Raw genomic sequence first — 287188 nt, 5'->3', positions numbered from 1 at the left:
TAGTCCATGTCATGATGGTGGGAACTATGGGACTGCCTCATCAATGTGGGCAGGTGTGGGGGAAGCCACCTTCCCCTCCAAAGCCCAGTTAAGCAAGGCCTGAGGGACTAAGGTGGAATTCCCCCCAAGCCCAGTTTCTAGTGCAAGCTGATCTAAACCCCAAACCGTCTCTATTTTCAGTTCCTGAGGATTGTTTTATCAGCTGCTTCTCCATACCTGGCACAGTGCTTGGTGCACAGCAACTTCTTAATAAATAGTTGAACAGGCAAAATGAGGCAAGGTGGAGATGTGGGAGTCTGGTGAAGAGTTGGAGGAAAGGACTGAACAGCCAGAATGGAAGGATGCTCCTCTTTCTGTGTTTCCGGGGCCAGATCTGGGGGCTGGTGTGGGCCCCTGCAGGACTGGACACTCGCCTGCTGTCACCTGTGTATTTGTTTTCTGTGGCTGCTGTAACAAATTACCACCAACTTAGTGGCTTAGAGCAGCAGATGTGTATTCTCCCCTGGTTCTGGAGGCCAGATGGCAATAATCCAGCAGGGCTGCCTCCTCCTGGGTGCTTGAAGGGTGAATTGTTCCTTGCCACTTCTGGCTCTTGGTGGCTGCCCCAGCAAATCTGGGGCTTGTGGCCACATCACTTTAATCTCCACCATCTTCACATCTCCTTCTACACTGTGTGTCTGCATCAGATCTCACCCACTTCTAATTTATGCGGACACTCATGATTGGATTTAGGATCCAACCAGGTAATCCATGATAGTCTCCCTATCTCAAAATCCTTGACTTAATCACATCTGCAGAAGCTCTTCTCCCAAGTAAAGTAACGTTTACAAGTTCTAGGAATTAAGACTTTGTCTCTTTGGTTGACCATTATTCAACCCACAACATCCTGACTCTGAAGACAGGCAAACTGACATAGTTAACTGACAAACCTTGGTTCCTCACCTTTGGGCCTACAGCAGGGATTCAGGCATTCTATGGGAAGGCAGCAAAAACCAAACTACAAGGCCAAAGTAGTGTGACACCTCCAGAGCCAATGGCCTCTCCAAGTCTACCTCCTGCTGCACATTCAATGGGTTCTGAAAATGCTGGATCAGATCCATTGAGGATTCACCTCAATTCCACTGGGTCCCTCCAAAAGTTCAAAAGACTGCATTTCACTTCAGAAGGAAAAACAGACTAGCAGCATATTTGACCTCCTTTCCCTCAAAATAAAGAGAAAGAAAAGACTGTATTTAAATAAACCCTAAGTGTAAATGTAGAAATTACCTCTATTACAGATACTTGTCATAGAGTATTAGGGCAGAAAATGGCCTCAGGTCATCCAGCTGATGTCTCTCCCCCTCTCTTTCTTTCAAAGTGGTAATATTGAAGTCCAGAGAGGCAAAGTGACTCTCCCAAAATCACACAGCAATTTGGTAGTAGAGCCAGAGCCAGAGCTTAGGTCTTCCGAGGCACAGCTGAGGGTGCTTTTCTTACTGCACTGCATTAAAAATTCTCATGCAATAACATTATAAAGAGTTGTGGATAAGACTAGAGGAAGTCTTTCTGTATTTTCTGTAGTTTTCAACTATAAATCAGTCCCTCAGTGGTTTGGAGGGTAAAAACCCATTTGCTTAACAAAAAGTGTTAGACAAAGCCAGAGTTTAAGAAAAGCTTGTGTGTTATTAATGGTAAAGCCAGTTTATCAGGAAAGTTTTTGCCGTCTATATAATTTAATTTTCCATATGGATTACAGAAAAAGAGTAACAAGAAACAGATTTTTTTTTACTACTATTTCCTTCATAAGAGTAATCATGACAATTGTCAGCATACAAAAAAGGTATCATCACAATTTTGGTTTGAAGGGTTGAATATGGAGAAATGTGGTTAATATATTTTTAGTTCCATTTTCAGGAAATTCATATTACTTTGTGTGCCAGAAGAATTGATTAGATCTCTTAGCAGTTTGTTTTGTTTTGTTTGAGACGGAGTTTTGCTCTTGTTGCCCAGGCTGGAGTAAAATGGTGCGATCTCGGCTCACTGCAACCTCTGCCTCCTGGGTTCAAGTGATTCTCCCATCTCAGCCTCCCGAGTAGCTGGGATTTATAGGCGCCCGCCACTACACCCAGCTAATTTTTGGTATTTTTAGTAGAAACGGGGTTTTGCCGTGTTGACCAGGCTGGTCTCCAACTTCTGACCTCAGGTAATCCACCCACCTCAGCCTCCCAAAGTGCTGGGATTACAGGCCTGAGCCACTGTGCCTAGCCTTTTTTTTTTTTTTTGAGACAGAGTCTTCCTCTGTCGCCCAGGCTGGACTGCAGTGACATGATCTCGACTCACTATAGCCTCCACCTCCCAGGTTCAAGCGACTCTCCTGCCTCAGCCTCCAGAGTGGCTGGGACTACAGGTGCATGCCACATGCCCAGTTAAATCTCTTAGCCTTTTGATGGTGCTTTGTTCCCAGAATGTATCTTCTACAAAAATGTTCACCACCTTTTTCCAAGGCTACAAGCACTAAAGTGCCTAGCATATTCTCAGAACTGCTTTTGCCATAGAAAGGATAAAAAAATGAAATTATATGATTTCCTCACTTAAAGAGCTTAACAATCATGGCACTTGCATCACAGGAGTCCCAGGAGGTGATGGTTCTCTGAAGAATGATGAATAATGAAAGGAAAAAGTATCACTGTGAAAACCATGTAGAAACCCAGATAAATCTTTATGATTAAGGTGGCATGTATACTGTGACTGTCTCTTTGCGAAGCATGGATGAGTGTGGGTACATCCAGAATGAAATAGGCAGAAATTAAAACAATCTTATATTAGGTTATTTCTTTTTATTCTTAAATTTCTCCTTAATAAAGACATGCTGTCATTTCAGTTACAAGTTTTTAGGAAATAGAAAATTGCTATCAAGCACAAATTCAAAGCAAAGACATTTTCATGTTGTGAATGATTTATTGATTAAATTGTAGATCAATTTAATAAGCCACATGTGTAATTCTCTCCCATTGACTTGCAAAAAGCACCTGTACTGCGAAAGTGGTACACAAAGGAAACCTTAGTTTATCATTATGAAGTTGGGGAGAAGAAAAAAAAAACCTATGAGGCCAAGTAGTGTGAAGCCTCCAGAACTAATGGCCTCTCCAAGTCTATCTTATGTTCAATACCTGGGCCACATGAAAAACTCTTAAGAGGAAACTTGGAAGAGTTTGTCCCTGCCCAGGAAAAACGCTCCCAAGTTAAGGGTAAAAGTAGAATGTCAATTCTTCACTCCTGATAATATTCACCCTGTTCCCCTGCATAGAAGAGGGGTTTGTGAAATATTGTTTTATTCCCCCATTTATTCTCCGTCTTGAAACAAGGCCAAATGCATTCATTACTGTGACACGGGAATACATGAAGGGCTTCAGGAGTAAAAGGGACTCCTGATTCTTCTTCCTGGGTCTTCAGGGTAAGAATGTGGAGGAGATCAGGGAGCAGGCCCTAAAGAATGGATGTGCCTTCCAGCCGGGAGTGAAGCATTGAGAAAAGCATTTCTCTGAGTCTCCAGAGCCTTGTCCCAACTGGGCTACCATATTGCTCTGGAAACCTGGGAAAGCCACTAAATCTTTCTGAGTTTTAGTCCAGTGCTTCTCAAACTTTATTGTGCATCCAAATCACCTGGGACTCATGTTAAGCAGCAGATTGTGACTCAGCAGGTCTGAGCCTGAGATTCTGCAAGTCTAGCAAGCTCCCAGGTGATGCCAGTGTGGCTGGTCACATTTTGACAAGGCGTTAGGATCTTCGTGTGTAAAACGGGAATAAAGCCTTCATGAGGGTTGGGCACAGTGGCTCACACCTGTAATCCCAGCACTTTGGGAGGCCAAGGTGGGAGAATTGCTTAAGCCCAAGAGCTTGAGACCAACCTGGCCAACATGGTGAAACTCTGTCTCAACAAAAAATACAAAAAATTAGCTGGGCATGGTGGCATGTACCTGTAGTCCTAGGTGTTCGGGAGGCTGAGGCGTAGAGTCACCTAAGCCCAGGGAGATCAAAGCTGCAGTGAGCCATGATCGTACCACTGCACTCCAGCCTGGGCAACAGAGTGAGACCCTGTCTCGACAACAAAAAAAAGAAGAAGCCTTCATGAAGACATTGTGATTTAATGAGATAATATGTGTAAACATGCTTAGGAAAATGTGTTGCTCCTAAAAATATAATGAATTGTTACTGTGGAGATGGTATATTTGAAGGCCTGTCCAATAAAATGAAAGTGGGAATCCCCTATATCTCCACTGCTTGATACCTGAAGACAATGGCCACACCAGAAAATTTCGCAGCTGAGCCTATGAGAAATGTCAGCTGTGCCAGCAGGACACAGCAGTCTCAAAGGCAACTTCTCTGGAGAAGAAGAGAACAAAACAAGAATGCTCTGTGATAGCTAACAGATGTGCATGAGTGTCCAGCGGCTTCCAAAGCTCATGGGGTGGAAGAAGAATCTGCAGAAACAGGAAGTCCTGCAAGAGAACAAAGACACACACACTTTCCAAATACAGAGATGGGCTCTTCTGATAATTTTCTTCACTTTTTAATTTAAAAAAATTTTTTGAGATGGAGTCGTATTCTGTTGCCCAGGCTGGAGTGCAGTAGTACAGTCTTGGCCCAAGGAGGTGGTCTCAAGGGAATGATGAAGGTCGGGACATGGCACCCCAAAATATGACTGAAGGAGACCAGAACATGCCACTCCAAATGTACCTTTTTTGGCATAAAGATTAATTTTGAGATGATTATTTTGGCAAACAGGAGAAGCTCTGAAAACAAGAGTAGAAATTGCTCTTTTTGCAAGAGAAGTTTCAATAGATAAAGGAAATCTCCATTTGCAAGGGTGTCTGCTCTGTGTACCAGGAAGAGAAGATGACTCTAAATTACTACAGTCTTATCAATGGAGAAGACTCTAGCATAAATTTCCATAGCAAACCTTACCCTTGTTTACTATATTTTTGCTGGCCAACTCCCTATTACTGACCTCCCCAACACCTTTCTTTATTTGTTTCACTTGAAGATCATAGTTAAACATGAACTCAAAGTCACTTCTTTGAGATGTACTCATTTTCCCTAGGTATCTCCAGGTATTCATGAGGTACACACATTATTAAAACTTCTATTTGCTTTCCTCTTATTAATTTATCTTTTGTACAGGAGTTTGTTTCCACTAAGAACTATGAAGAATAGAAAGAAAATTATTTTTCCTCCTTACAGGAAATTTAATACACACACACACACACAGTTGAACTGAGCTGAAGATGAAAGTGCAAACTGTCAAAATTTGTGGGATGCAACTAAAGCAGTGCCAAAAGGAAAATATTTTTTATTTCTATTATTTTTTTTGTGACAGGGTCTTACTCTGTTACCCAGACTGAAGTACAGTGGTGTGATCTCAGTTCACTGGAGCCTTGACCTCTCAGGCTCAGGTGATCCTCCCACCTTAGCCTAGTAACTGGGACTACAGCTGTGTACCACAATACCTGGCTAATTTTTTGTATTCTTTTTATGGAGACAAGGTTGTCCATGTTGCCCAGGCTGGCCTTGAAACCATCTTTGCAAAATTATGACTGACTGAAACAGTAAAATAAATCTAACCTAACAGACTCCATTTTTTTTTTTAAGACAGAATCTCACTCTGTTGCCCAGGCTGGAGTGCAGTGGCATGATCTCGGCTCACTGCAACCTCTGCTTCCCAGGTTCAAGTGATCCTCCGGCCTCAGCCTCCTAAGTAGCTGGGATTACCGGCTCCTGCCACCACGCCCAGCTAATTTTTGTATTTTTAGTAGAGATGAGGTTTTGCCATGTTGGCCAGGCTAGTATCGAACTCCTGACCTCAGGTGATCTGCCCGCCTCGGCCTCCCAAAGTGCTGGGATTACAGGCATGAGCCACCCACCAGGCCCACCGACTCCATCTTGGTTCTAACCTTTAAACTGTTCTTGCTCCTTCCTGGATGTAGGCTGAAGTAACTTTGGGAGGAACTTAGTTTATAGCTTAAAACAAAGACGATAATAGTGCTTTCCCAAAGCAAACCTCCTTCTTGCCTGGGGACTAAACTGCTTTTGTAGGACTAACAAATTAGCCACAAGATTAGAAATTATAGTTTAGGAGTCATGCAGTTGGAGGCTACAAGATTTTTATCCTCCCTAAACTGTTCCTAAGATCAGTGCTTGAGATATTTTGCATACCGGCACTTGATGATTAGCTGGCACCATCTAGGTGGATAAACTGGCTCATGTGATCTTGTGGCCCCTATCCAGGAACTGACTCAGCGCAACAGGACAGTTTCAACTTCCCATGATTTCATCTCCGACCTAGCCAATCAGCACTCCTGGCTCACTGGCCACCAAGTTGTCCTTAAAAACTCTGATCCTCCTTTGGGAGGCCAAGGCGGGCAGATCATGAGGTCAGGAGTTTGAGACCAGCCTGGCCAACATGGTGAAACCCGTGTCTACTAAAAATACAAAAATTAGCCAGGTGTGGTGGTGGGTGCCTGTAATCCCAGCTACTCAGGAAGCTGAGGCAGGAGAATCACTTGAAAACCGGAAAGCAGAAATTGCAGTGAGCTGTGATCACACTACTGCATTCCAGCCTGGGCTAAAGAGCAAAACTCTTGTCTCAAAAAAAAAAAAAAAAAAAAAAAAAAAAAAAAAAATCTCTGATTCTCGAATCCTTCAGTAGACTGAGTTGAGTAATAATAAAACTCCAGTGTTCTGCACAGCCAGCTCTGTGTGAATTACTCTTTCTCTTTTGCAATTCCTCTGTCCTGATAAATCAGCTCTGTCCAAGCAGTGGAGAAGGGGGAACCCAGTGGGCAGTTACAGTCTCAGACTCCTGGATACAAGTAATCTCTCTGCCTCAGCCTCCCAAAGTGCTAGGATTATAGGCATGAGCCATTGTGCCCAGCCGGGAAAATTTAAAGTAATAAATGTTTTTGTTAGAAAAGAGGAAAAGTCTCAGGTCAATAATCTAGGTTCTCATCTCAGGAACCTAGAAAAAATAAAGCAAAATAAACCCAAAGCAAGCAGAAGGAAAAAAATAAAGATATGAACAGAAATCAGTGATACTGAAAACAGAAAAACAGTAGATAAAATCAAGGAGAAAATCTCGTTCTTTCAAAAGATGAATGAAATTGACAACCCTCTACTTAGGCTAACCATAAAAGAGAGTACACAAATTCCCAGTATCAGAAATGAAATGGAGAATATCACTACAGACACTGAAGACATCAAAAAGATAATATAACAATACTACAAACCATTCTAAACACATAAATTTGACAGTTTAGATGATATGGACTAATTCCTAGAAAGTACAAACTATCATAACTCACCCAATATTAGTCACCCAAAATAAATAGTCATATAATATTAAGCAAATTAAATTAATAATTTAAAAACTCTCAAGAAATCTGATGGTTTCACTGGAGAATTCTACCAAATGTTTAAAGAAGAATTAACATCAATTCTAAACAATCTCCTCCAGATTATGGGAGGAAACACTCCCCAGTTCATTTTATGAAGCGTATATAACTCTGATATTCTAAACTTTATGTGGATAAACAAAGGAATAAGGATAATTAAAACAATTTTTAAAAAGAGAATAAAATGGGAAGAATAACTCTACATGATTTGAAAGCTTATAATAGAGCTGCAGTAATGAAAACTGTGTGGTACTGAGGAGGAATAGACAAATAGGTCAATGGAACAAACTAGATAACCAAGAAATAGAGCCACTTACATATACACAGCTGATTTTTTACACAGATGCAGAAATAATTCAATGAAGAAAGGGTAACCTTTTCAACAAATAGGGCTGGAGCAATTGAGCATCCATAGCAAAAAGTAAACCCCACCTAAACCTCATACTTTATGAAAAATTAACTCAAGAATCACAAATGTAAATGTAAAACTCAAAATCATAATACTTTTAGGGAAAAACAACAGAGAAAAACTTCAGTATTTAATGATTAGGCAAGAAGTTTTTAGACATGATACCAAAAGCACAATATAAAAAAGGAAAAATTGATAAACAGGACTTTATTCAAATAAGAAACTTTTGTTCTGTGAAACATACTGTTAAGAGGAAAAAAAACCGATATGCTACAGAACAAATGAAAAGATTGCAAATCCTATATCCAACAAAAGGATAGTATCGAGAAATCAAAAAGAACTCTCAAGACTCAACAGTGAAAAAACAACCAGCCAACTAGAAAGTCGACAAAAGACAGGAAGATACATGTCACCAAAGAAAATAAATAGCAAATAAGCACAAGAAAATATGGTCAACATTACTAGCCATTAAGAAATGCAAATTAAAACCACAATGAGATACTACTATAATGCCTGTTAAAATGGCTACAATTTTAAAATACTGGCAAGGATAAAGAGAAACTGGGTCATTTATATGCTGCTGATAAAAATGTAAAATGATACAGCCACTCTGAAAAATAATTTGGTAGTTTCTTTTAAAAAGTTAAATGTGCAACTACTATATAACCCAGCAATTGTTCCTCTGGGCATTTATTCCAGCGAAATAAAAACTTACATTCACACAAAAACCTGAATGGGAATGTTCACAGTGGCTGTATTTGTAATAGTCAAAAACTATAAACAACCTAATTATTCTTCAATGGGTGAATGGTTAAACAGACTATGGTACATCCATACCAACCAATATTATCCAGTAATCAAGAGATAAAAAGGAACAAACTTTTGAGACAGATCACAACAGGGATGAATCTCTTTTTGTTTTTCTTTCTTTCTCTTTTTACTTTTTTTCTTTCTTTTTCTTTTTTTTTTTTTCCAGGGGAGCTCCTCATCATTCAGCTTGAGTAAGTGAGATGAATTTCTAGAGAATTAGACTGAGTGAAAAAAATTCAGTCTCAAAAGTTCATATTTCAAAATCTCATATTTCATTTATGTAACACTCTTGGATGTGGCTATAAAAAGACAACATGAGACAATCATTGTGGTGATTGAACTGTTCTGTATCTTGACTATATCAATGTCAACATCCTGGTTGTGATATTGTACTACAGTTTTATAGAAGATTTCTATTGGTGGAAATTAGGTAAAGAATACATGGGATCTCTTTGAATTACTACTTGTAACTCCATGTGAATGTATGATTATCTCAAAATAAAATAAAAATAAGCAAATACGCCAACATTTATTTGGTTCCTATATACCAGAAACAACCAGTTACATCATTGTTTCATTTTCTATCTATTTGAATATTACATATTGGAAAACTGTGTATATAGCTATAATTCTGGTCTATTTCTTCTGACATATCTTTTGCCCACTTTTCCATTTAGTTATCTTTTTCTTATTGATATGTAAGAACTCTTTATATATATGAACATTACTGAATTGAATATGTTATTTGTATGGCTCTAAGATGACGGCTGATTTTCAAATTCTATTCATCAAAACTCTAAAAACTTAGCAACTAAGTTTTGGTTTAGTTATCCTAGACACAGCTATGTGAGCTCACTGACTGCCATGACCCCTAGTGTGATGCACTGACTACGTCACCTTTGTTTGATCATTCACTTGAATCATATAAAAGGCACGTAACTGAGCCCAGATCTGAACTTCAATCTGTCTGATACCAACATCATGATTTTTTTTTTACTGTACTACATTAGTTTCAGTACCACTTATGCTAACTGTATATATAAGTGATTTGTATAAGGTCAACATTGTTCTTAAAATAATACCGATCATAGCTAATTTATTGACCACTCCAGATGAATATGCTATATATATTATCACATATATTGTTCCATTTAGTCCTCACCAAAACTTTAAGGAGAGGTTATTATTTCTAAATGAGAATATAGAAGCTTAGATCAGTTAAGTTAGGTCAAGGAAGTTAATAAATGGCAGGATCAGCTCAAATCCAGCTGCCGAGGCAACAAAGTTTATAAAAATGTTTGGTTTTGAAATCACCTTTGCGAAATTTTGACAATAAGAGAAATCTGACATTTTGACCCCACCTTGCTTTTAACCTCCAAGCTGTCCTTGGTCATTCCTGGGCATAGACCAAGTGAATTTGGCAGAAATTTAGTTTATAGTTTAACCTTAAAGCAAAAATGATAATGGCCCTTCCTAAAAATGAACTGCCTTTGTAAAACTAATGAAAGTCAATAAGGTTAGGATTATGAAAGGAGTCTGAATTCTGCTAAGAGGTAGGCATAGTTAAACAGTAACCAGCCATTGTTCCAGAGGTCAAAAGATTTGTAACTTCTCCAATTGCTCCTATAGATAACATCACTATTGTATAACCTAAGACTGGTCTTTTGAAATCATGACTCATGACTCAACCAGTCCTGTGTCCTTCCACCTAGAGGTGGACTCAGTGCATAAGGACCATTTTCCACATCCCAATAATGGCATCCACAACCAAGCAGCATTCCCGATTCCCTAGTCCCCTATGTTGATGAAGAGTCAAACTCTCTGAAATATTTGAAGAGATTTATTCTGAGTCAAATATGAGTGGCCATGGCCTGTGACACAGCTCCAGGAGATCCTGAGAACATGTGCCCAAGGTGGTTGGGCTACAGCTTAGTTTCATACGTTATAGGGAGACATAAGACATCAATCAATACATGTAAGATGTACATTGGTTCAGTCCAGAAAGGAGGCAACTTGAAGTGGGGGCTTTCAGGTTAGGTGGAGTCAAAGATGTTCTGATTGGCAATTGGTTGAAATAGTTTACCTAAAGACCTGGAATCACTAGAACAGAGTATCTGGGTTAAGATGAGGGGTTGTGGAGACCAAAGTTCTTATTATGCAGATGAAATCTTCAGGTACCAGGCTTTCTAGGAAATAGATTGTAAATGTTTCTTATTCTAAAAAGGTGTCAAACTTTTAGTTAATTCTCTCCTGGATCAGGAAGAAGACCCTGGAAAGGGAAAGGGATTCTCTACAGAATGTAGCTTTTCCCCAGAAGAGACAGCTTTGCAGGGACGTTTCAAAATATGTCAAAGCCTGCTGTTATGTTGGTATCTTCTTGTTACAAAGAATCTGCTTTACCAGTCTTTTTTTTTTTTTTTCCATTTAATTTTTAATTTTTTATTACAAAAAAATAAGAAAAATGTGAAACATAACTGATTGGTTGTTATTGGTTTCTTGTTGTTTGTTTTTTAAATTCATACAGGTTCTCACTTGATCTTTCAGGCTGAAGCGTTGTGGCATGATCAGGGCTCTCACTGCAGCCTTGACCTCCTGGGCTCAAGTGATCCTTCTGCCTCAGCCTCCCGGGTAGCTGGGACTACAAGCGTGAGCCAACGCAGCTGGCTAATTTTTTACTTTTTGTAGACTGGGTCTCACTATGTTGCTTAGGCTGGTCTCGGACTCCTAGGCTCAAGTGATCCTCCTGCCTTGGCCTCCCAAAGTGCTGGGATTACAGGTGTGAGCTACTGTGCCTGGACCTTTGTCAGTCTTAAGGGCTCTGTTTTAATGTTAATGCTGGTCAGCTGTGCTTGAATTCCAAAGGAAGTAAGGTATAATGAGGCATGTCCGACCACCCATTCCCATCATGGCCTGCACTAGTGTTTCAGGTTTACTTTTGAATGTCCTTGGTCGAGAGGAAGAGTCCATCCAGTTGCTTGGGGGATTAGAATTCTATTTTTGGTTTACATCTACCCACCAAACTATCTTTGAAAAACTTTAACCTCTGAGCCATCAAGGAGATTGATTTGCGTAATAACTCTATCTCCTGCGTGGCCAGCCTCAAGTCAATTAAACTCTTTTTTTCCTTTTCTTTTGTTTTCTTCTTTTTTTTTTTGAGATGGAGTCTTGCTCTGTCACCCAGGCTGGAGTGCAGTGGTGTGATCTCAGCTCACTGCAACCTCTGCCTCCCAGATTCAAGGAATTCTCCTGCCTCAGCCTCCTAAGTAGCTGATACTACAGGTGTGTGCCACCACGCCTGGCTAATTTTTTTTTTTTTTTTTTTTTTTTTTTTTTTTTTTTTTTTTTTTTAGTAGAGATGGGGTTTCGCCATGTTGGCCAGACCAGTCTTGAACTCCTGACCGCAAGTGATCCACCTGCCTCGACCTCCCAAAATGCTGAGTCAGTGTGCTCAGCCTACTTTCTTTACTGTAAGACCATGGTCTCAGTGAACTGGTTGTATTTGTGCAGTAGGCAGGAAGAGCCCATTGGGCAATTACAGTTTTAGGGGAGTTTAGGGTGTAGATGAGAACCCTCAATCTAGCCAACCCTTTTATAGCTGTTATATCCTAACACTTTTACCAAAACACTACGCCCCATCTCTGGTGTGAAACAGGTGAAAGGACACAAAGATAGATGTGTACCCGCCCCCCACCCGCTACACCCTTGTTCTGCTCTCTAATCTTTGCACATACCAGAGATTTCGTAAGTTCTGTGAGTACCTGGTTTTCTGCACGTACCAGAGATTTTGTTTTGCACATACCAGAGATTTTGTAAGTTCTGAGGCAAGGTCACAAGACGTGTTTAAGTAAGATAAACTCTTGCTGCCATAAACCTGCTCTCCCGCCTCAAAGTTTGAACCAAAATATCAGAAATGGCGGGAACCAATCATAGTTAGCCAAATCGCCTTGTTCAGACACTAGCCAATCATATATCTGATTTGTATAATAACTCTATGCCCACTTTTCTTAGACTATATAACACTGCTCGGAGCTGAGTGGGGGAGCTCTCCTGCCCGTCTCGTTTCACAAGCGAGGGAGAGTTCCAGGTTCGAACCTGTAATAAAGATCCTTGCTGCTTAGCTTTGACTCTGGACTCTGGTGGTCTTCTTCAGGGAATAAACGGTCTGGGCATAACACAGGCATTCTCTCCAGCCACTGATAAATGCCAGAAAGAAAATTCAAAGAAGAGAGAGGAAAATTATAAAATCCTTTACATTATTACTTGTAATAATGGGACAGATCTAGAAATCTCTGAGGTCACAAGTGCTGATATATCTCCAGGTATGAGTCAGAGAGTTCTCTGAGAACACCAAAATGGTTTTACTTCCAGATAAACATCAGAGCAGAAATAAAAATGACTGTCTAACCTATGAAGTACATAAAGTTAGTTCATATGCTTTTTCTGGGGTAGGGGAAAAGGGGTAAGCAGGGGATTTTTAAACTGTACTAAATTTTAATTTTTTCCTAAGTAATACATGCAAAAAATTAAACAGTACTAAAACTCTATAACAAAATATAGCTGTTTCTTATCCCCAATTCCCACACTAGTTCCACACTCCAGAAAAGATCACCAATAGCACTTTTTGCTCTTTTTTTCCTTTTGGGATTTACCATCAAAATTTCTAAATAGTATGCTTATCATGTAATTTTCAGTTCAGAACTTTTATTTTCTATTGATTTCCTATTGAGATGGTTGAGGATTTAGTTCTCTTATTCTTCCCCACTTCTTCAACCTCTCAAAATGATTATAATACAAAAAGTATTGTTTCCTTTCTTAAGCTATTTTTTTGTTCTCCCTTTATTATCTCTCTTTAAATTATTTGCCTAGTCTCTTTTGTGTCTACAATTATTTTTTCCAAATGTTCCTGCAGGTCTGTCCAATCAGTGACTCATAATTTTTCTAAATGCCTAATGTTCTTTTGGTTTCTTCTCCCCTCCTTCCCTGCCCTGAATCAGCCTCTCCTTGCCCTCGTTTCTTCCACCCTAATCTGCTCTTTAAGTAAAAGTTATTATCCTTATTTTTCCTTTCTTTACTCTCCTGGGTTGGAGCTCCTGTTCCTTAAACCCCATATCTTCTCCTTGTTTGGTTTCCTCTCTGTTTCTCTGAAGCATACCCTGCAGGAACTTCCTACAAAAGGAAACCTGGGAGGTAGTGTCATTTAGTTCTTACATGTCTGAAAAATCTTTATTCTACCATTGCACTTGACTGGTAATTCTCTGGACAACTTCTAGGTTCGCTGGAATTGTAAAGACACTGCTTCACTGCTTTCAAACATTAACTGGCGTTTTGCTATTGAGAAGTCTGATGCATTAGAATTCCTCACCTTTTTCAAGTGACTCTCTCCTGGTTGGGCGTGGTGGCTCACGCCTGTAATTCCAGCACTTTGGGAGTCCGAGGTGGACGGATCACAAGGTCAGGAGATGGAGACCATCTGGCTAACATGGTGAAACCTTGTCTCCACTAAAAATACAAAAAAAAAAAAAAAAAAAAAAAATTAGCCAGGCATGGTGGCAGGTGCCTGTAGTCCCAGCTACTTGGGAGGCTGAGGCAGGAGAATGGTGTGAACCCGGGAGGTGGAACTTGCAGTGAACCGAGATCACGCCACTGCACTCCAGCCTGGGTGACAGAGTGAGACTCCATCTCAAAAAATATATAAATAAATAAAATAAAAAATATAATGTGACTCTCTCCCTATCTGTCTTTCCTTGCCTCACCCCCCTGATGCCAATGCATCCTCCAGGATCTTTCCTTTATCCCTAGTGTTCTGAAACGTCATAATATTGTAACTTGGTGTGATTCTTCTTTTATTCATTGTCTTTTATTCTGTTGGCATTTTCAAGCTGGAGGTTCATGACCTTCGGTTCTGACAAATCTTTCCTATAATAGGTTGACATACATGAAAGTGCTGATATTTAACCTTTTTTGAACCTGTAAAAATGGCAACTTGAAATTTTTCATGCCAATGTCCTTGATAATTTTCTTTCTTTTCTTTTCTTTTTTTTTAATTTAAGACGGAGTTTCACTCTTTTTGCCTAGGCTGGAGTGCAGTGGCACGATCTTGGCTCACTGCAACCTCTGCCTCTTGGGTTAAAGCAATTCTCCTGCCTCAGCCTCCTGAGTAGCTGGAACTACAGGTGCCTGCCATCACGCCTGGCTAATGTTTTGTATTTTTAGTAGAGACGGGGTTTCACCATTTTGGCCAGTTTGGTCTCGAACTCCTGACCTCAAGTGATCCACCTGCCTCGGCCTCCCAAAGTGCTGGGATTACAGGCATGAGCCACTGCACCTGTACTCTGATAATTTTCTTCTTTTGTTTTCTCTTTTTCCTTTCTGGAACTCCTATTTGTGAGCTGTTGAACCTCCTGGGTTGATGATACACAGTGCTGGCAAAGTCTTAGATCTTCCAGTGGGAGCAAAAACTATTGCAGCATTTCTGAAAGCAATTTGTGTGTGTGTGTGTGTGTGTCTGAGTGTGTGTGTGTGTTTTATTTTTTGTTTTTTGAGACAAAGTCTCACTTTGTCATCCAGGCTGGCACAATCTGGGCTCACTGCAACCTCTGCCTCCAAGGTTCAGGAGATTCTCCTGGCTCAGCCTCCTAAGTAGCTGGGATTACGGACACCCACCACCACGCCTGGCTAATTTTTGTATTTTTTTGTTGTTGTTGTTATACTTTAAGTTCTAGGGTACATGTGCACAATGTGCAGGTTTCTTACATATGTATACATGTGCCCTGTTGGTGTGCTGCACCCATTAACTCATCATTTACATTAGGTATATCTCATAATGCTATCCCTCCCTCTTACCCCTACCCCATGACAGGCCCTGGTGTGTGATGTTCCCCACCCTGTGTCCAAGTGTTCTCATCATTCAATTCCCACCTATGAGTGAGAACATGCAGTGTTTGGTTTTCTGTCCTTGTGATAGTTTGCTCAGAATGATGGTTTCCAGCTTCATCCATGTCCCTACAAAGGACATGAACTCATCCTTTTTATGGCTGCATAGTATTCCATGGTGTATATGTGCCACATTTTCTTAATCCAGTCTATCATTGATGGACATTTGGATTGGTTCCAAGTCTTTGTTATTGGGAATAGTGCCACAATAAACATACATGTGCATGTGTCTTTATAGCAGCATGATTTATAATCCTTTGGGTATATACCCAGTAATGGAATGGCTGGGTCAAATGGTATTTCTAGTTCTAAATCATTGAGGAATTGCCACACTGTCTTCCACAAAGGTTGAACTAGTTCACAGTCCCACCAACAGTGTAAAAGTGTTCCTATTTCTCCACATCCTCTCCAGTACCTGTTGTTTCCTGACTTTTTAATGATCACCATTCTATCTGGTGTGAGATGATATCTCATTGTGATTTTGATTTGCATTTCTCTGATGGCTGGTGATGATGAGCATTTTTTCATGTGTCTGTTGGCTGCATAAATGTCTTCTTTTGAGAGGTGTCTCTTCATATCCTTTGCCCACTTTTTGATGGGGTTTTTAAATTTTTTCTTGTAAATGTGTTTAAGTTCTTTGTAGATTCTGGATAATAGCCCTTTGTCAGATGGGTAGATTGTAAAAATTTTTTCCCATTCTGTAGGTTGCCTGTTCACTCTGATGGTAATTTCTTTTGCTGTGCAGAAGCTCTTTAGTTTAATTAGATCCCATTTGTCAATTTTGACTTTTGTTGCCATTGCTTTTGGTGTTTTAGTCATGAAGTCTTTGCCCATGCCTATGTCCTGAATGGTATTGCCTAGGTTTTCTTCTAGGGTTTTTATGGTTTTACGTCTAACATTTAAGTCTTTAATCCATCTTGAGTTAATTTTTGTACAAGGTGTAAGGAAGGGATCCAGTTTCAGCTTTCTACATATGGCTAGCCAGTTTTCCCAGCACCATTTATTAAATAGGGAATCCTTTCCCCATTTCTTGTTTTTGTCAGGTTTGTCAAAGATCAGATGGTTGCAGACGTGTGGTATTATTTCTGAGGGCTCTGTTCTGTTCCATTGGTCTATATCTCTGTTTTGGTACCAGTACCATGCTGTTTTGGTTACTGTAGCCTTGTAGTATAGTTTGAAGTCAGGTAGAGTGATGCCTCCAGCTTTGATCTGTTGGCTTAGGATTGTCTTGGCAGTGTGGGCTCTTTTTTGGTTCCATATGAACTTTAAAGTAGTTTTTTCCAGCTCTGTGAAGAAAGTCATTGGTAGCTTAATGGGGATGGCATTGAATCTATAAATCACCTTGGGCAGTGTGGCCATTTTCATGATGTTGATTCTTCCTATCCATGAGCATGGAATGTTCTTCCATTTGCTTATCCAGGAGCTAGTTTTTTGAAAAGATCAACAAAATTGATAGACCACTAGCAAGACTAAAAAAGAAGAAAATAGAGAAGAATCAAATAGACCCAATAAAAAATGATAAAGGGGATATCACCATCGATTCCACAGAAATACAAACTACCATCAGAGAATACTATAAACACCTCTCTGCAAATAAACTAGAAAATCTAGAAGAAATGGATAAATTCCTAGACACATACACCCTTCCCAGACTAAACCAGGAAGAATTTGAATCCCTGAATAGACCAATAACAGGCTCTGAAATTGAGGCAATAATTAATAGCCTACCAACCAAAAAAAGTCCAGGACCAGATGGATTCTCAGCCAAATTCTACCAGAGCTACAAAGACGAACTGGTACCATTCCTTCTGAAACTATTCCAATCAATAGAAAAAGAGCGAATCCTCCCTAACTCATTTTATGAGACCAGCATCATCCTAATACCAAAACCTGGCAGAGACACACACACACAAAAGAGAATTTTAGATGAATATCCTTGATGAACATTGATGCAAAAATCCTCAAGAAAATACTGGCAAATTGAATTCAGCAGCACATCAAAAAGCTTATCCACCACGATCAAGTTGGCTTCTTCCCTGGGATGCAAGGCTGGTTCAACATATGCAAATTAATAAACGTAATCCATCATATAAACAGAACCAAAGACAAAAACCACATGATTATCTCAATAGATGCAGAAAAGGCCTTTGACAAAATTCAACAGCCCTTCTTGCTAAAAACTCTCAATAAACTAGGTATTGATGGGACATATCTCAAAATAATAAGAGCTATTTATGACAAACCCACAGCCAATATCATACTGAATGGGCAAAAATTGGAAACATTCCTTTTGAGAACTGGCACAAGACATTAATGCCCTCTCTCACCACTCCTATTCAACATAGTGTTGGAAGTTCCGGCCAGGGCAATCAGGCAGGAGAAAGAAATAAAGGGTATTCAATTAAGAAAAGAGGAAGTCAAATTGTCCCTGTTTGCAGATGACATGATTGTATATTTAGAAAACCCCATCATCTCAGCCCCAAATCTCCTTAAGCTGTTAAGCAACTTCAGCAAAGTCTCAGGATACAAAATCAATGTGAAAAAATCACAAGCATTCCTATACACCAATAACAGACAAACAGAGAGCCAAATCATGAGTGAACTCCCATTCACAATTGCTTCAAAGAGAATAAAATACCTAGGGATCCAACTTACAAAGGATGTGAAGGACCTCTTCAAGGAGAACTACAAACCACTGCTCAACGAAATTTTTATATGCTTAACAGGGACGGGGTTTCACTGTGTTGGCCAGTCTGGTCTCGAACTCCTGACCTCAGGTGATCCTTCCGCTTTGGTATCCCAAAGTGCTGGGATTACAGGCGTGAACCACCGTGCCTGGCCTCTGAAAGCAATTTGATAGGGCATATCAAATATCTTAGAAACACAAACTTACTTTGATCCATTAAATTATTTTACAACCAGGAATTTCAAGAAATTGTTGAAACATATTCAAAAATACATATTCAACTGTATTTTTACAATATTATTTACAATGCAAAAAAATTAAAATCAACCCAAATTCCAAAATAAGGAAACAGTTCAATAAATTTAGAGACTTCTGTATGATAAGCTATCATGCATTAAAATGGCATGTATGAGAAAATTTCCAATGACATAAAAAAATTCATAATGCAAAGTTAAGTTTTAAAATATCCTTAGCTATTTTTTGGAAGTCTAGATACAACATGTTGTGAACTTTGATTTAAAAATATGCACAGAAATTTGTTTAAGTTCTTTGCAGATTCTGGATATTAACCCTTTGTCAGATGGATAGATTGCAAAACTTTTCTCCCATTCTGTAGGTTGGCTGCTCACTCTGATGAAAGTTTCTTTTATTGTGAAAAGCTCTTTAGTTTAATTAGATCCCATCTGTCAATTTTGGCTTTTGTTGCCATTGCTTTTGGTGTTTTAGTCATGAAGTCCTTACCCATGCCTACGTCCTGAATGGTATTGCCTGGGTTTTCTTCTAGAGTTTTTATGGTTTTAGATCTTACGTTTAAGTCTTTAATCCATCTTGAGTTAATTTTTGTATAAGGTGTAAGGAATATGTCCAGTTTCAGTTTCCTGCATATGGCTAGCCAGTTTTCCCAACATCATTTATTAAATAGGGAATCCTTTCCCCATTGCTTGTTTTTGTCAAGTTTGTCAAAGATCAGATGGTTGTAGATGTGTGGTGTTATTTCTGAGGCCTCTGTTTTGTTCCACTGGTCTATATATCTGTTTTGGTGCCAGTACTGTACTGTTTTGGTTACTGTAGCCTTGTAGTATAGTTTGAGGTCAGGTTGTATGATGCCTCCAGCTTTGTTCTTTTTGCTTAGGATTGTCTTGGCTATATGGGCTCTTTTTTGGTTCCATATGAGATTTAAAGTAGTTTTTTCTAATTCTGTGATGAAAGTCAATGGTAACTTGATGGGAATAGCATTGAATCTATAAATTACTTTGGGCAGTATGGCCATTTTCATATTGATTCTTCCTATCCATGAGCATGGAATGTTTTCCATTTGTTTGTATCCTCTCTTACTTCCTTGAGCAATGATTTTTAGTTCTCCTTGAAGAGGTCCTTCACATCCCTTGTAAGTTGTATTCTTAGGTATTTTATTCTCTTTGTAGCAATTGTGAATGGGAGTTCACTCATGATTTGACTCTCTGTTTAATATTGATGTATAGGAATGCTTGTGATTTTTGCACATTGATTTTGTATTCTGAGACTTTGCTGAAGTTGCTTATCAGCTTAAGGAGATTTAGGGCTGAGACGATGGGGTTTTCTAAATATACAATCATGTCATCTGCAGAGACAATTTGACTTCCTTTCTTCCTATTTGAATACCCTTTATTTCTTTCTCCTGCCTGATTTCCCTTACCAGAACTTCCAATACTATTTGAATAGGAGTGGTCAGAGAGAGCTTCCTTGTCTTGTGCCAGTTTTCAAAGGAAAAGCTTCCAGCTTTTGCTCATTCAGTATAATATTGGCTGTGGGTTTGTCATAAATAAATTTTATTATTTTGAGATAAGTTCCATCAAAATTTAGTTTATTGAAAGTTTTTAGCATGAACGAGTGTTGAATTTTATCGAAGGCCTTTTCTGCATCTATTGAGATAATCATGTGGTTTTTTTCATTGGTTCTGTTTATGTGATGGATTATGTTTATTGATTTGTGTGTGTTGAACAAGCCTTGCATCCCAGGGATGAAGCCAACTTGATTGTGGTGGATAAGCTTTTTGATGTGCTGCTGGATTCAGTTTGCCAGTATTTTATTGAGGATTTTTGCATCAATGTTTATCAGGAATTTTCTTTTTTTGTTTTGTCTCTGTCAGTTTGGGATCAGGATGATGTTGGCCTCATAAAATGTGTTAGGGAGGATTCCCTTTTTTTCTATTGATTGGAATAGTTTCAGAAGGAATGGTACCAGTTCGTCTTTGTAGCTCTGGTAGAATTTGGCTGAGAATCCATCTGGTCCTGGACTTTTTTTGGTTGGTAGGCTATTAATTACTGCCTCAATTTTAGAACTTGTTATTGATCTATTCAGGGATTTGACTTCTTCCTGGTTTAGTATTGGGAGGGTGTATATGTCTACGAATTTTGCCATTTCTTCTAGATTTTCTAGTTTATTTGTGTAGAGGTGTTTATAGTATTCTCTGATGGTAGTATGTATTTCTGTGGTATCAGTAGTGATCTCCCCTTAATCATTTTTTATTGTGTCTATTTGATTCTTCTTTCTTTTCTTCTTTATTAGTCTGGCTTTATTAGTCTATCTATTTTATTGGCTTTATTAGTCTATCTATTTTATTAATCTTTTCAAAAAAACAGCTCCAGGATTCATCGATTTTTTTGAAGGGGTTTTCACATCTCTATCTCCTTCAGTTCTGCTCTGATCTTAGTTACTTCTTGTCTTCTGCTAGCTTTTGAATTTGTTTGCTCTTGCTCCTCTAGTTCTTTTAATTGTGATGTTAGGGTGTCGATTTTAGATCTTTCCTGCTTTCTCCTATGGGCATTTAGTGTTCTAAATTTCTCTCTAAACACTGCTTTAGCTATGTCCCAGAGATTCTGATATATTGTGTCTTTGTTCTCACTGGTTTCAAAGAACTTATTTATTTCTGCCTTATTATTTACCCAGTAATCATTCAGGAGCAGGTTGTTCAGTTTCCATGTGTGGTTTTGAGTGAATGTCTTAATTCTGAATTCTAATTTGGTTGCATTGTAGTCTGAGAGACTGTTTGTCATGATTTCCTTTCTTTTGCATTTGCTGAGGTGTGTTTTACTTCCAATTATGTGGTCAATTTTAGAATAAGTGCAATGTGATGCTGAGAAGAATGTATATTCTATTGATTTGAGTTGGAGAGTTCTGTAGATATCTATTACATCTGCTTGGTCCAGAGCTCAGTTCAAGTCCTGAATATCCTTGTAAATTTTCTGTCTCATTGATCTGTCTAATATGGACAGTGGGGTGTTAAAGTCTCCCACTATTATTGTATGGGAGTCTAAGTCTCTTTGTAGGTCTCTAACAACTTGCTTTATTAAAATGGATGCTCCAGTATTGGGTGCATATATATTTAGAATAGTTAGCTCTTCTTGTTACATTGATCCCTTTATTATTGTGTAATGCCCTTTTTTGTCTTTTTTGATCTTTGTTCATTGAAAGTCTGTTTTATCAGAGACTAGAATTGCAACCCCTGCTTTTTTTTTTTTTTTTTCTTGGTAAATCTTCCTCCAGCCCTTTATTTTGAGCCTATGTATGTCTTTGCACATGAGAATGGGTCTCCTGAATACAGCATACCAATGGGTCTTTACTCTCTATCCAATTTGCCAGTCTGTGTCTTTTAATAGGGGTACTAACTCATTTACATTTATGATTAATATTGTTATGTGTGAATTCGATACTGTCATTATGATGCTAGCTGGTTATTTTGCCCTTTAGTTGATGCAATTTCTTCACAGTGTCAATGGTCTTTACAATTTGGTATGTTTTTGCAGTGGCTGGTACTGATTTTTCCTTTCCATATTTAGTACTTCCTTCAGGAGCTCTTATAAGGCAGGCCTGGTGGTGACAAAATCTCTCAGCATTTTCTTGTCTGTAAAGGTTTTTATTTCTCCTTCACTTATGAAGCTTAGTTTGGCTGGATATAAAATTCTTGGTTGAAAATTATTTTCTTTAAGAATGTTGAATATTGGCTCCCACTCTCTTCTGGCTTATAGGGTTTCTGCAGAGAGATTTGCTGTTAGTCTGATGGGCTTCCCTTTGTGGGTATCCTGACATTTCTCTCTGGCTGCCCTTAACATTTTTTCTTTCATTTCAACCTTGGTGAATGTGACGATTGTGTGTCTTGGGATTGCTTTTCTCAAGGAATATATTTGGATGTTCTCTGTATTTCCTGAATTTGGATGTTGGCCTGTATTGCTGGGTTGGGGAAGTTCTCCTGGATAATATCCCAAAGTGTGTTTTCCAACTTGGTTCCATTCTCCCTTTCACTTTGAGGTATACCAATCAAACTTAGGTTTGGTCTTTTCACATAGTCCCATATTTCTTGGAGGCTTTGTTTGTTCCTTTTTCATTCTTTTTTCTCTAATACTGTCTTCACGCTTTATATCCTTTCTTCCGCTTGATTGATTCAGCTATGGATACTTGTGTATGCTTCATGAAGTTCTCGTGCTGTGTTTTTCAGCTCCATCAGGTCATTTATGGTCTTCCCTAAACTGATTATTCTAGTTAGCAATTCCTCTAACCTTTTATCAAGGTTCTTAGCTTCCTTGCATTGAGTTAGAACATGCTTCTTTAGCTTGGAGGAGTTTGTTATTACCCACCTTCTGAAGCCTGCTTCTGTCAATTCAGCAGACTCATTCTCTGTTCAGTTTTTTCCCTTGCTGGTGAGGAGTTGTGATCCTTTGGAGGAGAAAAGGCATTCTGGTTTTTGGAAATTTCAGCCTTTTTTGTGCTGGTTTTTCCTCATCTTTGTGGATGTATCTACCTTTGGTCTTTGATGTTAGTGACCTTTGGATGGGGTTTCTGTGTGGATATCCTTTTTTGTTGATGTTGATGCTATTCTATTTTGTTTGTTAGTTTTCTCTCTAACAGTCAGGCCCCTCTGTTGCAGGTCTGCTGGAGTTTGCTGGAGGTTTGCTCCAGACTCTGTTTGCCGGGGTATCACCAGTGGAGATTGCAGAACAGCAAAGATTCCTGCCTGCTCCCTCCTCCAGAAGCTTCATCCCTGAGGGGCATCTGCCAGATGCCAGCCAGAGCTCTCCTGTATGAGGTGTCTGTCGACCCCAGCTGGGAGGTGTCTCCCAGTCAGGAGGCACGGGGGTCAGGGACCCACATGAGGAGCCAGTTTGTCCCTTAGCAGAGCTCATGCACTGTGTTCGGAGATCTGCTGCTCTCTTCAAAGCTGGCAGGCAGGAATGTTTATGTCTGCTGAAGCTGCACCTATAGTCACCGCTTCCCCTAGATGCTCTGTCCCACAGAGATGGGAGTTTTGTCTATAAGCCCCTGACTGGGACTGCTGCCTTTCTTTCAGAGTTACCCTGTCCAGTGAGGAGGAATCTAGAGAGGCAGTCTGGCTGCAGCAGCTTTGCAGAGCTGCAGTGGGTTCCACCCACTCCAAACTTCCTGGAGGCTTTGTTTACACTGTGAGGGGAAAACCGCCTACATAAACCTCAGTAATGACGGACACCCCTCCCCAAAAGAAGCTGGAGTGGCCCAGGTTGACTTCAGACTGCTGTGCTGGCAGTGAGAATTTCAAGCTGGTGGATCTTAGCTTGCTGGGCTCCATGGGGGTGGAATCCACTGAGCTAGACCACTTGGCTCTCTGGTTTCAGCCCCCTTTCCAGGGGAGTGAAAAGTTCCGTCTTTCTGACATTCCAGGCACCCCTGGGGTATGAAAAAAATCTCCTGCAGCTAGCTCAGTGTCTGTCCAAATGGCTGCCCAGTTTTGTGCTTGAAACCCAGGGCCCTGGAGGCATAGGCATCTGAGGGAATCTTCTGGTCTGCAGGTTGAGAAGACCATGGGAAAAGTGTAGTATCTGGGCCAGAGTGCACTGTTCCTGAGGGCACAGTCCCTCACAGCTTCCCTTGGCTAGGGGAGGGAGTTCCCTGACCCCTTGCACTTACTGGGTGAGGTGATGCCGCACCCTGCTTCAGCTTGCCCTCCATGTGCTACAGCCACTGTCTAACTAGTCCCAGTGAGATGAGCCGGGTACCTCAGTCGGAAATGCAGAAATCACCCACCTTCTGCACTGATCTCACTGGGAGCTGCAGACCAGAGCTGTTCCTATTCGGCCATCTTGCCAGCCACCTCCTTCCTACTTTTTTGATGTAAGTGTTTATTGCTGTAAACTTTCCTCTTAGCACTGCATTTGCTGTATCTCATAGGTTATGGTATGTTGTGTTTTGATTTTCATTTGTTTCTTGAATTATTTTTTATTTCCTGCTTAATTTCTTTCTTGACCTAATGGTAATTCAAGATCACATTCTTTAATTTCCATATATTTGTGCAGTTTCCAAAATTCCTATTGTTATTGATTTCCAGTTTTATTCTGTTGTGGTCTGAGAAGATACTTGATGTGATTACAAGTTTTTAACTTTTTGAGTTTTGAATGTGTGTGTGTGTGTGGGTGTGTGTGTGTGTACTAACATATCGCCGATCCTGGAGAATGTTCCATGTGCTGTTGAGGAGACATATATTCTGTAGCTGTTGGGTGAAATGTTCTATAAACATCTGTTAGGTCCCTTTAGTCTAAAGTGTAGTTTAAATACAACATTTATTTGTTAATTTTCTATGTACATAATCTGTCTAACGCTGAGAGTGGGATGTTGAATTTCCCCAACTATTATTGTACTGGGGTCTGTACCCTTTAGATATCCCTTTAGATCTAATAATATTTGCATTATATATCTGGATTCTCCAGAGTGGGTGTATATATGTTTAGAATTATTATATCCTCTTGCTGAATTATTCCCTTTGTTATTATATAGTAACCTTCTTTTGTCCCTTTTTCCTGTTTTTGACTTAAAGTGTTGGTTTTTTTGTTTTGTTTTGTTTTGTTTTTTGGGATGGAGTCTTGATCTGTCACCTAGGCTGGAGTGCAGTGGTGCCATCTCGGCTCACTGCAAGCTCCACCTCCTGGGTTAATACCATTTTCCTGCCTCAGCCTCCCCAGTAACTGGGACTACAGGCACCCGCCACCATGCCCTGCTAATTTTTTGTATTTTTAGTAGAGACGGGGTTTCACTATGTTAGCCAAGATGGTCTCGATCTCCTGACCTCGTGATCCACCCACCTCAGCCTCCCAAAGTGCTGGGATTACAGGCGTGAGCCACCATGCCCAGCCGACTTAAATTCCGTTTTATCTGTTATAAGTATAGCTACTCTTGCTTGCTCTTGGTTTCTGTTCACATGGAATATCTTTTTTCCTCTCTTTACTTTCCGTCCATACATGTCTTTACAGATGAGATTAGTTTGTTTTAGGCAGCACATAGTTTTATCTTTTTTTTTATCCATTCAGCCAATCTATTTTTTTATATATGTGTGTGTGTATATGTATGTGTATATATATGTGTATATATATATGTGTATATATATGTGTATATATATGTATATACACATATATATATGTATATATTTATCTGTAGAGACAGGGTATTGCTATGTTCTCAGGCTGGTCTTGAACTCTTGACCTGAAATGATGCTCCCACCTTAGACTCCCAAAGTGCTGAGATTACAGTTGTGATCCGCCACACCTGGCCAAGTCTCTCTCTTTTAAGTGGAAAGCTTAATCCATTTACATCCAAGGTTTATTATTATTGATATGTGAAGGCTTATTTCTGTCATTTTATTAATCTATTTCTGGTTGTTTTGTACATCCTTTGTTCATGTCTTTCTCTCTACTTATCATTGTAGTTTGCTGGTTTTCTGTAGTGGTAACATTTGCATTTTCTCTTCCTTATTTGCTTGTTTTCTCTAGCAGCATTTTATATTTTCATGGGTTTTCATCTTGGTAGATACTCTCTTTTCTCTTCCCGGTATAGGATTCTGTTAAGCATTTCTCTTATTGGACCCATCTAGTGGTGATAAATTTCCTCAGCTTTTTCTGGTCTGGGACTTTATTTCTCCTTCACTTATGAAGGATAACTTTCCTGAGTATAATATCCTTGGTTTTATTTATTTTTTCTTTTAGCTCTTTGAATATATCATCCCATTCTCTCCTGGCCTGTAAGGTTTCTGCTGAGAAATCCACAGTTAGTCTGATGGGGATTCCCTAATAAGTGACTAGACACTTTTCTCTTGCATCTGTTTTCAGAATTCTCTCTTTGTCTTTGACTTTTGACAGTTTGACTATAATGTGCTCTGGAAAAGACCTTTTTGATTTGTTTCTATTTAGGAGACTGTATCTGGATGTTTGAATGTTTCTATTTGGGAAATTATCTGGGTGTCTAAATCTCTTGCTAGGTTTGAGTAGTGTTCAGCTATTAATTGATTAAATAAGTTTTCTACCCCTTTTATTTTCTCTTTGCCTTCTGGGACACCAAACATTTAAATATTTGGTTGCTTTATGGTGTCCCATATGTCATGTAGGTTTTGTTCATTCTTTTTTATTTCGATCTGACTGGATTATTTCAAAAAACCTGTCTTTAAATTCTGAAAGTCTTTTTAAAATTTATCATTATTATTATTATTTTTGACAGGGTCTTGCTCTTTCACCCAGGCTGGAGTGCAATGGCGCAATCTCAGCTTACTGCAACCTCTGCCTCTGGGCTCAAGCGATCCTCATGCCTCAGCCTTCCAAGTAGCTGAGATTACAGGCATGCACCACCATGCTTGGCTAGTTTTTGTATTTTTTTGTAGAGACAATGTTTCTCCATGCTTCCCAGGCTGGTCTTGAACTCCTGGGCTTAGTTGATCTGCCCACCTTGGCCTCCCAAAATGCTGGGATTACAGGCATAAGCCATTGTGCCCAGCCCAAAATTTTGTTTTTTAATTTCTGTGGGCACATAGTAGGCATATCTATTTATGGGGGTACATGAGATATTTTGATGGAGGCTTGCAATGCATAATAATAACATTATGGAAAATAGGGTATCCATCTCCTCAAGCATTTATCCTTTGTGTTACAAACAATCCAATTATGCTCTTTTAGTTATTTTAAAATGTACAATTAATTTTGACTATAGCCACTCTATCAAATACCATGTATTATTCATTCTTTCTATTTTTGTGTGTGTACTCATTAACCATCCCCACCTTCCTCCACCCCCCAACACCCTTCCCACCCTCTGTTAACCATCCTCCTACTCTTTATCTCCATGAATTCAATTGTTTTGATTTTTAGATCACACAAATAAGTGAGAACAGGTGATGTTTTTCTTTCTCTGCCTGGCTTATTTCACTTAACATAATGACCTTCAGTTCCATCCATGTTTCTGCAAATGATAGGATCTCATTCTGTTTTATAGTTGAATAGTTCTCCACTGTGTAAATGTATCACATTTTCCTTATTCATTCACCCATTAATGGACACTTAGGTTGCTTCCAAGTCTTGACTATTGTGAACAGTGCCACAATATGGGAGTGCAGATATCTCTTCTATATGCTGATTTCCTTTCTTTTGGGTATATACCCAGAAGTGGGATTACTGGATCATTTGGTAGCTCTATTTTCAGCTTTCTGAGGACTCTCCCAACTGTTCCCCATAGTAGTTATACTAATTTACATTCCAACCAAGAGTGTACAAGAGTTCCCTTTTCCCTACATCCTCTTCAGCACTTATTGTTACCTGTTTTTTGAATAAAAGCCATTTCAACCGGGGTGAGATGATATCTCATTGTAGTTTTGATTTGCATTTCTCTGATAATCAGTGATGTTGAGTGCCTTTTCATATATCTGTTTACCATTTTTTGTCTTGTTTTAAGAAATATGTATTCAAATCTTTTGTCCATTTTTAATTGGATTATTAGATTTTTTCCCATAGAGTTTTTTTAGGTTCTTACACATTTGTGTTATTAATCCCTTGTCAGATGGGTAGTTTGCGAATATTTTCTCCCATTTTGTAGGTTGTGTCTTCACTTTGTGGATTGTTTCCTTTGCTGTGCAGAAGCTTCTTTTTTTTTTTTTGAGACGGAGTCTCGCTCTCTCGCCCAGGCTGGAGTGCAGTGGCGCCATCTCGGCTCACTGCAAGCTCCACCTCCCGGGTTCACGCCGTTCTCCCGCCTCAGCCTCCGAGTAGCTGGGACTACAGGCGCCCGCCACCACGCCCGGCTAGTTTTTTGTATTTTTAGTAGAGACGGGGTTTCACCATGTTAGCCAGGATGGTCTCGATCTCCTGACCTCGTGATCCACCCGCCTCGGCCTCCCAAAGTGCTGGGATTACAGGCTTGAGCCACCGCGCCCGGCCTGTGCAGAAGCTTTTTAACTTGATGTGTTTTTTTTGTTTGTTTGTTTTTGTTTTTTCTCATTTGCCCATTTTTGCTTTGGTTGCATATGCTTGTGGGGTAGTATTACTCAAGAAATATTTTGTCCAGGCCAGTGCTCTGGAGAGTTTCTCCAATGTTTTCTTATAGTAGTTTCATAGTTTGAGGTATTAGACTTAGTCTTTAATCCATTTTGATTTGATTTTTGTATATGGTGAGAGATAGGGGTCTAGTTTTATTCCTTTGTATCTGTTTATCTAGTTTTCCCGGTACCATTTATTGAAGAGACTTTTCCCCACTGTCTGTTCCTGGCATCTTTGTCAAAAACAAGTTCACTGTAGGTGTGTGGATTTGTTTCTGGGTTCTCTATTCTGTTCCATTGGTCTATGTATCTGTTTTTTTTTTTTTTTTTTTTTTTTTTTTTTTTGAGACTGAGTCTGGCTCTGTCACCCAGGCTGGAGTGCAGTGGCCGGATCTCAGCTCACTGCAAGCTCCGCCTCCCGGGTTTACGCCATTCTCCTGCCTCAGCCTCCGGAGTAGCTGGGACCACAGGCGCCCGCCACCTCGCCCGGCTAGTTTTTTGTATTTTTTAGTAGAGACGGGGTTTCACCGTGTTAGCCAGGATGGTCTCGATCTCCTGACCTTGTGATCCGCCCGTCTCGGCCTCCCAAAGTGCTGGGATTACAGGCTTGAGCCACCGCGCCCGGCCGGTCTATGTATCTGTTTTTATTCCAGTACCATGTTGTTTTGGTTTTCATTGCTCTATAGTATAATCTGAAGTCAGATAATATGATTCCTCCAGTTATGTTCTTTTTGCTCAGGATACTTTTGGCTTTTCTAGGTCTTTTGTGGTTCCATATAAATGTCAGGATTCTCTTTTCTATTTCTGTGAAGCATGTCACTGGTATTTTGATAGGGATTGCATTGAATCTATAGATTGTTTGGGGTAGCATGGACATTTTAACAATATTGATTCTTCTAGTTCATGAACATGGAATATCTTTCCATTTTTTGGTGCCCTTTTCATTTTCTTTCATCATGTTTTATAGGTTTTATTGTAGAGACTTTTCACTTCTTTGGCTGAGTTAATTCCCAGGTGTTTAATTTTATTTGTGATGTTGTAAATGGGATTTTAAAAATTTCTTTCTCAAGTTGTTTGCTGTTGGCATATAGAAATGCTGCTGATTTTTTATGTGGATTTTGTATCCTGCAACTTTACTGAATTTGTTTATTAGTTCTAATAGTTTTTTTGGTGGAGTCTTTAGGTTTTTCCAAATATAAGATCATATCATCTGCAAATAAGGATAATTTGACTTCTTCCTTTCCAATCTAAATGCACTTTATTTTTTTCTCTTGCCTAATTGCTCTAGCTAGGTGAAATTCTTTCTTCTGCTTGATCTAGTGTACTGTTGAAGCTTTTGAATGTACTTTTTATTTCATTCAGTGAATTCTTTAGTTTCAGAATTTACATTTGGTTCTTTTTTATGACATCTTTTTGTCAAATTTCTCATTCATATTCTGAATTGTTTTCCTGATTTCTTTGTATTATTTATCTGTGTTCTCTTGCATCTCCCTGAGTTTCTTTGATATTATCATTTTGAATTGTTTTCTGTGATTTCATAAATTTCTTTTTCATTGGAATGTGTTGCCAAAGTATTGTGTTCCTTTGGAGGTGTCTTCTTTCCTTGCCTTTTCATGTTCCTTGTGTCCTTACATTGTTATCGATGCATGTGATGTAGGAGTCACTTTCCCTAATTTTTTGAATTTCCTTTCATAGGGGAGAAATTTTTCCTGAAAATGTAACTATTGTGTTGGCTGGGTAAGGCACTTTGGCTTTGATTCTGAGTATGTGCAGTAGTGTAGTCACCTATGATTTCTTCAGCTGTAAACATCATCCGTGATGTCTGTGATTTCCTCAGTGGCTTAGGGTGCAGTTATTAGTGGAGGCTGTGGTGAAGTTTTGTTGGAGTTGGGGACACCAGGTGGGCCCTCAGGCCCTGGTGGGGGCAGTAGCAGGCTGAGTGTGCCTATCCTTGAGCCCCAGGGTGACATACACCAGCACTGTTTTTAGTGGGTCCAGGTGGGCTGATTCTTGGACTCCAGGTGGCTTGCTTAGGAGCCAGTAGCTGCAGTGGCAGGCTGGGCAGGTTGGCAGGTCTTCAGGCTCCTTGGCAGCAAGCATACTATAGGCCATTGCAGTAGCAGTGGTAGGACAACCCTCAGGCTCCCAAGCAATTTGCACTGGTGTTGGTGGTGGCCGAGATGGGTTGTCAGGAAAGTGCCCAGGCCAATAGGTGGTACGTGGGGTGGTATCAGCTGTGGTGATGATAGCAAGTTGGGATGGCCTGCCTTCTGCCTCCCAGGAGGCATGCTCAGGTGCCAGTGATGGTGGATGGTGCTGGATGATACCCAGACCCCCAGACAGCATGTTTGGGCACTGCAGGCATATGGAGCTGGGCCAGGCCAGTGGGTTCTCAGGCCCCTGATGGTGTTTGCAGGTGCTGGCTGTGGTAGGCAGGGATGGGGTGATTCCAGATCCCTGGAGAAATGCTCAGATTGGGGCAGCAGTGGCTGAACTGTGGCCCTGCTAATAGGATGGACAGGGTTGCTTTCAGTGGCAGCAGCCATAGTTAGGTGGCTGGAGACTGCATGTTTCACCTCCAAGTGACAGCTGCAGTCAGGGTAGCCTGTCCTCCAGGTACCTGTAAACACATAGCAGCTCCACTGCTGGGGGCAGTAGGGTCACTGCCAGTGGCTTACACTTGGGTCCTGGCAGCAGCACCCAGCAGTGCCCTTTTGTCCTTTTAAGTCTAAAGGTGGCAACAGATTGTTCTGCTACTACCAGTGTCACAGTAGTAACACAGTTACTACTGTGAGGTTTAGGTTACTGCACTAGTCCTTGTGGTTCCTCGACTTGCCCATATCTTTATAAATAGTCCTTTATAAATAAACCATTCCTGAATTTTCCTAAGTGTGTTATCTATTTTTGCTGACATCCATACTAGACATAGCTATTGTGCTTCCCCAGGACTGCTCAACCCTGCTCGCCTTCTGAACCTTGTTTGCTTATTTCCAGACAGAATTCCCAGGTGGCTTATGAAATCTCCAGGATTGTCAAGTCTAGGGCTCCACCTTCTTTGACTCATTTCCCCAGGGATGATGGCTGGGCTTTTGCACAGCCTCCATCATGCCCACAGCACTGGGAGACACAACAGCTCTGGTTTCTAGGCCTGATCTGCCTGGACCCATGGAGGCTCTGATTTCCCCAGTGGCTAACTAGAGAGCCTAGGTGACACAACCTGAAAGTTCAAGGAAGTTAATGCTCCATACAGAAAATGTTGACCTGGCCTGGAGCAGTGGCTCACAACTGTAATCCCAGCACTTTGGGAGGCTGAGGCGGGTGGATCACCTGAGGTCAGGAGTTGGAGACCAGCCTGGCCAACATGGTGAAACCCCATCTCTACCAAAAATACAAAAATTAGCCTGGTGTGGTGGCAGATGCCTGTAATCCCAGGCAGGAGAATCACTTGAACCTGGGAGGCAGAGGTTGCAGTGAGCCGAGATCGTGCCATTGCACTCTAGCCTGGGGGACAAGGGTGAGATTTTGTCTAAAAAAAAAAAAAAGAAGAAGAAGAAAATGTTGACCAAAGAGACTTAACAGAAGAGAAAGGGGTGAGGAATAAATTGTTGTCCTTTGTTTCCACAGCCAACAGTTCCAAGAAGCAGTGGTTCCATGGGCTTTTTAAGCTTATTAGAAATAGGGTCTCACTCTGTCACCCAGGCTGGAGTACAGTGGCACGATAATTGCTAACTGCAGCCTCGAACTCTTGGGCTCAAGTAATCCTCCCACCTCAGCCTTCTGAGTAGCTGGGGCTCCAGGTATGTGCCACCACACCCGGCTAATTTTTTAAATTTTTTGTAGAGATGGGGTCTCACTATGTTGTCTAGGCTGGTCTCAAACTCTTGATGTCAATTGATCCTCCCACCTGAGCCTCCCAAAGCACTGGGATTACAAGTGTGAGTTACTGCACTGGGCCATTCCATTCCTTTTGCAGAGAGCCTGCATAACCAGCTACGTTTCCTGCCGTAGCTATGGCCAGCTCAGGAATGCACCACTCTGTGTTTGCTTTCCCTCTTTCCCTGCCTCACTTCACTTCTTCCTTCACTTTGTTCCCATTGAATTGCACATTCCAATATGGCATCACCATGCAGGCTTTGCCTGAGCCTCTGTTGTCTAGGGAAGGAGCCAAGCAATCCCTGATGGAAATGGTGCTATTCCTTGAGGCCCATTTCTCCAGAGGGGACTTGACTTTATTTCACCCAGTGTTCTGGGGTACTTCCAACCTGGGACCTCTGTGTTTGATTGGCTTTTTAGCCGCGCAGGAAGTGTGAAATTCAGCCCCAATACGCATGAACACAGGTTTGTGGCTGAGAGTTCTGGAGATGACTTTTCTTTTTTTCTACTCACTGGAGCCAAAACCAATACAGGCATCGTCATATAATTTCCCCTCTGTGTGGGAGTGAGACTGGGGTGGGGCTCTTACTTCACTTACAAAGGGAGCTCCCCTTTGGGGATACGGTTTTGTGTGGGCTTCAGATAGAATCTCACCCTTCCTAGCCCAGAACTTGTCTTTGTCTTCCACGTTGCAAGCACATGGCCCATGAAGACCAGGCTCCCGGCCTTAAGAAGCCACAGAGGGCCCAGGGCGAATGTGAGCTCCAGCCTTTCCTTCTCCCACCAGATTTGCATTCTGGCATCTGAGGATTTTCTTTAGCTTTTTTCCAGATCAACCATTTATTTAAAAAGGTATTTTTGAGTAATTATCCAGCATCCTAGGTATTCTATACCAGGAGGGGGACCTCTAGACATTCTTGCACCTCTATTATCTGGAAATTGCTTATTTTCTCCTTTTTATCCCCTCTCTCCCTCTTTCTTTTCCACAGGCCTCAGTCTTCCATCCCTCCCAGGATATAACATTGGTGTGTCTCAGAGGCTTCCAGACTGACTCTCTGAATTCAAAGTTCTGCATCCCACCCTCAGCCTAGCTCTATACTTCATGCAGTATATCTATAAGAGAATGCCCTAAGTCTCCTAGAACTGGGTGATCTGGCAAACAGAGGGCATGCACACCAGAGGTGTTGAGCTGGAGAGGTTCTAAGGGAGAACATGGTCACTTCCTCTTATTGTACACAGCAGGAAACTGAGGCACGGCATGTTAGGGCTCAGCACTGCAGTCAGCCAGAACCTGCTTTTCACATACAGCTGTGAGAAGGGTTAAAACAATGACGAAAAAGCAGTTTTTAAAATAACCGTCAATTTCTACTCCCAGTCAATCCATGCACAGCTCTTATTCACCACGAAGAGAAAACATATACAATGTACTATTCACTCAAAGTGAAACTCCAAATGAAGTCATACATTGAACCCCAGTATTGCCCATTGTTAGGAATCAATGACCCTGGGCAAATGGAGTTTCATGAAGCCTCTGTGTGCCAGCTGTGCATGGGAGGGGCTTTCTGAAGGCCTTTCTGGCCGGTCCTGAAGCCTAGGTGTCACCTGAGTGGGTATGCCTTTGTGGCCTGGTCACTCACAGTGCGGGATCTCCAAAGCCTACCAGCGGGACAGGAGTTTTATGTGCAAAGCTGAATTCAAGGAACCCTCAAGATGGTTCATGCAGTTTTTCCCTCTGGGCCTCCAGGGATAACTCCAGACAGCACAGGGTCAGGCATTGTCCCCTGTGTCTGGCTGCCTTACCCCTTGCCCAGAACATGAGTAAGGCCCACAGACATGTCCCAGGACACTGGGGAGCCTGTCATGTGGACCTCCTGGCTTCATCCTTCCCCCGGCCAGGGCCTCTGACCTCTCCACTCCTGTGTCCTCCAAGAGAATCTCTGCCCCCCTCAGTATCTGGCAGATCCCTTGTTATTCTTGTGCTTTTAGAACGTGCGCTGTTTTTGGACAACTTGAATCAACATTACTGTCTCCTCGAGCGTTTCTGTGCCAGGCAGGGGACTAGGAAAGCATGACTGCAGGGCCTGCTCATTGGGTTCTAAGATGTGCATGAATTCAGAGTGGGACTGTGTAGGTCTCCCACTGAGAGGAGGGCGGGGGCCTCCTCTGAAGCCTAACCTCTGTGAAGTGGTTAGCTCTTCTTGTCAATAGGTCCTCAGAGCATCCCTTTCAGTCTCTTCTCAAAGAAGCCTTTTCAAGCCAGGCCCTTGCTCTTCTGCGATTGAGGCGCTTGACTTTTTCTACTATTGCTCACATCTGGCCTGTCAAGGTTGTTTTCTGCCAGCCTGGTCATCCAAGCCCCCCATACTCTTCTCATGGACTCATTCCCGTGAGGAATTGGAAGGTAAGGGCAAGCGCCTCGGCACACTGTGTGGGGCCCCTAGGGTTGTACCTGGGAGGAGCAAGGCCACACGGACCTGCTGTCAGCTCCTACACTCCCATCTGGCTGGAACCAACCGCAAACTTGGGGTTCAGTGCCCCGGCCCATGCACTCAGCATCTACACCCATCACCCACCTAGCCTCCTGGTCTTCTGACCCTGGGATCTCCCAAAAAACAGAGCAGAGCCAAGGCTGGCCAGGATGAGTGCAGTCTCTCTGAGATGGGATCTGAAAATGGGGGCACCCTTGGCAAGGAGGGAGGCACACAGAGTGGGAAGCAGCCAGGCCTGGCATCGAGTCCTGCCTGGGCACTCCCCAACAAGGAGACTGTGGGCAAGTGGCTTCCCTTCCCAAGCCGCTGGGCTGCTCCACAGCAGGAATGTGGCAGTGGTGTGCCCCTGAAGGTTGCTGTGGGGAGTGAGGATAAGGCATGCAGAGTGCCCGGCTCAGACTGGACGACGATGACGGCCAGTGGCAACTTCTCTCCTAATTGTGCAAGCAAGTGGTCATAGACAAATCCTTGTGAGACTGACTGTGTGAACACCAGGACACAGCTGCACAGACACCATCCCTACCCTCATGATGCTCCAGTTTAGAGGGGGAGACAGACATTAAACACATCCACACACAAGAGAGTGGTGATGAAGTGTCATCAGTTTCACAAAGAAGAAATAATAGACTGAGAGAACTGACAGAGCGGGGGACCTAATATAGCTTAGGGGGTCACAGGAGGTCTCTATAGAACAGACTTGCTGCCTAAGGAGCTACGTAAGTAGTGAGGATGGAGGGGAAGGGATCAAGGCCGGAGGAAGCTTAGGGCGTTGGAGAACTGAAATGAGTTCATAGTGGTTACACGTGCCCGGCCCATGTAGGTAATTTAAAATTTCCTAGTAGGGATTGAAAAAGCAAAGGGAAATAGGTAAAGTTAATTTTAATAAGGTATTTTATTAAATGTAAGGCATATTATATAGTTTCATCATGTCATTAACATAAAAATTATTAATGAGATATTTTACATTTATTTTTAAATACTGAGTCTTTAAGAATCTGGCAAATATTTTACATTTATATCACATTTCAACTGAGACTAGCCATATCTTAAGGACTCAATAGCCACATGTGGCCAGTGACTATCATATTGGACAGCACAGCTCCGGACATCATAATATTGCAACCACTACTCCCAGGAAAGATTGGTTCACTGGCACAGGCTTCAGACACCTACCAGAGCTGCTTTAGAACAATATTCCAAGAAGCAGCTGGCATACACAGCAGCTTCATGTGAATTACAGCCAGGTTAGGTCATAGGCTTGGCCTAGAGCTTGACCTAGACCTTAGTTCACTCTCATAGTACAGCAAGTGCACACCCCCTCTTGGGGGCCCTGAGTCTGCCCTCATTAGTCTTTCCAACATTTTTACCCCAAAGAGCTGACTATAACTGGTCTTTTGTTTTGTTTTGTTTCTAGCTATATCATTACCTCCAGATATTGAAAGAGGACACCTGAATCTGTGTGATGTGGTATAAAGAAGATTATCTAGGGTGTCAAAGCAGACAGATGCCAGTTTGTGCCCATCCTTTACCAGACTGGTGCCTAGAGTGAGTCACACTTGTAAGTACGGTGTGGTAAGTAAGAGTTCAGATTCCAGAGTCAGGCTGCAGCTCCAGTTCCTGAACTGTGTAATTTGGGAAAGACATTCAGCTTTTCTGAGCCTCCTTATCCTCATCTGTAAAATGAGGACAGTACTAGCATTGTTGGAGGATTAAACAAGATAATAAATAGAAGGCACTTAGCACCGAGCCTGGCACATGGTAAACATTTAATAAACAGTGTCTATTACTATGTTTTACCTGTTATGATCGCTGTGCCTCTGTTTTCTTGGTTTTCAAGTGGAAATAACCATACCTAAAAAACCTTGCTTTACAGGATTCTGTGTGGCTTATGAGAGATGAGGAGTGTGAAAACACCTTGTAGAACCAGGAGGCCCTTTACTAAGTCAGAAGCAGCTCCTCAGTGCTACAGTCTAGTTGAGGGTCTGACTTTAGGAAGTCACAAGGAACTTAGAAATGGGAAGGGGCTTCCGCCTGACAACAGCAGCTCTGCCACTGGACCGGGTCTACCAGCCTAGCTCCACCACTGTTTTCATGGGTAAACTCTGCCTTCATCTCTATTTTCTCATCTCTCACACAGGCTGAGAACACCCAGCTCTCAGGCTGGCAGGCTGAGGGTCAAATGAGTCCCTGACCATCACGTGCACAGGGCCTGACCCCAGGCAGGTGCTCAATCCCTGGCACTTGTTCTTGTTGCCTTAGAGGGGACCTTGCTGCCCACACCTGTCTCAGCCCAGACCTGGAGCAGCAGTTCATGTGATTACCACAAGGGAGCGCCCCCAGGCTTTCCATTCATTGGAACCATTTCATTGGACCAGTCATTCAGTCCTCCCTTCCACACCCCTGTTGCTATCCTAGGGCCAGGAGAAAGCCCTTTGGAAAGGAGCTCTGCAGACCCTGAAGGCATCTGCTCTAGGTTCAGTGACTCTTAGAGAAACATCCCTGGTTTGAACACTGCACGTAGGTAAATTTGTGACCTGCGGTGGCCCTCCCACCAAGCTATCAGCTGAGTGTCTTCAAGTTACTTCTCTAACTTTCTTGGGCCTCAGTTTCCTCACCTGAAAGGAAGAGTTGGAAATAATCACTCCTGGTGCCTGTGGGAGTGCTTTGTAAACCACGGCGTGAGCTGCACATGTGTTTCATACCTGTCCTTTTCATTGTTCCTGTAAACCAAAGAGTATCTGAGACAGGTCTCGATAAATTTAGAGATCTATTTTGCCAAGGTTAAGGACGTGCCTCCCATAAAAGGAACACAAATCCCAAGAACAACCTGTGATCTGTGCTTTTTTTCCAAAGAGGATTTTGAGGGCTTCAATATTTGAAGAGGACAAGTAGGTGGGAGGGGAAAGAGGAAGCGTATGGTCACATGTATGGTCACACGACTGAATCCATGTGTTGCACGTGAAAAAGGGGGAAATATCAAAATTGTCAATTATGGGCTGGGCACAGTGGCTTACAGCTGTAATCCCAGCACTTTGGGAGGTGGAGGCTGGTGGATCACTTGAGGTCAGGAGTTCGAGACCAGCCCAGCCAACATGATGAAACCCTATCTCTACTAAAAATACAAAAACTAGCCGGACGTGATGGTGGGCCCCTGTAATCCCAGCTACTTGGGAGGCTGAGGCAGGGGAATCGCTTGAACCCGGGAGGCGGAGGTTCCAGTGAGCTGAAATTGCCCCATTGCACTCCAGCCTGGGCAACAACAGTGAAACTCTGTCTCAAAAAAAAGAAAAGAAAAGTCAATTATTTATTTGTCTGGCACTCAGCAAATGTTTACATAAGATAAAGTAAGCATGGGGCAGCTACCTATGGAGACAGGTTCAAGCAATTCTCCTGCCTCAGCCTCCTGAGTAGCTGGGATTACAGGTGCCTGCCACCATGCCCGGCTAATTTTTTGTATTTTTACTAGAGACAAGGTTTCACTATGTTGACCAGGCTGGTCTCAAACTCCTGACCTCGTGATCTGCCCACCTCAGCCTCCCAAAGTGCTGGGATTACAGGTATGAGCCATGGCTCCCGGCCCTATCTGATCTTTTATCTGTAGCTATCTGCTTAGGAACAAAAGTAAGGCAGTTTCTTGTGTGACTCAGCTTCCAGCTTAATCTCTCCCTTTGGCATAGTGAATGAAGGTCCCGAAATTTTATTTTCCTTTTACATTCACATTTAGCAGATTGTACCACGTGGGATTCCCTAATATGAAAAAAGAAAGTGAAAACTTGCCAGACTGTGATATTCCCACACATTGTGACCATGTTTGGAAAAGGCTCAAACAAGACCACTCCACAACCACAAAACTAAACATCCCCCTCTGATCGGCATGAGGGATTGCTGCTTCTTTTTGTTTTGTTTTCTTTGAGATGGAGTCTCGCTCTGTCGCCCAGGCTGGAGCGCAGTGGCCGGATCTCAGCTCACGGCAAGCTCCGCCTCCCGGGTTTACGCCATTCTCCTGCCTCAGCCTCCCGAGTAGCTGGGACTACAGGCGCCCGCCACCTCGCCCGGCTAGTTTTTTGTATTTTTTTAGTAGAGACGGGGTTTCACCATGTTAGCCGGGATGGTCTCCATCTCCTGACCTTGTGATCCGCCTGTCTCGGCCTCCCAAAGTGCTGGGATTACAGGCTTGAGCCACCGCGCCTGGCCGGATTGCTGCTGCTTTAGCAATGGTGACTCTAGCCCACTTCAATCCCCCCAGATAAAATCCACTAAGACACCCAGTCACTGAACTGCCCCTGCTTTTTGACAGTGCCTGGTCCAGAACCGCCCCTGCTTCCTCAACCCTCCCTTAGGTGTGTCCAGCACAAGCCCCAGCTCCCCATTAAGGACATGCTCCCTGGTTCCTTTGACGTGTGTCTTCCCTTGCCGCAGTAAGCTAAACAAATCTAACTTTTAAGCTCTAGATGTTCCTCATGGTCTTCAGCCCACAAACTATGAGAAATAATTTCACCCTGATTAACTGACATTAAAGTTGGGGGTCAGCCTGGTTGGATTTTCATAACAAAATACCACAGACTGGGGGGCTTAAACAGTAGAAATCTATTTCTCAGCTGGAAGTCTAAGATCAAGGTGTCAGCAGGCTTGATTTCTCCTGAGGCCTCGCTCCTTGGCTTGCAGATGCCTCCTCTCACTGCGTCCTTTCTCTGTGCACGCACATCCCTGGTGTCTCTCTCTTCTGGTAAGGACACCAGTCCTATTGGACTGGGGTCCCACTCTTATAACCTCACTTAACCTTAATGACCTCCTTAGAGGCCTTATCCCCAAATATAGTCATATTGTGGGTTAGGGCTTCAAAATATGAATGGGACATAATTCAGTCCATATACATGGATTTTAATTTTTTTTCTAAGGATAGTAAAAAGGCATTCAGGAGAGGAGAGGGACAAGATTGCCCACCAGGTTCAAGTAGAAAAGGGAGCTGTCACTCAGAAATTCTTGCCAAGCAAGTGGAGTAAGAGGGAACCAGGACCAGAGACAGTGCAATGAGTTCTGAGGGGACAGCTGCACTTCGGCAAAGCCGCAGAGAGCCCAGAAGGAGGCTACTCTGAGTGGCTCCGCTAATGAGTGAGGGTCTTTCACCCTCTTGACCCTTTGTACAACTTGGTCCCTCTCCTGGCACGTCCTGCCCAGGTGACTGCATCCACCAAGATTCTTAGGAAGAGATTGCTCCTTCTTCTGTGTATCCCCGGAACACAGATTTCTATTACCCTCATTACCCTACTTGGAGCACCATATGAAGTGCTTTACACGTGTCATCATTAATCCTCATGCCAACTTTGCCATATAAGTTTACCTGATTTTTTTTTTTTTTTTTTAGACCAAGTCTCACTCTTGTTGCTCAGGTTGGAGTGCAGTGGTGTGATCTCGGCTCACTGCAACCTCCGCCTCTCGGATTCAAGTGATTCTCCTGCCTCAGCCTTCTGAGCAGCTGGGATTACAGGCGCACGCCACCATGCCCAGCTAATTTTTGTACTTTTAGTAGAGATGTGTTGACCAGGCTGGTCTCAAACTCCTGACCTCAGGTGATCCTCCTGCCTCGTCCTCCCAAAGTGCTGGGATTACAGGCATGAGCCACCGTGCCCGGCCTACTCTGACTTTAACAGTAAGGAAATTCAGGCTTAGAGAAATAGCTTGCCCTAAGCCACACAGCTTTAGAGTAGCAGGATCAGGATTTGAACTAGAAGAGTGGGACTCCAGGTAATTGTGGGCCGGCTGGCTCATCACAAAACTGTAACCCAAAGGCTTGCCAGATTTGCCTGCAGACACCACTTCCTCTGGGGAAATGCAGCTACCACAGATGTCTGTCAGCAAAGCCAAGTGCTTTGAGTAAAACCAATGAACCAGAGGGGAGCTCTGAAGCTAAAGGGCTGCCCACCAGGTGCGGCCATCTCTGCTGATTGGCTGCTCCGCCTGCTGCTCCTGGACCTCGGGGTTGCTGCTGAGAGCCAGAGATACCAGGAGGGGGAGACAGAGCTCAGGGGATAGAGGCAAGGCCGCTCACTCCTGTAGCTTTCTGATTGTAGATTACCTTAAGTTTCCTGAGCTACCTAGAAGAGTGGAAGACGAAGAAAGACCATTAAGGAAAGACCCTGCCCTGTTCATCTTTGTATCCTCAACAAACAGCCCTGAGAAGAAGGTAGGCAGGCAATGTGTGCTTTCTAAATACCTGGCAAGTGAGTGAGCAAGAGTCAGGCTGGTGATGCATGGCTTGTGTACAAAAGTGTGACACATAATAGTGGCAATTACCAATAACTATTAAACAGTTAATGGGGCACGTGATGGCTTGCTTGGGAATAAAGAGGCACTTTTGTTTTAGTCTGCAATGCGCCTTTTAGGACTTCTGCCTCAACATACTGAGGTTTAACAATAATTCAACCCAAGCTAGGTTCCCAGAGAATGACAGACACATTTTCACATATGAATCACAGATGGATTTCACTTACTTTAAAACACACACACACACACAAAATCATCTCTCTCACACACACACACATACGTGAGCTTTTGAATATGACAACTGTTGCTTAATTCATGTCCTAAGTTGCTTCCTTTGGTGAAATGTCACCACCCAGGAATTATAGCCATGTTGCTGAATGTGTGATTTCAGCAAACATCAGCTTCTTCCTGGAACCCAGACATACACTTAAGCTATAGAATATGTACTGGCTTCAAGGAAATATACCTCTCAGCCTCTTTTGCATGCGAAATTGCATTAACTTGAAATTGTAGATTTACAAAATCTTGATCATTGATCTAAAACACTTTTGAAAGGAGAATACGTGAACTGTCCATTTAACCCCTTCAAATTACTGAAATATACGCCTCTTTGTGCCCAATTCAGTTTCAAGGATATTCCAATTTTGTCAAAAATAAATGTGCTGAAGGCATTAAAATAATCTGAAGTCTGTTTACCAAGCAGAGTGTCAGAAACTTTGGAGTGAGCATGACATCTCCACGTGGCTCTTTCTAAACTGAAACGTTACTGCAGGTTTCATCACCAAGTGTATTGACCGAGTGAAATGACTCAGCACTGCTTGCTGGACACCAAGCACTCCCTCCTGGCCAAACAGTCACTTGAGGACCTATCACCTGCTCTACCAACTACATCTGCGTGACAGTAAACAGCCAAATAAATACCTTCTACAGCCACATACAGACTTAGGTCTGCATTACCTTAAATATGGATAAAATGTGAGTGTGATTTACATAGAAAAGAGTCTTTTGGCAGCTAGATCAAGCAGAAATAAATATTGATATTTTGTTCTAGAGTCGAGTAGATTAGAAACTGGCTCTGAATAAAATACAGATTGTTTTACTTAGCACAGCCATTTGTTGTTGTTGTTGTTGTTGTTGTTGTTGTTGTTGTTATAAAAGAATAGAGATCTATAAAAGTACCTAAGAAAGGGCTTCTTGCTATAACCACAGATTGACTGCTGTCTAACACTCTCCAGTCCGGCTTCCCTGTATTCACTTGTAGCCACAGTTACAATTTCATACTATTCAAGTTTTCATTGACAACAGCAGCCAAATATCTGCTTATTTCAAATATTCTGAATGCTAAGAAAGTAGATGGTCAAGTGTTTCTTTCACAGCCTTTGCTATGTTTGCATCTTGTAATATACTTTCGAAACAAGTTTCAGTTCAGGTAAAGGATTACTTAATTCTCTAAATGATGAAAAAGTGTAGCTGAGGTGTCTAAAATTCTTGGTTCGAGTTTGTCCAACGGGGAGAGTTTATCAGGAGCTAATTTGGCTCACACTGGACCCAGAATGCCACCCCCCAACTTCATTTGTGGTCCAATTATAGTCTTATATTAAACAGTACCCACTGTAGCTCCCAAATCCCCATAAGATCACCTGTTATTAGTCTCTTTGTGTCAGTGAACCTGCTGCATTTGTGTCAGCAAGTGCAAGGCTGCCTCTGGACGCGTTCCTCACCTCTGCACTATACTATAAGCCCCTTGGCTTTTGTTGTTGGAATGACCCTTTGAAATAAGTAAAATCCTGAAAGCAACAGTTTAGGAAATCTACCTGTCACTTCTGTAGTCACACGATGCCACATGTAAGGTTATCTTGTAGGTGCACTTATACCCTGGCCAGCTGGCTAATCTGACAGCTTATTTTTCAATATCTGGCCAATGATTCAGACTCATGAGTTCTGATACTTTATTGCGCTAGTTATTTAACATGATATTATCTGTACAGTGAGGACAGAAAAGGCTGTTTTAAAGATGTTTGTGAGAGACAACTATTATTTTCCTTATTTTTTAAAGCAGATCCTCCAGAATATCAGCAAACAATATAAAGACATTTTAGCAATTAATTTGAATTACCTGTGTATTTCAAAGGGCTAAGATGGGCATATTTTAAAATTCAAGATTATAGTTCATTTATTCATTTTTCATTATTCTTCCATTGGTAAGTTCCACTCTAATGGAAACACATGCCATATTTGGGGAGAGAGCAGATTTTTTTAATTTTTAAATTTAAAAAAATGACATATACTGTCTGCAGACAGATATTTTTAAGTATTGCAAAGCAAAAGTTGAAGGATGCCTAAAACAAATTTATCCTAATTACTCCTGGAGTTCCTTGCCAGATCCTGTTTTCTATGGTTCCAAAGGGGAAGTGCTTTTAATCACCGTTGAGCAGAATCTATGAAACAAACCTGAAAATAGCGACAGATGATGTTAAATGTAAACATTAGGACAGAGGAGGTAGTAAATAGCACTTACTTTGTCTAGATGTACTCCTCTCCAACTTTCCATTTTTCTTTTCTTTTCTTTTAAGAGTTGGAGTCATTCTTTCACCCAGGCTGGAGTACAGTGGCAGGATCACTGCTCACTGCACCCTTGAATCCTGGGCTCAAGCAATCCTCCCATCTCAGCCTCCCATAGCTGGGACTACAGGTCGGCACCACCATGCCCAGCCATTTTTTTTTTTTTAATTTTCTGTACCAGTGAGGTCTCCCTATGTTGCCCAGGCTGGTCTCGAACTCCTGGACTCATGTGATCTTCTTACTTTGGCCTCCCATGGTGCTAGAATTACAGGCATGAGCCACCTCCAATTTTCTACTGGCCTCCAATTTTCTGAGTCTCATCTTTTCTCCTCTTAGAGGGAGAAGATCTTTTGTCCTCTTAGGGGAGAAGAGGAAAGAGAGATTTTTGGGTTTTTGTTTTGTTTTGTGTTTGTTTGTTTGTTTGTTTGTTTGTTTTGAGACAGAGTCTTACTCTGTTGTCCCAGGCTGGAGTGCAGTGGCACGATCTCAGCTCACTGAAAGCTCTACCAGCCGGGTTCATGCCATTCTCCTGCCTCAGCCTCCCGAGTAGCTGGGACTACAGGTGCCCGTGACCTCGCCTGGCTAATTTTTTGTATTTTTAGTAGAGACGGGGTTTCACCATGTTCGCCAGGATAGTCTCAATCTCCTGACCTCGTGATCCGCCCACCTCGGCCTTCCAAAGTGCTGGGATTACAGGCGTGAGCCACTGTGCCTGGCCCGGAAAGGGACTTTTTTTCTGCTGCTGAAATCTCCCAGCATACGGCTTTTGACTTGTCAATAGCAACACAGCCTTTGGATTCTCACTTGACCCTCAACATGTCTGGTCCTTTACAATTCTATGCATTTTCTTTTAGTGAGATCCCTTCTCTGTCTTCCACCACCCACTGCTTTGGCTCCCCTCTTGCGGTTCCCTGCCCGAATTTGGGCAGGAAGTTCAAATCCTGACTTGACCTTTTTTCAGCTGTGTGGCCTAGGACTCATTGCTCTTTTCTCCCCATTTCATCATCTGAAAATGGAAAAAATAATACCTGACTAGAAGGTGAAAGTCAAAAAGAGATATAATAGACAATATGCCTCGCACAGGGCCTGGCACGGAGAAATCCTTGATGTACGTCTTTTCCTTCCCTTTTATCCAGCAGTTTCCCTCACACCCACCCATTGACTGATTTTTCTGAAGAGACTACTTTTGTCATGTTACCCTCTAATTCCCAGACTTTAAACTGGGAGGTAGCAGAGTGGTCTGATTAAGACCCTAGGCAAGGGTTTCTTGTCCGGGTGCCGTGGCTCACGCCTGTAATCCCAGCACTTTGGGAGGCCAAGGCAGGCGGATCACTTGAGGTCAGGAGTTGGCGACCAGCCTGGCCAACATGGTGAAACCCCATCTCCACTAAAAATACAAAAATTAGCCAGGTGTGGTGGCAGGCACCTGTAATCCCAGCTACTCGGGAGGCTGAGGTGAAAGAATCGCTTGAACCCAGGAGGCGGACCTCTGCACTTTTGCCTGGGTGATGGGAGTGAAATCCTGTCTAAAAAAAAAAAAAAAAAAAAAAAATTGTAGACAATGGTTTCTCGGCTTTTTTTCTTTATCACTCCCCAACAAGTCCTTTTAGATATTATATTCTTTTGTGTGTGGCAGGGTACATAGCATGTGTATATGTTTGTGGGTTACATGAAATGTTTTGATACAAGCATGCAACTCGTAATAATCACATCAGGGGAAATGGGGTATGCATCACCTCAAGCATTTATCCTTTGTATTACAAACAATCCAATTATACTCTTTTTGTTATTTTTAAATGTAAATTAAAAAATTTTTTTGCTATAGTGCCCCTGTTGTGCTTACAAATACTAGGTCTTATTTATTCTAAGTATTTTTTGTACCCATTAACCACATTATATTCTTTTTTTTTTTTTTTTATGGAGTTTCACTCTTTCACCCAGGCTAGAGTGCAGTGATGCTATCTCGGCTCACTGCAACCTCCGCCTTCTGGTTTCAAGAGATTCTCCTGCCTCAGCCTCCCAAGTAATTGGGATTACAGGCTCCCGCCACCACGCCTGGCTAATTTTTGTATTTTTAGTAGAGACAGGGTTTCACCATTTTTGCCAGGCTGGTCTCGAACCCCTGACCTCATGATCCACCCGCCTTGGCCTCCCAAAGTGCTGGAATTACAGGTGTGAGCCATCGTGCCTGGCCCACATTACATTCTTACTCACCTCCTCTTACCATGGAATTTTATTCCACAGATATGCTATTGGTTTAGCGACTATATGTATATCTGTATTTTATACATAAAACACAAGAACCTTCCAGAACCAATTTTCGCTGCCTTGGAAGTAATACCACCTCCACTGAGAATGTACAGCATAGACCTTACAACCTCAATGCTAAGTTCAAATCTTGGCCCTACCGCACATGAGCTGTGTGGTCTTGTGCAAGTTACATAACTTCTCCTCCTTGTCTCAGACTCCTCACACGTAAGGTGAGGATAATAATAGTACCTGCGGCCAGATACAGTGGCTCACGCCTGTAATCCCAGCACTTAGGGAGGCTGCGGCAGAAGGATTACTCAAACTCAGGAGTTCAAGAGCAGCCTGGGTCCATGGCGAAACTCTGTCTCTACAAAAAATACAAAAATTAGCTGGGTGTGGTGACGTGTGCCTGTAGTTCCAGCTACTTAGGAGGCTGAGGTGAGGAGAGGATCGTTCGAGCCCAGGAGGTCAAGGCTGCAGTGAGCTATGATCATGTGGCTGCACTCCAGCATGAAAAACAGAGCCAGACCCTGTCTGAAAGAAAAAAGAAAAAAAAAATGAGCACCTGCATCATGGGGTCACTGGGGGCACTACATGAGTTCATGTACTTGAAGGACTTAGGACATTGCCTCAGGCAGACCCAGTGCTGCACAATTGCTTATGCGATTATTCCCAAAGTTCTCCAGGGCCCGCAGAAGAACATGGCAGTATCTTGGCTTGGCAATGAAGGCGAATCACACTCTTATGCTCCGTTTCTGCGTCTGTACCCCACATTCCCACAAAGCTTTATTCACACCAAGTATCCGGTCCTTGCCTGCGTTGTGTGAGCCCATCACTGTCCAGGATGTCCCCTGCCATCCTCACAGCCTCTCTGTCTGGCCTCCTGTCTTTGAGCCAGCCCACCATACTCTCATTTCTCTGCCCAGCAGAAACCAAACTGTCCTCTGCATTTACTGTCTCAACTGGAAGAGAAATGGAGAATGACAAAGAACTCGTGAACAAGGGTCAGCTCCAGCAGAGAGTTAAGCCAAAGGGGCTGGGCAGAGAGAGGAAGGCGGGGGTCTAAGGAATAAGGCTGCACCAGGGTGGGAGCATGGGGGAGGGGGTGAACAAGAGTTCAGGAAGGAGAGAGTTCCCAGCGCAGAGCCAGAGACTGCTTTACAGAGGCCCAAGGAGGCGTGGAGGGAGGGGGAAGGCTGCCGCGGCTCTTTCCATCTCCATGAGTGTGTTAAGAATGCAAAGCGCTAATGCTCTTCACTTGGTCCATTTTGCGGGGTTGAGTTTGCAGTGAGCAACCTTGAGGGATGAGCTGACATCTCACTCAGGGCCAAATAACCGACTTGCTTACTGCTTGCTATAAAATGGCACGTTTCCCCAAGCTCAGAGTTCCCTTCCTATAACCTCCCCATCCCTCACACATGCACAGGTATCTATCTAAGCCATGGCATCGCTCTGTGGGGCTTGGGGGCAAGGCAACTGACACTGGACGCTGGTGCCCATGTCTGCCAAGCATGAAGCCCTGTGCTGCTAGCAGCTGTGGAACATATCTGTTAGCTTTAAAAGCTGGTAAAGTCGCGTCCTGGACAGGATAGCCAGGTGAGTTGGGAAGGGAAGAGAGCCCGCCACGGGCACAAGTGTGTTGGGGGAAGTGGAAGTGGTGAGAACACAGTAGGAAGTGAGAAGGGGCAGGCAGTGCTTACCAGGCTGTGGACTTAAACTAGGAATGAGAGAACCCCTGGAGGCGTTTAAGTTGGCAGACTTGGATTTCAGGAAGAGCTCTCTGGCTTCCGGGTGGAGAATGGCCATTGGGTAAATGGTGAGAGGAAAGACAGAGAACGGAGAAGGTTGGATGGGCTTGAGAAATTATCCAGGCCCTGGATGGAGGTAGAGATGTGGGCTCATGAACCCAGAGGGGATTACTGATGTGGGGTGGATGAGACTGTCCTCAAGAGTGTGAGACGGGAAGAGAGGGAGAGTCTTGGCCAGATCCAAGAAAGGAGCCCTCAGAAGAGGAGGGGAGTCAGAGGCAGGGAAGGGGCTGAGGCAGCCAGCCCTGCTGAGTGGACCCCAGGAGATGTATCATGCGGTGGGGTGGGGTGGGGAGAGGCCAGTGTCAGAAAGTGGGCGGGGAGCGGCCTGACTCTGCTTTTGTCCTTCGACCTTCTGGCCAAAGGTAGGGAAAGGTGGCCAAACACTGAGACCAGGAACAAAGAAAGAAAACTGCTGGTGGACTTCCTCCACCATGAGAGGGCCACCAAGCCCACAGCACTGCACTGCAGCCGCCAGCTCTGACCTGGGGTTGGGGGAGGTGAGGAGGGGCAAGGTGGGGGCGCACAGAGCACTCCCTGTCCTCAGAATACCACAGTGACTAGAGCTAAGGGAACACCAGGTGTGACTGGGATGTGGGCAGCATGGGGCCAGAGGGGCCTCGAAGGAGTCAAGGACCATTTAATGAAGGTGTATTGAAGGCCTACCGCGGGGCCAGACCCTGGCTAGGGATGGATTGGAATTATATAGCACGTGCCAGGAGTCAGGCAGGTAATGAAGTGATGGAAGGTGGTGAGGCAGTAGCGATTGAGATTCACGTTGCAGTCGCCCCAAGCTGGCCAGGCCAGGGAGCAGAAGCACGGCTGGATGCTGGAGCCCACCAGGTTCCCCACTGCAGGGCAGGAGTGGCAGGGGGAGAGACTGTGAAAGGAGCCTAGGCCAGGTCCTGGGTGAAGACTGTGTCCTGAGGCTTGACTGATGGGTATAGGGAGCCACTAAATGCCTTGGGGCAGAGAGGTGAGGAAAAAAATATTGATTGAGCATCTACCAGTGCAAGATACTCACTAGATGCCTTCAATATCAGAGCTTCTCAAACTCAGTGTGCGTATCAATCTTCTAAGAATTTCACTAAAATGCAAATTCTAATTCAGCAGATATAGGGCAGGGCTTTAGGTGCCATCTTTAATAAGCTCCCAGCACCTGGGACCACACTTTGAGGAGAAGAGCTATGTGTGCCCCAATGTGGTCCAGTGAGTACTCTGGGGTCCCTTTCATGGGCAGGGAAGCTGAGGGCCCCATGAGCTCTCTCAGCTTCCTGAAGGCACCCCATTGATGAGAGCTGACTGTGCTGTGCTTTGCTGACTGCAGGGCCTGCTCCCTGCCCCCTGCCTCCAGGTTGGGGTAAGTGGCACCTCTCTCCCTCCAGCTCCGCAGTCTTCCCCGAGGTTTAGGTCTTCCAGGTTTACAAAGTCAGGCCCTCCTGTTGGCAGCTGGCCTCCACCCTGGAGTATCTGAGCTTGCCTGTTGCAGCATCTAAAGATAGTCTCCCTCACAGGAAACAAGATACTATTGGCTAACTCTGCAAATAAAATGCTCTTAGAGGGAAGGAAAGGGAAATACTCGTCTCTGGTAGAGTCTGCGCAGGACAGGGTGGCTGATTGGCAGATCCAGAGGTTCCCTTGGCAGTCCTCGCCAGGTAGGTGCACAGGACTAGTTGGGTACCTGTGGGTGGGGTGGAGCAGTGGACAGCTAACAGGTTAATAATGTTTGTTTGCCTTACGTGCAGACAATGGAAACCACTTTTCTGGGGATGTTGTAGCCTAAATATGTCCAAGGGGATGGAAGAGTGGGGGAGGCAAGGAGTGATCAGTGTAATTTATAATTACACTCAACCTGGTGGAATAAGATTAGAAACATTAGTAATTACATTTTAGAGACGTGGAGAAAAGCTCATGATTTTATACTAACTGAAAAAAGCATGAAAAATTGCATCTGGATGCTGTCGAGGAATTATTGCTAATTTTTTGAGATGAGAAATTGCATTAAAGTCTTCTTTAAGAAAGAGTGCTTATCTTTTAGAGATGCACACAAGTGTTTATGGGTGAAATTAAATAATTCGGGAGAGACATTAAGTGGGGAATAGAGGAATATTGACCATGGGTTGCTAATTGTTGAAGCCAGGTGATGGGTACAAGGAGGTTCTCGCTGCTTTTTTTGAAAAGTTACTTTTTATTTGAAAATTTCATAATAAAGAGTTTTTAAAATGTTATCTGCATTTTAATATAAATATAAATGCACTTAATATAAATATAAAATATGTATAAAATGTAGATAGAGAAAAGCTAAAAGATTGCTGTGGTTTATTCTAGGAAACTGCATTGCAGATAGATTCATGGGTTTTTTTTCCTTTTTCTTCCACTTTTTGTGCCATATACAGGTTTTTGGTTTTTTGGTTTTTTGGGTTTTGTTTGTTTGTTTTTTGTTTTTTGAGACAGAGTTTCGCTCTTGTTGCCTAAGCTGGAGTGCAATGGCACAATCTTGGCTCACTGCAACCTCTGCCTCCTGGGTTCAAGCGATTCTCCTGCCTCAGCCTCCCAAGTAGCTGGCATCACAGGCATGCACCACCGCCCGGCTAACTTTGTATTTTTATTAGAGTTGGGGTTTCTCCATGTTGGTCAGGCTGGTCTGGAACTCCCGACCTCAGATGATCCACCGACCTCAGCCTCCCAAAGTGCCGGGATTACATGTGTGAGCCACCACGCCTGGCCCATCTACAGTTTTTTAGAAAAGCTATTTTAATTAATAAATTCCTGGCACAAATTTAGTGTTCAATTTTGATATATGCTGTTACAACCATTGTGAGGACACTCAGGCTCAGGTTTGTGTGGGTGGAAAACATGGTCTTCAGAAAGACATTCTGAGTGCAAAACAGGAGGAAATCCATCAGAGACCCCAGCTGAGGAATGGCCACGGCTTGTTATTTCTCTTGCCTTGCCTCTGGCAATCACAGCCTCACAGAGCCTGCAATCCTTGCTTTGTGAGTTTATTGCTCAGTCCAGAGAACGGCTAAGCAATTTTAGGATTCTTTCAACAACCCCTCCACAAAAAAAAAATAAATAAATAAAAATTAAAAAATTAATTTTTGAAATACTTGAGGTAGAAAACTTGAGGCAGAAAAAAACTGAGCCAAAAAAAAAAAGGAAAATTGAACCATGTGAAAGCAGGCAAGAAAGCTTGCATTGCTTGGGGCACAGTTCGTCCCAGGCCCCGAGGGCGCTTTGGAGGGACCTGGGTTTCCTGAGAAGAGGCAGGGTGGGCAACAGATCTGTGCTGCAGAGCCTTGGGGACCACTGTGGGTTGGGAATGGGGGCAGTGGATTGGGGTTCAAAACCCCTGGGAATGAGAAATGGGCTCAGAAAGGTTAGGGTGGATTCTTTCATCTTCCTCTTCGCTTGGCTTTATTTTCACAAAGGAAAGCAGGGCAGGAAATAGTCTCAGCCCAAATTCAGTGTGGTTCTTCTTAGTGCTCAGGCTGACCTGGCACTTGCCACACCTCTGGGAAGGGAGCACCTACTATCCATCAGCCACGTGCCAGTCTCCACAAAGTCTGCCCCTGAGCCCTGCTCCTCAGCTGACCCCGCTTCACAGATGGGGACATAGGCAGCTTGGCTTTGGAATGAAGTCCTGGCTCTGCACTTGGTGACTGTGCACAGCGCTTGCTAAGTCTGCTGCCTACTTTTAAAATGGAGATTGTTCATCAGCCTTTGAAGCCACATAATGGGTATGTGTCGACTTTCTGCAAGGATTAAAGGCATGACATAGAAAGTCCCAAACACACTGCCTGACCCGTCTTTGGTGCTCAAGAAACAATACATATTGTTGTCATGAGGAAACCGAGTCTCAGAAAGTTTGGATACCTGAAAAACACTGACTACTATTGAATGAGGTTGTGAAGAATCCAGAGCTATAGGGGGAGGAGAGCAAAGAACGTGTTAGAGCTGACCCAGTTCACCCCAGCCGAGGAGGAACCCTGCCCGGCCCTGGGCAGCTATGGCACAGTGGCAATGTCAGGTATGGTTCTCCCTAGCCAGAGACCCTAGCCTCAAAAAACCTCCTGCTTGGGATCCAGGCATCCAACTGCTCCTCCCCAGCCCCAGCCTCTGACCCAGTGTCCTGAGTTCAGAGACGTTTGGAACCAGCACCTGTAATGGAGGAGCTGAACAAGGAGGGGAACTTCTACTGCTCCGTAGCAGGTCATGGTCGTAGGAGGGAGTGGAACCTGAATGGCAGAATCCAGATCTTGGCTGCCTTTCCCGAGGACATGTTCTGATTCCTAGCAGCACAGCCCAGGCATTCCGAGAAGTCGGGCTCTCTGGCATCACTCACTCTGCCCAGAAGAGCCAGGGGAAAGTTGGGGCTTCTAGCTGAACCTTGATCCCACCTGCCCTCTTGAGGGGCTTGGAATCTGCTGGCTGCTACACAGGTGGGATTGTCACGGCACACTGGCCACAGCTGATGCTTCAGCCCCCTCATCTTGTTTGGCCAAAATGCAGCATTTTAGCTTGTGAGTAGGGAAGAAAAGCTGTATTATATGTCTTTAAACATCTTCCTAGACCACCTTTGTTTTCCCCTTAAAGTGTGCTTAAGGAGAAAACAAAGTCTCCTTTCAGTGTGTTGTATTTTGTTTATTGCAAAATACAACACACTGAAAGAACACTGTCTGGGTTAGCAAAGTATTAGATTTAATTTCCCACATTACCACCATCCGGGCTGAGAAAGAGAATCCCAGAAGCCTCTCTCATGTCCCTTCCTGACCACAGCCTCTTCCTCTCCCATAAAGAACCGTAAGTCTGACTTTTATGGTGATTACTTCCTTGCTTTTCCCTATAGTTTGACTGAATCTAACTATCATCCCTAAACAATGTAGTTTAGCTTTGCTTATTTCTGATCTTCATATATGGATTCATATTTTTTGATTTGGTTGAAGACTAAACTTTTAAAATGCATCCACGTTGTAGGAGATGTACATGCACAAAAATTTTCACAGCGACATTGTCCAAACTAGCAACAAACTGAAAGCCACCTATGTGTGCATTAGCAGCAGAAATGGCAATAAATCACGGACTATTCATACAGTGGAATCCTATGCAGCAATGAGAACTAGCAGTCTACAGCCACACCAACAGCACGGGTGAGATGCTTTCAGAAATACTGAGAAGAATTTAGAGATAAAGGCACAATTGGTCCATATCCACAGGGCACTTAATCTAGTGCATCTCCACCAGACACAATTTGTATTTCCATGAGCAAGAGTCATTTGCACTGCTATCTGCTATAACCTACGGTGCTGTAAAATTAGCTCAGGCAATAAAAGGGGGAGGTAGCCCCAAAGAGTATGCTAGAAAGGACTCCCAGTCCTTTCATCACTCAGTGTGTGTCTATTTTCAAAGTCTTTCATCATTTTTCCTTGTAGTTACTTAGTGTGGAATTTGAGACCCCTCTCTTTGTCCCTCTTCTCCCTTTTTGGCCTTGGCTTTCTCTGCATCCTTCCCCGAAGCCTTGCACTCAGCCTAAACTGACTTTCCTGAACACTCCGGGAGCATGTGGGTCCCTCCCAGCTCCACCATCTTCACTGCCTTCTGTTTCTATTTCCCTCTGCCTGGCCTTGGCCCTGAGAAACCGTCCTATGCTCAGACCCTCTGTGACTTTGTCTTCAAAGCCCACCCGCTATTCACTGCCACCTCCATCTTGGCCAACCCGGAAGACTTTCCCCATCGTTAAAACATCAGCTCAAATGGCAGCTTTTTTTTTTTTTTTTTTTTTTTTTGGTAATATCCTCTTGATCACCCTCCCCCAGTTTTTAAGGAGACAGATATAGAGGTTCAATCCTTGGGCTTCCCATAACTTTTCTTACATTCTGTTACTAAACAATAATAAACACTTCTAGGAACTGTATCTTAAACACTTTTGCCTCTACAGAATTTAGTACAGTGCTTAGTATTGGTGAAATAGAATTAACAAAGTCTTCTTTCAACACAGAGATTCTCTCCACAAAAGGAGTAGAGAAAGAACAGTTTTATTATGGAATAAGCAGTAAACCAAAACGTTCAGAGCATTATAGGCCTTCTACTAAGAGGTTGCAAGAACAGAAAGAAATCTCCCCCTTTTGTATAGCCAAGTGGATACAATCTGTTACACACGTGTTATCAAGACAAACAATAACGTTCCTCAAGTAAAAGATCTTGCCAGCACCCTTTGCCATACATGGTTCACTCTAAATTTACCTGGTAATTAGGGTAACAACCTGTGTTAGCTAACTGGCTCTACCCAGAGGAAAATCAAATTCATCTTTAAGACAAGGGATAATTTTGCAGCACAGAGCAAGGTTCTTCAGTTAGGCTCCTACCTTCCCACAGAAACTAGGAGATAGAAGCACTGTCTCCCTTAGGCTTGTTTACATTTCAAAGAGATGACGCCCAGGTCCTTGGGAAAGACTAGCCTAGCTCATAAAGCTGACAAAAAGCCTATATAGTTTCAAAAGGATTTACATACATTCAAAGAGAGGAGAAAATACATACAATTTTCTAGGCAGGCATGGCGGCTCATGCCTGTATTCCTAGCAATTTGAGAGGCTGTGGCGGGTGGATCACCTGAATTCAGGAATTCGAGATCAGCCTGGCCAACATGGCTCTACTAAAAATATAAAAATTAGCTGGGTGCTGTGGTGGGTGCCTGTAATCCCAGCTACTCGGGAGCCTGAGGCAAGAGAATCACTTGAATCCAGGAGGTGGAGGTTACAGTGAGCCGAGATCGCACCATTGCACTCCAGCCTGAGCAACAAGAGTGAAACTCCGTGTCCAAAAAAAAAAAAAAAGTTTTCTAAAGTAAATGCTCTGAGAAAAAAAGGAGGTGAGGTGATCTCTGTCCTAATTTTTAACAAGAAGAATTAAAGGTTTTTATTTTTAATTTTTACTTATCCTTAGACTAGAATATGGTACAGATGCTCAAAAATATTGACTTAATTAATAATTAAACAATTAACAAGTTCATCTTTCTCAATTATGAAGTATTTGCCTTCAAAATTTTGCAGTTTACTTTGACATAAATAAATAAATACCATAAAGTATTTTGAAGAGGAAAGGGAAGGGTGGGGCTTCAAACACAAAATAATGGCAGGTTTTGTAAAGGGGCAATTCACTAAACCCAATAGGATTCTCCTGTTGCTGTTTTTTTTTTTGGTGGTGGCTGGAGGGGGTGGTTGGGTGTGCATTTGGCCAGTGTGAAACCCCGGCGGGTAGACAATGCCATGCTGTTCTAGGTGGGCTCATTGCTATGGGAATAGATAGTCACTGAATTTACTTGCATAGGGGATGGGGTATAAAATGTTTCCTCATGGCTCCTTAACATGGAACTCAGCACTCCTCTCCCCATCAGCCTTTGCTCTCTCTGCATCCCAAGGGATGTGTATTATAAAAATAGCTGCCATCATAAATGAGAAAACCATCAGGACCTGGTAAAACTTGGCTTCCCAAACAGTCAGGGGTCTGGGCATGGCAGCCAACTGAGAACCTTTCTGTCTAGTGCAAGGTAAACAAGATTTGCCAAGACTTGATCAACTGATCCAGCTCCCTGTCTCCAAACAGAACCTCATCTGAATGCTCAGAGGCTTTGCCCCAGAGGTGTCATGTTCCCTGTGCGGGCTGCTGGGCAGCCTCTCTGTTGGCAATAGACCACACTTTTGCTGACCTAGGACTCATGTTGCTCTTTAAGACTGCTTCCTTGGCCAGGCATAATGGCTCACACCTGTAATCCTGGCACTTTGAGAGGCCCAGGCAGGAGGATCTCGAGGCCAGATGTTCAAAACCAGCCTGGTCAACATAGTGAGACCCCATATCTACCAAAAATAGCTGGGCATGGTGGTGCACACCTATACTCCCAGCTACTTGGGAGGCTGAGGTGGGAGGATTGCTAGATCCCAGGAGTTCAAGGCTGTAGTGAGCTATGATCACACCACTGCTCTCCAGCCTGGGGAACAGAAAGATATCCTATCTCAAACAAACAAACAAGCAGTTTCCTTCTGTTTGATTCTTGCTGAAAAATTGAACATGCCAGAGCTAGCAAGTCTCTCAGAGGTGGTCTGGTCCAATGCTTTAATTTCATACATCAACAAACTGAAGCAGAGCGGAGTGACCTGCCCAGGATCTCTCAGCCATTCATCTTCGGAAATGTGTGGGCTCCTGTGAAACATGTGGCTCTTAAAAGCACTATCATATATTTGAAGGCAGAAAATAGGCTAACCCTTCAGCCTTCAGACTTTTCCTCTCCAGAGAAAATGACCCCAGTTTCCTCACCATCGTTAATGGGAGCCAGATTCCTGGGGCTCTGGCAGTGTGGACAACCTAGTGGTGGCTGGAGGAGCAAATAATACCCCACCTTCCATTTTCCACTCACCAATCCCTGAGGGCCAGCCTGCTGGGTTATGAGCCTAGAGGGGAAAACCCCAACCAATTCAGAGATGCATCATGGACCAGTTTCTCTTAAGGGGCCTGGGTCTGCTATTTTCAGTTCTACTTTGAGAGAAGTGGCCTGCAATATCCTGCAGATTTCCCCTCCAGGGAGAAAAACATTGTGCAGTGCAAGGAGCACAGGCTTTGTGGAAAGAGGCATCTGGGGTTGAGATCCTGCCTCTTTTGCTTCCTTGAAAACCAGTTAACCAAATCTCTGGGCCTCAGCTGGTTAATTTATACCATGGGGATCATCATTTCTCAAGTGGGATTGTGAAGAGAATATGGTGGGATCTTGTATGTGGAGCATGACACTTAGCAGGCACCCAGGAATGGCAGCCTTCTCTCCTTCTAAACTGGGACTTTCTGAGGGTAACTTCAGATTCTGCAACGCCAACAGCACAATGATATCCTCATAAGGAAAGTCTGGGTTGGGGCTCTTCGAGCAATTCTCTACTCTCATTTGGTACAAAGAAAAAAATTAAGCCTCACAATTTTCTTGGCACCAGACTGAACCTCAAACCTAGTCTTTGCTTTTACTAAAAAGCCATAAACAGAGACCAGAAGAGTAAAAACTACCAGAAGATACACTGGATCTAGAAAACAGTAAGCTGGATGTGAAGCCAAAAGAGAAGGGGAAAGCAACATAAAAGGATGTCAGATAGAAGAAGAAATGGATTTGGGCCATCTAAAGAAGAAGGGAAGTATAGAAAAGGGAAGCTGATTGGAAACAATGGGTAATGATGAGCGTCCCTCCCCTAAAAAGTTAAAAAATAAATAAGCAGGCATGAGAAAAGGAAGTAGGCCAGAGGAAGTAGACCAGGATCAGCCGCGGATGTGAGTGGAGAATTTACAAATTTCTACTTGGGTGTGAAACATGTACACTCAAAGCTCTGTCTAGGTTCACCGAAACTCTCAGCTCAAGGCCGTTTAGTAAAACCTTGGCTTAACTGCATAGTGGGTAAGGAGGCCTGAGGATGGCCCAGAGAAGGTTTAAATTCTTACTGGCTACTGCACTAAGTTGTAAAGTGCAGCCTTAGTTGATGGTTCTTTTATTAGTGCAACATCCCAGAATGCATGTGTCTTAACAACCCTTGTGGATATGAAACCCAGCTGGGTAGACACTGCAAAGTCTTACCTCATTTGATTCTTCCATTTGGTTTCTATTGTCCCTCAGGGACAAAGGAAAGCCATGGTCCAGCCTAAGATGAAAGCTATTTAGACCTCTGGCAGGCCTTTAACCACCCTGCAGGCCACCCCCAAGGCATGGCCACACTCCCATCTGCTGCCAGGGGGCCCTATCTTTAGGCTCAGCTCACAAACCTTGAACATTTTGGAGGATACACAAATAGGAGGTGCACTCAGCTCAGGCTCAGTATTCCTTAAAAAGCACCTTGCTAAAGCTATCAAGTTCACTGGAATAATTCTGTGAAGGACACATCTTCACTGATGTCAGATTTCTGATGTAAATGGTGCCTTCACATGCTCTGGGGCATTTGGCTACCAAGGGTGGGTTTGAACTAGTTCCAGCACACAGAGTACAAGTCCCTTCAGAACCAGGCAAAACCCTATGTTGCCCCATGACTCATGCTGTTCTTGAGATTTGCACAGAAAACAGAGCTGCTGTTACCCACGCTGATATCTATTTCATGACCACATATGTTCAAAAGCCACATGTGAGAGGCATGGTTGAAATGAGAGGTTGTGTTTTCCAAGTTGTTTTCTGACTGTCTCCTTTCCCACATCCTCAGGCCTTCAGAATCCCTCTCCAGGGATAATTACTATTACCACCACCAGTGTATTCCTTAAGAGATATTTAAACCTTGTACAAAATACGCACACATCATTATTTCCCACAAACGACAGCATACTATGTACATGGTACCTCACCTAGCTTTTTTCATTTACCAGTATATCTTAGAGATTGTTCCATAACAGAACATACAGATTTGCCTGTTTTTGTTGTTTTTCCCAAGTTTCCAAGAGCTGGAAACTGTGTTTTTAAGCAGCTGCTTGGTATTCCATTAATTGGACTTATCGTAATTTGATCTGTCCCTAGTGATCCACATTGGGGTTGTTTCCCTTCATTTGTATTTCAAGCTTGCTGCAGTGACAGTGTACACACTTCTTGAGCATCTATGTGTCTATGACAAATCCCAATAAGCAATTTAAACTAATTTAATTCTTATGCTCTCAAAAAACCTAAGAGGTTATTTTTTAGAGGAGAAAGCTAAGGCTGTTGTTTTGATGCCTTTTTACCACTGGATTTGGGACTCAACTGTTTGGTAGTCATTGTGTCCTTGACTCTTCTCCCCTGCCAGGATTTGAACCCTAAGCCCAGGGCCCAAGTCGCCTCCATCTTCAAGGGAGAGTGGGAAGAGCACAGGCCTTGGCCTCAGTCCCGCTCCCTGTGCTTCCAGCTGTGGGATGGGCCAGGTGCTTCACCCAGCTGTGCCTCCTGTGAGGCATGATGTGTGCAAAATGGAAATGTGAATATAAAGGTCAACAATGTCCCTCAGTGACCAGTGCTGATCCTCAGAATCACGTGGGAACTCGTAGAAAGCGGTATCTGTACCACTCTTTCCTCTGTAGCATGGTCCAGATGACTCGTAGCAGGGACCACAGTATGCTGGGTGAGCACCCACTGCATGCACTCACTGTGCCAGCACCGAGAGACTCCTGTGGGAGCCATGGCAATTCTAGGGTCTTCACTGGGGACGCTGAGACAGCAGGGAGCTAGGATGAGGGCTGCAGAGTGTTCTTCTGCCCGCACTGAGCAGACCCCTTGGATGGCAGGGAGCAGTCCCAAGCCAGATGGGTGCCCATAACTAGCCATTTGGCTCTCAATACATAATACCACCACGTGTCAGGCAACACCATCCCGCCCAGAGCATGACCTGAATTTGCATCCCATCTTCAGAGGATACATTGACCCACTTCTTCCATTCTGCCTTAACCAAAGCTTTTATGTGAATTTTCCCCATTGAGAAGACAAGCTCCTTCCTGGCTTAGACTGTGCTTGACTGATCTTTTCATGAGCTCCCCGCCAAGCCAGGACCACCCGAGGCTTATATGGAGACTTGGTGCACATTAGAGATGTTCCTGTGCACCTGGCAGCCCTGAGCCCAGGCACCCAGTAAGGCAAAGGGCCGGATTTGGGACCCGTCTGCCACTCAACCAGAAAGTCAGTTGCTTATTTCTAACTTCCCTGCCTTCTCCACATTTGTCCCATTCCTTCCTCTCATCATGAATATCCCCAGAGCCATTCAACAGGGCAGTGAATTAAATATAGAACCTTTTTTTTTTTTCAGAATTGCAGAAAGGATTAGATTGATAATGATCCAAGTAGAGCAATAAGTCTGACAGTTTAGTAAAAGCTCAATAAAGGGCGGCTTAGTTCCCCTCCCCCAAAATAATCTGAAAAGAAAACGTGTCTTATTTCAGGGGGAAAAAAATAAAGTGACCTTTAAAGATCAAATTCCCAGGATACCCAGGGTAGAGGTGGAACATGGGAGTCCACAGGCAGCCTTGATGATTCCAAAGATCCAAAGGGCTTCTGCTTCCTCACATAATGCAGGAAACAAATTGAACATGTATTAAGTGCTTGCTGTATGCGACACACTGTGCCAGGTGCTCCCCCTAAACAGTTCTGTGTACAGGCATGAGAATGAATCCCGATCTTACAGACAAAGAATGTTAGACTCAGAAGTTTCAAGCTCACCCATCACTCAGCCAGAGAGGACAGATGCAGGATTCAATCTCGGGAGCGCCCGAGTCCACAGAAGTTCCTGGGCTAAAGGACCGACCACAGGCATGTGAAGAGATGCAGGACAATTTTTATTGGATTTGAGGTCAGCTTTGCCAGCTCTTCTCACTGGGGGAAGGGGAGGGAGAAAGTAGCTAGCTCCAGGGTCCCTAACATAGAACCACCAAGGACTTGACTATTTTTACTCATACAGCAGCGTGTCTGGGAAGATCATGCTCTGTGACAAGCTACAGGCACTAAGTAGCAATTTCTGTTTCCCCACATATAGCTTGAGTCATATGAAACTGACATGGATGTGGCTCAAAAATAGCTGCATGTCAGCCATTTTATACCATTCGACTTAAATATTATTAATTAATGTCACAACCAGAGATTATTCTCTGAGAAAAGGGCATTGCAGCCTGAAGCAGAGAAGGCATACACGTTCCCTGGGGTTGGGAACTCATCACAGCCTGAGACAGCTTGGGTCGTAAAGCCCCGGCCCACTTATCCCAGGAGATTCTGGGTGAGATGCAGTCCTCAAAGAAGAGGCTGGGAAGGGAGAAGTGACACCCTGGCTGGGTGGGCCTCATCTTGGTGAGACACCGCCTGGGTAAAACCATCATGGAAAGGGTATAGTGGGGCGTGGAAACTCCCTCGGTTAAAGCGTGAGGCTTTGCTGTAAGTTGTGGTAAAGAGGGAGGCGGTGACAACCAGGAGGCCTGTTTTGAGGGTTTCTGAGGGACCCATCTGCATCTGTGGTATCATAAGGAAGGGAGGAGGAGACACCCAGAGGAGCAGTGTGAAGGGGCTGCCTCCCAGCCAGCTCTGGAGTGAATGACCAAGTCCTGGCTGCGAAAAGAAGGGGAGTGCAGCCTGCAGAAGTGTCTTCTTTTTTCAATTCCTGCTCAGAAAGTAACAGGAGATAAGAATAGTGGGGAAGACCAGACCAAAGTGAAGTATAAGGCTGGTAATGTAAGGGGGAATTAGTCACTCGGAACCTAGGCCAGTAGACATCAGAGCCCCATCCTCCATCTTGGATCAGCCAGCCCCTCTATGACTGCAGAGCCCTGAATGATGTCAACACCTCCTCTTCACTTAGGGTTGTAGGATGACCAACAGTCCTGATTTGCCTGGGAGTGGGGGGTTCCCAATAGGTGGGACTTTCAGGGCTAAAACCAGGAAAGTCCTGGGCAACCCAAAATAAGGTAGTCACTCTAGAGTGACTGTCTGATACCTGCTAAGAAAGAGAAGGACTTGGTTATAAGGAGAAGAGAAAGTGAAATGTTTCTCAAAAAACAAAGATGAGGGCTTCCCGGTGCTGTTCTGCCCAAGGCTCTGGGTCTGAAGCTTCTCTCTCCAGGCCTAGCTTCATGGAAAAGTAAGGAGCCAGAGAGTGGAAAAAGTGGAAATAAAGGAAGAGGATGGAGAATTGCTTTGGGGAAGTTTGGACTGGAAGTGTGAATTACAGCTGCACCCCCAATTCACCCCATCTCACCCCTGCCTCCTGCTCATGGCTCTCCCTTTCTCATCCACACATTGGTCAAACTAGCTAGCTTTTGGAGAGACTTTGGACAGTCAAAGAAAAACAGATCTGTCTCAAGCTTCAAAAAGCCTAGAGCTGGCCGGGTGCTGTGGCTCACGCCTGTAATCCTAGCATTTTGGGAGGCTGAGGCAGGTGAATCATCTGAGGTCAGGAGTTTGAGACCAGCCTGGCTAACATGATGAAACCCCATCTCTACTAAAAATACAAAAATTAACCAGGCATGGTAGTGCACGCCTGTAATCCCAGCTATTTGGGAGGCTGAGGCAGAGGAATACCTTGAACCCCAGGGGGCAGAGGTTTCTGTGAGCTGAGATTGCACCACTGCACTCCAGCCTGGGTGACACAGCGAGACTCCATCTAAAAAAAAAAAAAAATTCCTAGAGCCAAATGCTCACGGAGCCATTTACTGCATGGCTTTGGGCAAGTCAAAGGACTCTGCCTATCCTGTCAAAAGAGTCTGTTGCAGTCTTCATCGCAAGACTGTTGTGGGGATTAAACAACATGGCAAATGGGAAGCTGGGAAATGTAGTGTGCACCCAACCAATATTTGTTTCTTCCTGCCTGCCTACATATGAGGCCACACAGAATTCCAACTTTGTTTCTCTGAGAACTAACGCAGTTACTTGTTTTTCTTTCTGATCCAGGCTGTCACCATGGATCCGTTCCCTGAATCAGTTACAGAAAACTTTGAGTACGATGATTCAGCTGAAGCCTGTTATATTGGGGACATCGTGGCCTTTGGGACTGTGTTCCTGTCCATATTCTACTCCGTTGTCTTTGCCATTGGCCTGGTGGGAAATTTGTTGGTAGTGTTTGCCCTCACCAATAGCAAGAAGCCCAAGAGTGTCACCGACATTTACCTCCTGAACCTGGCCTTGTCTGATCTGCTGTTTGTAGCCACCTTGCCCTTCTGGACTCACTATGTGATAAATGAAGAGGGCCTCCAGAACGCCATGTGCAAATTCACTACTGCCTTCTTCTTCATCGGCTTTTTTGGAAGCATATTCTTCATCACCATCATCAGCATTGATAGGTACCTGGCCATCGTCCTGGCCGCCAACTCCATGAACAACCGGACTGTGCAGCATGGCGTCACCATCAGCCTAGGCGTCTGGGCAGCAGCCATTTTGGTGGCAGCACCCCAGTTCATGTTCACAAAGCAGAAAGAAAACGAATGCCTTGGTGACTACCCTGAGGTCCTCCAGGAAATCTGGCCCGTGCTCCGCAATGTGGAAGCAAATTTTCTTGGCTTCCTACTTCCCCTGCTCATTATGAGTTACTGCTACTTCAGAATCATCCAGACGCTGTTTTCCTGCAAGAACCACAAAAAAGCCAAAGCCATCAAACTGATCCTTCTGGTGGTCGTCGTGTTTTTCCTCTTCTGGACACCCTACAACGTTATGATTTTCCTGGAGACGCTTAAGCTCTATGACTTCTTTCCCAGTTGTGACATGAGGAGGGATCTGAGGCTGGCCCTCAGTGTGACCGAGACAGTTGCATTTAGCCATTGTTGCCTGAATCCTCTCATCTATGCATTTGCTGGGGAGAAGTTCAGAAGATACCTTTACCACCTGTATGGGAAATGCCTGGCTGTCCTGTGTGGGCGCTCAGTCCATGTTGATTTCTCCCCATCTGAATCACAAAGGAGCAGGCAGGGAAGTGTTCTGAGTAGCAATTTTACTTACCACACGAGTGATGGAGATGCGTCCCTCCTTCTCTGAAGGGACTCCCAAAGCCTTGTGTCTACAGAGAACCTGGAGTTCCTGAACCTGATGCTGAATAGTAAGGAGAGATTTTTGTTGTTGCTTCTTACAGGCACAAAGTGGTGGACCCAATGCACACAAAACCACCCTACAGTGTTGTTGAGAATTGTGCTCAAAATTTGAACAATGAACAAATTGAACTCCCTTACTGCAAATGTCATCAGAACTTTTTGGTTTGCAGTTGACAAAAATTCAACTCAGTCTAGTTTAGTTAAAAGAATATTGTTCATATTGTGGCATAACAAAAGGGTGTCTGAGCCCTCAAAGTGAGGGGAAACCAGGGCCTGAGCCTAGCTAGAATTGCCTCTCTCTGACACTCAAATCTTTTAGTTATTATAGATCCCCTAGACTTACATGACACAGCTTTATCACCAGAGAGGGGCTGACACCCATGCTTCTCTGGTCCCAAGGGCAAAATTCCCAGGGAAGTGCTCTGATAGGCCAAGTTTGTATCAGGTGCCCATCCCTGGAAGGTGCTGTTATCCATGGGGAAGGGATATGTAAGATGGAAGCTTCCAGTCCAATCTCACTGATAGATAAGCAGAAGTACATATTTCCAAGAAGTTGAATTTGTACTGTTCTGATTACACAGAACAAATGCCACACACCACCCTTACCATGTGCCTGACCCAGCCTCTCCCCTGATTGCACCAGCCTCATTTCCATTAAGCCCTCCTCCATCACATCCCCAAACCTATAAGGGCTCCCCACTGCCTACTGCATTGAGTCAAAACTCAAATGCTTGGCTTCTCATACCTCCATCATGGGATCCTACCAACAGACTCCCCATTGCCTCCTCCTTCCCAAAGGGCTCCACCCATCCTATCAGCCTATCTCTTCCATACGACCTAATGCATCTCCACCTGCTCCCAGGTCAGTATGGGAAACAGAAAAACCCTGCCCCCAAATAAGAAGGGATGAATTCCAACCCCAATTCTAGTAGCTTGGAACTAATCGAGCTTCTGTTTCCTTGTCTATAGAAGAGGGATAAGCCTTTCACATAGAGATCATCCTTTCCAGCAGAAGGAACTAGCCACCAACTCCTGCAGGTCTCAACCCTTTTGTCTGCTTTTTAGGCTTCTGCTTCCCCCACAGCTGGCACTGCTGTGCTACACCCAAGTTGTGGTGCTGACAAAACTTAGAGAAGCCTGCAGGTGCTGCTGTGTGGCATAGCACACAGAAGAGGCTGGTTCTTACAATGGCACCCGGTGAGCACTCCCAAGTCTACAGAGTGATAGCCTTCCCTAAGCCGACTCTCCTGGACTGTCTTGAATATCCCCTCCCAATCACTTTGTGGCAAGCTCCTGCCCATCTGGAAACATACCCCGTCATTCATGCCACTGCCAACCTGGGGAGCCAGGGTCATGGGAGTAGCTTCTTTCCCCCCCTAGAAACGTTTGAAACAATCTAACGCTTTAAAGCTTGAAAACCAATTGTAAGAATGCTAAAGAAAATGTCATCCAATCTAACCACATCAATATTGTCATTCCTGTATTCACCCATCCAGACTTTGTTCACACTCTCACATGTTTAGAGTTGCAGTCGTCATGTACAGATGGTTTTATAATCTGATTTGTTTTCTTCTTCACATTAGACCACAAATAGTGCTCGCTTTCTATGTAGTTTGGTAATTCTCATTTTAGAAGACTCTACCAGACTGTGTATTCATTGAAGGCAGATGTGGTATCTGATAAATTGCTGTGTATCTGATAGCTCTTTGGCAGTCTTCATGTTTGTATAATGAATGAGAGAATAAGTCATGCTCCTTCAAGATCATGTACCCCAATTTACTTGCCATTACTCTATTGATAAACATTTAACTTGTTTCCAATGTTTAGCAAATACATGTTTTATAGAACTTCCATCTGTATAACTTTCTTTCTCCCATTCAATTATTTCCTGTGGTTAAATTCATTGCCATGGGGAAAACTGAGTCAAAGGGCATGGGAATATGTTAGCTTTGGATACACACATATGAAAGTCAATATTACACAACCTTTACTGAGTTGTATTATATACAAAATGTGAATGCACATCCAGAGCTATTCCATAAACGATGAGACCAGGCCTCTTCCCTCAATAATTTAACATTTAAATGCAGAAGAGAAGTAGAGGAATAATCACACTTTGCATTAGGTGGTAGCACAGGAGTACTGTGTGACTTCTGACCTGAGTCTTTAAGGGAAAGGTGTTCTCCAGGTAAAGAAAGGTGGCATTCAAGGCTGAGGAAACGGCATGTGTAAAGGAAGTGTGTGAGAGCATGAGGATCTCACAATGTGAAAAACCTCTGTGTGAATATTAAAAGGTGTTGGAAGTGGAGTGGGTGGTAGGAACCTTCTGAGCTGAGCTGTTAGCTGTGGGCTGAGCTAAAATAACCAATGGAGCGGGTGCTGGTTCTCCTCAGGGTGTTCACGGAGTTTCTTCATTATTACCTGATCCTCATTCCAACTGTTGAAACATAAGACTTTTAATTAAAGTTTAAACTATTTCTGGACTTCCAAGAAGGAGGAAATAATTACTTTGGCTTGAGAAATAAAAGAAGAGAAACAAACACTTTCATTTCTAGAAGAAAATTAAATTTGTATCATTAGGAACCTATATTTACTCATTCATTCATTTTTCTGAATAGAACAGAATAGGAAGAAAATAAGGAAGCTCATTGAAAAATCCAAAATAACAAGGATGTTGGTGTCTAAATAAAGGAAGGCATTTTTGGAAAGGACAGTTGGCCCTCAGAGCACACCTGAATCAGACCCACTCCTGCTTCTGAGCTCTGGGCTTCCCAAGAGCAGAAGGATCTGTCTGTGATGAATCCCAACATATTAACTCTCTGCTTTGGCAGGTTATTTAACATCTCTGAGGCTCAGTCTCCTCATCAGAAAAATAAAGGTAAAAGTAGTTCCCACCTGGTAGGGTTGGAGCAGAGGATTCAGTAAGATTACCCCTGCAAAGATCACAGTGCAGACCTGGCAAAGCAAGCTCGAATGAATGGTGGCAATTATTTTTATACTTATTATTTTTATTATTAGACTGAGCTTTTCCCAGCAACTAAACACATGCTGTCTTGTCCTTTCCTTTTGCTTTTCTTAGTAGCAGAATCGCAGACTCTTGGGTGGTTGGAGATAACTGGGTCCAAATCCACATTTCGTGGGTAAGAAAATGGAGGCTCAGAGAAGGCCAGCAGGTGGCCCAAGGTACCACAGTGAATTACTGGGAGAGGTAGATTCAGTCTACCATTTCCTTCCTCATCTTGATAAAAATACAGATCAATCTGGCCTCTAAGAGCAGAGAACACAGAAGGAAGGTCTGCAGGCAGACAATGAGACAGGGAGGAGCAGCCCGCAAGGTAGCTGCAGAGTTCAACAGCATCAATCTGCACATGGACAGGTGTGTGCTGTGTGGCACAGCCTTTGGCAATTGCCGTTTGGAGACATCTGTATCTGCAATGACAGATGGTGTCAACTGAGACTCATCAGCAAAGGCTGCAGGATTCCCAGAGGCAAATGCTATCAGTGGCTTCCAGGAGGATCTGGGTGGGTGGGCCAAGCCTTAGACAGACTGGCCATGGTGGAGGGACAGCCATACCCAGGGGCTGCCCAGTGCTTGGGCAAAATGCTGAATCCCTTCCACATAATTCCACTCACTTCATGCTTATCTATGGTCATTTAATGACATTCTAAGAGAGTGTCTCCTTCCCAGGAACCTTGCTATCAAGAAAGGTGGAGCATATATGCTTTTATTACTAAGAAGAGCTATCAACCCTTGTAATCCATTGTACCTAGAGTGTGTACAGGGTCTCATGGCTTTTCCATTCATCTCTCTCTGAGATGCTGTCCCTAAGCATCCAGGGAGAGAGTTCACCTCTGGCCTCAAAGGTCAACAACTACACCTGGGAGCATAAGAGCCTGAATGAGAGGTCCACCTTGGGTAGTACTTGGGCCCAAGATGATGCCCATTTGTGCCTTCAAAATTGGAGCAGTTCTCTTAACTCAGCAGCTAATTTTTTCTCCACTTGCACGGTACTCACTGGCCCACGGGGACCACTTCAGTTTCAACATGACTTGTAATATTGTTTGCTTAACCTGCTGAGTTGGCAACAAAATTTTGGGCTACTCAAGAGTAGTGTGATCTGAGAGCAAGTGAGAAAAACGAGTTTTAGCAAATTTAGAAATATCCGGTTTATCTTCAATATACTCTCCATCCACAGGAGGGCCAAGGGCCAAGTCGTTTTCTGAGGGATATGAGGCATCATGTTTCTATTTCTGTTACATTACAGCAGTTGTTAGGCAACAGGGAGAGTTCCTCCAGACACACCCGGGGCAGCGGCAGCGGGGCAGTGCTAGCAACCGCAAAACATGCTCAGCAGGAAGATTACTCTTTTACTCCATATTTCCTTATTTACTGAGATAGAAACAAAAATAACATTTTAATTTGCATTTCTTTGAATACTAGGTAAGATTGTTCATTTTTCAAGGCATTTGTTTTAAATTATTTGTATATTTTTCTGATTCTAAAAGAAAGATACTTATTATAGAAAACATGAAAAATACACTTTTTAAAATTAAAAATGTTTTAATTACACGATATTCAACCTCCCAGAGACAACTGTGGTTTAACACTGAAGTTATTTTCTGCCATGAGCATACTTTTTTAAAAAAAATACATAAGAGTAGACATTTCTCAAAAGAAGACATATGAATGGCCAACAGGTAAGTGGAAAAATGTTCAACATTTCTAATTATTAGGAAAATGCAAGTTAAAATCACAATGAGATACATCTCAGATTTGCCAGAATGGCTTTTATCAAAAAGACAAAGAGAATAAATGTCAGCAAGAACATGGCAAAAAGGGAATCATTGTGCACTATTGGTAGAAATATGAATTAGTACAACCATTATGGACAACATTTTAGAGGTGTCTCCAAAACTAAAAATAGAATTACTATATGATCCAGCAATACCACTTCTAAGTATTTACCCAAAAGATGTGAAATCAGTTTGTTAAAGAGATGCCTGCACCCCCATATTCATTGCAGCACTATTCATAATAGCCAAGTTATAGAATCAACCTAAGTGTCCATCAACAGAGGAGTGAATAAGGGAAATGTGGCATATATACACAACAGAATACTATTCAGCATTTAAGAAGAAGAAAACTCTGTTATCTGCGACAACATTGATGGAATTGGAGAACATGATGCTAAGTGAAATAAGACAGGCACAGAAAGACAAATACTGCATATTCTCACATGTATGTGGAATCTAAAACAATCAAACTTGTAGAAGCAGAGAGTAGAATGGTGGTTACAGATGCTAGGGGGTGGGGAGAAAGGAGAGAGCTGATGGTTAGAGGGAATAAAATTTCAGTTAGATAGGAGGAATATGTTGCTTTTTTCTTTTTCGGAGTTTTATTACACAGTATGGTGAATCTAGTTAATAATAGAGTAATTCACATTTCAAAATTGCTAAGAGAGTAAATTTCAAATGGTCTCACCACAAAATATGTTAATTATTTGAGATGATGAGTATGTTAACTAGCTTGATTTAATTATTTCACATTGTATTCATAAATCATAATAGTGCTTTCTACCCCATAGTTCTATATAATTATAAATTGTCCATTTACAATTTAAAAAACTGAACAAAACCTAAAAGCACTTGAATTTCATCAATATGAAAATGGTTCAATAAATTTCAATTCAGCCATACAATAAAATATTGTATAATTTAAAAGAATGACATAAAAAAGGATAAGTTCGTGTCCTTTGTAGGGACACAGATGCAGCTGGAAACCATCATTCTCAGCAAACTATCGCAAGAACAGAAAAGCAAACACCGCATGTTCTCACTCATAGGTGGGAACTGAACAGTGAGATCACTTGGACACAGGAAGGGGAACATCACACACTGGGTCCTATTGTTGGGAGCGGGGAGGGGGTAGGGATAGCATTAGGAGATATACCTAATGTAAATGACGAGTTAATGGGTGCAGCACACCAACATGGCACATGTATACATATGTAACAAACCTGCACGTTGTGCACATGTACCCTAGAACTTAAAGTATAATAAAAAAAAAATTTTAAAGAATGAGTCAATTCTATAAATATGATCCTAAAAGGATGTCCATAATATAGCTTTAAGTCAAAAAGACAAATTTCAGAGCTAAACAGATTTTTATTTTTAAATATAAACATATATATGTGTTTATATATAAAAAAAATTATTTTTAAAAACTTTGAGATCAGAACATATATACAGTTTTATATCTTCTTTTTTCAATTAGCATTATAGTATGATCATTTTCTCATCTATCATAATCAAACATGATTTTGAACGATTGCATAGGACTCAATAATAGACTTTGTCCATCCAAGCCCTACTGACAGGCATGGGTGCTACTCCCATGTTTTTCACTACAAGGAATGACACTATGATGAACATAAATCTTTGCACAGATCTTTGATTGTATGAAAGGAATTAGTAGACTAATAGATTTCAGCATTTATAAATCTCTTGCTAGCTACTGGAAATTTACTTTTCAGAGAGATGACAATGTGTTGCTTGCTCTCTAAGACTCCCAATCCCTGACCTTAGTACCACCTACCTTCCTAGTCTTTGAGGTCAGGATATTGTGGGCTTTTGTTATTGGGTAACAAACCAGCTACTGACTTTAACAGGCAGAAAGAAAAGACTTCTGTTCTTAAAAGATGGTAAGGCTGCCCTTTAGCAGAGAGAAAAGAAGAGGGATGAGGGGATTTTTAAAAAGCGACCAATAACATCACAAAACAGTTATTTTAAGGGAACAGAGACCACTTAGCACCTGGGCTAAGGGGACACAGGAGAGGCCATCAGAGCCATACAGCATCAGGCAAGAGCGGGAGGTGGAGAGACTTGTTCTGGGAATAGAGGGGTTTCCTAGCAGGAGAAGAAGAAATAGAGGTGAGCAGAGCAACCCTAAAGCTGTCGTGCAGTTTGAATGTTTAAACCATCCGCTTCTATACAAAACATAAACAACCTGCAAAAGGCAACAGAGAATTGATTCAAGATTTAGCACAGTTGATTCGACTTTCAATGTATCTACTGTCACTTTGGATACACTTGTACATAGCCATCTCAGCATAATGTGGAGCTCACACCTGTAAAATAAAAGAAAGAACGAAATCGAACATTAGCAACTTTATTTAAATATTTCATAAGTTATCTCTGGGTTGCATTTCACAAATTATCTACACTTTATATGGAAGTAAAATTTATTAAAAGTTCAAACCATAGTGACTTTATGGATACTGTATACCTTGGGCTTTACTGGCAGCAGTGATGCTCCAATCAGCCAGGGAAGTCCATGAGTTCCAGCTGTAAGAACTCCTTGGCATATCCAGGTACTCTTGCTTTGGGGAAGAGGATGCCCAGCTGCCAGACTGGGAAGCCTAATAGCAAAAGGCTCATTTACACTTCCAGAACTACTATATGTGTTTCCCTTTGAAAGCACATTATTTCACTGAGGAAATAGAACCAGAAAAGAACTTCCACAGCCTTCCCCAACCACATCTTCCCATCTCCCTGCAGCTGTGCCAGTGCACTCTGCTGCCCCTCCTCGTATCGTGGAAGAATCGTCCCTGTGCTTATCTAAAGCCAAACCTGCCACCTGAACGATACATCCCAGCCCCTTCTACCTTCCGCTCCTGCATTTATCCCCTCTCTCCTGCATTATCTGTCTCTCCCCTCTGCTGGATAATTCTCACTTGGTATGCAAGCAGGCCAGAATACTTCTCATTTTTAGGAGCCTCCTCTTGATGCCGCATCTCCCCCAGCTCCTGTCCAGGCAGAGGCACTCAAAAGAGTTCTCTCCAGACAGGTCCCTGTCTCCCATTCTCGAATTTTCTTCTCACCCCTCCCCCAGACACACTTTTGTCGAAGTCACCAGTGTTCTCTATGTTGCTAAATCCGCTGGTCCACAATCAGGCCTCCCCTTACTTGACCCATTAGCAGAATTAGGCAAAGGTGATTGCTTCTTCTTTCTTGAAGCACCTTTTCCTTTCAGCTTTGGAGATGCCACTCTGTGTTCTCTAACCACCTCACTGAGTGCTCCTCTGCAGTCTCCTTCCCTAGTTCCCTCTTGCCTCCCTAACCTCTATGCATCAAGGGCTTCAGGCTCAGTCTCCAGACTTATCCGCTCTTCTTCCCTTCCAGCCTCCCTCTTCTTCTCCCCTCCCTTCTCTTCTGTCCTCTCTCAGCCAGTCTCTCCACACTGACAAGGTCCAAGCCTTTTCTCCAGTCCAGACTTCTCTGAGGTCCAGATGTGTATATTCAATTCCCTAACAACTTCCCTTGGATATAGAATCAGCATCTCCTGGCACTCAAGGCAAAACCCGCTCCCCTGCAGTCTGTGCTGTCTGAGTAAATGACAACTTTATTCTTCCAGTTGCTCTGGTCAAAAACCTCGGAGTCATCCTAGATGCTCCACTCTCCATGGCACTCCATGTAGGGCAAAACCCACAGTGGTTTCTTTTTTTAAATAGCTCTACCATGTAGAATGCAGATTCCTCCCCGATTCTCACCAGGTTGTTTCAGTCTTAGTCTGCAGCATTATTGAGCATTTTCATCTTTTCCTGTGTATTAATTAGCATTTCCAGAAAATATTGGAAAGGGCTGCCCAGAAGCTGTTACCAGATGCCATTTAAACCTGAAAGTCAAGAAAATGACTTTTATTTACAACATATTTATCATGGTCGTTCATGTAAACTGATCAGAGGCAGCAGAGACGACACTGCATTAATTCATCAGTACTCCAAGTGCAGGCAGATAGATATAGGCTGGAGAAAATAATAAGCAATTAATGCCCATGCCAACTGCTTGCAGTACTGACCACACTCCATTTGGCTACTTCATAAGGGCATCCAGGTATTTTTACCTGTGGTGGCGCGAACCGCTAAGACAGTACCAAAACCTTATACCAGGTTGAAAAAAAAATGCTTTTTTTTTAACGCTCAGTCTAGGGATGGTGTAATTGCAGCAATTAAGAGTTGAGAGTATCTCTGCAATCTCCTGTACATTTACTGGCAAAAAAGAATTGAAAACACCATGTGTAAATCCTAACTACACTGTCAGAGCAACATTGAGAGAAGTAAGGAGCCCAGGTTATCAACCTTTAGCCTGGTCACTTTTGGCCGCTCCCAGGCTAAGGGAACCCCTGCCCCAGACTACTCTCTTCTTCCTACTATTACAGGTGCCATCTGTGGAGTCCAGACTCCCCGACTGCACCGCCTTCAGTGAGACCAACAGGGCCCCGAGGCCATGTTGCTACTTCCTTGCCTACCAGGATCTGCCCTGGCCCCTGCTCAGACCCTGTCTCTGAAGCTGATGAGCCTGAACTTGAAGATTAGACGTCCACGCTCCGAGAGTGTTGCTCTTTGGAAATTACTTAACTGTCTTGTTACTCAGAAAAACGGGGTGGCAAGGCCTATATTCAGGCTTGAGGAGAAAATGAGAGAGTGCAGTGAAAGCATCTAGCGCAGTGTATCGCCCACAGCAGAGGCTTTGAATAGGCCCACTTCCCTTTTCTTCTGTTTTTTGCCCCAAAGGACACAGCCAGCTTCCCCAAAGTTAAGGGGCCCTCCCCGAGGCCCTACTGCTCCCTCTACTAGAGTCAACTGGACCAGCTTGTTTACATTCTTTCCTGATACACCACAATGTCAGCTTTGCTCTTGGTGATTTTACAGGAAGCTTTTCTTGCCCCATTTTTAACCCTTCTATAGCCTGCAACCCAATATCCCTGGCCTGTCTTTTACCTTGAGGTGAGCTCATGCTCCTCCAGCCTTTGTCTCCCATCTTTTGTGCATGAAACAGCATGGTGGCCTTAACTCTAGTGTCTAGAAGCCCATGGACTCCTCACTTCTCTTCCCTCTTTAGGAGTAGAATGAGATGAAGATTTGTAGCCTGAGACCTCATGCACACGGATATCCCCAGGTATGCAGCCTAAGCTGCATATGCAGATTTAAACCTGTCTTGGGGCTGAAGTAGGACCTAAAGTTACATGTACTTTTTCGTAAACACAGTTTTGCACAGGAGCAGAATATGAAGGATGCAGAGATGAGGAGGCAAGAGGTGTCATTCTGCTCTGTGATGAACCTGAGTGGTCCCTTCGAAATACATGACTCTGGCTTTAGTGGCATGTGCTGGTGCTGCTGCTATTCAGATGGCACAAAATATTACTAAAGTACTAAAGGCTTGTTGGGGTGAAATTAATGCAGCAAGAAAAATAGTGATTAAGTTTTCACTGGTAAAATCTTGACATTTGGCTGAGTAGGAGATAACCTGAAATTGTAGGAGTAGCTATAGTTAGTAGTGCACTGATATTTGTGGACTATATTTAAACATGTATAAAAAAGGATGCACTTCTTTGGTATTTATGACTCATCTTTATAGGATGAATCATTTGCATGAATTAAATTTATCTCTTAAATCTAAAACCACAATTTGCTATTTTTTTCCTAATAAAAGAATAGTTTCTTAGACCATTTGTGCTGCTATAACAGAATACCATAGACTGAAATATTTTAAAAGAGCAAAAATTCATTTCTCACAGTTCTGGAGGCTGAGAGGTCCAAGATCAAGGCACGAACGTTTGGTCTGATGAGGGCCTTCTTACCATGTCCTCACATGGCAGACGACAGAAAGACAAGCCACCAAGCTAGCCAAACGCCGCATGAAGCCTCATAAGAGACTTAATCCCATTTACAAGGGAGAAGCCCTCATGGCGTAATTACCTCTTAAAGAACCCCACATCTTAATACCATCACATTGATAAGACCTGGATTTTAGAGTGGACACATTCAAACCATAGCAAATGGTAAAGAAAACAGGCCTAAGGTGCCTGGGTGCCAGGTGACAGTGTTATGGTGCTGCAACCACTTTGGGCTGCCCACTCAGGACTTCCCAGCACAAGAGCCACAAAGCCTCCCACTTGTTCATACCACCTTCTGTTGAGTTTTCTGCTCCTTGCAGCCCCCTGCAATAAGCTGGTAACTACCCTTCCCTGAATCCCCTGCTTGCCACTCAGGTGTTCACCAGACATCCACCTTCCCACCTATACCGCAGCCATTGAGCCACATAGGTGGTCCCCTGTTCCTGTCTGCCTTGGCCCTCAGGTCCAGCTACTGTGCCCACTTTCCCATGCCACACTGCAGGCCAGAGTCACTCTGCTGCACCCATGCCACACCACATCATGGGCCTCTCCAAAACGTTGGTTATGGCCATCTGCCTAGACCTATTCTCTCCCTAGGGTCTGCTCCTTCCCAGGACTCTGCCTAGGGAGCAGGGCACAGGTCCTGTTGCCACTGGATCTTACACATGATCATGGGTGCTGCAGCGACTGCAGGGCTTTGCCCAAGAGGCAGAGAAGGGCTTGTTCTCTGTGACTCACCTGAGTCTATACATTCGTAGCTGCCCCACCCATCCCCTGCCTCCTCCTGCCCAGGAAATCTGTTTACAGTTTAGAAAGAGAGGAAAGGGGAAAGCCTCCTCTTTACCATTGCCTAAGGAATTTAGATCTTTAAAAGGTAGAACCAGAAAAAAATAGGTTAAAATTATCCGTGAACTGTCCTGCTCTACAGGGCATGGTAAAGACTAGGTGTCAGATAAATGTGAACGAATTTGGAAAGAAGGGATAAAAGGGAGGGCCAGTGTGCCACAGGGCGTGGCAGAGCCTCTGAACATTGGAAGTCAAAGAGGAAGGTTTCAGGTGGAAGAATTAGATGATGCAGGTGCTGTGGTTGGAGCCTTAGAGACCAGGCAAGACTGGAAGAATCCCACAGATACGCTGTGCTAACTGGGGACAGGGCATGAAAGAAGAAATCACAGAAGCACAGGAAGCAGCAGGCAAAAGTAGCCCCCAAGTCCTCTTCATCCTCCACTTCACACAGTCAACCCTCACAGTCAACCCCTCCCTGTTGTCCTTCAGCCAGACCCTCTGTCAATAGCCTCTCCCTGCCCTCACTCTGTACACTACTATCACCACTAACTCCACCGCCAGCACCAAGGCCGGTCTCCCCAACACTGCCGGCACACCTGAGTCCCCTGCCCCGGCTTCTCACCATGCATCCTCCTAGCCATTCCTCCCCAGGCCTTCCATGCCCAAGGCCACAGCATGAGAGGAATGGGATCACCTTTGCTGGAGCTCCTTTCTATCTTGTCACCTCCTTAAAAGACTGTCAGCACTGGCTGCGGGTCTTCATCCCTCCATCGCCATTGTGGCTCCTCAGTCCTCCTGTGCTGGGGGCTGGCCAGCAGTCTATGGGCCTGGTTAGAAGAGTCCCTAGGTCTGTGTGCATGCACACACACACACACATGCACACGCACATGTGCACACCTTCCTAGAAGCAAGAGAAGGGCCAGGTTTCATGGAGGGTGTGGCAGTTGGGCTTAACGATGTGGAAATGTTGAGAATAAGAAGGAAGCCCTGTGAGAACCCAGGAAGCTTTTGGGAGAAGCCACAAGTCACTGGGTGGGTGAGACCAGGCTAAGAAGGTTGGTGACTGCTTGAAAGAGCAGTGATCCCGGAGACTTGGAAAGGTCCTACTGACATGTGGGCAAAGCCCCCAGCTCTCAGACAGACCCTTCCCCAAACAGCCCTCACAGCCAGACAAGTCGAATGCCCTCCTGGCCCATGGCCACCCACAGGACCATTTGTGAGGGGAGCCTGATGTCCGCAGAGATGCCCCCTCTCTCCGGTCTCCTTATCTCTCCTCATCAAAGAGCATCACTGTCCCCACCTCCATTCATCACTTTGTGTCCTAACTAACTCTGTGACTTCCCTCTCTTTCAGGTTTTTCCTCCTCTGCTATAAGGAAGAGCAGGGCTGTTACACACGGAGGCAGACCCAGGCTTCCATCTCTGTCCAACACTTCCCAGCTGTGCAGTGTTTCATCTGAGCCCTCCTGAATCCAGGCAGCTGTCCCCTGGTTAGCAGAATGTAGTCTTCTTGGGGGTAACTGGCATGTAGCTAAGGAAGCCACTTCTGTGCAAAGGTATCTGGGATCAGCGATGTGAAAAGTGTGGAGAAAAAGAAGCAGCAGGTATCTGGCCCCAAACCTGCCCCAGAACTTTTCAGACCCTCTGAGAACTCCCTGGAACTGAGTGAAAGCCAACAAGGCTATGGCAGTTTTGGAGTCTCAGGAACTCTGTAGTCACTGGAGTGTACCACAGACAGTTCTGCTGGGAGCCAGGAGGAGATGTGATAGCAGACGGGAGATGCCTGATGCCTGGTAGATGTGTAGGATGCCACTGGAGGGCCTGGACTTGTCCCTTGAACACCTGTGAGCTGCCCTCTCACTCCAGAAAGGTGTGAGGAGATGCTGTCCTTACTCGGAAGACGGGAGACTCAAGATGATGGAGGCTTGATGCTCATTGGGCCCCATCAGTATCCTGGGGCATTTGAGCCACAATAGCCTAGGGACAGAGCATTTATTTCTGAGCTTGTCTCAGCTTCTCCATGTGAAAAATGGTAGTAAGAGCAGCATGAGGCTTAAGCAGGTGGGTTCAACTCCCAGCTCCACTATATATGTACTGACTACAAAACTTGAGGCAATTCATTTAATGTCTCTGTGCCTTGATTTCCCCTTCTGTAAAATAAACATAACAATGGTGCCCAGTGTTGAGTTGTCTGCTGTTTTGGCTTCTCCAAGAAGCAAATGCTAAGATGGGAAGGAATTGGACGTATGAGAGGTGTTAGGGAGAACACCTGTAAGGAAAAAAGGGAGGCTGTGAGAGGCCGAGAAGCCTTCAGACCACGACACAGGTCTGCCCCCTGTGTTGAAGAGATGGAAGGAAAGTTTGGCAAGGCCACTGGGATGTCATGGCGCCCAGGTGATGTCTCCCGGGATTGGATCTGCCATACTGAGTTCCTCGATGGGGAGCAACTGCAGAGCACAGTGGTCAAGTTCTCTTCCGACCGTCAGAGCTCTGAGGGCACTTTCTTATGTCTGCCACTGGGCTGTCACAAAATTTAAGGATTTGCCTAATTCTGATAGAAGTGCTGAGAATAGAGCTAGTCTTATCTGTGTTGAGCCCCCATCATGTTCCTCCCAACATCCAGCCTGCTGGAACCATCTGTCTGCCCTCCACTCTCCCCTGCTCCTCCCTCCTTCAATAAGCCTCCTGGTTTTATTCTTTTACCTTCGTCTTCTTCCTGTTTTCTCTCTTTTTAGGTCTCCTCTCAGATCTGCCCTCCAGCCGCAGTCCCCTTCCAGGAAGGGGAAAGGCCACAGAGGGGTAGGTAGGGGGAGAAATGGCACTGGGCAGGGGGTGTGGGAGATGGGTGGTGTGGGGCACGGTGTGCAGCCCTAAACGTGAGTGAGGGAAGGCCCAAGACCGATGCCTTCTTATGCCTGTGCCTCCCCACACTGAACCTTCAGGAAGTGTGGGCCAAGCAGGAGTCTTCCTCAGAATCACAGCCACACCCCCTACTTAGAGGACCTGTGTCTGAGCCTCCACCCTGGCTTACTTCCCACGGGAGGCTAGGAAACCCTTGCTAATCAGCATCCAGCTTTCACCTGTCTGCTCCTAAAGAGAGAAGAGAGCTAAGAAGAGAGCTAAGAAGAGAGCTGAGAAGAGAGCAGCACTAGGAGCTTCCAACATTCATTCCTCCTGCCTGGCACAACAAAGATCTATTTTAATTCCCTCTGTCGGCTAGTCACTAGCAGAGTGGAATGATATTAATCTCCCTTGTCAGGGGGAAGCTGAGGAAGCCAATACTTCTCCTTTGAGGTTTGAGTTGCAAAACTCTTCCTCAATCTCCAGCATTATAAATCCTGTTTTTACTTTCACAGCTATGTGCAAAATCCAAATAGCACCTTTCTAAAAATGAATAAAATAAGCTATGACTTGTCCTGAAATTAAGTTTCCAAGGCTCTAAGAGGAGAGAACTAAGAGGGGTTATTCCAATAGGGACACTGCTATCCTTGATGGGACATAAGAGGAGTCATGTACCCTGAAGAATGACCTGACTCCCTCCCTTCAATTTCTAATTCAAGGAACATGGCCCAGGGTGAGACAGTCTAGGAAATTATGCATACCCAAAAGGGTGGCATCGTCTGGGGAAATGTCAGCATCTCAGCACAAACTGACTCAAAGAAAGGAACTACCATCTGCGTGTGTCTGCTGAATACAGGCATTGTGCTGAAGTAACCTTAGCAAGGTGGTCTGCAGCCCTTTATGGCTTTTGGTGATAGGTACTTAACCACAGGGCAGTCCTGAAGGTCTGAGAAATTAGTCACAGCATCATTCGAGTCACACCATTGTGGTGGCTGTTACCTGAAGGAGGGAAACAAAGGTTACTGGGTATACTTGCGGGGTGTGACTTCAGATTGACCAAGTCAAGTGCGTGATCTTTCCTGAGTTCATTCCTGGAGAGTGTCTGTGTGACTGGTTCCTGCCTCAGACCTCCTGGCAGAGAGCCTGTCTGGCTGAGCTGTCATGGTATCCACTCTGGGTGCTCTCTTCCTGCTCTCAGTGGAGGAGGGAGGCAGTTCATAACTGAGGTGTGAGTGAGCCTCAGATGTTTACTAAGAGGAGTTTCAGGCACATATACTCAAAGAAAAGGGCTGGTCTTTTGGAACTTGCTAGCTGACCCACTTGCCACCCAGAACTAAATTCGATGAAACTTTATTTCATCCCTTATAAAGGATCTCTCATTTTGTGGATTGGGATTGATTCCTTCAAAAGTTGCCCTTACAGATACCATATCTGGAATGGTCCAATCATAAGGGTGACCACTCTTGGTAAACTATGTACATGCTCTGCTTGGGGGCATTAAAGATTAACATGTCCATGGACCGGCCTCTCCTCAAAACCCAACCACCAGTCAGTTGCCTTTACCATAACTCTTATCCTTAAAAGCCACATCTGACGGCACGGCCATGATGGCTAAGTTGGGTGTGTGATGAATCCAGACAGAAATTTAATAGTAGACCGAAGTTACAAGATTCCAGTTCTGGAAGGTCAGCCTACGTCCATCTGAAAGAGGCTGTGGTGTCGTGGGGACAAGTGGGAGCTCCCAAGGATGCTGCCTGGTGCAAATCCCAGTCATTCCACCTGCCAGCTGTGAGACATTGGGCAAGCTCTTCACACTTTTTGGTCTCAGTTTCTTCCCCTGTAGAATGAGAGTGATGATAATGGCTAACTTCACAGTGTAAGAATTAAATGAATTAGTATTTGAGAAGTTCTTAGACCTGGGCCTGGCACATTGGCCAAATTCCATGAACACTGTGGTAGTTGTGACGGTGATCATTATTCCATATGACCTAGCAGTAGAAAGTGGTCCAGCTGGGATTTGAACATAGTACCACATTACTACCCAGCCACACTCTTTCCATGAAGATGTTTTCAATTTGGAAATGTCCATTCCTTAAGATTCAAAACTAAAAATTAGGAACTGAAAGGTAGAGAATTCATCTTCACTGGGTATTACTGGGTGTTTTTACATCACGGCAGGCTTTCCTTTCAGCCTGTTGGGTGTTGCCGATGGCTCACATAGGCTGAAAGCACCCAGCTCTCTTCCTCTTGAACCAGAACTATTGTTCTATCTATGGGAATAGTAGGATTGACTTTCAGATTTGGAAAAAATTAAACAAACCACTTTAAATAGCCTGAAAACTGACTGCTGGAATATTTAACTAGATGAAGAATTAAATTAAGAAAGTTTCTTTTACCGTTTTCCCCAATTTTTTATTTTAAAAATGGTAAAGCTAAGAAGTTAAATGAGCACTACAACAAACACCATATAACCTTTATCTGGATTCTGCAACTTTAACATTCTACCACCTGTGTTTGATCTCTCTGTGTGAGAAAAGGAGGAGAAAGAAAGAGTAAGAAAAAGAGACAGAAAGAGATTTTTCTTTGACTAAACTATCAAAGAGTAAGTGACAGATATGATATTACTCCTAATTACATTAGCATATGTGTCCTAAGAACAATGACTCCTGCCACATAACCACAACATTATTATCACACCCAAGAAATGTAACATTGATTCAGTAATATCACTTAATGTACAATCCAATTATACCCAAATTTTCCCCTATTGCTTTTTTAAAAAAACCTAGGATCCAATCAAGATTCAGCATTGCATTGACAATTGCTCGTCATGCCTCTTTAGTCATCTTCAAGGCAGAAGTCAGGCAAACTTTTTCTATGAAGAGTTATATAGGTCTGTCTCTACTACTCAACTCTGCCATTGCAGTGTGAAAGCAGCCATAGACAATAAGTAAATGAAAGGATCTAGCTGTGTTCCAATAAAATTTTATTTACAAAAGTAGGTAGAGGGCCAGATTTGGCCCATGGACTATAGTTTGTCAACCCATGAATATTCATGGTTGACAATAAACGTAAGTCATTCCCCCAAGTCTTTTTTTGTCTTTAAGACATTTACATTTTTGATAAATCCAGGCAACACTATCTTGTAGAATATCCCATATATGTACTAGGTTTGTCTGATTGTTTTCTCCTTATTAGATCAGGTTAAAATATTAGGCAAAAATGCAAGATGGAGCATATATCAGGAGGTATATGAAGTTCGTTTGTCACATTATTGATAAGGTTAAGTTTCATCTCTTGGTTAAGATGGTATCTGTCAGATCTCTCCACTGTAAAGGCACTTTTCCCTTTTGCAATTAAAAAGTAACTAAAGTAATTAAACAGTGAGGAGATTGTACAGCATAGTGACTATACTTAGTAATAATGTATTATATACTTGAAAATTACTAAAAGAGTAGATCTTAAATGTTCTCACAGCCAGATAATAAGTATATGAAATGATGAATGTGTTAATTCATTTGCTTTAACTATTTCACAATGTATACATACATATCAAAACATCACATTGCAAACCATAAATATACACAATTATTTGCCTACTGCACCTTATTAAAATAAATAATAAATAAAATTGAGAACTAATTTTGAGACCATATGAATACTTTGTTCCCATGAAACCTTTCACCTAATGATTTTAGCATCATTGGTGGTCCTTGCTTGAATCCATTATTAGGCTGGAATTGGAAAAATTGTGTTTTCCTAATTCTATCATTCCTTCTACATGTATTATCTGGCATTGTAGTGGATGCTGTGGTTGCTTTCCCTATTCTTCTTCAGACCAGGGCACTCACTCCCCAGCTGCTCAGAGTGTTGTCTGCTGAGGGCTCTCAGCCAAGGCTGTCCCCAGGAATTATCCTCCGTGGGAAGGAGCTGCCTTCTCCAATGATTACAGGCATCATGCTAGACAATATGGGGGAATGGGTAGGAAATAAAAAGACGTGGGTCCCTCACCCCAACTTGGAACAACTTTAATGGGCCATCCCAACTGATAATGGCTGGAGGCCATTATCCCTAGCAAACTAACGCAAGAACAGAAAAACCAAATACTGCATGTTCTCGCTTATAAGTGGGAGCTAAACATTGAGCACACATGGACACAAAAAGGGGAACAACAGACACTGGGGCTTACTTGAGGGTGGAGGGTGGGAGGAGGGTGAAGATAGAAAAGTTACCTATTAGGTACTATGCTCACTACCTGGGTGATGAAATCATTTGTACACCAAACCCCAGTGACACACAATTTACCCATGTAACAAACCAGCAGGTGTATCCTCTGAACCTAAAATAAAGTTGGAAGCAAAAAAGAACACTAACATCTGGAATAGTGTCCTGCATGTTACTGGATGTCATTATTTCTTATCTCTTTCTATGGATAGAGTTAGGATACACACACACAGTTACACACTTATCTTTTTTTTTAAATTATGAGTCCATATTGATACTGATTTTAATCCAACAATAAAATGGAAATACCCCATTCTGTGTTTGTAGCTCTCTTCTCTCATAGTAAAAACAATTTAAAATGCTGAATAAAATATCAAACTCTCGGCTAGGCATAGTGACTCACACCTGTAATCTCAGGATTTTGGGAGGCTGAGGTGGGTGGATCACTTAGGTCAGAAGTTCGAGACCAGCCCGGCCAACATGGTGAAGCCCCGTCTGTACCAAAAATACAAAAAATTAGCTGGGTGTGGGGGCATGCACCTGTAATCCCAGCTACTCAGGAGGCTAAGGCAGGAGAATTACTTGAGCCCAGGAAGCGGAGGTTGCAGTGAGCTGAGATCATGCCACTGCACTGCATCCTAGGTGACAGAGCAAGACTCTGTCTCAAATAAATAAATAAATATATAAATAAAAATACAAAACCCACCTTCTTGAAAGCACATTTAATATGGGAAAAGAGGAATGTTCCAGCAGGGACTAATTTAGTGTGTGTAAGTAGAGCTCTGAAGCCAGCTTTAACCTTAACAAACTTTGTGAAATTGAGTATGACTTTTTCTACTTCAAGGAGCCAAAGAGACAGAAAAAAACTCTTGGCTTGCTCAAGGCAGAGAGTCTAAGAGGATAATGCTCCAAAACTGGAACCCCAAAGGACTGCATCCATACTGTAACAATGAACTAGACAATGAACTCACCCTTCTGCCACCCACCACCCTCAAGTAGGCCCCAGTGTCTGTTGTTCCCTTCTTTGTGTCCATGTGTGCTCAATGTTTAGCTCCCACTTATAAGTGAGAACATGTGGTATTTGGTTTTCTGTTCCTGCGTTAGTTTGCTAAGGATAACAATGAACTGCCTACATCCTAACCCAGGGAAGTAAAGGTCTTGATCCTTTGTGCTGAACAGAAGTAGGAAATATCTCCCCTGGCAATTGTAACCATGAGCCATTCCCTCACATGTATTTGAAGCCTCAATTCACTCTTTCCCAGTGGTCAGAAAAGCTCACCTAATAAGTTAAGGTGGTCCTGGAACAGATAGCAACCCTAGTACCAGATAAAGGTAAATTCAAATCTCTGGAGGAAACTCTATCCCAATTCTGAAAGAATATCCACAAATTTCAAAGGTATTGAAAGTTAAAAATAAATAAATAAAACATACAAGGAGAAAAAGCACCATGAGTAAAGGCTAGCAGGGAAAAAAACTGACAGAATTAGTCCTAAATAAATTCAGATATTGGAAATTAAAGAAATAGAAGATAATACAATATTTAATTTGTTCCAACAAGTAACAGAGAAGCTTGAAAATATTAGTTAAAGGGAAACAGCTTCAGGAAAAACAAATAAAACTCCTAGAAATAAAAATTATGATAGAACTAAAAGCTCAAAAGACAGACTTAGTAGTAGAATAAATACAGCTAAATAGAGAATTAGAAAACAGGGAAGACAGAATTTAAGACAGGCCAAAAGGCACAAATGCCCAGGGATGGAGCCAGGATCAGTGCGGGAGGTTACTGGGAATCAATTTTCCAGTTGACATTAGGGAGAACCTGCCTTCTTCTGCACAGGGTTTGTTACATAAATAATAAAGGCTTGTTGAAGAAAGTTTGGAACATTATGGAAAGCTATTTGAAAATTAGCTTTATCTCACTTCCCAGAGATAAATATTCTACATAGATTTCTCAATTATTATGTTTCCTTTGTTATTTCACTTATTTATTCAACAAATATTTATTGGACACACTCTGTGTGTGATGGAGTAGGGGAAGACACCAGAGAAACAGCATTGAACAAAATAAACTCATTTGTGTCATCACAGAGCTGACAAGGGAGAGGGGCAGAAAGAGGACACATGAGAATACAGAGACCCTTCCCCTAGCCTTGGAGTAGACAGAGGTCAGGATAGGCTTTCCAGGGGAAGACACACTTAACTCAGGAATTAAGAGTTAAGGAGAAACTAGTTTAGGGGAAGATGTAGCAGAAGGGGGTTACTGGCCAAAGAAACAGTATGTATAAAGTTCTGGAAGAAAGAGAAAAGAAAGAAGAAAAGAAGATTAGTGTGCCTGGATGGTAGGAGGTGAGAAAGGTCAGGGCAAAAGGGATGAATCTAGATAGACTGGAAAGAAAAGTCTTGGATCTTAACAGCCAGTTCTTGGAGGACTTTGTAAGTCATAGTGAAGGATTTGGACTTCGTCGTGCGTGTAGAGTGGGACCATTAAAAGATATAAAGCATGTTATAAGAATGAGAGCTAAATGATGAGAACACATGAATACATAGAGGATGGCAATACATGCTGGGGCCTGTCAGAGGATGGAGGGTGGGAAGAGGAAGACGATCAGGAAAAATGACTAATGGGTACTAGGCTTAATACCTGGGTGATAAAATAACCTGTACAGCAAACCCCCATGACACAAGTTTACCTGTGTAACAAACTGCACGAGTACCCCTGAACTTAAAAGTTAAATTTAAAAAGATATTAAGCAAGAGTTATGCAAGATTTAGAAAACTCTCTGACTGCAATGCAGAAGGATGGGGAACATGCAAGAAGAGGCATTTTTGGAAACAACAGTGATATCATGGACTCTGTTACTATTTCCCCAGCAATGATTCTTCCCCCATCTCATCTTATAGTAGCCATGAAGTTTGGTAGGTTTGACCCCTCCCAGCTCATAGGGTAGATTCTGACAGACTCAGAGGAAACAGAATAATTTCTCTTTACAAAGAGACTAGTTAAAGAACGAAGTCTAAGCCAATCAGCTTATGGCATTTTTCTGTCTATGTGTGGCTTCAAGGATAACCCAAGCAATGTAAAGTGTATTGATTGGAATTTGGGGACACACATTCTGGACGGTGTGGTGTTGAGTCCATGAAATCTGAAGTTGCTGTAGCCTCTTCATCTCCATGAGAGCAGTCAGCCTCAGGAGGAGGTTGAATGTGGGGGGAAAGGAAGAAAGAAAATTTCAGAGAAATTGAACTAGAATTCTGATCAAACTATATCTGAGGCCAATATACCTCTGGTTTTTATGATTAGAGCTGGTATGAGTCAGATTTTCTGTTACTTACTTCTGAGGGAATTCTACCTGATATAAATAAGGGGGGTCCACCTTGCAAGCTGATTTTGAAGTACCTATGGGATATATAAGTGGTGCTGCCAAATGTTCATTTTCTTTTCTTTTTAAACTTTTACTTTAGGTTATGGGGTACATTGCAGGCTTGTCACATAGGTAAAAGTGTGTCATGGGGATTTGTTGTACAAATTTTATCAACTAGGTATTAAGCCTAGTATCCATTCATTATTTTTCCTGATCCTTTTCCTCCTCCCACCCTCCATCCTCCAATAGGCCCCAGGGTGTGCTGTTCCCCTCTATGTATCCATGTGTTCTCATCATTTAGCTCCCACTTATAAGTGAGAACACACAATATTTGGTTTTCTGTTCCTGTGTTAGTTTACTGAGGATAATGGCCTCCAGCTCCATCCATGTCCCTGCATGGGACATGATCTCACTCATTTTTATGACTGCATAGTATTTCGTGTTGTCTGGGTACCACATTTTCTTTTTCCAGTCTATCATTGGTGGGCATTTAGGTTGACTTCATGACTTTGCTATTGTGAATAGTGCTGCAATGAACATACACATGCATGAGCATTTTTCTAAGTCATAGATGGAGTCAGTATTTTTAAAATGAAGGTGTGTGCCATTTTTATATAAAGACTTATAAAACTACTGTCCAATTTTCTGTTTTCTCTTTCGTATTGTTTATGATGGATGTTGACATTTAAATGCTCTTAATTTTCAGTTAGACAAATCTACTAACTGCTTCCTTTATGAATTCTTTTATGTTAAAATCAGGGACTTTGATATGCTCTAAGCTGTCCAGAGCTTGAATGGATCCCAGTGGGGAGCCTATCATATTCCACACTTCTGACCACAGAGATTGGTCATGGGTAAGCACATGTCCTGAGATGACCCAAAGAGAATCAATTTCAACTTCAGGACATTTGTGGGAACTGTTGGGAAGCAGTCTCGCTTGCTCGCTCTCTTTCTCTCTCTCTCTCTCTCTGTCTACTGGAGTTCCTCAACTGGTGAGATAAAAATAAAATCTCATAAATATCTTGCTACCTTTAGAGACAAAAGCAGAACAAAAAGATGGTGAAAGAGAAGCAATCCCAATGACCTAGCTCAAGGACCTGGATCCCAACACACCCAGGCTGTGGCCTGTTCATTATGTAAGCCAGTAAAGTCCCTTTTTTACTTACTTCAATTTAATCTGAGTTTTTATCACTTGCAACCTAAAGTGTTGGGCAACGAAGAACATGGAAGAGAATCTCACCCTGAGATAGTTATTTTAGAGACTAGGACTTCCCTAAACATCTCTTACTGGAAGTAACTTTGTCTAAATTGCACACACCCCCACCCACTAGAGAGGCTTTGCCTTTTCCTGCCTGAGGCACTCTCATACCTACTTCAGTTTGGCTCCTTGAAGGTCTCTGGTGACTGTCACTTGAAGGGGGATCAAGAAAAATAGCCAGACAAAGGAGAATAGAAAGACCCGAAAGAGTTGAAGAAGCCCATTTTTCCTATTCACACCTTGGTCTTATTTCATCTTCTGACTCAATGTGCTGACTCTCCATCCAGATACACCTGCCTTTAGGTATCTGTTTTTCCCACCAGAGAAATCTCTGAATATCTCTCTCAGTCCGTTTAGCACTCTCAAAAGCAAATGCACAGCGGAGCCAACAATACCTACTTCTGAAAGAATGTAGTGAGCATTAAATAAGGTAAATTATGTTATGTAAAAACATACTTTAGCTTAGAACCTACATTAGTCAGAGTTCTCTAAGATCCAATAGGACATATACTCTACTGGTGGTGGTAGTGGTGGTGGTGGTGATGGTGGCGGTGGTGGTGGTGGTGGTGGTGGTGGTGGTGGTGATGGTGGTGGTCGTGGTGGTGGTGGTGATGGTGATGGTGGTGGTTGTGGTGGTGGTGGTGGTGGTGGTGGTGATGGTGATGGTGGTGGTCATGGTGGTGATGGTGATGGTGGTGGTGGTGGTGGTGGTGGTGGTGGTGTGTCTGTGTATAAGAGAGAGACAGAGAGACTTTAAGGAGTTGGCTCATGAGATTATGGGAAATGGCAAGTTCAAAATCTGCAGAGAGGCTGGCGATCCAAGGAAGAGTTGACATTGCAGTCTTGAATTATAAGACGGCAGCAGCAGCACATCTCTGGGACACTGGCTTTGGGAGGCTCAGGACCTGTGTTTTAGAATCTCTTAACTTCTGAAAATAGGAATGTTAAAAGTGAAATCTCCTGATATTAATTGGCAACCAGTTCAAGGTGTTACTTAAAATACTCTGAGGGCTAGTCTAATACCCAGCATCTATAAGTAAAAAACAAATTTAAAAGAAGAAAACAAACAACCCCATTAAAAAGTGGGCAAAGGACATGAATGGACACTTTTCAAAAGAAGATATACATGTGGCCCACAAATGTATGAAAAAAATCTCAATATCACTGATCATTAGAGAAATGCAAATCAAAACCACAATGAGATACCATCTCACACCAGTCAGAATGGCTATTATATAAAGTCAAAAAATAACAGATGCTGGCAAGGTTGTACAGAAAAAGGAAGGCTTATATACTGTTGGTGGGAATATAAGTTAGTTCAACCATTGTGGAAAGCAATGTGGTGATTCCTCAGAGCTAAAAATAGAAATGCCATTTGACCCAGCAATCCCATTACTGGGTATATACCCAAAGGAATATAAATCATTCTACCATGAAGGCACATGCATGCGTATGTTCATGGTAGCACTATTCACAATAGCAAAGACATGGAATCAACCTAAATGTCCATCGAAGGTAGACTGGATAAAGAAAATGTGGCGCATATACGCCGTGGAATACTATGCAACTATAAAGAGAGCATGTCCTTTGCAGGAACATGAATGGAGTTGGAGATCATTATCCCTAGCAAACCAATGCAGGAACAGAAAACCAAATACCACACATTCTCACTTATAAGTGGCAGCGAAATGATGAGAACACACGGATACACAGAGGGGAACCACACGCACTGGGGCCACCTGAGGGTGAAGGGTGGGAGGAAGGAGAGGATCAGGAAAAATAGCTGATGGATACTGGGCTTAATACCTGAGTGATGAAATAATCTGTACAACAAACCCCCATGACACATGTACCCCTGAACTTATATGACAAACCTGCACATATACCTCTGAACTTAAAATAAAAGTTAAATAAAAATAAATAAGTAAAGAAATAAAATATTATGAGGGCTAAAGAAAACCCACACATTTTCACACAATCCTGCCCAATGTTTGAGAGAAAATAAAACCTGCTTTCCATGATTAGCTTGACACGTAGATGATCAATCCAGCCAAAAATCAGGGAAACAAGAATTGCTACATTTGCCTATTCCTTGAGTACAAGATATGAGGATGATCGTCTCTGGAAAACTCAGAGGCAGAAAAAATAGGGACCTGCTCACCGTCCCCATTAGATCTCCTGCTCTTCTACCCCAAACCACTCTGGAAACCCCTCGCACCCCACCTGCCCTCATCCCTTGACTCATAAAAGCTCCTAGCAGCTGGGCAGTTAAGAGAGAGCTGAGAACTGGAGGACATACATGAAACTCCCCTAAAGTACCCACAGGACTCCAGCTATCTCTGCTCTCCATTTAAAACTTCAGCAGCTTATGTGAGCAGTTCCTTTGTTGAGATATCTATTCCTAGCAAACCAAGGAAAATAAATAAATAAACTCTCAAAGTAATATCAGAGTCCCACACACTGGGGCCTCTAGGAGGGAGAAAGTTAGGAAGAGGGAGAGAATCAAGAAAAATAACTAATGGGTACTAGGCTTCATACCCGGGTGATGAAATAATCTGTATAACAAACCCCCGTGACACACAACCTTTGCCAGAATAAGGCCCAGAGAGGTTAAGGGACTCACCCAAAGTCACACACAAGGTCTTCCTATAACCTTCCCCAACCCCTAAAGATAGTGATGGAATGTTCCAGAAATAGTCCCTCAACTCTCCCCTTTCTAATGGGATATATGAAGTGACACCTAATGATATGATTTAACAAGCAAAATATAGGTTAATATTTTGAGATATTAATGTATACTTCTTTCTTTCTGTATTTCCTCCTTCTTCTCTCCCCATATGAGCAGGTAGCATGGACAGGAGAGAAAAGAAATATCCTAGAAGGCTGGTTGCTATAATAATATTCATAAATACTACTATTGTACCAAAACAGAGATATAGACCAATGGAACAGAACAGAGTCCTCAGAAATAATACCACACATCTACAGCCATCTGATCTTTGACAAACCTGAGAGAAACAAGAAATGGGGAAAGGATTCCCTATTTAATAAATGGTGCTGGGAAAATTGGCTAGCCATAAGTAGAAAGCTGAAACTGGATCCTTTCCTTACTCCTTATACGAAAATTAATTCAAGATGGATTAGAGACTTAAATGTTAGACCTAATACCATAAAAACCCTAGAGGAAAACCTAGGTAGTTCCATTCAGGACATAGGCATGGGCAAAGACTTCATGTCTAAAACACCAAAAGCAACGGCAGCAAAAGCCAAAATTGACAAATGGGATCTCATTAAACTAAAGAGCTTCTGCACAGCAAAAGAAACTACCATCAGAGTGAACAGGCAACCTACAGAATGGGAGAAAATTTTTGCAATCTACTCATCTGACATAGGGCTAATACCCAGAACCTACAAAGAACTCAAACAAATTTACAAGAAAAAAACAAACAACCCCATCAAAAAGTGGGCAAAGGATATGAACAGACAGTTCTCAAAAGAAGACATTCATACAGCCAACAGACACATGAAAAAATGCTCATCATCACTGGCCATCAGAGAAATGCAAACCAAAACCACAATGAGATACCATCTCACACCAGTTAGAATGGCGATCATTCAAAAGTCAGGAAACAACAGGTGCTGGAGAGGATGTGGAGAAATAGGAACACTTTTACACTGTTGGTGGGATTGTAAACTAGTTCAACCATTATGGAAAACAGTATGGCGATTCCTCAAGGATCTAGAACTAGATGTACCATATGACCCAGCCATCCCATTACTGGGTATATACCCAAAGGATTATAAATCATGCTGCTATAAAGACACATGCACACGTATGTTTATTGCGGCACTATTCACAATAGCAAAGACTTGGAATCAACCCAAATGTCCATCAGTGGCAGACTGGATTAAGAAAATGTGGCACATTTCCATGGTGTACATCCAGTACACCATGGAATACTATGCAGCCATAAAAAAGGATGAGTTTGTGTCCTTTGTAGGGACATGGATGCAGCTGGAAACCATCATTCTCAGCAAACTATCGCAAGAACAGAAAACCAAACACTGCATGTTCTCACTCATAGGTGGGAACTGAACAATGAGATCACTTGGACTCAGGAAGGGGAACATCACACACCGGGGCCTATCATGGGGAGAGGGGAGGGGGGAGGGATTGCATTGGGAGTTATACCTGATGTAAATGACGAGTTGATGGGTGCAGCACAGCAACATGACACAAGTATACATATGTAACAAACCTGCACGTTATGCACATGTACCCTAGAACTTAAAGTATAATAATAAAAAATAAAAATAAAAATAAATACTACTATTATTAGACTCTAGTTTAAATCCTTAGGAGAAATTACTTGCAGCATCTTGACAAAGGCAAGCAAAGAAAATGCTTTCGTTGCCTCTAAGGAGACTTCCCAGGGTTGGACCTGATCTGACACATCTGCATGTGTTTCTGTCTCCCCATCTGACTCTGAGCTCCATGAGATGACAGACTTGGTCTTTCTTATCCTCTGCTCTGTCCCCAGCACCCAGAATAGTGCCTGATGCAAAGCTGATAATAAATATTTGTTGAATGAATTAATATATGAGGGGAGGCAAGAGAGAGGAATAAGGAGATTGAGAAAGGAGAGACTTCAGAGCCTCGGAGAAGGGGCCAAGAAGCTGTCATCCAGGATGAGCTGGTGGGTGAGTCTGACAAACGGCCACAGGAATGCTATTGGGGTGCTCAGTTACTTTCTGTGACTCTCAGGGTTCCATTGGGGGAAGGTCCTACTATCACCAACACTAGGGACTGCCAGCTGTTTCCTCCACCAGCCTTCACAAGGACTTCATTAGTGTCTGCCCCTTACAGATCACCCAACAGCATTGATGCCCAGCAAAGCCCCAGGGCTTCACTCAGTCCTGGTCTAAATTCACCACATGGACATTCCACACCACAGCACCTCAGGACAGCCCTAAACCCAAGAACAGAGGAGTGGGGCCCTGGAAAAGGTCTTATCAGGCTCCTTAGAAGCAGAAGCTGAGACAGGGTTCAGGTGCAGGTGATTTGGGATCAGGGATGCTCTCAGGAGAAACTCCGGAGGGAGGGAGGGAAGCAGGATGGGGCAGGGGAAGAAGTTAAGCAAGGATGTGGGGCCAGCTGATACCAAGGCTCAGCCGGATGCCTTGGAGAGCTCTGGGCTATAAAGAGCACTCAGTCTGTCTTCCTCCAGGCCAGAGGGCCAGAATGTCATTGGTTATGGGCACAGGGGGCACACCTCCCAGGCACCGGTGGGGCAGTGCTCTATCCTCCAGAAAGCAAGCCTCCAGAGAAGTCCCTGGTAGGAGCCTTTGGCAGCAGCTCTAGCTGCTAAGACGGAGATCAGGGGTCGGGGCAGGGTAGCCCCTGCTGCAGGAAGGAACCCTCCTTCAGGTACTGAGAGATGAGCACGGGAGTGGCTTTTGAGACCACCTGTATTGGTTTCCTACAGCTGCCGTGACACAGTACCACAAACTGTAGGCTTAACATAACAGAACTTTACTCTCTCACAGTCCCAGAGGCTGGAAATCTGAAATCAAGATAACTGAAGGATTGGTTCCTTCTTGGAGCTCTGAGGGAGAGAGGATCTGTTCCACAGCTCTCTCCTAGCATCTGGCGGATGCTGGCAACCCTTGGCATTTCTTTGCTGGCAGACACGTCACTCCAGTCTCTGCCTGCATTGTCACATGGTGTCCTCACTGTGTGCCTGTGTTTCTGTATCTTCACATGTGTCTTTATAAGGACATCAGTCATCAGATGTAGTGCCATGCTAATCCAGTGTGACCTCCTTTAACTTAATTGTATTTGGAAAGACTCTATTTCTAAAGTCACATTCACAGGTACCAGGAGCTAGGACTTGAATATATTTTTGAGGGGGAGTACAATTTAACCCTCAACACTCCTGAGCTGTGAGAGCCCTGAACAGAGCCAGTGGGTAGTGATGTGAAGTATGGCAGAGGCGGCCTATGGCCTCACACTTCTGGGTGTCACTCAGCAGGATCTCTCTGGGCTTCCCAACATTTCCACCAGCCTCTCCAACGCAGAAACCACCACAATGGTGCCTGCAGAAGGAAGGGGTTCTCTTTACTGCAGGACTTAATCTCAGGCTGTGCCCAGCCACCTCAGAGAGTCATGGTGGAGTCATAAAAGGTTCTTTTTCTGGATGAAGAAGACAAAAAATAAAACAGTGACAGACCTACTGAGCGCCAACTATCTGCTCAAATGTTCACACATAGAATCTATGGCCAGACAACCAAGAAACTGGTTTCAGAGGGTACCTCTGGCAAGAGCACAGGGTGGCTAGGGACAGGGAGGGGAGGAGGATTAATTTTCAGCCTGGATTCTTTTTGTAGTTTTGGAATTTTTAATTATGAATATGTATTTTCTTTTCAATAAAGAAACAAATTAAGAAAACCATCTATTTATTTGAAATGGGGTTTAAAAAATTTTCTATAACAGTAAGACTCTAAGTGTTAAAGTTTCTTCTAGATTGAATATTATTATAATTATTTATTGGTGACCGTTGAATCAAAATAACATATTTTGATAAATAGCAAACATAAAAAATAAAATTCCAATGAATGTGCATCTCATTGAGATGAAACTTGTGGTTTTTCCTAATTAGTTCGTGTTTCCATAGGTGAATGTAACTTATTGACAGCACAAGACAGAATCTGGCATCAATTCTATTTCTGTCTTTTTAACTATACAAATAAATAGATGGGAACAGAAGGATTTTTGTGTGTGTGTGTGTGTGATGGGGTCTCACTCTGTTGCCCAGGCTGGAGTGCAAATGACACCATCACAGCTCACTGCAGCCTCAACCTCCCAGGCTCAAACAATTCTCCTGCTTCAGCTTCCCCAGTAGCTGGGACTATAGGTGTGTGCCACGACACTCAGTTGATTTTTTAAAATTTCTCTTTTTTTAAGAGACATGGTCTCCCTATGTTGCCCAGGTTGGTCTCGAACTCCTAGGTGGGGGAAATTCTCCTGCCTTGGCCTACCAAAGTGCTGGGATTATGGGTGTGAGCAACGGTGTCCAGCTGGGTTCTTTTTTAATAGCAATGACACTCAATTTTTTTAACCCTTTCCAAGTGAAATGCTAAAAATCATTTGGAAAATTTGCCATAATCACAGTGTATTTTAATTAATTATGTGTCAGTTGTAACTCTATTATCTTCCTTCATGTTTGCCGAAAACACAAACACACGAAAACACACTTTTGTTGAAAACACACAAAAGTTGGTTCCCCTCTAAAGAAGGGAACAATTATATAAAATCTCTTTATACTTTTTCCTTTTTAAAAATGTGTTTTCTTTTTTAAAAAAATTATTAATAGAGATGAGGTCTCACTATGTTGCCCAGGCTGGTCTCGAACTCCTGGGCTCAAGCGATCTGTCCCCTTGGCCTCCCAAAGTGCTGGGATCACAGGCATTAGCCACCACTCCTGGCCTCATACTCTTGCTTAACCCTTGAAGATGATTATGGATTTTCTGTAAACATTTCCTTATCTTTTCTCCCAGGATCTGTGACCATTTCAGCCACTACCTCACCATTCCAAGGTCTGCCCCACTTTCCCTATTGACAGCCACATTGCTAATAGCAAGCTCATTAATTACATCACCATTTGGTGTTCACTATGACCCCGGCTCTCTCTTCTTGCCAGTTCTTAATTTCTTCCCTGGGGTAAGTGATGTTTTTAATGCTCCAAATTTAATGCCCTGAAGTCATCTATGGAGCTAATCCTTAAATGTCAACTTTCTCTAATTCATCAGTTACAATTAAAGCCTTTTTTTCTTAGGTCATTTTTCCTAGACTTCCAGCTAGGAGTCTTTGCATCCAGAAGCATGGACGCCTCACCCAGGTCGCCACACTAATGCAGGAGGGGAGGGGCAAACAGCAGCTCTCTGGGTGTGATCTTCTCACCTCTAAGCTGAAGGAGACACCCACTTGCTGCTGGGGTCTCAGCAGACCTGCTGCCGTTTTAGCAGGAAATAGAACCACTCCCTTTCTCAGCTCCTTTTCAAAGAAATGCAAACCTAGACACTTGGAGACAGAGGGCATTGCCCTGTAGTACCACTGAGTTCTCTCTCAGTACCTCCTAAAGGTTGACAGTTTTTCCATTTATTTTTACTCATTTTCTCCTGCATGAGAAGAGACTAGCAGGTATAGCAGCAAAGAGAAAATTATATTGGCTTGTGCACAAGGGAGCTGGCACTAAGAAAGGAAAAGGAATAGGCTGCTCCCCAAGGGCAACATGTGGGTTAGTGTTACAGGGTCTTTCTATAGGGAAGGTTTACGTCAGGGCACATATAGGAGGGGTTTTTCTAGTGCTTGCACAGTGGCTCAACACGCTTCTTTGTACATCGTATGTAGCATTAGCATTTTAAATCTCCATCCCTGGGCATGATTTTTAGCATTAAAATGAGGAAGGGTAACTATAGGTTGGAGTTTAAGTCTAACTGCACACATGGGGCTCTGAAGAAGCAGCCAGCCCCCTGAAATAGAAACATGACACCTAACAGCTTTTTGAGTCTTTTGTTACTAATTGGCTAAACGTTAGATAAGCTAGAGCTTAAGTGAAGGGCTTTTATTCTTCGTCCCCACTGAAACCATCTTAAAATAGGGAACCAACCAGCCTGCCTGTCTCAGTAATACATGAAGGTCTGACAAGTGGAATCAGGAGAAATTAAATGAAGAGCACAATTCCCACTTTGTATGGTTTCCATTCCATCTCTGGAAATCCAAAATAAAAAATGCACAATGCTGTGCATATTCTTTTGGCAGAAGCAGGAAAGCAGCCCATCCAAACACACCTTGCCATTCCTTGGCTCAAGCCCGCAGTCCAACATGAAGTCCATGTCTTTGCCCTCCAATCCATGCTCTTTCCACTGTACCTGTTCTAGCATCTTCTAGAGGTGAGCAACTTTTTTCTGTGGTAATCCATTGAAAGACAGTTTTAAAACACCTCCTCTCTGTCAGGCATGGTGCAAAGTGCTAAAGTTACCAAGATAAAACAGGTGTAGTCCCTGTTCTCAGAAGGCTTAATGGGAGAGACATTAGAAAGCTGGAAGAAGTTGATTGCAATACAGACAGAATCACCAATGTAAATAATAGAGGTAAGCCGAATGGTCCACATAGGAAGGTTGGCTAGGTAGGGGGAGGGGCAGAGTGGTCTAGCAGAGCTGCACAGAAGAGGAGGTCCTCTTTCTGTTTCTGGAACATGATAAACCCATTTCCAATTGACAGTCCCATCACATATTTACCTAGTTTACTCCTTGCTTCATACAGGTTTGTGATCAAAGGTTATCTGCTCAGAGAAACCATCTGTGTAAAATAACTTCTATCACATTCTTTATTCTCTTTTCTTCTTTTATTTCTCTTCACTGAACTCAATTAATTGCATTCTCTGCCTTCACACACATTACTAGATGAATTGTCCATTCTTCTACTTATAGCTAACACTGTGTGCTTGATGTCACCCCTCTTGCCTCTTCCTCAAGGACATCTGACCAGCATTGCTCTCCTCCTTCCCTACATTATTATTTTTCCTACTGTTCCCATGAGCATGCAAACTTCATCTTTGCATTATCTTTATGTAAATCCTGGACATATAAAACAAGCATAAGAAACTCTGGAAGTTGGAGACAATGAGGCAGACTGGCTAGAAATCTCAGGACCCAAGGCAGGACATGGCAGTGAGTCCTCTGGCTTTTTCATTTTGCTTCATATATCCTGGCTCAGAGTGGAAAAAGCTAAAAATCCAAAAACACCTATGGGCACAGACAAAACAAAATATTTTTAAGCCCAATAAAAGACTTTTGTCTCCAGCCAAAGGAACAGTAAAGGGGCAGCCTAGCAAGACAGAAAACTTTTAGACAACTGCTCTACTCCAGCCAAATACCACAGAAAACACAGAGGTCTCACCCCAACTCATGCCAGCAAATGCAGGGTGGGGACTCCACACTTTGACCTTCCTGCAGCTGTAACAAGCCCTCCCCTCCAACTCCCACCCTGTATGGTGTTAGTAGAGACACCATGAGGCCCTGAACTTTCACTCATGCCAGGCAATAATGAGACACCCCTCCAACTCTCCACTGCGGTAACATTAGAGGAGGCCTGCTGAAGAGTCAGGACTTTTACCACTGCTTAGTGATAATGAAGGCCACGTGGAGAGTAGTAACAAAGCACCCCTACCCCTTTCAGCCAAGGAGGTATCAGTGGAGGCCTAGTGGACCAGAACTCCCATTCCCACCCAACAGTAGTAAGGAGTTTCCCTCCTCAGATGTAAACAAAGGCCAGGTGGAGAACCTGGACTTCTACCTTCACCTGCAGTAATGAGGCAGCAGCACCCCTCCCCCTACTGGACTGGTGTCAAAAAAAGCCAGCTAAAATAGCAAGTTGAAATAAGACCAGAGTCTCATAATATAGTAGCCAAAATATACAGATTTCAATAGAAAATCATTCATTATACCAAGAACCAGGAAAATCTCAAATTGAATTTTAAAAGACCACCAACAGATGATAGCACTGAGATGTCAAAAATGTTAGAATTATCTGACAAAGATTTCAGAACAACCATCACAAAGATGCTTCAACAGCAATTACAAACATGCTCAAAACAAATGAAAAAATGGAAGGTCTTAGTAAGAAAATACAAAGTCTCATCAGATAGATAATAGATATTAAAAAGAACTAAAGGGAAATTTTAGAACTAAAAAATGTAATAACCAAAATTTTAAAACTCAGTGGATGGGCTCAACAGCAGAGTGGAGGGGACAAAGGAAAGAATCAGTGAACTTGAAGATAGAACAACAGAGAGAAAATAGACTAGAAAAAAATAATAAATAGAATCTCAAGGATATCAGGATTATAATTAGAGAACCTGCATTAATGTCATTGGCACCCTGGAAGGAAAGAAAAAAAAAAGGCAAGCCTGAAAAAGTACTCAAAGAAATAATGGTTGAAAACTTCTCAAATTTTGCAAAAGACATAACTCTACAGATTCAAGAAGCTGAGTAAAGCCGAAATCTAAAATTTCAGCAAAATTCACCCCTGAATATATAATAGTAAAACTTCTGAAAACTAAAACGAAGAGAAAATCTCAAAAGCAGCAAAGGAGAAATCACAATATACATGCAAGGGAAAAATAATCCAAATAACAGTGGATTTCTCATCATAAACCAGAAAGGCCTGAAGGAAGTTCTTTCAGCATTTTTCAAGTGCTTTTTTCAGTTCTTTCAAGTGCAGAGAAAAACAGAAACTCTCATATCTAGAATCCTATATCCATTGAAAGTATCCTTCAGAAATGAAGGAGAAATCAAGACATTCTCAAATAAGGGTAACCTAAGGGAATATACTGCCTACGGACTTGCCTTGAAGAATGACTAAAGGATGTTCTCTAAACAGAAAAGAAACAATAAAAGAAGGAATTTTGGAATGTCAGGATGGAAGAAAGAATATAGCAGGAAAAATATGGGTGAAAATAATACATTTTCCTTATCCTCTCAAGTTTTTAAAACTATGTTTGATAATTGAAGCGAAATTATGACACTGTCTCATGTGATTCCACATGTATATAAAATAAATATTTAAGAAAATTAAATTATAAGTGAGGGAAGGCAAAAAGATGTAAAGGGAGCAAGGTCTCTATATTTCATTCAAACTCGTAAAATGTCAACATCAGTAGATTGTGATGGTAGATATATTTAAGGTAACACCTAAAGCAATCACTGAAAAATACTATACAAAAAATAAGCTCAAAAACATTATGGATAAATCAAAACTGCTTTCTGAAAAATGTTCAAGTAACCCATAGGAGACAGCAAAAGAAAACAGATAAAGAAGAAAAGAAAAACAGAAGATAAAATAGCAGACTTAAGTCCTGATATATGTATAATTGCCTCAAATGTGATGGTCTAAATACATGAATTAAAATATAAAGCTTGGCAGAAGACATTTGAAAACATAACCAAATTATAAGCTCTCTACAAAAACCTCACCTTAAATATAACCTAAATCTCATGCCTTACACAAACTTAAAATGATCACAAACCTAATTGTAAAATGTAAAACTATAAAACTTCTAGGAAAAAAAAAACATAAAAATAAATAAATAAATAAATAAATAAATAAATAAAAGGAAAAAGCCTAGTAAAATATCTTCATGACTAGAACTAGGCAAAGAGACTCGACATCAAAATTACAACCCATAAAATTAAAAAATTGATAAACTTGACATTACCAAAGTTAAAACATGTTTTCCACGCAAAAGACTCTTTTAGGAGGATAAAAAGACAAGCTACAGAGCGAGAAAATATTTGCAAACCATATATCCAGCAAAAGAGTAATATCAAGAATATATTTCTTAAAACTCTCAAAACTAAACAGTTAAAAAAGCAAACAATCCAATTAGAAAATGGGTAAAAGACATGAAGAAATATTTCACCGAAGAGATGTATAGAAGGCAAATAAGCACATGAAAAAATATTCTACATCGTTAGCCATTAGGAACATGCAGATTAAAACCATAGTGAGGTACCACAATAACTAAAAAACTGTAACTAAAACTATCTAAACTATAAACTAAAAAACTATCAATAACTTAAAAAAAATAGTGACATCACCAATGCTGGCGAGGATGTAGAGAAACTAGGTCATTGATACGTTACTGATGCTGCAGACACTCTGGAAAACAGTTTGCAGGTTCTTTAAAACTGAGCCTGCAACTACCATATGGTTCAGTAATTGTACTTCAGGAAATTTGTCCCAGAGAAATGAAAGCTCGTGTTCACACAAGAAAACCTGTACACAAATACTTACAGCAGCTTTGTTTATAATAACCCAAAACTAAAAATGACTCAGATAGTCTTCAAAAAATGAATGGTCAAACTGCAGTATGTCAGCACCATGGAATACTGTTCATAAATAAAAAGAAATGAACTATTGATACATGGAGCAACCTGGATGAATCTCCAGAGAATTATGCTGAGTTTTTGTTTTTGTTTTTGTTTTGTTTTGAGACGGAGTCTCGCTCTGTCACCCAGGCTGGAGTGTAGTGGCCGGATCTCGGCTCACTGCAAGCTCCGCCTCCCGGGTTTACACCATTCTCCTGCCTCAGCCTCCTGAGTAGCTAGGACTACAGGCGCCCGCCACCTCGCCCGGCTAGTTTTTTGTATTTTTTAGTAGAGACGGGGTTTCACCGTGTTAGCCAGGATGGTCTCGATCTCCTGACCCCATGATCGGCCCGTCTCGGCCTCCCAAAGTGCTGGGATTACAGGCTTGAGCCACTGCGCCCGGCCTATGCTGAGTTTTTTTAAAGCCATCCCAAATGGTACATACTCTATGATTCTATTTATATAATATTCTTGAAATGACAAAATTATAGACATGAGTAAGAGGTTAGCAGTTGTTGGGCATTAGGGAGGGGGGTGTGTCTCTTAAAGGGCAATGTGAGAGATCCTTGCAGTGGTGAAAATGTTTTGTATTTTGACACTGTCAATGTCAATATCCTGGTTGTGGTATTGTACCATAGTTTACAAGGTGTTACCATTTGGGAAAACAGGGTAAAAGGAATATGGAATGTCTTTGTGTTATTTCTCACGGTTGAATGTGAATCCACTATTACCTCCAAGTAAAATCTTTAATCCAAATAAAAACTTTAGTTAAAAATAATAAAAAAGAAAACTTACACAAAAAATTATAAAGAATTAACTTTTAAAATGCCTCTCAACACCACTTCCCCTTTCATACCACAGCTCAATTTCTCTGTTCTCCTTCACAGAGCAAGTCTTCAAAAAATACGTTTTCTTCTCTGCTTACTGACTCCAATTCCACTCCTTCCAGTCTTTCTTAAATGTGCTCCAATCAAACTTTTGTCCACTTTGTTTCACCATAATAACTCTGGCCAAAGTCAGCTCTGGCCAAGGTCATTTATAACATTGCTAACTCGTATAGTCAATCCTATTTCTCATCTTTCTCGAGTTATAAACAGCATTTTACACATTTGGCACAATTAGTCAATTCCCTCTTCCTCCTCTTTTGGGTTTCCTCTTACTTTGCTGGATCTCTTTCTCAGTCTTCCTTTCTGGTTCATCTCCCCCACCTCTTAATGTTTTAGCATCTCAAGACTCACTTCTTTATCCTTCCATTGTTCTGTCTATATTTGCTCCCTACATGCTCAGCCAGGCTAGTGGATTTAAATATAATCCATTTCTGATGACCCTGAAATTTATATTTCCCACCTGGGCACCTTCCCGAACTATAGATTGTACATCAAGTGGTTTCCCTAACATCTTCCTCTAGTTGTGTGTTAATAAATGTCTCAAAGTTACGTGAGTAAGTCTGACCTATTGACTTCCACCCAAAACATCTCCTTCTCAGTGTTCCCTCTTGGCTTATGGCATTTTGATATATTTAGTTGCCCAGATGTGTAATCTTGGATCATCCTGGACTCCTCTCCAACTCCTTACATTTAATCCATCAGCAAATCTTGCCCACTCTACCATCAAAATATGTCAAGAATCCAATACTATACCATGACCCTTAGCCAGGAGTAATTGAAAGCCACAAAGGATTTGATATGAACCCAGTGGGTCTCCTTCCTCCTTGTGGGTAACTGGACTTCCATCCTCCTGGACATAGGTCTGTCTCAATCACAGGCAGATTCTCTTCTGGATTGCCTGTCATCCAACCTGGGCCAACTATGCAGCAAAGGGTCCTGTCTTCCCAAAGAAATGTACTCAGCTGCTAGAACTAAATCTAGAGCTGCCTGTGATTGTTTTTGCTACAACTTGGGGAGATCTGGTCTGTGAATGAAGGTGATTTAGAAGAAAGCAGGGCAAAGGAATGAAGAGATAATTTTCTGATGACAGTGTTGGAATTTCTGGATCCAGCTGCATCTGAAGCCAGATAAAACCCTGAACTTCTCAATTATGTGAGCCATTAACTCCTTCCTGTCCTTACAGTATGAATTTAGTTTCTGTATCTTGCAACCAAGAATCCTGACTAATCCACTCCCTCCCCACCTCTATGTCCAGGAACTTAGTCCCCTTCTTCTTTGTATGGCATTTTCAGTAACTGATAAAACCAGGGTGCTTGTCTTGGGCCATCAACACACAGACCTTCTCAACATGTGTGGCAGCTGGAAAATCTTAACATCAAAGGTCCAGGTTGTATAGATTTGGTGTCTCTTTCCAAAATCCACATGCTGTTATTTCTTAAACTCAACAAACGTTTTTTAAAGCCTGCTATGTGCTTCTCTTGGGGCTGGGAATAGAACTGTAAACAAAATAGACAAAGCTCCTGCCTTTGTGGCACTTATGTCCTAATAGGGGAAGCTGATAATAAGCATAAGAAGAAACTTATGTAATGTAATACAAGTAGATCAGATATTTATCAGGTGCCAGTCTACGGTCTAGTGGAAATATTTCTGTACCTCTGCCCTAAGGCCTGAGTGCCCTCTAGCTTCCTTGCCCCTTTCCAGGAACACCACCACCCTGATCTCTTTATGATCCAGTAACTACAGGCTTCATGCTCAGCCCAGCAGGGGTCTGTAGAATCCCTACCTTGTTTCGTACCCTATAGTTCTCTACCCTATTGGATGGACTGTTAAGTATTTTGACTATCACACCTGCTGAGATGATAAGTGCTATGGAAAAGAAAAATGGAACAAGGCAGTAGGGTCAGAACTACAATTTTAAATAGAATGGTCAGAGTCAATTAGTTGAGAAAGTGGCATTTGAATAAAGAGCTGGAAGAAGGAAGGGCATGAGCCATGCAGTTATAAGGGAGGAAAGCAGTCCAGTTAGTAGGATAGCAAAGAGAAAGAGTACAGGAATAGGAGATGAGACCAGGAGGTAGTGATGAGGGTTCTGGATCCTGTGGGGCCTTGTAGGACATTAGGAGGACTTGGAAATTACTCTTCTAAAGGAAAGGAGAGCTCTTGGAGGATGCTCAGGAGAGGCAAGATATGATCCAAATTGTATAGCTACAGACAACTTTAATGAGATAGAATTTATATTCCATACAATACACTCATTTACAAAGTATAATATCATGCTTAATTGTACATTCTCAGAATTGTGCCACCATCACAACAGTGATTTTTCCTTTATTATTTTACTTTAGGTTCTGGGATGTATGTGCAGAACATGTAGGTTTGTTACATAGGTATACATATGCCATGGTGGTTTGCTGCACCTCTCAACCTGTCATCTAGGTTTTAGGCCCTGCTTGCATTAGGTGTTTGTCCTAATACTCCTCCTCCCCTTGCTCCTCATCCCCCCGCAACAGGCCCCGGTGTGTGATGTTTCCCTCCCTGTTCCATGTGTTCTCATTGTTCAGCTCCCACTTATAAGTGGGAATATGGGGTGTTTCCTTTTCTGTTCCTGTGTTAGTTTGCTGATAATGATGGTTTCCAGCTTCATCCATGTCCTTGCGAAGGACATGAACTCATTCTTTTCTATGGTTGCATAGTATTCCATGGTGTATATGTGTCACATTTGCTTTATCCAGTCTATCATTGATAGGCATTTGGATTGGTTCCAAGTCTTTGCTATTGTGAACAGTGCTGTAATAAACATACGTGTGCATGTATCTTCATAGTAGAACGATTTATAATCCTTTGGGTATATACCCAGTAATGGGATTGCTGGGTCAAATGGTATTTCTGGTTCTAGATCCTTGAGGAATCACCACACTGTCTTCCACAATGGTTGAATTAATTTATACTCCCACCAATAGTGTAAAAGCATTCCTATTTCTCCACAGCCTTGGCATCATCATCACAGTGAATTTTTAAATATTTTCGTCACTTCAAAAAGAAACACCCTACCCCTTAGCCAGCACTTCACAGTATTCTCATCAACCCCTTCCCCCTGCTAGGTCTAAGTAACTAGGAGTCTACTTTCTGTTTGTTTCTATATATTTGCCTATTCTCGACATTTCCTACAAATGGAGTCATATAATATGTGATCTTCTGCGACTGTCTGCTTTCACTTGGAATAGTGTTTTCAAGGTTTATCCGTGTTGTAGTATGTATTAGTACTGCATTCCTTTTTATGGCCAAATAACATTTCATTGTATGAATATACTACATCTATCTATGTATCAGTTAATGGACTTTTGGGCTTTTATGAATGCTGTTATGATCATTTATGTAAAAATCTTTGAGTGGAAGCACATTTTCATTTCTCTTGTGTATACACGTAGGAGTGAATTGATGGATCAAACAGTAACTATGTGTAAATTTTGCTGAACTGTCACTGTTTTCCAAAGTGGCTAAACCATTTTACACTTCTACCAGCAGTACTTGAAGGTTCTTTCTCCACATCCTTGCTAACACTTATCTGATTATTTTTACTGTAGTCCTCATGGTGGGTGTGAAGTATTATTTCACAGTGGTTTTGGTTTACATTTTCCTGATGACTACTGATGTTGAGCATCTTTTTACGTGCTTAGGGATCACTTGCATGTCTTAGGAGAAATGGCTATTCAGATCCTTTGCCCAATAATTGGGTTGTGTATCCTTTTAAAATTGAGTTGTGTGTGGTCTTTATATCTTCTAGATTTACAAATCTTTTCTCCCATTCTATCAGTTGTCTTTTTGCTTTCTTGGTAGTATCCTTTGAAACACAAAAGTTTTTAATTTTTATGAACTCCAATTTTTTTTTCTTTTATTGCTTGTGCCTTTGGTGTCATATCTAAGAATCCATTGCCAAATTCAAGGTCATGAAAACTTATACCAATATTTTCTTTTAAGAGTTTATAATTCTGGCTCTTACATTTTGGTTTTTGATGCACTTTGGTTTAATCTTTATACACGATGTAAGAGTCCAATTTCATCCTTTTGTATGAGGCTATACAGTTATCCCAACACCATTTGTTGAAAAGACTCATTTTTCCCCATCAAATAGTCTTGACTTCCTTGTCAAAATTCACCTAACTATAGATAAATGGGGTTATTTCTGAACTCTGAATTCTGTTTTATTAGTCTGTGTATCTATCCTTAAGTAAGTACCACATTGTCTTGATTATTGTTTTGCAATTAGGAAGTATGAGTCCTAATTTTTTCTTCTTTTTTATGATTGTTTTTGGCTTTTCAGGGTTCCTTGAGTTTCCATATAATTTTTAGGATCAGCTTGTCAATTTCTATTAAAAAGCCAGCTGGGATACTGATAGGAACTGCATTGAATCTATAGATCAATTTGGGGAATACTGCTATTTCAATGCTTAATATTTATTAACTATTTGAGACAATATTTATTTTCTTCTGATTATGAACATGGGATGTCTTCCCATTTATTTGTTTTCTTTAATTTCTCTCAAGACTGTTTTGTAGTTTTTAGAGTATGAGTTTTGCACTTCTTTTGTTAACCTTATTCCTAAGTGTTTTATTCTAGTTGATGCTACTATAAATATTGTTTCCTTAATTTCATTTCTGGATTGTTCATTGCAAAGGTATAGAAATTGATTGTTAACATATTGACTGCATGTCCTACAACCTTGTTAAACGCATTAATGAATTCTGATAGTTTCTCAGTGGATTTAGTGGATACACATCATCATATAATCTGTAAATAGAGGTAGTTTTACTTCTTCCTTTCCAACATGAAAGCCTTTTATTTCATTTCCATTTTCTTGCCTAATCTGTACATTAGCAAACAGCTGCCTTGTTGAGCATACACCAAATCCGGGTGAGAGTGCAGCAGGAATCCAAGTGAGAACGGATTGCGCCTTGCACCAGGGCAGCAGCAGAAAAAGGGTCACAAAACGGTTCGGATGTTTCTCTTTTGTTCTTCTCTCCTTTATTATTTTTTACTATCTTGATGGTTTTTTGTTGTTGTTGTTGTTTTGTTTTGTTTTTAACCTCAACCAACAACAAAGCCAACATTTACTTTCTTAAAATCCTCCTGTGGTTAAATTCTTAGTAAGCAGTTCCACATGAAGGAAGCAGGCACCAGACTGGAGGCTAGAAAAGCACAAACCCTACATGTCCTGTCTATGTAACAACAGATCTAACAAGGCAGGTCTGGTTGGAGGGAAGGTCTATTTTTACGAGACAGGGGAAAAGAGAAGTGTCCATCACCAGGGCTGAGAAATGCTGCAACTCTCAGCAATCAGCTAAAGATATCCCAGGCCAGGAACTCTGCACCCAGACTGAAGGGGCCTCAGTGCTCTGTGCATGCAGGATAATTCAAGCTTCTCCAGTGAGCAGCCATCCCAAGCTACTGGATCCTTCACTTTAGGGACACTAGCTTAACCAGCGTTCCTCAAGAACTTCCTTCTCCCTGAAGGTGGCAACACAGGAAAACTCCCCATCAGTCCCTCTTATCCATACACTTCAAGCCAGATGTGATATCTCTCCCTCCTGGCAAGCAGGACCCTAGAGTTCTAATCTAGGCTGGGCCTAGGGTGAGTCAAGGAAACCCCTAGGGCACTTGCATGACCCTGAGGGTGAGGGCTTCCTTATATTTTGCATCTTAGATGTTTCTCTTGCCTCACTGGATGGCCAGCCCTGGTTCTAATCCCAGATCTGCTGTTGACAGGCCATGTACATGAGGACAAGTCTCTTGTTCTCTCTGGGCCTCAGTTTACTCATCTGAGAAACTGAAGTGCTGGAGTTAGATCAGTGTTTCCCAGTAACTGATCCACGAACCCAAAATTATCCTTAATGTTCAGATTCACAGAACCTTTACCAAATGTCCTCACTTCTGAAAATCCAAAAACTTCTCTATAAGAACCAAATGTACGACTATAGAATGTGGCAGATGGAGTCAGGGTCCTCCACAGGACTCATTCCTCCCTAGAGAAACTGCACCATCTTCTCTACAGCCCTGTCAGGGCTGTCCCAGCCACTATTGTAACATCACTAACTGCCCTGACCAAAAGTGATTAGACTAGAGGTAGAACCCAAACCCAAGATTAACCAATCTATAGACTGGACAGAGACAAGCAGGCTATTGCTCTCACAGTTTGGGCATTTCAGACTCTGTAGCCGATAATGGTGGGCAGTTCAGCGGTCAGGTCAGACTCAAGGCGGATGGGCACAGAGACCCATGTGCAGGCAAAGAAGCTGATTAAAAGAAGGAAGATGCAGACGGATGCAGTGATGAGTAAGTCTTGTGGCCTATGAAAGTTGAGAAATTACTTTGCTCTTGAGAGAGGGAGAACGTCCCCAGCTCCTGACTTTCCCATCCTATGCCAACACGAGGCAGGAAGGCCCAGAAGCAATAAGCAACCAAGTACCTAGATTATAGTCTCCAAATATCATTCTCAACTTTAGCACTTCTTGCAGAAATAAGTAATTCCAAGGCCAAGGCAGGGAAATTGCAAGATGAACCTGAAACATTTTCTTGTGCCAGCAAGTAAAGAATTACTCAAAGAATAATGGGACATGTCTATAGCTCATGGGTACAAATGTCAAAGGTTATCATCTAGCCAAATCTGGAATGATTTGATATTAAAATAAATACTGATGATAATGGATTAAATCTGCTGAATCAAATAGGAATCCATGAGCCTACATCCATAAAAATAAGTAGAGGATTGACTATGAGTAATTTTTTTAAAAAGGAAAAAAGTAAGTGGAGGAAAAGGGAAATGTCTTCCTTATAGTAGCACAGCAGCTAATATATATCATAGGAATGATGATAATAGATAAACCACCATTTACAACCGCCATAACAGTGGTTAATTCAGGCAAAAGTAATCAATAACTACTAAATCGAGTTAGTGGAGATTTAATGGGATACTGGATATTGGCATAGTTTGAGAATATCTTCCCACAAAATGTTCATCAATTACAAATAGAAAAATGATGAGTTAATGTGGAGAAACCTGACACAAATTGACCAGGTGCTAAAGATGGCCATCCCCAGTGTGGGGACGAGCCCACATTGTATGCCCCCTCGTGTGACGCAGTGAGAAGATGACAACCTCCCTTCCATATAGCACTCCCAGAACATACGTGTGAACCCCGGAAACACTGGTGGAACCAGGCTGAGCTTCGGCACTCCCAGAGCACAAATGTGAATCCAGTCCTGAGGAATCATTGGTGGAACCAGGCTGAGCTTCGTCCTGCAGACTGAAAAGTCTGCACTCTTTCAAACTATTGAGATCATGAAAAACAGGGAGAGACCAAGGAATTATTCCAGATTGAAGGAGACTAAAGAGACTTGAGTATGAAGTGCAAAGTGTGATCCTGGCCTGGACAGGAAAGAGACATTGTTAGGACAGCTGGCAAAATATGAATACATTCTTTGGATTAGATGTTAGTGTTAGAGCTGATTTTTTACTTCTTGATTGGAAGAGTTGTATGGTGGTTATGTAGAAGAGGGTCCTTGGTTTGGAAAGATGCACACTGAAGATTTTGGGAATTTGGTGCATCATGTTGCAAATGTATTTTTTAATGTATGTATTTATATGTCTTTATTTTATATATTTTTATCTTATGTAATATATAACTATATCATATGCACATTACTTATGAATATATCATTAGTATCGCAAGACAGAGCTTCTATAATTTTGTCTTTCAGGCTTACCATTGACTTTTTTCATTTTAACAAATATTTCTAATTTCCTAGAATTCTTTCTTGCAAGTTTTTCCATAGTAATCTATTTTTGTTTCACAAACAGAAGATATTCTTGATACTCCATTCAATTTTGGACCTTGCCAATTGAACATTCCACAGTACTGCAATATCAGCCTGATCAAAATTGAACTTCCCATCTTTTCCTACAAGCCTGTGGACCCTATAGTCTTGTGGGCCACTGAAAGCAATAGCTTTCTTTCTAAGTTGGGTAGGGAGCCATTGAAGGGTTTTGAACAGAGAAGTGACATAATAAAATTTGCGTTTTAAAAGAATCACCCTAGCTGTGTTGAAAATGGACCGTAAGAGGCAACAGAAGAAGAGAAGATTCCATTTATAAGTAGGATGGCAAATAATCCTGGTTTGTGCAGGGCTGAGGGATTTCCTGAGACTGGACTTTCAGTGCAAAAACTGTGAAAGTACCAGGCAAACTGAGACAAGCTGGCTACTCTAGTTAGGAGACTATTTCAGAAGGTTCTGGTGTGAAATGATGATAGGTTGGACCAGCTAAATGGAGATGATTATGAGATGTCAGATTCTGGATATATAATGGGTATGTTTTATATAATACATAATGCATGGGATGTGTCATGTGAGGAAAAGAGAAGATTCCTGTGTTCTCAGATTGAGCACTAGGAGACCTGAATTAGCATTTACTGAGGGATGAGGGGGACTGTGGAAGAAGCCATGTTGGAGGTGAGGGATAGGTCAAGAGCTCAATTTTGGACTTTCTAAGCATGAGATGCCTATGATCCAAAAGGAGATGTTACAAGGCAGTGAAATACATGAGCCTTGAGATCAGAGGAAAGAAGTCAGGATTGTAAATATTATATATAGATGGACTTTAAAAAGAAATTCGTGAAGTGTAGATAATGAAGAGAAGAGCTCAAGAACTGAGTCCTGGAGATCCCAATATTAGAAGGGCGGACAATAGTGGGAGAACCACCAATAGAGAGTGAGAAGGAGCTGCCAGTGAGCTCAGAGGCAAACCAGGAGAGTGCAGGGGTCCTGGAAGCCAAGTAAAGACGGTGCTTCAATGTAGGTGGCATGATTCCCTGCATCCAGTAGAATCTGGGGCCTGCAAATTGACCTTTGGGTTTAGTTATAAGGAGATCATTGTTGAACTTGACAAGATTTGTTTGGGTAGAGTGGTGAGGACAAAATCTTGATTAAGGGAGAATGGGGGTGGGCGCTGTGGCTCATGCGTGTAATCTCAGCACTCTGGGAGGCCAAGGCGGGCAGATTACTTGAGGTCAGGAGTTCAAGACCAGCCTGGCCAACATGGCGAAACGCTGTCTCTACTAAAAATACAAAAATTAACTGAGCGTGGTTGCACGTGCCTGTAGTCCCAACTACTTAGGAGGCTGAGGGAAGAGAATCTCTTGAACCCGGGGGGCAGAGATTGCAGTGAGCCAAGGTCGCGCCACTGCACTCCATCCTGGGTGACAGTGGGTGACAGAGTGAGACTCGGCCTCAAAAAAAAAAAAAAAAAGAAAAGAGAATGGGAGATGAAAGGCAGTAGCTGGAGGGAGAAGTGGAAATGCTCTTTGTGAAAAATAACAGCATATTTGCAGATGGGAATAATACAGTAGAGAGGGGAGAAATGATGATTCAGGAGAGAAGGCAGAGAATGGTAAAGCCATGTCCTTAAGAGGCAGAGAGAGGATAGGATCTAAGGCTTCAGGGAAGGAGCCAGCCTGACCTAAGAGTAGAGACAATTACTGCACACTAATAGGAAGGAAGACAAGGCATGTGAGTACTGTGTCAGGAAACTGGCTGGATCTGGCAATGGGAGCTCATGAAAATTCTCTTCTGACACTTCTAATTCTCAAGAAAGTAAGGAGCAAGGTAATCAGCTGAGGTGGGATGGGGAGGCTGCACTGGAGGTCTGAAAGAGGTAAGCTATAAAGTCATCACCTAGGGAAGTGGATGGAATGGGGAAAAGAAGGACAGTTGCTGAGCAGCACTCTGAGCTACTTGAGGTTTCAGTGGTCATGGATTCAGAGAGAGAGACTAGTCAGCACTTTACAACTTTCAGTTCCCTGAATGCTATCTGGGTTTCTTTTTTTTTCCTGTTTGTTCATCTTAGTCCTTCTCAATTTTACTGTTGGTTTTGCAGAAATGTCTGGTGGTCCATGGTGGCCCATTTATATTTGAAGTAAAGGGCTAGGTTAATTCATGTAGGTGACTGAAGACACTCAAAGTTCCCCTCCCCAGTTACTAAATAGGCTGAATGAAAAAAAGACCTACAACTAGACATGTCATGGTCAAGTTTCAGAACACCAAAAATGAAGAGGCAATCTAAAGTCTTCAGGTACACACACAAAAATGATAACAGCAGTAAAATTGTCACTTGCAAAAATAAAAATAATAAGGTATCAGAATGCCATCAGCAATCCTAGGGGCTAGAAGATAAAAAGCAAGCCTTCAAAATTCTAGAATTCTAGACCTAGCTCAATCACCAATACAGCAAAATGGTAGAATAAACATACCTTTCATCGTACTTATGATGTGTTCCAACAAAATAAGGAAATCAAAGAAAGACAAGGGCAGGAAAGAGTGAATCCATCTCAGAAGAGCAATGAAGGGAAAGCCCAGGATGAAGGTTTACCTTTCATCACTCTTAGTTGCATGCCTTTCCTCAGGTTCAAATGTCTTTACGTTGTGCATTTATCACTTTCACAACTGTTTCTTTTGAAATAGAGTCTTGCTCTGTCACCCAGGCTGGAGTGCGGTGGTGCAATCTCTGCTCACTGCAACCTCCACCTCCCGCATTCAAGTGATTCTCATCCCTCAGCCACCTGAAATAGCTGGGATTACATGCACCACCATGTCTGGCTAATTTTTGTGTTTTTAGTAGAGGCGAGGTTTCACCATGTTGGCCAGGCTGGTCTCGAACTCCTGATCTCAAGTGATCCTCCCACCTCAACCTCCCAAAGTGCTGGGATTACAGGAGTGAGCCACTGCGCCCAGCCTAACAACTATTTTTGTTTAAATAACTTCACTTTTTACCTCTCAGATCGTCAAAATTCTGGACACTGTAACTTCTCCCCACATATGACTCAAAGTGTTGGAAAAATATATAAGCGTAATTCCTTACTAATTTTTCACATCAAACCTCTTTCTTTTTCATATTATCAGAAATATTTAGATTTAACTATTTATAACTGGTTTCATTGTTATCAATAGTTACATTAAATGCCTCTTCATATAAAAATGCCTCTTCACATAAAAATGCCTCTTTATTACAGAAGCTGTCTTCATTTTAATTTATTTTTAATTTATTTTATTTGAATTTAGTTTTCTTTTGGCTGAATCCTTTCAGCCATATTACCCTTTCCAGAAAAAGTTCCTGGGCAATATACTTTCCAAAATGTCTTTCTGTGACTTGTACACATTGATAATATACGAATGGGCATAATTTCTAGGGTTACACATTTTCTCCACAAACTCTAAGACAATGCTCAATTGGCTTCTATTATTTAATTAAAAGAGGGTATGTATCCTTGGCTGTTTAGTAGAATTCTGTTTAGCAAATGCACACACCAGGAAGTAAACATGATCCCCAGTACTGAATTCCATGAGCTACACATTCTATCTGAGCACTACTCTTGTTTTCTCTTCTTTAAAAATATATGGTTGCTTTATTTATTTAGAAGTGGATAACATTAAACATGGAAGCTTTCCATTTGTGGCACTGAATGATGGCCTACACAGAGGATCCTTCAAAAGCTGCAATCAAGTACCCACCCATCTAACACAAACCCAATTGAGATCTTCTGGTTCATTTGCTTGAAATTTCTTTTTGATTCCATCCTTAGAGTTTGTGCAGATCATTTTACTTTTCAGAGGTGGTAGTTCTGGTGCCCACAAAAACAAACAAACAAACAATACTCTTCTGAATTTCTTTGTTTCAAAGCTTGCATCATATAAAGCACAGCAGCAATCTTTTTCAGGAAGCATTCCCACAAAGTGCTTGAAAGGACCGGTTATGGTTACACCAGTATCTCCAGCTGAGATCTCTTTGCCCTCTTCTACAATGACGCACTTTTTGTCTGCACTGAGACAAAAAATGACTGTCTTCTTTCTTTGCTTGATTTCTTCTGGTGTGGAGCATTTATGAACTTTCATGTCATGAAAAATATGACATACTTCATCAGCAACTTGCGTTCCTGGGTCCATCTTTGCTGCTGTGGTCACAGGGACACAGGGGAGGCCACCGGCGGGCACAAGTCTGTGGAGTGTTCTTTTCACAGCTGCAGACCAACACACCGCAATGCTCTTAACTAGAAACGTCTGAACACTGAATATTAAACAATAAAGCCTAAACCCTGGCCACATCCCGACTCTAATCCTAGACCAAACAAAACACTAAAACTCACCTTAATCTTCAGCCCCTTGCCCTAACCTCAATGTTAACCTAAACCTTAATCCTGATGCTACAATTTTAAAGCATGAGTATTTGGTCTATGCGTAAAGTGGTTTATCTAAGGCAGTGAGTAAAGAAGGCATCTCCTTCCACTCCCCTTTGCTCACTCTGCCCCAGGCCACAGCCCCTGGCCAGTCCCCTCATTTTCTTCTGGTCTTTACTCACACATCACCTTCTGCAAAGAGTTTAAGCCAATTGTGCAGTTAGAGAGAACAGTCCCCACAAGAGACCACCCTCGCTTCTGACACCAACCGCAATTTAGGGTGCACAACCACCCAAAACCACCCTCAGGTTACATAACTTGCTAGCAGGGCTCACAGAACTCACAGAAAGCTGTTGTATTCATAGTTGTGTTTTATTACAGGGAAGCCATACAGATTAAAATCTGCCAAGGGGAGGGATGAGATCAGCCAAGGCAGAGTCCAGGAGAGTCTGTCTAAATATAACGCTTCCATTTGTTCTCTGTGATGTCATGGGCACCGCTTATCACCAGCGGGCATAAAATCCACTTAACCTATTTGTGTATTGCCTCTCTCTCCCATAGGAATGTGAGCTTCATGATGGCAGGGAATTTGGTCAGCTTTACTCACTGCTGTGTTACTTCTAGAACTACACCATCCAATATTGTAGCTACTAGCCACGTGTGGGTAGTGAGCACTTGAAAAATGGCTGTCCCACCTCAAAATACACCATAAGTGTAAAATATACACGGAATTTTAAGGGTTTAGTATTAAAAGAAAAATGTAAAATAACTCACTGATAATTTATTATACTGGTTATATGTTAAAATATTTGGTAGATATTAGGTTATATAAAATATATTGCTAAAATGTATTTCTCTTTTTTAATAAATTTAAATTGTGATCTGCAATGTGTGTGTGTGTATGTGTCTGTGTGTTTCAGGCAGCACTGATCTAAAAGAAATGTCAGTAAACTTTTTCTGTAAAGGATCAAGTAGTAAATATCTTAGGCTTTGGGGCTGTATGGCCTCTACTCAACTCTGTTGTTGTAACACAAAAGCAGCCATAGAAAAGACTTAAACAAATAAGTGTTGCTGTGTTCCAATAAAACTTTATCTACAAAAGCAGTCCCACAATTTAGCTTATGGTCCACAGTTCTAGCCCCAATCTAGAACATTGATCCATAGTCAATATTCAATAAATACTTGTTGAGCAAATGGCAAGAGAGAAGGCTTATAGCTGCAGCACATAAGCCAGGAGGAGAATGGTAAGATACTTCTGAAGGTAATCAGTGGCCAGAGTGTGTAGCATCTGTTACCCACAGATTTCATTTTAAGCCACTGGAGGAATTTAAGGAGGATAGTGGTAAAATCTAATGTAACTTCTATCAAAGTTCACTGTGATAGATGCTACAGTTTGGCACTCAGACATGCTACTCTCCCACCCCTTTCAGAACTCATCCTGAAGGTTGGCAGCCAAAAGCTCTCAGGTGAGTCCCTCTCCAAGGGTTGCTCATGGTTGAAGAGCGCTGCCTTGTTCAAAGTAGCACTCCTGGTCGGGCGTGGTGGCTCATGCCTGTAATCCAAGCACTTTGGGAGGCCAAGGTGGGCGGATCACCTGAGGTCAAGAGTTGGAGACCAGCCTGGCCAATATGGAGAAACTCCGTCTCTACTAAATATACAAAAAATTAGCCGGGCATGGTGGTGTGTGCCTGTAATCCCAGCTACTTGGGAGGCTGAGGCAGGAAAATCGATTGAACCCAGGAAGCGGAGGTTGCATTGAGTGGAGATTGCGCCACTGCACTCCAGCCTAGGTGACAGAGCAAGACTCCGTCTCTAGAAAAAAACAAAAACAAACAAACACAAAAAAAGTAGCACTCCTTTCTTAAAATTAACCCACATTCAATGACTCACTAATGTATGGCATAAAAGTCTGGCCTTCTTGCACCCTGTGCAGACAGTTCCAAAGCACTGCTCCAGCTCCAGAGCTCCCTCTGGGATTGCGAGCAGTGACCTTGGTTGTGGCTGCATGGCATTTCCACAGTCCACCTCACCCCCCACGGGAGTCCATCTGCTTCCATCCCTCTCCCACAGGTGTTGATCTCATGAGCACTCCCCAAAAACCTGCCTGCATGCAAATCTGCATCTCTGAGTCAGAATCCAGAGAACCTGACCTGCAACAGCTTGTACCAGCAGTGGTCCAAGAAAGCAATGCTGATTGTAGGTAAAATACAAGTAGCCCCAGCAAACTGAGGTAGTGCAATTGTCAAAGCTGTCATGCATGGTGAACTAGGATGGCATATGGAGGGAAGGAATGCCCTGGTGGGTGGAATGTACCAGGCCTTGTGTGAACTATCAAGTAGTCATCATAAAGACAATGGAATTGGATGGCCATTGCCTGGGAGCTACTAAAGCACTGGAGAAAGTGTCAGGTGTGAAAGCCAGAGGGCCTCCTAGGCAGCATATCGAGAGACTCAAATACTGCATCCAGGGAGCAGAAAAGGCTGGGTGGTCAGGGTAAACAAGGAGACCTGTATGCAGGCCATTGCAACAGCCTAGGCAAGGAATGTAGCTGGCTCGGCCCTGAATGCTAACAGCAGCACTGGGGAAAAGTGGTCGGATCCTGGCTACATTTTGAAGATGAAGCCAACATAATTTGCTATGGCATTTGTATTGGTTTCCATTGCTATTGTAACACAGGATGCAAAGTTGCTGGTTTAAAACAACATAAATTTATTCCTTTACCATTTTGGAGGTAGGAAATCTGAAAATAGTCTTATGGGGCTAAAAGGGAGTAGCAGGACTAGTTCCTTCTCGAGGCTCTGAGGGGAGAATTCCTCCAACTGCTCTAGCTTCTAGAGGCCACCTGCATTCCTTAGCATGTGCCCACTTTCTCCATTTTCAAAGCACATCTCTCCAACCCTGCTTCGATCCTCACATCTCTTTTTTCTGACTATCATGCTTCTGCCTCCTGTGGTACAATTAGTCTGCCTGGATAATCCATCCCTATCTCAAAATCCTTAATTTAACCATATCTGCAAAGTCCCTTTTGCTGTGTAAGATAACAAACATATTCACAGGTTCCAGGGTTTGGATGTAGACAGCTTTAGGGAGACATTATTTAGCCCATACATGGTTGGAGATGGGGGTGCAAGAAAGGGAGGAGCCAAGAATGACCTGAATGCTTCAGGGCCTGAGCAATTGGGGAATGCGTGGCCACTAACCTAGATGGGGGAGACACAGGGCTCAGAGATTCACTCCTTTCTTCTTTGGAAGCCGAGTCCTGCCACTTCCCCCCAAAGGCTTCTCTGTGTTAAACAATAATTTTCAGAAAAAGGTAAAATCATGACTCTCATACAGATGTAAAAATTAGCACATGTTGAAGAATTTACTTCACTTATATGATCTAAGAAAAGCAGGCAGGTGTTATAACCAGTTTAAAGGAAAGCTCAAAACAGCACAAATTTATATGGAGTAAAGGAATGTTAAGATAAATTGCAAATGAGGTCAAAACTGAGTTTTCCACAGTGAGGAGGAAGTCATTTAAAATCACTACCAGACAGTACAGCATTTATATACCAGTTATAACTTACAAAGAGTTTCAAAATAGCTCAGACAATGTACAGACCTAGAATCTTATAATGCAGGAAGGTGTGCTACAGATGGTGCATTGTTTTCTATTGAAATACAAAGATTTTTTCCTACACTTGATTTTTCTGACAGAAGTACTCCATGTATAAGTCCTGGCAAGGGCAGATTGAGTTTCTGGCAGGCAAGGAACAAGAAGGAGGGTTTGATGTCTCCAGGCAAGATCTAACAAAAGACTGGCAGAAAAAACAACAACAACAACAACACATTTTAACATGAACATTTGGTATTATACTCATTACAATACTTTTTAACTAGTCTTTATTTATAGAGAAGGTGTTATGGACTCATAGTTTGTGACCACCCAAAGCTCATATGTTGAAACCCGAATGCCACCCTCCCCCCAGCCCCTCCAAGTGATGGTATTAGGAGGTAGAGCCCTTGGGAACCAATTAGGTTTATATGAGGTCATGAAGGGTGGGGCCCCATGATGGGATTAGTGGCCTCATAAGAAGAGGAAGAGAGACCACAGCTCACTCCCTGCATGCACACAAAGACGAGGTTCTGTGAGCACACAGTGAGATGGTGGCCACTATTACCAGGAACTAAATCTGTCAGCACCTTGATCTTGCACTTCCCAGCCTCTAGAACTGTGAGAACTAAATGTCTGCTGTTTTAGCCACCCAGTCTATGGTATTTTGTTATGACAACTCTAGCAGACTAATGCAGAAGCTATTAATCTGTTTTTGGTCCAATCAACGTATAATCAGCCACTTGGTGACATTTAGCATTCTACTTAAGTGCGATTAAACCAGACTAAATGTAAACCAGCATAACTTATCTACCCTTCTGGCCATTATCACTTTGAAAACAAGAAAGCATTCTTTTTGTTCAGCCATTCTACAGCATACACCAGCCCTTCGTTGTTTGTGGCTAAATTGGAAGTACAATGATTTATATAAATAAGGTAGGGGACAAAAAATAATTTTCCCTCTACCCTTCTTTTTCTTTTTTCTTTTTTTTCTTTTTTTTTTTTTTTGAGATGGAGTCTTGCTCTGTCGCCCAGGCTGGAGTGAGTGAAGTGGGGTGATCTTGGCTCACTGCAACCTCCACCTCCCACGTTCAAGCAATTCTCCTGCCTCAACCTCCTGAGTAGCTGGGATTACAGGCACCCGCCACCACACCTGGGTAGTTTTTGTATTTTTAGTACAGACAGGGTTTCGCCATGTTGGTCAGGCTAGTCTCGAACTCTTGACCTCAGGTGATCCACCTGCCTCAGCCTCCCAAAGTGCTGGGATTACAGGCATGAGTTACCGTCCCTGACCCCCTCTACCCTTCCTAGTTGGTGCGGGGCCCTCTGTAACAACAGACAGATTAACAAGAGAAAAACAAAGAGAAATGTATTAACATGTATATTTTATATATATATGGAAAATACTCAGGGAAAGATTAATTCTCAAACAAGTGGCTTAGAATTTCAATTATGTAGCATCTTCAACAAGGAACAATACATTCTTAGAGAAGTGTCAAGACAAAAGAAAAAGACCTTGAGTATCCCGGTGGAGAAAATTGTGGGAAAGCAAATATATGGGAAATTCGTGGTAGATAAGGGCTAGTCAGTGAAGTCTGTTATGTCCACTCCTCTGGTGCCACCTTCAGGCTGATGAGGGCCTAAAGTTGTCGTCGGTCTTTGTTCTTCCTGATAGAGGAGGAAGAACTCCTTTGTAAAGTTATATCCTGTTTTTAGGCAAATGGGGGAGGGGGAGGGGCAAAGAGCTTTTCTTGTGTCTGCCTCTTCTCAATTACCTTCAGTTCAAAATAATCCTTATGCCAGTGTAGCATATTTTAGGGTGGAGTATTCTGCTTCCCTTTAGTAGTACATTTGGCAATGCAGTCTCCTCTATGGTCTCTTTCCCTCCACCTCTTCTAATCCGATTAACATGCATGAGAGGGAGAAAGAGACAATAAGCAAACCCTCTGCTCTTCAGCAACTTTGGCAGGGCAGGAAGATAAAATCCAGTAACAGATAGAAAATCTTTTCCAGTCTCCCGTACTCTTATTGGCAAAAGGAAAGTGTGTTGGGAGAAAACACTTTTTCTTTACCTATTTATGTTCAGAGTCTACAGATTAACCAACCACAGACAGATTAACAGGGAAAAAAGATGAAGTTTATTTATTCAAAGGAGTCTTCAGATAAATATGGCTGTCTAAACAGCCCAAACTAGGGGTTTATATACCCACTTAACAAGGAGAAAGGGAGGTGGAGAGAGGACTTCCATGGAAGAACAAATGGAAGGTATGAAGTTTCAGATAACATTTGTTTAAGCAATTACTCATTATGGTGACAATGATTAGTCTCTTCTCTGGCTGTAAACTTCCTAGAGAGGGGATTTATGGCAGCAGTGTTTAGGAGGTCCTGCTTAAGTCAGCAAAGTTTAGGCACTTTTTGTTTATTTGTTTCTGCAGCTGCTGTTTGTTCAGATGTTTTTAGCTTAAAATGATCTTTATGCCACTGAAGTGCATTTCGGATCCCTGCAGGTGCAGAATCATTCTTCATGTAACGTGACTTTTCAGGGTCTCTTCCTGTCTCAGAGATTTTGGTCTAAGCTCCAGAAGTAAGAAAGATGCATTCAAGTGCCACACACTCTGAAATGAAGTGGCAACTTGCAGAAAAATGGTGACTGAATTGGTTCTCACTTTTTAGTTTACCACCTGCCACCAGGCTATATTTGGGGAAGCTGGCATGGGCCCAGAGGCAGCCTGAGGTGGCTGATGGTCCATGATACCATCTCCAGAAGCCCTACCCTAGCTCAGGTCATCACTTCTTATGTCTCACTATGACATCAATACCCCAACTCTTCCTCAAGCATCTACTCTTTGTGTCTTCCCCCCAACACCCCCACCACCAAGTCGCAAAGCAGCAAAAGAGGTCTGTCTAAAATGCAGTCTGTTTACACTGTTAACCTGTTTAAACCACTCCAAGACTTCCCACTACTCTGGGATAAGATCGAAGTATTTGCCAAGGCTCACAGAGCTCCGTGTGATGCACCTACCTCACCAGTCCACCTCCATCCCCTACTGAGACTGATAGCACTCTCTCCTTCCCTCCCTTTCCTATCCCCAGAATGCACAATGTTCTCTCTCACTTCAGGGTCTTAGCATCTGCTGTTTCCTCTGCTGGGCTGCTGGGGACATCTTAGCCTCCTCTCCTATCTCACCTATCTGTAACATTTACAGACGGAGGCAAGAGAATAAATGGATCCCTGGCCTCATCCCTCTTTTCCTCTCATCCCTGGTTCTGTTTCGCACCATGAAGTGCATATATGTGAATATCCCAGACTGCAGATCCAAGGTACGTCCATAAACTCCCCTCTCTTTGGCCACCCTCCCAGGCCTAAAGGTGTATGGTTTAGCATAATAGTCTGCCCTCAGTGGAAGAACCTAGAAAAGAGAACCACACAGGCCCTGGAAGTGAGGTGGAATGTTTGAATTGAGAATACTTGGTCCCAGGTACGTTGAGATGGAGAGAGATGCCTTAAAAGGATTTGCCCATGGGGGCTGCCTGGAGGGCCAATAGGAGCCCAACTGATTTGCGCAGATGTTCTCCTAGGACCAGGGGTTGAATGGGAGTTGTCAGGAGAAGGCTGGAAAGTACATCACCTGTGTCAATAACTGCAGGGGGTATGGGGCATGGACATCCCCAAAGAACCTTCAAAACACCCACGATAGAAAGAGCCACCTGCAGACCAGGCGCGGTGGCTCATGCCTGTAATCCCAGCACTTTGGGAGGCCGAGGCAGGTGGATCACAAGGTCAGGAGATCAAGACCATCCTGACTAACACGGTGAAACCCCGTCTCTACTAAAAATATAAAAAATTAGCTGGGCGTGGTGGCGGTCGCCCGTAGTCCCCGCTACTCAGGAGACTGAGGCAGGAGAATGCCGTGAACCCGGGAGGCAGAGCTTGCAGTGAGCCAAGATTGCACCGCTGCACTCCAGCCTGGGCAACAGAGCAAGACTCCACCTCAAAAAATAATAATAATAATAAAAAGAGCCACCTGCCAACTCCAGGAGCAATGCGTTAGGGAAGTCCCAGGCATTCAATCTCTTTCCTGCCCTTTACCTGTCTCCCTGCCCCATCCCTTGAGTTTTGACCTGGAGAGGTCAAAAAAGCTGGAGTACAAGCTGGGCAGGCTGGGGAGATGGACAAGGTGGGTACATGGAAGGCTACCCTGGCTCAGCTTGGAAACCTGGTGAGGAAAGGAAGTGTAGCTGGCTTCCTCATTATTTCTTCCCCTACTCCTCATTCCTCTTTACCCACTCATGATGCCACTCCTGACTCATCTAGAGTTGGGTAAGGAGAAAGAGGAGAGATAGAGTGGCAGAAAAGTGTTGGTGATGCCCTCTGGGTGGGTCAGATGTCCAAATGTTGGCTCTTTCTCTTGTGGGGTGCTCTGGTGGGTGCACTGGAGACACCATCCCACAGGTGCACCATTCCCTGACAAGAACGACACAACCTCCAGCCAATTGCTTATGATGGCTTCCCCACCCACACAGGTCCTTGCCCTGCCAGCATCCTCTCGAGTGGGTTCACAGGAGACCTTGGCAGTTCTCTTCACTCTTGCACCCCAGTCAGCTCGAGGGACTCAGGCCAAGCTCTGCCAATGACTCTCTTGAAGACCCCTATCAGACTTGAGGGGAGGGGAAGAACAACCCTTTCCTTTAAGAAATCCTCGTCTATCTTCACTCTTAGTCCCATGCTTCTCTTTGTGTGGTCTTAATAGCTGTTATCCCATTGGAGAGTCACAATGACTCTGAGGAAAGGGAGGGTATTTGTATATGCAGTATATTGGAGATAAGGTCAAAAAGGACAAGGGCTTGGAGCCTGGGAACCTTGTCACAGCTTCAAGTTTAGGTTAGCCAGCAAATTCGTTTACTTTGATGGCAATCCATTTTCCCACCCAGGCAGTAAATTCCATAATAGCACAGACTGTCTGTCCTGTTTACCATACATCCCCAGCTCTTAGCAAAGAGCCCAGCATAGAGTGGGCACTCATAAATATTAATTAATGAATTATCTCTATCTATTGCAGCATAACAAACCACTCTAAAACTTAAATGGCTTAAAATAATGAAAATCATTTCTTTTGCTTACAGTTGGACAAACAGGAACAGCTCATTTCTGCTCAATGTGGTATCAGCTGGGACAACTCATCTTGAGACTGGAATATCTGCTTCCAAGAATATCCACAAGTTGATGCTGGCTGTTGGCTGGGAGCTCAGCCAATGCTGTGGCCTGGGGGCCTTGGCTCCCTCCCACATAATCTCTCCACAGCACACTTAGGCTTCCTCATAGCATGGTGGCTGGGTTCCAATGTCATCAGAGATGGAGGCTGTATTGACTTCTATGACCCAGCCTCAGAAATCACAAAGTGTCCTGCCACTGAAGCGGTAAGTCAGCCTGGATTCAAGGGGATGGCACAAAGACCTCTTTCTCTCAATTAAAAGAGTATCAAAGTCACATTATGCGCATAACATATGAGGTAGGAGATATTGGAGCGACCATCTTCGGAAAATTCATCTAATCTGTCCCATGGATAGGCAAACACTATCACTTCCTGGTGGACCCAGTATTTGAACTCAAGTTCTGCTCAGTACATTTTGTTCTAGGAGGAGGGGATATATGTCACACATTCTAGAAGGACTTCTCTCTAACCTGGAGAAGATAAAGCCTTGGAGTTTAGAGAGTTAATTGACAGTTATGAAGATAATTCACTTATTTGTGCTAACTGCCTCTTCAACTAAATGTAGCCTTCCTAAGAAACTTTTGTTATGTTATATATATAATTTTATACATATTTTATATTAATATATTAGATTGTCTATTAGGTATGTACATATACAATAATCTCCAGTGCTTAGCCCAGAGTCTAACACATAGCAGCTGCACAAAGAGTACAAAGAAATCTTGTAGAATAAATTAAATACCTGCTTAGTCCCGCTAGGTGAAGTGTGGCTTGATGAGGTGCTGCCACCTTCTGGGAACTGAGGTATTGCTAGCCATTTCAAAGGCAGCAGGTCTTTGGAACTAACTATGCACTCCTTGCCCCAAGCCACTCTCAGTTTACAAGGCACTCTCCCAGTGGCTGATTTTTTATGTATGTATGTATTTATTTATTTAATTTGAAACAGGGTCTCGCTCTGTCGCCCAGGGTGCAGTGCAGTAGTGCAATCTCAGCTCACTGCAGCCTTGACCTCCTGGGCTCAAGCAATCCTCACGCTTCAGCCTCCACAGTAGCTGGGACCACAGGCATGTGACACCAGGCCCAGCTAATTTTATTTATTTTGTAGAGATGGGAGTCTCGCTTTGTTGCCCAGGCTGGTCTCGAACTCCTGGGCTCAAGTGATCTTCAGTCTCCCAAAGTTCTGGGATTACAGGGGTGAGCCACCTTGCCCGGATCCCTAATGGCGGATTGATTTTTTCTTTTTAACAGGAATTCCGACGCCTGTGTTGATTCCTATTTGACCAACGAGAGCTCTGAGGACCAGCGCTGCTGAACGGAAGCGTCCCGCCTGATATCTCCACGGCCTCACCCGGCTCTCCTCAGCCCCGCCGCCTGGCTGTGGCTCCTCACCGTCACTGCTCTGCCTAAGTGCTCAGGGGAGGCCTTGCTGAACCAGCAGCCCATCCTGCCTGCTTATCTTACCTCAGTTCTGTGTAGCCCCAGACAGTGGTGCTGTCCTCCCCGCTCAAATATGGTCTTCCCTTAACCTCCTCCATGATCAACTCTTCCCCAGGTTTTCTCCCTCCCTCTCTGGCTGCTGCTTCTCTAAAGTCCGCCTTCTCCCACATCTGACCCTAAGCCCGCTTCTCTTCACAGACCCCTGCGAATGCTGCTCCCCTCACAGCCTCAATCCCCATCTGCACACAAACAACTGCCAGCCCAGTCTTCTCTCTTGAGCTCCACATCTGATTGCCTGGTCCCCAGAAAGCTAGCACTGACTGGGACAGCCCGACGTTTAATGCGTACCTTGTCCAAAGTCAGCCTGTGGTCTCCCCACACCCCCAACCACCCCGCCCCTTCTCCCACTCCCACTGCCCCCACTTATGCATCCCCCCACTCACTTATGCAGACAACCGGGTATCAGCCCAGAGTTTTCCCTTCCTCACCTCCAGGGTCACTAGACGGTTTTCAGAAGTAACATCAAACAGTACACCAAGCAGTTTGGCATATTTTAGCTCTTTTAGGTTCTGTCGACTCTGACTCCTGGGCAGCCCTCAGATAGTCCCTCCTCTCCCTCATCTGCTACCATCAGATCCTCATCACATGGAACCTGGACTGCTGGGACAGATTCCGTGCCCTGTCTCCTCCCCTGTGGCCGGACTCTAACCGACTCTACACTCCAACTTGCCCCTGATTAAAACCCTTCAGAATGGGACCCAAACTCCATGCCTGCCATTCAGTTTTCACAACTTGGCTCCATGCTGTCCAAGACCACGCTCCACCTCTGCCCACACATCCTGCCTTCAAGGCACACTGCACACGTCACACCAGCCAAGCCTCTGTGCCTTTGCCCACTCTCTTCGCTTTGCCCAGAACCTCCTTCCCTCATCTTCTCACGTCCAAAGTGTCTCATCCCCACTGTACAGACAAAGAAACAAATTCATTGTATTATTTTTATTTTTTTGAGACAGAGTCTTGCTCTTTCACCCAGGCTGGAGTGCATTGGTATGATCTCAGCTCACTGAAACCTCCACCTCCCTGGCTCAAGCAATTCTCCTGCCTCAGCCTCCCAAGTAGCTGGGATTACAGGTGCCCGCCACCATGCCCAGCTAATTTTTGTATTTTTCGTAGAGATAGGGTTTCACCATGTTGGCCAGGCTAGTCTCAAACTCTTGACCTCAGGTGATCTGCCCGCCTCTGCCTCTCAAAGTGCTGGGATTATAGGCATGAGCCACTGCACCTGGCCAGAAATACCTGGCCAGAAACACCTGGCCAGAAACAGGCTCAGAGAGCTGACACAGTTGCCCAAGGTTGTACAGCTGGGAAGTAGTGGAGCTGGGGTCCCAAAGGAAGACTGCCTGAAACCAGCTCTTTTCAATGCTCTGCAGGGTCCAGACTTTATTCCAAGCCCTGGCTTCCCCATGTGTAAAAGGGGAAAATAAAAAAACAAAGGGGTCTTCCTGTTCCCACTTTGCCTGATCAGGATTTCTTCATTCTGAGATGCTCTGAAGTTCCCTGGTGACCTGGGGGCACAGAGCACAGCTGCCTCAGGCCCCTAGCCAGCCACTGAGTGGACAGTGCTCAGGTCAGACCCTCCTCAGGGACCTCCTGCGTGACCTGTGAGTGCTTTCCACTAAGAACACTATGACCAGTGGGCGGCGTGGCCTTCTGCCTGCCCTCAAGTTCTCCAGTTTCCAGTCTGTGTTCCTTATCTATTGCTGTGTAGCAAAATATCACAAAATGATCAGTTTAAAAGGATGTTTCCACTCGCAGTTCTGAAGCTCAGAGGTCCTATAGACATGGCTGGGTTCTCCGCTCAAGGTTTCCAAGGCTGAACCTGGGCTGAGTTCTCATCTGGAAACTGAAGAGAAGTCTTCCAGGCTCATTCACGTTGGGGAAAGGATTCAATTCCCCGAGTTTCCAGGACTGAGGTTCCTGCTTTCTTGAGGCTGTTAGCCTTTCCTGGCTCCTTGCAGCCACCCACAGTCCTTCTCATGTGATCTCTACAAGTTCAAGTCAGCAATGGTGCAACAAATTCCCCTCATGCTTCAAATCTCTCTTCACATTTCTCTTCTGCCACCCGCTTGGGAACTTTTGAGGGGCCATCTTTAGAAGTCTGATCAGACCCTCATTCATCAGGCATTTGCTATCTGCTCCACACCTAACCTGTACTCAGCAGTGCTGGGGGGCAGAAATGAACAAAATTTGACTGCATGGCCTCTGGGACTCCTGTCTCAATACCCCGCTATTCATCCTGTGCTTAACCAGATTTTCCACCTACCTGTCCATACTTGGGCCATACCTGTTACCTAAATGCTGTTCCCCACTGTATTCATTGGCCAAAGCTGCTGTAACAAAATACCACAGACTGGATGGCTTTTAAACAGACATTTCTGTTCTCACAGTTCTGGAGGCTGAAAGTCCAAGATCAAGGTGTCAGCAGGGTTGGTTTCTGGTGAGGTCTCTCTCCCCGGCCTGCAGACAGCCGCCTTCTCACTGTGTTCCCACATTGCCCTCACTTTGTGCATGTACATCCCTGGTGTTTCTTCCTCTTCTTATAAGGACACCGATAGGGCAACAGCCACACTTTTATAACTTCATTTAACCTTAATTACCTCTTTAAAGGGCCTATCTCCAAATAAAGTCACATTTCAAGGTAGTGGGGCTTCCACATATGAATTGGGGGAGGGGAAGAGAATTTAGTCCACAATATCTACCATCTCCACCCATCAAGTATCTCATCTGGGGGGCTCAGTTCACAGGCTGCCTCTTGCATAAAACCACCCTAGATAGAGTTTGTGTCTCACTGGGCTCCCCAACACCCATTTGGTACTTCTGTTCCCACCATGTCAGTTTCCCACTAGACCGGGAGGTTCTAGGGAAGGCTCCACAGCTGACAAGCTGGTGTGTACTGGGAATCCTCCAGCAGAGGCCTGCTCCCAGTAGGGCATCAATAAGTGTTGGGGAGGAACAGAGGAGCAGGGGATGCTAACAAGGTCAAGCAACAGGGCCTCCAACTCCAGGAGAACTGACGAAGGCTGCCAACCACACATCTTCCTCGCGAAACGTGTTCTGGGTCCCCAAGACTGTGTGCTGCATGGCTGATGACAGTTCTGCAAGCCCAAGGACTAGGGGGCAGCCATCTCTCAGCCTTCTGCAGCCCCACCCAGGCAGAGTTGGACCAGGTCCTTAGAGAGACTTAGGCCTGTCTCATCCCCCATTACATCCCTCCTCACAATGTATCCCTGTGTGCTATAGAAGTATATGTGCCATCCTGATCAAGGGCTCAGGAAACCTGAGTTCTAGTCCTTGATGTACCTCTCGCTTATTGTGTCACTTTAACATTTCAACGTAACTTCTCTGAGCCTTTGTTTCCTCACCTGTAAAATGGGCACACAAATAACTTTCTCATAGGGCTTCTGTGAGGATTTCATGAGGTCAAGCACGTACAAAAGGAGCTCAGAACACTGGAACTGGATATTAAAGGAGTGGGGGATTTGAACATTGGCAGTTCTGGGAAAGGTGTTCTAAGCCAAGGAAAGTGAACTAAATGTTAGTACTTTTACTTTCCCTGTGGCTGTTAACCATAAATAAATCCCTTTCCTTTGCTGGGCCTTAGGTTTTTCAATTGGAAAATAGGAATTTGGATTCAATCTTTCTCTGTCACTGAGATTTTTGACCTGGACAGGACTTTAAATACCATTGACTGTTAACTTATACATTTCACAGACGAGGAAAATGAAAAGGGGTTGTCAGGGCAGTAGTGGGGCTAGGAGTGAGGACTCCTGACTTCCAGGCCAGCGCTTGCCCCAGCACCTTTTGGCCTCTCCCAGTGTGCAGAGCCAGCCAGAGCTGATACAAGCTGACTACCTGCCTTAAACACCTCACTGGGATTAACCCTCCACATCTGTGCTGTCCAATATAGTCGCCACTCGCCACATGTGGCTACTGAGCACTTGAATTATAACAAGGGTAACAAAATGCAACATGCACAAATGGCTTCTTTAGTTTTATTTAATTCACTCAAATTTTAAAACTGATAATTAAGTTACTAGAAAATTTTAAGGGTGCTTGAACAACTTGAGAATCTACTTTTCAGCAATACAGTTTATTAAATATAGATTACGTGGTTTTTCTCATTGTTGTTATTGTTGTTTGAGACGGGGTCTCGCTGTCACCCAGACTGGAGTACAGTGGTGCCATCTCGGCTCACTACAGCCTTGACCTCCCAGGCTCAAGTGATCCTCCCACCTCAGCCTCCTAAGGACCTGTGATTACAAGTGTGTGCCACCACTCCTGGCTAATTTTTGTAGAGACAGAGTTTTGCCACATTGTCCAGGCTGGTCTCAAACTCTGTGCTCAAGAGATCCACCAACCTAGACCTCACAAAGTGCTGGGATTACAAGCGTGCACCACCATGCCTGGCCAGATAAAGTGTTTCTGATGAAAATTTAGTTCCTGAATTAAGATATACTATAAATGTAAAATATACACTGGATTTCAAAGATAATTCAAAATATCTTATTAATAATTTTACATTAATTTATGTGCAAATGATAATTTGGAAATCTAGGTCAAATAAAATATTAAAATTCATTTCATCTCTTTTTTTTTACTTTTTTAAATGTGGTTACTAGAAAATTTTAAATGACTTACATGGCTCTCTCTCACACTATTTGGCTTATATTATTTAGACAAATTGCATTATTTTTCTACCCAATAGCACTGGCCCAAATCTTCAAAGCAACCCCATGACATGGGTCTGTTATTATCACCCTCATCTCACAGACAGGGGAACCCAACGTAGGATATGCTGCCCATGCCCCATACTACCTTGCCCCACTTGGGGTCACCTTTAACTTCCATAGATAGTTCCTATAAGAGCTTCCTACTTCAAATACTTGCATCTTCTCTCTGCCTGAGGAGCAAGCAAGAAGTACAGGGAAGAGAAAATAGATAGCACTTCCTGAAACAGCACCCAGTCAATGGGAGGTGAGGGTTGGTAGAAAATACCCCACTGTCTTAGTCCATTTTCTGTTGCTTATAACAGAATAACTGAAACTGGGTCATTTATGAAGAAAAGAAATTCACTTCCGGCCGGGCACGGTGGCTCACCCCTGTAATCCCAGCACTTTGGGAGGGGGAGGCTGGTGGATCACTTGAGGCCAGGAGTTTGAGACCAGCCCGGCAAACATGGTGAAATCCCATCTCTACTGAAAAAAAATAGAAAACTTAGCCATGCATGGTGAACTGCACCTGTAATCCCAGCTACTTGGGAGGCTGAGGCAGGAGAATCGCTTGAACCTGGGAGGTGGAGGCTTAGAGGCTGCAGTAAGCCAAGATCATGCCACTGCACTCCAGCCTGGGTGACAGAGCGAGACTCAATAAAAGAAAAAAAGAAAAGAAAAGAGGAAGAAAAGAAAAGGCATTTGACAAAATTTGACTGCTTAAGCTGTCAATAAACTAGGAATAGAAGGAAGGTACATCCTAACTAGGAATAGAAGGAAGGAACATCAATATACTAATAGCTGTATATGAAAAGCCCACAGCTAACTTCATACTCATAAGTGAAAAACTGAAAACTTTTCCTCTAAATTCAGTAACAAGGCAGGTACGCTCCCTCTCACCACTTCTATATTGAGTAGACATAGTACCGAAGTCCTAGCCAGAACAATTAGGCAAGAAAAAGAATAAAAGTTAATCAAATCAGAAAAGTAAAACTGTCCCTATTTGCAGATTCTTATATATAGAAAACTCTTAAAGACTCCATTTTAAAAACTGTTAGAACTAATGATAAAAACTCAGTAAAGTCGTGGGATACAAAATCAACATATGAAAATCAGTTGTGTTTCTATACTCTAACGATGAACTACCTGAAAAGGAAATTAGGAGATTAAGCCCCACTTGTTTACAGAGGCAACCCGCTTTCATCCCTTCCCTTACTCACTTCTCTACCCTCACTACATTCCTGGGATCCTCTCCCAGTTAAATCACTTGCACTCAAATGCTTGTCTCAGATTCCGCTCTTGGAAGAACCTAAATACAGACATTAAGGTACAGAGAGCTCAAAGACTCTCAGAGGTCAAATAAATAGTAAGAGACAGACTGGCAATTTGATCTGAGGCCATCTGACACCAGCTCTCACTCTCTCAAACACCATGCTCTGTTTCCTCTCACACGGTAGCCATGATATTGCCATGGCAGGAGGATGGAGACTCTCCCCTCAACTCTGCTGACCCCAGAGCAAAAAAATCCCTTCTCTGGCTTCAGATGATTCTTCTCTGGTATCAAGACGCTGAGCAGACCCCTCCCCTGCAGGCTTGGAACAGAGCCAGCCTGGCTGCCCAAGCTGTCCCCCTGGCACCAGTGCCTGCTTCCCAGCCAGCAGGAAGCCAGGACTGCCAGCCATTGCCAGGGTAGCCAGGAGTTGCACAGCTATTAAGTGTCATGGGTAGGATTCAGCCTCAAGCAGTCTGGCTCCTATCATTCTTGAATCCCATCTCTCCTGAAACTTGAAGTGAGTCAACTGCCAGCTACTTATCAGCTCCTTCATGATTTATGTGTGAATTTCTGCCCAAACCCAACTTCGATGGACCCCACTTGGAGGGAGGGGCTGGTAGGAGACGATGCCTTGGACCCTAAGAACCAGTAGGCTCTGAAAGAGAGGATTGCGATAGCTGGAAGGGAACCACCCTTCCCTCACACACCCTCCGCAAGCACCTCTCTGCCTGTTGACAAAGATCAGCTGTTCAACCTCAGTATATTTATTCATTTCCAGCCTCATTCCCAAAATGATTTGAGAGAGCTTAAAGAAATAGAGGCACAGTATCTCCACTGTTAAAGTAAGTTAAAACGGAGCTCAGACCTGAAGTATCCCTGAGCAGGCAAAACAAGTTAGGTCTCGTAAGGGACCTTAACCTTGCTTGATTTGCAGACATAATGCAAAACTGGAGCCCGCCCTTCCTTCCTTCCTTCTTTTCTTTTTTTTTTTTTTTGAGACAGGATCTCACTTTGCCACCTAGCCTGGAACGCAGTGGCACAATCACAGCTCACTGCAGCCTCCACCTCTCTGACTTAAGCGATTCTCCCACTTCAGACTCCCTAGTAACTGGGACAACGAGTGCACGCCACCACACTCAGCTAATATTTTCTTTTATTTTTTGTAGAGATGAGGTCTTGCTATGCTGCCCAAGCTGGTCTCCAGCTCCTGGGCTCAAGTGATCCTCCCACCTCAGCCTCCCAAAGTGCTCAGATAACAGGTGTGAGTCACCATGCCAGCCCTTGAGCTATTTCTTGTAAATGCTTCTATTAAAGAAAAATAAAACTTAAATGCAACTAATGAGAAGCAGCTAGCACAAATAATTATATAACCAGGGGCTTTCCAATGGGATAGACCAAATAAGACAACTCTATAACTGTAATCAATCAAATATTATCTTTGCTTTATTTCTGTATCTGTCTTATAAAAAGCTCCCGCTTGTGTTCCCTCAGTAGAGCTCCCAAGCCACTTCTGGTTTGGGACTGCCTGGTTCAAAAATTGTTGTTTGCACACATAAACTCTTAAAAAATTTATTATGCCTCAGTTTACCTTCTTAATGCCACTAAAGATACTCCAGTAAATAATGCCTAGTTTACTACCTTGACAGCCTCATAATTAATACCATGATGATGTGATATCATTAGATCATTACACATAGAGTGACTAGCTTGTCCTGGCTTTGTTAGAACTCTTCCAGTTTTAAAACTGAAAGTCCCTTGTCTTGCAAAACTCCTCAGAGACAGACAACAAAAAGTTGATCACCCTCATTACAGAGAATTTGGACCATAAAGTCTACTTGCTAGTTTAAAAATTTAGCTCTGAGTTTCCTAGCAGCCAAGGCAAAGAGAAACACCATATGTTATAAAAATTGTTTATTTTATTGACAATTCTCCTTCCAGAAAAAAATTATTTACTTATTTATTTTAACATCTATAACAGCACTATCTGGTAGAACTTTCTGCAATAATGGAAACATTCTGCACTATTCAATATAATAGTTTCAGGTCAGGTACGGTGGCTCATGTCTGTAATCCCAGCACTTTGGGAGGCCGAGGCAGGCGGAACAGCTGAGGTCAGGAGTCTGAGATCAGCGTGGGCAACATGATGAAACCCCATCTCTACTAAAAATACAAAAATTAGCTGGGCACAGTGGCACACACCTGTAATCCCAGCTACTGGGGTGGCTAAGGCAGGAGAATCACTTGAACCCGGGAGGCAGAAGGTGCAGTGAGCCAAGATCGCGCCACTGCACTCCAGCCTGGGCAACAGAGCGAAACTCCGTCTCAAAAACAAACAAACAAACAAACAAACAAAATCAATATAATAGTTGCTAGCCACTTGTCTCTATGGAGCACTTCAAATATGGCTAGTGTAGTGAAATAACTGAGTTTTTATTTTATTTCATTTTAATGTACTTAAATTTAAATAGCCTCATTTGGCTAGTGGCGACTGTATTGGATAGCACAGCTGTACTAGATACAAAGAAACCAAGTGCTCAAGAAGAGCCTCTTTCCTAATACTGAGGCCTGAGGAATTTCTCCCATGGTTATCACAGGAGGTGAATACAAAAGTTAGTTCCACCTAGGAGCTTTTCTTTTTTGTGTTATATACAGTATAATAGCTGGCTCTTCTAAAGCATAGGCTATGTGCTAAGTGCTCTCAAGCACTTTTTTTTTTTTTTTTTTTTTTTTTTTTTTTTTTGAGACGGAGTCTCACTCTATCACCCAGGCTGGAGTATAGGGTTGCGATCCCAGCTCACTGCATCTTCTGCCTCCCAGGTTCAATTTTCCTGCCTCAGCCTCCCAAGTAGTTGGGATTACAGGCGTGTGCCACCATGCCCAGCTAATTTTGTATATTTTTAGTAGAGACAGGGTTTCACCATGTTGGTCAGGCTGGTCTCGAACTCCTGACCTCAAGTGATCCACCAGCCTCAGCCTGCCAAAGTGTGCTGAGATTACAGGTGTGAGCCACCGTGCCTGGCTGGAGGCACTCTTTTCATATAATAATTCCTTCAATTCTCAAAACTAACCTAGAAAGTAGGAACTTTCAGCATCCACAGGGAGAAAGCTCCTCCTGGGAGAAATTCGGAGAGACCTAAGGCTGCCCCTTCCCTGAAACACTGGTACATTGGTCTCCCTGCCCTTCCTGGAGAGAGCCAGGAGCCTGTGGGACAGGTAGAGGGCTAGAAAAGAGCAGGGGAAGAGACAAGAGGGAGGGAGACCAGGAAGAGGGGTTCCCAGATGTCCTCGCCCCCGTTCCAGCTGCCACTGCAGGACTGACGTTGACTACATGGAAAAAGTGAGCAATGTCTGGCATCACCCCCTGGTACCAGAGGGCATTTGGGGAGTCAGAAGGAAGACCTCATGTGCCAGGCCACAGAATGCACCTGCATACCCACAGGCATGGAGCCTGGGCCAGGCCCACCTAGGATGAAACACCTCTTTCAAGTTTTCTGTGGATGGTCCCCTGATATCCTTCACCACACTGGTCTGACTGCCAGGATCTCTTGGGCCTGCTGGGCCCCTCAGACCCTGGTAAGCAAAGGAGGAGGCAGGTGTGACCCCCCTCCCCGCTGCCACTCCATCTGTGACTGGGAAGCTGATGACTCCAGGGTCAGAAATAACCCCACGGTCAGCTCCCTGCATGCCGCCCTTCCCCTCCCCTCCGTTCCCAGAAAGCCTGGGCCCTGAGTCAGAGGGAAGAGTCGAGAAGAGAGAAAGGACTCAGTTAATCTGGGATGAAAACCACGGAGTCCTGCTGTGGAATTCATTCACTGGGAGGCCGAGGCAGGCAGATCACCTGAGGTCGGCAGTTCAAGACCAGCCTGGCCAACATGGTAAAACCCCATCTCTACTAAAAATACAAAAATTAACCGGGTATGGTGGCGCAAAGGAGGAGCTGGACCTGGCCAATCTCGGCCCAGTGAAGAGCTGTGCCTCGTCATTCAGATGTCTTCCCCCCAAATCCAGCTTTATCAGGGCCGTGTTGACCTGTGCTGTGGGGCACGGGGAGGAATGGATAAGAAAGAAGGAATTCTTTAGTGCAGAAGGGAATGGGGAAGAAAAAGAGCTGAGCTTCACACTCAGAGGTATTCAGGCTCAGAACAGAGGAGGAGAGGCCCAGCCTGCCCTCAGGAGACCTCCAGTCTCCTGGCACAGTGGGTGGAGACACGTCAGGAAGAGTCAGAGGCAGGACCAGAGTAGAGTGATGGAGGCTCACAAGACGGGGGCAAGCTGTCCAAGGTGTCAGATGCCCCTTCTTATTCACTCTCTCAAAATAGTCTGGGACACCCCCAACCCCACAACCCAGCTGAGTCACTGACCCCAATCCCCAGATCAGACTCTGGATGAATGAAGCTTCTCCCCCTCTGTTTCCCCTCCCCAGCCCGAAGGACATGTAATTGATTCCCCAGGATGGAAGAGTGACTTCCACAAGACCTAAAAATAACCAAACCACTTAATACTCTGAACATAGCCTCTCCCGCCCGCCCCCACCACGGCCCACCCACTAGCCAGCAAGATAAAGGCAGCTGCTGGGGCTGGCAGGGGACAGAGACCCGGAGCCAGGGCAGCAAGAAGGTGTCTGTTGGAGCCAGCAGAACAGAACCAATTTGAACAAGAACCTCGAGAGGAACGACGAACCCTGAGACCACAGCTGCTACAGACCCCAAACACCCCATCAGCCAAGAGAGACCCTCGGTGAGTAACCTACCTCTCTGTCCTTCCACGGCAGGGCTGGCGTTCACAGCTGGGATCCCCTGCCCTCCTGGAATGGACGTATTAGGGGTGGCTCTGAGTGGGGGAAGGAGATTGAGGGGCATGCATGGGAGGAGGTGAGTGGAAGTCTCAGATATAAAGAACCCACAAAGGAGGTAAAGACAGTGTGAGCCCCATGGGAGCTCTCAGAGTGGCTGCCACAGGCCTGAGGCTAGCAGAAAGGACAGGGTCCTGCCAGGCTGGCATGATCCAGTAAGGCCTGGAGTTGTGATTTTTAAAATACAGGTGTGGAATGCCTCAGGCTTCGGGGCTTCCTCCCAGGGAAGCCTCAGGCAGGCCCAGGGTCTGGAGGAAGGAGGAACAGAAGAGAGGCAGGAGCAGGGGCCGTAGGTAGGCCTGAGTGTGCATTGCTAGAACAAGCCCCATGCCTAGTTGCTGTGGATGACACTCTCGGCATATCTGGCCCAGGGATAGCTCCCAGGGGCTGGCCGGAGCCCAGCTCCCTACGTATCATAGCCTAAAATCTGGGGTGGAATTTGGACTCTGCCCATGGTCTTGCCCAGTGGGAAAGCCCCCAGGGCAGATCTGGGGCGCTCAGGGGAGGGAGACCGGATCTGAATTTGCCCAGATGTAAAGACATATGGAGCCAGCTGGGCCGAGGAGGAGGTAACCTGAGGACAGCAGTGGGACCATCCTGAGAGGTTGGCCCAGCTCTAGGAGACCAAGGTTTAGGACAGTTCTTGGGGTCACCCCACCTAAGTCTGGTCCCAGTTATGAATTCTGTCCTGACTCTACACTTGCCCCAGGAGTCTCAAGCCAGGCAAGGATGGTGGTGAGAAGGCCAGGAGTCAGGAGGCATGCTTCAGGCTTTGCTACTGCCTTGCTGAGCCTCCTTGGACAGCTCCTTTCCCCTCTTTGGCCCTCTGTTTCCCTATTTGAACAATAAGGGGTTTAGATTGAGTGATCTCTGAGGGTCCTTAGGCCTGACATCCCTGGACTCCATGATAATAACTGCCTGTGGCCTTAGCAGAGATTCTGGAAATTCCTGGGGGTGGGGGTGGGGTGAAGCTGATGGTCTGCCCATGCCATCTGCTCAGGTCACCCTGCTGGTGACAGGATGGAGTGGAGGTGGAGACAGGCACAGGTTTGCCTTGGGCAGGGGATCCTCGTTGGAGCTCAGAAATGAAAGAAAACCACGCAGAGCTTTGATGAGACTCAGGTTACAGGTTTCAGAGCTCACACTCCCCAAAGGTTCTGATGTCTTTGGTGGACATGCCAGGGTGGGCATGGGGTCAGGAGGTCTCGATTTCCTCTCTCCTCCTTCTGAGGTAGCCATAGGGAGGAAGTCCTGCCCCACTTGCTGCCAGTACTTCCCTCCACCGCAGACTCCTTTGGCCAGGGAAGGTGTCCAGGTTCTAGCACCTGGTTGGACTGCAGCCCAGGGGCCTGACACCAGCCCAGGAGGCAGGATAGGGGAGCCCAGGGTAACGAAGGAGACGAGGTGAGCCAAGGGCACTGAGGATCCCCACTGGCTGGGCCTCAGCCTCCCTCTGAGCCCAGGGCTGCTGTTCTGAGGCCAGAACATCAGCTATATTTAGCACCCTGTGTGGTGCAGAGCAGTGGGTCAGGGGCAGCGGGAGGGGGCACATGCTTCCCATTCTTTCCCTACTGGCCTCTGGGGACTGTTAGTACACCTGTCACAAGACAGATAAGACATACATGGACAGAGACCAGAGAAGGGCTTGAGGGGTGGGAGGCCATTGAGGGGTGGGGGTGGAGCCAGGGAGGGGTAGGGCTTAGCCTGAAGCCCCCCTGAGTCCGAGTCCCTGAAGCTGTGCTTGCTTGCTTAGAGAGCGGTCTCCAGGGGCAAGGGGCAGAGCTGTCTCTGCAGAAAGGACCCTGGTCCCATGGTCCTCTCCCTGGTAGGTGTCGCCCTCATATCCTCCGAGGGGTGCCTGCTGGGGAATAGACTGGTCCTATGGCCAATAAGAAAGCTTTACACCTCCTACCCTCTTATGTCTTGGGCCCATGCCCTAAATAGAGTCTAGGGACCCCAAGCCAGCACTGCCTTCCACTTATTCACCAAGATCTGACTCTGGGCCTAAGTTCCCTCGTCTTTATTTATAAATGGTTGTGCTAAAAGACCTTTGAGATCCCCCTAGCTCAGACATTCTCAGTCTTGGAGTATAGTGCAGAAAACCCTGACCAGAGATTCAGAATTTGGATCTGGCCTAACCACGAGATATCTGATGAGCAGCTTCCCAGCCCTGATCCTCAACTGCTTCTGCCCTAGCATGGGCTGTTGGCCTCCGCTTGCCTCCTTGGGCCTGGGAAAGGTTGGAGTGCGTTGACAGCCAAGAGATAAAAGTTAGGCAGCACTCCAGGTCAACATGGCAAGTCTGCCCTCTGGTGTTCTGCAAAGGAATCTCGTCTCCATGGGAAATCAGTCACCAGGTTAGAGACCTGTCCCTCCAAGGCTGGGACTCCAAAAGTCAGGATTCCCCCAGGCCACTCTCCTGGGAGTCTTCTAGGGCAACACTGATTTTTAACAAAGGAAGGCGAGGATGGGGCCTGTCCAGTTAGGCATCCCTTATGGAGCTAAAGGAAAGAGTGTCATGTCCAGTTGTCCCATGGTTGCTCCCTAGCAACCCAGGAGATGTAGGGAAAGCAGGAACCCACTGTGATTAATGGGTCCATATGTCCTAAGTTCAAGACCTGTTGCCCACAACAGGCAGCAAAGTGAAACCCAGGCCAGGCACATAAAGAGAGGCAAGGAGTCTCTAAGTGTAAGTCACCGAGAGCTACTCTGACCCTGAGCCCTGTTTACTGCCATTTCTCCCAGCATCCAGCCTCTACCCTGCTGAACATCTAGATCTAAGGCCCCCCATCCCATCCTCATCTCTGCCCCTTCTTCTCAGAAGGATGGCCGACGCCCAGACACAGGTGGCCCCCACACCAACCATGAGGATGGCAACTGCAGAGGACCTGCCCCTCCCTCCACCCCCAGCCCTGGATGACCTGCCACTGCCACCACCCAAGGAGTCCTTCTCCAAGTTCCACCAGCAGCGGCAAGCTAGTGAACTCCGCCGCCTCTACAGGCACATCCACCCTGAGCTCCGCAAGAATCTGGCCGAGGCTGTGGCCGAGGATCTGGCCGAGGTCCTGGGCTCTGAGGAACCCACTGAGGGTGACGTTCAGTGCATGCGATGGATCTTTGAGAACTGGCGACTGGATGCCATTGGAGATCACGAGAGGCCAGCTGCCAAGGAGCCTGTGCCGGGTGGTGACGTCCAGGCCACCTCCCGCAAGTTTGAGGAAGGCTCCTTTGCCAACAGCACAGACCAGGAGCCAACCAGGCCCCAGCCAAGTGGAGGGGACGTTCGTGCAGCCCGCTGGCTATTTGAGACAAAGCCACTGGATGAGCTGACAGGGCAGGCCAAGGAACTGGAGGCCACTGTGAGGGAACCTGCAGCCAGCGGAGATGTGCAGGGTACCAGGATGCTCTTTGAGACACGGCCGCTGGACCGCCTGGGCTCCCGCCCCTCCCTGCAGGAGCAGAGCCCCTTGGAACTGCGCTCAGAGATCCAGGAGCTGAAGGGTGATGTGAAAAAGACAGTGAAGCTCTTCCAAACGGAGCCCCTGTGTGCCATCCAGGATGCAGAGGGTGCCATCCATGAGGTCAAGGCCGCATGCCGGGAGGAGATCCAAAGCAACGCGGTGAGGTCTGCCCGCTGGCTCTTTGAGACCCGGCCTCTGGACGCCATCAACCAGGACCCCAGCCAGGTGCGGGTGATCCGGGGGATTTCCCTGGAGGAGGGGTCCCGGCCCGATGTCAGTGCAACTCGCTGGATCTTTGAGACACAGCCCCTGGATGCCATCCGGGAGATCTTAGTAGATGAAAAGGACTTCCAGCCATCCCCAGACCTTATCCCACCTGGTCCAGATGTTCAGCAGCAGCGGCATCTGTTTGAGACCCGAGCGCTGGACACTCTGAAGGGGGATGAGGAGGCTGGAGCAGAGGCCCCACCCAAAGAGGAAGTGGTCCCTGGTGATGTCCGCTCCACCCTGTGGCTGTTTGAAACAAAGCCCCTGGATGCTTTCAGAGACAAGGTCCAAGTGGGTCACCTACAGCGAGTGGATCCCCAGGACGGTGAGGGGCATCTATCCAGTGACAACTCCTCAGCACTGCCCTTCTCTCAGAGTGCCCCCCAGAGGGATGGGCTAAAGGGGGACGTGAAGACTTTTAAGAACCTTTTTGAGACCCTTCCCTTGGACAGCATTGGACAGGGTGAGGTTCTGGCCCATGGGAGTCCAAGCAGAGAAGAAGGAACTGATTCTGCTGGGCAGGCCCAGGGCATAGGGTCCCCAGTGTATGCCATGCAGGACAGCAAGGGCCGCCTCCATGCCCTGACCTCTGTTAGCAGAGAGCAGATAGTCGGAGGTGATGTCCAAGGCTACAGGTGGATGTTTGAGACACAGCCCCTAGCCCAGCTCGGCCGAAGCCCCAGTACCATCAACGTGGTGCGGGGCATCACCCGGCAGGAAGTGGTGGCTGGGGATGTTGGCACTGCTCGGTGGCTTTTTGAGACCCAGCCCCTGGAGATGATCCACCAACGGGAGCAGCAGGAACGACAGAAAGAAGAGGGGAAGAGTCAGGGAGACCCCCAGCCTGCGGCACCCTCCAAAGGCGATGTGCAGACCATCCGGTGGTTGTTCGAGACTTGCCCAATGAGTAAGTTGGCCGAAAAGCAGGGGTCAGAGGTCACAGATCCCACAGCCAAGGCTGAGGCACAGTCCTGCACCTGGATGTTCAAGCCCCAACCCGTGGACAGGCCAGTGGGCTCCAGGGAGCAGCACCTGCAGGTTAGCCAGGTCCCGGCTGGGGAAAGACAGACAGACAGACATGTCTTTGAGACCGAGCCTCTTCAGGCCTCAGGTCGTCCCTGCGGAAGAGGGCCTGTGAGATACTGCAGCCGTGTGGAGATCCCTTCAGGGCAGGTGTCTCGTCAGAAGGAGGTTTTCCAGGCCCTGGAGGCAGGCAAGAAGGAAGAACAGCAGCCCCGGGTAATCGCTGGGTCCATCCCCGCGGGTTCTGTCCACAAGTTCACTTGGCTTTTTGAGAATTGCCCCATGGGCTCCCTGGCAGCTGAAAGCATCCGAGGGGGCAACCTCCTGGAAGAGCAGCCCATGAGCCCCTCAGGCAACAGGATGCAAGAGAGCCAGGAGACTGCAGCTGAGGGGACCCTGCGGACTCTGCATGCCACACCTGGCATCCTGCACCATGGAGGCATCCTCATGGAGGCCCGAGGGCCAGGGGAGCTCTGTCTTGCCAAGTATGTGCTCTCGGGCACAGGGCAGGGACTCCCCTATATACGAAAGGAGGAGCTGGTGTCAGGTGAACTTCCCAGGATCATCCGCCAAGTCCTGCGCCGGCCAGATGTGGACCAGCAGGGGCTGCTGGTGCAGGAAGACCCAACTGGCCAGCTCCAACTCAAGCCGCTGAGGCTGCCAACTCCAGGCAGCAGTGGGAGTATTGAAGACATGGACCCCGAGCTCCAGCAGCTGCTGGCTTGTGGTCTCAGGGCCTCCGTGACAAGAACTGGGCTGGTGATGCAGGAGACAGAGCAGGGCCTGGTCGCACTGACTGCCTATTCTCTGCAGCCTCGGCTAACTAGCAAGGCCTCCGAGAGGAGCAGCGTGCAGCTGTTGGCCAGCTGCATAGACAAAGGAGACCTGAGTGGCCTGCACAGTCTGCGGTGGGAGCCCCCGGCTGACCCGAGTCCAGTGCCAGCCAGCGAGGGGGGCCAGAGCCTGCCCCCAGCTGAGAGCATCATCCATGTTCCCCCACTGGACCCCAGCATGGGGATGGGGCATCTGAGAGCCTCAGGGCAAGCTATCCCTTGCCCTCCTCAGTCCATTGGAAAGGCAGTCCCTCTGGCTGGGGAAGCTGCAGCACCAGCCCAGTTGCAAAACACAGAAAAGCAGGAAGACAGTCACTCTGGACAGAAAGGGATGGCAGTCTTGGGAAAGTCAGAAGGAGCCACTACTACCTCTCCGGGGCCTGGGGCTCCAGACCTCCTGGCCGCCATGCAGAGTCTGCGTATGGCAACAGCTGAAGCCCAGAGCCTGCACCAGCAAGTTCTGAATAAGCACAAGCAGGGCCCCACCCCCGCAGCCACTTCCAACCCCATCCAGGACGGTCTTCGGAAAGCTGGGGCTACCCAAAGCAACATCAGGCCTGGGGGTGGAATTGATCCCCGGATCCCAGCAGCCCCCAGAAAGGTCAGTGGGGAAGAGCGAGCACTACCCAGAGGGCTGCCTGGGGGGTGGGTGACAATTCAGGACGGCATCTACACCGCTCATCCCGTGAGGACCTTTGACCCACCAGGGGGTGTCCAGCCTTCTGAGAGGGAACCCCAGTCAAGGCGCAGGGAGACTGCCCTCTCAGTCCAGGCTCCCCGCCCACTCCAGGGAGGCCCAGGTCAGAGTACTGGGCCAGGGCGGGAGGAGCCTGGGGGCCGCGCACAGATGGCCTGGGGGCCTCCAGGGAAGTTGATGGCAGAAGTCTGCCCAGGGGACCTCCAAGCTGCAGAGACCACCCTGAAGACTGCCCCTCTAGGCAGCCACAATCTGGCCTCTGGGCCCCAAGCCGCAGGTGCCAGCCCGCACCCCCATAATGCCTTTGTTCCTCCTCCTCCTACTCTCCCAGCTGCTGTGACAGGACCTGACTTTCCAGCCGGAGCCCGCCGTGACGAGGACTCCATCCAGCAGGCCTCTGAGCCCCTGAAGGACCCCCTTCTTCACCCCCACAGCAGCCCTGCTGGCCAGAAAACCCCTGGAGGGTCACAGACAAAGACCTCAAAACTGGAGCCCACCATGCCCCCAAAGAAGAAGCCGCAGCTGCCCCCTAAACCTGCACACCTAACCCAGAGCCACCCTCCTCAGAGGCTGCCCAAGCCCTTGCCTGTATTTCCCAGCTTTTCCTCAGAGGTGGGGCAAAGGGAACACCAACGAGGTGAGACAGATGCAGCCATCCCTCAGCCAGTCAAGGTTCCCACCACTGTAGGCCAGGGCCACATACCTCTGGCCAGATGCCCCAGTGGACATAGCCAGCCCAGTCCCCAACATGGCTTCAGCACCACGGCACCCAGGCCCACCAACAATCAGGCTACAGGCAGCAATGCCCAGAGCTCTGAGCCCCCCGAGCTCAATGCCCTCAACTGTGATCCCACCTCACTGCAGTGGGGCCCCAGCACCTCAGGAGAGCAGCCCATGGAAGGTTCCCACCAAGGGGCCCCTGAGAGCCCTGAGAGTCTGCAAAGAAACCAGAAAGAGCTCCAGGGCCTCCTGAACCAGGTGCAAGCCCTTGAGAAGGAGGCCGCAAGCAGTGTGGATGTGCAGGCCCTGCGGAGGCTGTTTGAGGCTGTGCCCCAGCTGGGAGGGGCTGCTCCTCAGGCTCCTGCTGCCCACCAAAAACCTGAGGCCTCAGTGGAGCAGGCATTTGGGGAACTGACACGGGTCAGCACGGAGGTCGCTCGACTGAAGGAACAGACCTTGGCAAGGCTGCTGGACATTGAAGAGGCTGTGCACAAGGCACTCAGCTCCATGTCTAGCCTCCAGCCTGAGGCCAGCGCCAGTGGCCACTTCCAGGGACCTCCAAAAGACCACAGTGCCCACAAGATCAGTGTCACAGTCAGCAGTAGTGCCAGGCCCAGTGGCTCAGGCCAGGAGGTCGGGGGTCAAACTGCAGTCGAGAACCAAACCAAGGTTGGATGCCACACTGAGGCCCAGAATCAAGTCAAGATCAGAAATCACACAGAGGCCAGAAGTCACGCAGCCTCAACTGCCCCTTCCACCAGGAGGCAGGAGACATCAAGAGAAGATTTGTGCCTCCCTCGGGTCTTACCTTCCAGGCGAGATTCGCCCTCCTCCCCAACATTTATCTCCATCCAGTCAGCCACAAGGAAGCCTCTAGAGACTTCTAGCTTTAAGGGTAACCCTGATATCTCAGTGAAAAGCACACAAGCGGCTCAGGACATAGGCCAGGCCCTGCTCCAGCAGAAAGGTGTCCAAGACAAGGCTGGGAAGAAGGACATCACCCAGTGCTCTGTGCAACCTGAGCCTGCCCCTCCCTCAGCAAGTCCCCTGCCCAGAGGGCGGCAAAAGAGTGTTCTGGAGCTACAGACTGGGCCAGGGAGCTCACAGCACTATGGAGCCATGAGAACCGTGACTGAGCAGTATGAGGAGGTGGACCAGTTTGGGAACACAGTCCTCATGTCTTCCACCACAGTCACCGAGCAGGCAGAGCCACCCAGGAGCCCAGGCTCTCACCTCGGGCTCCACGCCTCCCCCTTGCTGAGGCAGTTCCTGCACAGCCCAGCTGGGTTCAGCAGTGACCTGACAGAAGCTGAGATGGTGCAGGTGTCCTGCAGCTACTCCCAGCCAGCTACCCAGTGAGGCCCACCGCCTCCCACCACACCTGCCACCTGTTCCTGGCCTCCACTGCCCCAGGACTGAGGTGGGTGCCTGCCTCCTGCACACTGGAGCAAGGACCAAGAGGAAAGGGCATCTTCAGAGGATTACTGTGGGCCATTTCCCTTTCATCACTTCTTTCAGTAGGCCCAGTTCTTCCAAATGGAAAAAGAAAGGTCTGGAAGAGGCCCACTGAGTAGCACAGGCGTGGGGGTAGGACGGGGGCTCCCAGCTACATCCTTGTGGAGGATGTAATATGTACAGACACACACATGTTTCTCACACAGGCCTGGCCCATGCATGGACATGTGTGAATCTGCACACCACTGCCTGAGTTGGAGTCCCCCAGAGTGTCCCTCTACCCAGAGTTTTAATTTTTTTTTTTATTAGTCTGAATGCTCCCAGCCATCTGCTCCTTAATCTCTGGAGAGGAACAGAGCCAACTGGACACAGCGTTGGTCTCTGTTTGGAATCACTGTGAGGTCTCCAGAAGGACCTGGCCGCCAGCCCCTTCATCACCATCTCCATCATTCAGCTGGTCATCTGGTGGCCCAAAGGTCAGACAAAGAGTCAGCAATCAGCATATCCCTAGAAGCCAAATGCACTGCCTTTCTCTGTCCCCACAACTGTCCCCCACTCTGCACCCCAAATGGGAAGCATACGGTCTGAATAAATCCAAGTTTTATTCTCTATTCTGTGCATGTCTGACTGTGTGTACATCTGTTCCAGTCTGTGTTCCCACTGCAGGGGGAGAAAACAGCCACAACCTCCAGGTGCCTCGTCTTCCTAGCAACAGTAGTGTGGGAAGGCTCTAAAAGCCACCCCTTCTCCTCCATCTTGGCTGGCAACCAGAAATGCCCTGCCCACACTTCTAGTCTCCTTGCCCCTATCCCCATTACACACACACACACACACACACACACACACACACAGTGCTGCCCTCTCTATCTCGATCTCCCCTCCTGGATGTTCTTGAACACCATCCTGGAGGGGTTCTTAGAATCCTGCCCCAGAGTTGGAGAGCAGCCCATTCAGGCCTGGGAAGCGGGAGGAACTCATGCCAGGAGAATTCCTCTGCCCAAGATGTCTGGGTCACTTCTGCCTGTTCAGCCCAGGTGTCGTGTGCCAAGCAGGGGTTCCTGGAAAATGGAGTGCACAGATCCTGGCCTAGAAAGTCAGGATGTTTTGGTGAAGGGCCCTTTTCAAGTTGTCTTTCAAAAATCACTAAGCATCTTCTGTGTTCCAGGCCTGCTCTAGGCAATGGGGATACAGAGGTGAGGTCCAATGGGGTCCCGCTTTCAGGGAACCTTTTAGAATGAGGAGACAGAGACAATATATAAGAAAAATTAGATCAGGAATAGGGTGATGCATCTGACTAGGCCACTCTCCCATTTTGGGATAAAAGTCTTAAAATATGGTCATGCGACAATGGCAGGTGATTGCCTTAGACTGTGGCATGGCCAAGGCAGGGCTCTCTAAGGAAAAAACACCTCAGCTGAGATCTAAATGACAAAGAGCAACTATGTGCAAATCGGGGGAGGAAGCATGCTAGGTGGAGGGAAGAGCACTTGCAAAGACCCCGAGGTGGAATAAATTTAGTTCCTGGATTTCCTGGATATCCAGGCGTTTGAAACTAGGTTTGCCTCACACCAAGTTTATGTGGAAAGTTACTCACACTTTGCTTCAATGGAAGAGATAGGCCCTATCCTACCCCTAACCCAGGGCCTAACCCTCCACAACCCTCACAGGCCCCTCGTTGCCTGCTCAGCCAATATGCGTAGGGTTCTCCTGGGACAACACAGCTCTGATCTGGAAGGAGCCTGTGCCCTGTGGGAGACTGTGCTGTGTCGAGAATAATCAAGGTACCAAATCCACCTGCTTGGGCCTGGTACACAAATCTTGTTGATCCCCTGCCTTCTGCGGGATCTCACTTGATTACAGGGCCCAGCAGCCTATATAGGCAATGACCTTGAGCAGTCGGACAAATAACTCCCACATGCTTAGCTTTCCAATAATGGAACGCTAGAAAGTATAAAGAGCTTGAAGCTATGCCTGGCATCTGGAACTCAAAGACATTCACTTTTAGTATTATCGTAATTAAAAAAAAATACATATCTTCTTTCTTACCTCCAGGGGTATCCCTGTCTCGTTCATCTTGGTACCTCTTTACCACAAGTGCCTAGAAGGCACTCCATAAATGTCAAATAAATGAATGCATAAATGAATGAAATGATTGAGGAAATCTGCCGATTCATCCAAGTAACTTTTATTGAGCACCTCATTCATGCCAGGCTCTGTTCAGGGTGCTGACAACAGAGATGAACAAGGCAGAATTTCTGCCTCAGCTTATGGAACTTCGGTTTCAAGAGGGAAGACAATATAGGTAGAAGCAGACAAGATAATTTTAGAGGGGAGAAATACTGTGAAGGAAATAAAACACAAAGTCCAAGAGGGAAATGTTGGCAGTTCCTTCAACTTGGGTGGTCAGGGAAGGCGTCTCAGCGGAGGTGACCCGAACGACAGAAGACTCAGTCCAGTTGGTTGAAGATGGCGGCCTGAGGGGAAGAGTGGGGAGAGGTGGCTGGGCCTGTGGTGCGCGCCGGCGGCGGCGTGCACAGAGAAGCGGCTTTTCGGCGAGGCCGCTCCGGGCGCCCTGCACACCTGCGGCCACGCGTGCCGCAGAGGAAGGGAGGGGGCGGGCGGGGCTGAAGGCGCACCCCGCGGGAGGCGGAGCGCGTGGCGCCAAGACCCCGCCCCCGGAGCCCGCAGGGCGTGTTCCCACCGGCCGTCGCCGAGGCGACGATGAGAGCTAAGGGGCCGCCGAGTTCAGAACGTTCGGGCGGCGGCGGCTGTTGCTGGGAGACGTCCGGCAGGAGCGCAGCCAGGGACTGGCTCTGCACTGCAGACGACGGACGCCAGGACGCGCCATCCTGGCCAGCCCTCTCGCTCCCTCTCGGCTCCCTTCGGACTCCAGACGGATAGCGGGTTCCCGTCCTCACCCATGTCTAGATCCTGCTCGGGACCTGCAGGACTGGGCGCCTCCTCCCTCGCTGGTACTCTCTGTCATTGCCTCTGTGTCCGGAATTTGTCCACCAGTCCCCATCTTCACCGCCATCACCATGTCTCAAGCCATCGTGCATCCTCCCTTCCCTGGGGGATGAGGCACTGCCACAGCCTCCCCAGTGATCCTCCTCCCTTTGCCCTGTGTGTCCTTACACTCTGTCCTCCAGCAGGCAGCAGGAACTTTTATTAATAAGAGTTTACCAGATCCAGGCACTCCTGCATAATACCCTCCACCGGCTCCCCAGCTCACTCAGTCTTAAATCCAAACTCCTCTCAGTGACCTGTAGGACCAGAATGACTTGCCTCTCTGCCTTCCTCTCCAACTTCGTTGGCCCCACTCTCCTCCTCACCCACATCACCCTAGTCACACTGTCTTTCTTGCCCTTCTCAGAACATACCAAGCTGATTCCTGCCTCCGGACCTTTGTACTTAATGAACCCTCTGGCTGAAAGTCTCTTCTCCCAGATGGTTAGTGGTTGAGCTCCTTCTCACTCAGGTCTCAGTTCCAATGTCTCTCCAGAAAGACCTTTCTTGATCAGTCCTCCCCGCTTCCCCCATCTAAAGAGGCCCTTGTTTTCACGCTGCTTTATGTTTTCCCATATTTTCCTCTCACAATATGAAATTATCTTGCTCACTTATTCCCTTGTTTCTTAGTGTTCTAGATATTATTTCTGCATAGCAAACCACCCCAAACAGGAATTTGGGACAGAGCACAGTTGGCATGGCTTGTTTCTGTGCCACAATGTTTGGGACGTCAGCAGGGATGTCAGCCAGAACACACACGTGTGGCCTCTCCATGTGGCCTGGGCTTCCCCACAACATGGCAATCTCTGGGTTGTCGAACTTCCTAAGTTGTAGTTCAGGGCTCCAAAGACATGTCCCATCTAACAAGGCAGAAGCTGTATCGCCTCTTATGACCTAGTCTCAGAAGTCATGAAAAATCACATCTGTACATCCCGTTGGTTACAAGTGAGTCACAAGTCTGCCCAGATTGAAAGGAAGGGGGTATTAGACATCACCTTTTGGTAGGCGAGAGGCAAAATTCTAGAACATGCATACGTCTTTGGAAAGTGACATCTCCACAGTCAGTCTTCCCCCCACTGAAGTAGCATTTCCATGAAAAACCACATCTCATTTGATTTTTATTGCATCCCCAGTGCTAGAATGGTGCCAGAACACATAGTAAGTGCTAAATTCATGTTTTAGAGTGAATACATGAAGGATTATCTTTCAAGAGGTCATTCAAGCCCAGCTCTTCTCCCTGCAAGTGTATTTCCTGTCCCAGCCCTTGATTTTGGCCTGATCTGCTCTGGAGAAAGCCCAGTGTTCATTTTTGAGGGTGGGAGTCAAGACTATTATGGGGGTGGAGATGTGCACATAAAAACAGTTATGGGGATTAAGAAGTAGGTAGTCAATGAGTTTCTGGGACAGTTTTCTACTGAAAGGGTATTGAAAACTTAGTCTGCTTTTCCCCATTCTTTATCCTGGAAATGTCCAAGTGAGGTGATTTTGTCCTCCAGGCCATAGGGAGCAGGAAAGTGGCCCAACAAGAATGGAGCTTTGGGGAGGCAGTTCAGGCAGCAGGGGTGGGGTTAGAATGCCTGTTAAGAACAATCGCAGGATCTGGGCAAGAGGTGGCCCTGAAGCTGCCCACAAGCCTGTGAAGTTACTAGAAGTCTCCTTGCTTTGTTATTTGTGAAAGACCTTCCATTTGATCTTCCCAAAGTCCTGGAACACATACAGGTTCTCCTCCTGTCTTCCTGTTTTCCAAGAGGGCTGGCAGCATCTGCCATTCACTGAAGCCAGAGAAGATAGCCCAGGCTTCTCCCTGCATTACCGCCTCATATCAGTGGGCTTTGGCTTCCCAAGTACCTCTTCCCCTTGCCCCCTGCTTCATTTCTACGTTGATCTGTGAGCTCCAACATCCAACTGTACCGCAGCAACAGCCTCCTCATTTCTCTCCCCACCACCAGTGCCACCCCCAAACCATCAGTCCTCCAATCCAGCCTTGCAGCAGCTTCTCACCACCTCTGTCACCTTAAAATCCACGCTTCTTAGGTCATTCAAGGCCCTTCCTGTGCAGCTGTTACTGTGTTTATGGCCTCCTCCGGGAGGGGAGAATTCTATCTTCTAGATCCTTTCATGTTCTTTCCAGGCTGTGTCACATCGCCCTGATTTTACCCAGGGCCAACTCACCCATCCGGCACAGGGGGCAACAGTGCCTAGGGTCCACAATACTTTTAGAAACTCATGACAATGTTTTAACTTATTTTACTATCAGAAGGGAAAAACAAACTTTCAGGCCAAAGCCATTGTTTGCATATATAACATTAACCTATTCGGCTTTATACCACCACAGTCGTAAAATATACTTAAAAAATTTTTTTTATGGAAAAGGAGCCCGTTAAGGCAAAAGTACTTAGGGTCCACAAAAATCATAATGGGGCTCTGGTTTTGGTTATGCTGTTCCTCCCCGCAACCTGTGGCAGAGCTGCCTAGTTAGATGCCCAGCTAACTTCTGAAGAAAACTCTAGCAGAGGCTCTGCTTGGGAACCCTCAGGAACCACTCCCTGGTCCCAAATCAGGCTCTATGAGGACTGAGGTCCGCGCCCCAACCCCCACCTGCGTCCCGGAAGGCAGGCGCGCGGGTGCCCTGCTGTGGGCCAAGGGGGCGGTACTCGGATTTCGCTGGCTGCAGCTGGCCCGCCCGCCTGCCAGCTCCACCCGACCTAATCGGAAGGAGGAAGCGGGCCCTGAGCTGTTCTCTCCCTTCTTCCTCAAAAGCTCCGCCCACCACCCCCTCCCCACCCACTTCCCCCCCACCCCCCACCCCCCCGACGCGTTACGTTTCTTACGAAAAAGTGCTGCTGAGAATTCCCAGAAAGTCCCGGATATGAAGTCACTCGCGTGAGGTCACCAAGCCTGGTTCCAAGAATCAGAAGCTTGTGGGGGAGAAAGGAAAGTGCAGAAAAAGAAGGAGCAGCGCTCGGAGTCGTGGCTGCGGCCAGGGTTGAGGGCCCGGCTAGCTCGGCAGGGTCCCAGGCGTCTCCAATCAGGCCTTGGCCGGTGTGATCCCTGGAAAAGTTCCAAAGGAAACTAGGCTTCACTACCATATTAGAGAAATGACGACTGAACACAGAAATACCGATCCCTACTGACCAAGATCAAAAAGTCTGATACTGCATGGTGTTGGAGCAGATGGGGAAACAGCAGTGTTTATCCACTGTTGTCAGGGAGAGAGAACTGGCTGGGTCTGCCAGTTTGGAGAACAACTTGGAAATATGATCAGAATTTTAAATGAGCATACCTTTTGACCTAACAATCACACATCTAGGGACTTATCCTACTGAGAAATACAAGGATAAATGCTTGTGCTATGTTAGCAGCACATCGTTTCAGCTGCATAGTTTGAAGTACTGAAGGTCAGAACCCACCTAGATGTCCATCATAGGAAATTAATCTAAAAAATGCCGTGGAATACTATGTGCTGTGAACAAGAATGAGGCAGCTGTTTATGAGCCAGCTCTGTGTTCCCCATTATGGTCTCTCTGTGTGTGTGTGTGTGTGTGTGTGTGTGTGTGTGTGTGTGTGTCAGAGTGTTGTTCTGCCGCCTGGGCAGGAGTGCAGTGGTGCAATCACAGCTCACTGCACCCTTGACCTCCTGGGCTTAAGTGATCCTCCCACCTCAACCTTCAAAGTAGCTGGGACCACAGGTGCATGCCACCATGCCTAGATAATATTTTTCAATTTTTTGTAGAGATGGGGGTCTCACTATGTTGCCCAAGCAGGTCTTGAACTCCTGGGTTCAAGAGATCCACCCCCCTCAGCCTCCCAAAGCTGGGATTACAGGTGTGAGTCACCACACCTGGCCTGGTCATTTCTTAAAGGTATATATTCATTCAACAGACATGTATTGAGCACCTACAAAGTGCATGGCACATTGCAGATAGTGGAAATAAAACAGAGAACAAAACAGCTTATGGGGATGGGGGAAAACAAGTAAAATGCATCAAGTCGTGATAAGTGCTATGGAGGAGACTCAGTCAGAGCAAGGGGTACAGAAAATGTCAGGGTTGTGCCATGTTAGAGTGGGTGGTCAGGGAAGGCCTCTGGGACAAGTTGATTTCAGAGCAGAGACCAGAATGATGGGAGAGAACGTCACCTCTCCGCCCGGTGTAGGGCCTAGCCTGTGCACAAGACTTTACTTGGACACGAAGACCAGCCAGGAGGCCAGCGAAGCTGAAGAGGAGCGAGCAGGGTCACAGTGGTGGGAGGAACGGTCTTGAAGGAGGGGAGGAGGAAGATCAGATAGGACTTCCTAGGCTTTTGTGAGGATTTTGGCTTTCATAGCCATTGGAGGTTCTTGCACAAAGAGGTGACGTGACTCGACTTAGGTTTTAAAGGATCTCTCTGGCTGCTGAGGGGAGAGTACTACAGAGGGGCAAGGGTAGAATCCGGGAGTCTAGGAAGGAGGCTGCTGCAACCATGGGAGATACAGCGGGGCTGGAGCAGGGTGGTAGGAGATGTCACCCAATGATCTGCTTCTGGGTGAATTCTGATAGTAGAGCTGATAGGATTTGCTGATAGCCCCAGATCTAAGTATGAGAGAAAGAGGTGTATGTAACTATAAGTGTGGAGTTATCTTTCATCAGGAGAGGGAAGCTGGTGGGAGGAGCAAGATTTTGGGGAACCGAGGTGAAGAATCAGTCTGAACTGCTCACATGGATTGGGAATTCCGGTGTGATGGAAACATGAGAGCTGTTTGGAATTTGTACCAGAGAGGGTCCCAGGGAGAGACAGCTGGCACCCTGGAATTGAGAAATTTGAGGAGGGTTTAATAAAAGGAGCCTTTAGAAAAGAGTAGCAGGATGTAGAGAAACCAGGAGGGTGGTGTAGGCCCCCAGGGCTAGTAAGAGTGGGTCCTTAACCATCCATAGTTCTGAAGGAGTGAGAAGAGGGAGTTGCTGGAACCTGGGGACAAAGATAACTGAAAGATAGCTGAGTGGAGAAGACAACATCCAAATTCATGTGATTTCATCCAAGGAAGGGAATTTATCTTTTTTTTTTTTTTTTTGAGATGGAGTCTTGCTCTGTCGCCCAGGCTGGGGTGTGGTGGCACAATCTCAGCTCACTGCAACCTCTGCCTCCCAGGTTCAAGTGATTCTCCTGCCTCAGCCTCCCGAGTAGCTGGGATTACAGGTGTGCACCACCACACCTGGCTAATTTTTGTATTTTTAGTAGAGACAGCAAGCCAGTCTTGAACTCTTGACCTCAGGTGATCCACCCGCCTTGGCCTCCCAAAGTGCTGGGATTACAGGTGTGAGCCACCACACCAGCCTGGGATTTATCTTTTAGTAGACAAGTTTGTATGTTGCCAACTGACAGGAGCTGAGGCCTTTGGTGGAAAAATGCAGCCACTCCATGGCAACCCTACAGGGAGAACAAATACCCTGACCTCACTCTCCACCCCACCTCCAAAGGCCGTGGGAAGCCAGAGGGCAAGGGAGCCCATGGATGCAGCACATACGGGTCAGTCCCCAGCCCAGAGCAGGGAGTAAAAGGATTGCAAGTGGGTCTGGAGTGGCGCATGGAGGCCAGGGACGCAGTAGCCAGCAGTGAAGGTGATCCGTAAAGCCATAAGGCTGGAGAAGGGATCTCTTAGGAAGTGAAGCAGATAGAAAAGTGGACCCAGGTCACTGTGCTGGGACCCTCCAATATTTAGAGATTGAGAGATAAAATAGAGCCAGGAAAGGACCCTCCAAAGGAGCAGTCAGTAAGACAGGAGAACAGAGAGCCATGCCTGAGGCCAAGGGAAACAAGTGTGTCTAGGAGGGGGAAGGGAGGGAGGGCTGAGATAAAGACTCCAGAGAGGTCTAGTAGGATGAGGGTGTGTGTGTGTGTGTAAATAATCTACATAGCATATTTCTGGAAAGTAACAAAAACTATTAATGGCGGCTCTAGCGGAGACACCTAAGGGTAAACAGAAGAAAGGAGACCTAACTTTTCATTTTCTTCCATTTTTGATGTTCTCAATCATGTATATGTATGAGTTTTATCAAAGGAAAGAAAATAGGACTTTTTAAAAAGGCTCTCCCACCGCAAGAAAGATATAATTTTATAGAAAAAGCAGATCCAGGCTGGGCACAGTAGCTCATGCCTATAATCCCAGCACTTTGGGAGGCCAAGGCGGGTGGATCACCTGAGGTCAGGAGTTCGAGACCAGCCTGACCAATATGGTGAAACTCCGTCTGTACTAAAAAATACAAAAATTAGCCCGTCATTGTGGCAGGCACCTGTAATCCCAGCTACTTAGGAGGCTGAGGCAGGAGAATCCCTTGAACCCGGGAGGCGGAAGTTGCAGTGAGCTGAGATCGCACCATTGCACTCCAGCCTGGGCGACAGAGCAAGACTCCATCTCAAAAAATAAAAAAATAAAATTAAAATAAAAATAAGAAAACAGATCCACAGTTTTTTAAAATCAATTGAAAGACAGGCTTGGAAGAAAACAAACAACCCCATCAAAAAGTGGGCAAAGGACATGAATAGGCACTTTTCAAAAGAAGACAAACATGTGGCCAATAAGTATATTAAAAAAAAAAAAACTTCAATAGCACTGATCATTAAAGAAATACAAATCAAAACCACAATGAGATACCATTTCACACCAGTCAGAATGGTGATTATTAAAAGATAAAAAAATAACAGATGCTGGTGAGGTTGCGGAGAAAAGGGAATGCTTAACACTGTTGGTGACAGTGTAAATTACTTCAGCCATTGTGGAAAGCAGAGTGCCAATTCCTCAAAGACATAAAAACAGAGGTACCATTCAACCCAGCAATCCCATTACTGAGTATATACCCAAAAGAATATGAATCATTCTATCATAAAGACATATGCATGCCTCTGTTCATTGCAGCACTGTTCACAATAGCAAAAACATGGAATCAACCTAAATGCCCATCAGTGACAGATAGCATAAAGAAAATGTGGTACATATGCACGATGGAATACTATGCAGCCGTAAAAAAGAATGAGATCATGCCTTTTGCAGGAACATGGATGAAGTTGGAGGCTATTATCCTCAGCAAACTAATGCAAGAACAGAAAACCAAATACCACATGATCTCAGGAGTTCGAGACCAGCTAAATGATGGACATGGACACACAGAGGAGAACAGTGAAGGGTGGGAGGAAGGAGAGAATCAGGAAAAATAACTAGTGGCTACTAAGCTTAGTACATGGATGATGAAATAATCTGTTCAACAAACTCTTGTGACACAAATTTATCTATATAACAAACCTGCAAATGTACCCCTGACCCTAAAATAAAAGTTAAAAAAAAAAAAAAGAAAGAAAGGCAGGCTTGGGGATAACCCTGGAATTTGAGAAAGAGAGTTGATAGAGTCTGGGACAGGCAGGGCTGAGAAGAGAATGGCTGGAAGCATCTTCTCCACGTGTCAGTCCAGCCAATGGCTTTAGGAGCAGTGACCTCTGACATCTGGTTTAAATTATGTCCTGCTATGTGCTTCATGACCTGCCCCTCACTCCACTTCTTCCAACTCAAGACTTCAAGAAAGCTTAATTTGTCACGTCTTAGTATCTTTTAAATAATTTTACATGTCATGCTTTAAGTATTTTCAGTCTTGTATATCAAAAATAAATCCCCCTCCTTAGATGAAACCACACAAGCTTGGCTGATGTCATCTTGGAAGGCAGATTCCTCCTAGTTCTCTTTCTGAAGAAGCTAACCCTTAGACAAGGTATTTCTTCCTTGCAGAGCACAGAATCCTTTGGATAGAAAGCTTTCTTGCTTTTTTTTTTTTTGTTTTAGTTAAGAATCAGTTCCAAATTTGTGGGAATTATTTGAGGATTGTGCTCTGATTCTTATCACTATTGCAGGTCCCAAGGAGGATGGGGTCCTCGTTAAAGACTCCGGTGGAACCAGTCCCTCAGGAGCCTCAGGCCAACTTTAGGAGGCTTCTCACCAATAGATGGAGGGATGAGATTGGGGGAGGGAAGCGGTAAGAGGTAGCTTTGGGAAATTGCATCCTCTCCTTTCCTAGGGCTGCTTCCTTGGGCTGGGAGTCAGGGACTCCCAATCTAACAGACTTGAGACTTTTCTGACATAAGAGCTCTCCCAAAAGGGAAGGGCCAACAGAGGAAAGGGAGCCATCAGCCCAGGTCATCTCCCCTCTTGGAGCCTGACTGTGGCTGGCTAAGTTCAGTCAGAGCTCCACTTTCTTCTCCATTGCTCAAACTTCTCAGTATAGCCTGTGCCTTTGAGTCTCCCTACCTCTGTCCTGATAAAAAGAAAACTCCATGAGAGCAAGGAGTTTGTGTGTTTCATTTTCTGCTAATGATCAATGACTAGAATACTGTCTGGCACTCAGGTGAGTACACAGGATGAATGAATGCCCAAAATGCCTTTTCTGCAGCTCAGACTACATTTCAAGAGAAACTCCCTAGACCAGCTTCTCCATCACCCCCTCAGAAATCTTCCAACCATCCATTTTTATAACCCCATATACATAGGTCCTGGGGTTGGCAGTCTCTACTCAGTGGTGTACCATAGCCTCAGAGAGGTGATTGTGCACGTTTCTACCCAATTTCACTTTCTGTGCCAGTAGCTTGAAATCGGCCATCATGGAATAATTTATACCACAGAAATTAGAAAAACTATAGATCATGACTTCCTTCCTCCCCCAACCCCTGCCCCAACCCAGAGAATTGGTTGCTAATCATTTACCAGCACACTACTGCCTCCAGTCCTGTTTTGCCACTTACAAGCTCTGTGATTCTGTCAAGTCACTTAATTGCTCTGAGCTTCAGTTCTCCATAAGGTAGACACCCCATAATATCTACCTATAGAATTGTTGGGAGGATTAAATGTGATTATAACCCTGTAATGTGTTTAGCACACTGGCTTGTAGTAGAGACTCAACACACTTTAGTATGGTTCCAGTTATCTATTGCTGCATAACCAATTCACAAATGTAGTGACTGAATACATTTATTTTGCTAATAAATCTGTAATTTGGGCAGAACTTGATGAGAATAACTCATAACTGGAAAGACATGAAGGCTAGAGATGAGAATCATCTGAAACTATGTTCACTTACAAATCTGGCAGTTGATGCTGGCTGTCAGCTGGGGCCATTGGCCAGGACACCTACATGTGAGGTGTGTGCCGGGTAGCCCAGGCTTCCTCACAATATGGTGGCTGAGTTTCAAAGGCGAGTATTCAAGAAAAAGCTAGGTAGAAGCTATATCACCATTTCTAACTTAGCCTTAGAAATCACACATTATCACTTCTTTCACGTTCTATTTATTAGAAGCAAGTCACTAAGTCTGGACCATTTTCTTTCTTTTTATTGAGATGGAATCTTGCTGTGTCGCCCAGGCTGGAGTGTGATGGTACGATCTTGGTTCACTGCAACCTCTGCCTCCTGGGTTCAAGTTATTCTCCTGCCTCAGCCTCCCAAGTAGCTGGGATTATAGGCGCCTGCCACCATGCCTGGCTAATTTTTGTATTTTTAGTAGAGACAGGGTTTCACCCTGTTGGTCAAACTGGTCTTGAACTCCTGACCTTGTGGTCCACCTGCCTCAGCCTCCCAGTGGTGGGATTACAGGTGTGAGCCACTGTGCCCAGCTGCCTGGCCCATTTTCAAGGAGAGGTATGTTAGATTTCCATTTTGATAAGAAGAACATGTGGCCAGGCGCAGTGGCTCATGCCTATAATCTCAGCACTTTGGAAGGCCGAGGCGGTTGGATCACTTGAGGTCAGGAGTTCAAAACCAGCCTGGGCAACATGGTGACCATCTCCACTAAAAACACAAAATTTGTTGGGCATGGTGATGCACACCTGTAATCTCAGCTACTTGGGAGACTAAGGCAGGAGAATCACTTCAACCCGGGAGGTGGAGGTTGCAGTGAGGCGAGATTGTGCAACCGCACTCCAGCCTGGCAAAAAAAGACTCCATTGCAAAAAAAAAAAAAAAAAAAAAAAAAAGAGCATGAAAGAATGTGTAGGCATGTTTTTAAACCATCACAGCCATTATTATTGTTGTTGGCTTTAGTATACTCTAGCCTGTAGTATGGGAACTATCCCACTTCTTAGCCTATGCACTCTCCGCGGGAGGGCAGGAATGCATTAGATTCTTTAAGGTTCATCTCCTGAACCCTCCATCATTCTGCATGTGAGCCTAGGGCCCTGCAGGATTCAGTAACTGTTATATAAATGAATTTCCTCTTTCAAGAGCTGGCCCTGGACATTTATGCTCCAGTTCCTTAGGATGACATCCCAGTTGGCCCCATAAGAACTAAGGTGAGGGCCAGGTGTGGTGGTTCATGCCTGTAATCCCAGCACTTTGAGAGGCCAAGACAGGTGGATCATCTGAGGTCAGGAGTTCGAGACCAGCCTAGCCAACATGATGAAACCCTGTCTCTACTAAAAATACAAAAATTAGCCAGGCATGATGGCAGGCACCTGTAGTCCCAGCTACTCGGGAGGTTGAGGCAGGAGAATCGCTTGAACCCGGGAAGCAGAGGTTGCAGTGAGCTGAGATTGTGCCATTGCACTCCAGCCTGGGTGACAGGGTGAGACTCTGTCTCAAAAAACAAATAAACAAACAAAAACAAAACCTGAGGTGAGGGATCTGGATAGGACACAGCTAGGAAAACAGTTGATTTTACCAGCAGGGCCATGATTCTAACAAACCCTACTTACCTTGGGGTAGTGGATGATTGAGAGGGTAAGCTTATGGTTTAAACTCCCTCCAAAGCTTCTTCTGAAGTTGGAATGGCAAGATTGTTGTCTGGGAGTCAGGTAATGGGTTCATGATATAACCTCTTTCTTGGCCTTAGTCTGTCAACTGGAAATAAGAAAAGGTCCATAGGTTAGACATTTCTAATAGATTATTTAGAAAACTAGGTTAGAAGCCAATTTCTTCTTCTGGAAATGGTTGACAGGGTCACAAGCTTCTCTCATAGGAAATAGGAAAAGATGAAGCACAGAGAAAAATGACTTGTTCTGTGGGACATGAATCCATCTCAGTTTCTTTTTCTTCCTTTTTTTTTTTTTTTTCAGACAGAGTTTCGCTCTTGTTGTCCAGGCTGGAGTGCAGTGGTGCAATCTCGGCTCACTACAACCTCTGCCTCCTGGGTCCTAGCAATTCTCCTGCCTCAGCCTCCCGAGTAGCTGGGATTACAGGCATGCCCCACCACGCCCGGCTAATTTTTGTATTTTTAATAGAGATGGGGTTTCACCATGTTGGCCAGGCTGGTCTCGAACTCCTGACCTCAGTTGATTCACCTTCCTTGGCCTCCCAAAGTTCTGGGATTATAGGTGTGAGCCACCATACCCAACCCCCTCTCAGTTCCTTTGAGATCCACAGAGCCAGGATCTAATCCCAGAGAGAAGCATTAGTGTGTACACAGATGATCTCCTATTTACTATGGTTCCACTTACAATTTTTCTACTTCACTGTGGTGTGAAAGCTATACACATTTAGTAGAAACCATACTTCAAGTACCCATATAACTATTCTATTTTTCACTTTCAGTATTCAATAAATTACATGACATATGCAACACTTTATCATAAAATAGTCTTAAAAGTGTTAGATGATTTTGCCCAGCTGTAGGCTAGTATAAATGTTCTGAACACATTTAAAATAGGAGAGGCTAAGCTATGTTGTTTAGTAGGTTAGGTGTATTAAATGCATTTTTGACTTAGGATATTTTCAACTTATGATGGGTTTATCAGGACTTAACTCCATCATAAGTCGAAGAGATCTCTATGTGGGATGTTTGTGTGGGGACTTCTTTAGGAAAGATCCAGGAAGGAACGGCCCAGAAAACCCTTCATTTCAATGGTGAGGGCAGGAGCAGAAGCAGAAAAACACAAGAGCTGGGAAAGCGAGGTGAAAGGGGCTCAGGGGAGACAGGAGGTACAGAGTGGTCAGGCCCAGCCCTCCACTGGCTGGAGACCCCTTCCAGCCTTGGTTTCCTTTTGTCTTATTCCCCTCCTGCCCCAGCTTATGCCAGGAGCTCCCTGTCCTCAGTGGGTCTTCCAGGTAAGTCTAAGAAGGGCTGAGGCCCCTGTGTGTCATGCCTGGTTGGGGGAGTTCAGGTCATACCTCCAAAGCAGCCCCCAAGGGCATCAGGATGTCAGTCTATGCTGGTTCCATCACAGGGAACACCAGGGCCACTGGGTCTGTCCCTCACCATAGAGTAACCCTAGGCACTTCAGGGCCCTGACTCTGGGCCACAATCTGCTCACTGATGAAATAAGCAGAGTTGTCTAGAATAGTTTTTCCTAAGGTGTGTTTCATGAATCTCAGAGCTGGCAGGGATATTTCAAAGAAAAAACTGCCTCGAGCTCATTTCCCTCAGAAGCAAACCCAGAGACAAAGATTTGAGTGTTTCACTTGGATCCCAGGAAGCACTCACGGAAAGAAAGGAAGGTGGGCAGGGAAGGGAAGGAAACCAACACAGGGTGTGTTGATGAGTAAATTACCGGGGTGGGCAACTGCAGCTCAATCTCCCTGGGACCTCTGGGATGCTGTCTGGAACACCCCTCAGTGTCTACCCTAACCCATTGTCAGCTAAGGGCTGTATTCAGGGTGCACTTCCAGCCTGCCCTGTGTGCCTATGGAGCATGGTCCTGTGACCAGAAACATCACTCAGGCAGAGAGTCACCTGTGTTTGCAGTGAGAAACCATCAGGAGGTGTGAGAACTATGAGGGCCAAGGGGATAAAAGCAGGGCATGGCAGAGGTTGCTACACACACAAGAAATTTTGTTCACATACATTTCATAAATGTGAGATCAATGATAATTTCCATAGAAATCTCATTACCTTTGTAATAATTATCACGGTCTTGTAGCATGCACCCGTGCCATCAGAGCTGAATTAAGCAGTTTAGCTCAGCTCGTATTTAGTAAAGAGAATACCATTAGCTGTAGTCGAACTTGCTAAAACATTTTCATACTGTTTTCATGGTATTGTTTATGTTTGTTATATTTCCATTTTATTGTTACTATTATTGTTATTATATTATGTCATATAATAATGGCAGTATGGCCCCAAATCATAAAGATAGATCCATCATTCAAAAAAGGTTCATTAAATAATAAAAGAAGTATTATTGAAAATAGTAACAAAAATACTGCAATATAAAGAGTGATTATGTATGTTTGGGCAGATGAGTGGCTGAATCAGATTATTTTATACGAGTAGGAAAAATAAAGTATGAATCAGAAATAAGGGTATGGGAATGAATATCCAAAAATAGGATTTTGTTAGCTGGTAATGCATTTCCTCTTGAGGCATCGTCTGTTGTGAAACTTGTCAGATAGTGGCATGATGCCCAGTGAGGCCTCTGCATCATATTTGTTTGCATCAGACCCTGTAAACTAGTTAGAAGACCAATCAAGCTTTTCCTGAATATGAGTAAAATAAAGTCTAGCGTGATAGGGATGCATTTTCTCACTAAAGACAGAGAAAAGATTGAAACCACAGAGGCATCATAAAACTTGTCCAATTTATAGTGAAAATCAACACAATTCACACCATGGCTTTTAAATTGAGTCATAGGCTACCAGGGAATATGATGATTAGAGAAAAAGCAGAGCAGGCTCTTGATGAAATTACTGGATTAAACAACACTTTTGGATGTCACAGAAAATCAATGGCACACAGTGTGAAAGAGCAATTGCTGTCCTGAGTGAGTACTAGCAGACAATTGGCTTCATTGTTGAATAAAACCACTTGTGGTAAGCCTCATTCATTGTTAAGAATTCATCCCATCCCTTCCTTCTTGATGACAAATCCCTGATTTTGATCCATGCACCAAAGTCTCCAGTCTCAAGCAATTAATTACAAGTGGTTTAAATCAGACATGATCAACCCATTTCCCACTTTTCCAGTCTTCCTTGCTACTATAGGAGACCATGAAACCCCGTTCTGATCAATGAAATATGATGGGAAGTCTGCTGAGGGTACTTCTTGAAAATTTTTCTCTCCCTCCTTCTTCCTAAGTTGACCATGCCTGGGGTTGGGCAACCATCTTGCAAGTATGAAGCAACCAGTACAAGGTAAAGGCTGAAATAATTCTAGGCACATTAGCACTGCCATTACTGAGCCACTGAATGTCAGTGGTTGCCTACTTCAAGACTTCCTGCTATAGTATAGAAGTCAACCCCTCTATGTTTAAAGCCACTGTAACTTGTTTTCCATCACTGATAGTTGCAAACTTTGCTAATGGGTACACCACGGTGTGTGGAGTATGAGTCAGCTCTTCACATATTTTCAAGACACATGAGGGAAATGTACTTGTTAACTTTTTATGCTGTTTATCACCGAATTCCTTTGCAAGATTAGATGAATGAGCTTCTGGCTCCCAGTTGGGTTCGGCAATGGCAATCCCCAGCAGGAAATGGAGAAGGAAGAGAGTGAGATCAGGGCACTTAATCCCCTGGTTTCCTGCCTGTGAGTCAACATGGGTTGGATGCATCCTTCAACAGGAGGCCACTGGTCCTCCCAAGACAGCCCACTCCATCGGTTCTCTCCCTTCTAATGACACCTTCCACCCATTTTTTCTTCAAGCCTGTTGGTGGTAACAGTTTTGCTACTGCTTATCCAGTTTATTGTACCATCTCTTGGCATATGTCTACACCTGCAGGACTGTAAATAGTCCCCTTGTAAACAAGCCTTCCTAAAATCAGGCTTCCTAAAACAAGTCTTTTTTTTTTTTTTTTTTTAAGTGAAAACAAGTTTATTAAGAAAGTAAAGGAATAAAAGAATGGCTACTCCATAGGCACAGCAGCCTCATCCTGGCTTTAAGTGTGCTATTATCTTTCGGTATACTGACTGACCAACCAGCATCAATTCACAGATTAAAAAAAAACAAAAACAAAAACAAAAAAACTTGCAGCTGAATATCAACCATACACCACTGTATTCACAAAGACCAGCTGTCAGGCAACAATCTGGCTCCTAATCTCGATATATATAGAAACAAATAGCAAGAAGAGTCAATGCTTTCAATTCATGGCCTCTCCTATTATGTCTTCTCAGAATACTGTGTAGAGAAATGGACAGTAAGTCAAAGACACTGTTGAACAAAGTATGCTGGCTGCTGAAGGAAAGATATTCACATGAGGTTTTGAAAGAAGAGAGGAGATACAGCATCCCTTTGTGGTACTGATAGCTCTTTGATGTAGGTGGCTAGTTCAAGCAGCATCTCAGTGGCACATTCAGTATCTTGATTACCCTGAACTTCTGGCTTCTGGGAAGGCTGTCAACCTCTTTCATACTGAGAAATAGACATAAAGATGTTGAAGACAGAACTATGGTGCCAAAGCTTAGCCTTTGAGAATATAACTCTTTTCCTACATCCAAATGTTTTCTTCTCTTGGCAGAGAAATAAATCAAGATAAAAGCAACCACTAGAAATATTAAAAACAGACTTATAAACCTTCAAATAATCAGAGAAAATACAAACATATGTGCACACACACGTGCATACCAAAAAAGACAAAAATACACATAGTAAAACATAGAAAACATAAGCAGTATTAAATAGAAAACAAGATAAGAAGACACAATTAAGGCGAATATGTCAGTTACATCAGCACATGTAAATGGGATAAAACTACTCATGATAGAAAAATGATTCTCACAATGAATGATAAAAGTATCTTAAAAAGTGTATGATGTGTGCAAGAGGTGCATCTTTGCCAAAATAGCTCAGAAAGGTTAAAAATAAAATACAAACCGAGGTATACCAGAAAATACTAAGCTGAGGCTGCAATGTTACCATTAGCCAAAGTTAAATTAAATATAAAAATGTGAAACGTGACCAAAAAAAAAAAAAGTTAAACAGGAGCAACAGTGGTATCCACCTGAAGAATCTCGTTTAGGCAGGGTGCGGTGGCTCATGCCTGTAATCCCAGCAGTTTGGGATCGCTTGCATCTAGGAGTTCAAGACCAGCCTGGACAACATAGGGAGACCCCCTGTCTCTACAAAAATTCAAAAATTTGTGGGGCATGGTGGCATGTGCCTGTAGTTCCAGCTAGTCAGGAAGCTGAGGTGGGAGGATCACTTGAGCCACGGAGGTCAAGGCTGCAGTAAGCTGTGATTATGCCACCATATTCCTGCCTGGGTGACAGAGTGAGACCCTGTCTCAAAAAATAATAATAACAATGAAATAAATAAAACCACAGTAAAACACCACCTTACCCTAGCCAGAATGGCCATTATTAAAAAGCTAAAAAATGACAGATGATGGTGTGGATGTGGTGAGATGGGAATGCTTATACACTGTTGGTGGGAATGTAAATTAGTACAACGTCTATGGAAAACAGTATGGAGATTTCTTAAAGAACTAAATCTACCATTTGATCTGATAGTCCCATTACTGGGTATCCACACAAAGGCAGAGAAGTCATTATATGAAAAAGACACCTGCACATGCATGTTTATAGCAGCACAATTCACAATTGCAAAGATATGATAGAGAAAATGTGGCATATATACCATAGAATACTACCCAGCTATAAAAAAGAATGAAATAATGTCTTTTGCAGCAACTTGGATGAAGCTGGAGGCCATTATTCTAAGTGAAGTAACTCAGGAATGGAAAACCAAATACTGTATATTCTTACTTATAAGTGAGAGCTAAGCCGTGGGTACATGAAGGCATACAGCGTGGTGTAATAAACTTTGGAGACTCAGAAGTGGGGGGTGGAAAAGGGGTGAGAGATATTGGGTACAATGTACACTACTTGGGTGAGAGATGCACTAAAATCTCAGACTTCCCCACTATACAATTCATCCATGAAACCAAAACCCCCTGGTACCCCACAAGCTATTGAAATAAAAAATTGTATATATAAAGAGAACAAAAAGGCCTGACATTGTGGGCACATCCTATACCCAGGTAAGAGAAGGATCAGACAAAGAGCTGTAAGGTGACAGATTAGGTGAAAGGCTCCAGAGGAGAGCTGACTGCACTAACAAACGTTGTGTTTTCAAACATGTTTCAAGTGCACGTCAGGTCATTCGGATGGGACAACAGTTTATACCATAGTAGCCAAATGTAAAAAGAAAAAAGTCATTTCAGGAAAAAGCACCAGGTTGAAGGTGGCGCCTCCAAAGATAATGTCCTCCTGGAAGCTGTGAATGTATGAAAGGAGTTTTGTGGGTGTAATTCTGTTAACAATCTTGATGGCATCATCATGGATTGAGGTGGGCCCTAAATCCAATGATAGGTGTCTTCAGAAGAGAAGAGGATAAAATGTCCACAGAGGAGAAGGCAACATGAAGACAGAGCAGAGCCCAGAGGGATGCAGCCACAAGCCAAGGAATGTTGAGGATGGCCGGCAGCCACCAGAAACTGCAAAAGAGGCAGGGAACGGTTCTCCTTCGGAGTGTCCAGAAGGAAAGAGCAGTGCCAACCTTGACTTCGGATTTCTGGCCTCCAGAACTGTGAGAGAATAAATTTCTATTGTTTTAAGCCAAAAAATAAAAAGCAAGATGAAAGCAGCCATCATGATCATTATCGTTTAACATGGCTGTAGCAGTTCAAGCCAGTGTAATTAGATAAAAAAGAGAAATGTGATGTAAATACTGGAAAGAGGAAGCAAATTTATATGTAGATGATGTGATTGGAAAATGCACAACTATTAGAGAGACAGTAATTCCGGATGCCTCGGGCGCGGTGGCTCATGCCTGTAATCCTAGCACTTTGGGAAGTTGAGGCAGGTGGATTTCTTGAGCCCAAAAGTTCAAAACCAGCCTGGAAACATGGCAAAACTCTGTCTCTTCAAAAAACACAAAAATTAGCTAGGCATGATGGTGAGCACCTGTGATGCCAGGTACTAGGGATGCTGAGGTGGGAGGATCACTTGAGCCCAGGAGGCAGAGGTTACAGTGAGCCGAGACTGTGCCACTGGGCAACAGAGCGAGGCCCCATCTCAAAAAAAAAAAAAAAATCAAGATGATGGCAGTTTCCAAGGTTCATATACAAAACCCAGTAGTTCTCCTTTACTTTACTTTATATATATATATAATACAGATGTATATATATAAAATCTATCAGAAACATATAATAGAAAGAAATTACAGTTACAATGGCAATCAAAAAGATAAAATATTTAGAAATATATTTAAAAGACATATAAGGGCCTTTACAAAGGTAATATTAAAATTATACAGCAGGCTGGACAAAGTGCTCCCAGAACTTTGGGAGGCCAAAGCGGGAGGATGGCTTGAGCTCAGGAATTCAAGAACAGCCTGGGCAACATAGTGAGGCCTCACCACTACTAAAAATAAACAAAATTAGCCAAATGTGATGGTGCACGCCAGTAGTCCCAGCTACTTGGGAATCTAAAGTAAGAGGATTGCTTGAGCCCAGGAGTTTGAGTCTGCAGTGAGCTATGACCTGCCACTGTACTGCAGCCTGGACAACAAAGTGAGATCCCGTCTCTAAAAATAAAAATAAATAAAATAATACAGAGAACATTCTATTCTGGGCTTTTGTTTTTGTTTCATTTTATTTTGTTTTGTTTCATTTTGTTTTGTTTTGAGACAGAGTCTCACTCTGTCTCCCAGGCCGGAGTGCAGTGGCATGATAACGGCTCACTGCAGCCTCAACCTTCTGGACTCAAGCAATCCTCCCACCTCAGCCTCCTGAGTAGCTGCCTGAGTAGCTGGAACTACAGGCACATGCCACCACACCCCACAAAGTTTTGAATTTTGGTAGAGACAGGTTCTCCCTATGTTGTCTAGGCTGGTCTCAAACTCCTGGATGAATGTGATCCTCCCACCTTGGCCTCCCAAAGTGCTGGGATTACAGGTGTGAGCCACTGTACCCAGACTATTCTGTGCTTCTTTTTTTTTTTTTTTTTTTTGAGACAGAGTCTTCCTCTTGTCACCCAGGCTGGAGTGCAGTGGTGTGATTTCAGTTCACTGCAACCTCTGCCTCCGAGGTTCAAGTGGTTCTCCTGCCTCAGCCTCCCAAGTAGCTGGGATTACAGGCACCCACCACCATGCCTGGCTAATTTTTTTTTTTTTTTTTAGACGGAATCTCACTCTCGTCCCCCAGGCTGGAGTGCAATGGCGCAATCTTGGCTCACTGCAACCTCTGCCCCCTGGGTTCAAGCGATTCTCCTGCCTCAGCCTCCTGAGTAGCTGGGATTACAGAGGCCTGCCACCATACCCAGCTAATTTTTGTATTTTTAGTAGAGACTGGGTTTCACCATGTTGGCCAGGCTGGTCTCGAACTCCTGACCTCAGGCGATCTGCCTGCCTCAGCCTCCCAAAGTGCTGGGATTACAGGTATGAGCCACTGTGCCCGGCCTATTCTGTGCTTTTGAATAGAAAGACTCAATATTATAAAAATGTCAGTGCTGGCTGGGCACAGTGGGTTATTCCTGTAATCCCAGAACTTAGGGAGGATCACTTGAGGACAGGAATTTGAGACCAGCCTGAGCAACACAGTGAGACCTCAACTCCATATTTAAAAAATTTAAAAATAAAAAATGTCGGTGCTTTCTCAATTAATCCATTTATTTACTGTGACTCTAATCAAAATACCCATCAGATTTGTTCATTAGGTGAGGAACTTGTCAAAAATTATACGACAACCAAATGAGGAAATAAATAAGAGCCAGGAAAGCCCTGAAAAAGAAAAGCAACGAGATGAGGCTAGACCTATCAGATGATAAAAAATATTATGAAATTATAATTTGTAAAGAAATTTGGTACCCAAAGGTGAAATAGACAACTCAGTAAACCAGAATAGAAAATCAGAAATAGATCCCAACACATATCAGAATTCAGTTTATGTTCAAGGTGACATTAATTAGTAGAGAAAGGTGGTAGTAAAATTAACTACCCATTTGGGGGAAAATATAATGGGAACGCTATTCCCTAAATCAAAATAAATTACAGATGGATAAAGGATATATATTAAAAATAAAACCATAAGACCATAGATAAAAAATAAGTAAATGTATTTATAATATTATGATAGAGAATTCAGCAAATAAAATCCAGGATCCCTAAAGTAAACATTTGTGAAATGTGGCTATATAAAAATTTAGGCTCATGCATGTAATACTGACACTTGGAGAGGCTGAGATGGGAAGATTGCTTGAGCCAAGGAGTTTAAGACCTGCCTAGGCAACATAGCAAGACCTGGTCTCTACAAGCAATTAAAAAAAAAAAAATGAGTTGGGTGTGGTGGTATGCATCTGTGGTCCCAGCTACCTGGGAGGCTGAGGTGGGAGGATTGCTTGAACCCTAGAGGTTGAGAATGCAGTGAGCTGAGATTGTGCCACTGTATTCCAGTCAGCCTGGGTGACAGAGCGAGACTCCGTCTCAAAAAACAAACAAACAAACAAACAAACAAAACAAAAAAAGACTTCTGTACGGTAAAGCATTCTATAAAGCAAGATGAGAGACAAACCAATAGTAAGTACTACTGTGTGACAGACAGACAAGCTCACCTCCTTCATCCTCAAAGACATAAAGCAACTCAATACAAAATGAGTAAGGAATATAAACCAGCAGTTTACAGAGAAATAGCAATGGCTTTTAAAAGCCTCAACTTCACTCGTAAAAAGAAAAATGCCGATTGAAATAGTAAGATTTATTTCTCCTATCAGATTGGCAGAGATTCACAGTTTGATAGCACCCAGTGCCAGGGAGGGTGTTGGGAAACACTCACCCTCAGACATTATTGGTTGAGAGTGAAATTGATGCAATTTTTGGGATGGTGATTTGGCAATGTCTTTCAAATTCCTTTGACCCAGAACTCAACTGCTTGGATTTTTAACCTACAGATCTATGCACAGAAGTCTTCCAATTTAGATAAATAAGAAATGTTCAAGAAATGTGCTTTAAGACAGTCTCCTTTCCTCATTTTTGCTTTCCAATGCAATGCTCAGTGGGCCTCAAAATTTGATGTGCATAAGAATCAATTGGAGGGCTTGTTAAAACCCAGGTTGCTGGGCCCCACTTGCAGAATTTCTGATTCAGTAGGTCTAGGAAAGACCCAAGAATCTGCGTTTCTAACAGCTTCTCCAGTGATGCTGATGCTGATGGTCAGGGGTTAGAACTTGAGAACAATTGCCTTAGCCTGTTGAGAGGGCCAGGGTGGGTCTCCAACCAAGAAGAAAGCCTAGAGAGGGGAGTTCCTTTGAGGAGGAGGAAGAGTAAAAGGCAAGGTGGAGAGGAGCAGAATTCCCCTCAGGAGAATTCCCCTATGGAGAGGAGGAGGTCGTTGGGGTGGGGTTGTCCAGAGAGGAATGTTTGAGCCCCCTAAGGAGCCAGGACCTTAGCCCCTATTTGCAGCCTCATCAAAGAGTCTTCCCTTCCCTCTGCACAACCAAGGATGGCTCAGAAACAGCAGGGCCCATCGTCTATGCTCAGTGGATCCACGGGCTTGGAGAAGGAGAATATTAGCCACAAGCAGACAGTATGGACTGAAAATCAGACAGCTAGGTCATCCTAGACAGGTGAAGGCATCCCCAGTCTTCACATAGACCTCAGAGGGGTGGGGTTGGGATGGCACACAGGAGAGTGTCTCTGCTGACTGAAGGGGAAGCTCCCCTTGAGACTCAGCTGCTCAGATTTGATTGCGGGGGGCAGATTTCTTTTTAACAAATCATGTTGGAAAAAGTAGATATTCATATGCAAAATAATGAAGTTGGACCCTTTCCTTATTATCATACAAAATGTATAAATGGATTAAAGACCTAAACATAAGAGCTAAAACTATGAAACTCTTAGATGAAAAATAACTTGAAGCTCCTTGCACTTGAGAGTCATGAATGGAATAAAATTCTTACCCATCTGCGACAAAATAAGAAATATATTTGGTCTTCGTCCCTACTTTCTTGCTCAGAGTTCCTTTGGAATTTCCTGAGTGATAGGATTTATCCTTCAGGAGCCCCTTACAGTTACACCTGAGTCTATGCTATTATAATAAAGTTATTAAGGGTGGGGCCCTTAGCCTCAGAATGAGGTTGGTCACCAGAAAGACCAAGGGATTAGAAGGCTAGAACTTTCGACTCTACCCATCAACCTCCGGGAGGGGGAAGGGGTCTAGAGATTAATCTCTACAGAAACTCCTGAATGATAAGATGGAATGAGCTTCCAGGCTGGTGAATGCGTCCACATACCAAGAGGGAAGCACACCCCAGGGCTCTAGACACTTCTGAACCTTACCATCTGTTTCTTGTCGTCTGGCTCTTCGTTTGTATTCTTTATAATAAACTGGTAAGTAAAGCACCTCCCTGAGTTCTGTAAGCCATTTCAGCAAATTGTTGAACCTTAGGAGGGGGCTGTGGGAACTCCAGCTATAGCTGGTTGGTCAGAAGTACAATAGGCTTGGAACTTGTGACTAGGGTCTGAGATGAATGGTCAGTCTTGTGGGACTGAGCCCTCAAGCTGTGGGGTCTGCACTAATGCTGGGAAGTTAGTGTTCAAGTTGAATTGTTGAACACCCAGCTGGTGTCTGGAGAATCAGATAATTGGCTGTAGGTGTTGGAAAACTCTCCAGACCATCATGCCAATTTAGATGAAGAGAAACCAAACAGCTGAACCTGACCTGTGGACCCCAGATATACCTCACTGGTCTAGAGATAGATTATTGGTGAAAGGCTGAAAACACTGGCTCCTTTTTCACAGTAATGGCACTATGATTGTCATTAACTTCTCCCCTATTTAAAAAAAAAAAATCAGGGTAAAACTTAAAGTGAACAAATCTTTAGTAAGGAACTTGAATCTTTACATATGTATATACCTGTCCAACTGCTACACAGATCAAGATATAGAACATCTCCAGCACCCCAGAAGGCTCTTGTGCCCCTTCCCAGTCAATATCCCCAAGGCAACATTATCTATCACTGTGCTTTAATTCACCTGTTTTAACATTTAATATAAATAAGTGGAATTATAGTTACTCCTCTTTTAAAGGTCGCACCTCCCAGTACTGACACAATGGCAATTAAATTTCAATCTGAGTTTTTGCGGGGACATTCAGACCATAGTATTGTATGAAGCAATAACTTGTTATTTTTCATTGTTGTGTAATATCCCATTATATGATAACAATTAATTTTCACTTACCTATTAGTGGAATTTGCATTGTTTTCAGTTATGGGCTGAAAACATACATAAAACCGCTATAACATTCTTTTAAATGTCTCTTGGTGTGTATAAGCGCCTTGTTTCTCCTGGGTATATACTGAATAGTGGAATTATTTCCAATTGTTTCCAATTATAACCCTCATTAACTCAAGTGCCCAAACCTGCCCAGTTCCCTGATTGTGTCAATTCACCCCCTCATCAACAATGTACGACGGACCAGGTGTGGTGGCTCATGCCTGAAATCCCACCACTTTGGGAGGGCAAGGCGGGCAGATCACTTGAAGTTAGGAATTTGAAACCAGCCTGGCCAACATGGTGAAACCCTGTCTCTACTAAAACTACAAAAATTAGCTGGGCATGGTGGCATGTGCCCGTAGTCCCAGCTACTCGGGAGGCTGAGGCAGGAAAATTGCTTGAACCCGGAAGGCGGAGGATGCAGTGAGCTGAGATCATGCCACTACACTCCAGCCTGAACAATTTACAACGGATCTGGTCAATTCTCAATTTTGTCATATTTAATATTGTTAGTTCCTTTGATATTAGCTTTACTAATGGGAATAAAGCATTAATTTTTAATTTTAAAAAATTTTGTTTAAAACTTGTGATAATTTTTATTTACCTAAAATTGGTGGTTCATGGATGCTGAATGTTGGAGAAACTGTTAGGACTCTTCCAAGTATTCAGAAATTCCTTGAGGATGTGTGAGTGTGTTTCTGCCTATATATATGCCATAACCACAGATGGATACTGCTCCAGACCCCACCCTTATTGCTTTGGAACAGACCTTTCTTTTCCCCATGAATAAGAAGAGTTTACTTGGGATCCCAGAGGGAGATGTTTCCCATCATCAGCAACATCTGGGGAACATCTGGCGAGTCCATCCCAGGACAGGGAGATGCTTTTCTGGAGAACACACATCACTTATTTGATTCTTTTTATTCTCCTGTATTTTCCCTTGTTCTCTTTTTCTCTTCCATTAGACTCCCCACTCTAAGCACCACTCCAGCCCTCACCAGCCAACTTCCTAGCCTGATTTCTATCTCGTCTGGTTTCCCCAGTATACAACCCAACAGGATGCAAACATAGGCAGCATGAGAGACCCTCATTAATTCTAGTGCCCAACCCTGCCCAGTTCCCTGATAAGCAGGCAGCATCTTCTAGAAACTGAGTCAAGGAATGTTGAAGCTGGTGAGGGTTCTCTTGTCCAATGCCTCCCTTCTACAGATTGAAAAGCTAAAGGCCAGAGAGAGAGGGGAAGGGAGAGTCAGGGACAGAAACCAAACGAGAACATCACTTCTGGGTATCATGGAAACCCCTCTTCTGCTGGAAACTTGGCCTGGAGATTAGAAGCAGGCAGGAAGGCAGGCAGTGGAAAGGATTCCTTGGGACCAGCAACGTCTGCAGCCAGCAGCCACAGTGAAAGCACAGCTGAGGTCTGAGGTGGGTGGTGGAGGATGGGTGGCCTGGGGGGTTACCCCTTAAAGCCCTGAGAGTGGAGTCACCTCTAGCAACAGACGCCCAGCTTTGTAGCCTTTAAGCTCCTTCCTGCGCATTCTCAGCTACACCATAGCTTCAGTGTGCTAGCTGTGTATCCATCCACTGCCACCTCCAGCCCTGCCCTCTCCTTGAGCCCTAGCAACTTTACCCATTTACTAGGCACATGTTTAGTTTACTCAACAAGTTCTTATCAAGCGTTGCAGATAGAGCAGTGATCAAGTCCAACATTGCTCCTGCCCTCCCACTGCTCACAGACAACACACAAGGAAATGCACAAGGAAACCACACAACTAAGTGGGTGCAAGGCAGGTGCGAGGTGGGATCAGCATCCTTGAAAGTTTAAAAGAGGACATACTCTGAGAACTGACCACTGGCCAACAGGGCTGGAGAGCAGTCATCAGGGGTGTGAGGTGGAAATGTACAGGGAAGGCTGGGACAGAATCATACCTCATGTGTAAAATAAAACCGAATGCAGAAGAACTAATGTTACAAGCACATGAACTGGCCAGGCGCGGTGGCTCACACCTGTAATTCCAGCACTTTGGGAGGCCGAGGAGGGCGGATCACCTGAGGTCAAGAGTTCGAGACCAGCCTTGCCAACATGGTGAAACCCCATCTCTACTAAAAATACAAAAAAACTACCCAGAGGTGGTGGCACATGCCTGTAATCCCAGCTACTTGGGAGGCTGAGGCAGGAGAATCGCTTGAACCCAGGAAGCGGAGGTTGCAGTGAACCAAGATGGAGCCACTGCGCTCCTGCCTGGGCAACAGAGCCAGACTCCATCTCGAGGGGGGGGAAAAAAAAAAAAAGCACATGAACCAACAAAAACGACACGTTCACACATTAATGGCATTGAAATGGTCGCGGGGGAGGGAGTGGGAAATGAGGGTATGAAGAGAGAGGTTGGACTGCAAAAGTGAGAAAGGGCCAGATTATTCCGGTTTTGTAGGCCCCAAGGAGTTGAGACTTCATCAGGAGGGTACTGAGAAGCCACTGGAAGCTTGGCTCCAGCTGCCCATACACCTCCCCCTGCAGGCCCCCAGGTACACACTCAACGCATCCGGAAGGACAGGGGCCTTTATCTTCCCCCAACCTGCTTTCCTCCTATTGTTCTTCCAGGAAAGGTAAAGTGGAGCAGACCCCTGCCATTCTACATACACATCTGAGGCTGAAGAGGGGCTCTCACCATCGTCTCCACCCCAGATACCATTCAAACAGGCCAGGAGGTCACCCCCACCCCCAACCTGGAGGAAGGTAGAATGGAATCCTGAGGGCTGGGCTAGTGGCTGACAGCATTCATCTAGGACAGTCAGAAGAACCCAGAATGCAGCGGGAGCAGGACTGGGAGGGGGAGGGTCAGGCTCCCACGAAGGCTCCCTGGAGGAGGCAGTGCAAGCTGAGCCCTTAAAAGCGTTGGGATTCTGGTAAGCAGAGAGAGGGCAGGAGAGCATTCCAGTCGAGAAGACCGGCTGCAGCAAAAGCGTGAGGGTGGAAACGCTCGAGGTGATGGGTAGACCCGTACCTGCGGTTGGGAAGTGGGGCTGAGGGTGGGCTCCCAGGCCAGGACTTGGTTGCCGGGGCAAGTCGTACCGGGAGGGTTGGCCCTGAGTCAGGAAAGGCCTTGGCGGGAGCAGAGAAGGCAGTGGGCCATTTTAAGTGGCCAAGATCTGGCCCGGAAGAAACCAGACTTTTTATTTTTTTAAGGGAAGGTTGAGGTGGGAGTGGGGAAGCTAGTTCCAAGAACCCCTAGTTTGGAACTTCTGCAGGGAAGGGTCTCTTGGCCCGTGGGCAGGGGTGAAGTTCAGGCCCACTGATTACATCCATCCTTCCCGCTCCCCGCCTCCCTGCTCCCCACACACCCCAGATTCCTCTCCAGCCACAGTTTACTTTTCCGACGGATCTGGGGGTGGGTGGTAGGTTGGGGGCGGAGGAGGGAACGTTTAGTTTGGAATATAATAAACTCCCTCTAGAGGGGTGGGGTTGGAGAGCGTACGGGAGACGTCGGCTGTGCCACTGTCTAGCCCCTGGCCTTGCTCCCGGCCTCAGTCTACCCATCTGTAAGCTGGGGCGGTGGGGCGAGGGGGGATCTCTACTCCCGGCTCTGCCAGCTTGAGTCGTCCGCTCCTTTAGGGACGTTGCTGGAAGCGGGGCGGGGAGGGCTCTGGCGGGAGAGGGCTGGGGGCGGAGAGCGGCGGAGGCGCAGTCGCCGGGTCAGAGTCCGCAGGGAGGCCCCCAGGCCGCTGCGCCAGGCTCCAGGCGGGGGAGGAGGCGGCGCCTCCGGGGCGGGGCTGCCGGGCGGCCTGGCTGGAGGCCCGGCGTGCGTCAGCGCAGTGAGCCCCGGAGTTTTCCACTGACGAGGAGGGCGGAGCGGCGGGCGGGGCTGGGCGCAGCCAGTCTCCCGCCGCCGCCGCCGCTGCCGGACGCGCAGAGCTAGGGGCTGGTGGACCGACGGCTGCCGGGCCAAGCGCACAGAGTCGCGGCGCTGGGGGCGTCCCCCGCCGGGACGCGGGTCGCGTCGTTTTCCTCCGCGAGCGTCCGGATTGCAGGTGAGCGCCGAAGGGCCTTGGGCCCGGCAGGACGGGACTTTGGGGAGGGGGCGTTCAGCGCGAGTGGCACTGCCGCTCCTGCCTCCTGCGGTTCTCTCCTCGGCACCCTGAGCGGGCGCGGGGGCGGGAGCTGCCCGGCTTTGACGGCGTGCCGCGGCCGGAGTCCGGGGCCGGGGGTCCGGCCAGCGGGAGTCGCAGGTTTTCTGCTCCCCTCCCCCGCCCGCCGCGGTAACCCCGAGAGAAGTCACGGCTCCCCGAGCTCTGCGCGAGTGGGGACAGAGCAGGGCTTGCGCGCGAGCGGCAAGGCGACGGGGGCGTGCGTCCGCGGGCGAGTTTCCTTTTGACCCAGTTGCCTGAGAACTTTTCAGAAGTTCCTCGCGTGGCCGGAGCAGGTGACATTTGTCGCCTTCCTCCTCGGGCTCCCCCCTCGGGGAGGCTGCGGGAGCTGCGGCGTGTGCCGGGCGCCCCCGGCCGGCGGGGGTCAGGGAGGGAGTGGAGGGATGAGCGAACAGGGAGGCGCGGTGAGTCACGGACCCCGGGAGGGAGGGAGGGAGGGATTGTGTCGTAGGCTCACCTGTTTGTCAGTCGCCGTCACTCTCAGAGGCCACTGCTGTGAGTCACGGGCGCAGCTACACCGGCCACCCGCAGGCACACGTAGACTCTCTCCCACGCACTTCTCCTCCTTCCGCAGCACGTACTTCCTCCCCTTCCTCAGTTTCTCCTCCCCGGGGCCCATTCACAGGCACGCACTGTGGAGATGCCCACACCACAGCCATAGTCACACACTTAGTCACTCCCGCTCCTGGCACAATCACACACAGCCGTAGCCCACACTCCTGACACCAGAGAGTCCCTCCCCGTGTCCTGCTGCCCACCCAGCACCTCCACCCAGAAGTCTCAATCCTTTTGGAGAGTAACTCATCACCTCCCCCGACCCAAATCCTTGACAGCCCTGCCCTCTTCTTTCACCACATCCCAGTATCTGCCTTTCTCCTATGCCCTTGGCCTGTCCTCTCACCTGGCCCTGGCAGCACCTCCAACCGGTCACACCCCCTCCACTCCCGGTGCTGAGCCACGTTTTTAAAATGCAAATCTGGCATTGTCACTCCCTAGTTAAGCCCTCTGTGGCTTGCCGTGCCCTCAAGCTAAAGCCTGCCCTGGAGCCCAGGATCAGCCTCGCGGGCTGCCCCTCCTCCGATCACACTCTCCTGGTCCCTCCTCCTGTTCCTTACCCATGCGGAGTCCCTATCTGGAACTCTGCCTACTTTCCTTCCTCAAAGAGACCTACCTTCACCCCAGCCGTACCCTGTCCCACCCTTCAGACCCTCCATCCCAGCAACCCACTCTATTTGTCCTCCCTGCTCAACTCAGAGCTTCAAGAGGGCCGCAGTTGTGTAAGTCTTGCTCCCTGCATGCGCGAGTGCCTGCCACAGTGCTTGGCACGTATTTGTTGAGCTTGGTGCCTATTTGTTGAATGAATGAATGAATGAGAGAGGGAAGAAGGCCCGTCTTAGGTGGAGGAAGCAGTCATTGTCAGGTGCAATGTCCCTTCTGCAAGAACAAGTGCCTCATGTAGCCAGCATACATTTGGCACCTATCCAGTGCCAGGTCCTGAAGACCAAAGCTGAGGAGCCATCCCCTCCCCCAGCTCTCCTTCAGAGGGATGCTTGGGGAGGAAGTGCCAAGGCTTTCGGTCTGTCCTCTCTGGGCCACCCAGGCTGGTTTTTCAGTGGGGACTAGAGGTGCTGGGAGGTGCCCTCCCCTTCTCCCAGGAAGTTGTTCCTGAGGGACAGGGGTCATGTGACCCCAAGTGTTTTGGGGGGACTGGCCAAGGCCTGGGGCTCAGAGGTTAAAGGACACATTCTTCAGATTCCTGAAGGGGGATGGAGGCAGCTAAAGGTGCCCCCTCCCTAAGACTGGCTTGGGCTGAGGCCTGGGGCACTGGTGGGACTGCCGAGGTGGACAGAGGAGTTGCTGTGACTTTTTCAAGCCCCGCCCCCACTTCTCGAAAACAGCCCTTGGTTGCTTGGTGCCCAGGGGTGAGGTGGCCTTTCCTGGATTCGCATAGTGTGACCTGAGTGTGTGGATAACCGTGGCCAGTTGAGTGGGGGGTTGTCAGTGCCTGTGTGTGGTGGCAGGAGGGCTGCCCAATTGTCAGGGCTCAGATCCCAGAAGAAGCCTGGCTCTCTGATTCAGGGCCTGTCTCTGGGGTTCCTCGGCGGTGAGGTATTTCTGTCCAAGCCAGCTCCTGGGAACTGCTTTTCCTTCCTCCAGGACCCTAGGGAGGGGGCTGTGCTCACCCTGGGAACACTGCCATGGTCAGAATCCTGATTCCTGGGTAGCTGCTGAGGGCCCCTCCCCCCACCTCTGACTCACTGTCTGACACTTAGATTCTCACTATCTTTCATTCCCTCTTGGCCTCTCCTTGTCTCTGGCTCAGTCTTTTTGTCTCATCTCCTGCCTCTGCCTCTTAGCCTCTGGATTCCCACGTGGAACAGAGGAACACGAGAACCAGTCTTTTTGTCTCATCTCCTGCCTCTGCCTCTTAGCCTCTGGATTCCCACGTGGAACAGAGGAACACGAGAACCAGGGGCACTTCCCCCGCCTCTCCAGAAGGAGTATCAGGGAGGAGGTAATTTCTTATTTCATTCCTGCGCTGCAGATTTGGAAGGGATTGTTCATCACTAGAACCTGCAGCAGGACTGTAGCTTCCCTGTGTCTCTGTTTCCCTGTCTGTAGGCTTGGAGGTCATAACCTCCTCACCTTAAGTTCTCTTTCTGTGACATCCCTTAGGCAGAGCCGCAGTGTGTGGCTGAGCCTGCTTTCCTGACATCTCTCTCCATCTGTTACCTCTTGGGGAACCTGGGAGCCTCCTGGGATTGCGTACATTGGCACCTGCCTGCAGCCTGAGCTTCCCTCTGTTGCTCTCAGAGCCACCCCTTTTGAGCACCATTCTTGCTTGTACCCTCTGGCACAGCTGGGGGATAGACATGTGATTCTCCTCCTGCCCCTCTTAAATTAACTGTGACAGGAGCAGGAGAAGGTCACAGTGACCAGTCGCCCTCAGCAACCTCATATGCATAAGATTGCCTGTGCAATTGGGTCTATACCCGATATGCAGGGCTAGTCTGCTTACCTCTGGTATTATCAGGTGCCCTCTCTATGCCAGACTCTGTCCTAGACATGGGCACAGGGGCAGCCAGACAGAGATGCCCTCAGCGTGAGGCAGATGAGCAATGAGGCCCCTGCAGTCTGATCAGATAAAGTCTGTGATGGGGAAATACCAGGGTTTTTGGGAGCTGTCTTACTTTGGGCTGCTGTAATAGAAAGTCCACAGACTGGGTGGCTTAAACAAAAGATTTATTTTTCACACCTTGGGAGGCTGCAAAATCCAAGATCAAGGCTCCAGTCAGCCTGATGAAGTCCCTCTTCTTGGCTTGCAGATGCACACCTTCATGCTGGGTCTGAGCTCACATGTTGGAGAGGGAGACCATCTCTTTTGTGTCACTTCTTATAAAGGTGCTAATAAGGTATCATTCGTGGCCTGATTACCCCCCAAAGGCCCACCTCCAAATACCGTCACACTGGGGATTCAGTCTCAACATAAGAATTTTGATAGGATACAAATATTCAGTCCCTAGCAGGAGCGCAGAAGAGGCAGGAGGAAGGAGTAGGAGAGTCAGGAGGCCCCTCAAAAGATGCCTTTCTGAAAGGGAATGAGGCTGGGTTGTTCCAGCTTTGCAGAGGCCAGGAGGTGAGCGCCATGGTGGGAACTGCAAGTTCAGCTGGAGTATAGAGAGCAAGGTGGGGAGAGGGAAGCAGTGGCCAGGTCAGCTTCGGCTTTTTGAATTCTGGACTTGATCTTAATGTCAAGCTTCCCCAAGGGGAGCTATAGAGGCTATCGAGTGGTTCTAGGTGTGGCAGTGGCAGGTAAATGTGTGCTTTAAGAAGGTCATTCTGGCTGTAGGATCCAGAATGGCTGGGGAAAGAGGGCAGGAGCAGAGGGACATGGGGTAGCTGCTGTGGGGACAGAGACATGTTAAGGTTAGTAACGTTTTAAATTGATAGTAACCTAAATGCGTAAGTATATAAATCGTATGTGTCCATAAGATGAATGTTTACAATTTTAGAGTTCCATGTAACCACCCTGCAGATGAACATAGAACTTTTACAGGTCCCCCAGCCCTTCCTATCCCCGACCCCAGAAAATTTCCCTCATGACTGTCTCCAGGGTGTCCTTCTCCCTCCCCTGGGGAACCACTGCTCTGACTTATATCATCACGGAGTAGTTCTGCCTTTTTTTTGAACATTTGCATATATCTTGTGTCTGGCTTCTTTCACTCCGCATGATGTCTGTGAGATGCATCTGTGTCGTGTGCATCCAGGAGCTGGAGCTCTTTTTTTTTTTTTTTTTTCCAGTGTGGAATAACACATTCACTGAGCACTTATCACTAATCTAAGAACATGTGACATGTATTGATGCTTCTCAACCTCCCAACCCTATGAGGTCTTAAGACAAAGAATTGGAGGCACAGAGAGGTTAAGGAACTTGCCCAGGATTACCCAGCCAATTAATAGTGGAGCCAGAGTTCAAAAGCAGGTAGTCTGGTTCTGGAGCCGAAGTTCTTAACACTATGCCACGTGGCCTCCATTATACCTACTGGGTCTGTCCCTGGCTTTGTGTGGATTAAATGGATTTACGTGAACTCCCAGGCATGGGGTGCCTGGATGTAGATGGAGGGGGAGAGAGGAAGGAGTTGAGGATGACTGCAGGTTTCTGGCTTGAGTGACTGGGTGGGTGGTGGGGCTGTTACTAAGATAGGGAACACAGGAAGAGGAACAGATGGCATGGGGGGTGGGGAACAGAGACAAGGGGTTCGATTTGGGGCCTGCAGAATTTTATGTTTCTAGGGGATGGCTGGGCGGAGACACCAAGTGGGCAGCGGGTCCTGGGGGATCTCAGGCTGGGTGTGTGGTGAAGGAGGCGTTCACGGCCCTGTAGATGGCATCTGGAACCTGGGAAAGGATGGGGTCTCTTGGCAGGATGCAATGGGGACAGGATGGGTGGGTGGTGTTTGTCCATATGTGTGTTTCCGTGTGGTCTGTGCATGTGTGTACACGTGTGTATGCCTGCCTCTGGGTCATGAATCCCCCACCTCCTGGGAGAGCCTGCAGGTCAGCTGGGAGCTGGGTTGTTTTTGTTTGTGGTTTGACCCTGCGGAGGGGGAGGGGTGCCAAGCCTGAGAAACTACCCACGGAGAAGCCCCCGGAAACATCTGTGAGTCTTCTTCCCCCAGGCGCAGGGTGGGGGATTGGCCAGGGAGGGAGATTTTCTTGCTTCTCTCACGCTTGCCTAGGGGAGGCTGTCCCTGGGGTAAACATTATCCAGTTAGTAAGGTTGACAGCAAACCCTACAGGATTCGGGGACTTCGTAGGTGGCTGGGCAGAGGGGGAAGGAGTGCTTGGAAAGGACACCTGAGTAGAGGAGACCAAGACAGCCTTCTGGTTGGTTTTTCCCGTTCTCTCTCATTTCCTGTGATGGCAGTGGGGGAAGGGTTCCCCAGCACTGGGGCCTCGGCCTCAGCTTCAACTTCCTTTCCCTTTCCCTCTGGTGACCTCCCCGAAGGCCCAGCTGGAGCAACAGACACAAGGTAGCTGTACTCAGCGTTTGGGATGGAGTCTTCTGGGGCTTGCCAGACCTTGGGAAGGGCCATTATTCGCTGAAGCATTCCAGGGCGGGAGCCCCAAGTCTCTTCTGCTTGGATAAGGCCAGCCAGCTGTGGGAGTGAGTCTCTGGCTAGACTTCTGCTGAAGGCCGAGACTCTCACACGGGAGACAGTGTTGTGTTGTGGGGTGCTCCATGTCACGAAGCCACAGACAGGAGAGACTTTGGACATTAGGGTCAAATGAGATGTGAAAGAGACAGCCTGAGTGGCTGTGGTCACACAGGCCTGGAGGCAGGAGACTTCTTGACAGTGGAGCGGGGGTTTCTGAGGGAAAGTCTGAGAAGCTCCCACACCGGGAGGGGAAGGGCTCAGAAACTACTCCGTCTAGGAGTGGAGGCCAACGTCAAAGCCAGCCTGTTCCCCAGAATGCCTGGCTAGCCTGGAGCAAGGGCCCGCAGCCCTGCCTATGTGCAGGGTGGCGTGCCTGTGTGGGTGTGCTGGAGGAGGAGGAGGAAGCAGAGCCACCATACCATGGCCGTGCGGGCTGTGCGGGCTGGAGGGCATACACACACACACACACACACACACACACACACACACACACACACAGAGCCACCATACCATGGCTGTGCGGGCTGTGCGGGCTGGAGGGCGTACACACACACACACACACACACACACACACACACACACACACAGCCACCATACCATGGCCGTGTGGGCTGTGCGGGCTGGAGGGCGTACACACACACACACACACACACACACACACACACACACACAGGCACACAGATGCGAGCGGGCTGGAGGGCGTACACACACAAACACACACACACACACACACACACGCACACAGATGCGAGCTGTGTGAATCACCCAGCCTGTGAGTCAGCCCCCAGGATTCCTGTTGGGGAATGAGTGAGACCAGGCTGAGGTCTGTCAGTCCATCTGTTGGTCTGTCTGCCTCCTTCCCCTGTTGGTGTGGATGCGTGTGTGTGTGTGTGTGTGTGTGTGTGCTGTAGGAGGTGGTGGGGAAGGTACCTAGTGCTTGGGAAGGCTTTGGGCAGAGGTGGGAGTTTGACGCATCAGGCCATGGATTTGAACATTAGTTTGGAGGGAGGGAGGTGCTGTGTCTTGTGCAGAGATCCTCCTGGAGACCGTCCTCTGCCACACGGCGCTCCACAGGCAGGGCTGGAGGGCAGAGGCCAGTTTCTGGGATGCCTTGGAGGGTCAGTGGGAGGGATGATGACCCTGGCTGGAAGCCCACCTGCCTGCCACTTAGAGCTTTCTCATTCCCACTCCAGGCTGTCTGTCCCCAGACCCCAGAGCACCTCCGGCACCACCATGACTGGGCTGTTGAAGAGGAAATTTGACCAGCTGGATGAGGACAACTCCTTGGTCTCCTCCTCCTCCTCTTCCTCTTCCTCTGGGTGCCAATCTCGCTCCTGCTCCCCAAGCTCAAGCTCTTCTGTCTCCCGTGCCTGGGACTCAGAGGAGGAAGGCCCCTGGGATCAGATGCCCCTGCCTGACCGTGACTTCTGTGGCCCCAGAAGTTTCACCCGTGAGTCCTCCCTCCCCAGGGAATTCCATCACCTGCCTTCCTTCCTGAAAGATGAAATGTAGAGGTCCTTGACAAAATGCCTTTGGCCTCTGGAGGTCACGTCCCCATGGAGGTAGCTCTCACGAGCTGTGATACAGTGGTCACTCAGTGCCCACTGTCCAGGGGCACCTGAGCCCAGCTAATTCACCTTTGACCTTGGGAGTAATGACATCCAGGATGCAGCTCTGCAGAGTGCCCTCAGGGCCTTCCCGGTCTGGCCCCTCCCTTCTGTTCCAGTTTCGTTTCTCCAATGAGCACCCTACCCTCCTACAAATGGAACTGGAGTTCCCCGCCCGCCCCATGCTTCTCTGCCATGGGGCCTGTCAAGCCGGTCCCTCTCCTGTCAAAATGCTGTCCATTTTGCCTGAACATAGTGAAAAGGGGTTTTTCCTGGTTATTTTCAAGCTTGCATAATTGTGATTCCAGACTGACAAACGTGGCCCTAGAGCAGTGTTTCTGGACCTTATTTTTCATTATTGTTCCCCAGGAAGCCTATTAAGACATTTTCTCCTTAATTTCCACCCCCACCATGAAATTTTAATACAATAGATGTGCTGTTTACCTTTTTATGTACTGTATGTATATATGTGCATTACACATAAAAAGAATATCATTTTTAGCACATGTGATCTAACAGTATAAACAGAAAACCTTTTAGAAGGGAATTCCCCCTGGTAGCTGGGTATAAAATTAATACAGTAAGTTGAAATATATGGAATTTCCAATATTTCACCATTACATGGTAATTTATTATGGTTCAACCTAATGAAAATACCAGTACGTAGCTTACTAATCAATAAACATTAACTTGTAAAGGGAAAGCCTTTTTAAGCCTGTTGCAGAACACAGAAATCCTACAAATCAATAAAAAACAATAGAAAACTGTACAAAGGACCTGTACATGGCTAATAAACATAGCAGAGATGTTTAATCTTACAAATACTGTCATTTAAACTGGAAAATAACAATAAGCCAGTGCTGACATGGGTGTGATGTTCAGTTTCAGCTGCTCCAGTCCCAGCCACACAGGCTCCTAAATTCACATTTCTTTTTTCAAAGTGGGCGGAGAGGGAGGAGGGGGAAGGCGGGAGGCGGGAGGGCAGTCTGGCATGATCTTCCTGGAGGTATGTTGTGCCTCACTGAAAACTAATTCCCAGCATCTTTGCCTGCTTTCCAGCCCTGTCTATCCTGAAGCGGGCTCGCCGGGAGCGCCCAGGCCGTGTAGCCTTTGATGGGATCACCGTCTTCTACTTTCCCCGTTGCCAGGGCTTCACCAGTGTGCCCAGCCGTGGTGGCTGTACTCTGGGTATGGCCCCTCGCCACAGTGCCTGCCGCCACTTCTCTTTGGCTGAGTTTGCACAGGAGCAAGCCCGTGCACGGCACGAGAAGCTCCGCCAGCGCTTGAAAGAGGAGAAGTTGGAGATGCTGCAGTGGAAGGTAGAGAGAGCCCTCTCCGTGGCCCACCTCCTAAGGCAGTTCCTGGAGTTCTAACCTCGAGGGGTGGGTGTACCAGGGGTGGGTGCTGACTTGCTCATTATGTATATGGGGAAACAGGCCTGTGGGCCTAGTGATTGGCTTGATTGGAGTCTGTTGCCTGGGTTGTCTGCAAACAGGAGGCACAGAGGAGGGCTTGTGTCTATTTGCTGCAGGGGCTGGGGGCATGATACCTGAATCTGAACTTGAACTTTTTGGAGAGGGGGATGTGAAGCTGATATGAATTAGGGGGGTGCGTATCTGTCTGGTTAGGAAAGGGAGTCTGTCCATGATCTAGGGAATGCCATGAGTAGGATATCTCTTTTTTTTTTTTCCCAAATGCCCTGAGGACTGTATTCTTGGCTGTCCTGTTCACTGTCGTACACACAGTGCCCATCACAGATTAAGCACGAGTAGTGGGAGGGTAAGCACATGGGGAGGTTTTGTCTAGTGACAGTAGGGCTAAGCCCATGTCCACGTCTGTACCTCTCACATACCTCTTTCCTGTGGATGCAGCTTTCGGCAGCCGGGGTACCCAAGGCAGAGGCAGGGCTACCACCTGCGGTGGATGCCATTGATGACGCCTCTGTGGAGGAGGACTTGGCAGTCGCTGTGGCAGGTGGCCGGTTGGAAGAAGTGAGCTTCCTACAGCCCTACCCAGCCCGGCGACGTCGAGCTCTGCTGAGGGCTTCGGGCGTGCGAAGGATCGATCGGGAGGAGAAGCGGGAGCTGCAGGCACTGCGCCAATCCCGGGAGGATTGTGGCTGTCACTGCGATAGGATCTGCGACCCTGAGACCTGCAGCTGCAGCCTAGCAGGCATCAAGTGTCAGGTGTGGTGGCTGGACTGGGCTGGGATGGGGAACCTGAACATGGGGACTTCTTTGCACTCCACGGTAATCCTCACTTGTACCTCTACTTTCTGTGCAGATGGACCACACAGCATTCCCCTGTGGCTGCTGCAGGGAGGGCTGTGAGAACCCCATGGGCCGTGTGGAATTTAATCAGGCGAGAGTTCAGACCCATTTCATCCACACACTCACCCGCCTGCAGTTGGAACAGGAGGCTGAGAGCTTTAGGGAGCTAGAGGCCCCTGCCCAGGGCAGCCCACCCAGCCCTGGTGAGCAGGCCCTGGTCCCTGCTTTCCCACTGGCCAAGCCCCCCATGAACAATGAGCTGGGAGACAACAGCTGCAGCAGCGACATGACTGATTCTTCCACGGCATCTTCCTCAGCATCAGGCACTAGTGAGGCTCCTGACGGCCCTACCCACCCAGGCCTGCCTGGCCCTGGCTTCCAGCCTGGTGTTGATGACGACAGCCTGGCACGGATCCTGAGTTTCAGTGACTCTGACCTCGGCGGGGAGGAGGAGGAAGAGGAGGAAGGGAGTGTGGGGAACCTGGACAACCTCAGCTGCTTCCATCCAGCTGACATCTTTGGTACTAGTGACCCTGGTGGCCTGGCCAGCTGGACCCATAGCTATTCTGGCTGTAGCTTCACATCGGGCATCCTGGATGAAAATGCCAACCTCGATGCCAGCTGCTTCCTAAATGGTGGCCTTGAAGGGTCAAGAGAAGGCAGCCTTCCTGGCAACTTAGTGCCACCCAGCATGGACGCTGGCCAGAGTAGCTCAGTGGATCTCAGCTTGTCTTCTTGTGACTCCTTTGAGTTACTCCAGGCTCTGCCAGATTATAGTCTGGGGCCTCACTACACATCACAGAAGGTGTCTGACAGCCTGGACCACATCGAGGCACCTCACTTCCCCCTGCCTGGCCTCTCTCCACCTGGGGATGCCAGCAATTGCTTCCTGGAGTCCCTCATGGGCTTCTCCGAGCCAGTCGCCGAAGCCCTAGATCCCTTTATCGACAGCCAGTTTGAGGACACTGTCCCAGCATCTCTAATGGAGCCTGTGCTGGTGTGAGGACCAGGATGCCTTTTCCCAGCCCCAAGGGACCTGTTGCTGCTTTCTTGTAATTGTGGGGCTCCCCAGAGTCTCTGTAACAGTCTCCCACTGGCTGGCTCACTCACAGGTGCCATGTGCACACTCCTGGTTTTCATACAGTTCTCTGGGTTTATTTATTTGTTTTAACTTTTCTGTGCTGAAGAGAGGATTGGGGGGAGGGGCTTCCTGTTTCAGCTGCCCGGACCCCCACACCCACAGTTTGCTCTTCCATCTCCACAATGTGAGCCTGGAAGAGGAGAAAATGTGGCTCCTCTGGAGCTTGGCAGACCACTTTTCGGTCTTTGCATGATGTTCCTTAGCCCAAAGACGGTGAGACAGGGCTGAAATCAGGTGGCTTCTGCCATGCTGAGCCCTAGACCCATGGGTGGCTAAATCCTCTGGACTGTGAAGACTATAATTTATTTCCATAATTTATTTGGAGATTGAGGAGGCTTTGGTTGCACCTCTCTGGCTGGTGGGTAGTGCCGGGGTGGGGTGGGCACAGGCCCTCAAGGAGCCCCTTTTGCCTTGTAGTCTTACACCTTGCCCTGCCTGGGCTTTGGTGCAGACTGGGTGTGGATTTGAGCTCTATGATCTATGTTTGCTGCCTGGCTCCTGGATGGCTCTGCAGGCAGGTGCTGGCCAAGGACATCATCTAGGCAGGGGGAGAGGCTGGGCTAACCAGCTGTGACCAAAACTCCCTTCTGCCCCACCCTGCCCTCTCCACTTCCTGCCCTCTGTTCCATCTTCCCCTTCCCCAAAGGCCGTAGCCTTTATTCCAGGCCCAGGGATGTAGGAGGGGGAAGGAGGAAACAGGAGGCCCAGAGAGGGCAAAGGGCCTACCTCGGGCGCGAACCATGCCCCAGACTATTATCTCAGGGCTTTCTGGGCACTGCACTTTGGCCTGGCCCACCTGCCCATGCCCTGAGGCCAGTTGGTGAGGGGTGGCTCCTGAGGGCTTTTATACCCTTTGTTTGCTAATGTTTAATTTTGCATCATAATTTCTACATTGTCCCTGAGTGTCAAAACTATAATTTATTCCATTTCTGTGTCAGTGCCAAGAAACGCAGGCTCTGGGCCTGCCCCCTTGCCCAGGAGGCCTTGCCAGCCTGTGTGCTTATGGGAACACCTTGTACCTGAGCTTACAGGTACCAATAAAGAGGCTTTATTTTTAACAATGTGGTCTGTATTTCTGGGGTGGGAAGCAGGGGTACACCCTCAGGGGAATTGGGGATGGGGGGACAAGCCCTGTAGAGGGCAGTATGGACACAGGCTGTGTCGGGGGGTAGAAGTAGGCATACCCAGCATATTGGGCCTCTTTCCAGGCAAGCCAGTCAAGTTGGAGGCAGGAAGCCAGCTGAGAGGCTGACCAGGCAGATAGAGCACTTTTTCCTTTGGATTAACCTGTTCCTCTACAGTGGTGACCTGGGGTGGTGGGGAGGAGCAGCAACAGGGTCTTCTGACAGGGGGCCATCTGCTGGGGATGGTTGAGGGCACCCTTCTTCCTACACACCCACACTGAGCTGAGGCCTTGTCCTGAGGGTGAATTCACCAGCCTGGATGGAGGCAGGGCAAGGGGATATGCCTGGTCAAGGCCTGGTGATGGCCTTACTTAGCAGCTGTGGTCCATGAGGACTTGAGCCAGGGGGTCAGTGGGAAGGGCAGGGGGGAAGCTGCAGAACCTCATCCATCTGCACTAGCCAGACCTGTCTGACCTGTCCCTGGCAGCCCAGCTGGGCTGCAGGCCAGAGGAGTAGGCCACACCCTGCTCTGGGGAGCCCCAGTCTGGAGGCCTGAGAAACATTGACTTCCCCCTTAGGAATGATAGTGATTTGTACAAGAGCTGGAAGGAGGAACTGCCAGAGGAGAACTGATTTGGGTTTCCTCGCTCTAATTCCCTGCCTTGGTCTGTACTGGGCTCACTCATCTCTTTGGCTTGACTGTTAAGAGCACAGAGCCAGAATGCTGGGCTTGAATCTTGGATTTTCTACTACCTAGTAAGGTGATTTCTGCGAATTACTCCCTCTGTGCCTGGGTGTCCTCGATACTGCATGCAAATAGTGACACTACGCACCTCATAAGCTTGTTTAGTTCATATTTACAAAGCCCTTAAAGAGTGCCTGGAACATGCAAGTCCTGTGTACGTTTGCAACTTGCATCAATTTTCATGTTTCTGCCATTCTTTCTCTGTATCTTTAATCCTTTCTTTTTTGCCTGTCCTGTCACCCTTTAGGTATCTATTTCTTGCCTCTGGACATGCATGGACATGACCACATGGCTGTATCAGTGCCATTAGAGGACTCATGCTTTGGAATCTGGCCTGTGGTGGGGCAGTATGTCCCTGTAACCAGCTTAGCTAGGAATAGCTAGGCCTTTGTCTTCTCAGGGCAAAGTGCCCCGGTACACTAAGTTGTCCTGTTTCTTCTTCACTGGTGCCTGGAGACCCTTTTGTAGAGATTACTTCAGCATGCACAGTCCAAAACCTGGGTTCTTCCAAGGGCTCTCAGGGTCACTCTGACTGGCCTGGTGGTCTGGGTGGCAGCCCTCAGCTCCAGTACTCTGGCAGGAATCCCCAACAGGCTTCCACCCCATGGACTCAGCCCAAGGCTGGACAGAGGCCTGCCTAGTCCCATCTAGGGCCACAGGGTTCTTAGTTTTTGTTTCTTTGTTTTTAGATAAATGAAGACAATCTAGGTTTTACAGCAAAAACATGATTAATACACAATCCCTTTACAGGATCATTCTCCATATAGATAGACCTGTCAACAAACCTGTCCCAACAAAACTGGGTTGTAAAGCAGATCACAGAAAGGGGACTGGGTTTTCCCATAGGAAAGATAGTAGTAACCTGGGGAAAGCATTCCAGATCCCCAGCTTCTATCAACAAACCATACATGTGATCAGCAGTGTGTTATAAAAACGAGGCTCAGCAGCCATCCGAGTTACACTGTTCCAAAGGGACCCTTATCTGTCCACTGTTCCCAAACGTTAGTCACTGGACAACTGCTCTTGAAAACTCTGCCCATATCTGCATTCTACTTACTCTAAATAATTTTTCTTCAACTATATCAGTATGCTTAAAAGTTAAACCCATCCCATGGAACAGCACCCGTAAATTCCTAACTTTGCTGTGCTACTTGGTTTTCTATGTAAAAATGATGTGTAAGCACACCGTTATTAAACTTTAAAATGTTTGCTGTATATCACTGGCAGAGAGTTGTGCCATGATTTGGGAGACATCTAATTTCCTGCCACAAATGGGGACACTAAGACCCAGAGAGGGGAAGGGACCTGGGAAGTCCACATTCGGAGATCCTAGGCTTCCTGACTGTCCTGAGGCCAGACTGTCCCATTATTGGCATCCTTAATGACATCAAGGAAGAGTGATATTGGGAGCACAGCAAAGGTGCCCTCTGTCACCCTCTTGCCAGTTGCAGTTAACATTATTCATCTAAATAGGAACCACTGCATTTGCCCTCTTAGACATTAAAAGGGTTTCTGTAGGATGTTAGATGGCCAGTGTCTTTTGTAAAAGCTGAAGTGGGAACTATTTTTTCTTGGAATGTATTTCCTTGTGCCAGGCGAGGGTAGTCAGGTTTGTCCCAAACTGGTAAGGACCAGAAGAAGCCAGCTGGACTTGGTGGGGAGTAGGGGGGAGGTGGCAGGGGAAAGGGAAACAATGCATGGACAGGGTGGGACAATGGCCCTTGCACCCTGCAGGCCCTCTCACACAGGACCTTTTGCAGCTGATCCTCCTGTCTGGGCACACTGCCCACAGCATCCTGGGCCCACCGCCAGGCAGACTCAGAGGGTAGCATGGAAGGGAGGAGTAATTGCTTCTCTAGCTCCAGGATCCTGGAGACCAGACAGGAGAAGGGCAACAACCATTGAAAAATAGCTGAAGGGGATCCTTTTCTACCACCATTCCACTAGAAGCCCCCTCTTTGCTCCCCTTTGCCCCCTCAAAGAGTCTGGGATAAAAGCGAGGTCTGTTAGAAAGCACCCAATGAGCCCAGCAAAAGTTAAGCCAGTTGATGTCTTTCTTCCCAGAGCAACATTTCTTGTGCCTTAAAAACATAAAGCTTTGGGATGACCCTTAGGTCAGATGAAACATGATTCAAAATAAACCACATACACTCTAGTAATGGGGAAGAAGGTGTCATTTTCTGAATCCCTTCTCCACTGACCCACTTTCCATCCCTCCACACAACTTCAGTAGGTTGATGGCTTCTACTGCAGGCCCCTTGACCCCAGCTAGGGCCTCAGGGACCTTCGGGCCTTTTCCAAAATTTCCTCCCTGATCTTGGGGTAGTTGGGGTGCTCCCTGAGGACCTGGAACAGAGAATGGGTATGCAGTATCAGGCAGGGTTCCCTACCACTACACCAGGCCCTCCCCGACAAGACTGCTGGCTTACATCGTGACAGATTTCGATGGCCTCCACAAATTTCTTGTCCTTCAGGTAGTTGAAAGCAAGTCTGAAGCCTACCAGGGGCATGGAGAGCATAGATGGTGGCACCCTGGTGACCTGAGAACCCCTATGGTTCTCATAACGGCCAGGGTACAGGCCTTGAGTTCTGGGGTCATGGTGGGGATCCTCCTGCCCACCTCCCTCCCATGTCCATTCATGTGCACCCTGGCTGGTTGCCTTACCAATGGCAGGGTTGGCGTGATGACTGTACTTCCAGGCCAGTTTGTAGTTGGTGACTGCATCCTTGTAGGACTGCTCCTTCTCCATGATGAAGCCCATGTACTCATAGGCCTTGTAGCAGGACTGCAGGGAAAGCCAGTTAGAGCCTCTGCTGGTTCCCTGGGCCAGGGTGGGACTAGGACCAGAACCAGAAGCAGGCAAGGGACAGAAGTGAGCTGCCATAAACCAAACTGCCAAGGGACCTCGGGGTACCCCAACCTTTGCAAGAAGCCAACTGTGTGCCCTCCTCTCAGCTACCCCAGACACTGGTGTAACCCCTTTCCCTGCAGCCCTCCTGTTCCGCCACTCCCATTCCTGGCCTGCTCTGACCTGCAAAAGTCCTTCCAGGTTGGAACCCTTGAAACTTTCCCATCTTTTTCTGTCATTTAGTGTTCCCTCCTCTGGACATGACACGACCCTGTGTACCTCCTCTTACCTAGTCCATTGCCCTTGATCCTCATTCCTATTCTGGTCTGTTGCCCATGTGCCCCTCTCAGCCTGCCTCTTCCTGACTAGTTATTCCATATGACCTCTGCCTGCAAAGCCTGCTTCACCTTCCTGGAATGCCTAGAACCCTTTCTGCCACCCTGCAGCCCCAGTGTGTGTGTGGCCCCTTGCCTTGTTGTACTGCACACAGCGCCGCAGCAGTTCTAAGGCGAGGTCAAACTTGCTGCCCTGGCAGTAAATGTCGGCCAGCAGGAGCCAGCTCTTCTCCAAGTCCTCAGCCTCACTCAGCACCCAGGGGGCCTTGGCCAGGCGCTTCAACTGCATACGTGCCTTGGGGATCTGCTTCAGGAACACATAGGCTTGTGCCAAGGCCAGCAAGGCAGGGACACTGTCCTTCTACACATCGGGTGGGAAATGGACGTCAGCATGCCTTGGCCGCCTGGTCAGCCTCAGCCCTGCCACCTGCCCATGCCCGCCAGTCCCCACCAGCTGCACCTCAGCCTGTGCTATCTGGATGAAGCTGCCCAGTGCAGCCTCCATGTTAGCCTTCTCCTTGGTGGCCAGCCTGCAGAGGCCCTGCAGCAGCCGCAGCTGGGTCTGGCTGGAGGCTGAATTCGGGTAAAACTCACGCAGCAGTTTCTCGGCGGTGCTCACGCCCTGCTGTTCCAACTCCTTCTTCTCTGTGTAGCTGCAGGCGTTAGACTTGGGTGTCAGACCCAGGCAGGTGGCCTGCCTGCGTGGCCCTCACCTGGCTTCAACCCAGAGGCTGCAGGCTCTCTCTAACTTCCCCAGGGTTCCGCCTCTGCCTTCACAGGCCCTTACTTGCTCTCGGCCCCCTGGTTCTCAAAAGCCTCTCCGCCCACAACCTCATTGTCTGGATTCAGACAGATCTGCACCATGTGGTAGATGGCGCTCTGGCCCCAAGTGCTGTCCTTGCGTGCCTTGTTCAGGAACTTTAAGGCTTCGTTGGGCTGCCCTATGTGCCTGTAGTGGAGAAAATACCAAGAATCAGTGAGGGAAACTGAGGCCCAGACAGGGCAGAGATATACAAGGGCCACTCTGTGAGTCTGCACAAAGCAGAGGCTGGATCGCTGGTTTCCCAGTTCCTCTGGAGGAGACGCAGGCGTCGGACCTGGGTGTCGGATGCAGGCCAGTGGCCTGCCCAAGTGGCCCTCACCTGGCCTCCATCCAGAGGCTGCAGGCTCTCCCCGACTTCCGAAGGGTTCCACCTCTGCCCCTGTGGGCCCTCACTTGCTGGGCCTGGGTGTCCTGGAGGCAGAATTTCCGCTCCCTTTGTGCAGCGCAAGGGCCTAGCCTATCTGCCAGCAGGGCTTCCTGCACACAGCTGCCCCTCAACACACCACACCCAACTCACCAGCAGTAGATACCTCTGCAGTAGTTGAACCCTGGTTCCAAAGGCACCCGGCTGGACACCTTCTTGGCCAATTCAAAAAAGGCAGGAATGTCTTCAAGTTTACCACTTCTTCTTAGCAGATCGATTAATTTATTCAATACCAAAAAATTGTCTAAAATAAGAGACAGAAATCTCCAGGCTGAGATGCCCAGTAGCTGTATCAGATGAGGGTGCTGGGCCCCTAGGAGAGGCCAAGAGATACTGCCCATCTGGGCTGAGCAGGGACATTCCAACAGTTCCAGGGTTGAGTAAAGAATAATACTAATGCTTAAAAATAGTAAAGAATAGCAGCTAACACTTACATAGCATTTATATTGTACCTGGTATTAAGTGCTTCACCTATACATTAACTGCAAGATTAGGTAGGTACCTAATCCTTTTTTTTTTTTTTTTTTTTTTTTTTTTGAGACGGAGTCTTGCCCTGTTGCCCAGGCTGGAGTGCAGTGGCACGATCTTGGCTCACTGCAAGCTCCGCCTCCCGGGTTCATGCCATTCTCCTGCCTCAGCCCCCCAAGAAGCTGGGACTACAGGTGCCCGCCACAATGCCCGGCTAATTTTTTAATATTTTTAATAGAGACAGAGTTTCACCGTGTTAACCAGGATGGTCTCAATCCCCTGACCTCGTGATCCGCCCACCTCAGCCTCCCAAAGTGCTGGGATTACAGGCGTAAGCCACCGCTCCTGGCCTAGGTAGGTACTCTTACTGTATCTGTTTTACAGATGAGGACACTGAGACATGGATAAATAATTTGCCGAAAGTTGCACAACCAGTAAGTGGTAGACCAGGACTCAGACCCAGGCAGCCTGGCCCCAGGACCCATACTCCTAACCATGGTGACCTCCTGGGCCTATGGGCACACTGCCATGGGCCTGCCAGGGCTCCAACCTGAGCCTTAGGTCTGGCCCCTCTCCCCAGCAGGAAGGGGTGGTTTTATGCTGCAGTGAATGGGAATGAAGCTATACAACAGAGGAGAATTTCTAGTCTCTCCAAGTGGCTGTGACCTCAAAAGGGGACTGTGTCGAGCCCCACTGGCTGTGATTTGGGGACAGACATGCTGTCCTGGGTCCAGTGCCAAGTCCTTGAGACCAGGAACTGGCCCCTTGGACTCGGGAAGGGCCGGCACGTTCCATTGGGTCTTTATCAGTTTCCTGCTTCTCTGGAACAATCAGGGAGGAAGGGGCTTCCTCCGCCCAGTCAGGAAGGAGGGAGAGGTCCCACCCTTTTCTGGGAGAGTGGCCCTTGCTCAGTGGGAACTGGTGCAGGCAGTCTCCATGGGCAGAATTACCTGGCACTTTCTCCAAGACTTGGTGGTAAAGATTGATGGCCGCTTCATGTTTCTGTTTTCTAAACATCAGGTCAGCCATCAACTATCAGAAAACACACAAGCTCCAGATTTCCCAACAGTGGCAGCTTGCATGGGTGTAAGGGGAGGCGGGGGGTATGGGGGTGATGGTGGTGGTAGGAAGGGAAGGTAGAAAAGGACTTGCAAGGCAGCCTCCCCAGGCCTTGTGAGAAGCTGCCACAGGAGAAGCCTGAGGGTTTCTCAGGCCCCCACCCAGAAGGTGAGGACTTCCCAAGGTGGGGGGCAAGAAGAGCTGGGTTGAGGATGGATGTGGGAAGGTAAGGCCAGTGGTAGAGACCAGTGGGGCTTTTTGATAGCCTACAGGGAAAGCCTCTCCACCCATTCTGAGAACTGCCAGGCAATAGAGGTAGGGATGAGGACCCCTCCTTGTTCTGCAAGGGCTCAGCTTCTGCTCCTGGGCCAGCCCGGAGGAGGTCTGGATGATAGGGAGGAGAGAGGCAGAACTGGGGAGGGCTTTTCCTGAAGCCCCAGGAACCTATCCCACCCTTGCCTTCACCTACAGTGGATGTGCTTTCCCCTGGGATGAATCAACCTCACCCTACCTTAGACTGGCCCAGGAGGTTGATGCTGCCCACTGCCAGCCAGCCCACCCCTTCCGGCTAAAGGGCAGAGTAGGTGCAGCACTGAGTCCTCTCTGCCTGACAGCTCCTCAGAGGTGTGTCAGTGAGGCATCTGAGGTTATGGGGCTATGGGGCTAGGAAGTAGCCTGCATCTGGTCACAGGGACCCTGGGAAGGGAGGAAGGGAGGAAGAGAGGGAGGGAGTGGGTACTGGGGGCTTCCTACCACAGAAGCAGTCTCATGGTTCTGCTCAGTCTGCAGGAGGATGGCACAGTGCTGCTCACACAGGTCCAGGTGCCCCTGGAGCAGGTAGAGCTGCGCCAGCTCCAGCATCACCTGGGACAAGGCCGGACATAATAAACTAACTAGTAAACACCATGGGAAACCCCTGGGATCATCCTTGACAGCTCTTCTCCTCACACCCCACTTCTATCAGCTCTGCTTTCAAAATATGTCTCAGATTCCCCAAGTGAACATCTCTGGCCTTCCCCTTCTCCCACTCAGTTCTCCAGTCATACCCTGTGTCTTACTAACCTCTGAAAGTTGGGCCAAGCTAACACATACTCATCCTTCAGCTTCAACTCTGGCCTCACTGCTCTGAGAGTCCTCTGTGCCCCAGATTCTGGGGCAGGTACCATTCCTCCAAGTGGTGCCCTGCACCCCCATGCAGGCATGTATTGCCTGGCATTAGTGCTGCCTGTGCTCTCGTCTACATGCCCTTACCCAAGGGTAATCTGTGGGCAGTGACCAAGCCTTGCCCCACTGTGTCTCCAGAGCCAGGCACAGTACTTGCCACATATTAGATTAGGTATCTGTTAAATGAATGAGTATTAAATGAATGAATGGATCTGTCACTAAGCTCTTCATCTACTGTGCTGGCATGAACTCCAACTACGGTTCCCTTATCTGGAGCCACACCTCCCTCACAACTCTAGGCCCTCTTGGAAGCTCAGCCTGCACTTCATGCCCAAAGTGCCCTGGCAGCTACAACCCTCATCATCTCCCCACCTCCAAGGGGGACTTGAAAATGTCAGACTAATGTGACTTTCAGCAATGTCTTTCCCACTATACCCTTCACATTTGGCTATGCAAGGTGAGCCTTGCTCCAAGGACTGCAGCAGGTGAGGTCCCAGGTCAGCAGGAGCAGGCACCTTACCCCAGAGGCCACTGTTAGCCGGCTTCCCATGCCCATTATATCTGTGACTCCTCAGGGAAGAATGGAGAAGGAACTGGCCCCTGCACCTGGTCAGGGAGCTCAGCAAGGCATTGTGCCCTGAGGGAGAAAGCAGCCTCTTGCTTTGAGGGTCACTCACCTTATTGTCAGTGGGCAAGTAGGAGAAGACATCCTTATAAGACCGTACCGCCTTGTCATACTCTTTCTCTGCCAGGTAGTGCTCTGCAAACTGGATGCAGATAGAGGCTGCCAGTTGCTTCTGGGAGGGGATCATTTCTGGTTGCTCCAGTGGAACTCGCTTCAGTATCCGAGACTGGAGGTCCAAGGCCTTAGGAAACCAATCAAGCCAGGATCAGAAACTCAGAGCCTGACATACCAGTTCACAGAAAGTACCAAGCTCTTAATTCAGATCCAGAAGTATGAAAAATGACATCTTCAGTGCCCTTGGGCAAATTTGGATCACTCTGAATAGGCAAAGCCACTGGCTGAGTACACGAGGCAAGCTGGCACTGCCTCTGGGGGCAGGAGCAGAAGCAAAGGCACTCAAACAAAACATGCTTTTGTACTTTGCCTGTTTACCTGCTTCTATCACACCTTGAGGCTCTGTGTCTAATTCGCTTTGCTACACTACAGGCTAGAACTAGCACACAGTAGGTGCCCAAGGCACACAGTAGACTGTTCTGTTCTGTATGCCGCCCTACTGGGAATTTGAGGACGCAGCCACAAATATTCACCACACAAATGATCAGGTGAGTAAGCAGAGAACATCAGTGCAAGAGGAAATGATGATGCCAGGGTTAAGCTGTAGGATATGGGTAGGAATCAGCACTTGGCTCCCCGAGGGCCAAAAAGAGGAATGGGAATCCAGCGGTAAGCAAGGGGATAAATCATCTCAAACAGTCAAGAGTATGGGCTCTCCCTCTAGAACCACAGAGCATACTCCAGAAACAAGTTTGAGGCCACACCCCTGGGGGAAAAAAGTGAGGAAGATGTGACAGGAATGGCTGGGGGCTCTCAGATCAGGGGCAGCCCAGTGTGCAAAGAACATAGGTTGGGACAGGCCAGACCTGGCTCAGATCTCAGCTCCACCACTTGCTGGTACAGTCATGTGCTGCATAACATTTCAGTCAATGACAGACCACATATATGATGCTGGTCCCTGAAGATTATAACACTGTATTTTTACTGTACATTTTCTATGTTTAGCTATGTTTAAATACACGAATACTTACCATGATGCTACAATTGCCTAGAGAATTCAGTAGAGTAACATGCTGTGCAGGTTTATAGACTCAGAGCAATAGGCTATACCAGATAGGCTAGGTGTGAAGTCAGCTATACCATCTGAGTCTGTAGAAGTATATTCTATGATATTCACACAACAAAATCATATCCCTGCTGATAAGCAACATATGACGTTGCTGTGGTTTGAATGTGCCCCCCAAACGTCATGTGCTTTCCTGGGAACTTAATCCCCAATGTGGCAGTATTGAAAGTTAGGGCTTTTGAGAGGTGATTGGATCATGAGGGATCTGCCCTCATAAATGGATTAAACCACTCGTGGATGAATGGATTAATGGGTTATCATGGGAGTGGAACTGGTGGCTTTCTAAGAAGAGGATGAGAGACCCGAGCAAGCATGTTAGCACAGTCGGTGCCCCCGCCCCCCATGTGATACCCTGTACTGCACTCTTTAGAGAGTTCCCCTTCTCCTGAGCAGAAAGGATCTCACCAGATGAGATCTCACCAGATCTCCTCCACCTTGAACTTCTCAGCCTCTAGAACTGTAGGAAATGTATGAATTACCCAGTTTCAAGTATTCTGGTATATACCAACAGAATACAGACTAACACAACTGAACCCAACTTTGGGCACATTGCTCAACCTCCTAGAGACTTATCTGTTACATGGGAATGTCACAATCCTTATTACAAAGGGCTACTGTGATCATTCAATAAGAAAGCAAAAACCCTACAGAACCTAGCACAGAGCTTTTAATGCATGGGAGCTATTGTCATTGCCTCATTATTATCTCTACCATCACCCTTGAGGACAAAGGCACTCTCTTACTTCCTGCCTTCCCCAGCCCACCCTAGCTCAGAGCACATTAGTGTACCGTCACTGAATGAACCAGAACGGGAAAATAAGTGAAGGTGGATGTCAGAGGTGTAACCTAGGTCCTTTTTTGAGGAAGAGGTCTGGGGCTTTACAGACCTGGAGCTCTTTCCTTTCTCCTTCTTCAGGCCCCACCAGCAGATGGCAGATAAAGAGCTTGAGTCCACTTGTCAATTACCTTGTTCAAAGTTTCTATCACAGCTTCTTTTTTATGGCTCTCGTAAACCTTTGCCAGCAAAAGCAAGCACTTAACATCATTCATCATGGATGGGATGTCTTGGACTGTTAAATGGAAACTCAAATTAGTGTTAGTTTGCTGGTTCCTGGGAAGCTGGGTTGGTGGGGAGGGCTGGGTTCAGGACTTCAGCTAATGTGGAATGGGGGAGGAGTATGTCTGCTCCAAATGCTAGAAATAGGTTAGAATGCTGCCTCACCAATGTCATGTTCCAGTGCCTGCTTCAAAACTTTTTCTGCTTTATTGATCTTCTTTAACTTTAGGAGCAGTTCGGCCAGATCGCAGCACAGAAAGTCCTGTCCATTAATCTTCTGGGCAGCCTCATAATACTCAATTGCCTTAGTGCAAACAATAAATATTAGCCTCTGGCCTAGTTCTGCACTTCAGTGCCAGACACCGTGTTCCCCTCAGCAGCCATCACACCAGTGTGCCCCTCCAGAACACAGAAGCCTAAGGTGAAAAAGCACTCCTCCTACCTGGCACAGGGTGTAAGCCTCAGCTTGAGCAGGTGTGGTCAGCGGCAGAGAGTTGCTGAGTTCTCCCCTTGGCACCCCATTCAGCAAGGAGCTGAGTGAAAACTCAGCCACTCTCCTCCCATCCAGAGCTCCCCAGTCATGTACCGTCCTCCACCTTCCCTGCTAGGCTGGCCCTCCCTGCCCCTTCACACCCCAGCCCAGCCTGACCTCAGTATACTGGTGGGCCTTCACATAAGCTTGCCCAATTCTGCTGGCCAGGGAGGCATCGTGTGGGTTCTGTCTATAGGCCTCATCATAGACCTCCAGGGCCTTCTCGGGCTGGTGGGGAAAGTGTCTTTGGGTCTTCCTCTTCTCTGCCACTGGAGAAGGGAGACTGGGGGGCCACTTGGCAAGGCTGTGAGGCCTCTCACTTACCTCCAGAATGCTCATTAAAGCATCGCCCAGTAGCAGGCTGGTGTGGGGGCCAGGCAGATGTTCACAGAGCTCACTGCAAGCAAGAGTAACCAAAAGCTTATCTCAGGCTCGCACACACCTCATATTCCTGAAATCATCTCCTTCACTTCCTTCCCACTGATTCTGGCTGACATTCATTCATTCAGCAATCAATACTTATAGAAAGTCCACTGTGCATCAGGCACTGTGCTAGCTACCTGAGTCAGGCTCTCCACATCCATCTCTGTAGTTAGGCCATGGCCAGGCCCTCTACCTGTTCCTCTCACTCTACCCGCTATCCCTTCGGATCCCTCTCCATGAGGCAGCCACGTCACTCTTTCTAAAACTCCAATCTGGCCATGCCTCCATACTGTTCACTGGTTTCCCACTGCTGGATAGCCTTCCCTACTCCCTCAGCAACCGCACCTCCCACTTTAAATTGCTTAGATGAAGCTCTGACAGAAGAAAGGGATGAGGAAGGCGCCTTGGAGGTCCCAATGCCAAATCATACAGAGACAGCAGCTTGGAGCTTCAGTGTGTCTGCTCTGAGAACCAGGCCTACAGTCTCCTACCAGTATGTGCAAGCAGGTAAGCGAAGGGGGGGTGCAAGCAGGGCTCAGGGCCAATTCAACTCTGTATCCTCAGAACTCATCCATGAACAGGGCTTACTGACCTTTCATGCTCAAACTGTAACCCATGGACAATTCCATACATTCATCAACTACACTCCAAGGACACATTCTGGAGACCCAGGTTGAAGAAATAACATCTGAAGGAAACATTCTCTAAGATACCATCAGAGAAGAAGCTGTCATTGTGCTACCTGTGGGGCTTACCGGTAACATCTGATGTAGAGGCGCCTGTCTCTGAGGGTCTGCAGGTAGACGTTGGCCATCTTCTCTCTGGCTTCCATGTAGCAGGACTGCTTGGGCGAGATGTTCCTTAGCATGTTCAGTGCCACGTCCACATTACCCTTGCTCAGGACCAAGTCCACGTTGGCAATGGTGATGCGGTTCTCTTCTGGTGTGCCGCCAAACTCATTGATGGTGTCCTGCATGACCTTGGTGGCCTCATGCTAAAACATGGGAATCAAACAGACCCTCCACTTGGTGCACAAGGAAACAGTGGGTGGAACCAAAGAACCTGGTTCCTGGGCCTATCCTGAGCCTGCAGTGTGCCCCAGTCCCCAGGGAGGAGAGCATGGCATTTCTTACTAGCTCCCCATTCAGCCGGAGGGCCTCCACCAGTTCCAATAAGATGGATGCCCGCTGGCTGGTCTGCAGAGAGGGCCCGAGGAACTTCCTGCCTTCTTCCTTCTTCAGAGCTGGCAATTTGATGACCATTTTCAGTGTCTTTATGGCTTCTGGATAGTCTCCAGCCTTGTTGAGAGCCCTGGCCTTGATGAGGTGGTAGAGGGGGTGATCTCGGACCTAGGAGGAGCACAGCAGAGTGTGGGGCTCCAGTTCACTGCTGCTACTGCTGCTGCTCACAGCAGCCAAGTCAGAGAAGGCCTCAGGAGCCCACTAAGCCTACCCCTGCCTTTGGACCAGCAGAAAGATCTGTGGGACGCAGCTAGCCCCTGGGGCTACTCTCAGAAGGCAAACAGGGGCTGCAGCTAGCTGGGTGTTGGGATGCTGAGAGGATGACAGGGCACCCACCTGGAAGTTGTGGCTGACACCCAGCTCTAAGCAGTGGAAGCACATGCCAAAGTTGCCCTGAGCCAAGTAGATCTGACACATGAGGAGATGGGCGTCCACGGAGGCGGGGTCCAGCTCCAGGCAACGCTGCAAGATGCTCTGGGCGTTCTCTAGCTCTCCTAGAAATAATACACAAACCTCTACATGCAGGGTTCCCAAGGGGCTCCTAAGACCTGATATGCAAGGGCAGAATGAATTTTACATGTCCTGTTCTCCAGAAATATACAAAGTTGAGTATTTTAGCCAGTTTTGTTCTGCTTCACTCAGGGGTCCATTTCTAAAATTAAGACTACACAGTTGTTTCCTTGACTCCGACAAAAGCCAGGAAACTCAAACCTCAGTGTAACACCCTTCTTGTCTTTGTAACCCTCAGGGAGATAGCTAAGTTACTTCATTGCTCCATCCAGAAGCTCAGGGGAACATATTAAGTCTCAATTCCCACACCTAAGAGCAAACAAAACCTAGTAGAAACAGCAACTGTAATAGTTACAATTTATGAAGCTCCTGCTCTGTTTCAACACTTGCAAAGCATTTTAGAAAGTCTGATTTATTACTTGCCCAGCCCTGCAAGGTTGGTGCTATTGTTCTTGTTTTTTCAGATGTGGAACCTGGGGCTCCAGTGATGTAAGCCACTCAACTTGGAAGGGGCAAAGTTGGCATTTATGTCCAGACCTATTGGGTTCCTGAGCTTCAGCTCTGAACCCCCTGGCACTTGAGGGCTGAGGGGCCTCCCTGCAGACAGGCTGGCACTTACAGGGTGGTAGCAGCAGCCTAGGGGTTGGGTGTAATGAGTTGGTAGGGGCACTCTCTTCCCTTGCAGTCAGGTCTCTCAACAACTCCTTTTTGGGATCCATAACCTGGTGGGTAGGGAGCCCCTGCTTCTGGGTCCCAAGCTCCCTGCTCCTTCTTACGTGCTGTGGAAATGTGAAGAGGTCACCATGGCAACCTATGCAGCTGGAGACCTTGCTTTGGGCCCAAATCTGATGGCAGATGCCAGCACTCAGGGTAAGTTCTGTCACCCTGGCCTTGTATCCAGGATACTTTGAAGCTGTGGGGAAACCTGGCATTCAAATGAACATAGGGAGGACCAAGGATGAAGACAGGAAAGCTCTCAGCAGGAGTACAACCCACACGATGCAATGCCAGAAGACAGACAAATGGCCACAGTATTCTGATCCCTTTGGACACCCCCAGACCACCAGAGATAAGCCTGGTTTCCAGGCAGGCAGGATGGGGTAAGAGGCCACAGGGAGATAGTACTTCAGGGGAGGGCTCTGCATCACAGAGGACAATAGAGCACCTATGGAAGGTTTTCCCTCTCCTTCCCTTTCTCTCCAGGGTCTGGGCCTGAGAAGGGAGAAGGTGAAAGGGCTCCTGGAGGCTCTGAAGACTTCATGGTACAGGGTTCTCACTTCTCCATGAGGCTTTTTTGGATAGCTTTTCGAAACTGCAACCCTGCCACCCCTGCATCACTTCCCTGCTTCAGCTTCTTCTATAGCATTACCATGTTCTAACAAAAAAATACGATGTGCTCCCTCGTGGAGCTTGCATTGAATTGTCAATTTCCCCTTACTAGATGCAAACTCCATGAGGGAATTTTTGCCTATTTTTGGTACTACTGTATCTCAGATGAAGTTCAATGACTATTACCAGCACAGATCAAGTGAGTAAATCCACAAAGGCCTAGGTGGGAGAGACCCCTGCTGGTGAGAGGTCAGGGAGCTTACTAGGGTTACCAGGGGGTAGAGGCTGGGAGTGGGCAGGCCTGTAGGGGCATGTGCCTGTGTGTGCACAAATGTACGTGTGTGCATGTGCGTGTGTGTGTGTGTGTAGTACCCCAAGCAAGGAGTGTGTGTGTGTGTGTGTGTGTGTGTGTGTGTGTGTGTTTGCAGTATCACAGGCAAGGAGCCTGTGGACACAAAGCTCCATCAGGTGTTTGCAAGGCCCCACCTGGCTGTCAGGACCCCACCCCCGCTCACCTGAGTAATACCTGACCTGAGCCATCAAATACAGGGGGTCGATCAGAGCTGGTGCTGCTTTGACTACAGGATTCAAGATCACGGCGACTTGTTTAAGAAGTGGAGACACGATCTGGCCTGGTAACCTGGGCTGTGGGAACACGGTGGTGGAGGTGGGAGTAGGTTTGCCCTATTCTAAGAGAGACTCCTGGAGCTCTCAGAAAACGCTCTCAGTGAAGGAATTTTGCTTCATTCCACACTTATTTATTATCCTCTGTATCATCTAGTGCTTGGTTTTGTTCACTGTGGTGTCCCCAGTACAGAGAATGGTATCTGGCACTCAATAAATATTTGCTGAATGACTCATTACAAGGCACTGGGAGGATATTAAGGTATATAAAAATATGATCCTTGGTCACAAAGAATCCTGACTGGCTGGAAGAGCAGGACAAACAAGTAAAGACTAACATACTTCTTAGGGGGCTTCTGCGGAAAAGGAAGCCAAGCTCTTGTCTCGGATAAAAGCAGGGCCATGGGCTGGTGCCCTGTTCTTCCAAATGTGGTCCCTAGACAAGCAGCATCCATATCACTTGGGAACTTGTTAGAGATGCAGGATTTTAGACCCCCCTATAGAGTCAGAATCTGTACTGGAACAACCTCCCAGGTGACCTGTGTGCTGTATGTTCAAGTTTGAAGAGCACTGGGCTCCCCAACTGGGCCAAGTAAGGTCACAAGTAAGGATGCCTCTGTCCTTCAGGTGGGCACCATCCAAACCTGTACTCCAGACCCCCACCATGAAGATAGGCCTTCCCCTAACCTGTTTGGGGCAGAAGAGCAAGTACTCCTTAGCAATGCAGACCAGGAAGTAGGGGTCCAGCTTTTCAAAGTACTCAGAGCCAAGAGGAAGGCCTTGCATGCTGGAGAAGTGAAGCTCCACTGCCTCCTTCAGGAGCGCTGTGGTCTCTTGCTCCCCCTTGTGCTTCTTAGACGTCAAGAGGGCTTGGAGGAAAATTAGCACCTGTGGAAGACAGGACCGAGTCTCAGTGCCAATGCCAGCCTGGGCAGAGTTGGTAGGCAAGGGCAAAGTGAAGGTCCAGGTAACCTTGGCTGCTTTCTATTGGAAATCAGGGGTGGGAGGACAGCAAAGGACATCGTCCTGGAGCAACCCATGGCCCCAGGGAGCTCTGACCTCAGACTTCCCAAGGGACTTCTGCACCTCCTTCAGGAATTCCAGCTGGTGCTCAGCTTCCTCCAGGTGGCCTTCTAAGATATGACACAAGATGATCCCTGTAAATGGGACAAAACAATGATGAGTAGCTAGCCCTGAAGCACAGCCAGCAGCCCATCAGGTCAAGGAGCACGAGTAAGACAGTGGAAGGAAGGTGTCTCAGCATAGGGAATCTTTTCCAACATTTCTACAAACTTAAAGAGAAATACATGCTCATGCTCAAGAATTCAAACCCTAAGGCAATACAGACAGAAAAACATCCCTAGCTCATGTTCTGGCTTTAACAATGTCTCTCTCTAGAAATAACCACTAGGAAACATTTGAGGTATAATATGTTACTACTATATAGACACCTCAGACATATATATTTATATGTACACACAAGCATACCAATGGGTTTAAAAACACACACATCCACAAAGGGAATCAAATTTCACATACACCATTCTACAATCTGCTTTTTTTTTTTTTTGAGACGGAGTTTTGCTCTTTTTCCCAGGCTGGAGTGAAGTGGCACGATCTTGGCTCACTGCAACCTCCGCCCCTCAGGTTCAAGCAATTCTCCTGCTTCAGCCTCCTGAGTAGCTAGGATTACAGGCATGGCCACCATGCCTGCCTAATTTTTGTATTTTTAGTAGAAACGGGGTTTCACCATGTTGGCCAGGCTGTTCTCGAACTCCTGACCTCAGGTGATCCAATTGCCTCAGCCTCCCAAAGTGCTAGGATTACAGGCATGAGCCACCATGCCCGGCCACAATCTGTTTTTTTAACTTTGTATATGATAGTCATATTTTTCCATCTCTTCATACAAATCTACCCCATTCTCTTTGATGACAACATAATATTTTACTGTGGATGTAACAATTTATTTAACTATTGCCCTACTGAAGGACATCTAATTTCACATTTACTTTGTTTTCAGTATTTAAATACTACAATGCTATGATGAACATTTACATATGTTCAAATTCCTGAGGGAGAGCTGATGAGTCACAGAGCACATATATTTAAAATGCTGACAGATAAGGCCAACCTGCCCTCAAAGATACCTGAACTTATATTACTATCAAGAATTTAAAATATCCTTTCTTCATAATCTCAAACATGCTGTAATTTTTGCCAGTCTGAAACATGGAAAGTAACTAGTTTTCATTCACCACCTTTTTTTAACTATTAGGGAGAATGAACATCTGTTCATATTTCCAATATAGCCTTTTCCTTTCTACTGTGAATTTTCTGTTCACAGCCTGCCTGGTTTTTTTGGAGGGGGTGATTTTTTTTTCCTCTTTATGTTTTCTTAACCTTTGTTGCAAGTGCTTTCTATTAGTTTGCCATTTATCCTTTAACTATTTTTACAGTATCTTGTCAGGTAGTAATTTTAAGCTTTTATGTAGTCAAATAGGTAAAATGTTTTCCTTTGCGGCTTCTATTTTTTTTTTTTTTTTCATGTAGAGCCACAAAGCCAAACTTTGCAGCTTCCAAGTTTGGAGTTAGGCTTAGAATCCTCAGGGAAACCCATGTTTCATTTAATTTTTATGTTTAATACTTAATTCAACTGAAATTTAAGTATGGTGTAAGATGAGAACTTACCTTTATTTCTTTTTCATAATGGATAGCAGGGTATCCAACTAGGAGTTACTGAACAACCTATCAGCTTGAAATAAGGCCTGTTACATCCCATTTATCTATTTGCTTATCCCACTCAGTGCTGGCCTCAAAGGGACTTAATTACTGTGGTTTTGTGATATGTTTTGATGTTGGGAGGACAAATCTCACATGTTTGAAGCAAGCTATTCTACTTGTACAGATATTTCTTTGCTACTTTGGCATATTTATTCTTGACTATCTTCCTAATCACCATCTTAGTTTTCAGTTATATCCATCCCACTATTTGACCCATCTATGCAATTTTTTACCTTACAACAATATTTTTGATTTTTGGCAACTCTTTTTTGTTCCTGTACCTTTTTCATAGTAGCATGTTCTTTACTTATTGCCATAATAGCCTCTCCAAACATTGAAGAGGTTTTGGGAGGAAAAGTCTTTTCTGTACTAGCCTTAACTCTGCTCCTCAGAGGGCTACTGCTTTATATGTTCCACTCGGCCGATCTTTCAGACTGCTAGCAGATTTATAAAGGAAGGACAGCAAGTAGGCACATTTCACACACTGTTAACGTCACTGATTCTGCCAGACTGGACAGAAAATATGGTGACTCCAGGACATACGAGTGGGCTCGCTTGGACTGGGAGAGAGGACAGACATCCTGACCAGTGGACTTTCCTCTGGCTAACCACCGGGGCTCTCCCCCTTGAAGGAGGAAGTAGGGAAGGACTCAGCCTGGTGGAGGAACATTCTAGGGAATTTTGCTTTTGTGCTGAGCAGCCAAGTCCTTTTGTCCTTCATATCCCTGGTTATGGTGGGAAATCATCCAGAGCACTGCTCCTCTCCCTCCTGCCCCAACACCCAATACACACCTCCTGGATTCTAGTCTCTGGCCGGGGCACGGTTCCAATAATCCTCCTATAATCGCTTTCACTGCCCTGTGGCATGCTTTCACACTCAGCCTCTGGTGACCCTGAGCTCGTGTTTTTTAGTTTTTGTTTTTCCTGGAACTCTTTGGGGAAAGCTGGTCTACTAAATTCTTTAGCTAACCCATCTCTGCCTATGTTGGTTTATGGGTTTCTAGATCTGCTTGGAATTCCCATGTATTTGATACCATTTGCCTTCCATCTTCTAGAAATGTGAAATTCTTCAAAGTTTCTGGTCCATGGAAGGTATTTTTCTGTTTCTAAGGCTGCAATGTATTCCTTTTTTTTTTTTTTTTTTTTTTTTTTTTTTTTTTTTTTTTTTTTGAGGTGGAGTCTCACTCTGTGGCCCAGGCTGAAGTGCAGTGGCACCATCTCGGCTCATATCAACATCTGCCTCCCGGGTTCAAGTGATTCTCTGGCCTCAGCATCCCGAATAGCTGGGATTACAGGTGTCCTCCACCATGCCTGGCTACTTTCGTGTTTTTAGTAGAGATGGGGTTTCACCATGTTGGCCGAGCTGGTCTCGAATTCCTGACCTCAAATGATCTGCCCACCTCAGCCTCCCAAAGTGTTGGGATTACAGGCATGAGCCACCACGCCCGGCTAATTGCCTTTTAAAGATATCTTTCATTATTTTCATGGGATTTGGGGACAGAGGGCAAGCATGGATTTGAGGGGGTCAGCCTGACATGTTGAACCAGAAGTCAAGATAAACTACTCTGATAACTGTGCTATGCAGATGAGGAGCCTAGAGTTTAGAAAGGAGAAGTGACTTGGCCCCAAACACACAGCCCCTCAGGGCCAGGGCAAGAGCCAGCCTGCCTTGAGCACTGGATCACACAACTTCCTCAACCCAAAGCAAACACTGCCGTTTCAGAATTCACCACAGACCATAGAGTAGGGGGCTTTAAAAAATGTGTAAAATGGAAATGGCGTTGTAGAAAGTTCATTTGACATTTACAGAAAGGATTTTTAAAGTCACCTGGACAGACAGGGAAACATATAAGTCTCAGAGCTACTCTTTTTGGTGGTTTTTCAGCTCACAGCCCTGGAGGAGGGTCTGCAGAGGTGAATCTAGAGGCTCTGCATGTGTGGATTGGTGGTGAGTAGAACTGCCTCCAACCCCGGCCTGGGCAGCCTGAGAAGAGGCAGGGCCCACTGAGTGTAAGGTTCAGCCTGTCAGTCTTCTGGGGCAATCAGTGTAGACAGACGGTGGAGGTCTGGTGGAGATCAGAGTGACTCTGATCACACCTCCGAGCATTCCTGTGCCTCCTACATCCATACTTGTGGATTCCCAGAAAGATATCCCATCATACATCGTACCCCAAAATTCACATACCCCCCAAGGAGAATGCTTTCCAGCACCTCTCTTCTGGACCCGTGGAAGCTGCCCGGTTTGGCTCCCGACACCCAGCCCCGAACCCTGCCCTGCCTGCATATACCTGTCAAACCAGCCATGCCGTCCTTGTCCAGTTTCATGGCTTCTGTGTACCACAGCAAGGCCTCTTTCACTTGGTTCTTCAGGATGAAGAAATAGCCCAGTTCTGTGGCCACATGGATGTAGGAGGGGGTGGCCATGAAGGTGCGCTCGATGAAACTACACACTAGTCCTAGAATCACCTGGTGACTCCCACACTACAAGAAACAGGAAGGTGGGAATTGGGAGACCAGTCAGTCCAGCCTGTATCAGCAAGGTCATGTCAGAAATGGGGGACACTTTGGTAGGCAGGGCTGGGTAGGCCCAGGAGAGCCCAAGAGGTACCCTGTGTCTAGGCAGCTGGGTCTGTGTTGCTGTCTGGCTCCCAAGGAACCTCTCACTGGCCACATCTGTGGAACCTGCCTCTAGCCACAGGGTCCTCTGAGGGACCTATCCCCTGTCTGACCACAGTAATTGGTCTAAGGAGTCACCAAGAAGTTTTTCAAAAATTGAAGCTGAATGAAAGAACTTCTTTGTGTCCAGTAATAAGAAGGGGCCCAAAGGCTGCCATCAGCCATGTTCCCTGCCATATGTGGAGAACAAGGCAGAGAGAATCACACACACAGAGGGAGAGATGGTGTCTATGCAACTCCACAGTTCTGGTTCCTGAGGTCCCAGAGTTGCCTTCATTCTTATAGCAACTACTTCTAGTAAATCTTGCTTTGGGGCTGAAGAGTCTAAAAGAGACACAGATTTGTTGGCAACCTGGTCTAGTTGGACCTTCCCTGATGCTTGAGAGGCCTAGGCAGGCCAGCCTTCTCAGGCCACTTCCACACAAAAGAATATGGGAGCCAGGCACCCAGGCACTGGAGGCCAGAGCTGGGTGTGGCTCTGCTGCATAACAGCGGCGATACCACCCACTTTCCCCAAATAAGGCACAGCCTACTCCGAAAGTACTTTCAGACCCTGTCTCCCTGATCTTCATGGCATCTCTGAGGGGGCACCTAGGCTAAGGACGTAGAACCCACATGTCACAGTTATCAGCCAGAGGCAAGTAGGTGCAAGAGGCTATGAGCCACTACCCCAAAAGGACAAGTTTGAGCCAGAAGGGAGGGGCAAGGCACTCAAGGAGTTTCCTGGGGGAGCACAGGTCTCCTCTAAGGAAAGCAGGGAGAAGCACCATTTCAGAACCAGGAAAGAACCTTCTTACCAGTCGGCTAACCACAAGAATTTTTTTAAGATGGAGGCTTGGATTTTCGGGCTCCCTTGTCTCTAGTGCCTTAATCAGATTTCTAACATGATTGGTAGCCTGCAGGGACAAAACAGAATGTCAACATGCAAGGTGCAAGGTCAGAGTTGGGCCGTGGTTCTCAACCCTGGCTGCATAGTAGCATCAGCTGGGAGATTTAAAAAATGCCCATGCCCAGGCACAACCCCCCAGAAATTCAGATTTAAGTGAATTGGAGTGGCCCACGCATTAGCATTACTTCAAAGGCCCATAGGTGGAGCTCCTGGGGACATTATTCACCCAGAGCTGGCACTGCCCCTCTGTTCCTGAATTTGGTTTTTTTTTTTTTTTTTTTTTTTCTTTTTTGACTGCTCCTTATGGAGCAGGGCTAACCCATAGAGTAGCCCTGTTCCCGAGTTTGTGAAGAGAAGCTGCCTTTTCAGACCCACCCAGGCAGAGCCAGTAGCTAGCCCTCACTGTGTCCATAGTGCAGCCTGCCAGGCCAGCAGCAAACTAACTGTGCTGGCCCAGAAGCCTCTGCTCCATTTTGACATGAGTCAAATGTAAGTCAGTATAACGATCCGAACTTTCCAAACTTTCCTGTCCAACACATGAAAGGTCAGAAAGGTTAGGCAATTGGTCTGAGGTCACCCAGTCACCTAGGTCACTGACAGATTCCAAAGCTTAGGTTCTTTCCCACTCCCCACCCAGGAGTAAGGAATTCTTAGTTCCCAGCTGCAGAGAAGTGCCAAAAGCGAAACCCAGGATGGTATGGGTCCACTCTGTTCAGTAAGCATGAACAAAATTAGAACTGGTTAGCCAGCTCGGGGTCGGAGGTAGGCCCCGAGGTTTGAAGCAGGAGTAAAAGAGGGGCTAATGCTAAATCCCAGTTAGCTAAATGCTAAGTCTGCCCTTGGGATTAACTTTCAGACCTGGCCCCAGGAAGGCATGCTTAGGGATCTTGGGTCACAGGGAGCTGAGGTTAGTCCTATTCTCTTATTCCTACCCAGAGACGAAAAGGGCTGGGGCCCTTTTTGTGGGTTCCTCCCAAATACGGACTTTCCCCTCTACCTCATCCCATCCCACAAAACCCACAATCTCAGAGCTGTGCAGAAGGAACCAGAAGCTTCCCCTTCTCACCATGACCCCTTAGAGACTCTTGGTTTGCCATGCTCTCCACAGAGGCAATATATTTCACTGATCTAAAAGGCAATGCTTTGGCTAAAAACACAACCTCTTTTTGAAAATGAGAACTTGTCTGGGTATTGGAGTTTCACTAAGAATTCTAGGTGTTTCTGACTGCATTTGAGGGCTATTTTTGGTTTCTCTGGAAAACTACAAGACTTACGAACATGTTTGGGGCCCAGAATTACCTGGCCAATGCCTGAGCAGTTCCAACTATCCCCTAAAAAAATGGCATTTCCTGAATTCAGAAATACTACCACGACTTCTACTATCAGTTAACATTGATGAAATTACTGTAGTGTGAAAGGGACTGTTCCAAACTCTCCCACTTCTTATCACATTTAGTCCCGTGTGGAATTCTGTCAATTTTACAAACAGGAAGCCTGAGGCTTATCCAGGTGGGGACACCTGCCAAGGCTTCCACAGATAGCACAGGGCAGAGCCTAGCATCAACCTCACTGCCTGATGCTGCCTGACTCCCAAGCTACATAACCCAAAGAGTCAAACCAGAGCAGGCCTCCTTGGCAGCGAGTATAGGGGTGGGTAGGAAAGAGGAAGCTGAGATCCAGGGGCTCTGTACAAAGGCTTTGGGTCAGGTGCACAGGTTATGAAGGGTTCCTCCCTGACTCTGTTTCAAGGCTCACCTTCTGAGTCTTCAAAGAACTTACTGTGGTCATGTTTCCTTCTCTTGCAAGCTCATGCACAGCTAGAATTTGGCAGGCATCAATATTGCTTTCATCTTTTTCTAGGATTCTGAAGGAAGAAGAGGAGGCACATGAATTGAGGGTATTGATAGGCAAGGCTGGGATGGTGAGTTGGCAACTTCTGATTGTCTTTGAATATCCATTCTCCCCTCTTCTTTTAATAATAGAACTCCCAAATTAGCCAGACATAAGCTGCTCAGAATAAAGATGACATTTCCCAGCCTCTCTTTGCAGCTTACATTTGGCCATGTAACAAAGGTCTGACCTACAGGATAGAAGTGCAAGTGAGGGGTGTGCTGTCCAGTTGTGCCCCACCAGCATGCCTTCCCTCCTGCCTACTGTCTGGAATGTAGACCATGTGAGCATTATCCTAGGAATAGCAGAGCAACAAGACAGAGGGGCTTGGGACTCCCCAGAGTTAAGCTGTTATCCCAGCCCTGAGCCACCAACAACTTTACCTGGAGGAAGAATAACCTTTTATGTTATTTAAGTTGTGTATCTGAGGGTCTTTGCCACAGAAACGTATTCATAACCCAACTAGCCAGACATGACCACGGTGCCAGACTCTGGAGGTGGCCAGAAAGGTACTTGGGGGGCAGTCACTTTAAGATGGAAAAGGAACCTGGGTTTCAATTCTGTCCCATTGTGAAGCTATAGCTTCTGACCATACTATGAGGTTTTCGATATTCTATTTCTTTATAGAAAGATTCTTTCCCATTTTTCAGCCTGTCAGGGAATGACTTTCTGCTTAATAGTAGATTCGTCTAATTCACACACTAAATTCCAACATGATTAGGCACAATCAGCACTGAAAAAGTTCTAACCATTTCTGATGCTTCTGAGAGCACTGTAAACCTCATACATTTGAGAATTAACAAAAACTGCAACATACTTTGAAAAACTTATAGACCAAAGAAGAATCTGAATAGATATTAGAAAATTCTTGGAGCCAAATGATATAGAAAAATATTACATATCCAAATGGGTAGACTCTGCAAAAATGGTACCTTGAGGGACACCCACAGACTTCAATGCTTATATTCTAAAGTAAAATTGGTAGAATGGTTGAGACAGGCATCCAAATTAAGAGTCAGAAAACAGGCCAGGCATGGTAGCTTATACCTGTAATCCTAGCATTTTGGGATTCTGGGGTGGGAGGATTGCTTAAGGCCAGGTGTTCAAGACCAGCCTGGCAACACAGTGAGATCCTATCTCTACAAATTAAAAAATAAAACCGAAAACTAAAATTAAAAAAAAAAAAGAGAATACAATAGCAGAATACCTTGGAAAAAAGTAGTTGGTAGGAAATAATAAAGTTAAGAACAGAAATTAGGCTGGGTGTGGTGACTCACACCCATAACCCCAGGACTTTTGGAAGCAGAGGCAAGAAGATTGTTTGAGCCCAGGAGTTTGACAGCTGCTTGGGCAACATTAAAAAAAAAAAAAAAAAAAAAACTTATAAAAAGAAATAGCTGGGTATTGTGGTGCTTGCCTGTAGTCCTAGCTTCTTGAGAGGCTGAGATGGGAGGATCACTTGAGCCCAGAGGTTCAAGGCAGAAGTGAACTATGATTATGCCACTGCACTCCAGCCTAGGCAACAGAGCAAGACATTCCCCCCCCCGCAAAAAAAGGGGGGGCAGAAATTAATAAATTAGAATACACAAAGAATATAATATAGAACTTATAATACAAAATTTCTATTTTATTACAATATAATAGAAAGGAGCTACAAAACTCAAAGCTGGTTCTTTAAAAAGGCTAATAAGAGAGGCAGACTTTTAATATTAATGAAGAAAAGAAAGAAAAAATATATTAGGGATGAAAACAGAAACACACCTTTATAGAGCAGAGTTTTAAAAATCTGAGGGGCCGGGAGCAGTGGCTCACGCCTGTAATCCCAACACTTTGGGAGGCCAAGGCGGGCGGATCACGAGGTCAGGAGATTGAGACCATCCTGGCTAACATGGTGAAACCCCGTCTATACTAAAAAATACAAAAAAATTAGCCAGGCGAGGTGGCGGGCGCCTGTAGTCCCAGCTACTCAGGAGGCTGAGGCAAGAGAATGGTGTGAACCCGGAGGCGGAGCTTGCAGTGAGCCGAGATCGCACCACTGCACTCCAGCCTGGGCGACAGAGCGAGACTTCGTCTCCAAAAAAAAAAAAAAAAAATCTGAGGGAATTCTATGAATCCCACTAACTAGGAAAGCTTCCATGAGGGAACACGCTGGGGGGCACTGGATTCAATCTGTTGGCCCCAAACACTGTCTCCCTTCACATGGGCACAGCAGGGCCAGGGCCGGGGAGGCCACAAACACCCACATATGGCTTCAGCCAGGTGCTTCCAGGTGAGCTGCTGGCCTGAGACCTAGCCTCCAAAGCAAGCTCCTACGAAGGCCAGGTCTACACTGTGAGAAAGGGAAGCTGAGGTCCACACAGGCATTAGCAGCTTGTGTGTGGCGCCTGTGGGCTGGGCAGGATAGAGACATGTTTGATTTGCCACCAGCACCTCTCTATAAGATTCAAGTTCCAGCCATCAGCTGAGGAATTAGGATTCTTCCCAAGGGAAGGAAGAAGTTTGATTATATGCTTTTTTTTTTAGACCTGTGCTATATATTTCCCTATAATTCAGTTACAAGTCATAGTGATAACTCATGGGCCATTAACTCCTACTGGGAAAAAAATGAAGATGATACATTTTAGAATTATTGTGATAAAAATAAAGTGTTAGAGTTTATTTTTATTTATTATTATTATTTTTTGAGACAGGGTCTTATTCTGTCACCCAGGCTGGAGTGCAGTGACACAATCACAGCTCACTGCAGCTTCAACCTTCCTGGGCTCAAGTGATTCTCCCACCTCAGCCTCCCTAGTAGCTGGGACTTCAGGTGCACACCACAATGCCCAGCTGATTTTATTTTTTTATTTTCTGTAGAGACAAGGTCTCACTATGTTGCCCAGGCTGGTCTTGAACTTTTGGGCTCAAGCAATCCTTCTGCCACAGCCTCCCAAAGTGTTAGGATTACAGGGATGAGCCCACTGTGCCCATTAGAGTTTAAAGAGACATTTTTTTTTTTGGCTTGCCAAAAGCCTTGCATCAAATATCCTCCCAAAAGCCGTTTTCATTTTTCTTCACAATGCTTCCAGATCACTCTACACTTGGTATCTGGTTTCTACACGCCCAATAACTCCTGAAATCTGCTCTCTGGTTTATGTACCCAGTCTGCTGCTAAAACACTTCTCTCAAAGTCACCAGTGACTTTTTTCCCCTAAAGTTTTTATTAAGGTATACCATACTCATAGTTTAAAAAAAAACTTAATAATGAAATATATTCTAGTCTTCTTCTCCTGCAGTCTTCACAGCCACTGCTTTCTACCCTGGAACTCTTGCTTTAGTTCTTTCGATGGGTCCTTCCCTGCCTCTTGTTGTTTAACAAGCCTTTACCCTCTATTTCTTGATTTAGCCATCACAGGCCACAACTCCTAGCCTCATGTTATGATGTGTATTTCGTTTGCTTGCACACCCGTCCCCCGTCTCCTCCTCATCCCAATTTGGCCATAGCACAATTCCCAGTTCCTCTATGCGCGATATTTACCTTTCCGCCTTGTTTTCCTGCCTCACCATCTTATAAGATGGTAACATACGTGTTAGCACCCTTGTCTTGGAAAGAAAGGAAGCTGCACGGTTGGGCAGTAACTCACCTATGTCCCATTTCTACTGTCTGCTCCCAGTCCTGCCGAGCTAAGAACAGCTGCATCTTCAGGACGAGGGCTGGCAGGAAGCTCCCTGAAGTCACAGTGATCTGGTTCACCACCTCCAGGGCCTCTGAGTAGTTCTGCTGCATCATGAAGTACATTGCCTGTTGGGAGCCAGACAGAAGAGCCTCCGTGAAGGGAGTGCCCATGAAGGGAGTTTGTTGGAGGGGGGTTGTCTCAGTGTCTCCATGAAAACAGGAACAGAACCTGACACATGGGCACTGCGGGTCCTCTCAGCTGGGCCAGTAGCCCCTCAAAGTCCCTGGGAGAAAGAGTGACATATCAAGGTTTACAACAGTCTTGGGTTCTTGGACAGGATGAACAGGGGCTTTGGGGACATAGCTAAGTCCCAAGCTTGGGAAACATAGCAGGCCTGGGATAGGGCAAGCCCATGTGAGGTTACCCTGAAGGCGAGAGGTGAGGTCACTGGGCACTTTCCACTTCCATAAATTTTCCATTCATTTCCCATTCACTTTTCTGTATTGCATCACTGAAATTGCTTGCCAAGGCCCAGTTTAGCAATTCTGAGTCAGTTAGGGTTTTCTGGCAACTACTTCTATCATAGCAAGGTTGTGGAGTTTTTTTGTTGTTGTTCTGTCAAGGCCTATTGGGCTGCGGTCATGGCCCCTGCAGGCAAACACCAGCCACTAGGTTCTCCTCAAACAGTCACGACACAGGTGCCCTAAGGGCCAGGGGGCAATGCTTCTAAAAGACTTGAAATTGGACTCTGAAAGGAGGGCTTCCCTCAGACCTACAGTAACCCCCATTAAGAGACTTGTCATTAAAAACAAGAGGATTATTCTGTATAATGAAGATTTTTGTATAAATGTGTTCACTGAAAAACTTTAAGTTCATAACCAGAAACAATCCCAATATCCAAACAATAGGGGACCGGGTTGGTAAATTACATTATGCCTATACAATAGAAGACTGGCTTTACATCTATGTTCAAACTGACATTTTGAATATTACACAAAGACAATATTACATGAAGAAAAACAAAGTAAATGACAATATGCCCTAGGGTGAAAACTACATTATATACCAACACTGTGACCCACCCCCCTACCATCAGGAGCAGGAGAGTTGGTGACTGATGGCTCTCAATGGAGCCTCCCTCCAGGGATCACCCATGGTTGAAGGGAGCTGCTTTGTCCCAGGTCACACCTGTCCCTGGGGCAGCCCACCTCCAGTGTCAGGGCACTGACGGGGAGCTCACTGAAGGGGCTTCCCAGCTCCAGAGTTCCTCACAGAGTTGGCTGCGGCCTTTGCTGTGACTGTTCACAGCCAGCCTTCTCTTTCCACAGATGCTGGCCCCAAGGGTGCTCTGTGATAAGCTGGCTCACAATAATCTCCATCGCTTTCTGCCACCCAGAAAGCCAACCTAACACACACCCTGGACCCAAGTATAGAAAGAAGACTAGAAGACATTGCCCTAAAATACTAACACTTGTCTTGGAGCGGTAAGACTAAGCCTGCCATTTTAATTCATCTGTTGACTTTTTTTAGGCTTCTGTTTTCTTAAATAAGTACATACTCTTTTATAATAAAAAATATACAAACAGAAGAAAATATGAGGACATTTTTTCTCTCAAAGATTAATTCCATGAGGCTCACAAGAGAAAAAAGAAACAAGATCAGAAAATACAGAACATATAAAATATATACCTCCCTTTTCTTACGGCACACTAAATGAATTTAACAGGTAGAAAGAGGTGAAATGGGAAGGTCAAAATAAAAGAAGGGAGAAAGGCATTGAGTGAAACTAACACAGAGGCAGACAGAAAGCCTGAGATGGTCAAGGAAGGACAGACCTTCAGATAGTGACCCTGAGAAGACCCCCATGCAAATGAGACAGAAACTCAGATCAACCAGGAAGAATTTGAGAAGTAGAGTGGACCTTGGACTGCTGTGTAACCCTGGGTTGGCTGCTGAACCTCTCTGGGCCTCTGCTCTTCATCTACCAGATGAGGCATCTGGAGACTGAGGTTTTGGCCTGGGGGTACCTGGTGGGTCTCTGGTTCCAGTGGCCTGGCCAGGAATACTTCTACCTCTCCCTTTCCCACTGCCCACCTTTCCCATCAGCCCCAGCACATCTTTGGTGTCCTGAATTCCTTGTTCCAGGTACTCAATGGCTTTCTTCGCAGTGTGGGGCTTGTCTGAGGTGAGGTCCACCCAGCCTCTGAGCACATAGGCCTGGATGAGAACAAGATGAAAGATGAAGTCCTTGGTTCCGCACAGCTTCAACCCAGCCTGCACATGATCCACCCTTTGCCACCCAACACCCTGAGGCCCCGCCAGGCACAGCCCCATGCAGATCTCAGGGCAGCCGGTTCTTTCTCATGGCCAGGTCTCCCATTGTTGCTTTGTCTGGAAATGCCCTGGACAGCACCCCTCCCACTCCCAACCAAACCCCTGCACCTGATGTCCATTACCACTCGGTACAACTCAGCCTCAGAGGCCCCTGCTTAGGAGACCTCCTTCCCTGTACCTTTACAGCTCTCCATAACCCTTACTGAGGCACACTCACCTATCCTGTCATTGCCTGTTTACACTGGGGTCAGTAGCCAACATGGGGGCCTACTCAGGGCCACTCTTGATCTCTCCACTTCTTAGGCCAGCACAAGGCCTGGCCCTGCATAGGAAGCCCAGGAATGCCCTCTGAGTGGGTGAGCAGGAGCCATTCTGAGCTCGCGGACCTCGCTGGTTCCATGTTAGCCTTCACCCAGCCTCTCCTGGCAGATGGGGAGGGCCAGGCCTGGGAAGCAGACTTGGAAGAGCCCTGCCCTAAAGCACCCCTCATGATGGCCTAGATCAGTATTTCTCTGTTATATTTCTATTTCTCTTTTTCTATTATCTGTCCTAAGGAGTCTCTTTAGATACTGTTTCCTAATTAATCCCTTCCCCTGCAAGAAATGTTAATGCCTCAGATATACCATATCTGTGTATTGTGTACTATATATATGTGTGTGTATTTTATACATAAAGAATAAGATTTTTTTCATCTTCTCCCCCAGGGACCATGTCTACACCCTTTGAAAATTGATATCAGCCCTGCTGAGAAGGCATGGTCTAGACTGAGGCTTCAAATTCCATATTAGTGCAGATATACAGTATATGGGCTGTACTGCATGAGCCACCATTCAGTTCCAGCAGAGCACTATAGGAAGGGAATGGCCCAGTGTGACCAGCTCATCTGGGTCCTCAAAAGAACCAGTAAGTCTGGACTAGCCTGGGCAACATGGCAAGACCCAGTCTCTACAAAAAATGTAAAAACCAGCTGGATGTGCTGGCACACACTTATGGTCCCAGCTACTTGGGAGGCTGAGGTGGGAGGACTGCTTGTGCCTGGGAGGCTGAGGCTGCAGTGAGGTCTCAAAAAAAAATTTCTTAAGAATATGGTGCAAGCCATAGAAAATCTATCTAGAAACCAGACTCTATGGACAAACGCCAATGAGTAACCTCTGCTAAGCCCAGAGACAACATACTTGGGGCAACTGTGAGACCCAGTATTTCGTCAGTGCCTGGGTGTGGCTCTCCCCCAGTTTCAGGGCCCTTTGTGGGAGTAAGGGCCACCCTGCTATTATGTGTTTGGATGCTGCTTTCTTCGCCTGTTGTCCCCATGGTGTGGTGAGTACCTCTTTGAAGCCTCTAGAGATCTTCAGCATGCGGTCAATGTACTCTTTGGCCTTGTCATGGTGGCCTATGAGCCAGAGGAAGACACCAGCATAGTACAGGGCAGTCCCACTGACTGTCTTGCGTATTTCCTTCAGGCTGTACTCAAGCTCCTGAATTGCTTCTCGGTCTGTAAATCCAAGAGCGAAGGAAGAGGGAGAGTTAGGATGCAGAAGTCTGCCTAGTTCTGCAGGGGCCACCAAGAGCCCAGAGAACTACCTCTGGGTCTCTCTCACACACTATGGATCTCCTTCAACATATGCAGCACACCGCGTGCAGTCCAAGGCCTAGAAACCAGCAGTACCTGCCCTTGAGATGCCGCAGGGGCTGCCCCGGCCTGGACTCAGGTGTGCTCTCTGAGATTATCTTTTCTGTGCCCAGCAGTGTGCTGAGCAGGCAGACCAAACCAAAATCCTTAGCCTCAGGCCCACAACTTATTATGAGTGGGGAAATAGTAGTCTGTAGTCACTCTTGGACCCTCTCCCTGACTCTAGAGGGGTGGAGATTAGGGGTAGAATTATATATATTAGCTGGTTTTTCTGACAAGATCTTGGCAAAGAAGAAGGGTGTTTCCCCAACTCTTGGGATCTGGAGCATGGACCCCTCCCACTGTCATGGGTTCTGCCTGCTTCCACTCAGTTGGATCCAGGCATGGCGTCTTCTCCCAGACCTCCAAGGGGAGACGAGCAGCAGTCACTTCTCACTGGTTAACAGCATCTGCCCAGCCACCAGGGCACACACCTCCTTTGGCAGCCCTTGAGGGACTGTGTATCTCTGGGGCAGGGCTTTCTTTCCCCTGGTGGGTCAGGCCTGGCTGAGCATGGTGGCACTCACCAATGATTTCACATCTTTTGTGAGCATAAATGAGGGCCATGGTGGAGCACAGGGACACGTCTGGGTGATGCCTGATGCTTTCCAGGTCACTGATGGCATCCTGGATGTGCTCTGCAAAGACAGTCCACATAGTTATACTCTCAAGCTCCAGGATTAGAGGACATGAGACTCTGTAGCTGACCCAACGGCTCAGCACTACCTGCCTTTGCCCAGAGTCAGAGGACTAACTGGTCTGAAAGGTCCCCAGTGACCCAAGCTCCCTGAAGACTGGGGCTCTGGGAAAGAGCTGCTGGTAACATGGTCCAGGCTGTTGGGGGCTGGAAATCTTGGACTTGAAAGGTGTACCTGTGAGTACTTGTGGGGATATGTGTGAGGCTGCAATCATTAGCTGCGTCAGTTCTGAAGAAGGACTTCAGGCAGGGCTTTCCCAGCTAGTGCTCAAGAGCCACTGATTACATTTATCCCTCCATGTCCTCAGATACTGGCCATGGGCCATTCGGCCAGTCCTCAGCCCAGGACCACCTTCTGAATGTCAGCGCATCTGCACCTGCATGGGCCCCACTCCTTTCCCTGTACCTGTACCATACCCACCTGTCCTCACACCTACCTCTTCCTCCTCCTTTGCCTGCATTACCAGTTCTCAGCTTCCAGGCCTGGAATTACTTCAAGAATCATGCAGCTATCTCTCCAATCACTCATTTTACAGAGAGGGAACCCGAGGTGCAGAGCAGGGATAGTGAGCGCTCCGAGGTCTCAAAAGTCAACTAGATATGGATTACGTAGGCTTCTGTGGATTCCCGTGGGAATCCAGCCGCTGAGTATGAAACTGTTTTTATGGGACCATAACTAGGATACAAGGAGGCATCCAGGTGGAGCCAGAGTGTTAGGGCCGGGCTAGTGCCTGGGGTCACAAGACCAACACTGCCAAGTCCTTACCTTCTTTGAGGACTCCATAAGCTTTAAAGAACTTCAACACAGGGTCATTGCTGAATTTTTCCAGGCCCACAGCTGCAGTCTGCTGCACATGGTGGAAGTACTTTTCCTGGCTATAGTAAATGATCCCAGCCTGTATGAAGGAAGACATAGCTGCATTAGCCCAGTCCCTTCTCTGTCTCTGTTCTGTCCCAGATGGGATGAGACCTGCTCCCTTCCCTATCCCCTGCTCCTCCTCAGTTCTGCAAAGGGAAGGGAAAGAGGAAACATTCAGGCCTCATTCTGTCCTCTAACAGCCCTGGGAGCAGCTCCATGTAGTTTCTCCAGGAAAGAGTTTGGAGGTGTTTGGGGGATTACCAACAGATTCTGGTTCAACTATGACGGGGAATGCAACCCAGGCTTTGTCTTAGGAAGGGAATAAGGGGGAAAAATGAGGACACATAATAAGAAAAATTATACCAATTGTAGTTACAAGTTATTGTGGGCTTCATATCCACTATCCTGTACACAGCCCTCTCAGTATCTTTCACAGCTAAGGAAGCTTAAGCCCACGGACTATAGCTTGACAAAGGGGCTGAGATTTTAAAGTTAAGTTTCACTTCCCCTAAGGTTTGTGAGTGCTAGGTTGGGAACAGATGTGGTTGGACTGTAAACAGCCTCGTGGGCCATATGAAAGAGCCCAAACACCATCCTAAGGGTAACAGAAAGCAGAATGGTTTTAAGGCGAGGGATGTTTTCAGAGGTACATTTTTGCAACAACCGCTCTGGCTCTGGCTGCTTCTGTGTGTGGGGAGTGTGTGCTGTGGTGGCAGCAGGGACTACTGCTGCTGAAGAGAGCCAGAGCAGAGAAACCAGATGGGAAAGGAGGCTGTTGCAGGCGCTCAGGGGGAGAGATGGTGCTGGTTCTGGGCTAGAAGATAAAAAGATAAAAAGAAAACTCAGGAGACATTGAGGAGCTGGCATTTCTTGAAGACAGGATTAGAAGATGAGTATAAGGAAGAGGTATGAGTTAAGGCTAGGAGATTAAATAGTGATGCCATCAACGGGGGTGGGAGGCGCAGGCGAGAGTGAGCTGGGTGGAAGAAGGGATGATGACAAGAAAGGATAATGATAGTGATGAGATGCGCTGGTTTGGGGTAGCTAAAGAACCGGGGATGCTAATTTAGGGCTCAGGGAGCGCAGAAGCCCCGGAGAAGATGCGCTTGCCAGGAAGAATGGGGCAAGAAAGGGCAGGACCGCCTGATATATAACTGAGGACGGCGAAGGGTGGCAGGAGAGTAGCAAGGCACGAGGTCGCTGTGTCAGAGGCGGGGAGTCACGAGGGAGCGGTCGGACAGCGCCCAGGCCACGCACCATAAGGGAGGAGTCATTGCTGCTCATCTCGGGCCGCTCGCGGCTCCGAGTCCGGGTCTGGTGGGGCGGTGCGGAGCGGGATTCCCGAGGCAGGGTCGTGGGCACTCTATCACGGCGGGCGGTTGAAGGCGTTACAGTCCTTGGAAACGGAGCTGCTAGCCGGTTGCTAGGAGCGTCAGTGTCTGGAGTGGGAGGAACAAAGCGCTTCACGTCACAAGGCGCAGGAATCGAGCGCCGAGAGAGCGAGTCCGTGCTAGTGGCGCCGGGTCGGCCTGGGTAGGCGAAGCGGGAGTGGACCCGGATGCCGAGCGGAGCCGCTGCCATGGGCCTGGGCGTCAGCGCTGAGCAGCCCGCGGGCGGCGCCGAGGGCTTCCACCTGCACGGGGTGAGTCGCCGCCGCGGCGCCGGTGACCTTGGCAGGGCGCTCGCAACCCCGCGCCTGGGCCTCCGGTCGCCGGGGTCCCGGCCGGAGTGTTTTTCGCGTGGGTGGCGGGCGGTGCCCCCTGCCCGGTGGGAGCCGCCTGGGAGAGGCGGCCTCGCGGGACTCCCGGACCCTGGCCACTCTGCGGCCACGGTCGGGCCCAGCGCCCACACCAAGTGACAGCAGTGCCGGAAGCGGAGCGTTTTCCCGGTCCGGCCGCCGGGAATGGCGCTCCTCCCGGGTGAAGAATGCACCACTGCCAGTCAGGACGCACTCTTGCACTTAGCACATATTTACGCTCGCCTGCCGCGTCCGCGCTCCGTGCTGGGCCTGGGAAGAGAGTCAGCCATGCCGAGGACAGTCCCGGGGGCCGGGGTAACCTAGTGGACGCAGCTGCAGGGGAGCCCGTCGGCGCGCATCCCGCCAGTCGTAGGGTCGTAAGGGCTTCCGAGTGTAGAGGACCGGTGCAAACCAGCCACGGGATAGTGGGGAAGGGGAGGGCCAGGAGAGTGCTGCAGAATCCTCGAGGAGAGCGTTTGCAGCTGGGGAGGGTCCCAGCCTTTAGATGCCTCTACAAGGAAGTCTGGGCGAGCAGACTTCCGGAAAGTGGAGACGGAGTGGGGTTCCTAGAACGGAGTGGGCTGTGAAGGTGAGGAGAGGGGCCGCAGCCTGATGGAGATTTGTGCTTGCGGAGAGGGAAGGGCTATAATGTAGGTGAGAGGGGCTGGGGGTCTCTCACCCCGGAATGCTGCGGGGAAGAGGCGTCCCTGCACCCCCCTTTCCCTAGTGAAAGGCAGCTGGATGCAGAGATGAGTGGAGACGGGCAAGTTTGTCGGTTTGTGTGTTTCGAAGGTAAGGTCTGTTGCCAGCTAGCCACATGAGAGGGCTAAAGGAGGAGTTTCTTAACGTGAAAACCGGGCTGGCTTGGAGAACCCAGAGTTGACAGGATTTGTGCTTGGTAATGGGCTTTCTTACAGTGAGGCACCAAACAGCAAGTGTTGACAGTGGAATGCATCCAGCCAGGAGCGTCTTCCAACAGGTTTGATTAAAGGCAAAGGAACTCAGGATATTGGCAAGAGGAGGGGTAGGGCGATGATGGGAGCTTCGAAGATGGGAGGAACCTGCCTGATGGAGAGGGACAAATCGGAGAGGGACCAGGGATCAGAGGCTGTCATCACAAAAACATAGTTTTGAGCTCCTACTCTGGCAGGCAGAATTCTAAGGCTCTAGAGATAAAGCAGTGAACAGAACAAACATGGTCCCTGTTCTCCTGGAACTGACATTTGGAATGCTGGTAGGGAAAGAAGGGAAATGAAAAAAATACATGGTAGGTGGTAATTACTAGTGATAAAAATAAAGCAGGTTAAGGGGATACAGAATAGTGAGTGGGTGCTGTTATTGATAGAGTGGTCAGGAACGGCCTCTTCTCAAGTCACATTAGAACAGATGCTTCTGAAGGAAGTAAAGAGTGGACAATACAGATATTTAGGGGAATAGTAGTAGTCCAGGCAGAAGGACCAGCTTGTGCAGAGTCCCCGAGGTATGTTGTGCTTGTGTGTTTGAGGAAATGCCAGGTGATGCTGGTGTGCTTGGGTGGTGTGGCCAGTGTGAGGAGGAGACCAGAGCAGACCACGTAGGACCTTGCCTGTTGTCCTGAAGATTTAAGATTGTATTCTGAGATGTAGAACCATCAGGAGGTTTTAAGTGGAGGAGTGACATGACCTACTTACATTTAACAACATTGAAGAACAGCTGTGCTGCATTCTAGAAATATTGGCACCTCGCTGTGTGCCTAACACTTTGGAGAAGTCACTGCCCTCAGTGAGCTTAGAGTAGTGGCAGATTCACCAGGAAACAGCTGTTAGGAGAGGGCAGTGGTTGGGGGAGGGCTCTGGGTTGGATTTCCTGGGGTCAAATTGCTGAATTACTGAGTACTTGGTCTCATCTGTCATTTGAGGTTATTAAAAAGGTTAAATGATACAAAAAGCAGGTGAGGTGGTACCATCCCCTGGCACTCAGCCGACCAGCCCTTAGTAAGTATAAGCTGTGATCACTGTGAGTTCCATTAGGTTCCCTGATTGGGAAGGATAGGGTGGAAGCATTAGGAAAAGCAGCACTAAAGGGCCATGGGGCAGGCTGGGATGGGAGCCCCTGAGGGAGCTGGATAGCAGGCAGTGGTTTCTGAAGGGGGAGCAATACAGTGGGCAGCAGCATAGATTATTTCAGCTGCGGAGCCATAGTGAGTGGTGACGAGGCCCCAGGTGAGAAAAGTGGAGTGTAGCCAAGCAGAGGACAAAGCCATAGGAGAGGGTGGGTGGAGGTACTGGGTGGGTCAAGGAGCCCAGGCCTGGGGCCTGAGTCTCTGGACCTCATTAATGATGGAGAGCAGCTGACATGCAATGCTGGGGAGTGGGGAGGGGAATAGGCAGGCACCTGACATGGAGTGGTTTGGAAGTGGCCGTGATCAGGTAGGGGCACTGTCCCCAAGCTGTTCCTGAATAACTGTCCTGTGGTTTTCAAAAGATCCCCTCACTCCAAGGGTTAGAGGGCAGGGCCCAGAGCTCCCCTGCAGTGGGGCCTGGGAGCAGCTTGCCTACTGGGCCAGGCCAAGTAGGGCCAGATCTGATTTCTGGGCTGCACTCACTCCCTTTGGAAGCCATGGCAGCTTCTGGAGGTGATAAGGAGGGGCCCAGTTGGTGATGCTGCCAGAAGGGAGTCCTAATTTCAGGGGCAAACTGGCCTTAATCTCAGCGATTTGTTCTCAGCCTAGTCTTCACGAGCTGTCCTTCAGGTTGGGGAATCCAAAACTGGAGGGGCTGGTGTGTAGCAGGAGCCATAGGGCCTTTCCCATGAGGAGGCAGCAAGAGCCTAAGTCCTGTGCCCTCTGAGCTGGGTCTGGCTGGTGTCTACACCAACAGGTCATCAAATGCCTATAGCCAAAAGCCAGAGGGTGTGGGTCCATCTTCGGGTCTAGGGCCTTGGGACAAAGCCTGCATTGTTTAAGCCAGGCTCTGTAAATGGAGCTTTTGGGATGGATTTCTGCTGCAGCCTGCAAGGCCTGGTGGTTGTGCTTTTGGAGACAGCAGCAGTGAGCTGGGGAGTTCAGGGAGGGGCAGGGAGCACCCTGGGACTGGGAATGCTTCCTGGAGGAGGTGTCCTGCACAGGCATGGAGGCTACACTATGAGGCTGGTAGGGTAGCTGAGCCAGTGGGAGGCTCCTCAGTCCAGAGCCAGGGTGTGGGGATTGGCACTGCCCACTCACTGGGCTCCCTGGCTCAGGCCCAGTTCTACCCCTGGGGTCTGCTCCTCTGCCAGTGGCTTTCATTACCTGCTGGACTGAGCCTGGGTCTCCCACCCCAGAGGCTGGGGACCCCTGGGATCTGGCTGCAAGCTGCCTTTCCCACTCCTCTTTCTGGGCACAGCCCTGGGTATATCCCTTCTGAGGCCTGCCCACTTCCACTGCACATCAGGGCCCTCCCTTCTTGTCCAGTCTAAACCTTTCTGGTAAATCCTTTTGGCTTTCCAGCCAACCCTAGCCCAGCCCTCTAGAGCAGCATTCCCACAGGCCTGGGCCAGCCTGTCTCCATACTGCCTCCTGGGAGCCCCTAACGATGTCCTGGGCCATAAGCCATTTCTGAAAGCATCTATGGATCATAATCAGGAAGGAGCCATTTTCCTAAGAGGAAAATTTTTGCTCAGGAAGGTAGCAAGAGACCATGGAGTGAACCTTGAGAATGCCCAGAACAGTTCACGCCAGGCATGTGTTCTGGCTGGCACACCGGGAGTGCTGATGGTTCCTGAAATTGGGGAGAGGGCTACTTGGAGAGTCCCAGGGTTGGCGCAGTGACTGTGGCCTTTGCTGTGGGACAGGTGCAGGAGAACTCCCCAGCCCAGCAGGCGGGCCTGGAGCCCTATTTTGACTTCATCATCACCATTGGGCACTCGAGGCTGGTGAGGTTCCCCAACCCTGCCTCTGCTTTGCTTGCTTGTGTGTGTTTGTGTGTCTCCATCTGTCCCACAGGCCCCAGTCTACCCTTTCCTCCCTTTTTTTCTAAAGGGAGTCCCAGCCCTGTCTCCCCTTCTGCCAGGGTTGTACTTAGAGCCTGACTGGGGCCCTGCCCAGTGCTCAGCTTCTGAGCTCTCTGGGGTGGACAGAGGACAGATGGCCTCTTGGAGGTGGCCACAGGCCCATGGGACCTGCCTCCTGGGCGTGAGGGATATGAGGGCCCTGGCCAAGGGGCAGCTCAGAGTGGGGCAGCACTGGAATGCTGTGGATCCCAGAGGCTTTTTGCTTGCTTTTTCTGGCAGGCTGAGGAAGGTTTGGCAGTGCTTGGGGGAGGTAGGGGTCCCAGTGGCTACAGGCTTAACCCTGGTCTGTGAACCTGGCCCATCCACTACCTTGGCCCATCCCCACAGTGACCCTGCTGGGGGCTGCTGCCCACTAAGGCCCTTGCCCCATCTCAGGCCCAGACTTATCTGAGGGTCCTAGCCTGGGCATGGGGTGGCCTTGGAGTCAGCCCCGCTGCCCCCACAGAACAAGGAGAATGACACACTGAAGGCACTACTGAAAGCCAATGTGGAGAAGCCCGTGAAGCTGGAGGTGTTCAATATGAAGACCATGAGGGTGCGCGAGGTGGAGGTGGTGCCCAGCAACATGTGGGGCGGCCAGGGCCTACTGGGTGCCAGCGTGCGCTTCTGCAGCTTCCGCAGGGCCAGTGAGCAGGTGTGGCATGTGCTGGTGAGTGTGGGGTATGGTAGGGCAGGGTGTGTCGGAAGGATGAGTTCACTGGGGCAGGTCTGGATGTGGGCGGGGTGTGAGGGTGGGACATGCAGGAGTGGGGCGGGAGCCTTGGAGCCGTGGTCAGGGAAGACAGAGGGCAGGATGTGGTCTCATTCCAGTGTCCCAGAGAGGGCAGCTCATTACTACCTGAACAGTGTACCTTGCTTCCCGTTAGCCATGACTCAGCACTTTCTTACCTTCTATACCTAGGTTACTTAATTTGAAAGGCAGAAATACCATCTACTGGCATGGTGGTTGGACTGCTGGAATGCTGCTGCTTTTATTATTTTGTGTCCCTCTGTGTGTGTGTGTGTGCGCGCACACACAGAGCCATGTGTTGCATGACAACATTTCAGTCAACCACAGACTGCATATAAAATATTGATTCCATAAGATTGTAATACCATATTTTTACTGTACCTGTTCTATGCCTGAATGTTTAGCCACACAGATACTTGTGTTACAGTTGTCTACAGTACTCAGAACAATAACATGCTGTGCAGGTTTGTAGCCTAGGAGCAATAGGCCACACCATATACTCTAGGTGTGTAATAGGCTATGTGTAAGTTAAGTTCACTGTATTATGTTTGCACAACAATGAAATCAACTAACAATGCATTTCTCAGAATGTATCTCTGTCAATAAGCAACGTGACTGTAAATATACTGTTTTTTTCTGGTGTATTGTTATATGATTAATCGATATCTTAACGAACCTCAGTGACCAAGCTGTCGTAGATGTTAGTCTGTCCACAGACACACGTGCACACCCAACACCTGTGCTCATTGATGGTATCTAAGTTCTTGAATGCTCAGTCCTGTAGCCTGGTGGAAGGAGGGTGCTCTGAACTAGAAGTTGGCTGGTTTGTTTTCTAGCCACTTATTTTTCTCACTGACTTCTTGGGAGAGCCTGGCCTTCTTGCAGCCTTCTTTAATCTGCCCATGAGGGAAAGGGGACTGATGATGCAAATTCCTTTGCATTTCCCAGGGAGATGGGGAGTGGTGAAACTTCCCAAGGGAGAAAGGAATCCTTATTTGTACCCAGTTTTGCTCATTGTCCTCACCTCCAACCCCTAGGGGTCTTTAGGCACATGCTTGCAGCAGAGGCAGCAATGTAGTGGGGTACCTCCTGTAGCCAAGGTGTGCTTTTCTTCTTTTCATATATTTATTTTTCTCAGTAACCCTATCGTTAGATACTGTGTATCTTGCTTTTAATTGTGGGGAAACTGAGGCTAGGAGAGGTTCAATAATGTGTTTTCAGTCATATAGCTGGGCATCTGGAGCCAGAAGTTGAGCCCAGGGTCAGCTTCCAGAGCCTGGTGCTGAGCCTTACCATGGTATTGCCCTCTGCTGGACAGGCTGTAGACCTGGGGGAGGTAGGGGAATGGAGGGGTGAAAAGAGGGAGTATGGGCTTGAAGCCCTGCTTAGGGACAGAGGACAAGTGTCCCACTCACTACCTGAAAAGGCAGTTCCCCCTGCCCTTTCCCATCCCCCAACCACACCTCTAGTAGCATGGCCAGTGGCTTGCGGTTCTTTCTCCAGGATGTGGAACCATCTTCACCTGCTGCCCTTGCCGGTCTGCGCCCCTACACAGACTATGTGGTTGGTTCGGACCAGATCCTCCAGGAGGTGAGGAACCTGTAGCTTGCCCCTCCCTAGACCCTCTGGATGTGGTGTGAAGAGAAGGGTGCTGTCCATGAGAAGTGTCTGGTTTTGTTGAGGCTTTAGCCCTGGAAGCAGGCCTCAGGTGCTATGCGTTTCTCACAGTCAGAGGACTTCTTTACGCTCATCGAGTCTCATGAGGGGAAGCCCTTGAAGCTGATGGTGTATAACTCCGAGTCAGACTCCTGCCGGGAGGTGACTGTAACTCCCAATGCAGCCTGGGGTGGAGAGGGCAGGTACTTCATGGGGTTGGAGGGCTGCAGGGCCAGGTGGGTGGGGCGTGACCATTGGGCATGGACCTCAGAGTTCTATGGTGGAGATGGAGGAGGGTTGGGCCCTTGTCCCAGGGATCCTGAGGCTGACCAGTGTTTCAGAAGTACTCTTTTCAGTCCCCTTATTGCTGGTAGTAGGTGGGGATAGCAAAGGTAGGGAGGGCCATGGGACAAGCCCCTGAATTGAATGTTTCTGGCCTTCGGCAGTCTGGGATGTGGCATTGGCTACGGGTATCTACACCGGATCCCAACTCAGCCCCCCAGCTACCACAAGAAGCCACCTGGCACCCCACCACCTTGTGCTCCACCACCTGATGCCCCACTGCATGATGCCCTACCACCTGGACCCACCCTCGAGGACTCTCCTTCCCTGGAGACAGGTTCCAGGCAGAGTGACTACATGGAGGTATGTGGGGAGAATCCATCAACTGGGAAGAGAGAAGACTCTAGAGGCTGCCCTTGGGGAGCCATCAGCAACCCTCAGGGGCCTGTGGGGCCTTTGTGATCTGAGAGGCCCATCTACTTCTGGGACCCAGTGGGACTAGGCAAGCCATGCCTGGAGCAGTGAAACTCACTTTTGGCTTTCCTGCCCCTTGGGTCTAGAAGTGAGGGTGGAGGTGAAGCCCAAGTTGTCATCTTCATTTCATGAGCGGGAAACTGAGGCTCAGAGATGGGTGCTTGCTGTGCCTGTGAGTTGTGGCAAAACTGGACAAAGGGCTGGGCCTCCAGAGCCACAGTTGGGATGGTTGTCTGGCCAAGTCTGCAGGGAAGTGCTGGCCCTGCCTTCACAGCTGATGAGTGGGTCCTCTGAGAGCACCTTTGGGCACTGGGCTGGTGCCTGGGGTCTGGGCCAGGGAATATTCAAGGATGTTCTCCAGGTACGCCTGAATTCAAGGAAGGCCCTGTCTTCTTGTGAGTCATTGATGGGGCAAAGGGAATGTGTCAGGGCCAGGTGGGCACCTGGGATTCCTCATCTGAGTGGAAAGAGTGCTCCCTCTCAGTGCCAACACTGCAGGGGAGGCCAGGACAGGCCCCTCAGGCCTGACTTCCTATCACCAATATAAGAAGGGGTGGCTTATTAAGGCCATTTCCTTCAGGCAGAGCAGTGCTCCTGGGACAAGATTAGACTGCAAAATTCTTCACCTTGAGGCACTGTCCTGATTGTCCCCTACCCATTTCTTCTTCTTCCCTAGGCCCTGCTGCAGGCACCTGGCTCCTCCATGGAGGATCCCCTTCCTGGGCCTGGGAGTCCCAGCCAGAGTGCTCCAGACCCTGATGGACTTCCCCATTTCATGGAGACTCCTCTTCAGCCCCCACCTCCAGTGCAGCGAGTCATGGACCCAGGTAGTGGGCAGACCCTGGAGAGGAGTGGGCCCCAGGCCTGGGGCTGGACTTTGGCAGGAATGTCAAAACTTTCCCCAGGCCCTGCCGACCCCTCCTATCTCATGTACACCAAGATATTAATAGTTGCATACCATCCAATCTAGTGTACAGATGGGGAGTCTGTAGTCCAGAGAAGAGAGGTGGCCTTCTTCAGGTCACACAGCAAATTGGAGACAGAGCAGTCCAGGCCCACTGCCACTGTGCTATTCCCATAATGACCAACTCCAGGTCCCTTTCTTTCCTCAGAAACAGGCAGTGTGGGAACCTCTTTGAGGCTGGGTGAGGTGTATCACCAGGGTCTGAGGCGATTACAGTCTCACAGGCTGGGCCAGATGCCCTAGGCAAGTTGAACCCAGGGTGTTGCTTTCCAGCAGTCAGGTTTGATGCTGGCAAAGAACTGCACCACCCTCCCCTAGGCTTCCTGGACGTGTCAGGAATTTCCCTCTTGGACAGCAGCAATGCCAGTATGTGGCCCAGCCTGCCCTCTTCCACAGAACTGACCTCCACAGCTGTCTCAACCTCAGGGCCAGAGGACATCTGCTCCAGCAGCAGTTCTCATGAGCGGGGTGGTGAGTGGCCATCACCTTCTGAAGTCCTCTGGGAAGGACCCCGGGTTGTTGGGAAGGCTGCCCTCAATTCTTCAGCTGGGCAGAAGCAGGCCATTGGGTTGACAGAGTCACACCAAGGCATTTGTATACTCCATCTCCAATCCCCCATCAAACCTGGAGTGGCAATGGGGGGTGGTCAGTGGGGTTACTGGCCCTAACACCATGGCCCTAGGTTCTTGCAGGCCTCCTCAGCCTGATCTTCTGTGTTGCAGGTGAGGCTACATGGTCTGGGTCAGAGTTTGAGGTCCCCTTCCTGGACAGCCCAGGTGCCCAAGCCCAGGCGGACCACCTGCCTCAGCTGACTCTTCCTGACAGTCTCACCTCTGCAGCCTCACCAGAAGATGGGCTGTCTGCCGAGCTGCTTGAAGCTCAGGCTGAAGAGGAACCAGCAAGCACAGAGGGCCTAGATGTTGGGACGGAGGCTGAGGGGCTAGCCAGCCAGGCCCAGATCTCTACCGCAGAATAACACCCTGGGCTGTGACAAGGCCCCTGGTGACATTTCATGAGGCCCAGATGTGGGCAGGCAGCCCAGGCTGCACTGTGCGGTCAGCTCCAAGCTGATCCTAGCCCTGTGCCTGATCCCAGCCCTGTGTGTTCAGCTTTCTAGGCTGTAGCTCCAAGTGATGTGCAGGGACTTCTGCTGGCAGGGGGCTTCTGTGTCCACTCAGACTCTACTTCTAGTGTCCAAGAGGTAACCTTCCAGCATTTATCCTGCCTGATAGTCCTGGCTTTGGGGGTTTCAAACAAGTCTTTCTGGGGTAGTAGAGGGCTGGGAGCAGCACCCCAAATTGTTTTATAGGAGCTGGGGTAGGAGAGGAAGGATTCTTTGCTGCTTGGGTGGGGCATAAGGCCTCAGTGGGTGGTGAGAGGGGGCCACGGGCCTTGTGGGAGGACATCTTTTGGCCGTGTACCCTCAGGTCAGTGCTTGGTCCTGCTCTGGTCACTGGGGCTGCCCAGGAGGCAGCAGGGTCTGGTTATAATCCAATGTGAAGATGAGGTGAGGAAGGAAGGGGTTGCTGTCCAGGGTTGGCCTGGTTGCTTTGATTCTTCCTGCACAGCTCAGCCCACCCCATCTGTACTGGAAGGGACCCTGAAGCCCTGGGACCACCCCCTTTCAAGTCCCAATCACTGAGTCCTCTGTCATGTGTCCTTGTCCGCAGGCTACACTGCCACACTTGGCTCAGGCTGGCCACCATGCTAGTCACGGGAGGGGGAGAGAGGCAGTGTACTTGCCCCCCTCTCCTGGAGGGAGGTGGGTTGGAAATTCTAGGCCCTTCAGCAGAGACCCATTTGTGCCCAGACCACAGTATTTTTTCTTCCTCAGGGCCTACATACCACAGACCTGTATCCCCAGTGGCAACTCCTGTTAGCTCCCAAACTTAAACAGTGATCTCTTCTAAATATACAAGGCATCTACCCAGCCTCAATAGTGAATAAAAGTCACAAATTTAAGTTCAACACCCTAAGCAATTTCTCAAAGCCAGTCTACCTGACTAGGTCTATTCACACACAGTTTCCAACCCCAAGGGGGAATTAAGGGAATAGATTAAGAGTAGGTAAAGACCCTTCTGTTCTTTCCTGTTGTAGGGGAGGAAGCTGTTCTCCCCACCCCAGGTGCCTTTGCAGGTTAAGGCTAGGTTAGGCCCTGCACTCCATCCGGGGACGGCCCCTCATCACCTGAAGTCCTCTGCTGTGTTGACTGGACCGTCACTTCCCACACTGCTAATTATTATGAAAGCTGCCTCTGGTCTTGTCTTCTAGCCTGTGCCTAGTTGAAAGTCTCACTTTTACAGGATCATGTGTAATGCTGGTGTACATGCATGGAACTCACAAGCTCTGTCAGCTGTGCAGGACAAGGAATGCCTGCTCTGGGGGGCACAGACCAACTATATGGAGGGAGGGCCCCAAATCAGCAAACCCTAAGTTTGAAGCAAACCCTTCATTTAAAGCAAACCCTTGTCAAGCCTACCCGAGCAGCTGATACGTGTGCAGAACAGTGAGGCATTGTGTCCTGGATCGTCTGGGAGCCCAATGTCAAGTCTGCAGGAATGCAGGAAGTAGAACAGAATCGCCACAGGACTGTTCTGGGGCCAGCTTCCCTTAACTCTGTAGCCTGGCAGTCTGACCCAAAGTTGCCCTCACCCGAATGTTCTGGCTCTTCCCTCCCTCACTTTTACTTTCCCTTCCCCCATAAGTTGGAGGATAAAATGGGTATCAATGCTAATATTTCCAGGGAGAACATGAAACCAGAGGTTTCTTTCTCTGTAATCTGCTATGAAAGAAAATGACAAATGAAAAGAAAATAAATGTGTACTACACTTCGAAATATTTTAACTAAAGCCTTTATTCTATACAACTGTGAAATACAGATTTTTACCCTTTTGGCATTGCAGGACTGTCAAATTTTCTGGAAACTGTATTACGGTTTGACTGGAGGGGAAAGAAATACAATCATGCTGGGGTTCAGATCTATGATAGGAGGGGAATGCAGCCACCCAAGGCTTAGCACACAGGGCACAATGACCCAGCAAAACCCATTTCTTTGCTCAAAGGCCCCTCGTGCAAACACAACTGAGGGCTGGTAAATAAGTTTGGTTTTTTGTTTTGTTTTGCTTTTGCCATTAATTCACAACTATTGCTAAAAAATGTGCACCAAAAGCGCACTGTTGTATCCAACAGATAGAAAGGACTTTTAAAAAAAAAAAGCTGGTTGCTCTCTGAGGAAGGGAGAAAGACCATTTCAGCTTATTGGAAATGTGGCCACGTCTTTGCTCACTTCTTCAAAGTGCAGGTGGCAATGGCCTGTCCAGTTTCCAAAGGAAGCTGACTAGCAGTGAGGGAACCCTGTCTCTGCAGTTGTGCGATCAGAATATCTTAAATAGTAAGGTATGGACTTAGGCCCATCAGCTGCCCCCAGCCGAACCTGTGAAGACGTAGAAAAGAAAAAAACCTTCCCTGCCTCCCTCCCTAGTCCCTGCTATGCTGGAGGCAGGCCACACACAAGCTAGGGAGGCAACTGGACTGGAATCAACTGCCCTCTGAAGGCACTTGTGCTTCTGGCTTCATACAGGAGGCTTGTCTTACAGTTTCATGGGGGTGGACCATTGATTTACTCTGAATACAAATGACCTTGGGGAGAATCCAAAGTATTTTCTGCCAAAAGTTGAAGTGTTTATCCCCAATAAGTTACATTCTATACAAGATCCAAATGATTCTATGAAAGTATTAGATTGTTAGAACAGTGAAAAGAAGATCTAGATACAGGTACAACAAAAACCTGCATATAAAACTTTGGAAAAACAAATATGTATACTTCCAGGATATGAATATCAAATTAACTCACTATGATCTCCCTTTACTCTGACACCATAAATTTTAGGTAACATTTGAATGAAACTGAAATTTCACCATGGTCTTAAGTTTTAGTGGTGTCATGCTGCTCATCCAGAGCAAGAACCCATGGTCTCAGCTCGCTTTGTGTAAATAGAACTGGACACAGTGGAGGAAGGAGTGAAACGGCTGCACCTCCCTGGGGTTGCCACAAAGCCAGGACGTCATGGGAGGGTGCAGCATCACTAGGCACGGGCTGTGCAAACTCTGGCCCAGCAGTCCAAGTGCTATGATCCAGCACCTGGAATTTCAACAGATCTTCCTACAAGAACACATCTGAGATGCAATATTAAAAACAAGCCCAACATTAATCTTTTATTATGAAATGGGCTGGTTCTCAAATTGTGCAACAGCAAATTCCCATTAAAAATAACTGTCTTAAATGGTGAAAACAATTTGATTTTTTTTATATGACAAACTTGGAAAAAGCCTTCATATCTATTGCATGAATGGAATGTACTCTTTTAGAAAAGCTACAGAGTGTGTGGGTTTGAAGTTGAAACAAAGACAGTTGTGGCCCGATCGAGGTGTCTCTAACAAGTGCTAACAGACAGATAAGGTCCTTTGAAACAAGGAGGAAGCAAAGTCTGCACTGGCCTGCTGTCAGTCTTCTGTACATCTCGAAAGGCATAGTCTGCTTGGGGTTCTTCTGCTCTTGCATTCTGCTTCCCTGGGGACAGCTTAATCTACACATGGAGACTGGTTTCTATATTACATCTCGATTAGTCACTTCAATTGAAAGATAATCTCGGTCCATACCAAATCGGCCATTAGAAGTCTTGCTCCCGTTGGGGCTCAGTGGGCTTCCTAGGACTACTCTTGGGGCCATAGAGGAAGGTCGTAAATGAATACCCAGGAGCACTAGCCCACCCTTCACGTGGACTTCTGACGGTAATGGAGGGTTAGGTCTCCACCGCTCTTCCATATGAAGTGTTTCACTGTTCGAAGGTCCATATTTGGATCCAAAACCTGAATAGCCAAAATTAAGTTTAAAAATTTCAAAGTCTCTAATATCTAAAACCTTTATCATTAACTCAGGGACTCCAGCTTGCTCACTCCTCCCCTATGCCTGATATCCAATTCTTGCTGTCACGGCTTCCATGCATGTGGGAATGAAATTGAGCTTAGTGAGATGTACATCTTTTGTGATTATACCAGAAACACCAGGCCATCTTTCAGCCATTCGTCTAAGGATATGTTTTGAGTGCATCTTGATTTAAAAAACCATTCTGCCATTTCTCCGCACACCTTCACTCTAAATCATAAACTAACATGGCACATGCTGCTTTGCAAATCAAGAAGACCATGTGTCTTTTTCTTGTCAGAAAAAAAAGCTACCAGCACATCCACATTTGTCTATGTATCCCTTCTCTGAAAATCTCCCCAGCAGTAAAGAGGAGCTTTAGGGTGGGCTTTAGGTGGGAGAGGCCCAGGGCTCCTTAGAGCCCCTCTAAAAGTAGAAGCCCCCCGCCCAAAGGCATGTAACTCTTGATAAGCACCAGCACTGGAAAAATTGGGGCTGCAGTCCTCAAGTCCACTTACCTGGTCCTGGCACAAAAGTTCAATTTTCTCCTCTGCCAACACAGCAATATCCTCTTCTTTTTCCTGTTCTCCTGGTTTTTCATTATTAGAAGAGCTAGTGGTTTGAGACTCATTATCCAAGTTGATAATTTTTTCATAAACATGTTCCATAACTTTTCGGACTTGGAGCATGTCACTAGCAGAGAGTCTGTCTCTGTAAAGAAGCAGTGGCATATTGTGACATCAGGGAAATCACTAGATATTATTTATTCCATATTATTTTTCTTTGATGCGAACATTTTATAAAGATGAAAAATCAATAAATGTTTTTAGTCATTACCTTAATCCATTTTTAGAGCTGCCGAAAGATTTTCTACAGTGTCCTTCTAAGACATAAGTTTATGTACAACTAAATGAGATTAATACATGTTCTTAAAACTTACATATACAGGCCAGGTGTGGTGGCTCATGCCTATAATCCCAGCACTTTGGGAGGCCAAGGCAGGTGAATCACTTCAGATCAGGAGTTCAAGACCAGCCTGGCTAACCAACATGGTGAAACCCTGTCTCTACTAAAATACAAAAAATTAGCTGGGCATGGTGGTGCACGCCTGTAATTCCAGCTACTCAGGAGGCAGAGGCTGCAGTGAGCCAAGATCATGCCACTGCACTCTAGCCTGGGCAACAGAGTGAGACTCCATCTCAGAAAAACAAACAAACAAACAAACAAACAGAAACACTTACATATATATACATAGTAGCCTTCTGGGTTTTATTCCCTTGAATACTTTCCCAGAGCCTGGGCAAACTAAATAATTCTGGAAAGGCAGGCAGCTCCCAATGCTTACCAGAGTCCTACACTGCTCAGTTTTCCCTGGGCTTTCCTCCCCACTGCCATGCCTTCAACTAGCACCTGTGGGTAGACAATGCCTGAGTCTAGACCTTGAGTCTCAAACTTCTGTCGTAAACCACAAACCCAACAGCTGGTTGGGTATCTTCAGTTGGATGTCCTACAGGCACTTCAAACTCTCTATGTCCCAAACTAGACTCACCAACACCCTACTTCTGTATCTCTGATAACAGTCAATAACTATTACACCAAAAAACTAAGGCTTACGCTCTGAAAACCATTTGAACTGCAGTTGTTAAATCTATCTGAAGTGATGTCTAAGACTCACTTTAAAATAATTGTGTGTGTGTGTCTGTGTGGTGTGTGGAGGGAGGTGGGTGGGAGGGCAGGTAGAGGTACAAGTGAAGCAAAATGTTTAGCAAGGTATTGATAATTACTGAAGCTATCTGATTGGACAATGGGAGCTCTTTCTATATAAGTTTGGAAATCTCTGTAACAAAGAGGCTTACAAATTTTTTTGATTTTATTTGCTAGAATATACATATTGCTCATAGTTTAGCATTCCATCACTACACTACTAAAATTCTTCTCTTGGGTCTCCCTGGACCATATCCCACATTGGCTCAAAAGTTTCTGGTGTTTAGTCACTGCACGCTCTATGGCTTGGCATTCAAATCCAACATCAACAAAACCTTTAACAGCCTTTCCAATTTACTTCCTAATATCTTCCTGCTGTGCCTCCATCCCATGCTGCAGATGCATGGGTCCTCACACTACTTTCCACTATCTTATGCATGCTCCCACTTCCACATCCCTGATCACACTGTGTCCTGGACTTGGAATATCTATCTTTTGAAGTTCTACCAATCATTACATGTCCAACTCAAATTCCATGTCCTTCAAGAAGCCTTTCTGGGAAGCTCCAGCCACAAGCTCATTTCTTTCTCCCACTCTCATTATTCCTTAAGTATCCATAAAAGCAACTATTATATACAGGTTGGGTCCTAAACTGTGAATTAAGGCAACAGACAAAATGCGTGTTTTATTTATCATTTTTTTCTTAGAGACAAGGTCTCTCTCTGCTGCCCAAGCTGGAGTGCAGTAGCATGATCTTAGCTCACTGCAGCCTCAAACTTCTGACGATCCTCCTGCCTTAGCTTCCTGGCTAGCTTGGACTACAAGTGTGTGCTACCATGCCCAGCTAATTTTTTTACTTGTATCTTTTGTAGTGAGGGGGGTCTCACTATGTTGCTCAGGCTGGTCTCAAACTCCTGGCCTCAATTAATCCTCCCACCTCACCCTCCCAAAGTGCTGGGATTATGGGTATCAGCCACTGTGCCTGGCCTTATTTATTTCTGAACACCTGTAGTCGGCCAAAGTTGGTACCTGGTAAGTGGTTTAATTGTATAAACTATGAATATTATAAAATCAGCCTTAGATCTGGTATATGCTTCCTTTGCTATAAAAGGAAGGAAAAGGAATTCTCTCAGTAGTTAATTAGATCAATAAAGCATATATTTACTTACTTTTTTAAGGTTTTTGCTCCTGAAGATGCATGAGGTTGGAGGTAGAAAGGAATTTTGTTGAATTTGGGCATATTTTTCTGAAACAGTAAAAGTTAAAAAAGGTATAATAGTTTCTATTAGTTGATAAATGAAAATAATGTTAATAGGAAAACATGACTTGCGAGTAATCATTATCTTACAATTAAAAGTGACTTTCTATGAAATGTATAGTGAGCTATCAAATTACCTAAGTCAGCCTTTGAGAAAATTCATCAGAAAAATATATGTGACATTAGTGGCAATATGAAATTGTAGCATGGCTCTTCTTAGATAACAGTACAAGGTATTAAAGAGAAACAAACTTTATTTTAATTTTTTAAGCCATACAAACCAAAATCTCAATTCTACATTAAAATATTGGGGCTGATACCTAAAGGCCCAAACAAAAACTTAAGTGTCTTGAGAGAAACCCACAGCATTCACCTTTGAGCAAAGCCACATATTCTGTGCCGGTGAGGCCCATCATCCAACTGAAAAGGCCAATCAAAGTCCTCCCATTTTCTTTCCCTCTGACATCAGAGTGAAGTCTGAGGTGTTAAGAAAGAATGGAAACTTCAGCCAAGAACCCAGATGTCTACCATGAAGTAAACCACATTCTTAGATGAAAGATAAAATTATGTGGTCATCTTTTCTCAGGGTATTAATCCCCTCCGAGTCTCCATGTCACATCCTGTCTGGATGTCTCCTCTCAGGAATAAGCCACAGGCCTAAAGTCAGCAATGTGTCCCAGGTGAGTTTCACACTCAAAGAAATTAGTGGCTTATGGGGTGCTCGGGCATAGAGAAGACCATGGAATATCCATCAGGTGTCACACTGGCTTTAAGTCTTAGAGGTATATCCGGGACAGAAAATAAAGTTTCTGAAGGTTCTAAAGATTAAATTCCTTTTCATACAGCTTTAGAAAGATATGAAATAGATCCACAGTACATAAGACAGTCTAGAAATAGACCCATGTGTATACAGAAATTTAGTACATGATAAACACAGCATTCCAGATTAGTAGAAAAAGGACAGATTTTCAATAAATTGTGCTAGCACACGAGCTGTCCCTTTGGTAAAAGTCAGAATCCTACTTCACACCAAACAGAAGAATAAATTCTAATAGATTAGAGAGCTAGAAATAAGTATCATAAAAGAACTAAAAGAGAATATAGGAGAATATTTGTGTTACTTTGGAGTAGGAAATACCTAAACAAGACATGAAACTGAGAGCCATCAAGGATCAATTTGATTATATAAAAAGTAAAACTTTTCACCTGGCAAAAGAAAGCAGGAACGAAGTGAAAATTTAATTGAGAGACACAGATAATAGTTAAAGGGTAAATATTCAATATAAAGAACCACCCCACAAATCAGTAAGAAAAATGACCCAATAGAAAAATGGATAAAGAATACAAACAGGTAATTCACAGAAGAAAAACAAATGGCCAATATGAAAAGATGCTTAACTTCACTATTAATTTGTTTTTAATCCACATAAAAATAATGAGATACTGTTTGCCTATTTTTTAGCAAACATTAAAAGTATCCAGTGTTGGTGCAGGTGTGGGGAACTGGGCACTCATACACTGTTGGTGAGAATGTAAACTAGTACAGCCTTTGTGAGGGCAATTTGGCAGTATCTATCAAAATTTAAAATGTGCATACCCTTGGATCCAGCAATTCCACTTCTAAGAATTTATCCTAAAAAGTACACAAAGATATATGTACAAGGATGTTCACTGCAGCACTGTTTGTAATAGAAAACATTGGAAACAACTTAAATGTCCATTAATAGGGGACTGATTAAATAAATTATGGTACATTTATACAGCAGAATCTTACACAGTCATTAAAAAGGAATGATTCGCATGTACAGACATGAAAAGATGACCAGGACAACATTTTTTTAGGTGAAAAAAAGTTGCAGAACAGTATGTATAAGAGATTTTGTGCAAAATAAAATGAACTGTAGACACATCTATGTACACAAATATTATAGAAAGAAAAAAGTACTGAAGGCTATGCAGTAATTTATTATGCATGGGAGGAAGGATAGGGAGTGAATGGGCAAGAATGAATGCTTGGGGAAGAGATGAGGGCTTCATTCATTTATTATTTTATTGAATAAGCATATATATAAAAACCAACAAAGCTAGATATATAAATAATTATCAGTACTACTTCTGTAACTTTGGAACTGCAAGGAAGCAGATGGGGATTCCACTTGGGAGTCTAGCTTTTAGTAAGGTTTAAGATTATACTGTCTAAAGCAGTTCTTAATTTCATGAGTTGCAAAAAAATAAAATAGCCAAGTGGGAGTGGAGGATACTTACATCCACAGTGATGTCAATTACCCATTGTGGCACTGTCTCATTAAGAAGCATCGACTCAGTCTCACCCCCAGAATCTCGGCAGAGCAGCCTAAACATAAGCCATCAAGTAGTAAGTAACCCAACAAGCACAGATGTCAAAATCACTGTCAACAAATATTAGAGGGAGGAACCCTCATGGTTTTCATGTAGGCTAACCCCCACTTGACAGCTGAGGAAATAAAGTACAGCCTGGAAGAATGACTCACTCAGCTAAAAGGGAAAGCAGGCCCTAAAACTCAGGCCCCCAGATTCCAAGGCCAGGCATACACTATAGCTGATTCTTGGAGTCCTTGGGTGATGATAGGAAACCTGGGTGCAAGCAAAGCACTCAGTAAATGTCCCCAGCTAGTGCCACAGTGCATGGCAGAGACTTTCACATGCAGTAGAAGTCAGAATATTTCTGGTAACCACTCAGGAAACTATCAGAAAGAAAGATAATTCTGCACTCAAGAATAAGACAAGCATGTCTTATTCTTTCTTTCTTCTGGCAACTATAGACTAGTAAGCTCTCCCCCTGGCTCTACTAGGACCTTGCTGGCAACCTGGAGGTGAACCAGTCCAGCCCTTCCCTGAAGGGCCCCACACGTAACTGTCTGGCACCCCAGGCAATGTCAGTGTCAGCCTCAACAGTTCCCAGGAGCAGCGCAGCTCATCTTGGCTAGACCAGCCTAAGGAAAGTAATGTACTCTGAAGCTCTTCTGTGGGCAGGGAATTCTAGTGGTATCATCTGTTGCTTGACCCTTGCAGTCACACGGGTAAAGTGAAGAAAAGTGAAAATTTCCTACAGAAACCAATAGAGAAGCTGCTTCGAGGCAAAGTATTCTACCTCATTCTAACAGTAGAGGTTCTCCTCCCAGTTAGAATGTGGTCTAACAGCAGTAGACATTTCACTATCTCATGGACATGGGATGCTTCCAATCCCTGGCATCCCTAGAATTTAATAATAAACTATTTCTAGTATCGAAATATTGAGTTTGAGTCGACACTTCTTAGCAAATGGGATACCTTCTCAGGCAGAACCTCTGGTCTTTCTTACCCATACCTGAACAGTGTGCGACCTCCAGCTTCACCAAAGATCACGGGTGTGTGGGGGGGCACTTGAAAATATCCATTTCCCTTCTGCACGCGGTTCTCCTGCTCCCCATTTACTAGGAAAAGATGCAGGTGGTGTTAGTATCAGAGTTAGTGCTAAAAACAGATTCTAAACATTTTACTCCCATAAGCTTCAAACATTGCAAGATTAAATTCAAATGTCCTCTAAGTCCACCAGAGTTAGAAATAAAGGTTAAAAACAAAAGTTAAATTTCTGAAAATAAGAAACACAGCAACTTGTGGTATATTTCATGGAAAAAATGACTGTATTTTCAAGGATTTTAATAAAAAAGGAGACGAATGTTTGAGATTCAGAACAAAAACATAACCAGCTACTTCAGCCACAAGGAAGTCTAGGACAGCCTGTATATAAATGATGATCTAGGGTTTTTGTTTTTTTTTTGTAGAACATCAAGCTCAGAAAAATTTCTTGAGGAAAAAAAATTACATTTAATGGCAGCCATAACTAATGACAGAAGCATTTGTGAAAAAATCCTCAAGGAGTCCACAATTTTGCTTTTATTGTTCTCTGCAGATTTCCTTTCCACTGTTGTTTTTTCTTTGAGACAGGGTCTCATTCTGTTGCCCAGGCTGGAGTGCAGTGGTGTGATCACAGATCATTGCAGCCTCAACCTCTCCTGGCTCAAGTGATCCTCCCACCTCAGCCTCCTGAATAGCTGGAACTATAGGCACACACCACCACAGCCGGCTAATTGTTTACATTTCTTGTAGGGACAGGGTCTTGCTATATTGCCCAGCATGGTTTCAAACTCCTGAGAAGCATCGACTCAGTCTCACCCCCAGAATCTCGGCAGAGCAGCCTAAACATAAGCCATCAAGTAGTAAGTAACCCAACAAGCACAAATGTCAAAATCACTGTCAACAAATATTAGAGGCCTCCCAAAGCACTGGGATTACAGGTGTGAGGCCACCACGCCTAGCTCCATTCTGCTTTCTTTATAAACTTTTGACCCAGCACAGGTGACACCAACTCAAGTGGCCAATTCATTCATGACACTTTCCTCATTAAACTGGAAGTATCTGACCCCCTGAAATCCTATAGCATTTGTGGAACCTCTCTCCTAGTACCCAATTCTTCTATCTCAGAGTGCTTTCCATAAGTAACTCTGCCATACCAGAACATCAGCTCCTGAAGGACAGGGACCATACCCATGTGTCTTTAGCACCCCCACCTGAAACTTGGTAAGGGCCCCTGAATAGTAGAGCTGCTCACCATCTGAACAACTCCAGAGTGTCCACTGAGTATATGCTGCAGGTGCTGTGGTCTGAGCACTGGATGAGGAGGTAGCCATGCCCTGCCCTGCCTTCCCCGTGCAGTCTGATGTTAAGGATGACGTGGTTTCTGGTGATGTCTTCCTTATACTCCTCACCCAAAGCCTAGATCCAAGGGGTGCCTGACTATACCACTATTTTGATAACTTAATCCTTATTGCTTATTTGGGTCGCTGAGAGTATCCCATCTAACTGGAAATGATCTGCCCACAGCAACATAGCTGTTAAGCAGCAGAGCCCACCCCAGAACCTAGCTTTCTTGACCCTCTGTGGAAAGATTTTTCCATCAGTTTCTTTGACTCAAAGTCCACGGTACAATTCTGACAGGGATCAAAGTGTGTTAGGTGATGTAAAAGAAAAGCCACCATGGGTGGGACAACAGCACCCTCTCTCTGACAGGAACATCAGAAGACTGGTTTTCAAGGAAGCATGTCATCCTCATGTGAGAGATTTAAATTCCACATATCATCATGGGTGAATCTGACAGCCAGAACAAAGTCCCTGGCAGGAGGTACTCGCCATTGTTGCTCACTCCTGGTAGCCAGCAGAGAATCTTCAGAGGAGTAAGCCTCAGTTGATGGGACTCAGTGATTCCTCAACCAGCTGTAGGTTACACATGAGGATGTGAAATTCTAAGTTCTTGTTTCCCCTTCCTTTGATCAAACTGAGCCAAATGCATATATTCAAAACATGTTCTCCTCTGCTGCTCAGAGGACGTTACTGCCACTGCCTATGGCACACACACCTTTCAGATGTCCTCAATGACATTAATTCTTTACACATGCTTGAGCATTTGCCCTGTCACTTCTGAGATGGAATTTGACTTTTTTTTGAAACAGAGTCAAAATCAGGTAGGCCATGAGACTAGCAAATACCAACATTTCAGCCCAACATGAAGAGTGACTATGCAATGAAAAACCTGGCTTTCTGATGCACCTACCTACCTAGCTTTGGAGGTTAATCCAAAAGATCACAGGTACCTTGAAGAATATTTTGGAAATAAGTCTGTTAAGGTGCCTCATTTTAAGACAAAAGTCATCCGAATATAAATATAGGGTATTTTATTTATCTTGAGCAGTCTCACTAAAAGCCACATCATAAGGTGGTCTGCTCTTTTGGAATCTCAGTCTCAGTTAAGACTGGATGGATGTTCCTACTTTGAGGTGTGGAAGGGCGGACAATAAATTGAGCACACCACAAATATTTTAGCAAACAGTTTAAGTAACTACCTTTTAAGTAAGTACCTCTAACTTTTTATGCAACTATCTGAATATAAAAACTAACCATGGTTTACTTCATTTTCCTCTTCATCCATTGGATTCACATGTGTTCTAGGCCAATATTCCAGGAGTGCTTGGAGTAAAAGTCCTCCTAAATTCACTGCCAAGAAGTTAATTAAAAAGAGATAAAATGGAAAAGAGAGTTAATTGGCTTTAACCTAAAAAGAGAATAAAAATTCTAAGTTTGTACATATTCTGATGTTAAATTCTTAACCCAATGCCAATGATGTCTAAAATTAAGACTTTAGTCATTTTGCCAATTCTGCTAAAATTTTATCTTAGAATGTTTAAAGCAATGATGATATGGAGCAAAGAGATATTCTATATGGTTGCTCAGATATAGCTATTATTTAAAAACAAAAATGAGAATCAGATTCTTTAAAGGGCTATTTCCATATAAAGTTACTAAAATGACTTGTATTCATCAGGTATTTGTACATACCACATTTTTAGGACATAGTCAACAAAATATAGAGAACTTTTTTATAAAGATAAGTACTTAGCAAAAAACAGCCATATTCATGTTCTCTTTAGAAGGGAGGGAAAAAATGAAGGACACTTAAACTCACATTTTGGATCTGACCCATCAGGGCTGCTAAAACCGGCATCTTTTGCAGAAACCCAGGCAGCAAAACAGTCACTTTCATCCAAAGTAATAGTTAACATCTATCAAAAGAAAAAACTTAGTGGCATTCTATTTGAATATATTCTCCAAACAAGTCTCTAAACCTTCATTTGTTTGTACTACTTGATTGAAGTGCTAAGTCATAAATTCAGGAACCAAAATGTGTTTTATGTGATTCAATGCAACTACACAATTTAGTTTCCTGGGATACCAAAGACATTCTGTAACTTTTTAATTTTTTTCTTTTTTAATTTTTTTTTGTTTTTTAAAATTTTGTTTTCTTTTTTATTCCGTTTTGCATTTTGTAAGTTTTAACACAGATTTTTTTTCTTTCACACTTAAAAACACAGGACTCTGTAACTAATAATAATTATGAGCTATAATGAAAATCTTCAATTATCCCAAATTATACAAGTATCAACTGCTAACTTACCCCTGTTTTTAAGTCTACTGAGAACCAATTTGGTACATATACCATTTTAAATCTTTTCTTAATTTCATCTTCAAAATCCACTTTGCCCAGATCTTCAACTTTACATGCCTATACATCAAAAGAAAGTATAATGATCAATATTAAGTGGTGAATTCACTTGGTTCTGACTTTGCTATTCAAAATTTTACACATTTTCACGTGTCTTAACAGTCTAAAATACATTTCAAAAAGAATGTGGTCCTTTTTTTAAATAACAATCTGCTGCTATAAAAATTTTAAATTAAAAAAGCACAAAATATTATTTGGGGAGAAACTGTAATTTAATTGTGCTGATACTGATAATAATATACCACCTCATCTTAACAGCAACGTGGCTCTTTCAAGGGTCCCAGTTGTCGGCCATCTTCTCAAAGGCGGACTGCATATTTTCCCACATCCCATCGTTCCTTGATGCTACATGGAGACCATTACTCCACCATCTCCATGTAAAAACTTACTTCTCTGAGGCCCATGTCATTCAGCAGCAGTAAACTGTACACCTTTCCTTCACTGCCATCTAGCAACCTGCCACTCTCCCTCATTTACTGGAGACTTGAGCCCTGGGCTCACTGTCTCACAGTCTATCTCAATTAAATCTCTCTTCTACCTTTGACCTTGCCACCTTCCCCATTACCCTCAGCACATGATTCTGACTTCTTTTTCTTAAAACAAAGAAAAGCCTTGACAGAATCCCCTTAACTTTCTCTATCATTCTCCCTGGTGCAAGGAAAACAGTATCCCTTCTGACTGTGCTCCAGTCCCCCTCACCTCTTGCTTCTTGGGATGACCTTGTATTGTCATCTACCCATGAATGTCTCTACTGGCTTCTCCCTAGGAGCAATGAAATATGCTCAAATTTCTTACATCTGAAAAATACCCAAATACCCAAACAAAACCAAACAAAATCAAAAGCTTCCTTTGGCCCTCTGACTCCTACCTCTTCTCCAGCTTCTGCCTCTTCCTGCCTACCCCTCCAATCAAATTTCTTCAAAGATTATCCAGTCAAATTTTCTGTTTCTTCACCTTCAAATCACTACTCAACGCACTCTATCTGGCTTTTGCCCTTAAGACTCTAACCAGAGGCCACCCTCTTTATTTAAATCCATGTGCATGTTACAGTCACATCTTAAATCAACTCACAGCAGGTTAATGCCACTAACCACAAGCTCCTTCCTGAAATACTCAATTTGTTCTTGAGCTGCCATTGGCTCTTGGTTTTCTTACTCCCCCGCAACTTTTTAAAATCATATACTATTGTGGCCTCCTCTTTTCCCAACATCCCTGAAAAACTGATGACTTAGTTTCTTCTCAGTCTACATATGTCCCTTGGAAACTCTGACATTTCCTATGACATCAACTGTAATCCACAAGCTGATGACTGCTGAGCCTTTTTCTCCAGCCCAGTTCTTTAACTGTGCTTGAGACTGTACAGCTGTCTGCCCACCATACATCTCTATTCAGATATCCCACAGAAACTCAAATTCAACATCTTTCTCAGCGTATCCTTTTCTCCTGATAACCTGTTTTTCATCTTACATTCCCTACATCACTTCTATTCAACAAACTGTCCAATCAAGAAACCTGGGACTCATTCTTGCTTCTTCCTTTCCTCATACTCCTTTCATTAAAGTATCACTCCTGTGGCCAGGCACGGTGGCTCACACCTGTAATCTCAGCACTTTGGGAGGCCAAGGCGGGTGGATCATGAGGTCAGGAGATTGAGACAATCCTGGTCAACATGGTGAAACCCTGTCTCTACTAAAAATACAAAAATTAGCCCGATGTGGTGGTGCATGCATGTAGTCCCAGCTACTCGGGAGGCTGAGGCAGGAGAATTGCTCCAACCAGGGAGTTGGAGGTTGCAGTGAGCCGAGATCGCGCCACTGCACTCCAGCCTGGGCAACAGAGTGAGACTCCATATCAAAAAAAAAAAAAAAAAAAAGTTATCACTCTTCTTCACAGGCCTAAATATTTTCCTAATCATTCTATTTTTTCCATCTCCCTTGTTCCCACCCTAGTCTAGACAAATATCACCTTTCACCTGTTTTAGTGCAACAGCCTCCTATTACGTACCAGACACTGTGCTTCTCAACATCACCAATAATAGGCACCCTTGACATTTTAGGAATGAAGAAACCATTTTAGAGATGTTCCCTAGCATATTCCCTAGGTCACTTGGTGAGTACTTGGCAGAGCCAAGGTTAGAATGCAGTTCTGTCCAACCCACAAGCCAATGTTCCTAAAAAACTCCTGACTGTCCCACACTGTTCAGCCATGTCTATTACACCAGATCATTTGATATCAAAACTTCAAGGTCTGGATATGGGAAGCTGCTAGGTACACAGAAATGCCTATCATGATGTGTGCTAGCCCCATCTAAGTAGAAGGACCTCCCATTCAGACGGCAGGACTCTACTCAGGCCTCAGTTAACCAGACCAAGAGTGGGCAACAGACCCATATACAGAAAACCTGATAGGTCAACTCTCAAAGAGTAGCTGGCCTGATCAGATTCTCTTGGGTATTCTGGAGATAATTACGTCCTGGGCAGCATGAGGTGAAGTCTAGCCACAGGACAGAGTTAGGGACACATTTGTGGTAGAGTATCAAAGTGAAGAATCAAGAATTCCTGCTGCTCAGTTCCTTAGGGCTGTTCTGGATCCTCCCAGTCCCCAAAGGAACTCTCTATGAAATCAACATGAGTTTCTACCCCGACCCCCAACAGGCATCTCTCTATTGTAAAGAAAAACTAATCAGATTTTTGAAGCTTGCTGCAACTAAACTTTCTACTCAAAGAACTAAAGCCTCTCATTCTGAAGCAATGCTCACCAAACAACTGTTTCATAATGGACTTCCCACATAGATGTCCCACCAGGAGTAAAAACAGTAGTCAAGTCAAGGTTTCTGTTCACAGACAGGCCCATTTTCCTAACAAGAAACTTGCCTGTCTTATTCTTTAGATCATTAAGTAAGTGAATCTCTTTTCTTTATAACCAGGAGCTTAACCAAAATACCAGCTCTTTTCAATTCTTCCTTTATAATATGCTCAACATCTGTCTCGCCCTTTATTTTTATTTATTTATTTATTTAACCTTTCCTATGGTGCTCATGTCTCTTCCTTTAGATCTCTAATCATGATGTCTTCCAGCTTTTAGTCTCCCATTACATACACTAACTACTACTGCTCTCAACATGAGATTTTCCTGCTCTAAAATTATCTAAGGTTCTTCTGGGAGTACAAAAGAAAGGCCAACTTTGGGTACTGCAGCTTAAGACTCTTTGGGAAATAACCTATATGTCATTTTTCAACCTTACACCCCCTATTACTTCCTTATATTTACTCTGGTCTCCAAATAAACAAAACTGCTCACCTTGCCCCAAATAAGCACATACCATCCTTCTTCTGTGCCTCTGCCATTCATTTCCTTTTCCTGAAATGCTCTTCCTCCTACCCCCATTATTCATCTACTAGAAATCTTTAAGTCCTTGTTCAAGTGATTTCTCCACCACAAAGCTCTCCTGACTTCCCTCATCCATAAGCTATCCTGAAATCTGTTTCTTCTTTATCTATAAAGTTTTCCCTACCAAAGGGGATCAAAGTAAAGACTTTTTCATCATTTATGACCCTTAAGCATGGTTCTTTGCACATGATAGTCATTCAATCTAAGAAATATCTGTTGAACAAATGAACAAGTATACCAACAACACTAAGAGACTGGTCAGAATGATAAAAGTAGACTAACTTTTTAATCTGCCTACAAACACTTCAGTGCTATTTGGAATGTGATTGAATAGCTTCATGCATTTCAACTGTCCCACAGGGAGTTATTGTAACATGACCTAGAGTTGTAACTAATGCTCATAGTGATGTCTATAAATCCTAAGAAACAGCCAACCTTATTTTGTGCACTCCAGTGTGTCTCATCTAGGGTGATTTTACACCATTCTTCCTCCCTCCAAATATCTGGCAACATGTGGAGACACCTGTGGTTGCCACACCGCGGGGGAGGGAGGGGTATTACTGGCAACTAGTGGGTAGAGGCTAGAGAGGTTCTAAACATCCTACAATGCATGGAATAGCCCCTATCTGCCCCCTCCCCCCACCAAATAATTATCTGGCTTAAGATGTCAATAGTGACAAGGATGAGACTTTTAAGGTAAGGAAGCATATAAGATTGTCTGCAATACACTAACCAGAGAAAATGATTCCATTTAAACAGTTTATTTACTTAAAAAGATGAACTATGACCTTATCTGATATTCACACAAGAAAGTATACACCACCCCATAAAGTATTACTGCAATTACATTTTAATTTATATTATCACATACAAAAAATAAAAAATAAAAGGGGTACACAATCTAACAACCTATATTTAACCCAAAAAACATACTCACCTTCAATACGTCCCAATATGCCACATTATTATTGGTATCTTTGGTTAATATATGTCTCTTATCATTAAGAATGTGGCACTGAATAATACTAGCACCCCCTAATGGGAAAAAAAAAACAAACAAACACACAATTGGTAAAACAATCCTCCTACATTTAAATTCACAGTGTGGTAACAATTGTTAACTGGTATGTAACAGGAACACAAACTGTACTAGCTACCAGAAAGGAAAAGGCAAACCAAAAGACTGTATGATTATATCTAAAGCAATTCAAGGGCCATAAATTATTTATGTCCATTTATAAACATTCAAAGAAAAACTGTCTGATTTTAATAATACATTATGGATTAAAGGGCTCTTCATGTCAAACGGGTACTAGTGGAAAATTGTTGAGAGACAACAGCTTTATCCACTGGGAAAAGTCAAAATGATGACAGGAAATCTCTGCATTAGTCTCATTTTGCATTAACTTTTGCTTCCCATCTTTTGCTTCCTGAATGAATATTCTAAAGGTTTAACAGCATGAACAAATGAATGTGCCACACAAAATTCTAATCCTAAACTCTGACATTAAACGTACGCTGCTTTTTTGCCATAATCAGCTGCAGCATGTAGAATTTGAGGATCATATCTGTCCTTTTCCGCCTCATACCTAAGTACAATATTAAATCCTATATATTTTACAAAGTGGCTACTGGTTTTATCATGGCTATTCTCATGTTAGGCAAATAAACTGACTCAAGAAAGTCCACTTTAAAAGTCACTAACAGCATTTTTTAAAATAACTTTTTCTGGCTGGGCGTGGTGGCTCATGCCCATAATCCCAATACTTTGGGAGGCTGAGGCAGGCAGATCATTTGAGGTCAGGAGTTCGAGACCAGCCTGGCCAACAAGATGAAACCCCATCTCTACTAAAAATATACAAAGTAGCTGGGCGTGGTGGCTCACACCTGTAATTGCAACTGCTTGGGAGGATGAGGCAAGATAATGGCTTGAACCTGGGAGGCAGGGGTTGTAGTGAGCCGAGATCCTGTCACTGCAGTCCAGCCTGGGCGACAGAGCAAGACTCCGTCTCAAAAAAAAAAAAAAAAAACCGAAAACCAAAAAAAACCTCTTTTTATTATATTAAAAATAAACCAATGTATTATCTTTTGTTTACATCAGAATTATATTTAAAGCAAGGTCACTGTCTTCATTTTTGTCAATCTCTAAGTAACCACTGCTAACTTCAATAAAGGGTACAGTACCTTCCATTTTCTTACCTTTAATAACCTGGTCAGGTTGTGTACAAAGAGGTGTTATAGGATTTGTACAGTCATTGTCATAATCTCCAGAGGCTCTAAAATTATGAATTCCCTTCAAAGTCTAAAATAACAAAATTTATTATTGGATCATTTTACGCTCTACAATTTTTGCCAGCCTGTTTAAAGTGGCAAGAAAAATAAAGTCAAAAAACAAACAAGAAAACCTCAACAACCACTACATCAACCGAAAAATATCTGATCACAATACAATTATCTATCATCGTTTAAAAAGAAACAAATATTAAGAAGGGAATATTGTCTTTGGGAGAGAAAACTATGCACGAAAGTAGGAGTACTCTTCCAGGTAAAATTATGTTGGTCATAAATTGGCATGATGAAATTAACACAAGATAAACAACATTTAAAAAATAAGTACACAGAAAGAACACTTGACCTGCATGTCAACAGAAATAAATGCAAACACTTTCTCTTTTGTAACCTACAGATAGTGTGGTAAGCAAGAAAACTTGTCTTTTAATTAAGATTTAAGAATTAACAGTGAGCTTTGGATGACTTCTGTTTATCCTCTATTTCTATCCCTGTTCTTCATGCTATGAGGAAAAAGAAAACTAATTTGAAAGCACAATTTTCTGCTTTTTCTTATGTTTAAACAAATTTGAATCCTGGTGAGTTTCCCTGCCTTGTTGGTACTTGGGCTGCCTATCTTCAAATGTAGCTTCATGAGGTCAGAGGATGTACTAAGACTTACTGGTTTTATCAGGCAACTGTGTCTATTCTAAGGACATGGAACAAGTATCTTGGCTCTGGACAAAGAAGTCAGAATAGTCATTTTGATTATTATCTTAATTTTAGTATGATCTTTAGGATTCTACCTGCATTCACAGGGCTTTCAGGTTTTTGCCCCTGCCCAAAAGCATGCTAGAGTTAGGGCCACACTGAGCATTTGCAACCGGTGTCTACAGGTCTGTGATAACAAAATACATGTTTATAAACCTTTGCCAGGTTAATGGCTCACTTACCCATTTATTTACTGTAGACTTAGTTGTTGCAACCCAAATTGCAGGAGGAGGATCAGCTGATCTATCAAGCTCCATCTGAAAACAAAGCACAAAAATATTGCTTTGTGGAATGTCAACTCTTCTGAACTGCCAGGACTGGATACGTTATTAACTCCTTCATTCAACAACTGTATGTGACTATACCTGGACATGTGTGAAAAACTAAGGATAAACAGAAAAATGAGAGTCTTTTTCTTTGCTAAATAAATTCACAGCCCTATAAAAGTGTAATGGGTAATTTCTCACCTAAAACAGTGGCTAATAATTTTAAGTGTGGTCAATTTGAGGGACTTGAATAGATACAGTCAAAAGGATAAAGACTTTCCATAATTTTTTCTTTTTGTTACTCCCGTTTTTATGTTCTTTTTTTTAATAACAAGAAAATAAATTTCTTTTTACTTTGAAAATGTCTGAAGTAAAAAACATCCTAACAACATAGTAAAAGTGAAAATAACCCTTGCCTAAGGATGGGATGCCTGGGAATAGCTTACTGTCTATTCTTCTGTATGTAAAATACTGCACATATAAGAATATGTTTATGTGCATGTATATATTACACAAGTGGAATCACTCTACATTCATCCACTATTCTTCCCACATCAGGAAACTGCAGGTTTGCAGTGGTGGGGACAGGGCAGGACTCCTAGCTAGCAACAGTCCTCCTCGGTTAAGATGATATTCCTCATAACATGTAATTATGTTTGTGCCAAATTCTTTCAGTCTTTTCCCCACAGCCAAGATCCCGGCAAGAGATCCAGGCAGCCGTAGAACTCATAATGCAGAATGTTTCTCCTCCAAGCTTGTCTCCCCATCAGCCTGCTGCCTGCACGCATGTTGTATATGTATGATTATTAATTCAGCTCTGACTCCTTGCTTCTCTAAAGGATTACTGGTTTGGTCCATTAGGATATGCCATCTATTTTAAAGAACTGTACTTGGCCAGTTTTGTCTGAGCTCTTAGACTGCAGACATCCTCCTAACCTTCACATTTGACCTTCATTCCTCTTTTCAGCCCTTCCTCCTATACAGCGGTCTGAGGTTTCAGATGTCACTTAGTTTCGCAGAGAATGAGTATCTGTAGTTCTGTTTCTCATTTTCCTTTTAGGTGATTTCTGAGAAAAGGGAGTAGTAGTATTTTTCTGCCTTCATTTTAAAATTTGGAAACTTCTGGCTGGGTGTCGTGGCTCACGCCTGTAATCCCAGCACTTTGGGAGGCCAAGGCGGGCAGATCATGAGGTCAGGAGATGGAGACCATCCTGGCTAATACGGTGAAACCCCGTCTCTACTAAAAAAATTTAAAAAAAAAAAAAGACAAAAAAAAAATTAGCCGGGCGTGGTGGCGGGCGCCTGTAGTCCCAGCTACTCGGGAGGCTGAGGCAGGAGAATGGCCTCCCGGGAGGCAGAGCTTGCAGTGAGCCGAGACTGTGCCACTGCACTCCAGCCTGGGTGACAGAGCGAGGCTCCGTCTCAAAAAAAAAAAAAAAAAAATTTGGAAACTTCCTCACAGTTGTTTTAATGTGAAATTCTGTGACTATCGGTGAGGTTGAACATGTCGACTGGCCATTTTTCAGTCTAGGCTTCATTTTCAGCAGGTGTCCATATGGATGGCCTCCAAAGACTTTCTCAAGAACCCTTTGACCCACATGACAGATCCTGATGGTCAGGGCTGCTCTGAGGCAGTGGTGGTTTGGAGTATGAAGCAGCCTGCTCCCTCTTCTCTTTGAGGAGAGTACTCTTTCACTTCCTTACTCCTGAGACCATGGACACATTTCCTGACCTTCCTCTGCTTTGTCGTCTGCTCACAGATAACCTTAACTCCTCATATTTCTCCTCCTAAGGACTGCTCAGGAAAGCCAGGCAAGCTCAGGAGCAAGTATGAGACAATTTCACTACAATCCATCAGTGGGAGAGTCACACATCACTGATGCACCAAGAAGTCACACTTTCTTCTACAGGCAACTTACAAAACTGTGTAAAAAAAAAAAAAAAAGCAAAACACAAAACTGCCCCAGAGTATCTCATACCGACACTCTTCCATCCAGACAGATGGCTACTCTTCCTTGTCCTGTTAAGTTCTGCTCATAATGGAATATCTTTTTTACAAACCACCCCGCACCGGCAGTTGAGTCATGTTTTAATATAGCTTTTGCTCTATTTGACTAACACACGTAACAACCTTAATTATAAAACTAAAATATTAATATATGATATACCTTAAGAACTGGTGCTTTTTCTTCACAAATTAGCACCCGAATGTCAGGGTTTCTTAGGTCTGTACAATAAATCTTCCTGTCCCTTCCACCAGAATACACATGTGTGAAGGCATCATTGACTTGCAGCGCCCAAACACCTTCATCATGGACTCGGTATGTTGCTATACATCTCTGCTGGCCAAGGGACCAAAGGCGAATTGTCCCATCAGAACTGCCAGAAAGGCACTACAAACAAAGAAAGGTAAAGTTAGAACTTGCCACAAAGTTCCTGCTTTCTTGTGCTTTGCACCTGACTTCTCCTGAGTCCACACTGTCAAACACACAACTCTAATAACTGTGTTTCTGCCTCGGATAAAGGCTTGACAACCATGCACCACAGACTAAAGTGACCTAATTCACTTAATTTGGGGAAAATTACTTATTTTTCCCAAATATGTAATTAGGGTAGTTTTGTTGATCAATTCACTAATCTGTAAGTAAAAGTTTCTTTTCTCCTCATCTCTTTTTCCTAAATAAATAGTTATGGTTGTTTTGTTGATCAATTCACTCATGTAAATATGCCACGTTGTTGGTGGTAATTTTACATTTAGTCTATAGTTGCCAATAGGGAAAATGGATGGAAGAGAAACTAGATGAATGATACCTATTAATTATGCTTAGAGATACTCCAGCAGGAGAAATCACTGAGCAAGAACTGCCTTTGTCCTCTCTTCCTGGCCACTTGTTGATTTCTGGTCAATCCTGTAGACAAGCCCTATTTGCATTATCTACTACTAAGAAACATAGAGTTTGAAAGCAGTGGAAACAAAGGTAGTAGTCTGCACTAGGCCCATGGGTCTCAAAGTGTGGTTCCAGCAGCATCAGTGTCCCCTGGGAACTTGTTAAAATATAAATTATTGGGTCTCATTCAGAGTTAACAAGGCAGAAACTCTGTTGGAACCCAGCAATTGGTGCTTTAACAGGCTCTCCAAGCGATTCTGATGTTCACTATGTTTGACAAACACTGCACTAGGCCAGCAAGCTTTTTGAAGCCCTGGGTTACACCACTGTCTCATGGCTCTGGATTCCTGATGAGGCCAGGTCTCTTGGATTCTACTGACAGGAGTCGGAAACAAAATCTTGTCTCAGGCTTACCATTCACTCTTTGTGCTGGACAACTTCCATATGAGGAGCCTCAGGTGAGTTAACATTGGCAATTCTGACAATTTCTGATGGCTCAAGAGAGTCAACTACATAGAAGCTGCTGGCACACAAATGAGGGCTGAGCACACTGTGAGTGCGGCGGAAAAAGACTGAATTAGACACCCTGCATCCACACTCAGCATGTTACTGTGGTGACTTGAAGAAGAGGATAAATACTTGATTTCCTCGGGAAAAAGAATGGCCCAGAGGAAAAAGCAATTGCTGCCACTGGAGTATGAAGTTAAGTAAGCAAAGAGCTTCAAAGAAGGAAAGACAGTTGTGGTCTTGGAGATTTGGAAGGTGCCCAAATACATGAGGCCTTCAGGAATAAAAATTCACTGGCCTGCCCCATGACTTTAAGGGCCCCTGAGAACTCCAAGCATGTTTAATTAAATGAACACATACTAGGAAACTACCCCACAAGATGCCAGAAGCATCAGTAGTTTAATAATGTATTCCAGCTAGTTTACAAGGGAACCAAGAAACTAACCAATAAAGAAACTGTCAGCAGTAAGGTTAAAGCAAATCTGCAACATGTGTGAGTGAGAAATGTGGCAATCGGATGGTGTAGGGGCCAAGGAGGGGCTCCCCATTCCAGGAAGAGGTGTTACTCTGAGGTGGCAAACTTTCAGTAAAGCTTTGGTCCCTCAGATCCTAGACTATGCATCTACAGAGTAAGGTCTGACAACTTAAAGAGGATAAGGAAAGTAAGATATGATGGGTTAGAAATCCTCGTGGCCTGGGGCAACTTGTAACAGGAAAGGATAAGTCTCAACTAAGGGTGCACAGTTGGAAGCAGATAAGGAAACACAGTTGTATCAACGCTGATACAGAACGCAAAGTAATCTCTGATGGTAGGTAGTATTCTAAGACTACAGAAAAGCAGGCCCCCCAACAAAACAACCACTTTAATAAATATTGTGAAAATGGCCATACTGCCCAAGGTAATTTACAGATTCAATGCCATCCCCATTAAGCTAATAATGACTTTCTTCACAGAATTGGAAAAAACTGCTTTAAAGTTCATATGGAACCAAAAAAGACCCCACATTGCCAAGACAATCCTAAGCCAAGAGAACAAAGCTGGAGGCATCATGCTACCTGACTTCAAACTATACTACAAAGCTACAGTAACCAAAACAGCATGATTCTGGTACCAAAACAGAGATATAGACCAATGGAACAGAACAGAGCCCTCAGAAATAATACCACACATCTACAACCATCTGATCTTTGACAAACCTGACAAAAACAAGAAATGGGGAAAGGATTCCCTATTTAATAAATGGTGCTGGGAAAATTGGCTAGCCATAAGCAGAAAGCTGAAACTGGATCCCTTCCTTACATCTTATACAAAAATTAATTCAAGATGGATTAGAGACTTAAATGTTAGACCTAAAATCATAAAAACCCTAGAAGAAAATCTAGGTAATACCATTCAGGATGTAGGCATGGGCAAGGACTTCATATCTAAAACACCAAAAGCAATGGCAACAAAAGCCAAAATTGACAAATGGGATCTAATTAAACTAAAGAGCTTCTGCACAGCAAAAGAAACTATCATCAGAGTGAACAGGCAACCTACAGAATGGGAGAAAATTTTTGCAATCTACTCATCTGACAAAGGGCTAATATCCAGAACCTATAAAGAACTCAATCAAATTTACAAGAAAAAAACAAACCACCCCATCAAAAAGTGGGCAAAGGATATGAACAGACACTTCTCAAAAGAAGACATTCATACATCATCACTCGCCATCAGAGAAATGGAAATCAAAACACAATGAGATACCATCTCACACCAGTTAGAATGGCAATCATTAAAAAGTCAGGAAACAACAGGTGCTGGAGAGGATGTGGAGAAATAGGAACACTTTTACACTGTTGGTGGGACTGTAAACTAGTTCAACCATTGTGGAAAACAGTGTGGTGATTCCTCAAGGATCTAGAACTAGAAATACCATTCGACCCAGCCATCCTATTACTGGGTATATACCCAAAGGATTATAAGTCATGCTGCTATAAAGACACATGCACATGTATGTTTATTGCGGCACTATTCACGATAGCAAAGACTTGGAATCAACTCAAATGTCCATCAGTGACAGACTGGATTAAGAAAATGTGTCACATATACACCATGGAATACTATGCAGCCATAAAAAAGGATAAGTTCGTGTCCTTTGTAAGGACATGGAAGCAGCTGGAAACCATCATTCTCAGCAAACTATCGCAAGAACAGAAAACCAAATACCACATGTTCTCACTCATAGGTGAGAACTGAACAATGAGATCACTTGGACACAGGAAGGGGATCATCACACACCGGGTCCTATTGTGGGGATGCGGGGAGTGGGGAGGGATAGCATTATGAGATATACCTAATGTAGATGACGAGTTGATGGGTGCAGCACACCACCATGGCACACGTATACATATGTAACAAACCTGCACGTTGTGAACATGTACCCTAGAACTTACATTTAAAAAAAAAAAAAAAAAAGTACAAAAATAGAAAAAAAAAAGTATTACGTTGGCCAACTTCTTCGCAGTGTTTGGTAGTATGATTAAAGAATGTCCTGTTTTATAGGAATTCTAGTGCCTGAGATCTTGTAGGAGTTGGAGGAGTCATCAAAACATTTCCACTGCCTCCATCCTTCCACTAGATAAACATAGGTAAACATGAAGATGTTCATTATGAGGTAACTCCTGGGACAAGGACAGAATGTCCTTCAATGATTCTGCTAAATCAGATTTAGTGGAATAGAGTCTGTAGCCCTCCCTAATCAGGTGCTCTTTGTTTCTGTCAATGAAGATAGGAAGTACCAGTGTACTGAGGCCAAGTTGCTGCTGACCAACAGGAGTGTTCCTGGGATGGTCACTAACACACAATCTCAAGTGCCAGCAGAGATCAGCCAAGTAGACGAGGTAAGTTGAGGCAATAAGTGGCCTGATGCTCTGAGACCCTCAGACCCATAAGCTAGGATCAGCAGACTTGTATTACCAAAAGAACCCTGTGACATACAAGGACATGACTGACTCAAATCAAGATGGCAGGCTGTCCCCAGCTCCTCAAGCAATTAATTGCCTGAGTAAAAGGAATAAAAAGATAGGTGGCTCTGCCCAATAATGTTAGCACCAATCAAAGCAACTGCAATGCTGACCTCTTTACAGGCAGAACTCCCTTAGGGAGAACCTCAAATACATTTGGTAAATAAGAATCTTATTCTACAACAAAAGAATGAGGCAACAGGCAGATGTTCATGGGATTCATTGGCCTATAACATATATATATCTTACTGCCAGCTCCTGACTTAACAAAGTCACCAGATACCCTATATTATAAGCTCAGAGGACAATTTAGCAGGATGCAATATAAACTTTGGCCCAGTAACTGACAACCACCTCTTCCATATTACAAGAATTCAAGAATCTGTAAGTAGAAGTTTCTTTTTTCCGCACCTCATTTTTCCAAAGAAGTAATTATAGTTTTTTGTTGGTCAATTCATTAATCAGTAAGAGTTTCTTTTTTCCTCACCTCTTTTTCCCAAATAAGCAGTTATCACAGTTTGTTGATCAATTCACTAACATAAATATGCTAGGTTGTTGGTGGTAATTTTACATTTAGTCCATAGTTGCCAATAAGGAAAATGGATAGAAGAGAAACTAGATGAAGAATGATACCTATCAAGTATACACTCTTGAGACTAACAGGCAGTTTTTAAAGTAGAACCACAATATTGCCTCTGCTTACAATAAATGTAGCTGACTTCAGATGAAGTACATTTCTAACTGTACATGTGATACTTAAATCATCTTTTATAAAAGCACATTCATAATTGCATAGATAGGAAACAAGAGATGGAGTAGACAGGTAGAGCTTTAGAAGGTCTGCCAGGCCCATAGCCCCCTTCTGGAAACCATGGAGATGATATGATCCAGCCCAATCCTGGCAAAGCTAACTAAAGACACATGGGCAACCATCTCAAGTGCAGCCTTGCAGCTACACTGCAAAACAGTGAGGAGCTGACTGCACTGGGCTTCTTACACTCACATGAAAATGACGTCACAAAGGAACTTGAGAGCTCTAGAAAATGCCCTGGCTTACAGTCAAGAAAATACTTACTATTAACACATGTATATACACACAAACACACTCTCACCAACTATATATTATGATTCTCACTTTGCAGATAAGCAAAGTAAGGACTAAAGTGAAATTTTATCCTCAAGGTCACACAGTACATCAAGATTCTTCACATTTCCAAAGACCTCCACAGGTATCTTTAATAAAATCTTTCTTTTCCTGGTTCTGAAAAATGATTTCCTTCCTTAGTTTCCAAACCTTCTGTTCACTTCTGGAGGCAACGGTTTCTCTGATTAATTTCTAAAGCAATTTCTGCCTTAACTTCTACAGGAAAAGAAACCGATGGTGTTTCTCACCTCATCATCTTTCTACTCGCCCTTTTCTAACCCTATTACAATCAATTCCAGTTATCTCTCACTTATCACTGCACTCTGAAAAAAAAAGGCTGAGGGATTCAAGGGTACATGGTAGATGTATGTCATACCTACAAGATGATGGCTTTTGTTTTTTATTATCTACATTGATGAAATAGTATTTTCCACTGCTACAGAACAGAATTGTGATTTATAATTCACAAATTATGTGGCCAACAGAGCTAATGTATAACATTACCAAAATGCTTTTCTTTGAAATGTTCACCCTGAGCATTATGTTAGAAAACTAAATTTATCAACTATATCTACATAGTCAACTGACAAAACGTGCCCCAAAGTCAGACCCACTGTGAGAAAATTTTCCACTTAACACATTGGCAAAAAGCATTTGATATCAAAGCTTCCTTTTGCTTTACACAGGTAACATTTTTAGTTATTTTAGCCTCTATGCACCATAAATGCATATACTCATTTGCATTAGAATTATTCTAAGGAAATTCTTTGTTTTGTTTTTAAAAGTGATGCAAATAGAATAGTTTTTAAATGTAGCTTATATATGCAATTTAGTATTTTAAAATTTTTTAATCAGACCACAATTTATAGTAAGTGTGGCTTTCAGTTCAAATCAACCTATGCAATAGTATACAAAGTGCGGAAATTTCTAACAAGGCTATTAGGTAAATACTCAAATGAAACTGCATACTTGCGTGCCATCTCTGTTTAATAGCAATGCCTTCACATTATCCGTGTGCCCTTTAAGCTTCATTAGTTTTGCACATGTTCTTGGATCCCATACCCTTAACACCTGTGAATTTTAATAGAATATTGCACAAACTAAATATATCAGTATCAAATTTAAATAACAGACAACTCTCATAAGGCAAATGATAACCATTAAATTCTGAGAAGGCAATACTGCTTCTGCCAATGGACACTGTCTAAGCCTCCCAATCTCAGGGAATTGGGTCTTTCAAACATCAAAAATGCACAGCCTCTTTATCTTGTCACTATACACACAACAGTTATAGTTTTACCTATTCAAATAAAACCTTTTGTTTAGCACCCACTAGGCAAAACCACTGTCTATATATTTAATAATTACACAGATTAAATTATTTTTGTTTCTTTATTTTCTAATGTTCAAAACACCCTTTAAGCTCCCCCTGATCCACGCACAGGGGCTCTCACGCCTGCAATCTCAGCACTCTGGAAGGCTGAGGCAGGTGAATTGCTTGCATTAAGGAATTGGAGACCAGCCTGGGCAACATGGCGAAACCCTGTCTCTATCAAAAATATACAAAAATTAGCCAGATGGGGCAAGGTGTGGCCTGATGAGAGTGATGGTGTGTGCCTGGGGTCCCAGCTACTCAGGAGGTTGAGGTGGAAGGATCGCTAAAGCCTCAGAAGTCCAGGATCATGATGCCACTGCACTTCAGCCTGGGTGACAGAGACCCAGTCTCTAAATAAATAAATATAAAGAAGCTAATCGTAAAATACCGGCTTAAATAACAGGAGACAAGGTATGTGAAAAATAATTTTAAAAAAAGAAAAAAAAAGAAGAAATAAGCTCCTCCTTTACCTTTTCAGTGGACCCTGATACAATGATTGTTCCCAGTTGATTCATGGCCAGGCTATAAATGGAATCTTTGTTTCCACTTAAAGAAGAAGCTATTGAGGATAAATGGAACTAAATGTTAACAAGATCATCAGCCATTTAGTAACCAGTCAGCAAAAACTTCAAGTTTAATTATTCAATTTAGAAAATATTATCTTTATAAGTACTCTAAGTAAAAGAAATCTACCTATAATGGAGATAATTCTAAACAGTATTATTATCAAAATTTACATATTTTCTGGATTTGAATATACACAAATGCTCAATAAATATCTGATAAATTGCAGTGCCACTGAAAAGCTATCCACTTAAATGACATATGTTTAAAGCAAAAAATGTGCCATAAATACGAAAAAAAGTTCAATTTCAGTATTTTTCAAACACAAATCAAACCAAAAATACTGTTTCATACACAAAGACAAAAAACAAGGTAATACTTGATTCTAAAAAGAAAACAGTACAATGGAACTCTCATACATTACTTATGTGAAGTATGTGGTACAACCTTTCAGGAAGGAATTCAGACAATATATAGCAAAAATCATGTCATGTTCATGCTCTCAGTATCACTGAAGTGAAAAAAACTGCGTGTGAAACTGTCTATATAGTATGATCCCAATTTTACAAACAAACATATTAAAAAGTTGGAGTAAACGAGTTAATACATGTAGTGTTTAGAAAAATGTCTACTTGTAGCAAGTACTGTATACATGTTAGCCATTATTAGTGTTTTTATTATTATATATTAAACAAAAAAGTGTGATATCCTCTCTAAACAACTCTAAGCAAGATGTATTTATAGTAGAATCTGTATCCACTAAGCCTGGGCCCTGACCTCGTGACAATCTGCTTCTTTTTTTTGCTTTGTTCCCGCCCATTAGTGTCTCTTTGAGGCAGGCCTTACAGCCAGACTTAAAATCTAATGATGTATCATGACAGCCCCCAACAGGGACCAGCTGATGAATGAGAGATAATGTACAGGTGAAAAATCAAGAACAAGGGAAACAGAATGTTGAGACCTTCACATATTTCCTGGGAAACAAGGCAAAACAACAATCAAGAGATTATAAATACCAGTCTCCCAACTTGCCCTTCTTGGCACATACTATGCTATATTAGTAAAAGTGTATTGTCTATGTCAATGTGAACACTCCACAGAGTCATTATAAAATGGATCTATAATGTAGGGATCCAGAGAGTGCAGGCCCATGTTTTCAATGTAGACTTTCCAGGTCAGGCCTCACCAAAAATGTGCTCCTAACAGTCCCTTCTGAAACTTGGCCTGGAGGACTCTAGTAGGTTGGGCCAAGCATGAAGCTCAATTTCAAATCTAGACTTGTATGAGCCTGACTTGGTAGTCTGAGATCTCTTAGCTGATGAAGCATCCATGCTGTGAACATCTCTGGATTGCCTCTAGAAGCACTCTACCCTTCTGGCTCTTCTGGAATTGGCTCGATTTCTCAGGGCTGCTCTAAAAGGCAGAAAATTGGATAAATTGGCACTGGAAAACTTTTCTTTCTTTCTCTTGGGTACTTTTCATATTGGCTATTAACTCAAAAGCTGTTAATATATATTAACACTTTAAAAAGTCAGAAAACCGCCTACTTTGTCAGATAATCACCACCTCCTTCAATAATACCTGCTGAGTGTATGGATTTGGACCAGGGAATGCTGTGGGAGACACAAAGTAGTAAGACAGTCTTCTCTACCCTGCAGCGACTTACATTTTAGCTAGGGAGCTAAGGCATGCACATGTACAAAAAATAACCAGGTTATACCTGGAGAAGTTACCATTTTCAGACTGCAGTGAGGAACTAGCTCCTTGTTGTTGAATCATACTCTTGGGGGCTAGAACGCTGTAGGTAGAAGCACTCTCAAAATATGAACCACTGTCTTGATGCAAACCTATCAAAAATGTTTTATAAACCATTCTTTATTTATGTTAACTTGGATCACTTTCAAAGAAGTTTCTTTTAAACACCTTACTTGTGACAGTGTTATTTGAGGCAGTCAGGGCTGTTAGAGTATTCACATCCCAAAGGAATATTTGTCTGTCCAACCCAGCAGATGCTACTAGTTCTTTATCCTTGGCATATGCTAAGGCCTTTACGTAATCCTGTAATAGAACAGACATACTATGATCTTTCTGTAGATCAGTAATAAAATGAGCCACACAAAGTACTGAGATCCCAATATTACAGTAAAGACACTGAGAACTGTATTGTTTTACCTTATGTGTCCTTAATGTTGACATGCAAAATCCCTTATGTGCATTCCATACTTTTACTGTCGTGTCAGAAGAAGCAGATATCACTAGAAGCAGCAAAGAATTAACAAACTCCTTAGTAGTATGACTTACAACTTTGAAAACTTATCTTACAACAATGTAACATTATTTCAAACTAACCTGTTCTCTCTCTCACACACACAAACATACCTAAAAGCTCTTTCTAGAACCTACTGTATATTGCCTCAATTTTTTAAAATCTCAAGACACATGTTCAAAGAAAAAAATATATTTTTAAAACAAGCAGTGCAAACATTTTTAATCTTCCAGTTGAAGCCTCAACTAATGTGACTGAGAAAAATTCCTGTAGCTCAGACTGCAAAACCAAGGCATGGATCTCACCAAAACAAGAACAAAAGAGGTATTAATAAGGCTAAAAGAAGAATACATGAGTCTATATACAGTTCAAATCAAGGCAAAACTACCCTTTGGTGTTCAGAAGACAGAAGAGCAGTTACCTTGGGGCAAGGGGGAATAACTGAAAGGGTGGCAAAGGGTGGCACAAGGAGGCTTCTAGTAATATTCTGTTTCTTAATTTGGGTATTCACTTTCTAAAACTGTATTGAACTTCAATCTCAAACTGTGTGTACTTTTCTGTATGTATATTTCAATAAAAAAGCTTATATAAAAAATGAAAAATATATCAGAAGCCCAATAATAATCCGAAGAAATACTTACATGTTTTCCCATTACAACAGAGCACAATGTCGTTTACCCAATCCGTATGGTGTTCCATAGATGCTATATATGGATCTTGCTGAAATTAAAAGAAAAATCATAAGAGTTTACATGAGAGAATGAAATATATTACGAATGATAGATATGGTTAAATTCTTCAATTAATGTGACACACTGCTCTAGGCATTAAAACTAACACCTGAATTCTGAGTAGAATCTCACCAAATAGGTGATGCCTCCAGATAACAGATGTAAACAGTTTTGTTTCAGGATAGTTTTACTCTTACTGAAAGCTTAGGTTTCCAGGATAAATACTTCTTTTTTTTTTTTTTTTTTTTTTTTTTGCCTTGTGAAAGTGAAGGCAACAAGCTCTGGACTAAGCACTGTGTGTGACATAAAACCCTCTAAAAAGGGTTCACTAGAAAGGACAGGGCTTGCAGGAATCTGTAGGCTGTGGGGATTTGAATGAGTGGTGGTGAAGGCTCAACAGCAGACAGCAGAGGCAGCAATGAGTCTGATGAGTGTGGTAAGGAGCCTGGTCTGGATGCAGAGGGAGATAAACACTTCTGCTTTCAGCTTCCTACTGTTGGGGTCACTTTCTGAATTAAATGTTTTCCTCATGGTACCTACAGTCCTTCAGAGACAAAATGAAATCCAATGGCTGAGAAAGGACAACCCATGTCACCATTTCAATTAGGTAATTCAAGATTCTACTTCTCTTACCTGGCTTAATATCCGGGAGAGGCCTTTTAAAGAACAGTATTTAGTTACATCCTACACCTAAAACAGGCAAGTTTGAGACACTTTATGGGCAAACAGAACAGCTCTGTACAAGTCTGTTTGACAAATAATGCTATTCAATCTTGTCATAAAAGGAAGACCAGAAAAAAGATGTTTGGGGCAGGACAGGCAGATTTCCAGATTCTTCAGGTTAGTTCTTGTGGGGGTTTTTCTTAATTTGTTTGAAATACTGTGAATTCTCAGAAAGGAGACATTCCAATTCAAATACAAGTACCAAAAAGCATTTCAAAGCCAAACATAGTTTTCTTACTTTTCATGCTTTTGACATTTGGCCACCACTGCTTCCACTGGCTAAAGAATTCAAAGCCTGCTAGACTGAAGTTCTAGGTGCATAAAGTAGTGGTTCTTTTTCTGAACTGAATATCAGATTTGTAAAACTTGCTAAAAAGACACAAACTTTTAAAAATACAAGGTCTAGCACTAGGGTTTTCAAGTTGGGTTGGGTGCTAATTCTCTGTTACTTACTAGCCACTTAACCATGGGTTTCTCTGAGCCCATTTTCCCATCTATGAAAATGGATCTGGCTGGGCGCAGTGTCTCACACCCGCAATCCCAGCACCTTGGGAGACAGAGGCAGGTGGATCACCTGAGTCTAGGAGTTCGAGACCAGCCTGACCAACATGGTGAAACCCTGTTTCTACTAAAATTATAAAAAGTAGCCAGACGTGGTAGCATGTGCCTGTAGTTTCAGCTACTCGGGAGGCTGAGGCAGGAAAATTGCTTGAACCCAGAAAGCAGAGGTTGCAGTGAGCCAAGATTGCGCCACTGCACTCCGGCCTGGGTGACAGACAAGACTCCGTCTCAAAAAAATAAATAAATAAAATGGATCCTAAAGATACCTTGAGGGACATTGAAAATTAAAATCACTTTGGATATGAAAATGCAAAGAGCGTCCGACACATACTTAGAAGATCAATAAACGCTCTTCTTTTCTTCCCTCTTTCTTTTTTTCTATGTCATTCACAATATAAGCGTTCTAACAAAATACTAAAAGGGCTCCTTCCCATTTGCCTGGGGATTTATCTTTATATATATTTAAATCCTGTTCCCTGCTTAAGAAAGGGAAACTTTTGAAGGGCAGCAAGTTGTCTTCATAGTTTTAACACCAATTTTATATTATCTTTATTTATTTGGGACAAGGTCTGTTGCCTAAGCTGGAATGCAGTGGTGTGATTGTGGCTCACTGCAGCCTCAACCTCCCATACTCAATCAAGTGATCCTCCCACCTCAGCTTCCCGAGCAGCTGGAACTACAGGTGTGTGCCACCATGCCCAGCTAATTTTTAATTTTTTTTGGCAGAGATGGGGTATTGTCACATTGCCCAGGCTGGTCTCGAACTCCTGGACTCAAGGAATCCTTTCACCTCGGCCTCCCAAATTGTTGGGATTATAGTGAGCCACTGTGCCCAGCCTAACCTTATATTATCTAATTAGGCCCTGTGGGGTTTGTGAGGACCCTAATTACTTTTAAATGAGGAAAATAAAATATTTTAAAGATTAATTATAAATGTAAAAGAATGTTCAATCTTTTTTTAGTAAGGTTACCAGGAGGTTTTTGGGGAACATATTTAAAGCAGAAAAATTAATTGTTGAAAGTAATCCCCCTACTAGCCAAATCACTTTGTTCCTTTGTGGCAAATAACTCTTAAGGCAAACTTAGTTTAGGGAGTCCTTGTCTTAGCTAAAACACTTCTGAAACTTTCCTAGGTATGGTTTTTCTCAGAGACTTACAGAATTCTGGTTGCGATGTATTTATAGAGTGTACCTAATAACTCAGTAATCAGAGAGATTAAATCTGAAACTGTGAAAGAGGTGTCGTATTACACAGTGAAAGCCATTTGCACAAAATTTGCTGGGTACAGATTTTAATCCCTGCATTACCTTGTGCTGATTGACACTCCATATTCTTATGATAGAGTCTCGACCGGCTGTGAAAAGTCTATTTAGTGCTGGATCCAGCTGCAGGGCATTGACTCCATTTCGGTTGTACTTCTCTACTTCATCTCGAATAACATAGGAAACCTGACAAATACGTCAACATATGCTTTTTATAAAGTTAGAAGCCATGCAGTAATAAAATATAGTCTTCTAGTGGCCAATCTGAAACAGAAAATCCCATGTTTTGCAATATGTACTTTTTCAATCCAATACAAATTTAATTTTAATTTTACTCCTTAAAGACTAAAGGGCTGAAGAGAAGGATGCTATCAATGATAGCCTAGTCCAAGATCAGTAAGTTGCTACACTACTACAACTGCTTCCTAACTGGACTCCTTTCCCACTCTTTAATGCATTTTTCACAAAGCAGCTAGAGTAATTATTTAAAAATGTATCTTAACTCTGCTCAAAAGCCTCCAGTTGCTGACTACTAGACTCATGATTGGGTGTAAATCCTTAACATGGTCTCAAGTGCCCTGTTTGTCTTTCTGACCACTCATCTGTGCTCCAGGTTCTGGTGCACATTGTGCCGCCAGACCATCACACATGCCGGTCCTCTCTGTTTGGAAGCTCTTCCTCCCACCTGTCTGGCTAACTCTCGTTGCAGCCTTTAGGCTTCCATTTAAACAATACTTCCTTTAGAGGGCCTTCCCTGAATTGCCAAGCAAAAGGAGGTTTTGAGCTCCTATGGCATACTAATAACCTTTTTCTTCAGGGCATTTTTCCCTACTTTATTATTGTTGGTGACCTCTGCCTGTTCCTTGTGAAAACAGAGGATCAACTGAAAACAATTACCCCTAAGAAAAAGTCAATAAGCTGGCTGGCAGCCAGAAGTAAAACTGTCTAATGTAATGAAATCACCAGTTAAAAATTAACTTAAGATGGATTAAAGACTTAAAACGTTAAGACTTAAAATCATAAAAACCCTAGAAGAAAACCTAGGCAATACCATTCACGACACAGGCACGGGCAAGGACTTCATCACTAAAACACCAAAGTCAATTACAATAAAAGCCCAAATTGACAAACGGGATCTAATTAAACTAAAGAGCTTTTGCACAGCAAAATAAACTACCATCAGAGTGAATAGGCAACCTACAGAATGGGAGAAAATTTTTGCAATCTGCCCATCTGACAAAGGGCTAATGTCCAGAATCTACAAAGAACTTAAACAAATGTACAAGAAAAAAAAAAAAAAACATCAAAAAGTGGGCAAAGGATATGAACAGACACTTCTCAAAAGAAGACATTTATACAGCCAACAGACACATGAAAAAATACTCATCATCACTGGTCATCAGAGAAATGCAAATCAAAACCACAATAAGATACCATCTTATGCCAGTTAGAGTGGCAATCATTAAAAAGTCAGGAAACAACAGATGCTGGAGAGGATGTGGAGAAATAGGAATGCTTTTACACTGTTGGTGGGAGTGTAAAGTAGTTCAACCATTGTGGAAGACAGTGTGGCGATTCCTCAAGGATCTAGAACCAGAAATACCATTTGACTCAGTGATCCCATTACTGGGTATATACCCAAAAGATTATAAATCATTCTACTATAAAGACACATGCGCATGTATGTTTATTGCAGCACTATTCACAATAGCAAAGACTTGGAACCAACCCAAATGTCCATCAATGACAGACTGAATTAAGAAAATTCCACCATGGAATACTATGCAGCCATAAAAAAGGATGAGTTCATGTCCTTTGCAGGGACATGGATGAAGCTGGAAACCATCATTCTCAGCAAACTATCACAAGGACAGAAAACCAAACACCATATCTTCTGACTCCTAAGTGGGAGTTGAACAATGAGAACACACGGACACAGGGCAGGGAACATCACACACTGGGGCATGTCGGGGTGTGGGAAGGGTTGGGGGAGGGATAGCATTAGGAGACATGCCTAATGTAAATGACGAGTTGATAGGTGTAACAAACCAACATGGCACATGTATATCTATGTAACAAACCTGCATGTTGTGCACATGTACCCTAGAACTTAAAGTATAATAATAAAAAAATTATCTAAAGTAACTATAGTGATTCCTTTAGGAACAATTATATCCTTTCTCCACATCTTAAACCAAAAATGAACTTTTCTATGAATTAAAGACTGAAATTTAATAACCATAAAAATAATTTTTGTATTTATTTTTTGAGAGAATCTCGCTCTGTCACCCAGGCTGGAGTGCAGTGGCCCGATCTTAGCTTACTACATCCTTTACCTCCCAGGTTCAAGCAATGCCTCAACCTCCTGAGTAGCTGGGATTACAGGCATGTGCCACCGTGCCCAGCTGATTTTTACATTTTTAGTAGAGATAGTGGTTTCACCATGTTGGCCAGGCTGGTCTTGAACTCCTGGCCTCAAGTGGTCCACCCGCCTCAGCCTCCCAAAGTGCTGAGATTACAGGCGTGAGCCACTGCACCTGGCCAGCATAAAAATAAATTTTGAAAGACAGGTGAATATTTACATAGTCCCTTGGCAGAGAAAACTCTTCCAACATGCCAAGAAAGATGGTAATCTTTACGAAGGAAAAGAACAATGGTGATCTGGCCAAATACAAGTCAAAACCTTTTCTATGCACAAGAATGTTCACGGCATTGTGCCATTCACAATAATGCCACAAAAGTAGAAACAACCCAAATATCCATCAACTGACAAAACAAACAACCCAAATATCCATCAACTGACAAAACAAAACAAAACACACTGACAAAACAAACAAAATATATATACACAAATATCTATACACACTATATATACACATATATACACACACATATATATACACACACATATATATACTGTACTGACACATGCTACAACATGGATGAACCTTGAAAATATGCTAAGTGAAATTAGCCACATATTTTACAACAGGCCACATATTTTATAACTCTATTTATATATAATGTCTAGGATAGACAAATCCACAGAGAAAGTACATTAGTAATTGCCAGGGGATTGAAGGAGGAAAAACTAAAAAATGGGGAGTGATTGCTAATGAACATAGAGTAATTAAACATTCTGGAGTTAAGTGACCAATAAACAACTTTCTGAATATACAAAAAAGTCACTGAATTGTACATTTTGAAAGGGTGCACTTTATGGTATGTGAATTTTATCACAATGTTATTTTCTTAAACCTTCTGAATGTCAAAAAGTAACATGAGCAAGACTAAGAGAATAATGAAATAAATATGAAAGAAAGTTTACTCTTAACAAGATTCCTTATAAGAAAAAGTCAAATTTTCTAACAGAAAGAGGAACAAAGTTACAAAAAGGAACTTTTAAAAAAAGAAATGGCCAAAAACCACATAAATAATCAAAGACATAATTAATATGAGATTATTTTACCTATAATACAGGAAAATTTTAAAAATAACTGCCATTTTTGTTTCCCCTGAGGATAAATAAACACTTTCTGACAAAAGTTTTAAACTCTTTGAAATGTTCTTTAAAATTCAATTTCCAGAAATTTGTCCTTTAAAAAGGGCCAGGGCTGCAGACACAAATCGCTACAAGGATGTTGTTTTAACCAAGTCTTTTGGATGCAATTAACTGTAACTGAGATCTACTCAAATCAGCTTTTTTGTTTGTTTGTTTGTCTGTATTTTAAAGGAGACTTCAACACAAGAATACAAGATATCTTAACAGAGCCCCAGGTCAGGAAATACAGTCATCATTTATAAGAGGCATTTAAAAAATCAAATCATGACACTTCTCTGCTGAAACTTTCCAAAGGGTTTTTCACAAAATTTAAAGTTCAAACTCCTCAAATGCTTAGTTCTAACCCCACATCCTCACACTCATTTCAAACTGACTGCCCCCAGCTTCTTTTATGACAGTCACTCCAAACTCCTTTCTGTTCCGTAAACACATCAAGCTCTTTCCCATCCCAGCACCTTCTCATTTACTGTTGCCAGTGTCATGAAGATTCATCACCCCTCGAATCCCTATAGCAATACTCTTTCTCCAGCTTTCATCTTGTCTAACTCACCCTTACTCTTCAGATCTTAGGAAAAAGGTCTCCTTGGAAAGGCCTTTCCTGATCTCATTCTCCTCAGGGTTATGACCCTATCACTTACCCTACTTATTTAACAGTTCTTACCACATTCTTTATTCTTTTTTAAAATTATTATTATTATTATTTTTGAGACGGAGTCTCACTGTATCGCCCAGGCTGGAGTACAGTGGTACGATCTTGGCTCACTGCAACCTCTGCTGCCCAGGTTCAAGCAATTCCCCTGACTCAGCCTCCCAACTAGCTGAGATTATAGGCATCTGCTACGGTGCCCAGCTAATTTTTGTATTTTCTGTAGAGACAGGGTTTCGCCATCTTGGCCAGGCTGGTCTTGACCTCCTGACCTTGTGATCCACCCACCTTGGACTCCCAAAGTGCTGGGATTACAAGTGTGAGCCACCACGCCCGGCCACATTCATATTTTTTGGTGTATCTTCTCCATTAGAATAATAGCTCCAAGAAGGCAAGAGACTTGTCTGCCTTGTTCCTTCCACCACTGTGTCCCCATCATAGTGTCTGGCATATAAAAGACATAAGTATCACTGCATGAATTGGCTTTCCAAAGCCACTAGGCACCAAGTTAGTTTCAATGTCAACTTCAGTCTCTCTCAATCTCTCTTTCTCTGGGGTCCCAGGGCTGCTTACCTAGCTCACATTTCCTTTAACGGAGACTGCAGCATATCTAAATCTTAACATCCAGACTTCTGGGAGATTATCTGACTGATTAAGGCAAGAGTGAAAGAATAACCTGAAGGTCAGAATTCTCATTCTAGGTGGAAAGTAATTACTGTCAAAACCAGTCTGGGCCAGCCTCTTCAATGATATTTCCTAAAGATATGCGCTTTAAAATGTAAAAGAATTAGAAGTATCCTAGTTGGATAAATTCTAGCATGCACATCTGTAAAACACAGTACTATTCAATCACTTAAAATGTTGATGTAGGCCAGCTGTGGTGGCTCATGCCTGTAATCTCTGTGCTTTAGGAGGCTGAGGTGGGAGGACTGCTTGAGCCCAGGAGCTTGAGGTTGCAGTGAGCTATGATGGCACCACTGTACTACAGCCTGGGCAACAGTATGAGACCCCTGTCTCTAAAGAATAAGAAAGAGTTGATGGAGGTCTAGACTAATAAACATGGGAGGAAAGCCATGATATATTTTTAGTGAAATATGTGTGGTCCAACACAGCAATGTACAATAGTCATTATTATAAAAATGTTTCAAAATATTAAATATTTCAGAATACACAAGTTTTGAAGACTATACATATATAAAAATAACCAGGGGCCAGCTGCAGTGGCTCACGCCTGTAATCCCAGCTTTGGGAGGCCAAGGCGGGCAGATCACAAGGTCAGGAGATTGAAACCATTCTGGCCAACATGGTGAAACCCTGTCTCTACTAAAAATACAAAAATTAGACGGGTGTGGTGGTGCGCACCTGTAGTCCCAGCTACTCAGGAGGCTGAGGCAGAAGAATCGCTTGAACCCAGGAGGCAGAGGTTGCAGTGAGCCGAGATTGTGCCACTGCACTCTAGCCTGAAGACAGAGTGAGACAATGTCTCAAAAAAAAATAATAATAAAATAACCAGCAGTTATTTCTGAATGATGGGATTATGGTAATTTTCCACTCATTCACGTCTCTTTTATGAGGTCTGAATGTTTTACAAAGAACATATATTACTTAGTTTTTAAAATTTGATCATTTGTTATCCAAGTAATTCTTGCCTATATTTAGAAAATCAAATAGTAATGACTGTAATGAAAAACAGTCTCTTTACTGTCTGGATAAGACTCCCACAGCTAGTCTTCATCCCTAAAGGTAACTAATTGCAACTCAGTTGTTGCTACTGGATAGTTAACTGCATTTCTCTAAATATTGTGCTTATCTTATAACTTTGTGGCTTATCCATTTTAGACATTATCAATTTACTCATGCTACTGTAGATTAGGATGTAGCTCTGGAATTACCCTCAATATCTCCTCCCTCTACTCTTCTAATATAGATACATCCCTATTTTTAATTGAACAAAACAATCAGTGCTATATTGTTGTGACTGTAAGGCTATCTACTAAGTACTATATTATGAATACATTTGCTTCCTCAAAGACCTTTTTGTTTTCCCTAGAGTTTTAATCTTTCCTTCTTCAATGGTTTTCTTCACTTTAACTTCAATTTTCTTTAATTGTTGTGCCACAGAACTCACCCCCACCCCTTTATTTTCTCAGAAGGCTTCCCTCTCCAAACCCTCCTTCTTCTCACTACAATCTAGGCTGACTGTCCTCTAGATCTGCTGGCACAGCTGTCACCTTTGGTGTTTTCCTTTACTGCTTTTCTGGGTTACAGCCATTGTTTCTTGAATTCTAATGCCTCCTCCTTTCTTTGTTCACTCCACAGTTTTGCTGAAGTACATCCCCAATACCTTAAGAAAGTAATATAAGAAAAGGCACACGGGTGGCAACTTAGTCCCTGCATGCCTGAAAAGGTCTTTCCTCCACATTTACACTTGATTTAGCAATTCTCTCAGCTCTTGAAAGCATTGCTGTAAGTTCCTCTAGCATCCAATGTTGCCACTGATTTCAATGCCATTCTGTTTCATACAGCTTTAAAGGGATCCTATTTTCATTCTTTTCTCCACTCCCTCATCATCTCCTTCCCTAAGCTTTTAGGATCTTTTCTTTTTCCTCGGTGTTGTGACATTTCCTTGTTTGTTTTTTCTATCATTAGTTTTGCTGTGCATTTAGAAAGCCCTTTCAATCTAGAAATTTGTGGCACTTAAGCGCTGGGAAATTTTCTTGTATTCATTATTAATAATCATCTGTTTGCTTTGCTTTTTCTTGAACTCAAATGAGTCAGATACTGGAACTTTCAAACTGATCCCTCATCTTATGCATTCTGTATTATCTATCTTTGTCCTTTCATTTATTTTCGTAACACTTCCTTTACTATTTTATAACTCTGGAGGTTTTTTCAAAGCAAATTATAGTATGGTGGAAAAAAATCAAAGCAATATCTTCAATAAGGAAATGGCTAAATTACGGTACATCCATTCTGTGTGGTCATCAAAGAATGAAAACTATATACACTGATATGTTTCAAGACATGTCACCTTAAAAACTTGTTACTGCATCCATTAAAGTACAGAGAAAAAATTTAAAATGTCTGGCTACAGAAAAATAGAAGAAAATGGATTTAATTCTTTCAACGAATATTGACTAGGCACCCACTTGTTGCCAGGCACTATTCTAAATGCTGAGGATGTGGTAGTCAGCACAAAAGTCCTCTTGGCATTTAGCTGGGGAAAGAGCATAACTAGAAGTGACAGCAAGTTAAGTGAAGTATTTTTTTTTCCCCAAGATACAGGCAAGCTTTTTCAGGCAGAAGAGATGGGAGTAAAAGATAAAAGTAGAAGGTACTAGAGACAGAAGCAATAACTGAGTGTACAAAGTCATGGGAGAACTTCATTTAGATAGTCAAGAGTATAAGCTAAGGCAGAGAAGATGAGGATTCATATCCAAACATCTTGATTTGCTTTAAAAAATGGGAGCAGGGTATTATATGAGTTTTGCAAAGGAATGGGAAGTTTGGCCTTCAGTAGAAAATACACATTTTGAAAGAGTCAATCAAAGGGACTCTAACAGGGAGAAAAATAATAGAATAGCTCCCAGCAGCAAGTATCCAGTTAAGTTACAGTGGAGCATTTGCAGCTGGCTCAGTAAGCATTGTTTAATTTCGCCAACCATTAATGTAGTCCAATTATCTGGGACCACAAACAAACAAAAAATAGTGATCATAATCCACTGTACTTCATGTGATCTGTTTCTGCCTTTCACACTTAAATAATCCTAGAGTCATTGGTAGTGTGCCAGAGGGTACACACAATCAAGAAATAAACGTATCTTTCCTTGTTCATCATTTTATTTGAAAGTAATCACATTGATTTTCTACTACCGATGTAACAAATTACCACAAATTTAGTGGCTTTTAAATAACCCCATTTATTATTTCAATTATGAAGGTCAGAAGTCCAAACGGCTGAAATGAGTCCCCTGCATAAGATCTCACAAGGCCAAAACTGACAAGGGTCAGCAGATCTGTGTTCCTTACTCAAGGCTCTAGAAAGAGTCTGCTTCCAGGCTCATTTAGGTTGCTGGTCAAATTCAGTTTCTTGCGGTTGTAGGCCCTGAGGTCTCTGTTTTGTTTCCTTGCTGACTGTCAGCCAAGGGCCCATCTTTGCTCCTAAAGGCTGCCTGCATTCCTTCTCATGCTTTCCAGTGGTCCTCTCCAGCAACAGAGGGTTGGGTCCTTCTTACAACTCAAATTTCTGTCACCACATCTCCCTGCTTCCGCCTCCAGCTAGAGAAAGTCCTCTGTTTTAAAGGGCTCATATGATTAGAACGATTAGAATGGGCCCACTAGGATAATCCCTTATTTTCAAGTCTGTAACCTCATTACATTCACAAAATCCCCTTTATCATGTGACATAACATATTTGCAACGGATTAACATGTTACGTGATCATGTAACATAGCATGTAACATGATCATGTAGCATATTTGCAAGGGATTAGAGCATGAACGTTTGGGGGAGAGCTCACTCTGCCTACCAGAGTAACTAAACCTTTCTAGCTTCTCCCCAAACACTATGAAGCAGTGAAGGAAGAGGCCATAACAGGAGGAAAAATGGAGGCAGAGAGAGCCAATCAATAGACTCAGGTTGTTGGAAAATCGTAACACTAAGGGACTGCCAAGGATGGGAAAGACTTGCTTTGATATCTTGGTTACCAGAGAAAACACTGCATCATGTATCTGAATTCACATATTTGATTATGTTTCTCACAGTCACAAATCTATCCCTCTCCCCTCATATCTCCAGTTTTCTTAGAAGCTGAAGATGGTAGGACATGGACTCATTTAAAATTATGTCGATAATTAATATGCAGTATGTTTGGACTCATCTCCACTGATTTTCTTTAAGTAATCATTTTATTTTATTTTTGAGATGGAGCCTTGCTCTGTCCCCCAGGCTGGAGTACAGTGGTACAATCTCAGCCAACTGTAACCTCCGCCTCCTGGGTTCAAACGATTCCCTTGCCTCAGCCTCCCGAGTAGCTGGGATTACAGGTAAGCACCACCATGCCAGCTAATTTTTGTATTTTTAATAGAGACGGCATTTCTCCATATTGGCCAGGCTAGTCTCGAACTCCTGACCTCAAGTGATCTGTCCACCTTGGCTTCCCAAAGTGCTGGGATTACAAGTGTGAGACACCACGCCCGGCCTCCACTGATTATTTAGCAATATTTTAAGTCTCAAGGGTTTGTCTTGGCCTACAATTTGACAAGGAGCTCAGGGCTACTATCCCTTGGTCTGAGACAGTCAGGAGACAAAGTATATTTTACTGCAAGTACCCATATATGCTTTTTCCAAAACGAGAAGTTTTCTTTTTGATGTATAAGAGCAAATACTGTGGTAAAAAGTTCAAAAATACAAAGTTATGTATACTTCAAACTAAAAGATATCCCATGTCCTGTCTTATCTATAATCACACAATCTATTCCCAAAGGGATAATCACTGCTATGACCCTTACAGACTTTTAAAACACGTATTTCCTTTGTGGAAATGGGAATATGCCATGTTGACCTGCTTTTCTGACTCTCTCTCTCTCTCTCTGAGGCCTCCCTGGAAGACGAGCAGATCCCAGCACCATACTTCCTGTAAAGCCTATAGAACTGTGAGCCAATTATGCCTCTTTTCTTTATAAATGAGCCAGTCTCAGGTATTTCTTTATAGCAATTCAAGAATGGCTTCACACAACACCCTTGCATAAGTAGGGACAGATATATGCATATGCAAATTTGTAGAATATATTTTTAGATAAGGAATTCTGGGCTAAAGGGAGTGTTTATTTAAAAATTTGACAAAGCAAGACACAAAACAGTGAATACTATGGCTCCACTTATAGCAAAAAAAAATCACGTTAAGTCAGGTACACAAGCAGGAAGAGGTACAGAACAGTGGTTCTCAACCAGCAGCAGTTTTGCCCTCGAGGGGACATCTGAAAACGTCTGGAGACATTTTTAGTTGTCACAACCAGGGAGATGCTACCACATCTAGTTGGTAGAAGCCAGGGATGATGCTAAAGAACCTGTGATGCATAAGACAGCTCCCTCCCTCAGACACAGCCAAGAATTATCCAGACGAAAATTTCAAGAATGCTCAGGTTGATAAACTCTGGTCTAGGATTAAAACATGACATTGCCCACAGCAGCTTTCTCGGAAGCATGGAGGGCAACTCTAACCTATACTTTTGTTTGCTGGGATTTTTACAATGAACACTCATTAGTTTAAATAACACCTCATAGACAATGATGGTTCAGATGAAATCAATCCTGTGGCTTCTCAGGCTGCTTCTATACCTTGGGGACAAATTCTGAAAGCTACCTGAATCTTCTCTTCAGCAGGTTAATCTCAGACAGCTCTTTCAAAAGTTCTTCATAGGAAATAATTTCAAGTCAGTTCACCAATCTGATTGCTACCTATGAAGAACACGGTCCTAAGTGCGGAAGAGCAAACTCTAATTTTTTATTCTGACCAGTGAAAAGTGGCATTATCCATCACCTGTCTCATTCTACATGCACTGGCTCACATTCAGCCTATTAAAACATTGGTTTTCCAAACCTGCTGCAGTTAATTTACATTTTCTTCATCCCATACTAGTACAATTGCCTTGTAAGTCTTTTTAAAATATATATACTTTATTGCATGCATTTTGGGAGTGGGTAGGCCTGGGAAGGAAGCAAGCAGGGAACACACTGCAGTAATAGGACTTTTAAGTCTTAATGCAATAAACTGAAAGGCCTGATGAACTACCCTTATTCCCCTGAGAAGCATACCACCATATAGTGTTATAGACTTGTAATACAATCAGGTTACAATTTTGAGTTATATTTCCATCCAGAGGAGACATTCTCACTACCTGCCTTGGATGCTGGTGATACTGAAATCCTATCACTAATGCACTGAAAAACTCACCTAACAGAGTGAGTTTAGACTCATTAATTTCACTCATTTCAACAAACATACAGTGAGTGCTTAAGACACTGTGCTGATCAATGAGATCAATAAAACCAAGATGTGAACTACTCAGAAGACTTTATAACCTACCACCTTCTGCTGGGATTACCTTACTGAAGGATCCCTTTATCTAACCACCTTCATCTGACACTTGATTTCAACCTGCAGAACTCCATATAATGCTGTGTTTTATAAAGAAAGCCTAGGTGTAAATTATTCCTACAACCTTTCAATCCCTTTTCCCCTCTGGGGGCCACTCTAAGTGCTAGGTAAATGTTTAAAGAATAAATGCACCAAACTGCCACTACCACATACAATACACCTGCAGGCAAACACCTGTAAGAGGGCTTTTATTCCCTGCATCACGGAAAATATTAAATGGCAATAACTTTTTTTATTATTATACTTTAAGTTCTAGGATATATGTGCATAACGTGCAGGTTTGTTACACAGGTATACATGTGCCATGCTGATTTGCTGCACCCATCAACTCATTTACATTAGGTATTTCTCCTAATGCTATCCCTCCCCCAGACCCCGACAGGCCACGGTGTGTGATGTTCCCCGAAGTGGCAATAACTCTTAAGCGTAACCCCAAACAAAAGTGAATTCACAAAGGCACAAGGCACAAGACACACACGGTAAGATTAGACAACTCTTTACCACATGGACAATAAATTATACAAACAATAAAGATTCAGCGATGCACACTGAAGGTGAAGAAATGGTGAAGACGAACTTAAATTCCCAATTAAAATTATAATTTCCCCACGCACATTCTCATGTCACTTCCACCTACCCAGGGGACAGCTCCAACATAAGAGAAGGCTGGGGGCTCCCAAGTGCGGAATCCTCAGCAGAAACCCCGCAGGGCCGTCGATGCTCCGCCGCCTCGCCACGCCCCCGCACAGGCCGCTCACTCCTCCAACGCCCACCCTCCCGGGAAACCCCTGGAGGCCTCCGCTCAGACGCAGCGAGGGCAGAGCGCTTCGAAGAAAGGCAGGGGAAGAGGGAGGCAAGTGGGCGGGGAACTAGCCTATCCCGACCCCGCAAGTCCATTCCTACAGAAAAGCGGCGACCAGCAATCCCGGGCTCAGAACGCCGCCCGCGAGGGTCCCGGGCCTGGGCCCCAAGGGCCACGCAGGCCGACCCCCGCCCCTTCCTCAAGCCGTTAGCGCCGCGGCCCCACCCCTCAAGGCCGGCCGCGCCCCGCCCCGTTCGCCCCATGCCGCTACCCCGGCCGGCCGTGGCCCCGGACACCTTCTAGCTGGAGTGGGCCCGGAGCTGCCAGCCGCGTCCGGAAGGCCGAGGAACCGGGCTTCCATACCTGCACTTTCCTCCGCCCTGCTGTGTTCTGCCGGTGATGGGCCGCCATCTTGCATGTTGACACTCCGACGTCACTTCCGGAGGTGGCTCAGACCGGGCGGATGTTCTGCCCGTTTCCCTTTGGCCAAGGATCAGTGGCGGGTCTGAAGGTAGACAGGATATGTGTTTCCTAGGTGGTGTTCGTTGCTGTATGGCCGGTAGCCACGTGGTGAGGTAGAGGCACCTAAAAACAAAATCATTGTGCAAGTATAATACTGATGGGGAGAGAGCCGCTTTTCAGGGCTGAGTGAGCAATCCAAATCCACTTCTGTGTGGCCCTAGACCCTGGCTTGCTCTCTTTTCCAGGCCCTCCCCGAGAGGTCCAAGCGAAATGAAAGCACTGAAAGAATTAACAGTGCAAGACATGGCGCTGGACGATCTCCTAACCCTTCCTAGACAAGCAGGGGAACCAAGTGATTTACTATTAAGTACCTAAAAATGCGGAGAATTGTATCTTGGCCTCAAAGGGGGAAGAATAGAAGTCCTTGCAAAGGAGATTGCCTCCATCTTCGGGAAGAGCAAATAATCCATTTAAATTAAAAGGATAAAAAGTGGGGCCATGAAAAAGAACGAGATCATGTCCTTTGCAGGGACATGATGGAACTGGAGGCCGTTTCCTTAAGCAAACTAACAAAGGAACAGGAAACCAAATACGGCGTGTTCTCGTAAGTAGGAGCCAAATGATGAGAACGCATGGACACAAAGAGGGGGACAACACACACTGGGGCCTTTTGGAGGGTGGAGGGTGGGAGGAGGGTGAGGATCAGGAAAAATAACTAACGGGTACTAGGCTTAATACCTGGGTGACAGGCCGGGCGCGGTGGCTCAAGCCTGTAATCCCAGCACTTTGGGAGGCCGAGATGGGCGGATCACGAGGTCAGGAGATCGAGACCATCCTGGCTAACACGTGAAACTCCGTCTCTACTAAAAAAATACAAAAATTAGCGGGGAGCGGTGGCGGGCGCCTGTAGTCCCAGCTACTCAGGAGGCTGAGGCAGGAGAATGGCGTGAACCTGGGAGGTGGAGCTTGCAGTGAGCTGAGATCCGGCCACTGCACTCCAGCCTGGGGGACAGAGCGAGACTTCGTCTCAAAAAAAAAAAAAAAAAAAAAAAAAATACCTGGGTGACAAAATAGTCTGTACAACAAACCCCCATGACACAAGTTCACCTATATAACAAACCTGCACTTGTATCCCTGAACTTAAAAAGTTCAAAAAAAAAAAAAAAAAAAGACAAAAAGATGTTACAGGAAGGTGAAAACGGTACATCAGCTAAAATTGTTCCCAGAGACAACTCAGTTCCAAACCCTGAACTGAAAACCCAGTTCTAGTTTAAATCATCTCTTATACTAGAACAGTTAGGTCCTTCTGGGTGAAAGTGTGGTTTTCACTGACACTAATTATAGGAGCTGAGGGTGATCAGGCCCTCTCTAGTGAAAGTGAATCCTATAGAACTACACTGTGGGATTTGATGTTGTATCTGCTAGTCATCTGTGGCTCTTGAGCACTTGAAATATAGCTAGTTCCAGTTTAGATACGTAATTGTAAACTACCCCCAAATTTCAAAGACTAGTTTGAAGAAAAGAATGTAAAATATCATTAATAATTTTTTGTATTGATTTCATGTTGAAATGATGTTTGGGGGCATATTAGGCTAAATAAAATTTATTATTAAATTTTGTCATATGGATATTAGAATATTTCAAATTACATCTGTGGTCACAAATTTCTGTTGCATAGTGCTAGTATATTAAGTAATGCTTAGAAAAGTTGTCTTGACAAATACTTGTTCTTAAATTAATAAAGAAATGTGAATTAGAGGAGTAAAAATTGTGATGGCAGAAAGCTGCTTAAGCAAAACTGGCAGTGATAACTTAGAAGTAAATTACTGCATCATTACAGGCTCACTCATTCACTGATTCATGTATTCATTCATTTAACAAAATATTAAATAGTACCTCATATGTGCCAGGCACTATATTAGGTGTTGGGGAATCAGTGGTGAGTGCACATAGTCATAGAACTTAGAGTCCCAGGATGAGACAGGAATTAATACAGAAATAAGTACTCTGAAGAAAGATGATTGTAAGACAGGAAGTATCTTGAGTCAAGAGTTAACTAGTCAAGGAGAGGGAACAGTCTGAGCAAAGATCTTGTAGCAGGAGAGAGCATGGAACATTACAGGAACTGAGGGTCAAGGCTCAGAGTACAGGAAGTGAAAGGAGTATGCAGAGTCCATACCCAGCAGGGTCTCTTAGACCAATGGGAAGCTGTTGAAATATAGCGAGGGAAAAAATGTGGTCTATATTTTAAAAATTGTTTAAGTGTCCATCGAGCACCTATGATGTGCAAAGTACCATACAGGTATGTTGCTCTGGACAATATGCCGGTACTTGCCAAAAATTGATTGTTATGTTGTAGACCTGCTTTGGACCTGAAGAATATTAAAGTAGTGAAGTTCTTTCAGTGGGCAGAATTTTCACCAGTATGTTTTGATGTTCACTTTGGCTGAAAGGAGAAATGGTCAATTCAGGGTCAGAGGATAATTTTTTGGCCAGTTTGTCAAAGACATGGAAAGAGCAAGATTGGGGAACTAGTGACAGAAGACTCCAGAAGGGATATAGTGATGGGCCTCTCAGAATAAACCTTAAGAATCATATGGATGAAATGAACTGCTTTGTGATGAAACTCAGCCTTACTGCCTGCTCAGTGGAATCATGAAATAAATGGCAATGACAATGGCAATGGCAGCAGGATTGGAGCTATGCATGGGATCACCAAGCCACTGCTGGGTGTTCAGGTCACTGAACACTGCTGAGTGTTCAGATCACCAAGCCACTGCTGGGTGTTCAGAAGCAGTGACCAATACCCCATGCTCTAAGAGGATCAGCCAGCCACATGTAGGCAAGTCCATTCCATTGGCCATTGGCCCTCTCCCATCATTGAGGGAGTTCTTATTTGTTCTCTCTGAAATATATTTATTCTAGATTGAGATTTGCTTCCCCTGCTCACTGTACTTCCACTGACACCACCATCTAGGGAATTAGTGCTTTAGACACTATCATTTTCTCTAACGCTTTTTGCTTTCGACCAAAAAATTCACTCTACAATGAAAGAAGTAATGCAATGGGCTATTGCCCATAGAATTTATTGGCCTAATTGTGTACTCAATCACTGAGGAGTATCTTGTCTTATTGAAGACATATTGAAGACTTAGTTATGGTGCCTTCTGGGAGATAACCCTTTTTGATACTGTCCTGTAGGATGCAGTATATGCTCTGAACTAGTGTCCAATATTCAGCACTCTTTTTTCCTGTTCCTTTTATCTATTGCTGTTTAACCGCCCGCAAAATGTAATGGTTTAAAACAGTTGCAACACTTACTTTACTTCCAAATCTGTAATTTATGCAGAGCTTGGTGGGAACAGATTGTCTCTGTTCCACTATCCACTTCACATCAGCAGGGGCAGCTACAAGATTGAGGCTGGAATCATCTGAAGACCCCTTTTCTTACATGTCCGGTGACTGATACTGGTGTTGACCTAGTCCTTAACTGAAGCTGTGGCTAGAACACCTATTCATGATCTTTCCACAGCACTGTTTGGTTCCTCACAATATGCTGAGTTCCAAGGATGAGCATCCAAAAGAAGAAAAATCTGGTTGGAAGCTATAATGCTTTTTCTAACTCACAGTGGAAGTCATGCAGTATCACTTTAAGCCACAGTCAATTCATTAGAACTTAGTTACTAAGGCCGTCGGTGTTTTGTTTTTGTTTTTGTTTTTTTTGAGGCGGAGTCTCGCTCTGTCACCCAGGCTGGAGTGCAGTGGAGTGCAGTGGCCAGATCTCAGCTCACTGCAAGCTCCGCCTCCCGGGTTTATGCCATTCTCCTGCCTCAGCCTCCCAAGTAGCTGGGACTACAGGTGCCCGCCACCTCGCCCAGCTAGTTTTTTGTACTTTTTAATAGAGACGGAGTTTCACCGTGTTAGCCAGGATGGTCTCGATCTCCTGACCTTGTGATCCGCCTGTCTCGGCCTCCCAAAGTGCTGGGATTACAGGCTTGAGCCACTGCGCCCAGCCAGATGACTCCTTTTTTTATGAAGTGTCAATAAATTTGTGGATGTATTTTTTAATTGACACATAATAATTGTATATATATGGGGTACAGTGTGATATTTTGATACCTGTATACAATCTGTAATAATTGCTTTGGGAAAATTCAATATCCACTCTTCTAGCTATTGGAAAATATAGAATAAGTTATTGTTAACCATAGTCACCCTACAGCGATATAGAACACCAAAAATTATTCCTTTTGCCTACCTGTAATTTTATATGTGTTAACCAACCTCTCTCTATATAATCCTCTCCTTTACCCTTCTCAGCCACTAGTTAACACTATTCTGTTCTCCTCTTCTCTGAGATCAACTTATTTATCTTTCACATATTGTTGGGAACATGCAGTATTTATCTTTCTGTGCCTGACTTATTTCACTTAAGATAATGACCTCCAGTGCTATCCATGTTGCTGCAAATGACAACATTTTATTCTTTTTTATGACTGAATAGTATTTCATTGTGTATATGTACTACATTTTCTTTATCCATTCTTCTTTTGATGGACACTTAGGTTGACTCCATATCTTGGGGGCTGTGAATAGTGCCGCAGTAACTATGCGAGCACAGATATCTCTTTGACATACTGATTTCCTGTTCTTTGGGTAGTAGTAGGATTGCTGGATCATATGGTAGTTGTAGTTTTAGTTTTTTGAGAAATCTACACACTGTTTTCCATAACGGTTGAACTAATTTACATTCCTATCAATAGTGTATGAATTCCCTTTTCTCTGCACCCTCACCCTCTGCATTTGTTTTTGTCTTTTTCATAATAGCCATTCTAACTGGAGTGAGATGATATCTCATCGTGGTTTTGATCTGTATTTCCCTGATGATTAGTGATGTTGAGCATTTTTTTCATGTATTTGTTGACCATTTATATGTCTTCTTTTGAGAATTGTGTATTCAGATCATTTGCCCATTTAAAAATTATTGGGGTTTTTTTTGCTATTGAGTTGTTTGAGTTTTTCGTACTTCCTGGATATGAATTCCTGGTTGGATGAACACTTTGCAAATATTTTCTCTCATTCTGTTGGCTGTCTCATTCCTCTATTGATTGTTTCCTTTTCTGTGCAGAAGCTTTTTAGTTTGATATAATCCAATTTGCCTATATTTGGTTTCATTGCCTGTGCTTTTGAGGGCTTATCCATAAAATCTTTGCCCAGGCCAATGTCCTGAAGCATTTCTCCTGTATTATCTTTTAGCAGTTTCATAGTTTTGGGTTTTATATTTAGGTTTTTAATCCATTTCGCATTGATTTTTGTATAAAGTGAGACATAGGGAGTCTAGTTTCTTTCCTTTTCATATGGGTAGTCAGTTTTCCCAGCACCATTTATTGAAGAGACTGTTCTTTTCCCAATATGTTATAGGGCCTTTGTTAAAAATCAGTTAATTGCCAGGCATGGTGGTACATGCCTGTAGTCCCAGCTACTTGAAGGCTGATATAGGAGGATTGCTTAAGCCCAGGAGTTTGAGGCCTGCAGTATACTATGATTGTGAGTGGTCACTGCATTCCAGCCTGGGAAACACAGCAAGATCCAGTCTTAAAAAAAAAAAGGGTTGGGGGGTGGTGGGGGACTGGGTGCAATGGCTCACAACTATAATCCCACAATTTTGGGAGGCTGAGGTAGGTGGATTGCTTGAGCCCAGGAGTTCGAGACCAAACAGGGCAACATGGCAAAACCCAGTCTTTATCAAAAAAAGCAAAAATTAACCGGGGATGGTGGTGCACACCTGTAGTCCTAGCTACTCGAGAGTCCTAGCTACTCGAGTGGGAGGATTGCTTGAGCCTAGGAGGTTGAGATTGCAGTGAGCAGAGATCACATCATTGCACTTCAGTCTGGGTGACAGTGCAAGACCCTGTTTCAAAAAAACAATTAGTTTGCTATAAATACATGGATTTATTTCTGGGTTCTCTATTCTGTTCCATTGGTCAATGTGTCTTTTCTAATGCCAGTACTATGCTGTTTTGTTTACTATAGCTTTGTATAGTATATTTTGAGGTTAGTGTGATGCCTCCAACTTTGTTCTTTTTGCTCAGGATTGCTTTGGCTATTTGGGGTTGTTTGTAGTTCCATATGAATTTTAGGATTATTTTTTCTATTTCTATGAAGAATGTCATTGGTATTTTAATAGGGATTGCATTTAATCTGTAGATCACTTCGGGTAGTTTGGTCATTTTAACAATATTAATTTAATATATGAACATTGATGTCTTTCCATTTTTGTATATGTCCTCTTCAATTTATTTCATCAGAGTTTTATAATTTCCTTCCCTCCCTCCCTCCTTCCCTCCCTCCCTCCCTCCCTCCCTCCCTCCCTCCCTTCCTTCCTTCCTTCCTCCCTTTCTTTTTGCGACACAGCCTCACTCTTTTGTCCAGGCTGGAGTACAGGGGCATGATCTCGGCTCACTGCAACCTCCACTTCCCAGATTCAAGTGATTCTCATGCCCCAGCTTTCTGAGTAGCTGAGATTACAGGCCCATGCCACCATGCCCAGCTAATTTTTGTATTTTTAGTACAGACAGGGTTTTGCCATGTTGACTAAGCTGATTTTGAACTCTTGGCCTCAAGTGTTCCTCCTGCTTAGGCCCCCGAAAGTGTTGGGATTACAGGAGTGAGCCACTGTGCCTGGCCTCTACTGATTTTTGTATATTGATTTTATATACTACAATTTTATGAATTTGTTCATCAGTTCTGAGAATTTTTTGATGAAGTCTTTAAGTTTTCGGTATATAAGATCATATCATCTGCAAATAGTGACAATTTGACATTTTCTTTCCAGCTTGGATGCCCTTTATTCTTTAATCTTGCCTAAATGCTCTGGCTAGTATTCTCCATACTAAGTTGAGTAAGAGTGGTGAAAGTGGGTATCTTTGTCTTTTTCCAGTTTTTAGAGGAAAAATTTTCAACTTTCTCCTGTTTAAGATGATATTAGCTGTGGGTTTGTCATATATGGCCTTTATTGTGTTGAGGTATGTTCTTTTTGTACTTACTTTTTTGAGAATTTTTATCATGAAAGGATGTTGAATTTTATCAAATGCCTTTTCTGCATTGATTAAGATGATCATTTGGTTTTTGTCCTTGATTCTGTTGATGTGATGTATCTTTTGTTTATTGATTTGCATATGTTGAATCATCCTTGCATTCCTGGAATAAATCCCACTCGATCATCGTGTGTAATCCTTTTGATATGTTGTTGGATCTGGTTTGCTAATATTTTGTTGAGAATTTTTACATCTATGTTCATCAGGGATATTGGCCTGTAGCTTTCTTTTTTTGGTTGTGTTTTTGCCTGGTTTTGGCATTAGGGTAATGTTGGGGTTGTAGAATGAGTTTGGAAGAATTCCTTCCCCTTTAATTTTTTGGAATAATTTGAGAGGAATTGGTATTAGTTATTTAAATGCCTGGTGCAATTCAGCAGTGAAGCCATTGGTCCTAGGCTTTTCTTGGTTGGGAGACTTTTTATTTCTCCCTCAATCTCATTACTTGCTATTGATTTGTTCAGGTTTTCTATTTCTTCCCAATTCAATTTTGGTAGGTTGCATGTGTCCAGGAATTCATTTCCTCCAGGCTTTTCATCTAGTTGGCATATAGTTGTTTCATAATAGTCTTTAATGATCATTTGTATTCCTGTGGTAACAGTTGTTTTTTTCATTTCTGATTTTATTTATTTGGGTTGTTGCTCTCTTTTATTTAAATTAGTCTAGTTAGTGGTTTGTTGATTTTATCTTTTCAAAAAACTTTTTGTTTTGTTGGTTTGTATTTTTTTGTCTCAATTTCATTATTTCTGCTCTCATCTTCATTATTTATTTCCTTATGCTAATTTTGAGTTTTGTTGGTTCTTGTTTCTGTAGTTCCCTGATGTGCATCATTAGTTTGTTTATTTTTAATCTTTCTGCTTTTTTGATGTAGGCATTTATTGTCATAAACATTCCTCTTAGTAATGCTTTTGATGTGTCCCATTGGTTTTGGTATGTTGTGTTTCTATTTTCATTTGTTTCAATAAATTTTTAAACGTCCTTCTTAATTTCTTCACTGACACATTTATCATTCAGGAACATGTTATTTACTTTCTATGTGTTTGCACAGTTTCCGAAGTTTCTGTTATTATTGATTTCTAGTTTTATTTCATTGTAGTCAGAAAAGATGCTTGATATGGTTTTGATTTTAAAAAATGTGTTGAGACTTGTTTTTAGGGCTAACATATGGTCTATCTTGGAGGATGTTCTATATGCTGATGAGAAGAATGTGTATTCTGCAGCTGTTAGATAAAATGTTCTGTAAATGTCTGTTAGGTCCATTTGGTCTATATTGCTGTTTAAATCTGATGTTTCTTTGTTGATTTTCTATCTACATTATCTGGTCAAAGCTGAGAATGAGGTATTGAAATCCCCAACTTAATTGTATTGGAGTCTGTCTTCCCTTTAGATCTAATGATATTTGCTTTGTATATCTGAGGGTATATATATTTAAAATTGTTATACCCTTTTACTGAATTGATCCCTTTATTATTATATAATGACACTCTTTTTCTCTTTTTACAGTTTTTGACTTAAAGTAAAAAGCTCTTGCTTGTTTTTGGTTTCTGTTTGCATTTACATTTGGCATTTTAAAAATTATTTTTATTTTTAACTTTTGTAGGTACATAGTAGGTGTATTCATTTATGGGATATATGAGATCTTTTGGTACAAGCATGCAATGCATGGTAATCACATCATGAAAAATTGGGTATCCATCTCCTCAAGCAGTTATCCTTTTTGTTTTGCGTTTATCCTTTTTATTACAAGCAATCTAATTATCCTCTTTTAATTATTTTTAAATGTACAATTAAAGTATTATTAACTATAGCCCCCCCATTGTGCTATCAAATACTGACTGTCTTATTCATTCTTTCTAATTTTTTTTGTACTCATTAGCCATCTCTACCTCCCCCCACCCCCAACTACCCTTCCTGGTTTCTGGTAACCATTCTTCTATTCTCTATATCCATGAGTTCGATTGCTTTTTTAGATCCCACAAGTAAGTGGGAACATGTGATGTTTGTCTTTCTGTGCCTGGCTTGTTTCACTTAATATAACGACCTCCAGTTCCACCTATGTTGTTGCAAATGACAGGATTCTGGGGGTTTTTTTTGTTGTTGTGTTTTTTTTTTTTTGGCTGTATAGTACTTCATTGTGTGTAAGTATCACATTTTCTTTATCCATTCATCTGTTGATGGACACTTAGGTTACTTCCAAATCTTGGCTATTGTGAACAGTGCTGCAACAAACATGGGAGTGCAAATGTCTCTTTCATATTCTGATTTCTCTTCTTTTGGATATGTACCCAGTAGTGGGATTGCTGGATCATATGGTAGCTCTATTTTTAGTTTTTTGAGATTGCCAAATGATTCTCCATAAAGGTTGTACAAATGTGCCTTCTTACCAACAGTATACGAGGGTTCTCCCTTCTCTTCATCCTTGCTAGCGTTTGTTATTGCCTGACTTTTGGATAAAAGCCATTTTAACTGGGGGTGAGATAATATCTCATTGTAGTTTTGATTTTCATTTCTCTGATAATTAATGATGTTGAGCACTTTTTCACATGCTGTTTGCCATTTGTATGTCTTGTTTTGAGAAATGTCGAGTCAAACCTTTTGCTCATTTCTTTTTTCTTTTTTTTTTTTTTTTTTTTTTTTTTTTTTCTGAGATGGAGTTTTGCTCTTGTTGCCCAGGATAGAGTGCAATGGCATGATCTCAGCTCACCGCAAACTCTGCCTTCCAGGTTGAAGTGATTCTTCTGCCTCAGCCTCCCGAGTAGTTGGGATTACAGGTATGTGCCACCAAGCCGGCTAATTTTGTACTTTTAGTAGAGACAGGGTTTCTCCGTGTTGGTCAGGCTGGTCTCGAACTTCTGACCTCAGGTGATCATCCTGCCTCTGCCTCCCAAAGTGCTGAGATTACAGGCATGAGTCACTGCACCCAGACCTTTTGCTCATTTCTTGATCAGATTATTAGATTTTTTTCCCCTATAGAAGTGTTTGAGCTCCTTATATGTTCTGGTTATTAACTTCTTGTTATGTGGCTAGTTTTCTAATATTTTCTCCCACTCTTTGTGTTGTCTCTTCACTTTGATGATTGTTTCCTTTGCTGTGCAGAAGCTTTTTAACTTGATGTGATCCCATTTGTTCATTTTTGCTTTGGTTGCTTGTGCTTGTGACGTATTACTCAAGAAATTTTTGCCCAGATTAATGTCCTGGAGTGTTTCTCCAATGTTTTCTTGCAGAAATTTCATTGAGATTTCTTTTTTATATTTTTTCACTTTCAGTCTATGTGTGTCTTTACAAGTGAAGTGAGTTTCTTATAGGTAGCATACAGTTGGCGCTTGGTTTGTTTGGGGTTTTTTTTGGAGATGGAGTCTTGCTCCGTCTCTCAGGCTGGAGTGCAGTGGCACAATCTTGGCTCACTGCAACCTCTACCTGCTGGGTTCAAGTGATTTTCCTGCCTTGGCCTCCTGAGTACCTGGGACTACAGATGCCTACCACCATGCCCAGCTAATTTTTATATTTTTGGTAGGGACAGGTTTCACCATGTTGGCCAAGCTGGTCTCCTGACTTTAAGTGATCCTCCCGCCTCAGCCTCCCAAAGTGCTGGGATTACAGGCATGAGCCACTGTGCCTGGCCTGGGTCTTGTTTTTTTAATCCATTCAACCAGTCTATATTATTTAATTGGGAAATTATCTATTTACATTCAAGGTTATTATTAAAATATGATTTTTTTTCCTGTCATAT

At 44.9% G+C, this 287188-nt stretch overlaps 7 protein-coding genes and 1 long non-coding RNA gene across 20 annotated transcripts; 4 read left to right on the top strand and 4 right to left on the bottom strand.

Annotated features, from left to right (window-relative positions):
- Positions 1 to 49353: 49353 nt before the first annotated feature.
- Positions 49354 to 65184, top strand: CX3CR1 (C-X3-C motif chemokine receptor 1). Its single transcript, XM_050778373.1, has 2 exons — positions 49354 to 49460; positions 62204 to 65184. Exon 2 carries the CDS (start codon positions 62213 to 62215, stop codon positions 63278 to 63280), a length of 1068 nt encoding a protein of 355 aa, XP_050634330.1. The 5' UTR covers positions 49354 to 49460; positions 62204 to 62212; the 3' UTR covers positions 63281 to 65184.
- A 46659-nt stretch (positions 65185 to 111843) lies between these two features.
- LOC126947589 (destrin) lies at positions 111844 to 112287 on the bottom strand. Its single transcript, XM_050778372.1, has one exon. The coding sequence runs from the start codon at positions 112285 to 112287 to the stop codon at positions 111844 to 111846; it is 444 nt and encodes a 147-aa protein (XP_050634329.1).
- A 21089-nt stretch (positions 112288 to 133376) lies between these two features.
- XIRP1 (xin actin binding repeat containing 1) lies at positions 133377 to 142723 on the top strand. Of its 4 annotated transcripts, XM_050778357.1 has the most exons (3): positions 133377 to 133541; positions 136402 to 139841; positions 140269 to 142723. In XM_050778357.1, exons 2-3 carry the CDS (start codon positions 136482 to 136484, stop codon positions 140275 to 140277), a joined length of 3369 nt encoding a protein of 1122 aa, XP_050634314.1. In that variant the 5' UTR covers positions 133377 to 133541; positions 136402 to 136481; the 3' UTR covers positions 140278 to 142723. The 4 variants fall into 4 exon arrangements, with proteins under 4 accessions (XP_050634314.1, XP_050634313.1, XP_050634311.1 ...); XM_050778356.1 differs by having other exon boundaries at positions 133378 to 133541; positions 136481 to 142723; XM_050778354.1 differs by having other exon boundaries at positions 133378 to 133541; positions 136478 to 142723.
- A 1552-nt stretch (positions 142724 to 144275) lies between these two features.
- LOC126947590 (uncharacterized) lies at positions 144276 to 173190 on the bottom strand. Its single transcript, XR_007723129.1, has 4 exons — positions 172874 to 173190; positions 155821 to 155965; positions 147950 to 148169; positions 144276 to 144586 (listed from the first exon to the last, which is right to left on the bottom strand). It is a non-coding gene; the product is annotated as an uncharacterized LOC126947590 (long non-coding RNA).
- GORASP1 (golgi reassembly stacking protein 1) lies at positions 170538 to 229834 on the top strand. 2 transcript variants are annotated; one of them, XM_050778370.1, is made up of 10 exons: positions 170538 to 170547; positions 218596 to 218759; positions 222666 to 222746; positions 223330 to 223533; positions 225118 to 225204; positions 225343 to 225473; positions 225717 to 225915; positions 226703 to 226853; positions 227309 to 227461; positions 227713 to 229834. In XM_050778370.1, exons 2-10 carry the CDS (start codon positions 218676 to 218678, stop codon positions 227964 to 227966), a joined length of 1344 nt encoding a protein of 447 aa, XP_050634327.1. In that variant the 5' UTR covers positions 170538 to 170547; positions 218596 to 218675; the 3' UTR covers positions 227967 to 229834. The 2 variants fall into 2 exon arrangements, with proteins under 2 accessions (XP_050634327.1, XP_050634328.1); XM_050778371.1 differs by lacking the exon at positions 170538 to 170547 and having other exon boundaries at positions 218558 to 218759; positions 227387 to 227461.
- On the top strand, positions 172132 to 184152 carry CSRNP1 (cysteine and serine rich nuclear protein 1). 5 transcript variants are annotated; one of them, XM_050778367.1, is made up of 5 exons: positions 172132 to 172299; positions 179270 to 179526; positions 180743 to 181002; positions 181555 to 181869; positions 181967 to 184152. In XM_050778367.1, the coding sequence occupies exons 2-5, from the start codon at positions 179310 to 179312 to the stop codon at positions 182954 to 182956; spliced, it is 1782 nt and encodes a 593-aa protein (XP_050634324.1). In that variant the 5' UTR covers positions 172132 to 172299; positions 179270 to 179309; the 3' UTR covers positions 182957 to 184152. The 5 variants fall into 5 exon arrangements, with proteins under 5 accessions (XP_050634324.1, XP_050634325.1, XP_050634323.1 ...); XM_050778368.1 differs by lacking the exon at positions 172132 to 172299 and adding an exon at positions 173189 to 173693; XM_050778366.1 differs by lacking the exon at positions 172132 to 172299 and adding an exon at positions 174818 to 175829.
- TTC21A (tetratricopeptide repeat domain 21A) lies at positions 187123 to 218516 on the bottom strand. Of its 2 annotated transcripts, none has more exons than XM_050778358.1 (29): positions 218375 to 218516; positions 217025 to 217154; positions 216089 to 216199; positions 215218 to 215384; positions 213653 to 213775; positions 211526 to 211683; positions 207792 to 207876; positions 205921 to 206019; positions 204736 to 204928; positions 200726 to 200823; positions 200354 to 200554; positions 199558 to 199687; positions 197540 to 197697; positions 197096 to 197311; positions 196718 to 196956; positions 195864 to 195936; positions 195657 to 195767; positions 195173 to 195311; positions 194917 to 195020; positions 192763 to 192951; positions 191675 to 191785; positions 190813 to 190894; positions 189488 to 189665; positions 188935 to 189096; positions 188608 to 188800; positions 188284 to 188508; positions 187629 to 187749; positions 187393 to 187460; positions 187123 to 187309 (listed from the first exon to the last, which is right to left on the bottom strand). In XM_050778358.1, exons 1-29 carry the CDS (start codon positions 218399 to 218401, stop codon positions 187232 to 187234), a joined length of 3969 nt encoding a protein of 1322 aa, XP_050634315.1. In that variant the 5' UTR covers positions 218402 to 218516; the 3' UTR covers positions 187123 to 187231. The 2 variants fall into 2 exon arrangements, with proteins under 2 accessions (XP_050634315.1, XP_050634316.1); XM_050778359.1 differs by having other exon boundaries at positions 189488 to 189638.
- On the bottom strand, positions 229827 to 276347 carry WDR48 (WD repeat domain 48). Of its 4 annotated transcripts, XM_050778360.1 has the most exons (21): positions 276266 to 276343; positions 263779 to 263919; positions 261098 to 261176; positions 260363 to 260445; positions 260119 to 260248; positions 259924 to 260037; positions 258097 to 258185; positions 257221 to 257322; positions 250875 to 251099; positions 248623 to 248697; positions 247601 to 247703; positions 246339 to 246436; positions 241904 to 242011; positions 241415 to 241511; positions 240850 to 240945; positions 238223 to 238328; positions 237142 to 237229; positions 236474 to 236509; positions 234788 to 234864; positions 232433 to 232625; positions 229827 to 231859 (listed from the first exon to the last, which is right to left on the bottom strand). In XM_050778360.1, the coding sequence occupies exons 1-21, from the start codon at positions 276311 to 276313 to the stop codon at positions 231764 to 231766; spliced, it is 2184 nt and encodes a 727-aa protein (XP_050634317.1). In that variant the 5' UTR covers positions 276314 to 276343; the 3' UTR covers positions 229827 to 231763. The 4 variants fall into 4 exon arrangements, with proteins under 4 accessions (XP_050634317.1, XP_050634319.1, XP_050634318.1 ...); XM_050778362.1 differs by lacking the exon at positions 259924 to 260037 and having other exon boundaries at positions 276266 to 276347; XM_050778361.1 differs by lacking the exon at positions 236474 to 236509 and having other exon boundaries at positions 276266 to 276337.
- Between the last annotated feature and the right edge of the window lie 10841 nt (positions 276348 to 287188).

This window comes from Macaca thibetana, chromosome 2, assembly GCF_024542745.1.
Source record: "Macaca thibetana thibetana isolate TM-01 chromosome 2, ASM2454274v1, whole genome shotgun sequence".
Lineage (NCBI taxonomy): Eukaryota > Metazoa > Chordata > Mammalia > Primates > Cercopithecidae > Macaca > Macaca thibetana.
This window is presented reverse-complemented; position numbering and strand designations above follow the sequence as displayed.

What these genes read in the sequence shown, in the direction of transcription:
- CSRNP1 (XM_050778364.1), top strand. Translation starts at nt 179,058, where the DNA reads ATGGATTTGAACATTAGTTTGGAGGGAGGGAGGTGCTGTGTCTTGTGC. An exon ending in TGGCCCCAGAAGTTTCACCC is followed by an intron (nt 179,527 to 180,742) that starts GTGAGTCCTCCC and finishes CCTGCTTTCCAG; the next exon opens with CCCTGTCTATCCTGAAGCGG. An exon ending in TAGCAGGCATCAAGTGTCAG is followed by an intron (nt 181,870 to 181,966) that starts GTGTGGTGGCTG and finishes CTTTCTGTGCAG; the next exon opens with ATGGACCACACAGCATTCCC.
- GORASP1 (XM_050778370.1), top strand. Translation starts at nt 218,676, where the DNA reads ATGCCGAGCGGAGCCGCTGCCATGGGCCTGGGCGTCAGCGCTGAGCAG. An exon ending in GGCAGAGTGACTACATGGAG is followed by an intron (nt 225,916 to 226,702) that starts GTATGTGGGGAG and finishes CTTCTTCCCTAG; the next exon opens with GCCCTGCTGCAGGCACCTGG. An exon ending in GCAGCGAGTCATGGACCCAG is followed by an intron (nt 226,854 to 227,308) that starts GTAGTGGGCAGA and finishes ACCCTCCCCTAG; the next exon opens with GCTTCCTGGACGTGTCAGGA.
- CX3CR1 (XM_050778373.1), top strand. Translation starts at nt 62,213, where the DNA reads ATGGATCCGTTCCCTGAATCAGTTACAGAAAACTTTGAGTACGATGAT.
- XIRP1 (XM_050778356.1), top strand. Translation starts at nt 136,482, where the DNA reads ATGGCCGACGCCCAGACACAGGTGGCCCCCACACCAACCATGAGGATG.
- WDR48 (XM_050778360.1), bottom strand. Translation starts at nt 276,313, where the DNA reads ATGGCGGCCCATCACCGGCAGAACACAGCAGGGCGGAGGAAAGTGCAG. An exon ending in CAGGGCGGAGGAAAGTGCAG is followed by an intron (nt 263,920 to 276,265) that starts GTATGGAAGCCC and finishes CGTATTTGTCAG; the next exon opens with GTTTCCTATGTTATTCGAGA. An exon ending in GGAAAATGAAGTAAACCATG is followed by an intron (nt 238,329 to 240,849) that starts GTTAGTTTTTAT and finishes ATCTTTTCCTAG; the next exon opens with TAAATGGGGAGCAGGAGAAC.
- LOC126947589 (XM_050778372.1), bottom strand. Translation starts at nt 112,287, where the DNA reads ATGGACCCAGGAACGCAAGTTGCTGATGAAGTATGTCATATTTTTCAT.
- TTC21A (XM_050778358.1), bottom strand. Translation starts at nt 218,401, where the DNA reads ATGAGCAGCAATGACTCCTCCCTTATG. An exon ending in GGCACTGGAACATGACATTG is followed by an intron (nt 195,021 to 195,172) that starts GTGAGGCAGCAT and finishes TCCATTTAACAG; the next exon opens with TCCAAGACATCCCATCCATG. An exon ending in TCCAGATAGCACAGGCTGAG is followed by an intron (nt 188,509 to 188,607) that starts GTGCAGCTGGTG and finishes CCCGATGTGTAG; the next exon opens with AAGGACAGTGTCCCTGCCTT.